The following is a 218,792-nucleotide window of genomic DNA, read 5'->3' as shown; positions in this document are numbered from 1 at the left end:
TGCGTGCGCAATAGGCTCCTACTGATGTCAGCTGTGGCGGGCTCCTGCCTGTGCTCCCTGCTCAGCTCGCCCAAAGCCCACGAACGTCCGCGGGAGGCTCTCGCAGACTTCACCGAGCTTTGGAGCATGCTTGAGGCATCTCTGTCTTTAAATCAAAGACCCAGAACATGAAGCTGTCCCAGCAGGACCAGTCTTGGCATTCGTCCCATTATATACATTCTCTATGCAGAATTCATAAAAAGTGAAAAGCAAAAATGCCTTCAATTTTTTTTTGTTTTGTTTTAATACTGTAAATGTCACAGGTTAAAAGTGAGCTACTCAACAGCATCAAAAAGCTTTGCATTACCTATAAATCTTTACCTGGGAAAAATGTTATTTGAAGTATACACATGTGCAAGTTTATTAAATGGGTATACTTCCCTAAAACTCTCTGACTGCACATTTTGAAGGCCGTTGCAATGCAGCCTTTTAAAGCTGTTGAATATTGACTCAGAAAAAATGAAGTGCTATGTGAACATTAACACTGGAAAAGCAGAATCTTAACTCCAAGGCTTTCAATAACAGACAGACAGACGTCGCAGCAGCAGGGCTGGAAGGCGGCATTCCTTCAGGCCACGGGTTGCATGCACTTTGTATCCATCCTGACCTCTAACGGGGGCTCGCGCCCAGCTGAATTCCCCCAGAGGCCCTCCAGTTTTGGGGGTACACCACGCTGTGAACACAACTAACGGCCCAAACGCGTGGCGAGAAGAGACGCGAGCCTCTGGGTGCGCCCCCCCAGGCAGGGGAGGGCTGGCACGCTCCGAGTGGGCAACCAGTCGGCGTGTCTCTGCTCGGAGGCAGCGCTGAGCGGCCCCAGTCTTACATGGGGAAAATTTCCGGCTACAGCCTGACGGAAGGAGGTGAAAACAAATTCTTTGCACTGGTCGTCAGCTCCGTGAGAGCCCTGTCTGTTTACTGAGGGCTGACTGGAACTTGAGGTTGCTGGAGACTGAGCACGCGGGACACAGACGCAGCAGAGACAAAGCGAACCGAACCAACGCAGAGCAACGGCCGCGGGGACGGACAGCGTGGTTCCACGGCCTCAGCCGCAGCGACCGCGGGATCCCCGCGAGCTGAACTGCATTTCCACAGCTGCGAGAAGGAAAGTTTGCCCACTCACACCGACTGCTTCTGGAGTCTCTCACTGCAGTCACCATCATCAAGTGGTAAACGAGTGGACAGACACTCTGGTGCCTTCTCAAACTTTAACTTTTCTCAGCAGCAGATACGCAAACACAGAATATCAACAATCTCTTTGGCCTTTTTTTTTTATTAGTCTGAGTTTCCCCAGTTTCTTTAAGGAATTATCCACTTCTAATTTTCCTTCAGTGCTAAAAATAAACAGCCTAACATGTCTTAGAGCATTATACCACACTACAGTGCTGCAAATCCCTAAGTGAAAGGTGAACCCCAACGGTGTTCATTTGTATTGCACCCAAACACGGACTCAGTGACCTGTTGTTGCCCCAGAGAAAAGGGGCCTGGTTCCCAGAATATTTAAAATAGCCTATTGTGCAAAATTTGTTGCACACTTACCTACGCTTATGTGAGACAACTGACCACACGTATTACAAAAATGTATTGCTTTCCCACAGCCTAGTGATTAGCATCTAGTCCATCTCACATTTGGTTGTGTGTTCCACAGTCCGGAATCCGTAAAATAAACTGAGACGCGGCTAGGACAGGTCTCAGTTTCCTTAGGTATTTCCTCGCTGCATGTCCACGGACTCTGAAACCTAACTCCCTGCATAGTGACAGATTTCAGACAAACAAGACAAACTTATCCCCACCTGAACTTTTACATTCTCCAGGGTCATTGGCCTCCGCAGGCTAGCTACATCTGAAGGAGTGCAGCTCCTCTTCCAAGGAAGATTGTGGTTTGGCTCTTCCCAGGATTTTTGTATGTTTATGACATGATGCCAGATACATTCCTTTGTCACCAGCTTGACGTTGCAGCCGATGTACAATCTGCAGCTATCGAAAAGTTCAGTCCAGCTGTCAGGAGACCAGCTTCTGTTGGGAGACGCTTGAAAGCGGCTCCATCCAAGCTGCTACACGCAGCTGTTCCGACTGAGGCGTCTTGATCAAAGGTTCTGGCTACACCACTGCGGGAACATACTTAGGCAAATTGAGCAGAAACAGACCTGGACCCATGCAGAAAAACACAGCGTGCATCTCCACACACAAAGAGACACCAGTACAGCCGAAGCAGTCTTCACCAGGCGACAAACAGAGTGCTCAGTGTTTCTGGCAATGTTAGAAAAGTCAATTTCTGCTCCAAACCATCAAGATTTACATCTTTCATATGAGGTTCCGTCTCTGCAACAAATACCACTCCTCACCAACCAAAGCTACCTGCCTCGGGAGGCAGAAACATTCAGGAAATAGATTCCAAGCAGTCTCACTTACAGTGCCTGTTAGTTTTCAAGGAGCAGAACCCGTAAGCAAGGGAACTAGAAAGCATTGGTTGGTTTGCTGTTACCTCATTTTGTTGTTGTTGTTGATGGCTAAAAAGTGCAAGGCAGGCATCTAATTCATAAAACCTATCCTGTAGTGTATGGAATCCACCGTGTGTGCTATGCCAGGTACACAATAAATATAAATCTTTTGATTTTAGGCATCAAGAGTACATTATTTTAATTACAGCTTATACTGAGTGGCATTCAGTTAGCTATTTGCTTGACACGGGACATTTTAAGCTGAACAGCTGACCATGCAAGCACAAGAAACTTAAGAAAAACCCTTCCTGCTAAATTTCAAATGATATCTGGATCAAATGCCTCTCAATACGGAAGCAAAGTTTTTGTGAGTGTGAGCAAGGAGCAGTAGAGATGCAATTTGCTTAGGCTCAACCCAAAAGTTCCTGCAGTTTGACACATGACATTGGCAGTGACAGTATGGTCTGCTTTCTATGCTTCAGGCTTGGACTTTTGTGAAACATATCTTGATCATATCATCCATTCTTTCCTCAGGATTTCATGTCCCATCATTCCTGTGATCCAGAGTTTGACCTGGTGACTCCCGGGGAATGAGATCCTCTCCCGACCATCTCCTGTCCCCATTCTCTGTGGCTGGACTCCTGCAGTCCACGGCCTTTTGTTTCAATGGGCAAGAAGCACGAAGCCACAGCGGCCAGCAGGCAACATCCACTGTAAACCACCAGTGTTAAATAGACTGAAGATTCCAACATCACCTACAGAAAAAAGGCAGAAAATACAAAATAGTACCCCTGAGCCTCATCACAGAAAGAAGTGCAAATACGAATGTAGTAGGGCAAATTTTAGTGCCGTGGCAATTTAACCCATTATAGTGCTCTCCAGCACAGGGAATATGGTTGGAAGGGAGACTGCAGCAAAAGCTCTCTTGATTTGGTCTGTGCTCTTCCCTCTGCCTAAGACCTCATTCTCCCTTAGCTAACTATCTTATACAATGTTTTTCACAAACCTCCCTTACAGCAGCCATGCAGGCAGCCTGCTCCTTGGTTATTTATTCCCCACCATATGACCTCTGGAGGAAGAGATAAATTCAGAGGTGAGCCTGAACTCTCCTCAGGAAATGGGCAACAACAACCCTCCTTCGACACATCATGCACAGATTGCCCTTGGTACGGCCCCTGCAGCAGAGAGACAGGTCCTCCATCACCTTCCCGTGCCACCAGCCTCGGGAGGAGGGAATTTACCTGTGCAATGAACGGGGTTATGAGGGCTCCCACTCTGGCCATTCCACTGCACGTTCCCAGCCCCAAAGCACGCGTGGCTGTTGGATAAACCTGTGAACAAAGCATTAGGCCGTTAATCCAAGTGGGCAGCTCTCTGCTCTTCCTTCCGTCTCCTTAATCAATGGAAATTAATAAGTGGCACTACAGCACATTCTGTTAGACAACGACCACAAGATCATGAACTCATATCTGGGGTTAGGTCCATTGTGAAGAGGTCATAAAAATGACTTTCCCACCATGTTCTCACTCCCCTTAAATATTCTCAGTACAAAAATCAACCTCCTTACCTCAGGAGTGTAAACATAAGCAGCCTGAAATCCTCCTGAAATAAAAGCTCTTGCAATGAAGAGCAGCACAGTAAGAACATTTCTGCGAGAATAAAAAGGAGAGCAGTGTTTGGGATTGTTCTGTACAATCTGTTTGTTTAACTTGGAGGCAAGTGCAATAAAAAATGCTAAATTTGTTAGAGCAGTTCCTTTTGTTTTTTAATGAACCCTTTTTATTTTTTCTGGACCTTTAATATAATAATGATGCCAAACAATATGCATTCCCACAATCACATCAGTTTTCTAAGTGTATTCATTCTAAATGACAGCTGCGGACTATTGAAATAAACAGCCAGTGCCTAAGCTTATCTAAATAAGAAAAATATATTCCATGTTGTGAATGGTGCTAAGAAAAAAATGGCACAGACGAGAAGGAAATCAGACTGCAGCTTTCCTGTTTAAAATACATGAACCTACATACCAACTGAATATTTGCAGCTTTGTAAGGTTTCTCATTACACATTTTCTGTACTGTAAGGTTTCTTACAGTGCCTGAAAAGGTTTAAATTTGGACAGCTCTCCACCAGCTATTTTGTTGTTTCCTTGTTCTTCAGCCCCGAGAAACAGGCATTGTTGCATGCGTGTGGCACTGAGGCTAGATGCAATCAAAGGCAGACTCTCAGTGCTCAGCCAGAAATTTGGCTGAACAATATGAAAATGTGAAACCAAGTTATTTTGAAGTCAGGCCCCACATATCTGCAATGACAACACCAAGCTCCACTCCCCCATGCCGTATGCAACTTTTGGCTGTGCCAGTCTCTGCCTATTGCTTCTCACATAATTGTGCTGTAGCACTTAGACCACTGAGAGCCCATGAAAACAAGTGAAGAGGTCAGAGCCTCTGAATGGGAGGCAGAGACTGGGCTCAGTTGTGAAGCACTACCCTGGTAATTATTATACAGTCAGCCTGGGGAAAACCTGAGTAATGAATGGCACCGGGAGAAGTACGCGAACCAGCTACCGAGGCTCATGACATCAGATCTGATTTTAACATTCTCCAATGGTTACCTCCTACTCAGACATGATGTCTTAATTTCCCCTTTGGATTGTTCTATCTGCAAAATTATAGTAAAGTATTTCTCATCTCCCACTTCTTTTAGTTTTCAATCAAACCCTGGTGAGAAAACCTAAGCTCATCCTTAATTTTCTGCAGTTGAGCACGACCAACTCACAGCTTTTCAAACCACCACTTCCACTTCTGCTACAATCTAGAGAGAACGTGGATGAATCAGTACCACTTTTTCACTGTGTTTCACTTACCTTCCAACACAGAGGAACAGCAAAAGACTGCAGAACGAGAAGACAAAAAAGGACAGGGCCATGGTTTTCTTGCGGCCTATCCGATCAATAATCCACAGTGTTACTAACACACCTGTAGAAGGAGACAAGTCGACTGTTGGGAACAGAGCTCAGGTGGAAGTTGCATCAGCTAGCTTTTAACATAGGCTGTTATTGAGATTTGAAAAATTGTTCTCTTTTTATAATACTTTGCTGGCAGAGGCATCAGGCAGGGGAATAGAATAGACTGGCCCAGTCACTGGTACTACGTGACAAACAGAAGCTCCCTGTCTCAGACGGTTTTGTGCCATGGTCACAGCCCCAGTGGTCCAAGCACCCACATGCCTGCACATTCAGGGGACACAACCTGATGTAGGAGCAAGCAATCAACTCTGACATCTGCTAAATACTGGTTATTGCAGTGGTTACCGACCTGAGCACTGAAAATGCCTGTCTTATGTCTAACTGGAATATATTTCATTCAACTTCCAACCACTGTCCCCTACTAATCTTTCTCCTGCTAGATTTAAGGCTCTTTAGAACCTAGTATTTTCTTTCCATTAAGTTATTTACATACGGCCATCAAATTACTTCTCACCTGCTCTTTAATAAAAGAAATGGATCAAGCCCTGTAAGTCTCCCAATCTTAAATATTCTCTTCTGCAACTTTTCCAGATCTTTTTCAAAGCAGAGGTACAGCAAGTGTGAGGATTATGTGTTGCCTGTGTCATTCAGAGATACCCCGTTATTATTTCTTACTCCTACTTTATTACGTCTCAGGATCAAATCAGCCTGGTCAGCTACAGCATCAGTCCAAGAGTACATACTGTATTCTGTCCACTGTACACTTACATCCTTCTCAGAATGACTGTTATACAGGACAGCCTTCCCACTAGGTAGGGACTGTGCATATTTGCCAGTCACAGACTTACAACTTTTCACCTATTAAATGGTTTCTCTTTGCGTCCCTGAAACTACAATACAGAGCACTGAAAATATCCTGACCACTGCCTCACAGTATTATTTCAAACAGATTAATACTGAGAGATCATCTCCTACATGTGAAGAAACAGTGGCTATCATTTACTATCTTGCTTGTCCTGTGTCAAGCTGTTCATTGAAATTCCCTTAAAACTGACTAAAAATCGTGACTAATGCTGGACACAGAGCTTTAGGAAGCAAGTCCTCCATTGATTCACTATACCCATGATCCCTTTAAAATAGTTCTGGATAGTCATTTATGGATAAAAGTTCAAGCAATCCTGCCCCTTTGATTTAATTGTTACTCTTCCTCTGAATGCCTAATATGTTGCTTGGATAGAATCCACAACGAGACAGGCCACTATAGCTTCACAAAGCAATTACTAGTGATTTTATCTGTAGAGATCACATGGACAGTGAAGAGAGCTACAGCTACTGTGTGTAATGCATATATCAAACCGTCCAAGCCGGAAATTGGACGGTTTTCAATTGAAAACACATTGACATTAGGCCAGACAGAAGAGCCCATTTCATTGCTGTACCAGAGTCCATTCTGATCACGTTGGCAGTGAAGAACTGGTGCTTCTTATTGCCACTTACCAGGGAATTCTGACAGAGTTGTCCAGAGCAGATCAGTGTAGTCTTCCTCTGTCAGATACTCACAGCTCAGGCTGCACTTTGCTTTAACTTCTTTCCTTCTACTGGAAACTGTGGGAGAAAAAAAAATTGAACATAATTTAAGTAATCTCTTCTCCACTCATCTTCCTTTACTCACAATTCTTACTGCTGAAACTGATAGAAGAGATGTATGGAAGAAACCCTGCTGAACAGCAGGTATATTCTGCCCAGAAGATACAGCTGGAACTGAACAGTTTTGATGCCTTAAAATTCAGACTAGCATCCACAGTCCTTTTCAAACTAACAGCAGAAAGTGATCCAATAAAAGATATTCCATTACCTAATAGGGCGTATTTAAAAAGAAGAGATGGACTAGTACTCACTGCTGCAGACGTCTCCTGCTTGGAAGAACTCTGTAGTTAATAAAACTAACCCATAATATGAAAAAGCATTGGAAAACCTGCAAGGAAGAAAATAAGAGAGGAAGTCTCAGCTGACTAAACCTGTAGTAAACAACACAAATCAAAACTGAACTCACTGTGTGAGGACTTCTGCTAAGTGCTACCTCAAAGCTATTTCCTATCAGCATTTAGAAAATGAAAGGGCAATTAGATCTAGAATGCTAGTGACTGGGTGGTTTAATAAATTACAAATCAATACTTTTATTTATTTATTTATTTATTTCGAGGAGGAGGAAGTTGCTGTATTTTAGTGATACTATAAAATACCTCCATCAAAAGCCATTTAGAATTGTGCTGGCACTGAGCCATTTATATTTTTTCTTACCATATAAACCAGAGTAACAACGTGGTCCATCTAAAATGTGGTGTAAAAAGGTCCCTCATTTTTCCTCGGTCTTCCTGTTGAAAACAAATGGAAGTCAGACAACCATGGTACTCACTGGTTCTAGACTGGAGGATGTACGGTAGCAAGGGATAACATAACACAAAGTATGATGTACTATAGCTCAGGACAAGTGTTCAGTTTCAGCTTGGGGCTCTTCAGGTTGGAGGAGCCACACTGAAGTTGGAATCTTCTAAGTGGAATTCTCTGGGAACGTAATATTATCAAAACAGTTCGTGCACGGGGCATGCTACTGCTCCACAAGGGAGGTGAGAATCTATCTGAACAAGGAGAGGCTGGAAAGAGGTAGAGCACAACTTTGCCAATCCACAGCTGACATATGATTCATGTGGCCCACAGTCAGCTCCGGTAAATTAGCACAGCCCATCAGGGCTTCTGATCTAGGGCGAGGTCCCACAGAACTATAAGCAGCCCTCCGGCAAGCAGACCCCTTTTAAACTGAGTGTTTCTTAGACAGACAGACTGGCAGGCTCAGCACATAAACTTGTGGTTAAGGAAAAGTGCTTTCCCACCCCACCCTGAAAACAGAATCTTCCAAAACTTGCAGACCATTCCTGCACAGCCCATGAAAATTACCCTAACTGAACCAAGCGTTTGTGAAAGGCACAGGATCTCCAGTCATCACTGATCCAGACCACAGCAAATCAAACCCGTATTTCCAATCAGCAAGATCATTACCAAGAGGCTCCTGCCTAGTTCTACAATTTTGCTGTTGTTCAAACCTACAGGTCTCCCTCTGCTGTCCCTGATTGCTGGCTAACTTTCTTTTCTTGTAACTTTTCTTGTAATTTTCTTTTGCTATAAAAGTCTGCTCTTCGTTCTGGAAATGCAGAGCCACTTTGTATGTTGACAGGGGTGCTGAAAAGTTGGCCATATAAAACTAAAGAGAAAAGAAATCCAGTGCAATTCACGCAGTAATATAATACAGTTCAGAAGTAACAACTTGAATTACTCCATGCATTAGGACTGAACAGGAGCTTGTAGCTTTCCAGCTCCACAAAACCAGGATTAGATTCAAAATGAGATACAGCTACAGGGTCCAATTCCACCTTGCCTCATGAGTTTAGATCTGGGAATTTTGATCTGAGCTCTTCTACAGCCTTGAGGTCTGATTTTCTTTAACAGAAGGGTCTTAAAGAGAGGCAAAATAACATTAATGCGCATTTTGGAGGTCCTTTTGACTTTCGGGATTTTCAAGTAAATAAAAATGAGAAACTAATTCTTCCTCACTGTGGAATAGGCATACATGATCATCTCTCATTTTTAATTAGTGGTTGAGACATTAAAATTAAATCTAACATTGATTATCTGCTTATAAAAATACTCATGACTGTAGTACAGTTTCACTATATCCCACATTATTAAGGTGTCTGTTACCTGTACCTACCTGTCTGGAAATAATTAATTTTCCCAAGGGCATTGGAGCTCCATTTTCTGTTGCTATCCGCTTTAAAGTGGCAATTGCTTTTTCTTGATTTCCAGATAATACATCATACCTGGCACTTTCTGGCAGCCACTAGCAGAGCAAAGCACATCACATGCACAAAGACGTCAAAAACACAGCAGTAAACAAACTGGGGACTTTCTCTGTGGGTTTACAGTGGGAAATCTCCGTGACTCTAGCAGACTACTAACATAAGAAAGGATCACAGAACCTATCTTTAACAAATCAGGAAAACATCTTTGTGTCAAATGTCAGGTTCCTTATTAGGCTTTAAGAAACTGCAAAACAGCACTTTCACCATAAAGTCAGAACTCTAGCCTAAATCTTTCCCTTCTGTTGCCTCATTTTCACTCTTGAGAAATATTAGACTTTTTTGCAGGATCTTGGCATTATATTTTCTCAGTGGGAAAGGCTGAGCATCCAGGGCAGATAACAAGATGCTCTAGGCATTACAAAATTTGCATTTTTAAGCTCCTTTTAAAAACAAGCATGTTAGCACTTGTACAACTGTTTGGAGGTATTCCTGAAAAACAATGACAGCGACTAAGGAATAATAAGAGCTGTTAAACAACCTGACAAGGACATACGTGTTTGAGAAGACCAAATGAATGGCAGACGTATTACCAGATAGCACACTGAAGCTCAGGTTTAACTTACATATATCCTTATTTAAGAACCTGACCCGCACGATGCAGATTTTACCCCTGGATTGGGTCTTTTTTTTTTTTGAATGGACATTAATTACAGAAGTTATGATTTTTGGTAAAATAATTTAAAAATCTAAAGAGCAGTCAGGGCAACAGCAGCAGATTTTAATAAAATGTTGATTCCATTGAAATGACTTGAAACAAAGTCATTAAATTGGAAAGAGATTGCCAGGCCTGATTTGGCTTCATAAATTCCAGCCCACCATTGTCCTCCAGCAATTACAGTCACATAAACACAGTTCTCACTGCAATGTTGTTACTAGTACTCTGCTGAAACAATGGAATTTTTGTCATTATTTCAGATGTTTCACAAATACATCAACTCGAAGCTCAAAAGCTGTCACAATACCCTTCAACCAGGTTACGCATCTTTAGAAGAATACCTACAAAACACAGGACAGCGAAGAGCAAAAGTGGAAGGGCAGAAAGAATGAGAAGCCACCGCCATCCAAGAGTGGGCATCACCAACACTGCTAGGAGGACTTCAAACACGGTCCCAATAGCCCAGAAGACCTGCCAAAGGGAAAAGAAACAGTCACAAATGAGAATGAGAACGCTATTAAGGCATTCTTTGTAGCATTCTAAAATGCGCTCTCAAGGGACAGCTGGAGAGAGAAATGCCAGAGACATTTCAAATATGCACCACTGTATTCAACAGAAATCCAGACATTTTAAGGGGATTTGTTTACATGTTGCAGAAGCTCAGCTCTGAATACCTAGCATCGACTTTCTTTAGACACTCATGTTTACTCATGGTAGCTTCTCATAATGAAAAGACTCATCACCTTGTGCTTCTTAAGCAAAATAACTACTAACATTTGTCTATGGGTATTATTCCCACCTATCATCATGAGATTTATGGTATTTGTTTTCCTTTACAAAACCAAGCTACCAAAGCCACAGAGTTTGTCCTGCGAATGAAAGAAGGAATTGACAACTTCCTGGGGAATAACGGAGCTGGCATCCTCTTGCATATCTTAGCAGTGCATGATTATTCTCCTTTGGATTATGAATCTGCACAAGGACTAGTTTCCTTTTCCTGGTAGCTCACTTTTTAATGCTCAGAATGTATTTCTAACCCAGGGTTGCTCTGAGGTAGCCAAACTGTGGTAGAACAAAAGTGACACAGAAAGGCCTCATTTATCTACTGAACTCTGTTTCCAAAAGATTACTCAACTGAAAGTAGGACTAGCCGGCAGTTATCTTACAAAACTGATTTTGTATTTGAGAAACTGTTTGGATTTAGTATTTTTCATCAGGATACTCCTTCCAAATGGACTGATGCAGACCAGTAATAGTACTGTTCTCTGCTCAGCACTGGCACCCTTCAACCATCCATGCAAGGGCTGCAAATACTGCCTTAAAGTATTTATAAGGCAAAATTCTGCTCTCTGTGACTTTGATATATTTGGAGTGAGTCTGGAGAGCTGAATTTAGGTCTCAGTTTTCTGAACAGTCAGTTCCCCATTATCCAGTAGTGAGCTGTAGATTAATTTCACCATGGCATTAAGTCACACCCAAAGGGCTCCCTGCGTGCTGCCCTCGGAAGTGCTGGGTGCTTGGCACTGGTTCTGGGACCACTAGCCTTAGTGCTGGAGAGCAGGAGGCAGGCTTGTCTTAGCTCACTCCATGTGAGTATTCATCTCAAAATGTGGGAAAAGGAGATTTCAGGCACAAATCCTAGTGATATTGAGGAATACAAATGCAAACCCTCCTGATCTGGATCTTCACGAGTCAGCTCACATTAGGCCAACAACTTATGCAGCACTGGATGCATGTTAATTTGCAAAAAGGCAGACCAGCAACAAGTGCAAACCCTCACAAAAATGCAGTATGCTGCTTTCAGACCTGAACTAGACCTAGTGCATGAAGTTAACCTCAGTTCCACACTAACTGAATGGATGTAACCAACCGCAGAATTTGTCCCCCTATAGACCAGTACACATAGCTACACTGCTCACCTCTATTAATAAAATGCATTTTGCTCTGGCTTTCATTGGAAGGAATTCAGCATATAAGGTTACCCTGCAAAGAGTGAACATTGAGAAAAATGTTACGTTAGCACATTGAGAACTGTTCAGACAACACGCTTGTCTTTTATTAAAATCACCAAACCCACAGTGGTGACAGAAACCCCTTCCTGGTCTTCAGAGCCAGCAAGACTGTGGACAGTGTTCAGGCTCCACTTGCTACAACAAAACAATCTCTTTTAGTTCATCATTGCAAGAAAGGAAGGATTTGCTCTGTTCATGTGACTTTGTGATGCTATAGCTGTTGGCTAAATGTAGTTCTTGGAGCATATGTTTTCCTAACATTGCTTTGGGCTGGGACAGGCATTGTGCCTGTATTTTCAATGTGGTCCATCAGCAGTCGACACAAATGCTTGCTAGGTAAAGTATTTCTTCAGGGCTTTACAACTGGCTCAGTGAATTTTACATTGGCCTACTCTGCCAGGTTTCAATTTTCTAAGAGGTAAATACATTCTAGATCTGATTGTGCTTCTGGTATACAATACTTTAATAATAATACTTAATATATAACACTGGTAAATAATTTGCATTCTTTTATTGTGGGAATTCAAAAAGAAATCGTCTAACTTTGCAGAGTTGTTTCATGACTGTGCCAAGGAGTAATGGTACAGCTTCTGTATGAGTATTTCCTGAGGATGGAACCCCAGGGCCAGCAGCCAGCTGAGGCTCTCTTGTCCTCTTCAGTCTGGTAAGACTTGTAGTTCTTTGCTCCTACTCTATTTGCATTCCACTGACTCATCCTGTTTCTGCCTGTAAACTCCTTAGGCTTTCTTTAACGCTTGTGGCAAAATTCCTTCTGACTTGAGAAATGGTGGATTGATCTCTAACTTCCCAGAATTTGGTTCATCAAAGTATGATATTAAATCAGTAATTAAGAGGAAAAGGAAGAAGAATCACATGTCATGAAATGTAGAGCAGTTCCCTATATATCACAGCAGGAAGCTGAGGGAAATTAATGCTGTAAAGAACCATTCTCTTTAGAGAATACAACATATCTCTGCAAGACTGGATTCTGGAAAAGTGAATGAATAGTCATACTCAGGGTTACATAATATCTCACAGAAGATTCCAAGAGGAGGCCTCAGGTGCAGGTCCTACATACATAAAGATAAATCTGCTATTAGTTTGTTAATTTATTACTGCTGGATGCATTCTTTTTAATAGCACCTTTCACAAAAATCCTCTCCCATATCCATTATAGAATACAATAATACAATGATAAGGATGCCTACGTCATTCCACTGAAATTCAGCTACTCATATCCAAAGTTATACAGCCTACTTAATATTAGAAAGGAGCTATTTCTCCTGTTACTTACATATTTATTCTTTTTGTCAAAGGTATCACTATTATAGTAAGAGCAAGAAAAAGGCTCAGCAGCAATGGAATCCACTCTGAGTTCTGCAACCATCTCTTCTTTGTCTCTCATTAAGTCATGTTGCTTTTGTGTTTTATCCATCCCTCTGTAAAATGGCATTAGCTGAGCTGCAGCCGTTCCACTGAGGCTCTGTGGAACAACACTAATATGTGTTTGCAGTACAAGGCATTATTAACTCCGACGCTTTGTCTTTGTTGTTCTCCTGCTTCATTCCAGTTGTGCTCAGTTGGAACTGCATGGCAGAAACTGCCTCACTGTTGGTTGATACAGGGCAGGCTAAGGACTTTCCTATTTTACACACCCGTTATGCTTTCGTGCAGCTTCTAAAAGGGGTCAGGTGAGCAGAAAAGGAAAATTAATAATACTATGATGCTCCATCTCAGCTCTGAATCTTTTATCTGGGAATGGCAATAGAAAAGACAGGATATTGACCTGCCTTATGAAGAAGTCTGTGAGCCATCAATCAAACTTAGGCTCTGACTACTCCGAAATAGCACCTCCATGGGGCAAAATATCAATTATTAATAAGGATAAAAGACTACACGGAGAGAGAATGGATATACTCATCCCTTTCCATTTATAATTAAAAGCCAAGAGCAGATTTATTTATTCAAGGTGGAAAATTTAGAGATCCTCCTCTTCAGTGAACGGAATGATAGAGTAATAGAGAAATATCCTGATGCTACTTTCTTGTTAGAAATGTGTCTGAGCCATTACAATACCTCAACTGCTCCAGGTTTGCGTGATGTGATTTTGGAATTCCAATTCAGGTTCAGAACCAAAAGATCAGGCTACGATTAAACAATAATCTGGAGTTTTTCTAAAAAAATCAGCAGTAGTCAGGGCTTCGTTCTACCCTTTCGTTCTAACTGCTGGTGTATTGCAACAAGTCCACATCCTCTCTTATTGACTTCCCCAACACAAGCTGGCAATGCAGTGTTTGGGCACAGCTACCAAACACTGTCTGTTGGGCTTTATCCACTTCTAGGAGGCCTACCTGGGCCTCCCATTTTCACCACGGTTTACCTGAGGGAATGAGAGAAGCTTAACAGGTCTCAGGGCACACAACATATTACTTTTAAGTACCCAGCTTGTTCACATGGAAGTCTTTGTAAATCTGACTCACTTCAGTGATGTATTAGATATCTTCAAAGCCTTCTCAGAGTTAAATATATTAGTTGCAAATGCTAAAAGAAAAATGAGCTTGGGACAGTGAAACTGAGGAATGTCTTCAATTTGATACAAGCATTTTTAAAAACATAAAACAAAGAAGGAAAAGAAATTTGGGCTCGTGAATATTTACTTACGACTGAGGCACTCCTCCAATGCCAAAGCCCACCAGGCCCCTCAGCACCAAGATCCAACTGTACACCGGTGCAAAACCACTGAGGATCCCATAATAGAGCGTCCATAACACACTGATCTTTAGCCCCTGTATTTAACAAAAAAGCAAGAGGAAAGGTAAGTCTCTGCTGTAACACAAATTAACAAAATGTAAACTAGAGCTTCAAACCCAGAAAGTGCCGATGCTACTTCTGTAAGCCCAATAGCTAAAGGTTTCCTAATGACTGGAGAAAGGTGGCATGGGTGGTACTACAAGTTACCTGGAACCGAGTTACAAAGAATCCATTTAAGTGATTTGCTGTATTGCACCCAGAATTTCATAGAGGCTTTCACAACAACAAAAAAAAACATACTTCAGTTTGTAACACAGTCAGGCTGTTACATCAGCCTTTATTTTTCTTACTTCTCATTTTCTGCTTTCCTCTCCAAACTTCTGTCCTTTTATTTCATGGGAGGTCACTCCTGGCTCTGCTTAATTGTGCTTAATTCTTCGTACATGTGGGTTATGACATTTGTGAACATCATGCACTAGAACACTCACACTGCAGCAATACTTGAATATATTTCAGTAAGAGCTGAAGACTTACTGTTTTCCTTCCATACTGATCTGAAATGTTTCCCCAGAGGGTGGAACTGGACATCATTCCCACAAACACCACCTACGAAAAAAAACAGAAAAAAATCTTCCCCTTAACAGCAAGACAAGTGAAAATTTCTGTATGTCAGCAAAGAAAACACAGCTTCACAATTAAACTGGAAAACTTCATCACTAACAATAAAGCAAAATGTCCAGGTATTCTGTGTCTAGTTCCTCTGCAGCAGAGACTATTAAAGGTAATTATTAGGTAGTAAGGTAGTGGGATTTTTCAAAAGCCACTCAGCATTAGCCTACCTTCACTTCTACTGACTTGAAAGGGCGTTTGCTATTGCCCAGGAATGGGGGTGAGTTTCAGCAGACTAAATCTCTGCCAGGCTACTTGCCATCATCGCACCTTTACCTTCCCTGTTAATCTGGGAACTGCTGAATTAGACTAGTGCTGAATATTTCTGAGCTTTTGATAAGTGGAAAGAAATTGAATTACGAGAAATGACCTGAGAGCACAATTTGCTACTAAATGGAAATCATTGTCTTGGTTTTGACGTTTGCCTTTTCTTTTTTGCTGAAGGGTCTTCTTAACCCACAAAAAAATCTTTCATCTGCTTCACAGCAAGGCCCCACATGATCTTAACTTATTTAAATTTACCGAGTATTTTGACCAATTTACACAAAACCGCAAATAGTATCAAATCTACAGGAAAAAGAAACATTGCAGGAGTTAAAGGGCATGCAACACAACAGAGGCATATGCTGAGAGAAGGTTCCTCAAACCAGTTTTCTTATCTCCAAAGGCATTACATGTTTCCAACACCATAGCCCCATTCTTGGAGGTGGTATTACAAGAGCTTTGCTTGCAAAGGTCACTGGGTGATCCACCTTGAAAAGTGATTGCTTGCTCTTTCCCTTATGGCTCCCAGTCTGGCCATGTACAAAGGAGACTACATACGGTGAAAAGGATTTTCAAGAAAGATGGCCAAAATTTACCTTTTTTTTTTAATTAAATGGTTTGAATTTTAGGATAAATTGGAGTCAATTCATATATTTTCCTAGAAATCACATGAAACTTTGAACCTGAAACTTGCGAATTTTCCTCAGTTCTCACTGAGTTTCTTCTTTAAGCTCTGGCTTTTAAAAGAAACTCCTATTTCTTTTAAGCCAAACACAATTTGCAAAGGCAATGAACAGAGATAACTTTGGAATCTAAAGCATAATATCTGAACAATGAGTGGAAAAACCTTACAGAATACAGGAGCTGTCAGTTATTTTTCCTACCGATGTGAGCAATGCAACCTGCCAGCTTGGTAATCGCCACTCACAATGAAGCTGAGGAGCTAGGATACTTAAAATCATCATTTCCATAGCATCTGCCATCTAGAAAGGTAAAAAAGAAATAAGAACAAATAACTGACTGAAAATTCGATTGACACAGCAGTTCTTAATCCATCATCTTGAAATTAGCTTTGGTTCTGCTCATGCGATTTCCACTCTGTAGGTGAAATAAAACAGTTACGTTTGCAAGGTAAAGTGGATGTACAAATTCCACTACTGGCTTAGGTTCTGAACTATGGCAGACTGTAATCTTACATGTAGACGATAGCTAGTAAATACAGGCTCGAGGTATTATTACCCTAAATATACCACAGTAAATGTAACAAATACCACTTCAGAACTAGCAGACAAGTGAAAACAAAGCCTGTCTTCCTGTTCTTGATACCAAAGTTAAAACTACGAGTACTGGATCGCTGTTCACCTGAAACAGAGATTACAAGAACAATAATGTTGACTAATATAGGAAACAGAGAATGTAGCTAATGGGATGAAATGTGGTAAAATCACTGACCGAAGACTGAGATCTGTCTCTGTAGGAATAGCCTGGTACACTTTCCATTTGAAACGAGTATTTGAAGTAGAGAACCAAAATGATTTTTCAAACCCTGACTTATAACAACTTAAGCAACAGTGAAACCAACCAGCCACTCGTTACCTCTACATAACAAGTGTGAGTCCAGCTGTGATTTTAGAATTTCAGGCAACATTCTTTGTTGCACAACTACCTGTTTAGAGATATTTTTGTCTACAGAGAATGGCTACATAATTTGAAATCACTTAGATTCTCTAACTGGTGAGCATGCAATTGATCTGGATTAAAAAGTACTTGCCCATGCTAATCCAGTAATAACAGAGAGCTTCCACTGGAACTTTCCAAATCCAATGGCTTCCACCGCATCTTCCACCATGAAAGTATCTAGAAAGAAAACAATTCTAGTGCAGAAGTGTATTCCTTTCCTAGTAAGACGCATCCCTTGAGACAGCATTTTCTGTCAATGCAATCACTTATTAATTGGATGATCTGCTTAGATTTAAAATAAATAGCAGAACTACCTAGCTTGTATACAAAGCTTACCCAGGAAAATCTCAATGGTTTTCAGGAATTGTGCTAAAGCCAAGACAATCTTAAATATTCATAAAATATTTTATTCACGTAGAAGTAAATCAGTGTAGCACCAATGACTTCGGTCTATTTTCAGCTGACTACTACCAGGAGTGACTCCACCAGCCACTCACTTGCAACTTCCTCTGCTGAGAAGGATATATAACAGTGCATAGCAATACTATACAAGAGATGGAAAGTGCAGAAAAGTATTTTGCTGAATTGAGAGTCAAATTGTAATTATTTGAATGAAGAATTTCCCCAAGACATCTAAATCTTAAAACAGTTCTGTTAAAAATGCTGATGGTTGTTTCCCACACATTGTCATGACCTCATTATTTTGTGCTATCTGAAGAGGCTAAGATATATCAAATTCCTCTGCTCAACTGCAAAATGAAAAATACAACCAAATTTTGATCTTCAAGTTGTTTTAATCAGTTTAAGTTTCAAGGATTTAACACTTACAGCAGCTAATAAAGTACATTTGCCACAGGAAAGCTTTATCTAGCTAAGAGTCAGATATCCTCACAGACCAAACACAAACCAAAAGGAAATCAAAGAAAATCCAACCAATAAAGCAGAGATGTCACAGGACCCGAGTCTGTGACTGCAACCCAGGCGTTTGATGTGTTGGCACTGAAGCTCATCGTTCTGGCAGGCTGCATCGCTTGCACTTCTTTGGGTGATGTGCCAACTGAAATTCTACATATATCTGCAGGCTTGCATTGATGCACCGAGTCTTTCAAGAAACTCATCCAACTCACTCCACGCTACTCTGGCTTCCTATTGCATCAATATGTTAATAAATATGTCTCTGGGAAAATAGCCATCCTAGAAAATTTGAGTACGCCTTGTGCTAAGACAAAACCAGCACTTCTCATACCATCTGAAGTGGTGTTACCTTCAGGGCAGTCAGCACTTTTCTCCCAGGCCCAAAGCAGAGGCTGGGATGCAAATTTATTCTGTCCCTCTTGTCCTCTAGGCAAGTGGGAGACAGGAACACCACAGAGGTTTCACGCTCAGTTGAGTCACATGTAACTGCTCCAGTAAACTTGGCGATGATTTCGGAGTACTGATCAATTTTAAAGGAAACTTTAGCAAGCTGCCTATCTGAAATCGGTGGTGACAACTCCTTAAAATACAAAACTCCATACAGCTCCTTAAAAGGGTCTAGTACTGGTAATATAAAATCAAACACATAAAAGAACCCTCAGAGGACAATGTTACTAAATCATCATTTTCAGGTACAGCCTAATTTGCCCGTTATTTTCTTTTATGATCTGTGGATCCTCATCTTCCCTAACCCAGTGTATTCATCCTGGCGGATGTGAAGAGGCCACACTTTTTTTCTGTGAAGGGAAACAAGAAACCTGCTCACCATCAGTTGGGTTGGCAAATTCTTTCGGCACTGCAGCTCCATCCTCTAGCTCGACAGCCTCTAGCTCTGTCCGAACACCCTCAATCTGAATTTCATGTTCTCCTGAAATGGCATCCTCTTCTGACCTTGAACTTTCCCCAGTGCGGCGAAACTTGACCACCCTGAGAATACAGAAATGAGAATTAACACTTTGCTGGGTCTCTTCCAGGTTGAAGCTGTGTTTGGTTAGTCTTGAAGGACTATTTGGTCAAATAGCTGGCAGGTTTCCCACCACCCTCCTGTCTCCATTTCACGTTCGCAGAGAACGCTGTGACTTTTATTTGTATCTGCTCTTAAATATGGTAACCTGCTGGTTGCTACTATCTTTGGAAAAACTGCAGAGGCACACTGCTATGGGATATAGTCATCATTTTTGTACAAATAGGATGTCACCATGCTAATATATAAAGTTATAACAATATACGGGTTGTAAACATACACTGAAATCCATGGTGATGATTCTGTGACTATAAATATGATTGCTTTCATCTCTTGTCTTGAACTTAAGTCTTCAGTATCATGTAATTAATTAAATACCTGTATTTTGAGAAACTATTTGATTTCCAATACTTGGTTCATCTGTGCACTTTTTGAATCTGTAACGAGGTGGGACAGAATAAGAAAGTATCAAAGGATACTTCTTCTTTCACTAAGACCAAATCAAGACTTAAGCATGTACCAGCCTGACAGTTAAAGCTGTGACATATGACATATTTACTGTCATGTGAGTGCCATGGTCACAACTGCCTGTATTTTATATCATTTCTGGCACCAGGTGAGTGGGAATTGGCTAATCTCTGCAGTGAGACCGTGGAGAGAAGAAGACACGAAAAAAGAACTTTGCTCAATTGACACAACTTTCATTTTTTGATTGAGTGATTTTGGGCAATGCTTCACATGATGTGGAGTAAGAGCATTCTCCATCATGTAGCTTTCGTGAGATGAAACCAAGATTTTGAATCAGATCTACTACATCTGGTGTAACACACTCCTCAATTCTCCTTCACTCTACCTGCAACATCAGTGTAATTTTTTCACCCTGCCAAACAGCAATTTCTTGGACTTTATTGAAGCATTTTTCTGGAAATGGATTAAGGTAGTCTTGCTACTACCTCTCCTGACTTCCAACACCTCAGCATTTTAATTCTACGATAAGGATTAGCAAAGAGCCTCTTGAATTTCAGTTTAATCCCTTGGCTTAAAGGTTGCCAAAACTAAACTATCAGCATCCTTGCCAGCTGCAGCTGCAGCAAACTGACATGCATGTATGACATTTCTAAAGGTGATCTGAAAGGCTTTGTATATTTGGCAATCTTATTTTCTCTTACAAGTGTTGATGACACAGTCAATACTTAATATAAGGGCAAAATGATGGGCAATCTACAAAACTCCAGTACATTGATTTTGGTCCAGTGGTGACTACAAGGATGGAGGAATGAATATCTCAGTCACCCATGGGGTCTACAAATAAAGGAGTCCTGGCCACAACCAGCCCTTCAGTCCTGTTCTCTGTTGTAGAACCATATAGTGGAGGGATCCAGAACATATATATATATTTTTTCAAAGTCCTGGCACCTCATTTCCCTGACCACATCCCATCTGGGGAATTGCACATACTCACTAATGATATTCTGGCAACGACCTGGAGACAGAAGCACAGCGATCATTTTGTGAGGTTATCACTCACAAACATTTGATTTGCAGGCTGTTGAGATGTTTTGGGGTTGTTTTTTTGGCCAAGTACACAGGGCATCCCAAGATATGTACGGGGTAAATAGTCATTGTACTACTTCAGTAATGTTCTCAACTGCAGCAGGACACAAAAAGCTTTTCTCTGGCCTTTGTTTCTTGGCAGACAAACAACAGATTGACAAATTTTGTTTCCTAGGGTAACATTTGAAGGTCTTAAACATAAGCACACAGAACAAAACTCTAGGCCTCTGCAAAATGAACAAGAAAACTACACTGACTAAGGTGAAACTAAGAATTCTCTCAATTTGGGAGCATTCTTCACTCAGTTATAAGAAAAGACGAACAGAATCATGAAACTCCTCCAAGTTCAGGTTCTTAGTTAGTTCCATTCAGAAACCTGATTTTAAATTCTCTCCTTTTTTTTTTTTTTTTTTTTTTTTTTTGAACTCACTACAACTATAGAATGATCTGGGTTGGAAGGGACCTCAAAGATCACCTGGTTCCAACAGTCTTGTTCCGAAATCTAGTCCAACAATCTAGTTCCAACTACCTTGTTTTGAATTTTCTCTTGTTGACCCAATAGGACAAACACAAGTAATTATTACTTGCTTTAAAATTGTCACTGAAGACATAATCCTCATATGATCTAAAAAATACACAGCAAACAACCTAAACAAACTGAAATTTGTATGCCTGTGAGATGCCATTTCATTACACAGGGCAATTAATATGAAAACACCATTGATATCTTACCTGTAAAAGCTGAACGAGCAGCTGGTTTAACTAAAAGAAAGCAAATTTCTTTGCTTGCCTTTTTTTTTTTTTTAATAAGAACTATTACTACAATCTTGGTAGTCCCAAAGCCTGATGCAAAGCCCACTGAAGTACATGGACATGTTCTCTCCAGATTTCAGGAGGTCTGAAGTGCCATTACTCCACGGGACTGTGACTGAATCTCATTCATACAATCTATACTGGCAACTATTCAGTGTTCTAGCAAGCCACAAGCAAAACTTTTTACACTAATAAAACCCTTTCTGACCATAAAGTACCTGATCACAAAACCACAAAACCCCTGTGTTACTCTTTCATATTGTGTAATATTTGTTCACGTAGGCTTTCAGAACTGACCATTTTGGAGACGATGGTTCCAGATGCTGTACAAAGGTACAGCGACTGATCTAAAAATCGTAAATACTTCAATGGCAATCTGAGTAGAGAGCTCCCTGGCCACATTCCTCATCGCAGCAAATAAAAGAAAATGTTTTTCACTTAAGAAGCTATGAAGCAAACTGACACAAATGAAGAAAAACACACAGAGACATTCACTGTTCCGTACTTGCTAAATTCTTCACAGCTGAGACATCTCAGTGAGATGCATTTGTTTGCAAGATCTTCCAGGCTTGAATAAATCTAATTATACCTACATTGAAAAGTACTTTAGAACATTTTTCTGAGCTTTGTTTAAAAAGAAAAAAAAAAAGACTGGGAAAGATGGCCTAATGAAATCATGTCTCATTCTTTTTACTCACAAGCTGAATGCAACTGAACCAAGTATTTGAAAATACCAGGATTTCAAGTCCATCTTCCCAACTTATTAGAAATGTTATGGGACAGTTTGTTCTGTCATTGACACGAGCTCATTAATATTTAAAATCAACTTTAAACATTCATCCCCTGCCGTGCAGAGTCAATGGTTTACAAACAGGAATGTGTTTCAAACCACACGATAATGGGGCATTAGGAGAAATGCACTTATTTTTAAAGAAAACATTTTGAACTCATGAAGAGGAAAGGAAATCCTGCTGTTAAAAGGCAGCAGCGCTTTTATCGCCTTCTTGCACAGATCTAACAACCACATCCCAACAGCAAGGAGTTTATCATAAACAACAGCGTTTTCCCTGTGCAGCAGCGTTTGCTTCCCTGAAACAGACAGTTAGCAAATATTAATGATACTCACTGCACACACACCTTTGCAAAAAAAAAGGTTGCAATCTGCAATCAGTTCACAGCACGAAGCAGGAAGCCAAGGAAGATGCCTTCCCTAGCACAACGTTATTTACAGCTGCAATCCACCTTGCAAATGCAATAGCAGTGTTTCCTCTCAGAAAATCTTTTGGCACTTCCAGGGTTTTATTCCACCCCTCCTTATTTCTACCAGCCAGCAAGTTCACGCACAGATTAAAATGGAGTGAATTTATATAACAAACGAACCCCCTGCATGCATGCCCCAGGATGCTGAACCCAGGCAGCTACACAAGGAAAATGGCCTGCTTCCCGGGGCCTAAGACACTTCCCCGAAATAATTCCCTTCAAAACCCCCAGGATGCACAACATCCCCGCAGCCCGTTGAGCAGAAACCCTGCGCATCCCTGCTCCCCTACCGGTGCTACTTACGGCAGCTGTCTCAGCTGGAATAAATCATCCTCCATTGCCGGGCTGCGTCTGGAGGAGCTGCTCTCATCGCTCTCGCATGGCGGGGATGGCTGGAGCTGCGGGCAGGCAGGCGCGAGCGGCTGGACAGCTCCGGCAGCCCGCACCGAGCGGCCGGCCACGGCACGGCACAGCTTGGAACAGCACGGCGTGGCACGGCGTGGCACGGCTCAGAACAGCACAGCACGGCGTGGCACGGCTTGGAACGGCACGGCACGGTGGGTAGAGGAGGCAGGCAGCAGCGACTCCCTCCCCGTGCAGTGCCGTGCCGCTGCGGGCAATGCTCGCCCCGTGCCCCCGGCTGCAAATGAGGTGGGCACCACGGAGGAGGCTTCCCCGTGGGCTGCTGCTCCCGGAGGGCTGCAAAGGGTCTTCCCCGAGCTCCCGGCACAGGCAGGTGGGCTGCAGAACTGTCCTGTTGGTGAGGGGCTCGGCAGAGAAGCCCCAGCACGGTCACTGAGCCTGCTGGAGATGCTCGGGGACAGGTCCCGTACGGGGCCTCCGGTAGCAACCCCACTGGGGTTCCCAGTGTGCGCTCCTCAGGCTCAGAATGAGATCAGTATGTAAAAAATCACACTTACCTACCTGGAAAATAATGTCACTCTGGCATATTCATCCCTGTAGACCTTCTCCTTTAATCGAAAAAGACAATTGACTTGTGCTTAGGCCTGCACTTACAGAAGCATCCTTTCTAGAGAAAGGGCTGCAGGAGAAAATTAAGAGGAAAGGTATGCTAGGAAGAGGACTGGAAGGCTTCTGGCATGGTTAAAATGTAAAATACATTTGGGAAATTAGAGAAATGGCCTGAAATCAACACGATAAAGTCAAATGAAGACAGGTGAAAAGCACTATAGTGAGAAAGAAGGTGCAAAAATTCCAGTCAAGGAACACCTGATGATGCCAGAAGCTTAGCCAGGCTATGACAAACCAAGCACGCTTCAGTTTGTGAATGAGAGCTGTTCAACTGTCACACAGATTTAGTTTGTGACACTAAATATTGAAAATGTTAGGGGTGTGTAGTATTTACAGGAAAGGACTCACAATTGATCTAGCTAGGGTTTCAGCTTCCTTAAAAATAGCAAGAGTAATTGTTTAATGAAGTATTTGTGCCTAGCCCTGGAATTCGGGTTCCTACACAAGGGTCTCAGTTCCACTGCAGGCAACTGCGCATCTCCTGTGGCCTCCTGTGTAAATTCTGCCTAGGTCCAGAATCTCCATTCTCTCTCACCTCCCTTGCCATTTTCTGCTTGTCCTTCCCAGACGCACAAATTTACACAAACAACATGACTCTTCAGTTGTGCACCCTTTTACCTGTCTTCGATTTGGGTGGTGACATGACTGGGGTGAGGAATGGCATCGTTCCAGCCATTTGTTACCACAGAGGAGCTCAGCAGTTTATTTGGAATGAAAGGCAACCAGGCCCATAACAATTAAAAAATGAAAGGCTTCGGTAGATAAAACTGGTCTACCAACACATTCCTGATTTTCAAGATTCGTGTTTCCTCTTCGGAAAATACATGTTAAAGGAACCATAGTTCAATGCTTTATATGATCTAAGAAGCCTGTTCTGTTTCACTGGGTAAAATACTGTAGATAAGGTCTAGAATGGGAGGAGTTATTGGACTGAAGCTTCTAGAGGGAAGCAGTCATTGCAGGCCTTGTTCAGAACAGCCTCAGCACAGCAGCCTGACGGTGTTCCAGGCCGAGATTTATCCACAAAGCTGCCCGTGAATGTGTGTTCACTGAAACTCTTGGTTGCTTCTCCCAAAAGCTTGGTAGAAAATAGCATTTTTTTGAATAGAGAGAAATGCACTGGATTGAAGCACTAACTTTGTTTTCAGCATACAGCAACTGTATTATTTTTTTACTAAATAAGGTCCACTCTCCCAGTAAGTTAAGGGTGTGAGATTTGGTCCTGTCAATTTTATTTGTCCTTCTGTCAATTCATTTATTTATCTGTCCTTCTGACAATTTATTTATTTGTCCTTCTGTCAATTTTATTTGTCCTTCTGTCACGGCACAGGTCACACGTGGAGCAACGCCAGGCACCCCAGGAGCACCAGGCAGGCCCTTGGCTACCCGAGGCCGGCAGGATTAACTTGGAGGGTGAGCAGCAGCAGCCCCACAGCCACGCTCAGCAGCTGCCACCTCGAGGTGAGATCCCTCAAGAGCTGCCTGTGGCTGCCAGCGCTGCCCGGACGCCAACACACCCCTTGCTAACAGACCCCCGAAGCCCCCCAGCTGCAGGCACAAGGCGGCGGCGCTGCGGGCCGAGCTGCGGGGCCCAGCTCCGGCTGCGGGCCGGGGCCGGACCGGGCCGGGCCGGGCCAGGCCGAGCAGGCCCTCCCGCGGCCTTAGCAACCGTTGCTAGGGGCGGTCCGGCCGCTAAGCGGGCCCCCGCTCCACTTCCGGCGCACCCCGCCCGCCGTCCGCCCCCCCCCCACAGCCCTCGGGGACGGGTTCCGCGGCGGGGCGGGGGGCGCTGAGGCGGGGGGGGCGGGTTGCGGGCCTGGGGCGGCTCCGCCAGGTCAGGACCGGGGCTGCGGGGATGGGACCGGCACCGGCACCGGGCCCGGGGGCGGGGGGAGCCGAACCCTCCGCGGCAGGCACGGCTCGCCCCGCCTCGCCCCGCGGAGCCGCTCCCTGACGGCGGCGTCGTCGTCGTCGTCCCGCTGCAGGTGCGGCGATGAGGAGCTGGGGCGTGCTCGGGGGGCTGGCGGCCGCCCTGGCCGCCGGTGTCTACGTGCTGTGGGGGCCCATCGCCCAGAGGAAGAGGCGCCGGAGAGGTGCGGCCCCGCTGCCGGCGTCGGGAACGCGCTCGGTTCTGCTTTCGGCTTCCTCGTTCCTTGCTATGGCTGGGGAGACGGTTGTGGCCCTTCTCCTCGTGTTTAGAAACGTGACGCCTGAGGAAATCGGGGTTGAACTGTTGACTTCTGTTGCTGTCATAAAGTATTCCCTATATAATTTTATTTTTTTTTAAATTTAAGACTTATTATACGTATGTTTACATTGCTTTTGTGATAACCTCGTTACCGAACTGCTGCAGGTAAAGGCTTTGATTTTATTTTGTGCTTTGGGGTGCAAAATACCTTCTCGTTGACATCAGTACAAGGTAAGCGAAAGCCTCTCGCTAAGCGGAGTTGTACAGACATGCCCTGTGCTAGCCCTTGGCGAGGTTTTGGCACGGTGTGGTGATCCCGGCCTCCCCAGGCCCCGCCGAGGCACAGCGGCGACCCCGGGGCTCCCAGCGCTCTGTCTGTTGGGAACCAAGCGTTTACAGTTCTAAATTCCTGCTCGTACAGCAATTTGCTGAAACTTACTGTTGTTGATATAAAGCTATCCCTATCAGGAGAGAGAGTATTTTTCAAACAAAAATTTAGAAAGACTTTTGGAGTGGTGAAACTCTCGGAGACCACCACGTACGTAGCTCTAGTATGCTGTCATGCGTATGGGAGTCTTCTAATTTTCAGCAGGTGCAGGCACTGAATAGGTTGAAATAATTTAATTTTAATGTAATTTTAATACCTAGTGGAACACCTGCCGGTGAAAATAGTAAAGTTTTCCTAGGCTTCATGGTGTAAACTCTTACCTATGTATTTGTAGGGCTCGTACCTGGCCTCCTGAACTTAGGAAACACCTGTTTTATGAACTCTTTGCTGCAAGGCTTATCTTCCTGTCCGTCTTTCATCAAGTGGCTGGAGGAATTTACAGCACAATACAAGACAGAACAGAACCAATCCACCGAGCATCAATACTTGTCACTCACTTTGCTGCATCTCCTCAGAGGTACTTTCACCTTTTCATGTTGTGATAAGCTAAGAAAATACTTAGCATAGGTGCTCTTTGTAAGCTTTATTTCCTAAAGGAAGGAAGGTCAGGTGGTCTCTCATTCCTATCTTTTTTTTTTAAATTTCTACCTATTAACTTTGAACTCATTGACCAAATTCAATCGACTTTCACAGACAGGTAGAGATCTAAAAGGTATTTTTGTACCAAGCCCGAGTAATATAAGGCCCAACTGCATGTGTCCCCGAAGCTGTTTGGTTCCCTGGCCAACAGCTGAATGTTTCAGGTCTTGCTTGACTCGCCTGGCAATCAAGAAGCAGCGGCTAGTCAAGCATCCTGCACCCTGTTTGGAAGAAGCCATTTCCCAGCAGGTCGAACAGACTGAGGTAGAGGGCAGCAGGGGTGCTGAAAACATGGTTATGGAACCCATTGCCACAGGCATTTGTTGTTCACAGAATATTAATGCTGAAAACAATATAAAAATGGTTTTGGTATAAGTAGGAAAATACTATCGCAATTAGATGGGCACTCAAAAATCTATATACAAGAAAATTAATGTATTATAATACAATTTAAGCATTTTTTGCAAGCCTACTATTTTGTCAAAAATACAGACTATTAAATGAAATACGTTTTATGTTGGATAAAATTTATCTTTTCATACAGTGTTAATATTTATTCTCTCTGTATCAGTTAGTTGAGAAACCTTTTATTTTGCATATGTATTAGATGAGGAAAACAAATGCAGTCTGTTACACTGTCAGGTGAGAATGCTAATTAATACATTCTAGTTTGATTGTCATCATTTATATGTCTTAATCAAGACTAACTTTGTGGTAATCAGTTACGCCTAAGTACCATAAATCCCAAAATACAGAGATCTGTGTTCTAACCATTCTTTGCGGCACCTTCTAACATTTTAAAATGTAATGTCTTTAGCTTTATCCTGTCAAGAGGTAACGGAAGATGATGTCCTGGATGCCAGCTGCTTATTAGAAGTTTTAAGAATTTACAGGTGGCAGATCTCATCATTTGAAGAGCAGGTGATTACAAAATTCAAGCTAAACTGCCTGGTACACAGCTTAGATAAGGAATAAAAGAAAACTGAAGCTATAGTACTAATAACACTGGGTGTGAAATCTTTGCTGTAGCAAAGTTTACTTTAAATAGTGAAGGAGAACAGCCATGTGATTAATGAGTGGTGCTTTCAGTTTGCGTATATATTTGTCATGGAAACCCCATCTGCTTCAAAACTCATACTTAATTACACCAGATTTGGTAAAACGGAGCCAGTAATACTAAAACAGAAGGCATACAGCCCTAACTTTGCTGTATCTTAAGGGTCTATGCTAAAGTATCTATTCTATCTATGAGCTCTATTTCACTAACATTCCCAAATTCAGTCACATACAAGATTTCTAAGCCTTGTTCTCAGTATTTTCAGCCACTAAGTGAATCCAGCTGGCCCACGAACCGAATCAATTATCTCATTCACAAAATGTGGTTGTATCCTTCTTTTATGTTTCAGAGCCAAAACAAATAGCACAGATTTCAATGATGCTTTTATTGAAGCTCAGGGAAGCTGGCACTTGTACATCCATTTTTTTTCCTCCAAGGGTTTTAGTACCTTTTGAATTTATCCAGAGCAGACTATTGTTAATAATGTGTGCTGTTGTGAAGTTCAGCTTCATCTAAAACACTTTTTGCCAAAATTGCAGTGGATGTGCAAATGATTGCTGTTAAGGTGTAAGATGGGCTCTAAGCAGTAATTTTTCCTTTAATTGCCTAGTGCAATGATGTAGTCAGGTGAGCATCAGTACCCCAGGTGTATGTTTGGATTTCTTTTGGTTTTGCTTTCTCTAACTCTTACGTCTCTACTTAATAGGATGCTCATGAACTATTTCACGTACTTACCTCTTCGTTGGAAGATGAACGGGATCGTCAGCCACGTGTCACGCATCTGTTTGATGTGCATTCACTGGAGGTGACTCCTTTACTGATGTTATTTCATTGTCAGGAGAAGTTCCCATATCTCCTTGGCAGTCTGCCTAGATTCCTAAGCATGTCAAGTATAAGGTGTCTGTTTAGAAACTGAAGTCATTTTCATTACGTTTACAAAGCTCTTTACTGCTCTGATAGGAATGAATTAATAGGTCAGGCAAACGAATAAAAAAAAAGTTTGAAAGCAAATGTATTTGAGTTTATACCAATCCCACTTCCAGGTGGGTTTTTGCGTGCCTAAATCCACTGAATGTAGGGATTGAAGTGCTAGCGTGGAACAGCAGTCCACCTAACCAATTTTCCTTATCTGTAAGACATGACAGATGAAAGAGGTTTGAAAACTGCAGAATGGACGCTTATGGAGTAATACATTTGGAGGTGAAGTTGTAGCTTATCTTGCAATATTAGTGGTCAGCTTAATGCTGGTAGAAGATTTATATCTCTTTTTATCTAAAATGTATACAAAGAGTCTATCAGATCTGTTAGGCTTTTATTTCAGTGCTCTCAGGCAGAGAATTCCATGGGTTAATTGTTCCTTTTATTAGAAGTGTTCTTTTTTGCCACTTAGAAGTTTATTGTTGCGCCAGGTTTTTTGGTCTTTCTCAAATATGATGACACTGAAATTCATACAATTGTTATAACATATAAAAGGCATATCAGGCATGAAATAAGAACATATTTAATACTTAAGGTCTTCTGAGTTAATGAATCTTTTATCTTCCCCTGTAGCAGCCAGAAATAACCCAAAAGCAAATAAGCTGCAGAACAAGAGGTAGGTATTTTTTCCATCCTGAAATATAAATATTAATCCATAGCGTATTCACTTTGCTTATTAAGGGGATAAGATTAATTGATCTTTGTCTTTATTGGACTGAAGAACATCTCCCCTTCAGCTGTAAAATACCAGTAGATATTTGTCAGTGGGACAGAATGTGTTTTAGAGCAGTTACTTTTGTTGCTGTGGGTCAAGAAGGGGGAATTATAGTGATAAACGTTAATGTTTTGAAAATAAAAGTGCAATTTCAATTTTGTGTTTCAGGGTCTCTTCCTCCTGTGTCAAATCGCTGGAAGTCTCAGCATCCTTTTCATGGAAGGCTGACTAGCAACATGGTTTGCAAACACTGTGAACACCAGGTATAACAAAGTGTGTCTGGTATTATCTATACGTGAAAAAGGATGCCTGAGACTCAGAGTGCATTCTGAGGTGAAATCATCAGCCCTTGTTTCCAACGTAGCTGGTTTAAGCTCAAAGGTTTGCAGGACTGACAGCTTCAGCTGTTACTTTTCCAGGTACTTATGGTATTGCTGATGAACAAGAACATATCGCTAAACTTACTGAAGAAAATGCAGTGTGATTCACTTTCTGGGGATAACAGCTGTCTTATCAGACAATAAGTGTCTTACTACGTTTATTATCCGATATCAGAGTATCATACCCGAAAATCCACTCGCGTGGATTAGGACTAGCTATTCATTCAGCATGCAGTATTGAGACTGTACATGCAAAGGCAAATTAAGTTGCGGTCTAGTTTTCCAGAGTAAGGAGGTGAAGAAAATCTAGGTTAAAAAAAAATTACAGAAAATAAAACTCATTCATAGATCAAACTATGAGAGTACATTTAGTACTTCCACTCTTCAAAAATGTGCAAACGAATTTAAGTGAGCAGGGGCAGCTTCAGTAGAAACAGGCAGAGTAGCACCTTGTGCGCTGCACCGGGTATTTCCTAGCGCTGCAGTGGGGAACGTGGGTGTTCTTGACCCTATTCCACCAGATATACGTGGACAGCAGAAGGTATACATTTGTCTTGCGTGACAGTGTTGTGTGGTTGGTTGGTTTTGTGTTTTTTTTGGTCTGTTGTAGTCTTTTGCTCGCTGGATGTGAAATATTCTCTTGCAGAGTCCTGTGAGGTACGATACCTTTGACAGTCTCTCACTGAGTATTCCAGCAGCTGTGTGGGTATGTATCTGTTTCTGATGCGTGATCCAGCTGGTCTATCTACTGCCTTGTCATCATAGCTTTATCTTCACTGCTGTCTTTTTAAGGTGCTACAGCCTGCGTAAATGAGCAGCTAGAGTTTATTGTCTTTATAAATGATCCTGTTGTGCTACCACAGTACTTTACCACGAATGCGTTATGCCAAATTACCAGTTAGTACAACAAGCCTGACTTTGACACCAGTAGTTTTCTGTTTCTCCTGGTGAAGTGTTTGGTCTCTTCGTCGTAATTTGAACAGACCAGATCGTATCCTAAGGGCCGTGTGTTTTTGGCAGCTGCAGAAGGTGACCTTCAAGTGCTCTGTCTCTGCAGTGATAGCACGCTATTACCCAATACAGTCTTTTAGATCAAGTGATTTCAACTAGAAATTGTTTTTGTTTCCCTTGGGCTTGGTGAAGAAACTTTAAATGACAAAACACTGTAGATTTCTGGGGCAAAATGTGCAGGATCTTTGTACTGTAGCAGTTTGTTACCTAATGTCTGCTAGAGATTTATCTTTACAGGCAAGAAACAACTACTTTCACTCATGGAAACTGACTTCTATCTCCAGAATATGCTTCTGGATAGCTAGAGGATTCAGATTCTGATACATCTTGTGCTATTTGTATTTTATTTTATACCATCATTGAAGATAATGCCATTCACACTGGCAGTGTGTAGTACATCCTACAAGGAAGCACAGGAAGCAATGCCTAAACTCAATGAAATGCAGTATTTCTCCTGTGTAGAGGGACAAAGTGCAAAAGGTGACCCAAGAGGTGCTGGAACTTTGGAGGAAAAATAGCAACAGGCCCAGGAATTTGTGATTTTTAAAATGTCACAAAAGGAGGCACGCAGGGAGTCAGAGCTACTGTTTATATCTACTGGCTGCAATGTTTTCCATGTGGAATCCAGCGTAAGGAAGAATCCCCACAGTTAGTTGTATGATATGCTTTCTATACTCAGCCAGTTAGTCAGTTTTCTCCAGAAGAAAATCTGCAATTTTATGGTTCCTATGGCAGAGATTATGAAAATACTGTCACAGAATTAAATGGTACGCACCCTAAAACTACTGCAAATAATTTTTGGTGTTGGTGTTGTTCTAAGGGTCGTCCACTGACGCTGGATCACTGCCTCCATCATTTCATATCCTCTGAATCTGTGAAGGATGTTGTGTGTGACAACTGCACAAAAGTATGTAGTTTTAATTTATGTACCATTCTAGCTCAATTTCAAGCCTTCTGACTGAGAATTATGGCTTTGGTTTTCTACTCCTTGTTTCATGACTAAAGCCTCCAGCCTGCTTGGGATTTCTTACGATAAAAAGGGAGTTACTACCTCACTTTTTTTTTAAGCTTTATTTATTACTAGTATAACAATTTACAAATGCTTTATTTGGATCTAGATAATACTTGAGATATTTTTTTGTTCTGGTATTTTTAAACAGTACTTTACAGGTGACTGCGGTTTGATAATAGAGATCCAAAATGGTTTGTTTGAAAACTAACAGAAGAGGCAGAGAACTACACGTAAACCTGCAGACTGGGTTTGTTTTCTAAATGCTCATTTCTGCTTAATTTTGTGTTAGAACTGTGATCCATTAGGATAGACCAACAACTCTTGAAAATGTTCATGGAAAATTGTATATGCAATTAATGAACTGAGCATAGCTCTTGACAGAAAGTTACTTTTGTCTACAGTATTATGATGTGTAATTAGGTACAACAAGTAATCAAATGGCTATTTTTTCCCTTTGATTGCAGATTCAGGCAGAAGGGAGTCTGAATGGACAGAGCATAGAAAACCAGAGAACAACGTTTGTTAAGCAATTGAAGTTAGGGAAGGTGAGGCAAACTAACCCCCCAAATCTGTTTTTCAGTCTTATTAAACAGTATTTTCTTTCTTTCATCTGTTTGCTTCATGTCTACTTCTTGGTATTGCACTTTAACTTAAAAAAAAAAAGTTCACTTGTCAAATAGTTGTAGTCATTGAGGTCTTGCTTCAGCAAAGCATCAACTCTGTAGCTTAAAGAATGTGAATATTATTTTATTCAGCAAAGTGTTTAAACATGAGTTTGGCTTAATTGCAGTTCGTATGTCTTGTGTTAATTCTTTATTTTCTTGGTAAGTAAAGTGATTCATATATAAAATTTATTTGTATGATATTTTGCAAATGCACATTTCAAAGAATTTAAAATGTTCTAAATACTGATGGTTTAAACAACAGAATACGGTGCTAAACAGCAGGTACAATTTATATTAGAAGCTCTTGTTTCTTCTTACTTTGTGATTATATAATGCAGAGGACAACAGGGCACTGGTCTAATTAAGAGCCTTAGGTGCTGTTAATAATAATATGTACTTACTGACAAAGGTTAGCCCTGACATGACATCTGAGTGTCAGATATTAGTAACTACTCGACTTTTTTTCACCATGTACTTTTACTGTGCAAAGCTATTACTTATTGGGTGTTAGCAAATGTCTCACTGCAACAAATTCCAGTCCTCATTTCTACCTCACACATCAACAAGCTAAATGATATGTGCTTTTTAGGAACAAGAACATATCTTTATTGACTTATTTTTTCTTCTGCCATTTGGAGAAAATGATTAATCTGAGCTCTCCTACTGCCTAGTGAACAGTAATGGCATCAGTAGAAATCTCAAAATTTGTGAGTTTTTATCGTGATTCACAGATACTACTGCAATAAGTTTAATGCAGATAGAGTAACACATAAAGAAACAACAGTTCATTGATTTTTTTCCTTATCCGTTAGAGTTACCCATTCCATTAGTGTGCTTTTAACTTTTAAGAGCTGTTTCTCTTCATTTAAAATGTATTTTGGCTTTCCTTTTGTATGGAACTTGGCTGAAGCTCCCTCAGTGTTTATGTATCCATCTGCAAAGACTGAGCTGGTCAAACCAAGGCACACCCCTGAAACGTCATGAACACGTACAGTTCAATGAGTTCCTGATCATGGACATCTACAAGTATCACGTTCCTGTTCATAAATCAAGCCAGAGTGATCTGAATCAGAAAAACTCTGAAGAGACAAAGCCTGGAACAAAGGATGGGGTAGCAGTAAAACCTTCAGGTATTTATTTTGAAAGTAAAATAAGTCAGGTATTTCTCCATTTCAGTGATAAAACATCATCTGATGTGCAGAATGTCATTCTAAGAGCAGTATCTTTACTTAAACTGTGTAAAGAGGATGGGTAAAAATCCCTTTCCCAGCAAGTAATAAGATATCCTGTTCCGGGCTTACAGTTCAGTTTTAATTATTTAATTTGATTCTACTGGATATTAAAAAACATAGAAACAAACAAATGCCATATAGCGAAGGACTTACATGTTTTAGATCCAAAGGACTGATGAACGTTGTACTCGGAAGTCCTAGCGATTAGCTTGTTAGTGATCTCTTCTGAGGCTTCAGAACAGGCACAGAAAGAATGCTTTGAATGGTGACTTCTTAGAAAGCAACTGGAAAATCTAGCTGTAGTAAGTCTACGACTTAGGCAACTCGGGGTTGTTTTACTTATTTGGGATTTTGTACACGTGGCCATTTTCACGTGTCATATCCAAAGACGGTGGTAATTGTTTTTATATTATACTCCTCTCATTGCTTAGGGATTGCGCTAATGTAGCGAATCGAGCAAAATAGTTTCACAGTACTTCACAATACTTTTTAGATACAGTAGAAACAGAAGCAGTTATTAGCAATCTTAAGTTAAATTACTGAATGTCTCCTCTTTTTTGCAGATGCAGAACAGACACATGGTACTAAATCGCTCATTATGAATGGTGCCTGCTCCACTTCATTTTTAATGTCCTCGGGAGCTTTTTCGCTCACTGCATTCCCTGAGTGCAGGTAAGTGAGAAATGTGTATCCTGTTTGTATTTGTCTGTTCAAATTATGTATTTCTTTATTCTGTCTTTAGCAGAAGGCTGTGTAGTCATAGCATTTAACATCTGTCCTAGCTCCTGTGCAGAAATTTTTTGCTCTTCTCTTGGCCGATTTTTTGTGGTTGTCTTTGGCTCCATTTCTCTGCTCCTAGAAAACAGAGTATAGCATATTACAAGCAAAATTCAGTCTCCTTTCTATGATTCATGATGCAGCAGTCATTCTTCTGAATACCCATATTCTTATTCTTACCGTTTTTCTACTACCCCTTCCTTTTACTTCTTCCTCTTACTTTTTTATAATTATCGCAAGAAATTCTTAGAACTCTTACAAATTTTTCTTTACAATTATTTTTAACAAGCTCAATTTAAGTTGCAGCTGCAATGATTCTACTTTGTAAATCCAGTCTTGATGCTTCTGCTGATAATTGGTTTTCTTGGCCTTTGAGAAGATTCACTTGTTTTCATGTCTGCAACCAATGACAGTTAGTTCTATAATATTTCTTCTGTCTCCCATTGCTTATTATTTCCATGGGGAACACACTTCCTGCAGTCTCTGTAGGAAGAGGAGCCTGGAAGCGATTTGTGCCAAATATTTGTTCTGAAGACAGTTGTAGAGCAAGTCCTTGCAAGTACACCCATTGTCATCTGTGGATTACCTGACACAACTTTACCTCTTTTCAGTTAAAAACAACATCTTTCTAGAATAACTTTTCTGTTCAGTCAGTGCTGTAAGAACTAAACAGTGGCATGTTGGTACATCTGATGGAAAACATTGCTGAAAAATTCAATCAGTTACACTGTGCAAAACGTAGTAGCCCTCTGGTGCATTAAACTTTTGAAATGAATGGTTTGGTTTTCTCAGCAGAATAAGGCAGCACTGCAGTGAAGACTTAGTATACTGAGAAGTAATTGCAAAGCAGCATGTCTCTGACAGAGACATCTATTTGCTCCGAAAAGAAGTTGCAACTGAAGAGAAAACAAGAGAGAGCTTCTTTAGGTACATGTGTGATCCGCGAGGTCTGGTGACCCTTTCCTTTTTCTCATTTTTCCTTCAGTTCCCCTGTATACCTTTACCGTCTGATGGCAGTCGTAGTTCATCACGGAGACATGCATTCTGGACACTTTGTGACTTACCGCCGCTCTCCACCTTCTTCAAAGAACCCGCTGTCTGTCAGCAATCAGTGGTTATGGATTTCAGATGACACAGTTCGCAAAGCTAGTTTGCAGGAAGTCCTTTCTTCTAGTGCGTACTTGCTTTTCTATGAGCGTGTTCACTCGAAGGTACAGCACCAACGTTTGGAGCTGAGGGCTGAAGAATGATTGAGAGCTGAAGGAGGACAAAAACTGCCAAAATTCCTCCGAGATCCTCATTGCACCTCTTGTCTGTTATGCAAATAATCCACCACAGGCCCTTTAACTTTCCCCTCCCTCTATGGCAACGGCTGGCTCCTGTGGGAGTTGTTTTGTACCAAAATTATGCTACCCAAAGTTGGTCTGCTAATGCTGTGCAGTCCAAAACGTATTTGTATTACAGAAGCATTTATTCTGTTAGGTAGTAATTTTGTCAACATCACAGCTCTAAAACAGACACTTCAAACAGACTTCCCAGGGCCGTATTCCCTATTCTGACGTGTGAATTTTCAAAGGGAGATGCTTTTAATCCTGTACATTTCACTGCAGACGTTTCTGAACGAGGGAGCCCCAGAAGCAGCTGATGGGAAGCTACCGTTAGCAAAGGCAATGACTTGAGAAACAAAGTGCCTTGAGCTTATTTGAATAGTTAGGTTACCGTTGTCTGAGTCCACTGCATGTCAGTTGTGTTCTGATAAATGTCTCAAGATGATGGGATGAATTACGAACAAACAAGATTTCTTCTGATATCACAGCTAATGAATAAAACAAGGCATCTCTACGTAATAGGCACAATCCAAAAATCTATTTCCCTCTTCACCGTTTTCCTAAGATTTCAGTTCTTTATACATCACAAAAATACTTTTACTGATTCAAACTGCAGTTTCCTTTTTCCAGGAGAAAAGATCAAATTCTTTTATCAATGAAGAGCTGACGCCCTGATTTGTTGCCCTGTATCTTTGCTCTATAGGTGAAATTAAGAGACGGAAGCTTTTGTTAGCGATCAGTATTGTAATTCCCTTGGTCACTATGAAACTGTGAATACTGTTGCTTGTAGTATGGACTACAACTTTTAATGCCGTTACTTCAAGGCTACTGTAATTGGTGTTCTAGATGCGCCCTTCCTATTTTAATGTTGCAAACCGTCATTTTCCATCAACCCTTCACATGTACGTTGTCAGGCTTGCAGCTGAGCATTAGGGCTTATTCTGGTTGTGACTGTGAGCTAAGGTATATAACAGCCCAAGCATCCTCGTTAGAGTATCTGCAAATGAATCAGGACTGATGGACGCTTGTCTGGTAAAGTAGTCTGGAAAGACTGTCACTGCGTTAGATATGCAGCTCTCCACACATAGAGAGACCTGCAAAGTACATGGAAGTTGTACTTTGCTGCTCTAGATTGATGTGTTTAAAAAAAATAATCCCAAACAAAGCAGGAAAGGAGAAGCAAAAACTACTTTTGACTTTTTAAATGATCGGGAATAAAGTATGTAGACTGTTTTTAGCTCTCTTTTGTCCTTGTAGCTTGGAAGAAAAAGACTAATTTCTCAGACTAGATGTTTCAGTGTATAGCAGCAACTACGTTTTCGAATGGTAACAACTGCCTTAGTAGTTTTTTAAGGCAACTTTCTACTTCCTATATTGATATCACTACGTGAAGCTCACAGGCGTTCAAGTTCCTTAATGGGAAGCTCAAAACCAGCTAAAATAGGAGTGGTAATAGATGTACATGAAAAAAGACTTATTACAGTCACATTGTTCCAGAGTATGGATCACAACTCCTTCTCCAGGTAACGTTCATAGTATGTAAAACGCTCTAAGTCTACAAACCTACTAATTAGAAGAAGCCTCCCTGTCTAGGCTAGGGCACCAGCAGTAGCGTGGTTTTAACTTTTCTTTTTTAAGGAAAAAAAATAAAAAAAAAAGGATGCAAAATGCCAAAAATGTCCTGAATTAAGATCTAACAGGCTTGGGGAAGCTAAGAGGGGAGAGACTCCTCCGTTCTGGGCAGCACGGGTGGGCGGTAGGAATTCTGTAAAGCAGTGCTGGGGGTCACCCAAGAGAAAACATCCTGCAAAGCAGCTAGCTCCAGCAGGTCTACAGTTTGTACCTCAAACATTTCCACTGCCAGTAGCGTATATTCTGCAATACCTGTTCTCAGTAGGGTCTGTTTAGGGCTTTTAAACTCTGAATGTTAAGTTCACTCGAACAGGTCATTTTGTTTAGAAAGCAGCAATGCTGGAGGTGAGTCAGAACATGCGCACACAATGGACTAACAGTCTTAAACTCATCAGCGTGACATAAGTAACAGTGACATAACGGTGACATAAAGCCACACAGTACTACAAACTTGCACCTTTAATGGTTGCTTTTTTTTCTTTTTTTTTTCAAAGAGCTGCTTTCTAGCAGGGACTAGTTTGAGTATGGAGGCATAGTTGCCGCGTGACATAATAAACTGCTCGCTGTCACTCAGCTGCAGGCTTACTCTGAAAGCTTCCTTGAGGGCTACAGAGATGAGGGTTGAATAGTCAGCATTTGTTCTGGTTTTCACTGTTGGGAAGGAGTAGGCAGCCTTGGCTTAGTGCTCTGAGGAAGGTGTGGCAAGTGTCGGCGCCTCAGTCCTGGTCCTGTGCTGTGCTGGATACTCTCAGCCTACTGGGAGCATCAAAGACCTTTGCAGATCTTTGCCACCCGGCCTCCACCTTTTGAAGTCACTGGGCTCTGTGCAGGCACGTGAGGATCATCCAATATTGTTCCTTGTTACTCACAAGCTTTCGTGGTGGAAAAGGTGTTAAGGAAATGTAGGTTACAAAACATCGGATAAGGCCCCCCGGGTGACATCTCTGCGTTTGGATTCTTGTTTTATTTTGTGTATTATTTAAAAATGTACGATATTAGAGTCAAACCACTGCGCTGCTGTTTGAAGTTGCGTTTTCACTTCAGGGTATTTTTGTAACTGTACAGTAGCAATAAACGAACAAACTTAACAGAAGAAGTAGCTGTCCGCATGTGGTAATTTCTTGAAACAAAGACCAAGCTCTAAGCTAGGCCACATACGGTGTATCTGACAGAAGCAGCACTTCACATTCTCTGGGTAAAATGCATTCCCACAGCTTTCCACGCTAAATATCCCACTTCTGGTAGTGGCAGAGGGTGGGGATTATCCATTCCAAACTGTGTTAATTCCATAGCCCTGCCAGACCTGCTGCAGCCCAGCGCTACTCACACATTTACAGCCTGGTTACACAGGGACCAGTTCCCATTCTGGCTCAGGACCTCGGGCATCCTCCTGTCCTGTCCCACCACGCTGCTGACCAAAAGAACCCGGTCTTCCGTGCAAGCAGACGAGGTAAAGCAACGGAGGAATAGCTGCAGACTGGTCATAGTGACTGTACAGCATATTGCACTCACTGTGTTTGTATCTTAGCAATCCTCCTTTCACGTTGGTCTCATTTGTATTTTATTTTTAAAAACAAGCAACGTGTAACTCATTGACAGAACATATTAGAAAGTGTCAGGCAATGAATGCTGTCAGCTTACAGGCTCACTCGGAATGATCACACCTTGCACTTTATAGAATTTACAAACTTTTCACTGCTATCTCAACGATACAGAGTATTTTGATCTTTCTGAGCAAGCGGCCAGATTAAGATCAGATGAGAACAAACTTCCTCCCGACCAAAACAAGGGTATTACTCATTAAAAATACGTGTGTCAGCAGGACTACAGCAACAGCATACTGACAAAGCATTCTTGGCACTGCAGATCAATAGTTGCACTATTTATTAGCAAATTACCAGGTATACTATCAACTTTTCTGGTTTAATGCTTTGGATTGTCAAAGACTGTTTGAGGCACAAACTGGCAGCCATACTGGGGAAGAAAACCTTCATTTTCAGAGTCTAAAGACCGGGTGCTTGATCGCCGAGTATCTCACTTCTTGTCTATAGCTATCACTTTCCGAAACGTCAGGTTGATCCTCGGACTGAGCACCCTCTTGCGGACGGGCAGGCTGTGATACCAGTACACGTTGGTGGGGTACTTCATCATAAGCAGGCTGCCGTGGGCTAGCTGCAGCGTGACGGGCTTGATGCGGCGCGTTGCGTTTTTCCCTCGGGAATCACAGTGCCTAAAAACAAAGTCCCTGCAGGCTCCGAAGGACACAGACGCGATGGGGCTGCGTGGGACCAGTTCTCTCTCGTCATCTCGGTGTTCGCCTATGTGGTCCAGACCGTCTTTGTATCTGTAAGCGGAATAATTAGTTCTCCCAGTTCCATAAAATGAACGTCAAACAATTTTTCAGTGATCTATTGACACTCAAGCAAGCAATTTTTCATCTGAACGACAAGCTGCTCGATGCAGTCGGACATCTGACGTACCTGTTAATGAGGACAAAATTAAAGTTGTGTCCCGTGACCGAGGCAACGCGGTCCCTGATGTGTTCGAGAACTGGGATCCAGGGCTCGGGAGAAAAGGTGACCCCCGAGTACGTGTACGTCAGCTCGGGGTCTCCGTAGACTGCCTGCCTCCTGGGAATGCTGTGCCATTTGCCGAAGACGTGCAGCTTGGTCTGGTCGTCTGCTCAAACGAGAGGCAAAGGGGTCGGGGTTAGCTCCGCGGCCCGGTTACCGGGGGATGCCACCGCCCCGGGATGTCCCCCCCAGGGGATGTCAGCCCCCCGAGTTCCCGGGTCCCGCAGGCAGCAGCTGACAGCCGCCCACCTCTGTTTCTCCCCCCCCCGGTGCCGCCGCCGTTCCCTCCCCGCTCGGCGGCGGCGGCTCCCGGGCGCTCACCCGGCCGGTACCGCACGTCCCGCTCCAGCCGCCGCAGGACGCCGTCCGCCTCGGCGGGGCCGAACAGCAGCCGGTACTCGCAGCTCAGGCCCTGCCCGCGGATCTGGCGGCAGGGGGGGGGGCGGCGGCACGGGCACGGGCACGGCCCCCCCGTCCTCCCCCTCCGCCTCCTCCGGCCGCGGCCTCTTCCCGCACCTCCCCGCCATCAGCCCCCGGTGCCGCGAGCCGCGGATGCGCGCGCGGAGCCCCGCCCCCCGCCCCGCCCCGCCCCTCGCCCCGCCCCCTCGTCCGGTTTTGGCGCCAATTCGCCTCCCCAGCCCACGCGGGTCCCGCCGCCGCCGCCGCAGCCATGATCGGGCAGCGCACGCTGCTCTCCTTCTTCGGCCCCGCGCCCGCCAGGAAGCGCAGCCGCTCCCCGGAGCCGGGCGGCGATGCCGAGGTGATGGGGAGAGGGATGCGGGGAGCGGCTGCTGGGGGGAGCGGGGACCTGGGGGTGCACGGGGCGCTGGGGGGCGCCGGTGTCCCGGGGGGGATGCGGGGCTCCGGTCCCGTCCCAACGCCGCGGCGCTGCCCCGCCAAAGGAGCCCGCGCTCCGCCGGCGCCCCATGGGCTCGGGGGGCATCCTCAGGGCACGGTTGCTAGGTAGACTGGCCCCGCGCCGCTGCGGCTGGCCAATAGGGAGGAGCGGACCGTCTGCCCGCGGCCAATAGGAAATTCAGAGCGCGCGGGGGGCGGGGCTCGGCGCTGTTTTGCCGCGAAAAAGCCGCGTGGGGCGCGGGCACCGCGGGACCGCCCTGAGCGGGGCGGAGCGGGGCGCGGAACGGCTCGGAATGGCGTCCGGGCCGCTCCGGGTGCTCGGCCAGAGGCTGGGCCCGCTCTGCAGCCGCCTGCTCGTTCGCCGTTTCCAGGCCGGTGGTGCCGCCGCCGCCAAGAAGGCGAAGGCTGCGGGGAGCGAGGCGGGCGGGGCCTCGCCGCTGAGCCCGGAGCAGCAGGAGCGGATCCGCAGGAACAAGGAGGCGGCGCTGCAGCGGCTGGCAGAGCGCAACGTGCCGCCGGGCTTCGGGGAGAGCTGGCGGCGGCAGCTGGCCAAGGAGTTCTCCAAGCCCTACTTCCTGGAGGTGAGCGCCGGGCCGGGGTGGGGGGGGTCCCGGTCCCGGTCCCTGCTGATCCGCCCGCTCTGCCCGCAGCTGATGGCCTTCGTGGCGGAGGAGAGGAAGCGGCACACCGTGTACCCGCCCCCGGAGCAGGTCTTCACCTGGACGCAGATGTGCGACATCAGGGATGTGAGTGCGGCTGGGGGGGTGCCAGTCTCTGGGGGGGGTATGGGCACGGACACGGGCACGGCTGTGGGGTCCTGCGGGCTGCCCTGGCATGGGTGCTGCTGGCTCACAGCACCTGCGGGTCCCGCTCGGTTGATCTCCTCCCACACCCAAGTTCAGTTTTGATGTTTTATTACCAGCCGTGGGCTTTCCCTTAAAAATTCAGTGGGGCTCTTGACCTTATTTTTAGTGTTACCGGCATATAACATAGTGCCTGTTTTTGCATCTCGTACAACTTGCTTTTTTCCACTATGTTAATGAGCTGTAATTAAAAAATATGTGTGACTGGCTTAGGTAATCCCCTTGGCAATAAGCTGTGTTTGTAATCGTGGATATCACTGTGAATGAGTCGTAAAATTCAAATCTAAGGAAACCTCCTTGGAAAATACCCTCGTAGTGTTGTGGATTTTTGAAAGCTTTGGTTGTTTGTACTCAAAGTACTTCCATAACCTTGGCAGAAAAACCGCGGTGAGTTTAGACTTAGGTAGGAGCTGTGTTCCTTAACTTGTGTGTAGTGAGGTATGTCGGTTCTTTGGGTTTTTGTCTGCCTGATTTAGGATAGAGCTTGCTTGTAAGCTTTTTTTTCCTCTTTTGGCAATAATGCTGATTGCAACTCAGTAATAATAAAGTTCTGCTTTCAGGTGAAGGTTGTAGTCTTGGGACAAGATCCCTATCATGGACCTAATCAAGCTCATGGGCTCTGTTTCAGTGTCCAGAAGCCCGTTCCACCTCCACCCAGGTATGGCAGTACTCAATTTGCAAAAGTACTGTTATTTACAAACTATTTATTCTGTTACGCATGGCTGCAAGTCAGATCATTGACAGGGGATATGTCACAGCTGCTGAAACTTGAGTTGTGCATTGCCTAGAGGAAAGATCATTTTGAAGATGTGCATAATTCTCTGGAGGTAGCATTCTGAAGAGCATGCTTAGACTTAAATTTACACTTGTGGTGCTGAGGCCTTCTCCTAAAGCATCTAGCCAGGCACACAAAGAGGCCTTGTTGCCCAGCTGCTACAAACGGCTGCGTTATCTTAAATGATTAAATTAAAATCAATAATCTCATTGTTTAGTGTAAGAGCAGTAAGCGGCGCTGTCTGCTCTTATCTTTAAGCGTGCACTTCTAAGAGCACAGGTGTGTCTTAGTTGTTGGCAGTGAATTTATGACACTTGGATGCTGCTGGAAGTGCTTGCAAGGTTAGGACTTGCTTGATAACTGGTAGGAAAGGCAAAGCTCTAATTTTCCCAGGAGGAGTAATAGTAACTTAAGTAGAAATTGAATAAAGATTCTGAGATACCTTATCATATAAGTTTTGTTGAATATCTAAATACCAGATCATTAGTTTGCTTCAGAAGCATAATTTTAAGTCTCATTTTTCCTTCCCTTCCTGCCCCCAGCTTAGAAAATATTTACAAGGAACTGTCTACTGATATTGAAGACTTCACTCACCCCGGTCATGGAGATCTAACAGGGTGGGCCAAGCAAGGTAAGTTAACTGAGATCCTAGGAACGCCTCCAGTTACTCACCATTTCTCAGGGGAAGCAGGAAAAGGCAGTTAACGTGGCTTTGTTTGTGTGCTAGGCGTGCTCCTGCTCAACGCTGTCCTCACGGTGCGAGCTCACCAGGCCACCTCCCACAAGGAGAAGGGCTGGGAGCAGTTCACAGATGTGGTGGTGTCCTGGCTGAACAAGAACTTGGATGGCGTTGTCTTCATGCTCTGGGGAGCCTACGCGCAGAAGAAAGGCAGCTCTATTGACAGGGTACAGATTATTTCTCTTTTCAGACTCACTTTTTTTTTTGTCAGTTGAATGGTGGACACTAGAGGGCAGTTTCCTTACAGAGTTGAGTTTTTCCTCCCTGCTTGAACTCTGCTGTCAAACTTATCTTTTTGTTCTAGCTTGGTCTTTGCCAGAATTAGGCAACAAAAGTGGAGCAAGCGTAACCTCTTGCTCTCAGAAGAGCATCCAGTTGATGACCCAGACAGTATTTCTAGGAAGGGTCTTGTGAATAAGGGTAAAATTTGTTAGGATTACAGCAACTGAAAAAGGGCTGGGTGTTGTTGTTTCTGTGCACAGCCCCTCCTGCCTCTGCTCAGTGGAACAAAAGTCTTTGCCTTCATGGCTGGGTTTTTGGGCCTTCCTTTCTCAGGAGAGACCGAGGAAATGTGGAGAGGAAATCACATCTGCTTGCAAGGAAGTGGAGCAGCCAGCCTCGTCCAGGGAGATAAAACCATGCAGATCTAACGAGTTTTTTTTTCTCCTTTTACCTTTCGCAGAAGCGCCACCACGTCCTGCAGACGGTTCATCCTTCGCCTCTCTCTGTGAACAGGGGATTTTTTGGCTGTCGGCATTTCTCTAAGACAAACGAATTGCTGAAGAAATCCGGCAAGAAGCCCATTGACTGGAGAGCGCTCTGAGCTGCGAGCATGAGCTGTGGGGTCTGGTGGTCAGAAACAGCCCCTGTTTCAAGGGTTGTCTCGTTTCTGCAGAACTTCTGCTGACCTGAGATTGTTCTCCTGATGTTGTTCAAGGAACAAAAGACCTAACTCTCGGATTTTCTTTTGTTTTAAGAGCAAATTTGAATGTTATGTGGACTGTTTTGACTACTTTTTGAACAGATTTCAGCCTGGTTTGAAGCAAAGGAAAACAGTTCCATGTTAATTTGTGTTTGTTGTGATGGGAAAATGTTTGCTTGTGAAGGGATGTGAATTGTTACAGGTTAAGCTGTTCAGCTTTTGTAAATAACGCCTTGCCTTACCTCTTCCTCCTTAGCATTTTGCTATGCAAATCTGGGTTTCTTTTTTGGGGGAGTGAAACTAGAGCCACTCTGATTCCCCTTGTGGGAGAAGACTTTTTTTTCGCGCCCCCTTTTTGCTACAGATGCAAGATTTATTAGAAACACAAGTTCTTGGGACTGTTAATACACTGTCATATGCTTTACTCGCTGTGTCTGTTCTCAAGGTTTCAGGGCTAACCTGCCCAGCAGCCAAGGGCAGCCTGTGACCAACACTCCGGTCATGTTCTGAGCTTTTTGTTCCCAAAGGAAACGTGCCCTTTAAAGGGGGACCTAAGGGTTTTTTTTAGACTGTGTGCTGTGTTAATCACTTGGTTGACAGGTAAGCTGTGATGACGATGAACCCTGGGGTGATCCTGTATGGCGTATACCACTGGAGCTGGATCGCTGGATGTTCTGTAAAATCAGAACATAAGATATGAAAGCGGTCTCACAAAAAAAAAGCTCCTGTGCTGAGTGGGGATTTTCCTGCAGATCTCTCTGACAAATAACTGCTGATTCCAACAGAAGTTTTGTCCATCGAGGTTTGCCAGTTGATGGGCTGAAGGTTTCAGATCAGATCTTTTAAGATTGTAACACAGAGATAGTTTTGTGCTTTGCCTTCATAGAAGTAAAAGGAGGGTTCTAGCCACTGTAGAAAATAACTCATCATCACTCCAGGCAGAAGATGAGGACTTGTTGCTTCTGGGTTTCCAGTCCAGCTTTGACTTCATACTTTCTTTTAATGAAAGTGCCTTGTTCTGTACTCAAGTTTTTATAGAATACCCTTGTAAACCTTTCTGTTGTATTTACTCTGAAAGGTAACACTAGTCAAGTTTTCAAATGTGTTGAGGTTTGTTTGTTTTTCCAGATTTGTTTTTTTTAAATAAAAACTTCTCCGTTTATGTTGTGCTGTGATCTGATATGGTTAGAAAGGAGCTGTGGGGGGGGCCTGGGTGAGACCTGACTGGGGGCTGCTGGCCAAGGGCTGGCCGGGAGCTCCTCTTCGTCACCCTACGCAGGCCCGGCACCTTTGTCCCACAAGGATCGGGTGTCGCCGCCTCTGCTTTCCACTCTCTCCTCCAGCAGAAGTTTTCCAGGCGTGCTAACAGGGAAATATTTCAGCTTGACGTTAGCGTCACGTGCGAGCGAGGAAAACCTAACGCAGGCTGTGGGGGCCTGAAATGTGAAACCCCGCGGGCGGTCAGGCGATGCCCCCGGCCTGCAGGCCCTGGGGGGGGCAAGGACACGCGGTCACCCGGCCTGGCGAGGGGACCGAGTGCCACCAGCCCTGATAAACGCGGCCAGGGCGGCGTGGCGGGGCCCGGCCCGGAGCTGAGGCCCCTCAGGTGGCCAAGTCTGGGTTTGGGCTCGTCCCGGGACGCCGGGGGCTTGGAGCGATGGTGAGTGGCCCCCGTTGGGTTTTGTGATGCCGGGGGTTAAATACAGCTGCTGCCGGGGATTTCGGGGGGGGGGTGGTGGGATTGGGGACCCCCTCCATGGGTACATGCGGAGCTGTGAAGTGGGGGGGCTGCCGTGGGGACATGAGGGGTGCACGGAGGAGCCCTGCAGCCCCTAGGATGGGCTCTTTCTTAATAATAAACCAACAAAATGAGCATTAGTGCTGAGTGTTTGTTGAGATGGAGGGGGGGAGGTCACACCTCACAGGAAGGGAGCACGGCGGTTCCCCCCTTTGTCGTCCCCCCCCCCCCCAACAGTTCACAGAACTGATTTTTTTCGGTTTAACAGCCACCCTGCCCTGAGGACCCAGCGTGGCTGGGGTCACCCCTGTCACCACAGGGCTGCTGCTACCCTCGGGTGACAGTGGCTGGGGGGGCCCGGGGCCACCCCCTCACTGCATGGCGCCCATTTTAGCCCCCTGAGCGGCAGCCTCCAGCCACGGGGTGGCTTTTCCCATCCCGACGGAAGAGCAGCGCCGCTGCTGCCAAGATGCTGGTTTTGGAAGTGAAAAAGCAGCTCCGAGTGCTGGCGGCTGAGGTGGGGAGGGGTGGGCTGGGTGCTGTGGGGGGCACGGGGAGGGTACGGGGGGGGCTCCCGTCCCCTGGCTGTGATGGCTGGCGGTCGGGGTCGGGGCTGCCGCTGGCTCCGGCAGCTCGGAGCTGGGTGGAAAGGATCCCCCGATGGTCGAGCTCAGCCCGTGATGCAGCAAAACTGCTCAGGGAGCGTCTCCGGCTTCTCCCCAGGGCAACTGAATGGTGCTGGTGGCCGCGCTCCTGCTGATCCTCGCGCTGCTGATCTGCCTCAAGATGTCCAGCTCTAGCCTCAGGAAGGAGGAGATGCCCGAGCAGAGCCCGGCCCCGCTGCCCCCCTCAGGGCCGGCAGCCCCCCTGGCACAGCCAAGCCCCCCGGCACAGCCAAGCCCCCCGGCCCCAAGCCTCCCTCTGCAGCTCGGCAGGGCTGCCGCGGGGGAGCAGGAGCAGATCGCGGTGTACAACCCCGCCGCTCTCCGCCGGCCGGCCTTGGCCAAATTTGTGCTGGGCTCCTTCGATGAAAACTCCTCCGACGATGAGGTGGTGGCTGCAGCCTTCAGGGTGGGCGGCCGGCGCAGCAGCCTGGCCGGCGCAGGGGGATCCGGTGCTGAGGCCCCCGCCGTGACCGCCTCGTTGGAGCCCACCGTGGGCATGAGGTATGACGTGAGGGGTCGGGAGCCAAAAGGAGCGGTTTCAGGCCAGGCAGATGCTTTTTGGGTGGTGCATTTCTCCAACCTCGGGGCCCTTGTTGCTAAAAAAAAAACCACACCTGCAGGTGCTTAGCAGATCTGATGTCCCAGTCCTGCCCCCTGCGCCTTTGGTGCTGCACAAAAACCCCTGATAATAAGGCTAACAGCAGCACCCTGCAGAGAGGGGTGGATGTGTCTGAGAGGCCCTGTGTGACAGCAGTGTCGTGCACCTGGATCTCCAGCAAGGATGTCTGGAACGGGGTTGCTTTTTACAGTGATTTTGGATGTCAAGAAATGGGTTGGAAACCGCTTTTTGTGTGTGTGTGATGTTCCTTTAAGTGCAAACCCCAGCCCTGAAGCCAAAGTACCAAATTTCTGCCGTTTTCTCTTCCTCTTTTGTTTTCCTGTTTCTCTCTGTCCCTGCACCACCTCCCCGTGCATTGGCCACAGCTGTGCTTGGTGCAGGACCGGGGGGGGGGGGCGTTGGGACATGGGGGGGCTCTTGCACAACGAGACGAAATTGGTGTTGGTCTTGGTGCTGAGCCTGGGGGACGAGCAGCGGGTGCCGCTGGCATTTGCCCTGCAGCCTGGGTGCCTGTTTTGTGCACGAGCATCACTGGCTGCATTTGGGGGGGGGGGGGGGGGGGGGGATAGATCTCCAAATTAAGCTGAGTCCTGTGATGGGGCACTTGTGTGTGCACTTACCCATGAACTTGCACGTGCAGTTGCACTTGCACATGTATTTGTACAAGCACGTGTTGCCCTGCGCCCTTGGAGCCAGGTCCCACGGGGGCCGGGTCCTGCTGCCAGCCCAGCTGCTGCAAGCACTTTCCTTCTTCTATCAGGGGGGGTACACTGATGTGCCCCCAGGGGGTCGTGGGGTGCCGCCGTGCCCCCATGCAGCCTGGCAGGCTCGCTGCGGCTGTCCCCGGGGCTGCCCCAGAGCAGCTGGAGGTGGGGGGCACTTGCTGGTGGTTTTGCTGCGGTGTTTGGGAAAGCAGCGAAGCCCTCCTGCCCATCCTCTGCCCTTGCAGCCGTTCCAGATGAATTACTAAAGGAAAAAAAGTAACACTTCGGTGGCTTTGCTGTGTGATGAGTTGATGAAAAGCAGGTGAGCCTTATTCTGTGGGTACTGCCCCACTTATTCTGGCTGAGTTACAAAACCATTTTTTTTTTTTAACCAGAAGATGCAGGAATGGGGGAGCTTTTTTCTCTTGTCAGTACCGAGTTTTCCAAAACATCTCTTGGCTTCTCAAACCTCAGTTTGAGTAAGAGCCTAGACTGACCCGAGCCCGCAGGAGCAATGCTCCGTGCCATTTGTGCAAGGGGACAGGAGCCGCTGCCTGCTGGCAGCACCCGACAGCTTCCCAGGCAAACGCAGCTGACGACAATTATAAATAACTGGAAACAAAGCCTTGCTGCCCGGCTCCTCCGCTCCCACCATGGTTAAAAATAAAAGACCTTTGCGGGAACGCATTATGAAAACCGACAGCCCGGCCGCCGAGCTCAGCCAAACGGTGCCTTCTTGTTGAGCTGGGAGTTCGGAAGGTGTCAGGCACCGCCTCGCTAGTGGGCCCCGCTGCTTTTCGTCTGCGCTTTACCATGGGAGGAATTTTCTTCTGTCAGCACCTGAGGCACACTGGGGAGGCGGCTGATGCGGTTTGCAGGATGGCACGGGTGCGTTGGCGCTGGTTTGCAGGGGGCTCGGGGCTGCGGGGGGGGGAAGCCGAGCTGCTGAGCAGCAGGGGGGATGCCCTGGGAAGCGATAAATGGATAACTTTGTAAAATTGTGGCTATTCGTAAAATATCCTGAGTGTATGGAGGGAACGGGATGTTTCCTGACCTCCCAGGGGGTGTCGGCATGTTTCTCCTTAATATAAATGTGCCGCTAGTGTGAAGTCTGGTCATTTGGGGGTGCTTGTCCTTCTCCCTTCACTTATTTGTAGCTCGCTCTTGGAATTCTAACCAAAGGTCCGATGTCATCCGGCCTGGCTGGGTGATGAGGGGAGAATGTGGATCCGGTAATTAAAAGAGAAAGTTGCTTACAACTTCTGGATGGCAGCAGGGATGTGCCGTATGGCTGTGGGGGCACGAGGGTCGTCCCACCGCTGAGCCCTTGGGGCCGGCCCAGCCACCAGCACGGCCCCCCGGCTGCCCCCTGGGGCTGTGGGGTGGGAGACCAGGAACGGCCCCAGTGCTTGTGGAGATGCCTTCAGGGGAAAACTGTGCTAGGGGTGAGCCCTGCTGGTGATGTGGTGCGCCCGGGGAGTTATTTCGGGGATTTCAGGGCCACGGAGCGGGCAGGATGGGGTCTGACCCAGTACTGACCCGGGGGTGCTGTCGCTGCAGGCTGTGCAAAAGCAAATCCCCAAAAGAGCTTTTGGGGAAGGAATGCCACGCTCCTTCCAAGCCTTGCTCGCAGAGCGCTGCCTGCTCTTCGCCCTCCCTCAGCAACCCCGGGGCAGGCTCAGGGTGGGCTCAGGGGCACCCGGGCTTCCAAACCTCGGGGTTTCGTCCTCTGTGCCGGGGCCTCAGCCAGCGCCCGGGGCTGCCAAACACGGTGCATAGACGTGGACCTGCGGCCGCTCCGTGTCCTCGGAGGTCACCTGCGCTTTTCCCAGGGGTGGGGAGTCGAAATCACAAAATCCTCTGCTCATCCCGAACTGCTCGTCCTGTTTAGCTCAGCTGGAAGTGGTTTTCACTGCAGTTTTGCGGCAGGTGCTAAACGTCCCTGGAGAGAGCCCACTGGGTGAGGGGGAGCTGGTAGCACGGGGAGCGCCTTCTTTGTGTTCCCTGCAGGAGCCAGCAGCTGAGGGCTGGCTTTTTGCTTTCATCAGAGGAAACCGCGGAGGAGGCAAAGTCTTATCTGGGTCTTTGCTGGCTCGTGCTAAGCCGCCGGCTGCCCCCAGGACTGACTCCTCCCAGGCAGCCTGGGCGGGCAGGAGCCTTCGCCGTGCTCCCGGCTGGTTTGCGCCCCTCGCTGATGTCTCTCCCGTCCCGCTGCAGGCCTAGCATGTCCGGGCTGCACCTGGCGAAGCGCGGCCGCGAGCACAGGAAGATGGACCTGCAGCGGGACTTCACCGTCGCCTCGCCCGCCGAGTTCGTCACCCGCTTCGGGGGGAACCGTGTCATCGAGAAGGTGGCTTCCCGCGCAGCCCTGCCTGCGCCTGGCGGCGGGGTGCTCGCTTTTCACCGTGTATCCTTGTGCTCCCCGTGCTGCCCACATCCCCCTGGAGCAGACAGAGCCCTTGTCCCCTCGGCTTCACACCCCCCCCTCGGAGAGCAGAGCCCTCTGAATGCTGTTGTGCACTCATGCACTACATGAGTGACACTAATTAAGGCCGAAGTCCTGTTCTTCATTAGCTCCAGGCTGCTGTTAATGAGCCTCGCCAGCCTGTCCACCTGTCTGTGGCTTGGCTTTTCTCCTCACCTTGCTCCCAGCTGGAACTGCCCAACGTCTTGCCCCAAACCCTGCCCCTGCGCTGCCATTCCTGGGGCTGCACGCCCACCCCTGGCCCTCCACAGCCAGGAGGGTTTCAGCTCCCTCGCCCCCCACGCTTGCTCCTCTCACCCCCCTGTCTCTGTCCCCGCAGGTCCTGATCGCCAACAACGGCATCGCCGCCGTCAAGTGCATGCGCTCCATCCGCCGGTGGGCCTACGAGATGTTCCGAAACGAGCGTGCCATTCGCTTTGTGGTCATGGTTACCCCCGAAGATCTCAAGGCTAACGCAGGTAATTTCTGAAACCGCTCCAAGGAGCGGTGCCTCCCACCCTGGGGCTGAGCAGGGACGGCCCTCCCCTCCTTCCCCCATTGCTGCCTGGGATGTGGGATGCTCTGCTCAGCCTGGGGTCACCCACTGCCTTTCCATGCATCCAGGTCTGGGAGTAAATAACTTTCCCCTCCACGAATGCGGGAGGATGCTCCCACTGCCACCACGTGCTGTCTTTCAGAGTACATCAAAATGGCTGATCACTACGTGCCCGTCCCTGGGGGGGCCAACAACAACAACTACGCCAACGTGGAGCTGATCGTGGACATTTCCAAACGGATCCCGGTCCAGGTAACAGCTGCTCGCTGGCCTCCCACTTCTTTGCTGGGCTTGCCCTGATGACTTAGAGGACTACCAGCTTTGTGTGGAGGGCAAAGCTGAAGGGGACGGTGTGGAAATTGGCAGAGACATTTCCCTTGGCCCCCATGGTCTGGGAAACAGGGAAAGGCACGAAGATTTGCTGTGATTTAGGACCATTTAAGTGTGATTTGGGACCATGCTGGTGCCAGGATGCCCAGCTCCCATGCCAGCAAGGGCTGCGATTAATTGTCGGGAGCCCCCAGGGGAAACACAGAGAGCAGAAGGGGTGCTCTGAGTGGGGTGATGCCCATCATCAGGCATGATGCCATGGCCAAAGGGAGGTGCTGGTGCAGCAGATAATGGCTTGTGCTTCTCCCTCTCTTGTTCCAGGCTGTATGGGCTGGCTGGGGACATGCCTCAGAAAACCCCAAGCTGCCAGAGCTGCTGCAGAAAAATGGGATAGCTTTCCTAGGTAAGGTCTGTCTGCTTTCCGTTCGCTGGAGGGAGCAGTGGGCACTGGGAAGCGGGCGCGTGCACCCTTGGTCCTCAGTGACACCAGTTTCACGCATCTGTGCATGCATCTGCCTGTTTCGTGTGTCGTGGATGGGAGCAGACCTCCTGGGCTGCCCCTTGGAGAGGGGTTGAGCTCCATCCCACACTGCACAATGGGTCTGGGGGGGTATTTCCTGCACCCCTGCCTTTGCAGAGGGGCCATCCCCGTGGCGGATGGTGCCACCTCGGTGGGGAGCAGCATTTTGCAGTGTCGATCACCTCTGGGCAGTGGGGATGGGCCGGCTGGCCTAGCTCATCCCTTCCCTCCTTGTCCAAAGGTCCCCCCAGCGATGCCATGTGGGCCCTGGGGGACAAAGTCGCCTCCACCATTGTGGCTCAGACAGTCCAGATCCCCACGCTGCCGTGGAGCGGGAGCGGTAAGTGCCTCCATGTGGCCCTACACACCCTCCCCATGCCCGTTTCTCTGCTCCCTGCCTCTCCTTCTCTCCCAAAGCAAGTGCCAGGGCTGGGGGTCCCTGTCTCAGCTGGCCACAGGGTGGCTGTGGACACTGGGGACCCCACAGCAGCTGGTTTGGGCAGAGGGTTTTAGGGGATGGGGTACATGGACCCAGGGGAAGTGGCATGTGTCCCCGTGGGATCCCCAGCTACCCTGGGCATAACCAGCAGGCAGTCCCCGTGGTGGCCCTGCCACCCCTTTGGTGACCGTGTCCCTGGGCGTGCTCACAGGTCTAGTGGCCCAGTGGTCTGAGGAGGACCAGAAGGGTCAGCAGATGATCAGCATCCCCCTCGAGACGTACGCGCAGGGCTGTGTGAAGGATGTGGAGGAAGGCCTGGAGGTAAAGCTGAGCCCACGGGCAGCCGCTTGTCCCCTGCGCACCACCTTTTCTCTTCGGAGCCTGCAGGCTTCAGCCCTTCTGGGCTCCCAGCCACACACCAGCAATGCGCGGACGTTTTGACAGCGGTGTGTCCCTCTGTGTGGGTGCAGCTCAGGATGAGCCGGCTGGGGTCCAGAGCTCTTTGGCCTCCCCAGTCCTTGTTCCCCTCAGGTGGCCAAGAAGATCGGCTACCCGCTGATGGTCAAGGCAGCAGAAGGTGGGGGGGGCAAAGGCATCCGAAAAGTGGAGGCAGCAGAGGAATTGGGTGCCTGCTTCCGACAGGTGAGAGGTGCCTGGAGCCCTTGTCTTGTCCCTCCCTGTCCCCTCAGCCAGGCTGGGACACGCACCAGGGTCCTGCTCCCAGCGCTGGCACCTAGTGCTTCCCTCCTGGGCTTGCTGCAGGACCTGGGATTAATTTTGGAGGTAAATTTAAATTTAGATGCTGAAGTGTGACCCTCTCTCTGCCGCAGGTGCAGGCAGAGGCACCTGGGTCCCCCATCTTCCTGATGCAGCTGGCTCAGCACGCGCGGCACCTGGAGGTGCAGGTGCTAGCCGATGAGTACGGCAATGCCATCTCCCTCTTCGGCCGTGACTGCTCCATTCAGCGCCGGCACCAGAAGATCATCGAGGAGGCACCCACCACTATCGCAGCTCCTGCTGTCATCGAGGTGATGGAGAAGGTGGGTGGCCCCAGCCTGCAGGTGACAAAGAGAAGATGGCCTGTTCCTTGCTGGGTTTCCCATGGTTTTGGGCACCAGGGGCTCCCCAAAAATGCCCGTTGGCCTTGCTCGTGTCCTTTGATCCGTGCAGGGACACTGCTGCCGTTTTGCCCGGGACAACCCTGGCTCTGCAGCGGTGAATCGAGGGGCGTTTCTCAGCGCCGTGGTTTCACGCTCTCCTGCAGTGTGCGGTCCGCCTGGCACAGATGGTGGGCTACGTGAGCACGGGCACCGTGGAGTACCTCTACAGTGAGGACGGGAGCTTCCACTTCCTCGAGCTGAACCCGCGCCTGCAGGTCGAGCACCCTTGCACGGAAATGATTGCAGATGTGAACCTCCCCGCTGCCCAGCTCCAGGTACCTGCATGCACGTGGGTGACTTCGCAAGCTGTATAAAACGAAGAAATGTTGCAGTTTAGGGAAAAGCGCTAGGTTGGAGGCTTGCAGAGGGAAGCTGTCCCATATAGCAGTGTGTAGGGTGCAGGCAGAATCACTGCGATGTCCCTCCTTCTGCTCCTGCTCCTTGCCTGGAGGAGCTGTTTGCAGCACAGCTCCTCTTCCCATTGCTCTTCATTCAGACCATCTGGCGGTGTCGCTGAGCTGTCATTTTGACGCTAAAGCCTTGTTCCAGCAGCTGAAGCCCTCTTTCTTGCTCGTGCAGATTGCAATGGGCATCCCCTTGCACAGGATAAAAGACATCCGCGTGCTGTACGGGGAGAGCCCGTGGGGCGATACGCCCATCTGCTTCAACAGCCCCACCAACGCCCCCGTGCCCAGGGGCCACGTCATCGCGGCGCGCATCACCAGCGAGAACCCCGAGGAGGTGAGCCCTGGGGACACGAGGACCCTGCTGCTGGGGGGCGAACCGGGCACGGTCCTCCCCAGCAGGACAGAGCTGGAGGGAATTCAGCCCACGGGGTGAATTAAATCTTCATAAAAGGCAAAGGGGTTCCCCCTTCCCTGTTTACGCCGCGTGAGTTCCAAGCCCGCTTTCTAAAAGCCTTCTGCTCTTTGTTCAGGGTTTCAAGCCCAGCTCAGGGACAGTGCAGGAGCTGAACTTCCGCAGCAGCAAGAACGTCTGGGGGTACTTCAGCGTGGCAGCTGCCGGGGGTCTGCACGAATTTGCCGATTCCCAGTTTGGGCACTGCTTCTCGTGGGGAGAGAACCGGGAGGAGGCCATTTCGTGAGTGTGGCACTCAGGGCTGAGAGCGAGTGTCCTCAGAAAGACTCACAATAGGTGCCCGAGCCAGGAAAGCCGGCTCTTATCTCAGCCACTGAGCAGCTTATTTGTGTTGCAGAGGCTGTTTGGTCGAAGCCACAGTTTTCAAACCGCAGCGGTGTTATGGCCCCAGTTAACCAACGTGGTTCTTAAAGACAGTCAGGTTCTTAGTGCCAGTGAGCAGCAGCAGTGTTCATTCAGTAATTAAGCAACATGTAACGGGACTGTCCTTGGGTATTTAAGAGTTTTAAGTCAAAGCTTTATATTACATCGAACAGTAAATTTCTCAACAAACTGGAAAAAATCCTGAAGAGCAAAGAGCTGGAGAGCCATGCTCTTGTCACTGTATCATCCCCTTCCTGCCCTGTGGGAATGTTTTGTCCAGGCGCAAGGGCATCTAGGGCCGGGCACTCCTTGTTCCAATCCCTGTGCTTTCTTCCTGCAGCCTTTGGCTGCTACATAACAGCCCCTTCAGTCCCTTGGTACGTTGATGGGCTAACGACGACTGAGCCCCTCAAACATGCTGCATGGGGAGCTGGTGAGCACCTGCCCTGAGAAGGGGTGGAAAACAAGGGAGCTCCTGGTGTCTGAAGTGCCTGGGGACAGCTTAGAAGGCAGGGGAAGTGTGTTTGGATGCAGCAGAGCCCTGCTTCGTCGTTAACAGAATGCTTTTGTGTTTTTTTTTTTTTTTTCTCCTCCCTGAAAGGAATATGGTGGTGGCCCTGAAAGAGCTCTCCATCCGCGGGGATTTCCGGACCACGGTGGAGTATCTGGTTAAACTTCTGGAGACAGAGAGCTTCCAGAACAACGAGATCGACACTGGCTGGCTGGACCATCTGATCGCCGAGAAAGTGCAGGTGGAGGAGACTGGCCCCTGCAGCCCCCGGGGTCACCTCTCCCTTCCCTGAGGAGACCCCAACCCCCTTATTTGCAACCCCTAGGCAGAGAAGCCGGACACGATGCTGGGTGTCGTCTGTGGTGCCCTGAACGTTGCAGACGCTGCCTTCAGGACGTGCATGACTGACTTTCTGCACTCGCTGGAGAGGTGCAGGGGGGGAGCTGCCCGTGCTGGGGCTGTGGGACCCGATGGCCATGGGCACAGGGGACACAGGGAGTGCACCCCTAAAGGGCTGCTCCTGAAATCTGCGTGGCTCCTGCAAGCACGGAGACCTGGGTTTTGCTTTCCCTTGGCCATTTTCTTTCTTATTTTTGCTTTGCAAATTTGGAGGCAGTGCCTCTGGGCAATGCAGCAGCACGGGAACACAGGATGTGCTGTGACTCACAGGGCTCTGGCTTCTCAATATTGCTTTATCCAGAGAGAGGAACAATGTTCCGCATGGCTGTGAGAACAGCCTTCAAGGGAAAGCAGCTCAGCTGAATGCAGCTTGTTTTTGTTTTTGTGCTCAAGCACCAAGGTTATTCCTCTGGCCTTGGAGGACGCACGGAGCTCTCCTCCGTGCCTTTATCTGAACGTGTTTGCCAGCTCCTGGCCTGCCTCCGGATGTGTTTTTAAGAGGCGCTCACGTGGGTTGTGTATAAATGGCTGCCTGTCCCCTCTGGTCACCTTAGCGCCCTCCCCACGCGGCCCGGTGCCAGCAGCACGGCTGACACCTCACCCACTTGGCTCCCTGAGGGCTCGCACAGGCGAGGAATGAAACGCTTGTGGTGCCTGACCCTGCCGTTGTGTTTCAGGGGCCAGGTGCTGCCCGCAGCCTCCTTGCTGAACATCGTTGACGTGGAGCTCATCTACGAGGGTGTGAAGTACGTTCTCCAGGTAAGGGCTGTGCTGTGCTCCTCAGGAGCTGGCTGCAGCGCTCGCTGGCACCACAGGCTTCTCCTCGGGACAAGGACGTGTGCTTCTGTCCCGCTGAGAGGAGGGAGATGCAATAAATATGAGGCTGTCCTTTAAAAATGTGCAACATAAAAATGAGTTTGGTAACCTCATTTAAACAAGACAGACATAGTCATACATCCCGTAGCCCAGATCTTAATAAAGAGCTTCCTTTTCTTGCTTTTAAAGCTGAAGGTCATGAAAAATTCTCCCTAAAAAAAAAAAAAGGCAGAGGATGAGCCATGGTTGTGAGTTAATGCAGCTCTTGGCTGGGTGTTGAACCAGCTCTTCAAACAGAGCCTCCAGCCTCCCGTCCCATGGCAGTTTTTTCTCCCAAGCGCTGGGAGATGCTCACACACACACACACACACACACACACCCCGCCAGCCCCTTGAAACCCCATGGCACACATTTCGGAGGTCTGACTGAAGTCTGTGTCTGGCTGCCGCCTGCAGGTTGCCCGCCAGTCCTTGACCACGTACGTCATCATCATGAACCGCACTCACATCGAGATAGACGTGCACCGCCTCAACGACGGGGGGCTGCTTCTCTCCTACAACGGCAACAGCTACACCACCTACATGAAGGAGGAGATCGACAGGTACCTCCTCGCTGCGCCCTTCTCTGCGGCGGCCACGGGACCGCGGTGAGACATTTCCCTCTCCCTAAGGTACCGCATCACCATCGGCAACAAAACGTGTGACTTCGAGAAGGAGAAGGACCCGACGGTGCTGCGCTCACCCTCCGCGGGGAAGCTGCTGCAGTACACGGTGGACGACGGCGGGCACCTCGCCGAAGGGAGCGTGTTTGCGGAGATCGAGGTGAGCGCGTTCCCGGAGCTCTGGTGCGTGGCTCAGGATCAAACCCTTTAGCAGCAGAGCGGTGGTGGGTGCACTTGCATTTTCCCCCCGTCTTCGCGCAGGTGATGAAGATCATCATGACGCTGACGGTGGAGGAGGCAGGGCGGGTGCACTACGTCAAGCGGCCGGGCGCGCTGCTGGAGGCAGGCTGCGTCATAGCCCGCCTCGAGCTGGACGACCCCACCAAAGTGAAGCCTGTGAGTCCGCGGGGTGTCGGGGATGCCTGCTGGGGGACAGAGCTGAGAAGCAGCCCGGGACTGGGGTGTGGGTGGGCATGTGCCCTTGTCCTGGCACAGGGTGGCACTGCACGCCCATGCTGTGTCCCCAGCTGGCTGCGTTGGGGCTGGCATGGTGCTGGGTAAGCATCCTGCGCGTGTTTGCTCAGGGTACAGAAGTTAACGTGCATGGTTTAGTGTAGCTATAATGCTCTGTCTACATCTGCAGTTTTTCTGCATCTTTTTCATGACGTGGTACTGGCAGAAACACGAAGCTGACCGCTAGGTGCTTCTTCCAACCAAAAGCAGATGCTGGAGGGATCACGCTGGGTTCTGCTGGGGCAGCTGCAGCTTCTTGGTGCTCAGCCCCGTATTGGCAAGGACCCAGGCCAGCCTGCCTCTCTCTGCTTTCTCCAGGCGCAGCCGTTCACAGGGGGGCTCCCGGCCCAGCAGACCCTCCCCATCACCGGCGAGAAGCAGCACCAGGTGCTCCGCAACGTGCTGGACAACCTCACCAACGTGATGAACGGGTACTGCCTGCCCGAGCCCTACTTCAGTGCCAAGGTGGGTGCCGGGGCAAAGAGCGTCCCCGGCTCCTGGCAGCCCCCGTGCCCTGCACGACGGGCAGCACCGGGGGTGCGCGTGGTGCTGGGGTGCAGGCAGCACCAGCCCCTGCTCCCTGCAGGTGAAGGAGTGGGTGGCGCAGCTGATGAAAACCCTGCGGGACCCCTCCCTGCCCCTCCTGGAGCTGCAGGAAATCATGACGAGCATTTCGGGAAGAATCCCTCTCTCCGTGGAGAAGTCGATCCGGAAGGTGATGGCACAGTATGCCAGCAACATCACCTCCGTGCTCTGCCGCTTTCCCAGCCAGCAGGTGAGCAGCTTGGCCTCCGCTTCCCTTTTCAGCTAGAGCCAGCTAGGAATTTCTGCCTGAATTTGTCCTGCCGAGAGGCGATATAAATAAAAAAGTGATGGGGAAAAGTTTATGTTCTTTATGTTTATATTTATATATGTTTATATATCTTTATATATGTTTTTATATCTTTATGTTTATATTTATGTTATTTATTTTATTTATTTTATTAAATTAATTGTATTTAATTATTTATATTTATTTATATATCTTTACATTTTTATATATGTTTATTTTACATTTTTTATGTTTATATTTATTCGTCACTTTGCATTTTTCACTTGGGGGTGGGGGAATGACCCTGAAAGTCCCCGCGCGCGGCAGTGCTCTCCTCAGCAGAGCAGGCGGCCCTGAGCAATGCCGACCCCTGTGTGCCCTCGCAGATCGCCACGGTGCTGGACACCCACGCAGCCACGCTGCAGAGGAAGGCCGAGCGGGAGGTCTTCTTCATGAACACGCAGAGCGTGGTGCAGCTGGTGCAGAGGTGAGCCTGGTGCTCCCTGTGTCCCCCTGTGTCCCCCCCCCACCCCCTGACAGCACGCCGGGCTCTTTGCTCCCCAGGTACCGCAGTGGCATCCGCGGCTACATGAAGGCAGTGGTGCTGGACCTGCTGCGGCGCTACCTGCAAGTGGAGATGCAGTTCCAGCAAGGTGAGGGCTTGGGGGCTCCGGGGACTGGGGGGCTCTCGGGGGGGGGGGCTTCGGGGCTCACGGTGCTCTGCCCCACAGCTCACTACGACAAGTGCGTCATCAGCCTGCGGGAACAGCACAAACCTGACATGACTCCAGTGCTCGAGAGCATCTTCTCCCATGCCCAGGTGGCGAAGAAGAACCTGCTGGTGACCATGTTAATTGTGAGTGCGGCCCGTGCAGCAGCAAAGGGTTGCGGCAGGGAAAAGCCTGTAAGCTGAGGCGAGCTCCATATCACTGTGGGACGGGAAAAGGCTGCCCCAGTACCCAGCTGCCTGTGGCCATCACAGCCCTGCGCTTCCCCTGTGAAAGTGGGCAGCCACTTGATAAATTTTCTTTCCTCTCTTCTGTTCAACGCATCCACAGGGTCTGGGTTTGCATTCAGGCATCCATTTCTGTTTCACCACGTGGCTGCCGTGCTAAGGGGGTCTTCATGTCCGCTCCTTAGCATTACACTGCTACACTTCTTGCAAAGAGCAGAATTTTGCCCATTGTCATCCCTGTTCCCTGCACGGGGTCTTGTCCCTGTTGTCCCCACCGGGCTGGGGACGTGTGGTGGTGCTGCCCGCAGCAAGGAGCCAGCTCGCACCTCGACATCACGGTGTGTGCATTGCAGGACCAGCTGTGTGGCCGTGACCCCACGCTGACGGACGAGCTGACGGCCATCCTAAACGAGCTGACACAGCTCAGCAAGACTGAACACTCCAAGGTGGCGCTGAGAGCCCGGCAGGTCAGTGAGCACCGCGCTGGGCTGTCCCCATCCCTGTCCCCACTCCCAGTCACCTCTCCTCTTGCAGGTGCTCATCGCCTCTCACCTGCCCTCCTACGAGCTGCGGCACAACCAGGTGGAGTCCATATTCCTCTCTGCTATCGACATGTATGGACATGAATTCTGCCCTGAGAACCTGAAGGTTGGGAACCTCGTGTTTCTCTACTGAAGCAATTTTACTTTTGGGTGGCTCTGGTGAGGAGGTCTGCTCCGCAAGTGGCTTAGGCTTAAAAATAGCCCAAAAAGCAATTAAAGCCTTGCTGTGGTGTCAGTGTCTGTCCCACTGTCAGTGCTCCTCTGCAGCCCACGCTGGGGGACCCCACTGAGATGTGCCTCCCACTGTCCTGTGATGGGCCAAGGGGGGGGTCCCACTCCACCCTTGCCCTAAATTTTGCTTTCTCCCTCCAGAAACTGATCCTCTCGGAAACCACCATTTTCGATGTGCTGCCCATCTTCTTCTACCACACCAACCAGGTTGTGCGCATGGCAGCGCTGGAGGTGAGGGCCGGGGGGGGTACAGGGGGGTGTCTGCGCCTTCCCTGAGGTGTGCAGACGTTCAGAGCAGGAGCAGGGATGCAGCAGCACACGTCGGTAACCCCCCATCGTCCCCCTCCCAGGTGTACGTGCGGCGCGGGTACATCGCCTACGAGCTGAACAGCCTGCAGCACCGGCAGCTCTCGGATGGCACCTGCCTGGTGGAGTTCCAGTTCATGCTGCCCTTCTCCCACCCCAACAGGTACCCCCACTTTTTATGCCACCTCCTCCAGATGAGGTCCTTTTTGCAAAGCTGTTGGATTTATTTCTCCAAAGTGTGGGGACCCTGCCGGGGAGCAGGATGAGCCCTTTCTAGGTCAGGGTCTTGTGCAGGACCTGTGTGGTCCTTGCTGGGACCAAGGAGTGGTGCCTGCCTGCGGCTGACAGCTGCCTTGCTGCCCCGTGCAGGATGTCTGTCCCCATCAGCATCTCCAACCCCGACCTGGCCCGGCACAGCACCGAGCTCTTCATGGACAGCGGCTTTTCTCCCCTGAGCCAGCGCATGGGAGCCATGGTGGCCTTCGACAAATTCGAGGACTTCACGAGGTGGGAGAGTCGTGGTGCTGTCCCGTTGGGCTGGGGGGGGCAAAGTGTTGGCTTCTCACCCCATCCCTGCTGTCTGGGCAGGAACTTCGATGAAGTGATCTCGTGCTTTGCCGACCCGCCTTTGGAGAGCTCGCTCTTCAGCGAGGCACGAGCCACCGTCTATGAGGAGGAGGATGCCAAGGTGGGCACTGCACTGTTCCTGTCCCCCCTGGGTGGTGCAGGGCTGCTGGCAGCGCTGCTGGGCTGAAGCAGCGGGGCTGAGTGGGGGGGTCTCACTGCCAGAACATCCGCGAGGAGCCAATCCACATCCTCAACATCGCGCTGCGCTGCGCAGACCACATGGAGGACGAGAAGCTGGTGCCGATCTTCAGAGCCTTTGCCCAGTCCAAGGTGCACCAAACGGGCCGGACCCTGCCAGCTGGGACCCTGTACCCCAGCGGCTGCCCCCTCCACAGGCCGGCCCCTGTGCTCTGACCCTGCCTTCTGTTTCCCCGCAGAAAACCATCCTTGTTGACTGTGGTCTCCGGAGAATCACATTTCTCATTGCCCAGCAGGTCAGTGCTGACTGAATGCTAAGAGTGGCTTTGGACACGTTGTGCTTCTGCCACTCGAGCACTGAGAGATGGCGTTCCGCATGTCGGGAGGGAGAGCTGGGAATCAACCAACAGGGGATTCGATGAATGATTTATCTCCTGTATTATCCTTCATGCTGCTGACGTGTCCAGTAACGTGTGGTTCCTGTGTGGTCCCTCCATACCTTTCAGTTCCCTTTAAAAGGCGTTGATTAGGCACAGCTCTTTTCTCTTTTGGGGTGGAGGAAACCTAGTGGTTTTTATTTTTAGTGAATTCTCTGAAAATCAGAAAAAGCCTCTGTGTGCCAGGGTTATTGATGTTTTGTCTTTCCCCTTTTTTCTAGAGAGAATTCCCAAAGTTTTTCACATTCAGAGCCAGGGACGAGGTAGGAGCTGTCCCCCCCCGCCGGGATGGAGCGGGGTCTGTCCCCGCGGGCTGGCCGCTGACTCTCTCGCCCCGTGCCGCCCCAGTTCGCAGAGGACCGCATCTACCGGCACCTGGAGCCGGCGCTGGCCTTCCAGCTGGAGCTGAGCCGCATGCGCAACTTCGACCTGACGGCCATCCCCTGCGCCAACCACAAGATGCACCTCTACCTGGGCGCCGCCAAGGTGCAGGCGGGCACCGAGGCCACCGACTACCGCTTCTTCATCCGTGCCATCGTGCGGCACTCGGACCTCATCACCAAGGCAAGGCGGCCCCGGCTCGTGGGAGATGGGGGCTGGCTGCTGCGGGAGAGCCCTGGCCCGGGGTGGAGGCTGTGGCACCTTGGGCACGGGGGTTTCTCTGGCCGCCTGAGAGCCGCCTCATGCACCGCAGGAGGCCTCCTTCGAGTACCTGCAGAACGAGGGCGAGCGGCTGCTCCTGGAGGCGATGGATGAGCTGGAGGTGGCCTTCAACAACACCAGCGTCCGCACCGACTGCAACCACATCTTCCTCAACTTTGTCCCAACTGTCGTCATGGACCCCTCCAAGGTGCGTTTCTGGGTGTCCTGCTTCCTGGTGCTGAGCCGGGGATGGAGACTGCCTCACCCCCGGGCTCGGTTCTGCTGCACGGTTGGGCTGCCACCCTCCGCACCGGCTGCTGGACCCAGTGCACACCCGGCCTCGGACGGGGGATTGATTTGGCAGCCCCAGAGGCTCCTGCAGGTTACTTTTGTGTCTGTGGGCTTGTTCGCTGTGGGCTTTTTGATGGAGAGAGGCTGAGATTTCACACCTCTCAATGAGTCAGGGCTTTTTGCATGGGCTTGGACAAGCAGCGATTTGCTGGAGGGTGCAAGGGTGAGTGGAGGGCTCTGCCCCCTGGCAGCACATGTCATGAAAGCAGAGGCTGTGTATGTTAAGGGGAATGCAAGGCGCCGTCTTTCCCTCTTTCCAGTGGAGAGGCTGGATGGCAGAACTGGCCCCTGGCAGGGAAGAAGGGAGGGAAGGGGCTTGCCCAGAGCAAACTTGAAGTGGCTGTTGAGGTGGAGATGCAATGGGGCTTCTCCAAGCTCAGCATTGCACGCTCAAGGACAGTGGTGTCCCTGTGGCTGCAGAGCCACCCACCCACGAGCTGTCCCATACCCAGATCGAGGAGTCGGTACGGTCCATGGTGATGCGCTACGGCAGCCGCCTCTGGAAGCTGCGGGTCCTGCAGGCCGAGGTGAAGATCAACATCCGCCTGACGCCCACCACCGCGGCCATCCCCATCCGCCTCTTCCTGACCAACGAGTCCGGCTACTACCTGGACATCAGCCTCTACAAGGAAGTGAGGGACTCCGGCACCGGCAACGTGAGTTCCCACAGGAGGTGGCAGCACGCAGGAACCCCACCACGACCACCCCAAACCCCTCCCGAGTCCCCAGGCAGGGTCCTGTGCTCAAGAACAAGCAGCTGCCAGCTGTGGCAAAGCCGTGGGGCTGTTCCTGCAGAAGCCCTGGTGCAGCTGCAGTGTTGGTTTGTCCCAGAGCCCAGCGCTGTGCAGCGACCTTCTCTGTGTCCCTCCCCTCTGCGCTGCCCCAACGCTCTGCCCTTCTCTCCAGATCATGTTCCAGTCGTACGGGGACAAGCAAGGGCCGCAGCATGGGATGCTCATCAACACCCCCTACGTCACCAAGGACCTGCTTCAGGCCAAGCGCTTCCAGGCGCAGTCCTTGGGCACCACCTACGTGTACGACTTCCCAGAGATGATCAGGCAGGTGGGTCTGGTGGAGCAGAGAGGCTCCAAATGATTGTATTTCCTTTTCTTTCCCTCCCTTCCCACGTTTTTCCATCTTGAGTGGAATTCCTTTCCTCTGAGCTGGCAAAGACAAAACAGAAAGAGCCCAAACCCCCCATGATTTTGGTTATATGAAACATTTCAAAACTGATTCCTAGCGCTTGCAAGTTGCCATAGCTGTATTCACAAAGAATGTGAACCAGAAAGCCCTGGGGCAAGGAGGACTGCAGCAGGACTCTGACACAAAATTTCTGCTCACGCAAAGTCCCAGCCTGCTGCAGAAGTGTGTGTCCACACTCGGTGACGGCCTTGGAGCAGCCGTGGCCACGTGTTTTCAGCCTGCTCCATGCGCCGTGTCTCTGCAGGCTCTCTTCAAGCTGTGGGGCTCCTCAGACCTGTACCCCAAGGATGTCCTGACGTACACAGAGCTGGTTCTGGACTCCCAGGGACACCTGGTGCAGATGAACAGGCTGCCTGGAGGCAATGAGGTAGCGGGGAATGATCTGGGAGCAGGGTGGTGGGAAGCTGTGCTGTCACCGGTGGGAACAGCTGGTGGCTTCCCCGGTCCAGCTGTGCACAAAGCCCAGGGGATGCTCCCCAAACAGGAGCTTTGTCGGCTGATGAAGTCTCAGCTCTGCCCTCCTTGCTCCGGAGGAGCCAGCCCTGTGACACTGTGCCGTTTTGGGGCAGGTGGGGATGGTTGCCTTCAAAATGAAGCTGAAGACCCCCGAGTACCCGAAGGGCCGGGACATCGTGCTCATCTGCAACGACATCACGCACAAGATCGGCTCCTTCGGGCCGGAGGAGGACCTGGTCTTCCTGCGGGCCTCGGAGCTGGCCCGGGCTGAAGGCATCCCCCGCGTCTACATCGCCGCCAACAGCGGTGCCCGCATCGGCTTCGCCGAGGAGATAAAACACATGTTCCAAGTGGCCTGGGTGGACCCTGAGGATCCCTACAAGGTGTGTGAGCACCTCACCTTTGGCCATCAGGGAGAGCAACAGAGGACTTATTTGGGGAAGGACCGGAGATAAACTGGGAGACAAAACGGCAGGATGTGAGCCCCCCATCAGCACCCAGTGCCACGGGGACGGTTCCCTCCACCTTCCCTGGTGGGGTGGAGATGAAGGTGCCTGTGCTGGTACAGCTGCTCTGTCCAGCCCTGGTCCTGACCCCGCTGTGAGGACAGCTCTGGGATGGGTTTGGAGCGCTCTGTGTCCCCTGTGAGCGTGCACAAACGGGCACTGCAGCTCGTTCTCCTCCTCCTTGTTTTCAGGGGTTCAAGTACCTGTACCTGACCCCCCAGGACTACACAAGGATCAGTGCCATGAACTCGGTGCACTGCGAGCATGTGGAGGAAGGGGGCGAGTCCAGGTGAGCCCTGCTGTCCTGCGGGGACACCCCCTAGCCCTGCCCCGTGTCTCTGCCAATGCAGGTCCCACATCCTGGCTCAGCATCCTGCTGGTCCCACCACGCAAGGGAACGCTCCCCCCTGTCCTCCCCATGCCATCCCAGCTCTGCCTTTCCCCCAGGTACGTCCTCCTGGACATCATTGGGAAGGACAACGGATTTGGGGTGGAAAACCTGCAAGCTGCTGGCACCATCGCTGGGGAGTCCTCTCGTGCCTACGATGAAATAGTGACCATCAGCATGGTACAGCCTCAGACCTTCCCCTGCTCCACTCCTCCCCAATCCTCCTTGGTTTTAACATCTCTGGAGGGAACAACGGGATGTAACAAGCGACCTGGTGCATCCCACCTGTGCCAGACCCCTGCAGAGCCAGACAGCATCACTGCTGCAGCCTGTTCTCCCCCGTAACTCCATGTCCTTGTGTGTGCGCCCAGGTGACGTGTCGTGCCATCGGGATCGGCGCGTACCTGGTGAGGCTGGGCCAGCGCGTCATCCAGGTGGAGAACTCCCACATCATCCTCACCGGCGTCACAGCTCTCAATAAGGTACCCTGCTCCAGCACACAGCCTCCCCCAGTGCTGTCCCCATCCCGTGGGAAGAGGTGGCAGTTCCCTGGCAGTCTGCTTTAACATCAGTCTGCGTAGGCAGAGGTGGAAATTCAAATCCCTCAAACCAGAGGGGATGAACCTAGACGAAGGTTTGACAGCAAATAGAGTAAGGAGAGGCAGCTGCTGTGCTAGCAGAGCCCCACCTGTGTTTCTGTTCATAATTCCACCTAGGTGTTGGGGCGTGAGGTTTACACATCCAATAACCAGCTGGGGGGCGTGCAGATCATGCACAACAACGGCGTTTCCCACGTCATTGTCCCAGATGACTTTGAAGGGGTCTACACCATCCTGCAGTGGCTCTCGTACATGCCCAAGGTAGGAAGGTGCTGCAGGATGGCAGCGCGGGGTGTTAGGGGGTTCCTGGCTGCTGACCTGCCCTCCGGGGCTCTCCCTTACAGGATAACCGGAGCCCAGTGCCCGTTACTGCCATAAGCGACCCCGTTGAAAGAGAAATTGATTTTGTCCCTTCCAAAGTCCCCTATGACCCCAGGTGGATGCTGGCAGGGAGGCCTCACCCAAGTAAGTGAGAACAGCCCGAGACCTCTGCAGCAGCGTGCCCAAATGCATCCCGTGGCTGCAAACTCTCCCGTCCTGGTGCAGAAAGTGCTTTTTGCTGCATGTCAGTGCACAGAAAACCCTTCAGCACTCGCAGTAGTGTCACTCCTCTTTCCCCTTTGCTCTGCAGCTCTCAAGGGGACGTGGCAGAGCGGCTTCTTTGACCAGGGAAGCTTCCAGGAGATCATGAGGCCGTGGGCTCAGACGGTCGTGGTTGGCAGAGCGAGGTACTGCTGGGCGCAGGGGGGGCTTCCAGCCCCTGCCCAGCCCTGGGGCGGGGAGGCCGCAAGCGCAGCTGCGTGCAAGTGCCCTGTGCCCGTGGGGCTGGTTATGGGGGGAACATCTCTGGTGGAGTGGGGCTGCAGCATGCAGGGGAACTGGCCCCTGCTGAGGCGCCCTGCCTTGCCGCAGGCTGGGAGGCCTCCCCGTGGGTGTCATCGCTGTCGAGACCCGCTCTGTGGAGGTGACCATACCCGCAGACCCTGCCAACCCCGACTCGGAGGCGAAGGTGCGTGGGGAGACCTCGGTGCTGCCGAGTGGCAGGGGAAGAGCGTGCAGCAGGGAGGCCGGAAGGGAAACCAGGAAAAAAAGCTTAGCATAACCTTTTTTGGCATGTCCCGATTCTCCTTAAATCCTGGTGAAATCGAGCGTGTTCTCTCTCAGCTTGTTTCCTTCCAGCCCTCACACACCGTGTGCCGCTGACTTGCCGGCACAGTGTGCCTGGAAGCGCTGACACCGGTCTCAGCGACGCTGCTTGCTGTCTCTTCCAGATAATCCAGCAGGCGGGGCAGGTCTGGTTCCCAGACTCTGCCTTTAAAACAGCCCAGGCTATTCGGGACTTCAACCGGGAGCATCTCCCGCTGATGATCTTCGCCAACTGGAGGGGCTTCTCCAGCGGCATGAAAGGTACCAGCGCTCGGGGTGCCCGGATCCCTGTGCTGTGCTTTGCCACCAGCCCCCCTGCCACCCGTTGGGGTCCCGGGATGACCCAGCATGGCAGGGTCCTGCCCAGCTCCTCCGGGACACGGGGCTGGGCTGGGGAGGTGATGGGGCGCTGCCAGGACCCAGGTTCCAGAGCTTGGTGGCTTCCCACTGGGCTGGTTTTAAGGGCTGGTTCAGCCTCCCCGATGGAGGAAAAAGGCTTTGGGCCACTAGACTGGAAAAGGCTGAGAGGAGGTACAGGGCAGTAGCCCACCCTGTGGCACTCGGGGTGCCCAGCCACTGAGTCCCTTTGGCTTGCAGACATGTACGACCAAATGCTGAAGTTCGGCGCCTTCATTGTCGACAGCCTCCGGGATTTCAAGCAGCCCATCCTGGTGTACATCCCGCCGCACGCGGAGCTGCGGGGCGGCTCCTGGGTGGTCATCGACTCCACCATCAACCCCCTGTACGTGGAGCTCTACGCGGACAAGGAGAGCAGGTGAGCCTCAGTGCTCCGTCCAAACCATGGGCATCCTTCACAGCCTGACACACGGGGTCTGCAGAGTCAGAGTTCTGCTCACAGACACCTCTGATCACCAGAGATTTGTATTTTTGGCTCTTGAGTTCATCGGAGCCATCAGCTAGAAGTCCCTGGGCTCTTACAGGGCAATGTGGCAGCAGTGTGGCAGGTGTCTCCTTGGGGAGATCCTCCTGTGTCCAGCAAAAGCTGCAGGGAGTGAAAGCTTTGTTTTGGGGGACTGGAGGTTTTCTCTAGCCTGAATTAATGTGCGTTGGAGCAAGCTGTAAGGGGTGGGGGAATAGCCATGGATCCCAGATTGGAAACAAATTTATTTTAGGTTTTCTCTGTCCCTAATTCTTAGAAGAGAGAGTTGCCTGAACTGCCACACTGCCACCAACGGTGACGTCTTGTCCCAGGGCTTATTCTCCCCTGCTGACCTGTCCCTGCTTTACCAAATTTTCCTGCCAGGGGTGGCATTTTGGAGCCTGGGGGAACAGTGGAGATCAAGTTCAGGAAGAAAGATTTGGTGAAGACCATGAGAAGGATCGATACGGTTTATGCCAGACTTGTTGAGCAGCTGGGTAAGGGAAGGGCATTTCAGCCTCTGGGCCTTGGTAGCAGTGAACTAAAACACTTGCCTCAGACAACATGGTGGCAAGCACCAGGAAACCCTTTTGTGTTCATTAGTTTATGAAAATTCCTGATGGTTTGTCTGATGATGGGGCCTGCTGAGGGGCTGCGGCGGTACTTTGAAATCCCCATATCCCCTGGGGGTCTGTGGAGGGTGCTGGACTTTGCTGCAGCAACTACTCCTGTGCTTTGAGATGAAGAATGGCAATAGCCGTGCTCAATCAGTGCCTAAATTAGATGAAATAATCATTACAGATCTGCACAGAAGCTTCCTTTAATGAACCAGGTCTCCTTTTGCCCTGCGATTTGCTCCTGCCTGCTGTGCTGGGAGGTTCCTGCCCCCCCACCTTGCTTAAACACGGTCCCACAAAGTGTCCGTCTTGTGGCAGGCACTGAACGCAGCACGGCCCCTTCACGGACATAGGGTTCTGCGGCTGGGCTCTGGGCAGGGCTGTAGACGTGCCGAAGCAGAGGGATATCACACTGGGACGGCTGAAATAGGAACAGCGAGCAGAGCCCAGGCCCCTTGCTGGGAAATGACAGCCGTCTGCCCCTGCAGGGACGCCTGAGCTGTCCGAGGCTCAGCGCAAGGAGCTGGAGAAGCAGCTCAAGGCCCGGGAGGAGCTCCTGCTGCCCATCTACTACCAGGTGGCCGTGCACTTCGCCGACCTGCACGACACCCCCGGCCGCATGCAGGAGAAAGGCGTCATCACGGTGAGCAAGGGCAGCAGCGGGGCTGGGGAAGGGGGCTTGGCGTGGGTTTGGGGTTGGGGGCTGCAACAGCAGCATGAAGGTGGGAGCCAGAATTCCCCCCGGGGTCCTGGGCTGCGGCTCCGTGCATTTTCCTGCCCCGGGTGTTGCTCCCTGCTCCAGCCCAGCAGATCTGCCTGCAGGCCTGCCAGCACGAGCTGTGAGCAAGCGGTCGCTGCGCGTCAGCTCCTCTCCCTGGGCTCTGCCCCCTTTCTGCAGGACATCCTGGAGTGGAAGAACGCCCGCTCCTTCCTCTACTGGCGGCTGCGACGGCTGCTGCTGGAGGAAGTGGTGAGGATGGAGATCCTAAACGCCAACAGCGAGCTGAGCCATATCCACATCCAGTCCATGCTGCGGCGCTGGTTCATGGAGACGGAAGGAGCCGAGAAGGTACGCTGAGCCCCGGGGCCCCGTCCTTCCAAGGCTGTCACCTTGCTCTCCTGTCACTGGGCCGTGTCGTCAGTGCCTCCCTGAGCTGAAACCCGCGATGGGAATTGCTGCTCTGCTGCCAGTGCCTGGGTGGACAAGCCCTGAGAGTGGGGGTGTCCCTTCAGGCTGGGTGATCTCAGTTGTGTGCCGGTGCTCAGCTGTAGCAAGGTGGCCCCCAAACAGATACTACAGGCCTCTTCATTTCCACCATCCACCAGGGCTTCCCAGGGCAGAAGTGAGACTCGGGGTCTTGGTATTTGAGCTGCATGCAGTGAGTGCTGTGATGCACCTCCCCAGCTCAGTCCCATTCTTGCTGAGCTGGGGAGTGAAGGTGTGCAGGAAACGTGTTCTCCCTTAACCTTCTGCCTTTTTAGTAGTCCGTGAAGCTTTCCTGAGTTTTGATTTCCATACTGACCCCTCTCTCACCATGACTGTTACTTGGGCTGGGGGTGAATACCATGCCGTATGTGCAGGACTGAGAAAAATAATCCCGTTGTCTGGTTGTGCCACGGGAGAAAAAAGCCCAAGGCTGTAGCAGAAGAGGGGCTCAGCCTGCGTGGGCACTGGGCTCCCCCAACACGGTGCTGCTCTCCCCAGGGCTACCTCTGGGACAACAACCAGGTGGTGGTGGAGTGGCTGGAGAAGCACATGCAGGAGGACGACGGCATCCAGTCAGCCATCCGGGAGAACATCAAGTACCTGAAGCGGGACTACGTGCTCAAGCACATCCGGAGGTGAGTGGCCACGGAGCCGAGCGTGAAGGCCAAAACCAACGCTTGGGCTGGGGCCTGCGGGCGGTAGAGACAAGGCAGTTCCTGCTTCGTGCTCTGAGGGAGCTGCGCTCTCCCATCTGCCTTGCAGCCTGGTCCAAGCCAATCCCGAGGTGGCCATGGACTGCATCATCCAGATGGCGCAGCACATCACCCGCACGCAGAAGGCTCAGGTCGCCCGTCTCCTCTCGACGGTGGACAACAACAGCCCCTCCTGAGCCGGCGGCAGGAGGGGCACCGGGACACGCTGCTGCTCAGAGGCCAGACCTCACCTCCCCACCCAGTCCCTCAGCCCTCGAACTGGAGCCTTGGACTCTTACCTTGTGCCTAAATAAATGCCGATGTTTGTATTTTAAGCTATGAAGATACCCTCTCCGCCTGTGCGGAGGGCCCTCTGGCGCTGGGGGCGTTCGTCAGAGGGGCAGCTTGGCAGAAGATAACTTGGCCCGAGCCAAGGCTGGAGCCTGGACCTGGTGCAAACATTCATTTTTTTAAAAAAGAATTAAAAATCTTTTACTGTGTTTTAGTTGCAAGCCTTGGCCTTGATCTTTAAGATGAGCACCAGTGTCAGGTATATCTCACAAGACTGGATGGAGCTGGAAGTACAAACGGAATGGCTGAGGCACCAAGGGGACAAAGGAGGAGGTCTCCGTCCAGCTCTGAGGCTGACCATGCACCGGCACAAGGAAATGTAAATCCTGCTGAAGAAGCAGTCTCAAACAGACGCTTCAAAATAAACTCAGGAACTGTGAGGAGCAGTTTGTCTCATCCTTCCCTGTGCTGCAGAGCCATCAGTAGGCAGGACTACGAATACCTGGTGGCCCAGAGGAGACAGCGCCGAGCCGTGCTGGGCCCGCTTGCAGCAGGTTTATCGGCGGAGCTGCCACGGTTTGACCAGGGCGACCGCCCCATCTGCTCCTTTCTCCCGTTTTGCCCTTTCTGGCTCGTGCTGCAGCTCCCACGGAGGCCGGAGAGGAGGGAGGACAACACCGGGCGCCCCTGCCCCGTTCCCAGCGACCTGGCTCCTCCGCTGAAGGACAGGAGCCGGGCTGAGGTCTCTGCCTGCTCGTACCCGTGCCTTGGTTCCCTGGTGGCCTCTCATCAGATGGGTCCACGTGGGGGAAAAGGTGACCGCGTGCTCTGCGGCACCTCTGGCTGCGAGACCTCGCGCTGCGGAGGCATCGCATCACCTGCACACGTTTAGCTTTGGCGCTCAGAGCGGGGAGCGCTCCGGCAGTGGAAGGGGGGGACGCTGGCTCGGGGGCAATGCGGCGGTGTTGGACACCCCCTGGGTCATGCTGGGGGCTGCGCGGGGAGGGCTCCTTGTCCTTGGGTCATGGGTAGGAAGGGTGTGAGGAGATGTCTTCTGGCGTGAAAGGTGTCACTGTGCTTTGGCAGGGGAAGGTGGGGGGCGTTGCTCGCTGCGCGGGAGGTGGGCAGAAACATGCAGCCAAAGCAGCGCCAATAAAAGGAGCACTGCCCTCAAGGAGGTTTTCCTGAGCTCTTTTATTTTGTCACTGTATAAAAAGGGAGGGTCTGAGAAGGGGATGGCGGCTGCTGCTGTACGGTAGCAGCCTCCTTCCCCCGAGCACAGGAACTGTTTTGGTACTGAGCAGCTCTTGGAAGAAGAGTTCATGCAGTAAATACCCGTAAGCTCCTCTGGAGGGTTTGAGCCCTTAACTTGGACATTGCATTATGTCTGTAAAGGCAATGAAGGCCAAGGAAATGTGTTTTTTTTTTTTTAGAAAAAAGCCCTTCAATTTGCAGGCGAGTGCTACAAATGCTTAGTAACTGGATAATTTTATGTAGCGGTGGCATGGAAACACACGTCTTAGATCCAAGAGAAGGGTCTGCTTCTCAGCGCGCTTGGACAAGGTGGCTGGAGTCAAACGTTTCTGACCCGTAAGCTGTGTGTAACTGTTTCCCGGCCGGGTTGGTTTTCTGGTAGCAGGTGCCTAGGTTTGCTGGTTGGTGCTGAGCCGCAGTGCGCCACTTGGCAGGGGCTTGCTTGACACCAGAGTAATTGTGATGCAGCACATCTAGAATGACCCAGGCTTAATGCTAAGAAATAATATTTATTTTTTAAAAAATGAAGACAGCATAGATGAAACCAGTCACAGCAAATGATCCTTAACCACATTTGTTCTCGAACAATAAATTACGATTTGGACCATCGTGCCCTTTTGGAAGGGGCTGCCATGGCTGTGTGCACTTGGGAAGAGGCGGACACACAACGCTTCCCGGCCCCTGACCCTCACCACCGCGATTTTCAGCACGAGGAACCCACAGCGGGGCTGCTGCAAGCTCCCAGCAGGGAGCTGGGAAGCTCTGGCTGCAGTGCTTGGGTCTGTGGTGGGCGTTTAGCACCTGGATGGCGGCTGCAGAGGCTTCTGCCGTGGGCCAGCCCCAGCCGCGTGCAGCGTGGGACGGTGGGGCCTGTAGGTACGATACCCGGGGCTGACAGAGCAGGAAACTCCTTTAACAAACAGGAACAGACAAAACACGAGATATAAATATTATTCGTGGTCACAGAGGTTTAAGTAGACTAAATGCTACATTTCAACTTACAGTTTTCTTTTTTTTTACTGTTTCATCTTTTTTTTTTTTGCAATGTATGTTACCAAGTATACAGCAGGGCTCGTAAATCTAAAAATCTAAATTAGAATCAATTTTACTTGGATTAATCAGAACAGGAAGACGATTCTGAATTGGTACGGTACAGGTACAATATTTGGTCTCTGATTTTTTTTTAAAAAACATGAGTTTCACAGTATCAAAAGTGCTTATTTAAAAGAAATGTAGTGTAACAAACAGTGATTAAAATTTATGCATTTTTGAACATGAATAATTTAGTTGATGTAAAACAGGTTACTGCAGCATTTTAAAAAATTGAACAGTGCTCAGTTTACATAATTTCTTTTCATAACAATAAATTATAAATAAATTTACAAATAGTAATACTGCCTAGCACAAGAATAGACAGAAACACAAGACACAGTACTACAAAGAAATCTATTTTTTTTAAAAAAATCCTAATAATAGGCATAATTCCTAAAAACTTCTAGCCAGTGATCAGCTTCATAATTCAGTTGTACCAATTCCTTCATGGGTAAGGACTTTGTTTTTAACCCTCGATATAACAGTTGTCTGCTATGGGTTTGCTTTTTCATGTTTTTTTTTGCTCCTTTTTGCTATCTCATAACAATAAATTAGCAATAGTTACGTCAGAATAGTGTCAGAGGTGCAAGTGTCTCCAGAAACTGCATGTGATCTTTGTTCGATGGCAATAGTCTTTTGGCAATTGAAGAAAAAAAAGATGAACGTGGTACCAGATCAACTCTTTTGGGCTTCACCTTGGTGCTGCCCAGACCGTTGGCTTGCGCTGGCTGCTGTGTGTGTGACATCGTCAACGTCCACGTCCAGATCACAGTGTCGGGTAAACGCATTTTCCTTAACTGGGCTCATCTTTAGCTCAGCTGCATTCTAGTAAAAATTCCTACTGACTGATTCCCTCCAGTTCTTAAGAGCTCCCCAGTCCTGCAACACAACCATCCATGCCCCTTCCGCGCTCCTGGCATGGCTGAAAGGAGCTCCACTGCCACCAGTTTGAGTTATTTTGGCATCGCGTGCTGCGTCCCAGTAAGTAGCCAACGCTTTCCAAGTGTCTGTAGGAGGAGCTGTTTTATTGCTTTCGGGTCAGATTTTCAGGGTTGGGAGAAACTGGCCCCTGAGTTAGAGGGCCGTGGAATGGTGCAAAAACTTAGAGCAGAGCGATGGGCTTGTTGCCTTGGGGGTTCATGTACTGAGCTGCCGCCGCCACGTTGTCCAGGGCTGTGTACGTGGTGTAAAGGCCCGTGACCTGCACGTCTGAGAAGGAGTGGTCGCTGCCGCTGGAGGCCGGGGTGAGGCCGGGAGTGCCCAGGTCACAGTCTGAGAGGTGCAGCGGGGAGTTGCTGAAGGCACCCAGGTTATCAAGGCTGAAGCTGTCGTCTTTCATTTCCTCCCATATGTTACCTTTAAGAGATTAAATTCCAGTCACAGCAACACATCCACCCTGCCCAGGCACTGCGCAGGGGGCCAGTCCTTAACTAAAGGCTTTTCCATGCTGCTTAGAAACAGCACGGCTCGCAGCCGGCACCAGCTGTAGTGCAAAGGCACTGAGAGTCTCTTCCCCCCAAGGCCCTCTGGGCTCCAGCAGCAGGCCGGACCTTTCCGAACAGCATTTATCTATCACGTGCTGACCAAAAACTAAGGGACAGCGCTAAAAGATGTTCTCTTTAATAAGAAAGATGTGGCCAAAGATGTTCTCCTTTTACAAATGGGCAAAACCACAGCACGGGTAAAGCTATGGTTTCCCAGGGGCAGAGAGATGTGGTGCCCCAGGTCGTTAGTCAGGCGTGCCTGCTTACATCTACCATAGTGCCTGCACTTGAACAGCGATGGTAGTTTGCTTTCCCATCTAGCACAGCACAGAAACGCACCGAGGAAAGCCAGGGAACTCAAGCTGCACAGGCCAGCACCCAGCACAAGTTTTTATCTCAGTTAACCCCACCCCAGTGCAACCGACTGAAGCCCTGCTTCTATACTCAGCAACTCCGTAATTGTATAAATCCTGCCCTCCGCTCCCCCAGATTCCCTCTCCTGTACCTTGCAACGCAAAATCCATAATGCTTGGGTCCAGGGCGTCCACCTCCGTGTTCATGTCCGTGCTCACGGTCAGGAAGTCGGGAGGTGCGCGGCCCATGGGGTGGTGGGGAAGGGGGCTGGGGCTCATGTCGGGCAGAGCGTGGAGAGGGGGCGTTTGGGCAGGTGCCGGCGAGTCCGGGGCGATGCGAGCCTGGGTCTGGATCTGGTGATGCAGGGGGATGGACTGCAGCGAGAGCGTCATGATGGGCTGGGGCTGCAGCTGGGAGATGGAGATCCGGCCTTGGGCTGCTGCCATGTGGGTCAGGGTGGAGACCTCAGCCTCTGCCTGTTTACCGGGCCGCCTGCAGTTCTCCGGTCTGTCAGTGATCAGCTTGTCCAGCTCCTCTGTGCATGCAATACCCGTTCCCAGGGAAGAAAAGACTGAGTTTAACCCCTTTGTTCAAGCAGGGCCCTGTCAAAGCATTTGGCTTGTGAGCACAGCCACACACTTCTGCCATAAAGCTGAGAAGGCAGTGTAACTGTGCGAGAAGCAGCACAGAAGGCAATCTTTGTGCAAAGGGCAAAGAAATGCCATCTACTTCCCTACCCTTAACCCTTACCCTAGTCGAATTCCATGGTAACCCCTAACAGAGCTGAAGAAATGATCACATGAGATTTACACAGAGCAACCAAGCTGCTGCTGATGGCAGCTGACCCGCAGCTGCAGGACTCAGCATCCCCAGGAGGTCTCCTGCTTCCAGGGACACTGAACTCTGTTTGGTTTGGGGTAAGATTCATCTGAGAGCCCCCTGACCGTTTCAGTGGCACTTTTGTTTTTAAGCAAAGAAGAATGCTACTCATCATTGATTGCATATTACAGATTTTACAGCAAAAAACTCCAATTGATTTTGCCAATATTGAGCTCCTGAAAGCTTCAAAAACATTTGTCTTTATAAGTAAGAATAAGAAAGTTTTACTAAAGAGTTTTGCAGAGTAACACAGTTGAAAGCTGCCACTATACATACTAACGCTGGAGGCAGCATAACTCCTCAGATGGTCTTGGATGTGCTAGATAGGTTAGCGCGGGGGAAAAAGATAACCCGCCTTGAACCTGGGGACCGATTTACGCTGAGTGCCTCCGGCCACGACCATCAGTTCGGTTACCTCCGGCTGCAGCAGCGTGTTGCCCTGCCACGCAGCCTCGGGGCAGCAGCAGTGATTTGATTCAGTGCAGAGCACAGGGGGTGTTTCTGCCGTGCAGGTTTGAGGAGGAGGCTGTTGTAAGGCTGGGGTTCTGTGCTAGCCAGCTCTGCGCCACCGAACTTATTTCTTAAGACATGTATTCCTGGACAAACAGACATTTTTAACCCCTCACCTCTCATATAAGTAATTAAAGTGTAGTATAATCCCTACCTGGGTTAGCCATGCTCCTGTGAATGGCAGCTAAGTCCTTCCGCTTCCACTTCTGCATCTCCTCTTCCATCTTGTCAATCTTGGCAGGATTGAGAGCCCACAGGCACCCTTTGCGAGAGGTGCCGCTCATCTTGTTCTCCACCTTCTCAAAACACTTATTGAGGGACAGGTTGTGGCGCACAGAATTCTTCCAGCCATCGGGGGCTGTCTGAAAGATGCAGAGAAGTGTTAGAGAAGTAAGTTGTGAGCAATATTTGTGATGTTCTACTCCCCCCCCCTTGCAGGTGTATGCATACCTTGAAGTAGGGAAAGTGCTCCTTCATGAAGCTGTAGATCTCGCTCACGGGGAGGCTGCCTGTTTTGCTGTTCTTCAGCGCCATTGCAATCAAGCAACTAGAGGACAGAGAGACACTTAACAACAGGCTGTAACCATCCCATCACAGCTTCTTCTGGTCTAGCAGCCTCAGACACTTGGCTGATCATGGGGTTCCCGTGGTGCTCTGCTTCCCCTGGCACCTATAGCCAGGGAGTTTTCGGAAGTCACCCTGCGATCCTGCAGACTTTACGCCTCTGTGCTATTTTTCTACCTAGATGCTGGTTGTCCAGCTGCTCATTTGTTCCTGCTACCCGCCAGGGGCAGTTTCCACAGAACTCTCGAGTGGATGATGGGATTTTTGTTCCCTTCAAAAGGAATCAAATATTCTCATGCTATCGTGCTTACAGTATTTAAAAATCATCCCAATGAACACTGTAAGCAACGTGCTATGCTGTTACCTACTCACCTGTATGAATAGATGGGTTTGGGGTAATGTTTTGGATGCAGTTCCTGGGCAGAGTGAGGAGCCAGGCGTGGCTGAGAATAGTGTGTCTGAGTCCCATAGGACGTGTTGTAGATTGCTGCTGGGTTGCACTGTATGCAGAAGGCAAAGAAAGAAAATGTCAGGTGCAGAATGTCCATAGGTATGTAGGCTTAGGGATTTTCTTTCTCTTTTGAAAGAGTTCTAGAGATGATCTTGGAAGGTACTTCGAGACAGATCACAAGGAAATAACAGTACCTGTGGTGTGTTCTGGGCTATAGCAAACACTTGCTGTGAATGAGGAGGAGGGAAGAGTTGTTGCTGTGTCTGTAAACCAGGAGATGGCTGCCCACCTACAGGGTACTGGCTCATCTGCTGAGATAAAGACAACAGACATGTCAGTCTTGAAATTACCAACATCTTTCCCTAAGAACTGTTGCAAGGGTTGCTCTTACATTTGCTCCATGTGTTGAAATAGAATTCAAACCCAGGATTCCCTGTGGCAGGCTGGCCTGGACATGAATCATTGCTCCAGGTGCTCCTGAGGAGTGCATATTGCTTGCCACAGTACCTATTTTGGAGAAAGTAAATGCAATAGATGTTCACATGAAAGTACACTTCAGAAAAGAGAGCGGTGACATTTATTTTTAATAGATGCAGTTAACACGGCTAAGCTCTGGAGTGGATAATCACACCTCTCTACAGCTTTCCATCCCAAAAGAACCCTGAACGTTTCACAAATTGCAAAGATGACTTCAGCTGCTTCTAAAACTTATGCGGGGAATGAAAGATGACAGCTGTTTAACAGTCCACAGCGGTGTTACAGACACGGTATCCTACTAAAGAAAAAAGGGAAAAAAAACACAAATTCAGCACTATTTGTACTCCAGATATATTTCTGCTCTAAAGGAAGCAAGATGATACACTGAGCTCTCAGCAGAATGCCTTAGGGAGCAAGTGTGTTTACCTACAGAATGTTCACAACGAAAAGAAAGGCGTTCAGTGAACACATGCTGTAAGTCTGTATGAAGCAAACAGGTATGGGGTAAATAAGATGCTCTTAATTTTATCAATGTTGAAACAAACAAGAAAGATTAATTACCTAATTTCAAAGCTGTTGAAAACCTCTGAAATGCAAGTCTTAAATACCTTGGCCCGAGTTCACACAAGGCAACAGCAACTACACTGAGCAGAACAGTCAATCGGACCCTGAGATCGCTGTGGTGACTGCTAGGACTCTGCCTCTTCAAAGGAAAGAAATATATCAACGCTATCCTTATTATCAGGAGACAACAGCCTCCAGTCTTCTGGCAGGAAGTGAAACGCAATGTACCTAAAACAGATCTACTAACAGGAGAGCTGGCATGTGTGGAGGAACGTAAAAGGGGCAGGAGGCCGTGTCATTTCCAGAGCGGTTGTTTAACCTCCTAACAGTTTACCTGTCTGTTGTAGCAATGCATTCTGAGCGCCAAGGCTAAAATCCATTCTTCCACTGGCCATCTGTTGTAAACGAGGAACATCAACAGATGTCAGCCACGACAAGGACTGCAAGTCACTGGGGAGGTCATCTTCGCTCAGCTGGGAGGGGTCAGAAGCTAAGAGCCTGCAAAATAGCGTGAAAGGTTAGAACAGAGCAGAGACGTCCCTGGTCAGAAAGGAGATGTCTGGGATGCCTAAGCTCATGAAGGTCAGCAGGGAAAACACATCAGGCTGGGATTCTGCTTGCAGAGTTCAGATGCGACCTTTTGTTTCACAGCTAGCTGGTTACCGACGTCCTTAGCCTGTAATCATGTGTTGCTTTGTACAATTTGAAACGTTTCAGTTAAGAAAACTTTTCTTGCAGTATTTGGAGGGGAAGAAAGCATGAGAACCTGGAAGAGAAACTGCCTAGAAACAAAACCAAAGCTGATTCATTGTTTTCACATTTGTCAGAAATTTGCACTTGTATGGCCTTGATGTAGAAGAAACCTGTCACGATTTTTACCCTGGCAAATTCGCATAAACCTTGAAATCCAGTGAGCAGCCAGCCTTGGAAGAAGTTTCTGTGCCGAGATCCTCCAGAACCTGCTGCTGGCATTAACACCTGGAGAGAGCTTTTCCCTGCCACTGTACCTGTTGGTGGGGACAGACAGGCACAGATCTGCTGCGCAGACAAAATCAGAGAACAAGCTGTCGATCTCTTCCATTTGGGCATATGAAGTTATTGATACGTTACAAGGAACCACGAAGCATGTGAACCAATTCTTTTAGGCAGTTTTCACATCCTAAATGATCGGAATGAAGAGCTACAGAGTGAGTACACAAGACCATCCAGTCTGTCTTTAGCTGACAAGACCGAGGCAGAGCTGTGACAGACTGCTTTTGGTTTAAAGCTCTGCTCTGACACATTCTGCACGCTCCTTAACACCTGCCTTTGTTTTGCTTCTGATGGCATGTGTTGTACAAAACTGAAATGATGGGAGATATTTATAGTACTCACAAGCTCCTGTGTGGTCAAAACTCCAGTTAAAGTCAACAAAAACTATCGCGAATTGTAAGAAATGGTCCAGCAATTCGTGCCACTAAGGGGTTTTGAAGGGTTAACATTGAGGCCTGGGTTTAGGCGCGAAAAGAACAAGGGATTTCTTCGGAGAAAAACTACTGACTTTGCACGGATGTGCAGTAACTTCTGATAGCCGGCCAAGAGACCACCAGATAAGGAGGAAGAATGAGAGCCTTCCTGTCTTCCTGTCTCCCTGGACCACCAGATAAGGAGGAAGAATGAGGGCCTTCCTGTCTCCCTGTTCGAGCAGCCCCTGAGAAAGTAACAGAGACTGATAAGCAGGCGACATCGGATTCGGGAAACCAATTATAATAACCTTGCCTCTTTTAGAAGTAGTAATAAATATGTATTAGCCTAGGAGTATAAAAAAGTAGATGCCTTACGTAACGGGTGTGCGTCCCGGTGGAGCAGAGACTCCCGGCGCACCCAGCGCTGTTTGCTTGCCTCTATTCGTTTAATAAATTGTAAACTCTGATTGTAATCTTATTTGGGACTCAGTCATTTATAACAATTGGGGGCTCGTCCGGGATGGTCTTGGTTCCTGAATTCTGACTTGATCTAGGAGGGGCGCCCCCACCATTTGGTGGCTCCTGTTCGAGTCAGGTCGGGGCTAACACCATCCTGAACCTGAATAAGGGCAAGCAAAGATTTAGATTTTTTTATGAGCTCCCTTTGCCGGCTGCAGCACTATATTTTGCCCGTAATTCTGCGCGCGAAGATCCGAACGAAGACGACGGAGTCGTAAGTATTTAATGTGTATACCGTTCGGTTGGGTGGGATTCGGTTGCCTGTGTGTGTGAGAGTGTGATTGAGACGGAACGTAGTTCCGAAGCGATTGTGGAGGTCTTCTAACCGCGGTTCCAATCTCCCGCGAGGGACTTGGCCGGTGAAGGACCGAAGCGATTCCTATAGGATTCGTGGGTGGGTGATAGGTCCTAAACCCCCTGCAAGACACTCTCACTAAGGCAACCAAGGGCTGTAGGAATTGCCACAGTAAAATTCCTAGATGGGTCAGACAAAATTGAAGACCCGGGACCAGAGAAAAGGGAGCAAATTACCAGACATACCACCAGAAAGTCCATTAGGGATAATGATTAGAAATTGGAACGATAGGGGCCCCAGAAAAGGGAAAAAGTAAATTAAAAATGGTTCAGTATTGTATGACAGAATGGCCAAAGGAGCCTTTAAGACCACATGTCTTTTGGCCCGTTTTCGGATCCTTTGAAGACTGGGTTTGCCAGGCCTTAAATATACATGTTAATTCAAAGGAACCTTTTAGCCAGGAGGAAAGTGATTATGCAGGATTATGGATCAGGATCTCACGTCCTTTTCCAGCCTCAATATTTACACTAAAAGCAGACGAGAAGTTTGACGACGAAGAGAACAAAAAAATAAAAAAAGAAAAAAAAAAGGAAAAAGAAAAAGATGATGAATGGGAGTCATTGGATAACCTACCACCTCTATATCCTAACAATCCACCCCCGGTGGTGCATCTTGTAATCCTGTTTTGTTCTTAAATGTTTTGACTGTGTCAAGGAGGAAGGTGGGAGCATTATCTAAGTAACAGTTTAGAAGTTTGTGTATATTCGCGGTGGTGTTCGGTCAGTTTCCCAAGTATCGGGGGAGCGGGGCTGACTGATTATCAAAGTGGTAGAACGGAGAGTCACTTCTTTGGTGGTTCGGGCCTGAGCTCTGGGAATTTGGTAAGAAGGGGGAGAGCGAATTTATTTAGGCCTCAATACCTTTTTAAACCCCCATCTTGACGGATACACAGGAGTGATTCCTTGTTTTGTGTAGGCTTACTAACAAAGTGCATGAGAAAAATTAGCATTTGGCTTGAAATTCGGTCTTATTGAAATGTAAATTTTGTGGAAAAGGTGTTATTGTTTGTCTAGAAGACAGAAGGCTGAGTGCTTCAGGTGTTTTTCCGAAGTCCTGCGGATTTATGATTGGAATGGGGCTCATTAATAATCTGAAATAGTAAAGTTTGTATGTGGAAAGAAGAGTTTAATCCCAGAGAACTGGGACATTTGGGAAGAAGATTAGGAAAAGATAGTAAAAACCTGCAATAAAAAGGTTTGCGTGGAAATTGAAACAAGGGACAGTAACTAATATAAATAAATAAAAGGGAATGGGAAATCAAGGAAAAGGGGAAAATCCAAAAAAAAAGGCGTCCTAAAAAAAAAAAAAGAAAAGCCTCCTTGGGTGCATAGTGGCACATTGGAAGGATATTGTTAGAAATGGGGGCACAGAAAGCAAGAGGACTTTCACTAAGTATTGCAATCAATGGTGGCCACTATATAAACTAAATGGCCACTTTATGGGTCAATCGACTATAACAGTGTCTTGCAATTAATGTTTTTGAGGAGAGAAGGAAAATAGGATGAAATGTTGTATAGTGATATGTTGTTTCAGCATGTTGGAGGGAAAAGGTTTGGAATTAAGTTGGCCCCTGACTGAGCCTTTGGTGTTGGCATTAGAAAAGTACGGGCTGGAGAAAGATAAAGGAAGTGTTAAAAGGGTTGTTGAAGGTGTTAAAGGCTGTGTGGCATGTAGTATTTAACAGAGCTGTTTGATGCTGAATGAGCAGGGAAAGAGGATGTAGGAATGTTAATAGTTCCGCCTCAACCCGAGGCTGAGATCTCTAAATCGCGGGTGTGAACCCTCTGGGGCAGGGGGACCGTGATCGGTCCGAGAGAGTTGTCGTGGAAACAGAAAAGCAGCTAACTCTTGAAACAACCTGAGTTCATGTGTGAGCTCAGGTTGCCAATGGGACCGCTCAGGGAACTTTCAACGATTGCATTCCCCTGACCGACCCCCTCACTGAGACCCTAATCACCCCGGAAATTATGTAAATACTAAAATCTGGTTAAATTGGCTATTGGGAATTGAGAATCTGTTCCAACAAGGTCCAAAAGAAACCCCTATGGAATTTATGGAATTTTTGAATTTCTGGACCAACTTTGAAATGCAATGAAAAAAAAAAAAAATGGACCTGGCTTAAAAAAAAAAAAAAAAAAAAAAAAAAAAAAAAAAAAAAAAGAGAGAGAGAGAGAGGCAACTGGCTAGCCTCTTTCCAGGGCAATCAGCCCCTGATATCAGAAAGAAATTGTCTTAGGCTGCAGGACAAACTTACAACAGTCAGGAATGATGGGGACCTGGGGCATCTACCCTAGCAGGTCCACTAGTTGAAATAAAGCTAGGAAACGAAGACAGAGGCTTGAATTTTTTGTTGGTTATGGGAGCTTCTTTCTCTGTGTTAATTAGGCTGTAAATGTAATAGGAGCAACATATTCAGTGTTAAATAGTTTAAAAGGACGATTAGGAACTAAGACAACTACAATAATTGGAGCCACAGGGAAAGAGGAGGAATGGTCATTCTTACAACCCCTTGATTTGCGTTTTGGGGGTAAGGAACTAACCCATGAATTTTAGTATGTACCAGAATGCCCGATGCCACTCTTGGGACGGGATCTATTAGCCAAATTAGATGCAACAATAACCTTTGAGGATGGAGAATTAATAATGAAGGTACCTGAGTCCAAAGTAGGCCAAATCCTAATGATCAAAGATAAACCCTTTGTTAATATTCCAAGAGAAGTAGAAAATGCAGTTATAGCAACAGTACGGGAAACAGATGTACCAGGGAAGTCGAAACTGGCACAACTGGTAAAGGTGGAATTAAAGGAAGGAGCCAAACCTGTTTGAATCAAACAATATCCACTTAAGATAGAAGCTAGGCACAGGAATGGTGAAAATTATTGACAAATTTCTCAAATATCAGAATTCTGGAAGAATGTAAATCGGAATACAATACTCCAATTTTTCCAGTAAAGAAGCCGAATGGCGAGTATAGATTTGTACAAGATCTTAGAGCAATAAATGAAATAACAAAGGATATTCACCCGGTAGTAGCTAATCCTTACACATTGTTAACATCTGTGAAAGGGAAATATAAATGGTTTACCGTGATAGATTTAAAGGATGCCTTCTTTTGCATACCTCTTGATAAAGATAGTAGAAAATTTTTTTGCCTTCAAATGGGAAAACATATTGAAGTTTTTGGACCACATATGGTAACAACCGTTTTGGAACAAAGGGGGGGGGGCACTGGTTATCACCCAGCTGGATGATGAAATATCAGGCAATCCTAATTGAACAAGATGACACAACCTTGAAAACGACTAACCTGTTATATCCAGCAGTATTTCTAGGAACTGTTCCAGAAGAAGGACCGTTGGAACACAGTTGTGTGCAAATAATCGAACATACGCCAGCCACAAAGATTTGAAGGATGTACCCCTTGAAAGGTATTCAGTGGGAATACCACACTCCGTGGCACCCACAAAGCTCAGGGAAAGTAGAAAGGATGAATCAAACAATAAAACAACAATTGGCTAAGTTAATGATCGAGACACAGCTGCCCTGGACGAAAATGCTTACCATTGGCACTTTTAAACATAAGAACTAAACCACACAGTGAGACTGGATTATCATCATATGAAATGTTATATGGTATGCCTTATTCTCAAGGGATGCCCCTAGGGAACAATGTAGTTGAGGATCATAGTATCCAGAAATACATAATTACCATTGGAAGGAGATTACAGGAGATAAGAGAAATTGGGATGATGACTCAGACACCACCTTTAGGATTTGCTATTCATAAAATACAACCAGGAGACAAGGTCTTAATAAAAACCTGGAGAGAAGAATCATTGAACCCCCGATGGGAGGGACCGTACCTTGTTTTACTTACTACTGAAACAGCTGTGAGAACAGCAGAAAGGGGTTGGACCCACGCATCCAGAATAAAAGGACCAATAACTACCGAAGCCTGGAGGGTTGAGTCCACTCCTGGGGAACTGAAACTGAGACTAAAGAGGAACTGATATCCCAGCAATGAGGTTCTGCATGAATTAAGGGCACTGGATAAAGAGGACAAGGCTGAAGGGAGGAAAGGGAGAAGGCAAGACCGGGGTAGGACCCTCCACTGCGGCGTGTATGGTCTACCGAGGGAGGCAACCCCTATGGGTATTGACCGCCGAGTGAGAGTGCCTCGACCGGACTTCTCCCACACCAAGATCAGTTTGTCCTGAGAAAAATAACATGAGAACCTTTTAAACCCATAATAAAATTGTGATTAGTTTTTCCAGGAGCTGGATCACCCTGAAGGGCTGAATGGTAACACAAGCTCTGAAAGCGGGCCCAACCCCATGATTGAAGGCGCTTCCCACACTCTCAAGACTGGACGGCGAAAAAGGCTTATAATATGACAGGTCGCCAAAGAGAACTGAATTGTGACTGTAAGTGGAAACCCAACGTGGGAGCTTGGAAGCGTGCATATACGAGTACAAACGGGGCAGACATTGTAACAGGACCACTCGGTAACAAGGACACTCTGTATTATCACGCCCCAAAGGGTAAAGATGGATGGGATGGTCATTTTCCAAACGGGACGTGGGCCCTAAAGAGACATTATTGGGTGTGTGGCAAACATGCTTACAAGAGGCTACCTGGAAACTGGTCGGGAATATGCTATGGGGGGTACATAAGACCCTTGTTCTTTTTATTGTCACAAACACAAGGAGATCATTTAGGAATAAGATTATATGATGACCTGAACAGAGTGAAACGATCTATAGATACTTCCTTAACCGGGGGTAGTGCCCAAAAATGGGGAAAGGATGAATGGCCTCCTGAAAGAATCATACAGCATTATGGGCCAGCCACCTGGAACCCAAATGAGTTGATATCAGGAGCCCGAGAACCTATTTATAATTTGAACCGAATAATTAGGTTGCAAGCTATCCTCGAGGTTGTAACAAATCAAACAGCGACAGCCTTGGATCTTTTGGCTGACCAATCCACTCAAATGAGAAATGCTATATTCCAACATAGAATGGTCTTAGACTATTTACTAGCAGAAGAAGGGGGAGTATGTGGAAAACTGAACGATTCTAATTGTTGTCTACAGATTGATGATAATGGAAAAGTGGTCAAGCAGATCACAAAGGAAATTAGAAAGTTAGCCCACGTCCCAGTACAAACTTGGAAGGGTATGGATTGGGATTTCTTTTCATGGTTGCCTGGTGAACCATGGGTTAAAAGGATGCTGTTTTTATTTTTATGTGGTGTAATGACATTATTGTTTATACCTTGTATGATACCTTGCTTTACGTTGTTGATACGGCGAGTAATAAATAGCACCCAATTTGTGATGACTTCAGTGGAGAGAAAAGGTGACGTGTCGATAATGATGCTTAAGAAGTGGACACCCCGAGAACTGACTGATGAAATCCAATTGTTACTGACAAAGGTTGAAGGAGAGACACGAATTGATGATTAAAAAAAAAAAAAAGGGAGGAATTGTAAGAAATGGTCCAGCAATTCGTGCCACTAAGGGGTTTTGAAGGGTTAACATTGAGGCCTGGGTTTAGGCGCGAAAAGAACAAGGGATTTCTTCGGAGAAAAACTACTGACTTTGCACGGATGTGCAGTAACTTCTGATAGCCGGCCAAGAGACCACCAGATAAGGAGGAAGAATGAGAGCCTTCCTGTCTTCCTGTCTCCCTGGACCACCAGATAAGGAGGAAGAATGAGGGCCTTCCTGTCTCCCTGTTCGAGCAGCCCCTGAGAAAGTAACAGAGACTGATAAGCAGGCGACATCGGATTCGGGAAACCAATTATAATAACCTTGCCTCTTTTAGAAGTAGTAATAAATATGTATTAGCCTAGGAGTATAAAAAAGTAGATGCCTTACGTAACGGGTGTGCGTCCCGGTGGAGCAGAGACTCCCGGCGCACCCAGCGCTGTTTGCTTGCCTCTATTCGTTTAATAAATTGTAAACTCTGATTGTAATCTTATTTGGGACTCAGTCATTTATAACACGAATGAAAGGATAAACTATTTTACTTATGTTGAACTGTCTCAGCAGTCACGGGAACCTTGAGGAGTGCAGCAGCACTTCGCACATGTGAGGTATCATCAGGGACCCAGGACAAACCCAGCAGGATTCCTGTGCAGGAAGACACCTTTCTCGTCCAGAAGAACAGTTTGGTTGGATGTAGTTGATTTTGCTTTTGAAACAAAGCCTTTAAAGAGCTCTCTCGTAGAAGTGTTAAAGCCAGCTGCACGGCACTAACGCGTGTTCGCTGCCAAATAACGATGCAGAAGCCTTAAATAAATCTGGTCGCTGGCTGGAGCATCTTTTATGTTTTACGTGATTCCAAAGCAGCTTAACAGAGGGAGCCAGAGCTGTAGTGCCTGGCTGCCCAGGAGCTTTCAGCTCCTCTATTCAGGATTTCCACAAACACGCATCAAACTTCCCCAAACTATTATCTACTAGATCTTTAAAGCTGAATTTAATGTATTTGTTTGTAGAAAGGCTGTGAAAAGAAAAAGAAAAAGAAAAGACACCCATGAGCAGGAGCCAAAAGCCCAAATCCTGGCCAAAACATCTTCGAACCTCTCTCCCAGCCTACCCTGGCTTCTTTCTCTTACTGTAGTTATAGTGCAATAATTAGCATTGCCATGGTTACCCCTGTTCAGTTATTTTGTGAGGCCTGGGACTTAAATACATAAAAAGAATGTCAGGTGACCGCTCTGCTGGCCCAGACATTGGCTGGATCGGAAGAAAACAAGGGCATTAAATGATTTGAAAACTGGGCAGGCTCATGTCGTTTGCAACAGTTGGCCCCGTTCATTGTAAGCCGATAACCCATTGTGGAGCAACGACTGTTGCCCAGTGGCACGTGGCCTCGATTGTTTTTGGGATTCTTGCTTAATTGTGTTTTTTTTTTTTTCCCCCCCCCTCCTCCCTTTTACAAACCCCACATTAATCTGGCCGGATGACAGGCGACACGCAGCGCGCACACCCCCGCCATCTGGCACCCCGCTCCCCGCCGGTCCCCGCAGCCCGGGCAGCGAGCGCCGGGGTCAGCTGGGCGGCGCGGGTCAGCACCCACCGCACACGCCGCCTGTCAGCCCGGGGATCAGCCCTGCACACGGGCTCCGCAGCAGCAGCAGCCGTCGCCTCTTCGGGGGGAAGAGGTCTCCCCACGTTGTTCTTGCAGTCCGTGCACCGGTGGCTCCGCACGCAGCTCCTCCGGGGCGCTGGGCACCGTCCTGGAGGCTGGTCCCGCTCTGGGCAGCATCGCTCCCTGGCCACGCAGGCCCACGCGCGTCCCATCCCGTCCCTGCTCTCCCATGGCCAGTGCGGACCAGGTGATGACAAGGACAGTAGCTGAATTTTTTAGGTCGATACCACAGTCACCAAGCTCCGTTTTAAACACATACCAAGAGGCAATAACGCATAGTAACAAGGCAAGGTGCACAAGCCAGCTCTTTTTCCAAAACAAAGGCATTTTCTTCCCTTCCCCACGCTAGTACGGCAGGGCTCTCTGAAATCGAGCTTACAGTTCTTTTACAGTCACCCCTGCTGCTCACGTATACAGAATAACTGCCAGAATAACTGTCTTCACTGATCATGGGACTAAAAGCAAATTTAATCAGAGTAAAATAAATATTTCACATCTAAGGATTATTCTCCTGGTTGTCCTCAAAATCAATGCTGAAATTTCATACACCTTAATGAAGGCGAGGCTGCTTACAGCACGCCCACTGCTCTCTGACGGAGGTGTTTTAAATGCCCAGCTAAAAGCAGCTTATCTCGGTACGCAGGATCAGTGTGTGTCCGGCTTTCAGCGAGAAACGCTGAGCTAACTGTCTCTGGAAGGAGAGCTGTGCGCAGTGATACCTAACATTTTAATCTCTTAGGGCTCAGTCTGTCCGACCTGCAAAATGGGCTGTGCAGGCCAACTACAGACGGATAAACACGGGCTGTGATTTCGTGCTCTCTGATTCTGTTCCCCTCCACCATCCCTTTCATCTCGCATTTGAGGGTAAACTTCAGGAGTCAGAGATCGTGCCTTCAGACGGGCGTTCACAGCCCTGGCACAATGGGGCACTGTAGTAAAAGCAGCCATTTCCTTTCAAGGCATGTAAATGAGATAAATAGTGATACGCTGTAATTAATGCACACTGCCCAAAGTGTCCCCAGCTGCACATTCCCCAGGGCTGCCTGGTACACACGCCGAGCTGCTGCACCCCTACGCAGAAAGGTTCCCGTCATGCCAAACGTGTTGCAAACATAACATTAGTTTTTAAAGGTGTGGTGAAATTATCAGCTCCGTTTTTACCCCTCTCCTTGCAAATCTCTGCAGGAAGAACCCTTCTGTTTCTGTGTGTTTCTGTCCTAGAAAGGCCACCGCATCCGTAAGACTCCACACGATGGTGAGGATTTATGCTATGGTACATGACGCCGCAGTGCTCAGTGCTAACATTCGTCTTTGCTGTCTGCTCTATCATGCCTTGCCCAAAATATTTACCTGCTCAGGGAAATAGCCCTTGGCCAGCAGCCAGCCCGCAGAAAGTTTACTTGAAACAGGAAAAGTTGCTGTTAAAATGAAGCAGCTTTCCAGACCTCCTTACGCTGAGCTACAGTTTTCTGCCAGGAATCCCTGAGAAATCGGAGTCCCGCACTGGTCGCACACTTGGCCAAGCTCACAAGAGCCTGTCAGCAGTGCAGAATCATGTGTTACACGTACCTAAGGATAGCTCGCTTTCTTCCCCTCACATACACGTGTGCTGCTGGCACATCTGCTGTTGGAAACAGTTAACTTGGCACCAGCAGGAGACACCAACAGAGCACCTAGCTATAGGGAAAGATCCATTCCTGGCAGCACCTTGCAGAAGCCTGCAGCATAAGAATTGAATTTGGCTCTGTGTTCGTAAACCTGACCTTAGCATCTTTCCTCGCGCTGAGCTGTTCTAACTCAGCCGGACCTACGGAGCTGGATGTAACGTGGCAGTCACCGCAGACTGCTGTCAGCGTGAACTCCCCGCTTCCGCGCTTGCAGGCTCTGTTGGGCGAGGAACTCGGCACTGGAGAGCACAGGAACCTTCAGCAGTGCTACAGAAAGTCCGCCAATCGCGTCTGCTGAGACTGAAGAAACGCTCGGCAGCGACCAGCACACCCTAAAATATTTTATCTCCAGGTGGTCCAGCCAATACCGGGGCATTCCAGCTTGCGATACGGTACGCGAAGTTACACGTTCCTGTGCACGTTGAACCTCCCACACTTCAGGGGGCTCTGCCTGCTTGGAGCACGCCCCTAAAAGATGCCAAGCACTCAAACTGGTTGATGTTGTAGGGTGGATCTAGTGCTATTGGCATGTTCAGCTTCAAGCAGTTTCGGGATGCCTCTCACTCAACAGACAGTTTTCATTACCATTGCTAGCACTGACTTCTGAGCTTTTTGCGAGCGATGGCACCGCTCAACAAGTAGAAGCAATCGGGGTGATAGGTCCTTAATTAGCTGTTTGCAACAGTTTACCCAGTGAGTGACAACCAAACTGGAGAAGTCCTCAGAAAACCCCTTCTTGAAGCGGTTATGAGGAACTGTTTGCTTTTGTCTGGGGTTACGTAACGTCCTCAGAACAAGCACAACAATTTCCCTTATGTAAAACAACACAAGGAAAATATTTATGTTTGTGACTCTTCAGCTGTCTCCATGGTGAGAATCACTCTCTTTTATTAGAGTCAACTTCCCCCGTCTCCTTTTGCTCCTCATTCCATCTGTTGTGCTCTTTCCCTCTCCACACTCTTCCTCGCACTTTCCCCTCTGCAGGTGTTTCCCTGCACCAGGTTCTGTTTTCCAGGCTCCACAACCATCTGCCTCCTTCCTCCCCGTTCCTGCTCCACCTCCTCACCTGCTCACGGCCAGCAGCTCTCACCGCTGCTTTGCTCTGCAGTTCCACTTCACCTTTTGAAGTCACGCCACCCATCCAGTCCCAAATGTCTAGCCTGCCTTTCTCCTCCCTGCCTTCAAGTTCTTCTAGCAATTTCTGGATTTGCTGGAAACAAGAACAGAAATTAGGCAGCTTTCTAGGGACAACCAGAACATCCCTCCTCAGCTACAACTCAGGAAACTTTGGATTAGATGAACCAAAGCTAGTGAGGAAAAAGCAAATAACACAATTACCCTGTCAGGTGTTGCTGTTCTCCTCTCCTTACATCATGGTGCAGAAGAGAAGACGATTCTCCAAAAACCTCCCACAAAGACACTTAAGCTCTAACAGATCCAGCTATACATGCTCTTGGAGACTTTTATACGTTTCAGCTCTGGGTTTCCCAACACCCCGTTACATCATTTCGGCCTGGGATGAAGGGAAACTGAATTACGGGTGACCTGCCTGATTTGCTTAAGCCTAAGAGGAAGTTAGCAGCAATGTCAGCACTGAACTCCCAGACGCTCGCTCCTTGCTCTGCTTCACCCACATAATCATCCCTTCTTCCCGCAGAGTGGCATTTGCCAAATGCAGCCAGTATCTTAATCTACAATCTGTTTTGTTTAAATAAAATTAAAAAAAAATCTGCTGTGACTAATGTCAAAATCAGTTTCTCCCGCAAAAATGTGTTGAAGTATCTGGCACCACACGAATGTTTTCTGTAAAAATCAATAGCCTTGTCTACCAGGGAAGCTGTTTTTTTCCTTTGACATTGCTTCAGCTGTGGTTCATTAGCACTGAACTGATTTACTTGCCTGGGATCTTGAGTAGACATTTACTCCAGTCTAAAGGGAACATAAAATGTACTATCCTGGGTTTTGTGCTGGTGCAAGAACCCGCCTCCCTTGCCTTAGTTGCCGCTGTGGTCACCCAGCAAGTCTCCTTTCCACACAGGCGAGGTTTTTGTCAGTGGGTGAAATAAGAGCTTTCTCAGAGGAATGCTGAAAAGATACAGATTCCTTTTCTGCTTCCTTGTCTTGAGCTGGAGGTCAAGCACCTTCTGTGAGGTAACACAGGAGCTCAGTTCTGGTTTCACTGGAAACAGAAGCCGCAGAAGCCGGCGGGATGCTGCCTGGATACAAACCAGCCCTCCCTGGCTCTGGCAGTAACTACAAGACAATTTGAGGAGTGAGGGCCACTATTTTTTGGTAATGCTGATTAGCACATTTCAGGAACCGCATAGGAAACAGCTGAGCTAATCCACTTAAATCAATCCACAGCGGCCCGAGTTTGACTGATTCCTAGGAGGTTTCTCACATTTTTGAAAGAATGAAGCAACTACTGTGATGAAATTCCTCCGACACATCGAGTCATTATCTCACTCCCTGTCAGACACACGTGGTGTCAAGGGAATGGACACTGACATTTTCTTCAGGAAGAATTACGGTGTCGTTAGTTATGCATTTGTAACCTTCTGTCTGCAGAAATTTACTTCTTGCAATCTCCCAGCCGCCATCTACCCGCGGCAGTGACTGGCAGACATCCTGAACTGTAGCTCGCTCTCCCTAGCTCAAACCCAGATATCAGACTACCACTTAGGAGAGCTGAAAGGTACCCGGCATCACAGAAGGTAAGGACCGTCCGCCTTTTTCACCACTGCATGCAGTCATATCTGGAACATACGAAACGCAGTGGTTATGTGTATATAATTAATTTATACACATGGCAATTCAAGGCTGACGGGATTTGTTGCCAGTCTTAAGTAATTGCTGGATCAATAGCTGGAGAAAGTGACACCGTAACTGTTTGGGACAAGAACTGAAGAACAGCTTAACCAAGAAAACCCTTTACCTTTTAAACATGCTTTGATGATAAACTACGGTAGCATAAAGTAATTATTACAGCGAAAAATAATCATCAGAGCGCCTAATCAGCTAAATATAGGGCAATTTATTTAAGAACCAGAGGGACAATTAAAATGGGATGAAGGGGGATATAGTCCACTAATACGCTAAGTGCTTTACGGTGGAGTCACTACTCATGACCAACCAAAAGGATTGCTATTTAAAATTCGATTCCAGTTTAACGCGAATAGAAAATGCATTACAAGGCCTTCAAAATACTACATAAGGCTTCTGTCAGTTGGAAATGTATGATAATACACAGCTACAATACAATGAAAGAATAAAACCACCGTCCTTACACAAAATGCCGAGCTGCTGGAGTTCAAGTCCACTTTAGCCAAGCCAAAAGTAAACTGTTGTAAATCCGTTGCTATAACCTCGTCTGCCTCACTGGGGCTGCTAATGCTGAAGACCTTCATATTAAATCTGATTCTGCGCTTGTATATGTTGCCATAGATCTTCTACTTCTCTTGCACCAATTAAACTAGACTGCGTGAACATGGACTGCAAATTTCAGGGGAAAAAAATACTGCAAGAAGACCACAACACTCATGAGCTGAATCTCAAAGACCAGCTCCAAAGCCACTGAAGACCAGGGGAGCTCTCCACTGGTTTGGTAGCTTTCATTCAGCTCCTATAACACATGCAGCTTTGTGCTGAGATAACCACAGGTGCACCACTGCACGGTACTCTGCTCATTGCTTTGATGCTGATACCAAAATATTTACGCTAAAGCATAATATTAGGTTTTTAATTATAATTAACAAAGTGTTAGTAAAGTGTTAAAGGTTTAAAAACTCCAAGTGCTGTTACTCTCTGCCTTTGTTCCCTGAAACCTAACATGAAATCATTAGAAATACTTGCCACCACTACAATTATGAAAATAGTGAAGGAGGCGGAATTTTCTCTGGGAAAGTGAGAGAGGCATCTGCTAATACCAAGTTTTACTTTGCACTGATAGCCAGGCAGTGAAAGCTCCGTAACAACATAGGACTTGGAGAAGCTGCGACGGCCCTTAATCATTCCTGTACAGCGTGATGTTTTATATCCCACAGCTGAATCCACAGAATAGAAATTTGTCTAAAATCGTTTTATTATGGTGTAAATAGTGCTTGGACTTTGCGCAGTGTAGTCCTGAGGATTAGGCTGCTATCTCCTACCTCAAATTTACTGTAGATTCTTTAGATACAGAGAATTCTAATGTCTGCTAAAATCAGTTTTTTTTCCCCTATTTTTTTTTAAACAAACAAACAAATCCATAGTTTCATGCTCTGTGCATAAATGCAGGAAAACATATTGGCATTTACTGATTTGATCCCCTGCCCACATGCACACGCACTCTCTCCCTTTCAGTGTTTCTTCCTGCAGCCTCCCAGGAAAGCCTGGTCTCCTCCAAGTCCAACTGCCCAACTGGAAGCTTCCAAGTGAGACAGAAGAGTATTCTCAGCACAGCCCCAGCCTCCCACTCACTAATTGGAGGCCATTCCCATTTTGTGGAGCCTTGATGCTCCCCCATGGAGCACTCAGGACTGTGGGTTCCAGTCTTGGGCTGTGGTGACAGCAGGAGAGTAAACAGAGCTGATAGAATTTGACAGGTCTATTCTTTTCTTAAAATCATTCAGTCTAAAAGATTTTCTTTTACATAATCCAAAGTGTTTTCTCATGAAGTAGGACAAATACTGCTCTGCATTTATGGTGCAGTTCAGATTTTATGCATTTTTATCAGAATTTGCCACTATTAAACGAGGTCAAATAATTCATTTTAGAACTGCAATAAAGAAATCACAAATGGGTTGAAAACGTTAGAGAACTCTGATCACTGAGTTCAAAATGCTTAACAGAGAATTAACAGTAGTTTTAAAAAGTAGTTGACCCCGATAAAAGGAGAAACTCTTACAATTCCTTTGCTGGCAGTAAGATAAATTCAACCTTTCTCAAAAAAAAAAGTGGTTTTGTTTTTGTTTTTCTGCAGCTATGAGTTAAAGAATAGCTCTCTCCATAATAAGGGTCTTTGTTAAGGTGGTGAGTTCTTCAGGGCACCGGTACAGGCTTACACGTAAGTACCCAGAAGCCTCTCTCATACACACCCGTCATTAAATACTGACTAATTTCTTTACAAATATTTACATAGCCAACAAAATGCCTAGAGCAAACAGCGTTTTAATAAACAGCAAAACAGAGTTCCACAAACCTTTTTTTCCCCACAGTGGCTTCAGAGAGTATTACAAATCACTTGTTGAGCTGCAAGAGGCTACAGCGCAGTGCTTGCCTTTTGAATAGAAAGAGGCTGTCGGAAGAATACCTGCGGCTGACCACTCTTACGCACAGAAACGTGTGAAAACACCCTCAGGCTGGGAGGAAGGTGCTAGTCTGTCACTCCTTATTTAAAAAAAAAAATAAAAAAGAGTTTTGGTTTGTTTTTAATTGTGAGAACCAGATCACGCTCTGCTGTTACGTATTTCTTGGAACTTGGCATCATGTGACAGGACGTACCCTAAGTTAACCCAGCGCACTGTAATTCACGCATAACTGCCCTGTGACTTCTAACAATACTTTTACATGATAACTGCAAGCATATTGGCATAGGCAAATTATCAGAGGCTGTTGACAGATCCAGATTTGTTCCCACTGGTAGTAGCAGAACTCTGACAGAAGCCAGCGCTTTGGAGTACTACAGAAGTACTTGTTTTAATGAAAAACTCTCCCAGTGCGTATTGCACGTCATGGAGACGTTCAATGACTACTTCAAAATAACGCAAAACGCAATCTGAAAGGGAGTTTTTAAATAATTAAAGAAGGACATCCTTGTCTGGCAACACTTTTACAGTAAAGAGAGCTTGCTAGAAGGTCAGCCCAAGGCTCTGAAGGTGTAGTTATCAAAAATGGCTCGGCACCAAAACACTTTAAACAGGAATACTTCTAAATAAGTAACGCGTTATAAGCGGTCACCACCTTAGAAATCCAATTCGGCGCAGAGAAGTAACGCGGTTAGCTTTTTTGGACAGCAGGCCTTCTACACGCTACATTTCGGTAAGGCAACCACGAGAACCTGTTAAAACAACCTCAGCCAGCAGGCTTTGACAGCGCAGCGCGTAGCGTTGAACCGGTAAAGAGTCCTCACCTGTACTCCTGTGCAGGGTGGTGACTTTGCCCTGAGTTCCCAAGGACTCCTGACATTATGGACGGGAGATCGCTTTCTATCATCTCCTTCGCAAAAGACAAAAACAACACAAAAAGGAAAGAGAGCATTCACACGGGCGTGGGGTAGCTATCCAGCATTTCAGCAGCGGAGGGGGGGGGAAATCAACAAAAATCCCACCGAAGCACCTGGGCTGAAGGGGAAGGGAGCCGGAGGCGCCTTACCGCCACCCACCAGCCCAGCGGGCGCTATTTGGGCCCTCAGAGGCTTCCCGGGGGGGGGGGAGCCCCCTCAGCCCGAGCGTCAGAGCCCCGGCGGGGCAGCGAGGCCGGCCGGGACGGCACCGGCGGGGCTTTCGGTGCCGTTTCACCGCCGGGACGAGCTCCTGGCCCGGCTCCCGGTGCTCTTCGGGGGGACGGCGAGCCCTCACCGCGCTGCCTCAGCCCCCCACCCGGGGGGGGGGGGGTGGGACACCGGCAGGCGAAGCTGGGGCCCCTCGGAGCTCGGCCGCACCCCGCGCCCCCCGCCGCTCCCACAAACCTGGCGGCCCCCGCGGGGGAGGGGGGGGGCCCGGCGCGGCGGGGTCTCCCTCTGGCGGCCCTCGGAGCGGGGTGGGGGGGCTCGGAGTCTCCGCCGGCTGCCCTCAGCGGGGGCCCGGCCCGGCGCTTCGGGGGGACACCGGCCCTCCGGCGGTGGGCGGGGATGAAGGGGGGTGGGGGGGGGGTGAAGCCCTCAGCGGGGTGAAGCCCCGCTGAGGCGGCTCGGGGCTGGGGACGGGGTGGCGGCGGCGGGGAGCGCGGCGGCTGGGCGGCGCGGCCGGGCTCCAGCCCGTTTTTAAATTTCCCTCTCAGGAGCTGTCCAGCCTGGAGCATGCGCGGCCGGGGCCGCCCGCAGGGTCAGGGCCGGGGCAGGGCCGGCGGAGCGCGGCGTTTCCCGGCAGCGCTGCGAGACCCCCCCCCCCCGTCCTCCTTCACCCCCCCTCCCCTTCTCTCTTCACGCCCGGGGGGACCTGGCCGTGATTAACGCTGAACGAGCCGAGGGGGGGAGTTAAAAAAAAAATAAATTAAAAAAAACACCAGCTTCTCGCAACTTTCTGGGGGCGTTTAGCACCCGGGCAGCGCGCTGAGGGGAAGGGGAGGGGGGGGACGACGACACCCACCGACCCGCCCCGCCGCGTTCAAACCGGCGGTTGTGGGGATGAGAGCCCTGAGGGGGAACCGCCCGGGGGCTGCCGCCGGGGACCCCCCCCCCCCCCGCTCCGCCCCGCCGCGGGGCTGCGAACCGCCCGCCGGTGCCCGCTGGCCCCGCTCGATGAGGAGGCAGCGCCCGGGGCCGCCTCTCCCCGCCCGCAGCCCCCGCTTTGCCCGCCGCCGGGCCCGCCGCTCCTCGGGCCGGCCTCCACCCCCTGGGCGGCCGCGGGAAGGTGCCCGCGAGCGGCGGCCCCGAGCCCTCCGTCAGGCGGGCCCGGCGGCGGGCACACCGCGGGGAGGCGCCGGCCCGCCTCGGGGCTCTGAGGAGAGCGGCCCGGAGGGGGAGAAGGGTGGCCGGGTAGGGCACAAGGCAGGGCGAGGGGGCTCCAGAGGGCCACCTAAAAAAACCTAAACCTTAAAAAACCTAAATGGGTGAGGGGAGAGCCCGGCCTTTGCAAGGCGACGGGGGCTTCCCCTCACAGGGGGCTGAGGGGAAGCTGCTCTCCCTGCTGGGAGCTGGGGGTGCCCGTGGAGCTTAACCTAACTCACGCTTCTACCTCTTTCTCCAGAGGGTTTTTAAGCACGCTGCACCTACCCAGAAGTGAACTGTAAAGGTGCGAGGTTAGGACAGCGTTACCTCCACGTAGCAGATGGGAGCAAAACGCCTGAACCACAGGCAAAGGCCGTGCCGGTGGAGGGACAACCCCAGAAACTTGGCCTGGGCTTGTCAGGTCTTGATTTGCTTTACCAGATTATTCTTCCTGTAAATCCACCATCGAAACAGGTATCTATCTACCTTACTTGTCAGGAAAGGTGGCCTCTGCATAGAAGCAGTTTGAAATCGGTGATGAAACTGTGTCGTTCAGGCTTTGCATAAAGTGTAAATGTGGAAACGCTTTACATGTGTGGAATGAAAACGCAGATCTCATGAGAAATCTATTTGCTTATGCCTGACAGTTTGCCATGTGGTACAGAGGGAATGGAATGTGAAGGCAGGGGAGATCTTTTCTTCTGCTCTTAATGAGAATCTGTTCACTTTGATGAGCATCAAATCTCCCTCTGTTAATTACTGTCAATAGAAATGGAGAGTAATCAATACTTCTTAGCATCAGGGCCTATCCCAGGCACATCTGGAGAACCAAAAAGGAGCATTAAAAAAAGTAACAGTACTGCTGGAGCCTAAGGCATAGAGTTCACACAGTTGCAAGTGTTTCCTAAATTACAGTGATATGTTGTACTGTTGTTTTTTTTTTTTTTAAATTAAGGTCTATTTGTAGCCTTTATAGTCTTACCTAGCAACTTAAAAACATTTTTTTTTTGTTCCTGTAGCTAAAATATTTGTAGGAGAGGTAAAGATAAAACATGATATTTCTTTTAGAATTCCTGAGAATTTACTTTGGCCATTGTGTTGAACTTTCTGCTCAGCTGGTTTCCTTGTAGTAATACATATAATGTACAGATTTGTTTCTCTCATCCAGGTGATTTGCATATCTCCTGCTTGGAAGGGCTGGATTGTAACAGGTATGAAGTAGACGGGTAGGTAGTTTGTACCTGTCTTGCTCACTAGGGGAGCTTAAACTGAAATGTAAAGGTATAAAGAGCTTAGTTCACCAAACGCATAGAAGAGTACTTAGCAAGTTGCAACAACTTTCTGGTTAAACATTATGAAGAAGTTTTCACAAGGGCACAGAAGGATGGTGAATCTCAGCCCTTGGAGATGCTTTTAAAATTTGGTTGGACAGAGCTCTAACCAAATCAGTCTGCTTTGGCCCTGCTTTGAGCAGAGGTTTGGTGCAGAGACCTCTGGAGATCCCTTCCAACCTAAATTACTCTTTGACTCAATGAGAGTGACATGTAGTACTCCTTGCCAAACACACACACAAATATTTGCAGGCTGGTGTTTTCACTACTGTTAAGCAGAGCAGGTGGTACAGTCTGCCAGTTACCAGCTAAAGCACTGTTAAACCTATGAAACAGTTTTCAAAACAAAGTTTCCTCAATAAAAAACTGGCCTTAGAAGTTACTGATTATGTTTTTGTTGTTTGTTTGTTTGTTTTTCTGTTATCTCCTAATGTGTTTTTTTTTTTTTTTCAGAAATTCTTTGATTCTTTTATATTAAGTGATGGCATCTTGAAGTTTGAATGCAGGTAAACTGCAAGCTGATGTTTGGATTCAGAGACTGACTGTAGTCAATTTTCCCCTGTTGTAGGTGTTTTCTCACACAGTTAATATTACACTGAAGGTATTGTGCAGTCCAAGAGCGTGACAATAGCAAGAAAAGGGATATTGTTGTGTATGGTTTTCTAACATACATTAGCTGGTTCCTTTTACATGATTTAAAATGAGAAAATACAAGATGTGGACAGTTACTGTTTTTGTTTATAGTCTTGCCTAAGTTAAGGAATGGGTCAAGTTCACCTGACACAATTGAAGCTATTTGTGTAGTGAGTATTAGCAAATAACGTGTTAGGTATTTCTGTTCAGCCAAATTCTGTCTGATTTATTTTGGGGCATGTAAAACCACATGTAGCCTTTGAAATACCGCAATGCTCAGCAATTAAATTCTTCCCTTCTTTGGAGTAACTAAAGTTTTATTTTGCTCACTCTCAAGTATATTTTAGGAGGGAAGTCAGAAAAAGCAAGGGCAAGTTGAGGAACCCTCAGAAGTCATCTGTGATAACTCAGTGAAGGTTTTGATGACCTCTGTGTTCCATCTAGTCAGGCTATAAAATCAAAATGTTTCCCCTACCTCAGACCAATTTGGACTGATAATCAGAGTTGCCATGTTGAATGCAGAAAGGCTGAAAAGCTGCTTCATGTTTTTACATCATCGTTTTTGGAAAAGGACTTTAACATGTCCAGACCCTCAGCCTTTTAGTCCTCACTTGGCATGTTTTCTGGTTATAGTTTTCATCCTTCTCGGCTAAGTATCTAAAATGTGTGGAGAAAAAAAAATGGTATGAACTGAGATCAGTGCCCTCTACTTAGTGAAATGGGGTGCTTCTAAAAGCAGTTAGTTCTTCTTAAAAAGGAATACTTTCCTTGCACATTTCAAGCCAGCTCTGTTTTACGTGAAAGTGGATTCTTTACCTCCACCCAGTGCTTTTTACAATTCATCGCTCCATTCCCCTTAGTACAAAACTGAAATATTCTCTTTACATTATGAACTGCAGCTTGATGATGCAAAGTCCCAGTCCCAGAACAAAATCAGAAATAATTTTCGCTTTATCCCCTTCTCAGTGCACAGATCATGAATTTGGTTTTGTATTCTTTCCCTCGGAAATAAAAAGCAGCTATTTCAGTTACCAAAAGGATCTTTTCCTGAGACTTATTCATTCATGTCTAAATGAAACTAAAGTGAAAGTGGATTCTGTACAACCCATTTAAATATAGGAAATTTACAAGCTTCCTCCTTTTAATAAAATGCAAAAGCACCGACTTTTTTTTTTTTTTAGAATACTGTATCGTAACAAATTATTCTTAAAAATCATTTAGTGTGAAATTGCAGATTAATCCCATAGGGATGGGGTTTTAGTTCTCGTCTAGCCACTTGGGAGCATACAGATGGTGAATCTGAGTTTTACAATGGGCACAATCACTGATTACATGCATGGATGTAACGGACAAAAAGGCCTTCCTCACGGCTAAGGTAAGGAAAATACACTGGAGGTCCTAGTGCCTGACTTGGTCAGAAAAAGCTACATTTTAAAATGCCTTTACAGTTTAAAAGTTCTATAACTCATATCCCAAACACAGAGAAACCTGCTTTATACACCTGTTAAGATGCCTTTTTTAATTTCTAAGGAGATTACTACTTTTCTTATTTCCTTTTCTTTGTGTTGTGTATTCAGGCAACAAAGAAACAGTGATTCCTGCGGTAGGAGTTTGGCAGCTTCTAACCATCACTGCCCTTCTTACTAAAACTAATTCCTGGTGTTCTTTATTCAGTTGTTGTGGTCTGTGTGAAGAGCTGGTAGTCTGCCCTGTAAGAAATTAATCTTTATCCTCATGAAGATGATATCGTTGCCCTGTGGAGCCTACTCACTGATCTCAATGTGAAATTGTTAATACTTAGGAACAAAACCCATCATACTGAATCCGGGTGGGTTAGGGTAAGGTGTGTCATCAGAAAGAGAAACTGCTTTGCTGGTATATTTTTATGGATTTAAGATGTCATTTTTAGAACAGCATGTTGCTGAAGAATGCTAAAGTTTAGAAAAAAAAAATAGAGATAGCTGATCTGTTTACCACAACCTCAACCTTTCTTATTGTACTTATATGCGTCTTAGAATTATACTAAAGTGCTAAATGAAGCCATGCATTTGACAGGTAATTTCTTTTGAGGCTGAAATGATCTCACTGCTGTATTTTTACAGAGCGCCTGAAAGAATGGGCCCGGGGCTTCTAAATGCCACAGTAACGCAGATAATACAGAGCCATTATTATATGCACTTTAAGAGCTGGCAAAACCACAAAAACGGGCCCACTAGGAAATACAAACCCTGCCAATCTGTTCATAATTTATCCACTTAAGCCTAAGCATAGCACAATTATACCTGTGTGAGTGGACTACGAGAGTATTTTGCCTTGATACATATCTATTTGGGGGCAAAACATAGTTTATAGATAGTGTAATTGTGCAGTACAATGGTTGTTATATACAATATTATGAAGCAAGTGTTGTGACAAGAGATTTCTGGTTGGCTGGCACGTGTTCCACCACTTCAAATGTCCAACATAATTGCCTTTATCGCTGTCTGTTAGCAAATTTTAATTTGCTCGAAATTTCATTAACAAGAAAGTGATCTCTGAGAAATGTAGTTTCAGTGCGTACCTAAATAGCCTCCAGCAAAATAGTTACTTTCAGAGATGTAGCATCTAATGCAAGCATAGAGAAATGAGAAAAATCAGGATGGAGGCTAAAACGGCCTCCCCGAACCATTCTGTTGTCTGTAGATATGACGGTGTGGATAACAATTAGCACCAGCATGTGTGGAAGGTGGCATCATCTGTACTTAGATACATGATGAAAATCTGTTGGTGTAAAGGGTTGGGATTAAAACATATTGTTACCCTGACTTTTGAACATCATTTTATTTCAAATAAAAGATAGCACCCATAGAATGTCAGGGTAGCACCATAAGTGTGTAAAGCTCAAATACAGCATGGTAGAGGACTGAACATTTGATATCCATTATCTTTATAGCTTCTGCAAATCTTACGTGAATATATAAATAGTGTTTTTGCCTGTGTTATACCTCATAAAGCAAATCTACTTTCCTTCCAGTCATTGAAGAGCACCGGCTGTTTTCTGGAATTTCTCATTCTGGCTATGTGAGTATTTGCATAACTCTAACTTTACAGGTGGAAGTATTCTGCAGAAACCAACAGTGCGCTAATTCCTATAAAGTCAGCGAGACAATCCACATGAGCGAAGATAAGCACGTACATATTTTTCTAAGGATCTAAGACTGAAAATGTATGGTCCCTTCCCTTAATAAGGCCATCATCAAATTACCATAACCAAGAAGTGGTCAGTTCTGTTATAAATAGCTTCTCTGGCAGGTGTCTTGCTACCTCAGCATCTCTGTTCTAAACAATATCACAGTGACACAGAAATCTAATTAAACCATTTCTGCACCTTCCCTGACCAAAATTTAAGATTTCAGTAATTAGAAGAGCCCACAGTACAGACACGCTGTTTCATCAGATTTTAGGCTACAAGACTTAAAACTAACATTTTCAAAAGCATTTCATGGTTTGAAAGAATGGTCAATTAACCTTCAGTTTCCTGTGGGGAACCCTGCAAAGAACTGTCAACAGTTCAGTTTGGAGAGATTTGTCCAGTGACCTACAAGGCCACTAAGTTCACGAATGCATGTAACAGTGTCATCATAGATTTGTTTCCTGGGTTACTATCACAAGAGAATAAACCGATTGTTTGGCAGTTTCTGCTACAGTACGGAGGTGACCAAGTGAATGATGGGAGGTGCCCCGGAGCTATGATGCACTCCAGTATAGCCTGTTCGAAACTAGAACCACTCAACAGGAAAAAAGAAAACCTCCGATATCTTCAAGATGAATTGTGTGTCTCTTTCTCTTTCCTCTGTAATGTTTTCTTTTTTCTTTCTTTTTTTTTTTTTTTTAAGATGGGGCCAGGGGGAATTCATCGACTGCCTGCTGAGTTTCTTTGTCTTTTGAAACCTCTTCAAGTGCCAGTGTAAGATAAACGTTTGATTATTCTGGTGGTGACAGTCTTCAGATTTAAGCGATAGCAACATCTCACTTTTTATTCCAAATTAAGGGCATTCTGTGGAGCATCAGAAATCGATTCTGAAGATGCACCTGCTGAAGAAAGTCAGGCATATGCACTCTGAGCCCCTTAAGAAAGATTATACCGTCAAGCTACAGTGAGCTGATTTTATTGTGAAATTGAAAAGAAACCAAGGGTCTAGTCCTGGCCACTGAAGTCAGAAGAATCTCTGGTTTCATGAGGGAGGCAGAATTAACCATAAATAAAACTATCTTTTATATGGGATTTGATACATGTACATTGAAATCTGTCAGATGGCATTTGGCTTTGCTTTTACTTCAGTGCTGTATAAACATGTAGCACCATTTTGCAAGCCAAAAAGAGAAGTGATTTTTTTTTTCTTTTACTTAGCATTAGAATATTATGCCTGGCCAACCTGGCGAATCGAAATTTGATGTATTCATTCTCATCCCTAAGAACTAAGAATTTTCACAAAGTTTACAGACTGTCTTTTAGTGCATCATATTTGTCTTTTAGTGTTATATTTGGGTTTCATTATCTCCATTTCAGGTGAAGATTTAAAAAAAAAAAGAAACCTAATCCAAATGCCTTTTCTCCTCACCTTTTTCGTTTTCTTGGTGTTTCCCATGCATATTGAGTACAGGTGCACTGAGGGAATCAGATGCTTTGTTCTTTCTCATTGGTTTTATGTTCTGCTTGGGAAAAGCAATCTTAGAGAATTTAGGCTATGGTCATTTTGAGGTCTCCAGCGTGCAGCAGCTCAGAGGAGCAGGCTCTCCTCGGCCTGGCTGTGCTGCAGGCTCTCATCCCACAACATCCCCTGTTGCTTGTTCCAGGCTACTGCAGTACCCACGTCCTGTGGGATGCCTCTGCTGCTTGTCCTGCTGCAAGGGTAACTCGGGACAGCTGGGGGAAAGCTGCTTAGTGGGAAGGAAAATGAGCTCCTGAGTAAAGAGAAACTGGAGGAAAAACAAGTCTTTAAACTAGTTTATTATTATTATTTTTATTTAAATGATTGCAAGTAACATAGCACAAATACAGTTCTTTTCCTAGTGCTGTCATAGACCATACGTATAGCCTTGCATAGTCACAGATTTTAACATTTTCTTAAGTATTTACTAATACTGTATGTCTGTGCTAATTAAGTTAGTAACTCATTATCAGCACATGTCAAAAACTGCTGAATACCAGGCTTTGAATTAAACCAGACACCCAAGGTAGGAACAACAAAACTAGAAACAGATTTACTGCATGGTGTTAAAAATGTGAACTTCAATTCCTGAAAAATATGTTATTTGGAATTACTCACTGAAATATCTGGTTAGATGAGTTCTGCAACATAAAAATAGGGAGCAGCATAACGTGGTGATCTGTGGCTTGGCTAATTCTTGTGTAAAGCAGCTAATGCCTGTTATTTCTGTGCTAGGACTTCATTAGCTTTTTATAAAATTTTCAGATAATTTGATAGAAGAGGCTGTAGAAATTCAAACATATCAAAAATTTGCTGTTGCAATGAAGGAAAAATAAAATAAATTTCCTTACAGCAAAAAATGATGAATTCAACTTGGCTTGCTTCCACAAATCCTAATGTTAACACTGAAGAAAACTAGGCTTTGACTTTGAAATGTTGCGGAAACTGAACTGTAAGAAACCTCTTCCAGATCAACTGCTTGGGAAATACAGCATCTTTTTGTTACGAGTGCCTTGAACTCCCTTCAAAGTTGGGAATTAAATTCAACTACATATTAAATCTTCATACTTCAGTATGCTAACCCACTTTAAATATCTGTCATGATGAAGTGAATTTCATTGTCACAGTTTTTCATGGTGCTTAAATTTGTCTTTCAAAGGTGTTATATACCTGTGAGACTCGCAGGATGAGAACAAGACAGAGGAATATGAAAATTTCACGAAGTATGCCTCCTGGCATTGACCAAAGTCATAAGGTTCAACTGAGAATGAAGCTAGCAAAACATCTGATTCTTCCAGCTGAAGGGTGCAACAATAAATGTAGGTAATAATGCTTTCTGGGGGTTAAAATGCACACATAGATACATGCCTATATGTACACGCATGTATACAAATGCATATTTCCATGACATGTTGACTGTGGAATACTGACAGCTTCCTGAGGTATCTCTATGTACTCCGAAATTCCCAGCAGAGAATGATAGCTGTGTGTCCTAAGAGCAGTTTGGGTACTGAGTGCAGGTGATGTGTATTGCTACGAGTAACAGAATTCTCCAGAATCTCTGTGCTTCTGTTTTCCCATGTGCTGCATGACATGAGCTGGTATGTTGGTTTTGTCTGTTTGTTTTTACACTATATCATTGCTAAGGATTGTCATTGAAAACTATGCCCAGTTCTTTCAGGTGTTACACAGGTGCAGAGAGAGCTGTGGTGCAAGCTCCAAAGATCTTCCTGCCTGTGTTAATTCCCATCTGGGTATAGCCTTTGAGTAGTGAACACATGTATGGACCAAGTTAGGGAGGTTGTCACCCAGAGCCTGGGGTTGCTGCCTTTCACTGCATTTAACCAAGAGAAGACACTGGAAGAAGGAAAAAAAAAAAAAAAGTGGTCCTTTGTATTGCCAGTAGCTCTACACTGTGTTTTAGCAGTGTGTTTGTGGTGTTCTAATGTGGCCGTAGAGGGTCTCTTCTCGATGTTCTTAATGTACAGGAAAGGAAGCATAAAGGAAAGTAATGGATCAAATTATAAATTTGTGCATTCTTTCAGCACAAAGAGTAAGGCTCATTGTGGAGAAGCTCAAATGCTCAACAATTCTTTCTTCAGAAGTCACAGAGAACAGATTTAAAATGCAAAGCATGACTTTGCAGGCCTGTACATGTAAGGGGGGAGGGGACCAGAGGATAAAATGCCATCGGCAGCATGTTGCACGAGCATCGTTAGACATTGAGAAAGATATCATTAGATTAAAAAAGTGTCTTCACAGAGAAACAAAAGGCGAGCCAAGGCACGGCACGTCAGGATTGCCCAACGCGAACTTCAGAGTCATTGCTGTTGACAATAGATGCACAGGCAAGCTTTGCCTCGGAGAGGTTATGAATTCCAGGCAGGGGAAAAGTGGTTCTAACAGACGCTGACTGTCATTGTAGCCGAATAAACAGTCAACAGTACTCTGCATCTCCCTCTCAGTTCAAGATTAATTACTCATCTAAAATGACAGCTACTGTCTAGTGCCTAAAAGTTGTCAGGGGCTGTATCATCCATTCATGTTTCTTCAGGGACAAATGGCTTCTTTGCTCTCAGGCTCAATTTTGAATTTGCCTGACTGTTCAATGACTTCTTGGGAAGTACTTAGCAAAAGCTGACATATTTTTCCTATTTTTATGGCTGAGGCTGAAGAGGAAGTACTCTGTTCATCATAAATAACATCTACCAAGACAGCTAGGTTACTTAGTATATCCAAATTAACTTTCCTGGTTTTATTTTTTATAATGCATAAAATAAAATCTCAGCCATTTTAGTAGAATCTTTGGTACATCACATAAAAATATTGGTCCTTCTACACCGTTGAAAACTTGTACTGGAATATGAAGTTAGGCATTTATTTTTGCAGTTTTTCTTTCATCTTGTCAAATAGGTTTAACTTTTCTGCGATAAATATTTTGTTCGGGTGAAGTGGGCAGTTTAATGATTAGATGAATTGCAATATACGTGTATGTAACAGAAAAAGAGAATCTGTTGGGGTTATTCATGTGCTTTTGGATTTGATTTACTTCCTACTTCCTTATTTAATAACTGGGTTCCTTAAGACTCCTTAAGCTTGAGTGACCCATGTTTTGTTGCCAGGTCTATTCCAATGACCCCTGCCAAGACCCCTGCCCCAGTTCGTCTATCAGACAAAAATGAATCTATTCCAGGAACTATCAGTTCCCATTATCTCTAATTGAGCCTGACAGTTGGAGACAGGCCTCATTATTTTTAATTGGGCCCTATAGTTCTAGAGTTAAATTAAACACAATTTAATGCAGATAGCCCATATGCGTTGGTATGGTAGAGTCAAATTGTATTTTAAGTTTAATGAAACAACAGTTTTTGTTTCCAGGCTTCACTTTTACATCGTTTTATTGCTTTGAGCTCTACATTATTTAAAACTTGCATATTGCACGACAATATGTAGGTTAATTAGTATCTGACCTGAACAAGCACCTGTTGTACCTTATCACTACATATACTTTTATAGGGAAATTGAAAATGTAGGCATGAGGGGGTGATGAACAACTCTTTATTCTCCTATAAACTCAGCCCTTTTGGTGATAGCTTCATATAGAATGGTTAACATATTTCTAAGCAGATTTTCAGTCACTGATCATGCAAATAAAAGAAAATACCGAAAGTTTCCCCAAAACTCCTAAGTGGAAATTTTATTTAGAACTTTAAAATTAAGATATCTGTTTATACCTCAACAAAGGCATTTTTACCGCTTCATAACAGAGAATCTATTCTGTTTCTGTCATGAAGCCAGTATTTTTGTAATTATCAAGTAGTGTTTTTCTGTAAGGACACCCTTGAATAAAGAAAGACTTAAACCATCCTGTTACACAGATGCGTGATACTCTAGATATTATAAATGATTTTGTACTGAATTTTGGTTAGGAAGGAACATACCAACCCACACTGAAGAAGCGGTCAGTCTCACAATCCTTACTCTAGTAGTCTTAAGTCATACAAGAGTTTGTAAAGTCCTTCTCTGTGCTCTTTCTTAGCAGCATATAGTGAGTCAACAGTGGAATGCAAGACGTCAATTTTTACTGAATCTGTAGCTTTGCCAGAATACGTCACTCAAGCAAGTAATCCACCAATGATACTCCTCTTTGGATTGAAGACTTTGGAACCAAGTTTCCTAGTTACAGAAGGCTTTGATTAAATATTGGATTTTCCTTTAAACAGGTGAGGTTAACAGATAGTTCTTTCTAAGTACATTTGCAGTAATATATTTGCATTTGCTTTAGCTTCCTCTTCAGGTTTGCTTGACGGACAAACACATAAACTACAAAACTTCTCTAATGGGATGTGCCAAACATAATCAAAATCAAACTGGACACTTTTTTCACAAAATGTGTAAGTTTAGGAATCCAAGACAAGTATCCATCTGTTTGGAAGAGTAGTGACTAGACTTCTTAAGAGGTCAGTCATCTTGCATTTAATAATTATATATTGTTTGTTTAATTAACAGATACTTAGTCATGGAAATTATGTCATCAAGCCTATAGGCTGAGTTTGTCCTAGAGAAAAAGAACAAGGATTACCCAATGTTTATATAGTCACTGCACCATTTTAACTGCTTTTCTTGGCTTGAGTGTAGGCATCCATTCCAGAACAAATGTCAATTATGCCATCTCTTAGCTGTCTGTAAAATTTCTTCTGAAGCATGTTATACTTGGAGCATAAACTAACGTCTGAATGAATACTTTTTTTGTCTATTATACTAGGCAGGACCTCTAGTTCTTTTTCCCTGCTCTGCTTTTTTCAAACAATAGTGCCATCACACATGAAAGGTCTACTCTACCTTCATTCCTCCCATGGAATGCATCTCCTTTCTGCTGTTAGATGCCGTTAGAGTTTTTAATTTTCATTTCAATTTATTTCATTTGCAGAGATGCATGTTATATTTGAGAGCAACAGTAGGGAATATTTTCCGTGCTGAAAGTCTGACGGGAATCTCAGGTAACATTGGTGGGAGGACATTGGCGTAGCTACTGTTACACACTTCTCCCCCTTGCAGCTCTTTAGGGAATGCTCCTCAACTGCAGTGCACACACTGCATTCCCAAACCCCAGCACACAGCGTGTCCTAATATCCATCAGCCTCATACGGCTTCCTGCTGCCACATCTCCCTACCCCACACACCCCAAGACCCTGTGTCATGCTGCTCCTCGTGGCTGCACACACAAGTCCATGTTATCTGGCCTTCTTGTGCACTGCAGCACCCTTGCAAATCCAGCAGCTGCCGCAGCACAGCATTTCCAGCATGTTCAGTTCCTCCTCTCCCAGGACAGGACAGGGCTTCAGTAACTCCACTTCGCAGCACGTCCTTCTGTGGCATAGCCACACTGCATAGAGCTCCTCAAACCACCTTGTCTTCTTCCCCCCTGAAGTTAGTGGGCTAAATTGGTGGGAAGTTGGCTTAGATGAGTGAAAAAAATTGGTACAGGTGAGAGGGATGGAGGTTAGCAGCAGGGAGAGAAACCAGTGCTAGAGAGTGGAAGGGCAGAGCAGAAGCCTGCCAGACATAAGGCACTGACAGTGTTTAGGCAGCAGGGCAGAAGTTCCCTCCCTCTGTTATAGGCAGAAAATGGAGCTGGTGGTTGTGTATAATTTTTCCACAAAATATTTTTAATTGAAGTAAAAAACATTACAGAAAATAGTAGTTTTTTAGTCCAAACAGTCATCTGAAAGCATATCCAATAGGATCCCTGGAATTCATTTTTCATGCCCACATTCAGTATGCACAAGCTACTTTAGACATAGCTAAATGCATGAGCTTCTCAGCTCCTCTACTCATTAGGTATTTTTGTTAGCTTTAGCTTGGCCAGCAAAAAAACTCTCTTTTCCTAGCACTGCAGGAGGTCCCTGCTGTGACAGGCTAAAATACCAAAAGATACAAGGGGTCTGTCATATGCTGTTGTCCTTTTGATTGAACTTGGAGAGAAAAGGCTTTTGTATAGCTAGTGGCCAGTTAGCCAGCACACTCCTAATATTATAGGCACAGATTTAGTGACCTGCGTGAGAAGTGAGTTTGGAATAGATTTATTACAGCTTTATGTGTCCCTAGAAACCTTATATCTATCTTTGGCATTTTTAATGGCTTCCTTGTACGTTGGCATTTGGGCACCGAGCAACAATTCACATTTGAATATTCACAGCAGCCATGCAAGGCAGAGGAAGTATTGTTAGTTGTGTTTTACAGATGTGGAAGTGAAGCTTTCAGGGTGTGTTTGTGTGATACAGCACAATGCTATGGACAGACCGAGATGAGGTAGACCCAAGTGGCTCAGATCCTGAAAAGCAGACCAGTTTCTGTGTTTTTTGTTGTTGTTGTTTTTTTTATATACATATGCTTGCTTTGTGCTGCATTGTTGTCATATGTGCAGTAGGCATAATGACCCCTTTCAGCTACAGAGCTAAAATACTTCACGTGTCACCCCCTCCGTTGCTAGCAGAAGAACAAAGCTAAAAAATTGCTTCCATATCTGTCAGGCTAATTACCTTGTGTATGTTTCAGCACTACAGTCAAGCCACGGCATTGCTTATTTGGTATATTTCTGTCTGAATGCTTTCCAATTTAGGGTGAAACTTTGAATCCTTGGTCTAAGAAATTCACCCCAATTTCAAGTTTAAGCAGAAGGTTCTGTTTATTTCACAAGAAGTAAGTGAGAAGGAGGGTTTATTGTACTGCACGGTGCAATGAAACAGGTATAGACAGCACTTTGTCAGACATGATTTTATCTGTTTTTCTAGATTGCCAAGTCCAAGAAAAGACTCTGAGACCCAGACCACGAGATGGTAGGTCGTCCTGGATTTTAAAGCTTCCAAATACCATTCTGAGCAATGGCAGTAAGAATTCAAACGTAAACCGAATCCCATTTAACAGGTAGGAGAACTGAGGCAATCGGTGAATTGCTCATTAGGATGTGTCATATTTGTATGGATTTCTCGTTTGCCTTGTGAAGATGAAGTTTTTTATGGGATATGTTCACAATTCCATTGCTTGCACAAAACTACCCAGTTGCTCCATAAACTTCATGGATTGTCATGGCCTCGCCAGACTGATACTAAAGAATTGCAAGAAAAAAAAGAAAGAAAGAAAAAAAAAAGGCTTCTGTTTGTAACATTCTCCTTTCAGCAGGGCTTTAAAGGTTAAGGCCTTCTGGCTGTCTGAGCGACTGCCCGAGCTCTGTCAAGTAGCACTGTGTGCAGACAGCACATCTTCAGCTCAGCATTGCTGAGGTTGCTGGCTGCACCTTGGGTGCAATGTGAAAATAGTGCGTGTTGAACTTACAAGGATGGACGAGTCTTGCACCACGAAATATTTGATGTTGTGTGATTGTAATATTAGTGTCAAAAGGAAGCACGTTTAAAGCACAGAACAGGTGTGAGATCTCAAAGAGAGAGCAGGTTTCAGTTTTGCTATGTGTTACTGGGATCAGATTATCTCCTGTTTGTTTGTTTCCTCTCAACTGGCTTGGGAAGAATGTGGGTTATAGACAAAACATGCTGAGGATTAATTTAGCTGATCAAAAATACTATTTTCAGATGTTAAAACTGAGGCTGAAAGAGAGGTCTGAGCTGCTGTTTTGAAAGGACAGGACTTTTTTCTCAGTGCTCTTCAGCCGTCATTGGCCCAACGACGATGGGAGAGACTCAGGGCCTGATGGATCTGCCCACACTACCTTCTGACATCACAGGACTCCTGTACCTTGTCTGCTAGCCTGCTCTCTGCTTTAAATAATACATACAGGAAAGAGCCGTATAATTCACTCAATAGTTTATGGTTACATAGAAAACAGATTAAAAGGGAAAATGAAAATAATTTGGGGATTTTTAACAGAGCAGTAGAGCAGTCCTATTTATACTTGTGATGTTTGGAGTTAATGAGCTCAGGGTGAATAATTGATAACGATTTTAAAACAAGCAAGAATTCAATTAAATATGAACAAGAGGAGGCTGAGCATGCGGTAAAGAATTTCTCCTTCCCTTTTGACTGCAAACAATCCTTTTAGATCTGGTCACTAAAGACAACTGGCAATGAAATGGGTGTGTGAAAGAGGAGGAAACCAGATATTATGTTACTTAAAAGTCATTCATCATGTCACAGGAAGGCAGCAATCTGAACTCCTGAAATAAATAATCGCTGAAGGTGATCTCTCTACACAAAGGTACTGTAGCATGAAGCCACTTCCAACTGCTAAAATATTCGTTCTGTAATGAGGCCAGTTACCCAAGTGCACTATGTCCAGGGAAGAACAGAACATATTAAAATGATTTCCTGTGTGAGATATCTCCATGAACTATCTGTAGGCACGGACTTACTGCTCTATTGTGCAAGCAGGAATGCAGTGCAATATTCTCATCTCTGTTTTTACCAGTGTGAATGCTGAAGGAATGCAGGATTCTCAAGACTAAGTTGTAAAAACTGTTTTCTTCCTATTGAAGAGCCCCATTCCTCTCTGCCTATCAGCACATTGATTCCAAGTAAAATTAATTGTCATTTTGCGTTTGTCAGCAGAGAGTAGTATTTCCTTCTGTCCTATAATTCCGTGTCTGCTTTATCCTACTTTGTGTGAAACAATTCTTCAGCATTTCTTGCCAAGAATGGATGGCTTGAAAACATCTCTTTGATATTACAGCTGGTAGCAACGTTGAAGTTGTAACTGTCTGAAAGAGCAACAATGCTTTTGTTGGTGGTCAAGGTAACAGCACCACTGCACATTAAAACAAACACTCGGTACCATTCTTCTGAAAATGTACTGCCTTGTCTTTGTGAAGACAGTGACTTTGGGATGAGGATGGGCACAAAAGCTTTTGTCAGCAAAATAAGTGATTGCAAGGGATCAGTAGTTGTAAACATTTGCTTCTAAGAGTGTAGAAGCACAAGCATTCTTTGTTTTTCCATCTCTTACAACATGCAGTGATACACTCAAGTTCACTCTTGACGTCTAGCCCAGCATAAACTGAGGAATTTTCCTAAGTGGTTTCTGCACTGAAGTCAATAATGCAAGTTCATATGATTTTCATCTATGTATTATACTGTGATACTATATTAATTTTCTATTTCCCTTTCACTTTCCTGGAATGTGCTTGAAGATCTAAATCGAGTGGCTTTGCAGCATTTATCAGTATTTCCTGTGATGCAAATGTACACAGAAGATACAGAAGTTAGTCAGGACTCTTAGCATCACCTTTGCTGCTGCTTAGTTTTCTGACGTTAGTACTCATCACTCCTTGTTCTACATAGCTATGCACATTGCTGCTTTATTGGGGGAGCATGGACACCACATAAATATGCACATGCACCTTAGATGCTCCATGTGATATGTAATAGGGAACGGGCTAGATCAACCTGAAAAAAATAATAGTTGTTCTCTGTCTTTCTCTATTTATCTAAGCAGCTGTAGAAATTGATTGAAGCTCAAGGTCTGATTTTTCATCAGCTAATACGTGTGGGACTGAGTATGAGGACAGTGCTACGAGGATGCCAGCAGAGGTAGGACTGCCTGTCCTTAGATCTGGTTGCAACACATCAGGATCCTGTAGAAGAAAAAGAGAGAATACAATATGTGAATGTGAGTGTCGAGTACTCATTCATTATAACATCGTTTTGATTCTGTTCTATTTAGGGTGAGTCTGTATCCACACCTGTGCCCTGCACGTTATACAGCAGGGTTAAAAGATCATAGAGGTTGCAGTAATGCAGGAAAGTTAGTAAAATGGACTTTCTGAGTTGGAATCACATTAAAGATTCATGTGTAGTCTTAGCATCTGTTCCTCCTTTGTAGGATATCTGCACTTTTAATTTTTAAGCATGTCTTAGCCTCAACCTGGGAAGAGAGATACTATAACAAAGGGATATACATTATTAACCTTAGAGCTTCCATCTTCAGTCAGCTCCTACAGACTGGTGTTCAGGGTTCTGGACAAGCAGATGAGCACGCACCAGCCGGTCTGCAACACTGGCACGGTCCTGGATTGGGCTGACTCCGGGGGCAGTTTTAATGGAGCAGATATATGCAGTCACTTATTTTGGTAGCTGTAATTAACAGAAAATGTTTATACCGACTAATCAAAGATCACTGGTGTCTGCAGTGTAACCTCAAGGAAGATACAGTTTCAAGTTCTTATCTTGGAAAAGTGGCCGCTATGCCTATGCAAGTACCCTAGGACAAAGTCCCTGACTCACAGCGTAAATTATTAATGGTATTCTGTTCAGGTGAGAACGTAGTCTCCTACCTAGCTGCACAGTGTTACGAAGGACCATAAACAAGTTCAAAGCACCTTTTGAATGGTTTAGCTGGAATAATTGTTAACAGCTGAATTTAACAGCATTCAAGATGGATACCCAGGTAACTTTAATTATTAGTGGGTGTAGTGATAGATCTGTTAGCAGCTAGAGATGTAGTTCCAATTTCTATTAACTGCATTAGCAAATATTTGAGTAGTGCATTTCCATAGGCTAGGTGATGCTATAATGATTTTGAGCTACTATTTTTTATAAAGAACACAACTATATAATTCAATCACAAATATCTAGACTCATTTTAAAAACTTTGTGGTGCAAAAGTGAGCGTGTGTTGCATTTATCTTGGACGATACGCCTTCAGCAGTAGGAACTACTTTCAGCCTCAATACCTGTATGTTCATAAATGTGCACTTTCCCTCTCTGCTGGCTAATTTAATTTAGTGGACTTTGACAAAGAAATTTCTTGGAAGCTGTGACTGGGGTGACATCTCACTTGCATGCTAATGAGGTCTTGACAGAGGAGATGACAGATGGAACTCCAGGATCAAAACAGCTACTTTTTTTTTTTTTCCAGCAGGATATTAACATTCAAAGGTTTGTAACAGCTCTTACAATTAAGTTGCACGTTTCTAGGTATCTGCTGATGACTTTCTCTTGACATAGATTGTAGCAAAACCTCTAGGGAAAATTCCGTAATACCTCCGTAGATGGCATGCGTCATTAACACAGACTGTTTTCTTAAATAGTCCGGTTTAGTTTTTCTAAATCCTTTGGAAGTTCTGAAGCTGACCTGTTCAGACAGTGGTCGCAGTCTTGATGTGGCATTCTTTGCCTCCGGCAATCTCCATCAGATCTCATCACAACACCTGGTGATGGTTTTTGTAGGACAGACCTCCACGTAACCTTGACATTCTTGGTCCAGAGCTTGTAAGCAAGTGAATGACATTGTGAAATTCCTGTGATCTGCCTGGAAAATAGTCCACTTGCTGCAGAATAACTTCGTTAATCCTCCATTTATTTACTGAGCAGCGGTGTGTTGAGACCTGCTCAAAGGGAAAACGATGCCTTTGCACATCCTTTTCTCCTCTTCCCTGTAGAAAATGGTTCTTTCTGTTTGACAGGGACAATGAGTTCACACTCAGGAAATGTCTCATGAAGGTCAGTTGTGCAGCAGAGGTGGTGTCCGAGGAGGAACTGCAGTTGAAAAGCTTCGCAGAGAGCTGCTCCATCAACTGATTGGGCTGGAGAGAGTCAGCTTGGCACACGAGGGGAGGGAGGCCCTTGCGGGCTGGGGGGATGCCTGAAGTGAGGAGTGGCACTGAAGCGCTGGGGAGGGATGCTGAAGCGACGGTGGTCAGCTGCGAGCAGCAGCACGGAGGGAGCAGAGGTGTGAGCCGGACTGGAACTGTGCGGCCGGCCCCGTGAGGACCAAATGACAGAGCTCGATGCCGAAGCCAAAGAGAAGTAAGCAAATTATTCCCGAATAAAAGGTGGCGGAGGCAGAACGTAACAGAGCATTTAAGCTGCATATTCTGAGTCAGAGAGAGAAATACAGTAACCAAAGGCAAGACAGAGGATTTAATTTTTAATTAGCCGTAATTAATTCCTTCCCCATCTTATGTCTGGTGAGAACACACAGTGAAAGGAAGTAATATCAGTTTTGCTTCGATGTGTCATAGTGCCATTCAGAGAGAGAGAGAAAGGAATGCATTTTAGTCAGTTGAAGTACTGCCTGCTAAACTCAGAGGTGATGTGGTTGTCTGGCTGTGCAATGATCCTGTTAAATCTGTTGGGGTTTTGCTTATTGCAACACTGAGAGCTTTTTACTTTCCATGTGATTTTCAGGGCTGCTGCTCTATAGTGCATAGTCTACGTGAATGAGAGACAGCTGAGCCCTCGTTCGGTGATCCAGATTGGCTTGTACTTAAGTGTAAATATAAGGATAATTCATGGGATGTGGTAGGTACCTTCCTGTTGAGGTTTCGAACTGATACAGGAATGAGGGAATTTCTTTTTAATAATAGTTGTAGAAGGCTTGAGAATAATTCCTCCCCAGGGGAAAAAAAATATTAATAATAATTTTTCAATTAAAAAAAAAACACTTATATTTCCTAGTTAATGTATATTTGTTGGACAGATCCAGACTTATGAACAGCTTTTAGTAACTGGGGCCTTTTGGAACTGTTGTGAGAGTTCCCCTTTCCACTCTTATACTGCTTGACAGGTATTTGATGTAAATTACAGTTATCAGACAAAAAAAAAAAGCATGCTTGAAAGAAAAATCATTTGCTCACGTCAGATAACCCCGTGCCTTTTCTTTGGCCCTACTGATGTTAAACCTGCTTGTTCTTTATTCATCCTCCCAGGAAAAAAACAGGCAAGACGTGCATTTCTCGTTCCAAAAAAAAAAAAAACCAGAGCAGAATACCCTGCTCCTTCTTCTCAATTTGTCCTTTTGAAGGTCAGCTTTAAGGACCGTAAAATCAGCACGGTAATCCTAGTGGTACCCCTGAGTAATTCCTCAGGCAATAGGCTTTGCGTATCCTCGTCCTGTATTTCACAAACTCCCGAGCTCCAGTGTTGTGACAGGGCTTGCAGTGTCCCCGGGCCCTCCCGGCATGTCGCATCCTACTTGTTCCTGGAACAGTTCGTTAACTGGCTGTAATCCACCGGGGACAGGAGCAGCATCTTCCTATGGGATAACCGTTTAACTTTGGGTTTGCAAAGGAGCTGCAAGGCTGGAGGAATTTCTCCTGTTGAAAAACCAGGGTTTCTGTCCTCTCTGCCTGGCATCGACGAGCTCTGGGCTCTGGTCTGGTTGGACAGGCAGCGAGCGAGGCGGGCGCGGGCAATGCGCTATGGGCTCCTCGGGGGCACTGCTCTGGTGTCTGGGGGAGGGGATGCGGCCACCTGCCACGGAAAGGGAGATTTTACAAACATAATGAAAGGCGAAACAAAGAAGACATTATCTGCCATGTGAACTGTTGAGGACCAAACAGCAACTTGCATATGGTTTGAGTTTGGCACAGCCTTTATTTGTATCCTCAGACAGGGCTCCCTATCTACTTATTTACTGTATTAATGGCAGGAGACAGAAATACAGCAAGTGGGCTGAGCACGTTCATTACTGCGATAATTGTTGTTTCGTAGAAGCCAGGGCAGCTGAGCACTGCACAGAGCCCTGACTCTGAGCACATCGATGGCTGCAGGTGGAACACAAGAGCAGATTTACTTTTCAAGGCAAACAGGAACATACACTTTAGCAGTAATACTTTCTGATCCAGCCAAGTGTGTAAATCCAAGAGTTTCGTGCCATCTTATAAAATGCCATATAGTAAAATACAAAAGCACCTGCTGATATATTGGTCTCACGTTTGTTAGCCTGCAGTTATGTTACCGTCTCACTTTTGAAAGCAGTCCTACTATTCAGTTAGGGTTTATTTTTAAAAATTCAAGTATTCTATACAAAAACCTGCTTGTAGCAACCACCTTTTTGTATATTCTTTCTTCTCTTATCCCTGTTAAGCACAAACAAGATAACTCCGTATAGAATATATCAAATTTTCCTTTTCTATACTGCTGGTTTATTAAACCAAAACCTTCCTTTCTTCTTTTCTATGGGGGGAGAAAGGAGTAGGTTTTACAGCAGCTGCACCCTAGTAGTCATTTTGTAAAGGATCGAGGCTAAGATGGTATTAATGTTTTGCTCCTTTAAAACCTACCTCATCACTTACCTATTTTAGCAGGTTTTCCCTGTTTCAAATGATTAAGTTTCCTCATGTCAGGCATTAAGTAGCCTTTTAACCGTAACAGCCAACACTTCTCCCTGCAGCCTGTACTGCTGTGGGAATGTGCAATGTAGCCAGAGAGGGTAATCTTCTGTTTCAGAAGGTGGGGGTTAATTTTGTTCCTTTCCTGCTCAGCTTGCTTTAGGCTACTTTTTTGTAGCAATATGGAGGAAGTGGGGGTAAGTTCAGAGCTCTTTGCAAGGTTTTATGCTAATATGTGCTTTAAAATGAGAATCTCCAGCTAAATTAGGAGGGACAGCTATCCTGGCAAATTGGGTGCCTGGTTTGGGTTGTGTAGGGGGTAATTATTTTCTTCCTTCTCAAAGAAAAAGAAGTAGAACTGTATCCAGGGTTATTTGGGGTGAGTGGTGTGGCCAAAGGAGGAGGGAAGGAGCTAACTTTCACCTACTTGGAAGTAGGAGGAAAAAAAGGAATGTTTTTCTGATCAGTAGAGAAGGGGACTTGCAACATCTGTATGCGCACCAAAACGCCTGGGAACTCGTATGTGACTGCTTGAGGAGCCCTGACCTTTATTTTAATAACAAAACCAGCATGGGAATAATTGCCCCTGGATGGCCCTGACCTGCGGGTCCTGCTGCACGCAGGATAGGGGAGACCTCCCCCCACTTCTGTACCTAGCACGGAGCAAAAGGAGCTTAGACCCTCTACGGGGGAAGGGGGGTCACAGTACTTCTTCCCTTTCCTTCCCTGTCCTCATCTTGGTAGCCAGTCAACAACAGAGCCCGGTCCTTTTCTCTCACTTGCCTTCAGAGCTGCAAGCAGCCATGGAAGCTCCTCGTGGCTGCTGTGCCCAGATATTTCCTGTTGTCAGAACCAGCTTTCGTGCACTGCAAAGTACCACGAGGGGTAGTAAAGGGACGTCTTCTGAAGATAACCCCATTTCTTTGCTTTAGAGAAAATTATTTTGTATTAAGTCTCACCACGCTGTTGCTTAATGATGCAGGTGGCTTTGAAGCAAGTCTAATTCGTTAACCTTTCTGCTAGGTGTTTTGGCTGGTGGAGTGTAAAAGGCTCTCTCGTGGCTTCAGGTAGTAGCTTCCAGAATGAAGCAATTATGTGGCCCGTTGATAACGTCTTCATGCTTGACTACTAAATTGAAATGCTTGTTAGCTAAGTGCTTGGTGCACAGAGAGGTCCAGGAAAATTAAAAGCAACGGGGAATGTCTGATAAAGATGTTTTCCGAATCAATTTGAGGGAGGCTTGCTGTTTATTCACAAGAAAGCTCCCTTGCTGCACTGTGGCTGCATCTCTAGACTCTGTTGAAATATTACACTTGCCAGTAAATCTGCAGCTAGATAATGAGTCTGTTCGCAGCCTCTTCAAATAAACCCTCCGAGCTCTTCCTACCTGTGTACAAAACTGCAGCCTTGGCATCTGATGTTCCTTCAAGCCTGACAAGCCAGGCCCAGAGCAAGTGCACGTTGTAAATTAACGTGAGCGTTTGGGTGACCTTTGCTGTAATTCACGTGAATTAGGTCTCGCGCCGCAGCCGGTGCAGGTGACTGTTTTGCAGGAGTTGTCAAAGGAACCCCTGATTTTTCTTGGCTCTGGTGCAAGGATAAAGACTGCCTTTTGCTGGGGGATGACGAGACAAAAAGCTTGTTTTGGATAGCGATTTGTTGTCCCAGACATTGCTCAGCTTCTCTGCTTTCAGATTCTACGCCGATTTGTCACCTCTTGAGAGATGTGATTGTACAGGCCAACGTCTCTTTGCTTTCTGATGTCCAAAGGGTTTTATCATCGGGGCTCGTGTTAAAATGCTTCTATAGGAGATGTGATATCAGCGTTCATTTCATCTATGGCCTTCTTGCTGTGTCCAAAATTAGGTGTTTGCATTCAGCTTTCCTCTAGTTCTTTTTTGAAGACTTGCCCCTGTAATGTCACGACCACTTGCTAAATGCCATGATAGCGTGTTCATTTTTTTAAATAAAACAGGACTGCAGCGCTGAGTGATCACGAGGTTTTTGCTATTTTTTTTTTCCCCATCTGGAATTCTATCCTAAGAGTGAAGATAAAAAATGGATTAGACCTCAAATTTGCTTCTCAAACTGATTTTGACGTATTTGCTAGTGGCTGCTGATAGTAAATTGCCTGTCTTTGTAGATTTCATTAGCCTTTGGAGATATGGCTAGAAGTACTTAGCGGAATGGAGTACAGAAGGGCTGTCCGCAGCCCTGGGAGCAGCATGCTCCTCGTCACTCGCTGTTCAGACTACAGAAGGAACAATTTGTGCTGCTTGCCATTTTGAGGTATGAGGCTTCTGGCACCGGGGAAGAACGTGACTTGCTTTTTTTTTTTTTTGTGATTGTGAAAAACCAAGTATTCAAGCTGTGAGAGGAGGAGAAGGTGCCTTTGGTTCCCAGGTGTCTGCGCGGACCTGCAGCCCGGTCAGAGGGCCGGACCTGCTGCCTGCAGCACCACGCAGCCGAGGGAAGTCACTCCATCACTGTTCCTATGCCACGTAAGAATAGTGGTGTGCTTGTTCTGACCAGCCAAACTCCTGACTGAGACCAAAGCAAGCAATAATGGTAAATACAGAGGGACTGCAACCTAATCCAGGCAGAAAAGGTGCTTTTACATCTTCCCTGTAGTTTATTTTAATTTTTGAAAACTTTCCAGAAGCGCCCCTGTCCTGCTATGTGTTCTTTGTAGTTACCAGAGTGAAACTGAGGTCTGAGCTGGGCTCTGGCTTACACAAAAAGCATCGTAGCAAGCAAGGCATCTCTTTCTGATTATCTGCAAGACTTCTAAATACATCGACCTACTGTTGCTTAATGCTACCCTGTACCATATAGACTGTCAGATGCTCAAGGACTGTCCTTGTCGTTCGTAGAAGCTGAATAAATCTACTCTCACCTCTTTCCAGAAGTTTTAGCTTTTGAATGTTAGCACTCCACCTGAAAATCCTGTGCTATGTTACCTAAGGAATATGTTTTATGGAGCTTCCCAGCAGTTTGTGCTTTCTGATAATTTGTTCTGTTCTGCAAGTAATATTCAGGATTCATTAAGGAGCTGCCTCCAGTCCAGCAGCAGTAGATCCAAGAATGTCAGTGCTGAAGAAATCTCTGGCATTTTTATCTAAAAAAGCCACAGCAGAGAGAGAGAGAGCACGCGGTTTTAGCTGTCGGTCTTCTGTCCTAGCAGGATCTGCAGCTTGCTTTTATGCAGGCTTCCATTTCCCAAGTGAGGTGCGACTGCTGTTTCTTTCCTAGCCGATCAAGTTAGCGTGTCTGGGGCGAGCTAGCAGAATATCTCCTGAATGCAAAACAAGCTGATAAAGCAAAACAATAATTTCTAGCGGTTTTGTAATGTTTTTGTCGATTTAAAGGTTCTGAAGAGGTGTTTTGTGCTGGAAGTCAGGTAGCCTTAACGCAGTGGTGCCTGCTGGCAGCGCTGCAACCTGGGAACACCGATGTTTGCTGGAATTCCTGAGGTGAACTGGGAATTTTGGGGAGAGAAGGGCTGCTTTCGCTAACCTGGCTGAGAGGAGCGGGATTGCTGGCAGCAACCCAAAATTCGAGCTGCTCATATTAACCCGACAGGCAATTGTTTTATTAAAGCTGACACGCTGAATGGGACTCTTTTTAATGATATTCTTTACCTGTCTCATTGTGTTAAAGTGGGGAAAGGACAAGGGGGGGACGAGGAGAGAGCAGGCCGAGGGAGGGCGAGCGATGGCAGGTGGAACCGGGTATCAGGACCGGTTTCATGTATTGAGCCGCCCAGCTTAGCCGATGTAGACCGCATAACAAGAAAGAGTTGCTAAGAACAAATCTCTATTGTTCCTTGTCATCTTTAAATGAGTGTCAAAGTAGGCAGGGGGGCTTTGACCGTTAACCGCACAATTTAGCCTGCCCGTTGTGTCCAGCAGCCCCCACCTCCTTGGAGTTTCTCAGATTAGAAAAGAAGGCCTCAGTCCCTTATAAATGGGCCAACTCTTCTCCTTTGTGTGCAGACTGCCCAGTGTGAAATCTGCAGTGACGTTAAATGTTTTCTAATGAATAATTACTGAAAGGAAATGGAGGAATATATGTGTAATGGATTGTAGCGCATTAAAATGTTTTATTTTGCGCACAAAAATGTTGTCCTTCACAAGCACCACGATTGTTTCAGAAAGCCTTTTGTGGGGGTTTGATTCTCAATGGATTATCTGTGAGCTCTTACATTTCAAATAGAAATCAAAAGGGTCCTTTGGCAAACTAATGTTTTTCAAAATGGCAGCCATGAAGCCCATTTAGTATTTAAAGTTTGGGTTTTAAAGAAATGTTTGAACTCTGGAGATTTTCTCACTTTTTTTCTTTCTTTTGATTTATGAAAGTGAAGTAGTTCACCTCGACCTCCCTTCTATTGAGAAAGACAGACAGTCACCCTTTAACAAGTCTATAGTAGGCTATTCCCTGGATACAGACAAGAGGCCTTAAGAATTGTTGGCGTTTCCCTAGGCTGTTGATTAACCTTAAAACCCTCTTACTCTGTATTCTTTTGAGAAGAAATTAGGTTACAATGTGTAATTTTTTCCACAGTATAATTGTATTTATGAATTCTGCTACCTTGAAAAGTGTGTACAGTAGCTCAAGATGTCCCGAGTGCTGCCTTACAGACCCGCAGCATCACTCTTCTGCAGTGCCTCTGTGTTTTCAAGCACCGTTGATGTGCGGTGTTTCAGTTTCTGTATAAATGTGGAAGAGGCTTCCAGAGATATAGGGGCTGGTCTAACTGAAATGTCTAAAAAAAATAATAATAGTAATAATCTTGGGCTTTTTTTTATGGTTATGCTGCAATCAGACCAACGTAGCATGGTCACTTGATATAGATCTGATGTGCTTTAGTGGGTTTTATATGCAATTCTGGTTTATCTGAAAATTACTCTGAATGGTTTAATTCTTACGAGCCACACCAAAGCTTCCACAGTAGGAGGGAAGCATTTCCCTGTCGACCTGGGCTTGCCGTTATTCCAGGGCGGTAACGCACTGCTTCAAGCCTTATTGTCAGGTGTAGGGCAGTACCGGCTCCTCGATGCTCACCGAACCCCAATTCCCTTTGGGGAAGGCAGGACGGGGTCCGGGCTGCTCTCGGAGCAGGTGCTGTGCAGGCAGCTGCGTTCAGCCCCGCGGCATGCTGTAATCCTGACCTTGAGGGTGCTGCCAGGGTTGAGGGAGGGCACATGATTGCCAGGGCCCGTCCTCGCCCTCCTGCTGACCTTGCCAACGGGGCAAGCAGGTTGTGCTTTCAGCAGGGTTGTCTGTCTTGCAGAATGTCTTTTATTTTCTTCTGTTTTTTAACTGCTTTTTATAATCAAGCTCTGTCACTGCCTTTTTGGACAGCCTCTTCGGAGAGCCTTAGGTGGAGGAAGGTGGAGCGCAGCCTAAGGAGTTTCCTTGGTGTAATCCTTGCGGTGCCTCCGTACCGTTTTGAGGAGCCTTAATGAGCAAATTCCTGTTGAGCACAAGGGGTGCAGGCCTGGGTCAAGGAGCGCTGCCCGTTGCAGTGAGTGAGTATTTCCAAAACAGAGCTCTGACGTTTCTAAAGGAATCTGTTAACAGTGCTCCAAGCTCATCTGTCTTGGGCAGACTCGAGACTCATTTCTATTTTAAATCAGATGGCTCCAGAGATGCCTGCTTACTGCGCGGCATTCTTGTGGCGTGAGTTGTATTTGCTGAGATCTCAAGGGTGTAACAACAGAAGAACAGGCAAAAAGGTCATAAACGTTTGGCATCACAATAGATTTTCTAGAATGCCAGCTGGAAACAGAGTTGAACAAATAGACTGAAGTGTGCCTCAGGATCCTTGTGTCCAGCATTAAATAAGGCTCTGATTTTTGGTGGAGGTGGGAAGCCTTATTGCAGAGACTGTAACACAAGTGTGCTCCTGTCAGTAAGAATTATCTTTTGCTGTCAGCAAAAACTGATTCTGCTGGGAAATGGATGGTTTTAAATAAACTGTCTGTTAAACAGGGGTCTTTCCACTTGTCTATTAGAAATATAAATGACTGAGGTTTTTAATTTTAAGCCTTGAACATTCCTGTTACAATCAGCATTTACTAGCTGAGGACAAATCAGAAATGTTTTTGCCCTGCTCAGCTCCCCAGATCTTACTGTTCACCTTTTTCCTCAATGACTCCGAGCCATCAGGTAAGTTCTTTAACTTCTTAACATTGCTGTAAGAGACCAGGCAGAGATATTCTGTGGTTCGGGAAGGGTCCTTCCGCTTCTGCAGACCCTTAGGTTGCTCCGAGTTCCTTTTGAAGGACGCCTTCGTTATTTGGTGAGGTTCGGCTCGGGTGTGAAGCTTCTCAAATACAGAGCCGTTACAGGATTGTGGTTGAACGGAAGCGAGAGGTCACTCTCACGGCTACTTGTGGATCACTGGCTGCCCAAATGGAGGGATTTGCTGCCCACCATTGCTTATGCAGAGGAATAATCATGGGGAGATGCTTGTTGATGTCTTTGACTGGCAGGTAGAGGAGGAGGAGGAGGAGGAGGGAGGGAGCGAGCTGGCACCGTGTGACAGTCAGCACTGATCACAGTCCAGGCTGAAAAGTCATTTTGGGACAGCAGGGTGGGGGGAACCTGCCTTGATGCACGTGAAAAAGGGGAAAACCTGTAGAAACTTCAGACAGCAAATTAAAATGGGTTTCGTAGTGACCTCTAGTGGGGAGCGAAGCTGGAAAGGGAACGAGCCGGGGGTGGTGTGTTTTGTACCCGGCTTTGCTCACATTAACCATCAGAAGGCTGGAGTCTATTGCCTTGCCTTCGAACTCAGGCTTCTGCCCCTTGACAGTATCTTGCAGGACCATTTGATGAGATTTTAAGCACAAACCTCATCGCAGCTCGAGCGCTGCCAGCTTGTTCGATAATTCATTAAGCAGCGAGGGTGTTAGGATCTGTGCCCAAGGAGGAAGGCGAGCAGCCAGCGGACACACGATCCCGGGTATCAGTGGGCCTTACCTTCAGCCTGTTAACTCTTCATGGCAGAAGAGCGTTTTGGAGAAGGAGTTGGCAGGAGATGGCACACTGCGGCTTGGGTGGCAGAGGTAAAGTGGGAAGGAAAAAGACTTCTGAATTTGTAGGGCGGTGTTAAGGAAATTCAACGTCTCGGGCAGGTCGGGACGGCTCGGGGGTGAGCAGCGGAGTCCTGAGAAGATTTTCTGCTGTTGTGGTGGGAATTGGCGTCCTTGTAGATGGACGCAATAAATCTAGAGTTTGGTGGCTTGTGTGACCCTTTGCTAGAGGTACGGGTGCTTGCCCGACCGAACGGGACACTCAAAAGATGCTCTGGGACAGATGGTGCCCAACTAAAGCTCTGACCTCTTCTCGTGTTTGCATGGGCAGCACGCAGCGTGGTGTGTTTCCTCAGTGCTTCCAAAATAACAGGGGCATCATAACTGATCCCCTTCTTCCCCTGTACATTGATCTCTTCAGTTCTATGCCAATCAAAGAAACAACAAAATTAACTTAGGAGCCTGTCTTAAAACTAAGTTCTGAGCCTCTGGCAAAGATAAGTAAGAATTTTGTGAATTTTGCTTGTTTTTCCTTTTTTTTTTTTAATTTCTTCTTTAATAACTGTTCCTTGCCAGAACTTGTTTCTTTGTTAAAAACCGGTACAAATTTTGTCAAACAAAATAGCCTGTTGCTCCTGACCTTGTTTTAGCTCCTACTAAAGGAGCACATCTCATGAATTTGTTTTGATACACTTTAGCTCCTGGTAGTTCTCAGTGTTGATAGACAAATCCCCGTGTGAAACAAAGAAGCCCTCACCGTAGTTAGGGATAGGTTTTCTGATAGACGTTGTATCTCAGTAGGCAAGAAAGAACTCTTGACGCTTACAGCTAAGTGATGAGGAAAAGAAAATAATCCTTTAAAAAGAGCAGTCAGCAGTGTCTTGCTGGTGTAATGCGTACCGATGAGTCCTGCCGAGGTATCTGTTACTGGGGATAACACCAGGTAAGCACAAAACTTCCAAAAGTCTGTTTGTGGGGGGGACAGGGTGCTAAGTAGTGCTGCGATAATAAAATTGTCTGACCTCAGCGACAACGGAATGCTCAGAAAATCTGAGCACAAAGTCGCCCAGAAAAGAGTATGGGATTTTTAAGAGGGAGCAGTGTCACTTACCCATTAACATACGAGTGAAAGAATTAGGTTAAAGAAACCTGATCAGCTAGATAGCTGCTGTGGTTTCAGCCTTGTTCTTTCACGTTTCCAAGCTTGGAAAGAAGGTAAAATTCTCTTGTTCAGTTTGTCCCCAGTGCTTGCTCAGGAGGACAAATGCACCTGAAGTGCCAGCAGGCATTGTGTAGGACATCTTTCTAACAAAATGATAAACTCTAACCTTGTCAGGCAGCCACTGCTATGACCAAATCAGAATGAAAAAGTGAGTATCAACAGTTCAAGGGAAAAAATAAGGGAAGCAGTGTAGGCTATGATATTGTTGGTTCTGTAATTCCTTAGGTGAATCTTAGTTTAGAGCGTTCTGTTTAAAAATCTTTGCTTGGCCTGGTCCGAGGTATCTGTAGGGGAAGGAGGGTTTCAGAGGGTTCTTATTTTGATTAATGCTGTATATATATTTTGAAAGCGTTGAAGCTGCTCAAGTGTTCTTTTTGCTAGTAATAACTCTGTCAAAGAACTGCTTTACCCTAGGACAAAAATCAGGTAGCTTCTTACTCAGACTGCCAGAAATAGCTTGCAATAGTAACTCCCAGGTGAAGGAAAACAACGTTGGAGGAAGGTGAGAGGCTTCGTATGCTATAAGCCCTAAAAGAGGTAGTGTGGGATACTCCAGATGAGAGTGCTCCTCCCGTATGTCACATTAATATCCGGCAGTTGGGTAGAAATGTCTGGATGGGTCTAATTCAGGACCTAATGGCTTCGGTGTCCTGGTCTGGTACTAGTGGCTGCTGACTGACGTGCCACGTGTGCTTTCATTGCGTACTGGAGAGACATACTGGGAGTACGGAAGGCTTATGCTGCAGCAGCCAGGCCAAAGCCTCTGTTTTAAAAATGGATTTGCGATTAAATTCGTAATGCTTATGCACTGAAATTTTGCGTCTAAATCGAGGTGTCCCAAGTGCTGTCATCTTCCACCAGTGCTTATGCTGAAAGCCTGCCTCCAAAGTCAGGGCTTGCCAAAAGTTAGCAGAAACATTTTACATCCTGCCATCTCTGTCTTTTAATACGTGTTCAAAATCTTACGCACTATCTTCTTGAGCAGTGGAGCAGCAAAAAAAAAAAAAATCCAATGTCATGAAGGGCAATATGAGAATAGCAAATGTGCTGGGCTTATGGGCACGCTTCTGGATCTGAGGAACTGCTGTGTGTGTTCAGCTGAGGGTTACTCAGCCTGTTTCTCTCACTTAATTTGCAAAGCCCAGGAACTCTAAAAGGTAAGTTGCTCAAAACATTAACTGCATTTTTGTCATAAGGAAAGCGTTTATTTTATACCATAGAGCAGGAATTATTCTATGAACTGTGTAATCTCTGTCTTTTAAAAAATACATTGTTACTATAGAATAAAGAATATCCCATTTGCCTGTTTGCTAACATGAAATTATCAGCTTCGTTTAATTAAAAACAACAAATATAGAATTAATTTGTATAGCCTTTGAAACAAGAGCTGGATCCACAGCAATATTTTCAATATAAAGTCAGATTTCACGATAAAGAATTGGAAGGGGAGCATGCAAAGGGATTACGTTTGGTCACTGATCTCCTTTCTGCATATTTCAGCCTTTTGAGAAGCAGGTTGGGGACGCTAATAAAGATTTAGCTGTTTTTATTCTAAATCAATGTTTGATTACTTTTATCAAATCAGCGGAAATAGCTTTTCACATCACAGATCTCTCGCTGGTGTGTGGAGACACCTGCTGCCCAAATCTGAAAGCTGACTGATCTGCTTCTGGAACCCATCTGTAATAATGAAGCAGTCTTGTTCAGTGTTCTGTAGGATTCATCTTTGCGGTTAGAGGTCTAGTCAAATGCCACCTTTTCAGGAGATTCTCAGTTTTCATAGTTACATCCGTGTACAGTTTTTATCTGTGTAAAGTAGTTTCTACACCACCAGCAAGTACGATATCTTCCGCTGTTCCCTGCCAACTTTGTGCTTGCAACTGCTAGATTGAGTTAATGAAGTGTCCCCGATCATACTCAGATCTCTGGAGCTCGGTTTGTTTCAGACAACTATTCTAATAGCGAGGGCTTCCTGGAAGCTTTGGTCTTCCTCTCTGATCACAGTAATGGATCTCTGGCTTCCTGACTATAAAGAAATTAGAGCGCAGACTTGTCTGGCATGGAATTGCTGTCTTTGGGAAAGGTGTTAGTAACACCTTGCTGTTATCTGTGCAAGCTTGATTTGGCCCTGCGGTATGGGGAAGGACTTACCTGACCTCTAGGATCCCTGCCAGCTGTCTCCTACGCCTGTATCACACCACCTTTGTGTTGTAGAAAGAAGAGGTGGAAGATAATACCGACGCAAACATGGAAGGGGCTTTGATAGCCCGGGACAGAGTTGGGGTGCAGGACTTTGTGCTTCTGGACTCCCACACCAGTGAGACCTCTTTCCTGAACAATCTTCGCAAGCGATACCAAGAGAACCTCATCTATGTAAGTACGTGGTCTAGTGCGAGAGTTGGTCATGTGGATTCATGCAGGCTGCAGTAGGTTGAAGGGGGGTGTCTGCATATGTATACCCCACCTAGTTAGGATTTAAGCTAATGCTGCAGGGGCAGGAAGAACTATCAATACAGAGAACACTGAGCACACTCTTCCAGCTTTGGTTTCATTGAGCAGAGAGACAATAAACCTTGTTAGGTGTTGGTAGTAACCAGCAGAGTAGTAATATAAGGCTGTACACTTGCTTTTGTCATTCCACTCCACTATCAGTGGGGTAGGCTTTGGAAGTTTAGTATTGACTTTGAGGTTTGGAAATGGTAAAGCCAGTAGATGAGGGTTTTCTATTTTTTTTGTTTGTTTGTTTGTTTGTTTTTGGGAGGGGGAAGTTGTGTTTAGGGGGAGAGGGGAGGTTGTTGTGCTTTTTTTCCCATTCTGTGCCATCTTTTTCAGTTGTTTTTGCGTAATGTCCTGATGTACTTGACTCTTCTTTCAGGAGCTGTCATTCTAGTGATGGTACAGATTTCCTACCTGTATATGGTCTTTCTCCCTGCAGACATACATTGGTACTCTTCTTGTATCTGTCAACCCTTACAAAGAGCTGGATATCTACACAGTGACACAGATGCAGCTTTATCGAGGGGTGAACTTTTTTGAACTGCCACCACATCTGTAAGTAGAACCCTTAAAACTTCAGCTTATATTAATATATTGGATTTCCTCCGTAATGCTGTGTACTAGCAACAAGGTTATGTATCCAGAGTCACTAGGTCTGGTGGATGCTGATATTTTTATCTTTCAGTAGGTGAGGTTGTATTTGCTTCTGTCTTCTAGCTGACTGTGAGAATAAAAGGGGAACAGAAGAACTGCAGAAGTGATATTGGGGGAACTGTAGGAAACAAGACACTGAGATAGTCCTGTGCGTGCCTTCAAGACTAGCGTAATGCTCATGTACAGCATCCCATTGGGCTTCCCCAGAAGGGGGAGGAAATCTGAAATTCAGAATTCTCAACCAGATTTTTTTTTGGTGTTTGGAAGTTGTCAGGTGATTTGAGTTGGTTGGGTTTTGTTTTTGTTTTTCCTCCTTTTTCTTTGCTAATTAGCACATACGATGAAGGCTCCACTACTGGTTATTTTTGTATCTATCTCTATAAGCAGAAGTTGGGATTTTCCCTCTGATGGAACCAAAACTCTGCTTTAGAAGAGGGAGTCTTTACTGCCTGTAAACTACATTCACCATAAATACATGCAGCCCATTTAAATCCTGTAGCAACAGCAGAAGAAGAACAAGCCTTGTCTGTCCCTCAGAGACTGTTTTTACTGTGAGATTCTAGGTTGTAGACTCTTGTTTTGAGCCCTGCTTTCCCATCGCATCCAATGCCTGTAATGTTAACTGAGGCATACACACCTTTCTGATGGATGCTTCCTCTCTGAATACTACTTGTGATCCTCATTCAGATATGCCATAGCTGACAACGCCTACCGGGTGATGTGCAGTGAATACAACAACCATTTCATCCTCATCTCCGGGGAGAGTGGAGCTGGAAAGACAGAGGCTTCCAAGAAGATCTTGCAGTACTATGCAGTAACCTGTCCAACTACAGAGCAGCTGCAGATCGTCCGTGATCGTCTGCTGCTGTCCAATCCTGTTCTGGAGGTAAAAACTAAATGGACATAATGAAAAGAGTTGTTGATGGCCTCACTCCACAAGACTTTCATGCCTGTCTATACACTTGCGCTACAAAGAGGCCGTTCCTGGATGCAATGTCTGAGAAAATGCTTAGGATTTAATGTCATTTAATATTTAGAAATTTTAAACTTGGTTTAATACTGGAGAATAGCTGAAACTGGGAGTATGAAGAAACTGTACACCATACAAGAGTTCCTTGTGGCTTCAGTTACAGGTTACACTAGAAAGAGACATAATTTGTTTAGCTGAGTTCCAATTAAAGCTATGGAATACATTAGTTCATGTTTCTTTAATCCCTCTAGATTCTGTAGCGAGTCTCAGCTGATGCAGCAAACCTTTGTAACTGGAACTCTGTCCTATTTTGGGTGTCAGGTTCTCGATAAGATGAGAAGTGACTCAATTTATCTATTTATCCATAGGCTTTTGGAAATGCAAAAACTCTGCGTAATGACAACTCAAGTAGATTTGGGAAATACATGGATATCCAATTTGATTTTAAGGTGAGAACAAACTTAATGGACCGCTATTAAAGCAAGCTGTATCAGTGAACCTCTTGGACACTTACCAGGCAGCAGAGGATTTATTAAGGCTTACTAGCACTGCAGATTTCTGACCTTATTTTTACAGGTCGTGCATTTTGTAAGTAAGGTGACTAGTTATATATCCTGAAAGCTTCCTACTTTACTGGCAATGCTGCTGCTGGTACTCAGTGGGAACTTAATATATATATTGCAAAGCATAAGTTGCACTAGAAGGACAGAAAACTTTTTACATACAGCTTGTACTGCTGTTGGATACTAACTTTTAAACAGAAAAAGATAGCAGGTAAGTAACAGCAGTAACGTGCATCTCCTGATGATGCTTCTTCCTCCTAAAAACAGCCATCTCAGTGATGTCACTTAGCTTCTCGTGTTGATCTGACTGCTTTGTTTTGCTAGGGAGCTCCGGTAGGAGGGCACATCCTCAGTTACCTGATTGAGAAATCCCGAGTTGTCCATCAAAACCACGGAGAGAGGAATTTCCATATTTTCTACCAGTTATTAGAGGGTGGAGACAAGGATCTTCTTTGTTGGCTTGGGCTGGAGCGCAACCCCCAGAAGTATGCTTATCTCATACAGGTCAGTGACAATTCCTCTCTCCCCCACTTCTGGAATTGTAGGGATCTCCAAACACAGCTTTATTCACTTACCAAGACTGCGCTCTGCAAACCACTGAGATCATCTCCCTGTTTGTCACGTTAGGATGAAACTCAGAGGCAGATTGTTTGCAAACATCTGCTTTTGTAGCAGGAACTGTTCTAACTGTGATGGCCTAAGGGTGCAGACTGCATCTATACAAGCTGAAGAAAAGTGGAAATGAAAGTGTTGTGGCCAGGCTGTGTTTGTTGTTGCTGATAAAATTGCTTTACCAACAAATTTTATTAATTTATCTTTCTCTTAATGTGTAGGGTCGATGTGCCAAAGTGTTTTCTATTAATGACAAGAATGACTGGAAAATAGTCCGCAAAGCTTTTTCTATCATTGACTTTACCGAGAAAGATTTAGAGGTAAGAAAATTAAAAGGGAATGAGCCTACTAAAGTGAATACAATGTAAGCGGTGCGGTGTTCTCTTTGAAAGTGACGGAAGCAGTCCTGCTTGGGAGATGTGTTAAGGATGGAATAGGACATCTTTTTCAAGGGGTGAGGTGGAGGGTGGAGTGAGTAAGGAACATTATTGCTTGGTACAGTGTGATACTTTTGGTGGTAGCAATCTGAAACAGATTGTCCGACTCACCTCCTTCAGCCTAGCCATACTCTGTGTATGAGCACGTGCAGAGAAAGTTAGTACCATTCCATGGAGCTGTGGCAACCTGTTTTCTAATGGTGTATTTCTCTTTTATTAGCATCTCTTTGGAATTGTGGCTAGTGTCCTGCACCTGGGGAACATTCAGTTTGAAGAAGATAGCAACGGACATGCCATCATTCGCAATGGCACTCAGATCAAATGGATTTCAAAGGTATCTCTCACTTCCCAGGTAGTGTTAGTATTACAAGCGGTATGAAGAAAGACTTAACCATGCTGTTTCTTTATCTCTTTGAGTCTGTTCCCCAAAGCAGACAGACAGCTATATAAATACCTAGGTCTTGCTATAAATGCTCTCCAACTGTAGGGCCCTTTACTTTTTCCCCCATAGCACTGTGTGAACACTTGAATGGGGGGGGGGGGGGGAAGACGACATATGCCCTAACAATCACACAATACTTTTTAAGCAATCTCCTGTTGGCCATCCTGAGAGCAGTATTTATTCCTTTACAGCTACTAGGTGTCCACTTGTCCATTCTGCAAGAAGCCCTCACCCATCGGAAGATCGAAGCCCGATCTGAAGAGGTACCGAGTAGTCCTGTGTAACCCTAGCAGCTGGGAGCCACTGCAGCTAGTGGTAGTGACAGATGAGGAGCTCTGTTCTCAGCAGTGTAAAAACAGATAACTTTGGCTGTCCTCACCCATATTTCCTTGCTGTTCTAGCCTGAGACTTTAATACTAGGAATATATATTTATATATAGTTTTGAATTTTACTGCTGAATGACATAGTAACTATTAATAAGCTAGGATAAGACACATGCAAGCAGTGTGTATTTGAGCCAATCTCCTTTTGTTTTGTCCCTGAAGTGCTTCTTGGGAAACTAGACTGCATGAATAGAGGAAAGCTCTGATATAAAGTGTTCTTTGAGCATTTTGTACAAAGCTTAATAAAATAAAACTAGAAGGAACTCAGAATACTCTTCCTCACTTTTCTGTATTTAATACTCTGAAATGCAGTATCACAGTCCTGCTGGCGTGTGGAGATGTACCAGACTGAAATAATTGAAATAATGACAATAGTAAATAAAGATCTAAGTAGTCACAGTTCAGATATCCCGCAGCTCAGAGTTCAGCTTACAGCAATTACTGGTTCTCCAAGCCAGAAGTGTGAACTGGTTTTGCAGAAGTTTGCTCTTATTGGTTGTGTTATTTATTGTATCTGTCAAACCTTTATTTTTAGGTCCTAAGCCCATTGAACGTGGATCTGGCATTCTATGCTCGGGATGCAGTTGCAAAGGCAATTTATGGACGGACTTTCACTTGGCTAGTCAACAAAATTAATGGCTCTCTAGCCAACAAGGTTAGTAACTTGTCTAGTGTCCACCTAGACACTGAGCAGAGTTCTTCCAGTGGGGCCCTACAGCGCTCGTTGCCAAATATCTTGGGCACTTTGTAATTGATGTAGAGGCATCCCACAGCTCTAAGCTGGAAAACTGTTTAGTTAAGTGTGAAGTGTGGAAGGTGGTATGTTAAATAGTTTTAGCAGTTAACTACCTGCTTTGATGTGGCCACTCCATTGCTGTGTGACATGAAGTTCTGAAAGTGAAAGTTTAAAATTTACATGAAAAAAGAACATGAAATCATGCAAAGAAGCATCAGCTAAACAACAGTTACAAATGGTGTCTTTAACAGGATTCAACTCGGAAAACAGTTATTGGCCTGCTGGATATCTATGGTTTTGAAGTGCTGGACACAAACAGGTAACAACAGTTCCTGAGACCTGGGGTAATCTGTCCTCATGGCCAGAGCATGTGCTGAATGCTACAGGGCTTCTTGAGCACAGTCTTGTCCCAGCAAAAGCACACTACAGGTGTCTGCAAATGCTCTGGATTAGCTGATCCCTGTAGTGAAAGCTTTAGCTAAGTCTGCTTGCCCTGATTTAAGCCATTGCTATAACAGTGTAGAAAGAGTGTATGCAGTATGTACACAAGAGGAAGTTTTAAGGCTTTAAAAACTACAAGTACATTAAAAAGTAGCTTTCTGAAGTCAAATACAATTCTGTTTTTCCTAATCACTTCAGGCCCATCATAAATTTTCAAGTGAAGGAGTGCTGTGGAGATGCCAGCAATACCAGCTGCCCGAGTTCTAGGTTTTTGTGACCTAAATGAGCTCTCTGATGCCCAGCCTAGCATCCTGGGTAGGTGCTGGGACTTCAGGTTTGCAGCACAGCTGATAAGATTCATTTCTAGTGTAACAGAGGCAGGCCTGACCAATTCTTCCCTCTGTCTCCCCACCCACACAAGACCTCTAATCTGGTTACAGTGTTAAGGAGCAGGTAGATAAAAGGGAGCAGTTACTTTAAAATAATTAATAACTTGTTTTTCATTAAAAAAACTGTGGGGTTTGATCTGCTGAGGAGTAGACTTTGACTGGGAAACAGTAGGTTGTGGTGTGAGAAATAAGATTGTATTCATGAAATAATTAAAAACTAATTCTCGCTTAACAACTCTGAAGCTTTGAGCAGTTCTGCATTAATTACTGCAATGAGAAACTCCAGCAGCTGTTGATTGAGATGACCTTGAAAGCAGAGCAGGAGGAGTATGAACTGGAAGGAATAGAGGTAATTTATTATTCCCCCACCCCTCTTATTCCTTTGAACAGCCGTTACACAGAACGCTTTTGATCATCCATGAAGAAGGCATCTTGCTTTGTTTAATTGTCATGTTTTCTTCTGCCCACATAGAAAACTATCCTTTTTGTATATTTATATACTCATTTTAAATACTTCCCCTGTAAATCTATTCTGCTTCAGTGTGTACCTGTCGTTCTTTCACCCAGGAGAACATTTCGCAAATCTGGACAGTTCATCTGTGTATTGGTCACGTGAGATGTGTAGGATAGCTGTGGATCCCATTCTGTAACCATTCTTATAGTGCAATTCAGCCTAGACTTAATTTGCATCACCTTTGAAAGGAGTAGGACAGTGCCCCAAACTCAAAAGGTTAACAGGCACAATATCCTTGTAGAAATGAACTCCACAGTGCAAGACATTGAAAGAGGGAGTGCACTAACATAGAGAATAAGAGGATTGTCTAGGCTGCTGAGAACAGGAAGACTGTAATGTGGGGGGAATGGATTGCGGGGCTTGGTTCTAACCTGCTATACTGATCTTCAGTGGGATCAGAGCCTGGCCCTAAAGAACTTAAAAATTGCTAGGAAAAGACTTCCCTCCCTATAAACCTTTTATTTTTTCTCCTTTTATTTCCAGTGGGAACCAATTCCATATTTTAACAATAAGATCATCTGTGACTTGGTTGAGCAGAAGCATAAAGGAATAATCTCCATTCTGGTGAGAACAGAGTTTGTGCTACTTAAATTATCGTGCCTGCCTGTGCTCTATTGTAATGGTTCATAATAACTTTTTTTTTCTAATTATGTGATGGTTCTGCATTATTCAGAACCAAATGAATAACCAGACTTTATCAAAGACCCTGAAGTAGAATATCCACTTGTTTAAAAAAAAAAAAAAAATGTGGATTTTAAAAGAACTATGCTGCTTCCACAGCAACTTTCTCTGCTGGATAAAAGACCTAGATCTCTCCTCTCTCTCTCTCCCTCTCTCTCTCTCTCTCTCTCTCTTTCTCCTACCTGAAGCCAGCTATCCAGACTCTTGTAAAAGTGAAGGACAATTCATTCCATCTATGTGCTTATGTGACTTGCTAGCCTTGATGCCTGATGTTTCAGAAGGGCTCAGGCAGGAAGGAAGAATGCGAGCTGCCTTCCTCCTCCTGAGCTCCTGGTCTTGCTCTTGTTTACTTTCCCTTCTGTTGTTACTGCTCCTAAATTGCTGATCTGAAGGAGCCACCCTTTGTGCCTTCATAGGGATGGCAGGAGAAGTAGGAGAGGCTGAAGGGAACTCTCCCTGGAGTTTTTCATGAGGATGCTATTTTGCAATACCAAATAACCTTTTTCATTTCAATTAATTGTGCAGCTCCACATGGAAGAGACTTGAGCACACAAGTTACTATGATGATGATACTTTTTTGAATGCAAACCCTAATTAGTAAGAAATCTAGTAACCTTCCTGTAGAGTCATATAGCCAAGCTTGAAGTGGAATTAGCACTCTATCTGTTGCCTGCTGTTTCAGGATGAAGAGTGCTTACGACCCGGTGAAGCAACTGATTTGAGCTTCTTGGAAAAGCTGGAAGAGAAAGTAGGAGATCATGCCCACTTCGTGACGTATGCATTTATGCTTTGTATCTTACCACAAAGGAAACTCTCACCCATAACAGATTACTGGGGAGGGAACAGTTTTCTTTATACTGGAGAAGGTCAAGCAGCCTGTCCGTTGTCTCCCACTGTAATGTGCTACCCTGGTAGGGTATGATCTTTGAATCTTGCTTCATTCCATGTTTGTGTGTGCTGCATTTAAAAAAAATAATTAAAAAAAAAAAAAAAAGACCAATCTTGTGGATATTAAATTAGTTTATCCCAAGCTGACTTCAGGGAAAGTTGAAGGTCTTGTGAAGAGGAGGAGCCTAGGACCCCAGGCTATGAGGTGTACGTAAATGCTTTTGGAGGAGTTTATCTTTATGTGTGTGGTCTTTGGATTCGAAGAGAAAAGAAACATGTCCCTGCTAGAATCTCCCAAATGAGTGGCATTTTAGTTAGTACTCAATTTGTAATGTTTGTAGATTTGATTTTGCTGGCTGATTAACACGTGCACACTAGGCTGTTCTGGCAGATTCTAACAGAAGCCTACTGAAAGGTTTTCACTAGTCATCAATTCAGAGTCATGCTGCTGAATTGTCACTGTTTCTAGATCTCTGATCATTACACCTAAGTGGAAAATTTGTAGCCAACTTCCTTGTCACCACCATGTGCCTTAATACTGCTCTGCCTGATTAAAAGCTTTAAATAGAAGTGCTAGAGCTACTTAAACAGAATCTGTACTTGGTAATGTTCTTGGAAGGAAACTTTGATGTACTAATGTGCTATTGTGACACACAATTCTGTGCTGTTAGTGACTGCTTACAAAGCTGAAACTTAATAATTTAAGTTGCTCTTTTTTTTTTTCCAGCCCTTGCTTACTAAAATTTTTCTGCTGTTCTCAAAAACTGATTCCTCCTTTGTATTTGTGCTCTTGTTCTAGGGCAAAATATCTCAAACAATCCTTCCCCTTTGGTTTCAGCTTGAGACTGAGGAAGCTGGTGATCTTTTTAGCATGTAGGCAATGAGAATATATTTAAATAAATGTTATAAGAGGAAATCTTAATACCATCCAGAAAGGGTGATCATTGCCAAATGGCAATGGATGGGTTGCAGGTATTTTCAGTAGTGTGCGGTAGATGACTCCCATTTTCCAGCACTGGCTTCTGCTATTAGCTGTTAAGAATGAACAGATAATCTTTTGATTATGGGCCATAACTGTATAATCAGAGCCATGTTGATAGGAACAGACACTTAATAGACTTCCAGCAGTCATACAGCTGGTTTTTGTGCAGGTCACTTTCTACAAGCTGAGGAAATCTGTTTGCTGCTTTTTCTCTTGGTGTGTTTTTTTTTCTCCCTGTAGTCGCAAGCTTGCAGATCAGAAAACACGAAAATCAATCGATTGGGTGGATTTCCGCCTCCTTCACTATGCAGGAGAAGTCACGTACTGTGCTGTTGGTGAGTGAAAAAAATGCCAGACTAGCAGTTACTTGAGCATTTAAGCCAATACGGTAGGTAATAACTCCACGTGAAAATGAATTACAAAATATCTGAAGATACTGTTACTAGGAACACAAATGCAGTGTGAATTCCCAGGATGTAAATTTTTGGAAGGAAAATAAAAATGAATTTATGTTCTCCTGCTACAGAATCTTAGCACTGCAGAGGTGGTTTTTCTTTTATAAGAAGTGATACTTACCTGCACTGAGTTGTGGAAGGAAACTCAAATGTGTTGGTCTGTGCTCCTTGGGCAACAGGCTGCCACCGATTAGAGTCAGACTCAGAAAGTATCTGTTGAACTAGTATTTAGTAGTGGTTACAGCAGGAAATAGCACTATTCCAGTGGTTTAATAAATAATGTTCACCATCATATTCTAAGCAGACCCACTGAGACACAGGGTGGCTGTGGGGAGGGTACCAGGACTGCTGGTATACTGAGTTCTTGCCTCCCAGCAAAATCAGGCCTTTTCCTAAGCTCTTGAAACTTTAGCACAGAAGTGCGTAGTCTTCAAACAGACCTAAACCTTCTTTTTCTCTTCAGGATTTCTGGAAAAGAACAATGATCTCCTACATAGAAACCTGAAAGAGGTAAGAGTGAAAAAGGGCATGCTGTTATTGTACGCTATCTTGCTTAAAACAGAGATGTTTTGCAGGAGGTATATTTAATCTCTGTAGCAAACAGGAACATGAATTCCTCCTTTGTGTTCTTCAGGCACTTACATGAAGCCTGTCTAGATAGAAGAGGGTTATCCCCAGATGAAATCAAAATCAATTGAAAGGCTCTTACTGAATATATCTGCAAGACAAATACAGCAACTTTGTGCTGGACCCATAGGTGACCTGATGACTTAAGAGGACTTGAACTTGGAAAGTCAGGCCATAAACTTTGTAGATTGTTCTTTAATACAGAACGTGCTGTCCTTCTAATAGATACAGAACTTCTAGCCATGATGCTGGACGTGTGAAGCAAGTCAGATAACTGCAGGGGTCACTTCTACTTTTGTCTTTCAGCGGTAGAGACTGTTGCTTGAAGTTCTCTGTTAAATATCCTTACAGCCATGCTGCTCAAGCTTAGAAGCATCATATAGAGCATTCATGCTAACTATAACAGTTTCTCATTCGGCCTGTTTCAGGTGCTGTGCAACTCTAAAAATGGAATCATTAGAGACTGCTTTTTACTGTCAGAACTAGACAACAGGAGGAGGCCAGAGACTGTGAGTTCAATGTCTAGTCTTAACTTTGAATATAAACTTAACTTCCCAGGTCTTGATTTAACTGCTGTTCCTGTCCTTAGTCCTGATTTTTTTTCTTTCTGATGTTATATTCCTGGTAACTTCCTGGTAGTTCAACAGCGATGTTGCTGAAACAGCAGCAAACAATGTGACAGACCTTAATGTTGTTATTAATGCATCATTCTAAAATGAGCTCTGTGCACAGCATCTAGCAGCCTTCAGTTTCTGAAGAGCTACCTTGTGTGTCCAGATGTATGGCAGGGATTCAAATATTCCAGCTAAGCACTCTGTCCAGTTAACCGATGATTAACTATGCTTCTAAAGCTTTGTGGTACTAATGCATATGTCAGCCTTTTACTTAGTTTTAAGAAGTGTGCAGAGAATAAGTTGATTTCATTGACTGCAGTGCTTGAGTTGCAAAGCTAAACAAGCTTTTTTCAATGTCATCTTAGGTTGCAACCCAGTTCAAAAACAGTCTGATGAGTCTAATAGAAATCTTGATGTCCAAGGAGCCTTCTTATGTGCGCTGTATTAAACCAAATGAGAACAAGGAGCCTGGTAAGGCATTAAGCTGAGCACACAGCTGAGATAATGGAACAAAGAGGGGGAGGCTTTAGCTATCGCTAGTTACAACATGCACATATTTCTTTAGTTAAGATAGCAGCTAAGATGTCGCCTTAGGTAGTTGTGGATTTAATTTTTCCGTATCTGTCCCAATAAATGAATGAGTGAGTGAGCTTTCACAGACAGCATTTACCATTGTGTATATCTGTTCATACCACAGGAAAGTTTGATGATTTCCTGATCCGACATCAGGTGAAATACCTGGGACTGATGGAGCACTTGCGGGTGAGACGAGCTGGCTTTGCATATCGGAGGAAGTATGAACTCTTCTTGCAAAGGTAAGTGGGGCTGTTCTTCCCTTTAGCCGGGTACAGTCTGTCCTCCCGTAAGGGCTTTAGAGCAAGGATTGTTTAAATGTCACGTCCCCGTTATGAGATGCAGAGGTATCAGTTTTTCACTCTGCATCAAATGTAACTTTCATAGGTGCTTTTTGACTATATCCATTTTGATCTGCTTCAGTATCTTGTGCCTTCAGTGAGGAGTAGAAATTGGTGTAGAGGTTCTTCAGTGAGAAATTCCTTGAGTGTCAATTAATTTATGTTGATGTCTTGCTAATCTTTCAGGTACAAATCCTTGTGTCCAGCTACCTGGCCACACTGGCATGGGCCAGCAGCTGAGGGTGTGGAGAGGCTCATCAAGCATATTGGTTATAAGCCTGAGGAATACAAGTTAGGGAGGTAAACTTCCTTTCTCTAGCTGTCGTCTGTGCTGGTCAGCTGCGTGGTGCTTGCCATTTCTGTTTGTCTATTCTGTCCGTGACAACAAGCCACCACATTATCCCTCCAGACAGCTGCAAGACATGGTAGTGTGAACAGATCCCTTAAGCTTGGCTCTTGCTTACCCTGTGAACTGGGCAGACCTACCTGGACCTGCAAACCTGAGGGCTACTGATTAGTGACTTTAAAACAAGTAAACTTAGCCAAAGGCATACAGTACACAGGGCAAGGGGATAAATAAGAAGCTCAGATGCGTAAATTTCCACTTTATTTTCCCCTTTGTATCTCCATGGGAGCTTGAATCTAGCCTAGTTCCCTCCATCTCTGGGTTATGAGGGGTGGGCTGCCTTAGTTCAGCTCCAGGCCTTCTTGCTTGCTTGAGCAGCCTGAGGCAACCTGCCTGCCTTTTTCAGGATGTGCCAGCTAGATAAATGAGGAAAGACATTAACTTGTCAGTACTACAGCTAGTTGGTGGTCTGAGCCTGATTAGGGCAGCTGAAATGATGGCTCGCTACGAACAAACTGTCTCTTTTCCTGGTCTCTTTTTCAGAACCAAAATATTCATTCGTTTCCCAAAGACTCTGTTTGCTACTGAAGATGCATTTGAATTCAGAAAGCACCTCTTAGGTATGGCTGCGGTTCCCTTTATCATATAGTTTGATGGTTGGACTGGATGATCTTGGAGGTCTTTTCTAACTTTAATGATTCTATAATTCTATGATTAAAAAAAAAAAAGCAGAGCCTGAGTGGGCTGTGTTTGTGGGCCCCAGATCCATGTAGCAGACAAATGTGATGAGAGCTGAGACCATCCCTGGTCTGCATAGATCTGGAGATTCCGAGGAAAACTCAGTCTTTTAACAGGGTGTGGACAAGTCAGTAGCTCTATTGCCTGAGTCCTGGGTATACACCTCCATTAGAGCTACTCCCCCACTTTGGCCCTACTAGCGACACTGGACAGTGCCTGGATGCACTAAGTCCCTTTCCCCAGGGATTGGGATGCCACGGGTCTTTGATCCCAGTATTACCTGTTTGTACCCGCTTGAAATGGGTGGGACTGCCTAACATCACGCTTTCCTACACAGGCTGCTTTTGTTCCTGTTTTGTTGGTCTTTTGGTACCTTTGTTTCTGTGCACAGTGAATGCGACAGACACAGGAAATCCCGCACAAGGTGTTTAATCACTGTGAGACTGAGAAGTTCCTAAATGCAGTGATTCTGTAGATATAAGCAATGTCTCTGCTTTTTTGCCAGTTTCAAGACTACAAGCCAAATACAAAGGATGCCTTGGGAAGAGGGAGTACCAGAAGAAGAGAGAAGCAGGTATGGGCTCTTAAAATCAAGGATTCTCTTCTTAGGGCTATGTTTTCCAATAGGAGTTGTAGCTTTGGGAAGTCTTGAATCCATTTTGCTGTGGGTAGCACTCGCAGCTTCCCCACAGGTCTGTGAGTGTTAGGTTCAGATGCAGGTGATAACTGTGTGGAAAAGTTAGAGGTCCCTTTAGTTGTGTTTAGCATGTCACACCAGGTACTGCTCTTGGCCTCTCCCAGGCCCCAGGTATTAGCTGTGCAGCGGCAGCACCCTCTGCTGTGCATGTGGGAATGGGTTTTGGGTGCCAAGGGGTTGCTCATCTAACTGCTGGGGGATTAAACCTCCTGATCACAGTGGACAGGCTGCTGTATAATACTAGAGGCTCAAAGGCCAGCTTTCTAAGATGGTCTGCGTGCTTTGCACAGGGTACGGTGGGAGCCTGAATGATGGCAAGGTCTGACACTGCTTTGATGTTGAGCTTTGTAGTGCTGGATCAGCCAGTTATTACAGAGAATAAAATGTTCTCGGCTTCTTACTGTAAAGATCAGCTTATGGGAAGAGCTGCAAAAGAGGCAGTTATAATTCCTGCTCTGTGAATTCACAAGGTAGCATTGCGTAGGACCTCTGATACTAACATAAGTAACTGACTAATTCTTTCAGCTATCAAGCTGGAGGCTTGCTGGCGAGGAGCACTGGCACGGAAGGAGGCCAAGAAGAGGACGTGGGCTGTTCAGATAATCAGGAAGTAACTATCACTGTGTGGCTGTCATGGGGAGGGCTACAGGTGATGGGTCATAGCATGGGGATAGTCAAAACTATCTTCATACCCATTTCTAAGCTATCGCTGTAGTTAGGAGTAGAGTTGCCAGCTAGGCTTGATCAGTAAATCCTGTCATCTTTTCATGAATTCTCCAACTTGCACAGATTTCTGTTGTTCTGCTTGTAGTGGTACAAAGGATCTCCAAATTAATCCTTTGCATGCTTATCCTTTCTCTTCAGGTATCTCACCACTTCTTACATGACCCTGCCTCTCTGCACCCTTAAACACCACTTCTGAAGTGGTGTTTATCTTCCTTTTTAAATCCAAGGCACTGTTTTTTTTTCAATGAAACTTGGAAAAACATGTTAATGTTCAGCATGTTACAGAGCTTAAGATCTCTTGCTATCGCCGTAACACAGGCGATAGTGCATGTGAATGTCAGCGATCTATTATCCTGTTACGTGCCTTTTATGACTTGCCTAACACTCCCATTGATTTCTGAACATAATGTCTAAGTATTTGGATGTCTTCTGTAGATTCATAAATGGCTTCATCAATCGGAAGAAACCTCTTTGCCCAGAGAACACTGAATTTGTGCGGCTTGTGCAGTACAACTACTTCATGAAGCTCAGAGACCATGTTCCAAAAACTGTTTTGGACAAGAGCTGGCTCCGACCTCCTTCTATCCTGGAAGAGGTGAGGTTTGCTGTAGGCTTTGGGAGTGATAAGGATGACTGCTGTTCTGTGGTCATCTGTGAGTTCACTTCACGTAGGAAAAGAGCAGTGATCTGCTGGCTTGCCCTCTGTTCAGGCAGGGTGGCAGCGCCTTCAAGAGACTTTGAGATCCTTTGTATCTGGGGGAGGATGGGAGCGGGAGGGATGGCACCATCACTCAGGTTTCCAAGGGGAAGGAGGGAGCTTTGTTTTAAGCAGTAGAATGGAAGATGTACTCACAGAAAAGTGAACTTACGAGCTCTATTAAAAACAAAACATCATGGGATTAATTCTAAAACTGTCAGCACAGATAGACTCGTAGCATTTCATCTTGTGCTTGGGATTTGGCAGGACAGGCATCCACAGTGAGTGAATTGGACAAACTCTAATTGCTTCCAGCAGAATACTCATTTAGAAACAGCTGCTGCTATTTGTTACTGCCTCTTTGATCCTGCCCTCAGTCTAGCTTGGGCCCAGAACAGATCACTCCCACCTGGTTGTGGCCAGTACGCAGCAGGGCAGGTGGGCACAGGAAGATAAAAAGCTAAAACTAAAGGTAACGTAAAGAGTAACGCTAATGGCATGCTACCTGCACAGCGCTGCAGTCGGGTGTGGGTGACAGCTGGCGTTTGCTGCTTTCGGTAGCTCTGGTAATAACTCAGCCACTTGGTGTCCTGTGTCCTTCAGCTGCTGCGTGGGCAGTGACCTTGCTCTGGTAATAAAGGTGCTCTGTAGGTCGGGCTCGGGGAGCAGAGATGGATTTGTGACTGGAAAGTAACAAACTTGCCTGATCCAAGCTGTCTTTAGGACTGCAGGAGTTGTTGTCGGCACAGCCTCACTTCTTTTTTTCTTTTTCCTTTTTTTTTTTAATGCAGACATCTGAGATGCTAAAGAAAATCTGCATTAGGAACCTAGTAAGAAAATACTGCAGGGGTGTCACTGCTGAGAGGAAAGTGCAGGTAACTAATACATGGAATGCTAACATGCAAGTTGAAACACGCTGTGAACATGTGATACATGCTTGCTGGTGAATTCTTTCAAATGCAAACTGTACTTCCTGACAGGCCACCGTTCCTTTTGCTGAGCAAACATTTCTGAGAATGTAATTAAATGTTTCAGTGGCACTTGCAGTGTACAGTGCAGTTCTACAGATGCACATCTTATGGTGTTAAAACTGCGTTTCATCGAAATAGAATACATCCATAAATAAGAGAGGATCTGTAAGGCTCTTTAGTCCTTATTAGTTTGCTCCTGTGTTATACCAAATAAAAAGGTAAAGATTCTGGAAAAAATGCCACATGAGCCAGGTAGATATTGCGTAAGTGAAAGAATGGTGGTGCTCAGTATTGCTGTTTACATTATAACTGCTGATATTACCCGTGGACAAACGGATGTTCTTCTCAAAACAGTTACAGCAAAAAGTTGTAGCAAGTGCCGTTTTCAGAGGGAAGAAGGAAGGCTACCTGCAGAGCATAAACCAGCCTTTTGCGGATACTCGACTGAGTGAGTACACACCAAGCCTCCTGAAGGACTCGGCCCTGTGGTCCTTGGTCAGGAAAATGTTGACAAAATAAGTTAAGTTTCTGTGAGGAAATTCCTGCCTGACAGAGGCACCATCTCCTGCTAGGTTTGGACCCAATCACTTGAATTCCTGTGCCCTGTCATGTTTAGTGGTCACTGGCAATCAGTCTGCCAGACTTTGTTCTCTCGCTGGGCGTATCTGGAATATCTATTGGTACGCAGCCATAAACCCAAGCATAAAAGCTGGGATCTATTCTCACAGTGTGGAGTGGAGCAGAGAAGCGGAGCTGGATGCTGTAATGCAGCACTGCCAGCAGTGGGGATCAAATCCCAAGGACTGGAGCTGCTGGGGAAGGAGAGAGAGATGAATCTTGGGGATGATTTGTTGGCGTAAAGCATGTTGAAGTCATGAGAGGAAAGCCTGCGTAGTACATTGGTAGGGGAGGGTTCTGGGAGTGTGTGTAGGGGACAGTGGCAGTGGGATGTGTGTGAAATGCTGGGTTCGTTATTGGAAGCTCCCAGACAGCTTCAGCTGAAGCACTGTATAGGAAAAAAAAAAAGTGTCCTGGACTCTTCTCAGCACAAGTCCTTTTGTGTTAGAGCCTGAACCGAGGACAGATCCCCAGTCAGTCAGCAATTCCCAGCGTGAATTACATATCACGCAGTAAAATCACTGAAATGGGTTTAGGAGCAACGTCTAAACCATCGGTTTAGAAGAAAGTGTACCAATGGGACAAGGATTAATGGGGTTAAGACAAATGATGCAGCAGTTCCATTTTTTGCTGGTGGGAGTGGTGGCCATCTGTCATGTGCACTCAGCTTGTCTTTCTGGTTTAATCCTCAGAAGAGAATGACATAAACCCCAAAGTACTGCAGCTCATCCAAGGTGAGAAGATCAAGGTAAGGGAAGAAAGCTGGAGCTCAGCAGCCCATCAGCAGGTGCTGCCCTTGAACTAGCTGCGTTCAGATCCTGAGTCCTGGAGCCAGTCACGCAGACTGAGTGATCCACGATGCCTGAGGCTGTCCTGCGGCTGTTCCTGGGTGGCAGGGCAGGCTGCTAAACAGCAGTGCAGCGTTTCCTTGCTCTTAAATTGGAGACAGGTCTCAAAATATACCTAGACAAAATAGTTTTTAACATTTCCTTTAATAAAAGCTTAAAAAGCATCGTTAGCCCTACTTGGACTGCAATGAGCTGGAAGAGTGTCGCTGTGTGCATTGCTCTTCCTGTGGTTATGGCAGAGATGGGCACGGGTGACGCTTCTTTCTCTAAACATGCTTCTGTTACCTGAATACGAAGTATTAAAAAGGAGGGGCAGATGGGCCGGAGGCGGGGGGTGAGGGTGTAGGACACCAAAACCTGAGATTACCATAAGCAGAGGTTTGCAACAGCTGCTGTGAGCTGTACATTGCAGCTCCTCAGTGCGGTGTTGCTTCCTGCTGAGCTGCCTCCAGAGCCGGGCCTCGCTGGAGTGCCAAATGCTGACACCGGCTCGTTGTTTTCAGTATGCAACCCCCGTGGTGAAGTATGACAGGAACGGGTTCAAAGCACGAGAGCGGCTGCTCGTTCTGACCCAGTCCTCGGCGTATGTGGTGGAAATGGCAAAGATCAAGCAGAAAATAGACTACGCCACTTTGAAAGGTAATGGTGGAAATCGGTGTGGGGCTTTCCTTCCTGTCAGTGACCCTGTGGTGGGGGAAAGACAAGCGTCTGAATCTTTGAAATATCTTTTTCCTTGGATTGGGGAACTAGAAGTAAGCAGTGGTTTGAGGAGAGGCAGGGGAACTGGTCTGTAGTGGGACTAAAGATCTCCAAGTGCCTCGAAAGAACGCTGTTTATAGTAGTTTCGTGGTAGCATGGAAGGGAATGGAGCAAATGTTTAATGCTTTTTTGCTGTTGGAAATGTGGACTGGATAAGTGGATGGCAGAAAGTGATCTTCAGAAGGTATTTTAAAAGCTTGGAACATAATGAAACAATGCTCCTTTTTTAGAGTATTAGTCTAAGGAGGGAAATGTACTTTCTTCATCCTTCAGAAGATACAGAGCCCCTCTTCAGGAATGTGACTTCCTTCTGTAAACAAGCCAGTGCTGGAGTCACTGCCCGTGAGAACAGCACCCCTATGGGATGGTGGTGATCACGTTGTGTAACTGCCTGGCTGTCTTGCCTCTAACGTTTGGGTTTCTTCTGAAGGTATTTCTACCAGTAACCTGAGTGACGGGATTGTAGTCATTCATGTTCCTGAGGACAACAAACAGAAGGTAGGAAGATGAAATGTCGCTACTGTGAATGTGTGGTTAGAAATAAACTCTTGTAGCTAACGCTTCAAATATTTTCCTTTGAAATACTCAGATACACAATTACTGATGTTTACTGATTGATAATCAGCTACGTCCTAAACACTTGTTGTTTTACCATAAAAGCTTTCACTTCTGTTTAGCGTCAAAGTTACTATAAATCCTAAATAGTCCCTGGAAAGGATGTTTAACCAGTCAGACTTGTAGATAGATGGTTGCTGTAATTGTTCTGCACTCACTTCCGTGCTGCAGTTGCTATTCTAGCACTAGAAAGGAGTTTCTGTGAACGTACAACTGCTGGCTGCCGTGTGTGCTGGTGTAATGCCAGCTAATTCTGTGCCTCTCCTTTGTTTCCAGGGAGATGTGATCCTTCATTGTGAACATATCTTCGAGGTAGTCAGTAAACTCTGTGTGCTGGCCAATAAGCAAAATCTTGTTAAAGTTGTGCAGGGAAGGTAAGAAAGAAAGTTGAATGGGTAGCATTGTGTCGGCTGTATTTTGTCGAAGTATCTGCTTCGAAGACTTGGGTCTGGACTGCTTAGCTTCGAGAAGTGCCCACAGTCCATCTGCTTAAAACCCAAATGCGTTTACAGATGACTGTACTTGAAATGCTTTTCATTGCATTACTGGCAGGCCTGCTGGATCTGGCTGTACCCGCTCATCTTCTGCTGGTGTGACCTGGGCCTGAGGTTGTGGGTTTAGTGGCCTCTATGCAGATCTCATTAGCACCAGCTCTGACTGAGAAAAGCCTGCTGGGCTGAGCCTGTGGGTCACTTCAGGATAAACGTTCCTTCCCCTAAAAGATTCAGAAGGCCCCAAAATGTGATTGCTGAGCACAGGAACCTTCTCAGTCACACCACCAAGCTAATGGCAGGTGGATGCAATCTGTCTCTCAAATCAATACTTAAATTGAAACTGGCATATGAAACCTGTACTGCTGTTCCAGCTTCTCTCTCTGGCCTTTGCATTTCAATTGTAATTAGATTCTTTGTGTTCAATGGTTTTCTCCAGGTCAGATCTGCTTATCTTCTAACACTTAATTGCACCAGGAAAATTCAAGAGCCCAGACTAGGCCGGCATGCACCATTTATCAAACCCTTCTGGGTTGTATGTTATAATGCAATGGTTTAGGAAATTTACCTAAGCTAGAGGGCTCTGATCTTCTAATCTAACAAGATTTGCCAAGGGAGCAGAAATAAAGGGGGCTTAGAGTAAAGCCTATTGTGAGGAAAGCATCTAATAAGTAATTGTCTGTATTTGCAGTCTTCGTTTTCGCATTGGCTCTGGGAAGGAAGGGACAATGGTGTTTACTGTTGGGCAGGAGTCGCAGATCTTTAAAGCCAAAAATGGACAACTAACAGTGGTAAGGCCTCAGCTAAGCTCTGGGAGTGTGACTCACACGTTCTCCTCTGATGCTCAGCCCTTGTAGAGAACACAGCTAGGTCCTAGCAAGGGCCCTGTTGTGCGAGTTCAGCAGGAGGACTCGGTTCCTTTTACAGAGCATGGGTGCGTGACGTAACCACCCAGTCGGTATCTGCCTACACATGATGTATAATAGAGGGTAATTGCTGTGGGAGTTGCAGCTACTCACCTTGTACTTGAACTTTCACTGCCACTTACTCTTCCAAGCTAGCAAGGGGAGAGAGAGCAAGGTGCTCTTGGCTTGGTAACTTAAAGAATCTGGTCTGGGTCTGAATTAAACTAAACATGCACCTGCAAACGTCACCTGAATCCTCCTTTTTCCACCTCTTCTTGCCTTTATCAACCAAGTCACTTCTGAAGTTGGTTGTGGGACAGAGAAAAAGCATGTCCTCTAAATCAAGCAGGTTATCTGAGAAGGAAGGACCTGTCTGACCTAGTGGCAGTCTCAGCAGAACTCCCCACTTAGCAAAGAATGATTTCTGACTCCATGTGTAGCCATAGGAAGCGGGGGGAGCTTTGCTTCTGTCCTTCCTCATGTTCAGGCAGGGGGGCCTGCTAAACCTGCCTCTTGTCAGCTCATGACTGCAAAGCGTTAAAGAGAAGTGTGGCTGGAAGAACGAGGGAAGATTCTCTTGTTTATTTTTTTCTGATTGATCGGTGAGCTTGGCGTTTTTGGTAGTTAGCTGACAGCTCCAAGGGAAAATTACACACAAAGGTGTAGTACTCCAGGGGAACTGGCTAGCTGTCTTTGCAGTCCTGATGGGAAGAGTTGTCTTGATATGCCAGTTGTTAAACGGGGACAACACAACCCCCTTCCCTCCGCGAGGACGCTTCAAGGACATAACATTTGTATCTAACTCACTGATTTCTTCCTTTTCTTGTCCCAGGTGTCAACCCAAGCAAAGTCTTGATGAGAAGCAGTTCCTGTTTCTGGTCACTGTCTTGGCTAGGAACAGAAAGGAGCCTGCAGGATGAGACCAGCACCCGCATCTCCCCTGAGATCTTTGATGCCATAGGGCTGCTGTGCTTTGAGAGTTTGCTTGTGTCTGTTAGGCACCTTTTTATAGCTGAAAACTGCTCAGTTTTATCACAACTCATTACCTTGCTGTCACATTCCAGGAAGCATAGATGCTTGTCACATGCTGTCACAGGGAGATGTTTAAACAAAAAGTTGCAATTCCGCTTGTAAAATGTCGATCTCTGTACCACGTATAACCTAAGGCCGAGAGCTCTGACCAGTCAGGAAGGATTCAGATAGGCTGGAAGGTTTCTCCAGGCTGTACTTTAAGTGTACTTTACGTCACTGTACTAATCACATGAACCACGTGAAATGCAGATGAATGAAGTTGTTTCTCTCAAGCAGCATGCAGAGCTATGTTTGAATGTAGCAATAAGGCTGGCTCTCAGCTTTCTGAGTTGATGCATCCTCAGGATATCTCAGCAAGCTGCTTTGTCTACTCTGCTGTGGGGCTAGGAGACTGTTCCTGCCCCTGCAAAGCAGCTAGGCACAGTGCAGTGAGGCTCTAGGGGTGGCAACATGACAGATGACCACAGTTCTTCCCTTTTAAGAGGGATGACATGCTGCCTTGGTGTAATTCAGTTCAGAAGAAAACAGTCTCCTGCTGGTTAAGAACCTTTGTATCTATCAGAGCTGAGATTCTGCTCACTCCTAAGAGTGGGGTAAGCATCACAGTTCCCCCAAGGTGTGTATTATGGCAGCTACACGGGCAATTCCCTCTGCTCTCTCCTGCCTGGAAGCTGCAGTGGTGCTGCCAGCCTGGTTGTAGTCCTTACTCTGCTGCCTCATGTTGAGGCAAACTTGCTTGGTCTAGGCTGAAACTGCAGCCTAAGGAGCCCTGACTTCAAATTCTGCAGTCCTTAGAGTGAGATTAGGGGTGACTTGGCCATGAGGTTACCAGGAGGTAAGACTAACAGCTGGGTGAGGAGGATGTGCAATATTGCTTACCAAAAGTTCTCTTGAGCTCCGCGGACCCTAAGGACACCATGCTAGCCACTGAACTTCAAATGAGTAATAAAGCAACTCCCATGTAAATATGAAATATTTTCTAATTTATTTTGTTATATTAAAAAAAAAGTACATATTGCAAACATCAACCATACACTGAAATCCATCTTAAGCTTTTTTTGTGTATAAGTACAAAATGGGAGGGAATGATTGTACAGAACACGAAACACAACACTTCCGTTAAGACTAAAAGGTTCCACCCACCCCTTGCACAAAGGTAAGACTGGAGCTTGGAGCCTTCCCCGGGGGCTTTGACCAGGTGACGTCCTGCAGCAGGGTGGGCTCCAGAACCTGGCTGCACAAATACAGGAGCGGCTGCTCTGTGGAGCTACAGCTATTCTGAGAGGTGGGAGCAAACGCGTTCTCAGCTAGCCTAGGGCTGGGGATTACTCTTGCCTGTCCTGTACACCCCTAATGGGGTCACCAGCTGCTGATTTGAAGCTTTTCTGCATTGTTCTAATGGACAAAAATCGCTTCCAAGGGCAAGGCTTCAGCCTGCTCTACTCTAGTGTCAGTATTACGGGGTGCTGGAGGGGAACGTGCACGAATGCCAGGAGCCAGGGCTGCACTGTTTATGCCACGCAGTACTCCAGAAGCTCAGGCACTGCTTGTGAGCAGGGTGGCTGCCCTGCACCCTAACTTCCCCCGAAAGCTGCAGTGGCAAAACCATTTAAAGGCTCAAGAGCTGGGAGCATTTGTGCAATGGCATTAAGTGGCTGTGGGAGCTGGTTTTGTTCATTAAGTCTCAACAAAGCAAGGACAAGCAGCCAGCATGTAAAGGCTGTTGTAACATGACAGCAATACAGCGCTAGTAACATCGTTATTACACAGCTGGGGCAATTAGTTCAGATGGGAGTGTGTTAAGGCAGAGCCTGCCCTTAATCCAATACCAAAACTGAAACCTACTCAACTCTCCTGGAGTGACTAAAGCAATGCCTATAATAAACAGCTGTAAAAGATTAAAAGATAGGGGGGTGATTTTTTTTTTTTTTTAAAGAGCGTAGTTTGCAAGACCTGAAAGAGGAAATCCCGAAGCCAGTTACGAGTCTATTTACAGAGGCGTTAATCACAGCGCTGTGATCCGTCAGGCGCTCAGCACTGGTGTCGACACGTCATCTCCTGGAGCCAAAGCTGCTCTTGCACCCCAGGAAGGGAGCGGCTGGTGTTTGACCAGCCCCCCCCCGGCCAAAGCTCCTCTGCCCCTGTGCTGAGCCACCTGCTGGCCCCAACACCCAGCTGAGCAGGAGGGTGAGGCGGCCTGTCCCCCACCCAGGACCGAGTCAGTTCTGTATCGCCAACAAAGCGAGCAGGGGTTGCTGCAGGACTTGCGCTGTATTGTACGGGACGCAGCCGGTGTTTTCACCCCCGCCATGGCCTGCAAGAGCATAGCACAGCCGCTGAGACACAGAAAATGGCTTAAAACAGGGCAGAGCGTAGCCCCCCTCGAGGGCAGTAGGCCTGTTACGGGCACTCAGACCCCCACCAACAGCCGCAGAATTCGCCAGTAAGCGGCAAAGTACACGGTGCCAGAGAGCAACCCCGGGGACTTGACTTCCGTGCTCCCCAACTTATCGCATGAGGAAGGTCAGGGAGAGGCACTGGGGCCTCACACGAGCTGCACTATGGACTTGCACGAACCCACAGTGTGCACCGGAGCCAACGCATGCAGGTACGGCTTAAAACAGGAGCCCAGGGCAGGAAGGACAGCTGAAGCTGCTGAGCTACACTGATACGGCCGGGCACTGCCGAGTTCTTACTTATCAGTAGCTGAAGAAAGATAAGCGGAGACAGGAACAACACTCACATCTGCCACAGACGGTGTCTGTGATTTAGAAAAGTCTTTGGTTACTAGAAAGACAGCTTCAGCCTAACCGTGAAAGTTTTTAGTCTTACACGACGCTCCAGAAGCGTACCACCGAGCAAACAACAGGCTTTAGCCTTAGCAGTTAGATCCCAGACAGCGTCTCTGCAATTCGAAATAAAAGCAGCGGCGTAACGTCGCTGGTGATGCTGACCACACCTTTGGTTTTGGACGTGGCAGGGTGCCACCAGCAGCCCTGAGCCAGGAGGAGGACTCCTCGGAGCACGAAGTTTACAAAAAGCAAATACCCACCTCGCTGCGTAAAGAGCTGCTGCTCTGTGAGACACCTGGCTGGCGAGGCCAGCGTTAGATATTCCAGGTGAAGAGTCAAAAATAACGGAATAAACCGAAGTACTGTGGTGGCTGCCGGGCTGCCATCCTGCCTGGAAGTTTAAGACTCGCTGCCGCTGGTTTCTCTCCCTGCCAAGATTTGCTGCATTGACCGTTACAGCCGCAGCTCTTCTCACTATCCTTTAGCATCCAATCCTATTGAGTTACACACGATCTTCTACCACTATAATTGCTACTTGACTCCACACGAGGCAACACGAGACTAGGAGGTAGATAAAACACTCATGTATAATAGAGGACTACTCTCAGGAAGCGAGACGGGACAGCTTTCTCTACACATTTCAGCTCCGCCCTTTCACGCACAGCTGCCATTTCTGCAAAGAGACTTGGAAATACGCTCAGGTAAAGGCAAACGAGGATCAGCCACCTCTGGGCCACCGTCTTTTCCTCCCCGTGGTACTCACTGCCCTCATCCAGTGCGAGACAATGCTCCTCTGTCAGTCACAGAACCCAACTACAGCTGCTGGCCTCCAGCCTACGTGCGGCAGGCGTGGAGTGGTTGAACCCGCGATGAAATCTAACCCGCGGTGAAAGCAGGACAGCAAGCACAGCTTACTGATCCGCAATTTGATGGCAGTAGGCTCCCCGGTGCAGGTGTGGGGTCAGGCAGAAGTTCTAAGCCCCAACTGGTAGCAACGCCCCCAAGGAAAAGCCGTCCAGTGCGACTAGCTCCTGACCCTCCGCCTGGAGGAATTTTAACATCTGCCCCCAGCACTGCACCGACAAAGCCAAGGGTTTTTTTTTTTTGAGACAAAGGCCTCTGCAATTCCGTGCTGGAGAAGCCCCACCAAAAACCGTTGGAGGAGAGGGCCCCGAGCGCGGCGGGGAGCCGCAGGCAGCTGCCCAGCCAGCCCAGCACAAGCGGCTCCCCCGGCCCGGCACCGCGCGGGGCTCCCTCTGCCCCAGGCACTGCCTCGGCCAAGGCAGCAGACGGTGCTCAGCACCCGGTGCTCAGCACCCGGTGCCCGTCCGGCCAGCAGCCGTGCTGAGGCACTCCCGAGCTACCAGCCCTATCGCCTGCAGGCCTGGAGGAGAGGGAGCTCTGCAGCAGCTCCGGTGCTCGGATCACTGCGTTCCTCCCACGCCCAGGAGGAGACAGGGCCAGGGAGTGCCTGGAAGGAAGACGGGCGGCTGGCCGACCTTTTGTTGCCGTTGGGTTTGTTTGTCGGTTCGTTTTAAAGTGCAGGATAATTACAAAAGCCAAAGGAAGCCAGCCTTCCTCCTCACTAACCACAAAAGAGCAAAGACAAGAGTGCTAAAAATCCAGGGCCTTTCTCCAGATGCTCGACGGGGGCCTTACATATCTACCGTGCGCCCGGTGACCTTACTTATTCCTGTCCTAGAACTACTGCGTTTAAATACCCCAAATAATCTAGTTTGTTACAAAACGGAATTTACAGACTTTGTTGAAGAGAGGAGGAGCTGCCCGGTCCTCCGCTGCGGACGATCGATCAGGGGAAGGGCAGCGCCTCCCAGACAGCCCCGCGCAGCCTGCGGCCGTCGGGCAGCTCACTGGTGCAGGTGGGCTCTGTCATCCGGACGCTTAATGTGAATTCTTCGCACGCGCTCGATGCGCTCCCGCTCCTCGTCTTCTTCTAAGTGGTGGGAGCGCCCAGCTGCCCCCCCTGTGGCTTCCAGGAGCGCGTTGTCAGGTCCTCTCCCGTCCTGGGACTCGTACAGCAGGATGTTCAGCGTCTCCTCGTAAATGCGGGCTTCTGGGAACTCCACCTGCCCACCGAGAGAGAAGGTCGCTGTCAGCAAGTGCCAGTCACTGCAGGCACCAAGTTACCTCGTTCCTTTCCTCCTGATACCTGTTTTTAAAAAAGTTCTTAATTGTACACTAGCTGTAGAAATCCTTTCTAGCACGAACGTTTCCATTTTGTTATTTGCTTTCAGCCACTGAGACCCAGCAACTATTATTTTCAGATCTGTCCTGCTCACAGGGCAGACTGAGTCAAATTTCTCCTGAAGGAGAAGCGAAAAGGAAGAGGGAAGGGATGCCGCTGCTCACCAGCAGCTGTCTTTACACAGGACTGGCCACCAGTTTTGGGTAAGTGCACGGGTCTGTCTGAGGACAAGAACCAGACTGAGCCTGCACTACAGAACGTCACAACTGCCCTGCGTGAAGTGCTGCGCCCCAGCGGCCCACGCCCCAACAAACCCCCAGGCTGAGCTCCTCTGGGCTGCCCTCACACTGTGAATGGGAAGTTATTGTTCTATTGAGATGCCAGACAATGAAAAGAGCATTCAAAAAGCAACAGATGTCAGGACGCCAGACCGAGAGCAGCTGGGCCCGGTGCTGGAAGCATTCGGGGGCTTCGCCCGTACCTTTGTCTGCTTTTTCTCAGTAGCATAAACAATGGAAGTGCAGCAGACTTCAGCAATCTTCCGTCCCTGGCCGTAGAAAGACCAGCAGCAGATCTCGTCTCCAATCACGTCCTTTATAAACAGCACCCTCCCGTTGAACCTCAGGGAGAGCTTATCGAACAGCTCGATGTTCTTCAGCATGTTGTCGTCAGAGTTGCTGCGAGACAAAGGCAGGCGGCGGGCACGTTAGGGGCAGAACACAAGGGGGGTCAGGCAGTGAGAAGTGACCACCCCGCGCGCCCAGCTTCCTCCGAATTCCTACGTCTCTGCCCAGGTGGCGGTTACAGACGGTCTCCAGGACTGCAGCGGGCAACTCACTGGAGTAGTACAAGCAGGAAAGCCTGCTGCTGGAGGAGCAGTAACGTGACAGCAGCAGCGCTGTGATTACCGCTGTCCGAGGCCGTTTCATTTGCGTTCACAATTCCATCACCCAGAGGAACCCGTTCCTAAGTTCAGGCTTAGTACCAGCTGGGTGTTTTGTCACAGAACTTGCATGCGGGCATAAGGAAAGGGGGACGCAGTCCCAGCCCTCGCGATTTTACCGCTTATTGAGGGCGCCACACCACGGAAGGCTTCCTGCGTTTGACTGAGGTGCTGCAGCCCCTGGGGAATGCAGGCCAGCAGCTGGCCAGGAGCCTCTACGGCTGCACCCGAGCCTTAGGGGAACGCCTGTCACAGAAACCGTGCGTTCTTCGCCTTCTGTTGGTGGCGGTGGGCTTCCTTCTGGCTCAAGTTTGAAATTAATTGGGAAAAAATTGAGCACACGCCAGCACCAACCTGTCACTGGGCGAGGTAAAAATCAAACGCCTATCACGGAATTCAGTCTACAAACAACTTCAAAGAGCTACGGCTGAAGTCACTGACCTGGTGTAGGAATATTTGTTGTTGCTCCTGTTATACAGCAACTTCACCGCTGGCTGTAAAAGGAAACAAAGCACCAATCAGTTCCACGAACGCGCTGGGGTCTCAGCTCAGCCCGAGACCACACAGCAGAGGAGACGCAACGTGAAACGACGCCATCAGGCCCAGACTCGGTGGGATTTCATTGTTGCGACAGAACTGTCATGCACTGGCTGGCACGGGGCCTGTAATCCTCAGAGAAGGGATCTCTTCTGTGACTAAATCGTAACTCGTTCCCACCTGCACCCTCTACCCAGCGCAGCCAGCAGCACAGGAGCAGGGGCCACCGATCCACTTTAGCTAAAGAAAGCATCTGGCGTTATTTACCAGCGAACAAGCCAGCAGAAGATGTGCTAGCCCCCACCACCCGCCCTGCTTCTGCTTCAGTTTGTGCAGAACAGCACCTATTTTATCAGCTTAAGTGGAGAAAGACATGGTCAGGCCCAGCCCGAGCAATGTTTGTCTTTAAATGTAGAAGAAATATTTCGCCTGGTGTAGATTTCCAGTGCTCTGCAGCTCAACAGTTAAGGAATATTTGTTAAATACTTGGTCGAGATCCCAAGCAAGCCCCACGGCAGCAGGCCAGCGTCCTCCTCGTACCTTATTGGAAGTGGCTATCAGCTTTTGCTCTTCCTTGGATGACGTGATGACCGGCACCTTGCAGAACGGTTCATACGCGTCTTTGTTCTGCTGGAACAAGAAGCAGACGGACGCTGAGTGCACGCAGGCCTCGGGGCGCCCTCCTGTTAACCGGGAAGTTCCCGCAAATTCTGTTCTACTGCCGGAGAGCTCAGCGCGCGGCCCGCCTCCGCACGGCACCCAGCAGCCGCTTCCGGCCCCACGCTCCGAACGGAGCTGGTGCTCCGGCTGCGGGGCAGCTTCCCTCCGGGACCGACCGAGCTGGGACTCGTTTGAGCTCTGTGCCGCTGGGGAACTGCAGGGACCAAACGGCTCGTGCGTGCTTAAACAGCGGGCCCTAGCTGCGCGCCCTACCTGCAAGGCTGCTTGGCACTCGTCCACCAGCCCCTGCACCAGGTAGTACTTCGCCTCGGCCAGCAGCTCCTCTATCTCTCGGCGGCTCTCAGGGAGCGGCACGGCCCCGTCGCGCAGGTAGTTCAGGATCGTCCCAAAATGCTTCCCGCAGCGGTCGATCAGGATCCAGCCTGGGGAGAGGGGAAGGGCGCAGTCCGGCAGAGGCGAACACGGCAAAAGGCCTCGAGCCTGGCCCAGGAGCGCCGCGCCGAGCAGGCTCCCGCCGAAGGGGACCAGCTCCGGCTCCCTGCTCGAAGCTCACCTGCTTCTCACAGCTCCCCAGCCGTTGACAAACGGCTACCTGGTACAGAGGAACGAATTCCTCCTGTTCTCAACGCGACCGGCTCCGTCCTGCCTCTGCTCGCAGAGCCCCCGGCTGTTTTCTCACCTTCCGAGGGCCCTGCTGCATACACGCGTGGCTCTTTCTTCCAGCCAGCTCACCGCAGCCAGACCCGGCCACCTGTAGGCTCCTGCACCCGAGCACAGCGGCGGGACTGCTGGGAGCCATCACCTCCAGCAGGTGTGCACGAGGTCGGAGAGAGAAAGGCAGCACGGACACGGGACGCATTGCCGACGCCGTCCCGGTCCCTGCATTCCCCCAGGCGAGTGATTCGGGCCGGGCGGCGCGGTTACCAGCACGGCACCCCAAACTGCGGAGCCGAAATACGCGGGCGGGACGTCCCGCGCGGCCCCCTCCTGGGCTCACCGGCACCGCCGTGCGATGGGAAGGGGGCGAGCGGCGCCGCGCGGCCACGACAAACCGCTGCTGGTGGGGAGGATCCGAGCCTCACCTCGCGCTGCCCGACGCGGGCCGGACCCCGCGAAGCGTTTCCGCAAGGCTGAGACACGAACGGGTTTCCGTAAAGGAACGGGCGGGCGCTTGCGGGCTGCAGCTCAGGAACGCAGCAAGGGAAGGCTTGCGGGGAAGGAGCCGTGTTTCGGACAAAGAAGGGAAGGAGGCTGGAGCAGACCCCGCGCGTTCCACGCGAGGGGAATTACTGGTAAAATCCCAGCGTTTGGTGAAGTCTGGGAGGCGGGCGCGTCCCTTGCGTGCCGCTCTGTGGAGAACCGAGAGCCTCCAGCGGTTTCCTACAGGCCTCCCATCTCCCTCCTCGCCCTGCTGTCTACACAAAACACACGGCGCGCTCCTGGCTGTAACCCTCAGGGCTGCGGGAACGGAACGCAAAGCTGGAGGCGGGAGAACTGGGGACAGAAATCAAGGAAAAGCCTGCTCCAGGCTGAGGAGCACGGCACTCCTACCCGACCAGCGCAGGAAAGAGCCCGCTCGTCAGCGCGGAGGCCGAAATCTGCTGCAACTTTGTGCTTACGGAGGGCAAAAGCAAAGCAGAATTGCTCACTGCCGGGCGGGGCGGGGGACGCGAGAACATTTCGGGCAGCACTGCAGAACACCAGCGACTGCTGAAGCAGCTTTGAAGAAATCCGCGCGGTTCAACCCAGCGGCCGAGGCTGCAGCCGGGCGAAGAGGAGTCGCAGAGACGAGCCCGGGTGGGGGCTGCGCGGGGCCGAAGCTGCGGGGCTCAGCCGCAGCCTTTGAAAGCCATTTTTCATCACAGCGTTACAGAAACGCGCTGGGATCTGTTTATTGGGGGCGGGAATACGTTACCCATGAGCCGGGCTACAGTTCCCGAACCATTTCTAAGCTAAGCTGCAAACGAGCAGCTGCCAGCCCCCGGCGCGGAGCTCCCCTTTCCTCCCCGAGCCCGGGCAGCAGCACGTGGGCGTTGCTGAGCTCGGAGAAGGAGCTCGGGAGATGGGGCTGGGGTCTGAAGGGTGCCCCCGCACCCAGGGCAGGGCACGCGGCACGAACCGCCCCGCAGCTCGCACCCAGGCTTTGCTCTTCCCCGGTTTCTCCCCGGGTCTGGCTCCTCTTCCCGAGAACCGCTTCGTTTTCTGCCAGGCTTCGGGCGCGACCCGTTAGGAGCGTTTTGAGGAATTTCAGATAAAGAGAGTTTCCTCCGACAGCCCTAACGCTATCGTCCCCGGTCCCCGCGCCGTGCCCAGCAGCAGGAGGCACAGCAGGGGCTGCCGCAGCGCGGGCACCTCGCTTAGAAGCGGCGGGTTGCCGTTAAAACGCGAGCCGGCTGCGCTGAACGCTCCCACGCAGCCGCGGTGGGATTCCCGGCGAGATCCGCCCGGGATTTCACAGCTCGGGCGGGACGTTTTGGCAGGTTAAACCCCCAAAAACCACCGGCGGTAGCAGCGCCGCCGCCCGCTGCTCTCCAGGAGGCAGAACGTGCCCTTTGAGAGCCGCCAGCCCCGCGCCTCGGCCCGCAGCCCACCCGCCGCAGCTCCAGCGCTGACACCACGCGGCCGAGCGCGTGCGGGAGGCAGCTTAAACGCGGGCACTTCCAGCTACAGCGGGGACATTCGGATAATCAGCCCGGTGGCTTTTGTGGCGGCGCGTGTGTGTTTGTTGGTGTTTTGTCTTTCTAAGCTATTTTTTTGCTCCAAATCCACTTCCTGCTGCCCCAGGACAGCCTGTCGCCAGAGCCCTGCTAATCCACCGCGTGTCCCCCGCGGGCCGCCCTCCAGCGCCCAAAGCTGAGCCCGGCTCGGCCAGCCGAGCGACGCGTCTCCCGGGCTTTCAGCGATTCCAGGTAACGGACTCATCAGGACGAAGGCGTTTTACACCCGCGGGACCCGCGAGGCGGGGGCTGCTGTTAAAGACAAGGCGTCCGAGCGCGAAATGCCAGCACGTAAACAGAAAGCTCCGCTCTGAATTACGCCGCGAGGCCCCCGCAACGCAGGAACGCTGACCCCAAACCGCGCCGGCAGCCGCCGCGCCGCCGCCTTTTGGCCGCGCAGTTACCTCCAACAGAAACGTTTTTTTTTTTACGTCTGCATTTCAGACGAGGAAACAAGACGAGGGAACTGCCCACAGGACTTCCACGCCCGCGAGGCCTGACGGGGTGGTTCCTTACCCGTCCTTCTCCCCGCTTTCCACGCACATGTGAGAGTTTTCCCCTCAGCGTTTCAAAAGACGCCGCCAGCCCCGTGCTGCCCGGGCCCAGCGGCACCGCTGCCTCCCCTGTCCCCTCCTGGCACGCAGCCACTCGGCCCCGCACCCCTTCTGTTCCCCGCCTCTCCTCGGGTGTAAGAGAGGAATTTTAACGCTAATAAAACGTAGAAAGCTCCAGGCCTACAACGAGACGTTTCTCTCCCCCCTCTACGTTTCGGTCCGGCCTGCTCTACCCCGCTTCCGCCGGCGGGTAAGGGCCGCCAGGAGCCCCCCCCAAACCCCCCCCCCGTACCTTCGCTGTCGGTCAGGACTTCCATCCGGCCGCTGAACATGGCTTTGAGCATCGTGTCCTGCTTGGTCAGCGTCTGCATGGTGGTGTAGTAGAGGGCGCCGCCGATGTTCAGCTTGACGTACTTGGAGCTGGGGCTGGCGCCCTTGAAGGAGGTGGTGCGGGTGGCAGCCGCCGGCACCGCCGAGCTCACCACGCTTTCTCCCGACATCTCTTCCTGCGGGCAAGGAGGTAGCGGCGCTCAGGCCCCGCTCTTACCCCGCGGCGCCCAGCCCGGCGCCTGGCGGAGGGGCCCGCGGAGGTGTCAGACGTCGGGTCCTGTCAGGTGCTGACGGCGGGCAGCCGAGGAGGCCAACCGACCCGCCGCGAAGGGCTGAGCGAGGAGCACGGAAGCCAGAACTTCCCACGAAAGCCGCGCCCGTTCCTCTCGCACCTCTTAAACCCTAAATTCCTACCTCACGGACGACCTGCCTCACGGCCGGGCAGCCCCCGGTGCACGGAGCCGGCCCCGGGGGCTGACAGGCCGCACACCCCGAGCCCCCTCGGCTCCTTCCCTGACCCCCCGCCCCCTTCCCTCCCCCCCCTCAGCCCTTCCCCTGTTCCCTCGGCCCCTTCCCAGCCCCCCTCGGCCCCCTCCCTCCCCCCTCAGCCCTTCCCCTGCCCTCTCAGCCCCCTCCACCCCCCCCCCCAGCCTCCCGGCCCCTTCCCAGCCTCCCGGCCCCTTCCCAGCCTCCCGGCCCCTTCCCTGCCCCCCCGGCCCCTTCCCTCCCTCCCTCCCTCCCTCCCCGGCCCCTTCCCTCCCCCCTCAGCCCTTCCCCTGCCCCCTCAGCCCCCTCCCCGCCCCCCCCCCAGCCCCTCGGCCCCCTGCCTCCCCCCGCACCGACTGAGGCCCCGCCGGGCCCGGGCCCGGCCCCGCCGCCATCCCGGGGGCCCGGCCGCGCTAAGCCCAGCCTTCCCGGCGGCTCCGGCCCTGCCCCGAACCCCCCCCACCCCCCCCGGTGCCGGTGCCGGTGCCGGTGCCGCTCCCCCCTCCCCTCACCATGAAGGGCGCGGCGCTGCCCCGCGGCCCAGGAGCGCCGGGGCGAGGGAACTTCCGGCCCTGCCGCCGCTTCCGGCGCGGTGCTCCCCCGAAATCCTTCCGGTGCTCCCCCCAAACCCCCCCCCCCCCCCCCCCGCACCGCCCCGCACCGCCCCGCGCCGCCTCACGGCCCGGCCCCAGCGGGCAGCGGCGGGGCGCGGAGCCGGGTGCGGAGCCGCTTGGCCCCGCTTGGCCCCGCTGCGGCCGCACCGCGGCGTAGGCGGTGGGGAGCGAGAGAGGGAGCGGAACGGCGGCGCGGCGGAACGGCAGCGGCAGCGCGAGGTTGGCGGCCGGCCCCGCGGCGCCGCACGGGGCGCCGGGCTCGGGCTCGGAACCGGCGGGAGGGGGGGGGGCGGCCCGGGGGGGGCCCGGGGACCCCCTCAGAGCCCCTCAGAGCCCCGGGCCCGGCCCTACGAGGTCTGGCAGCGAGCGGCTGCGGCCGGGGGCGCTCCCGGGGACCCCTCGGTGACCCCTCGGTGCCCGTGGGCTCGGTCCCTGCCGTTCTCCCGTTCCCGCGTGCAGGTGATTTTATTAGGCCGGGCCCGGAGCTGGAGCACCGGGCCTGCCCTCCAGCTGCGGAGGCGCCGGTACTGCCGTTTGCTCGCTCGTTCCGCGCTTCAGTTCCGTCGCCCCGCGTTGGGCACCGGCGCCGAGGCCGACCCCGAGCTCCGCGTCCGCTCCCCGCAGCCCCGGGGGCCGTGACCGGGCTCTGCCCCCCGCTGTTTTGCGGGCCCCGCGGTGCTGCCGGGTGCCGCCGCCCCGCTGAGGTGCTGGGAGCGGGGGCGCTCAGCCCTAACCCCAGCCCCACTCCGCGCGTCCCCGCTTCGTCCCCGGCCCTGGCTGCCCTGGCTGCTTCTTGCCTTAAATTCGCTCCTTGTTTCTCTCCCTCCCTTTTATTTTATAGGCTGCGAAAATGTTCGGCGCCAGCCAGTCCTCCAAAGCCCAGTTCCTCGACAAGGCGCGCCAGGCCCGGGAGGAGCGCAGGGAGCTGAAGGAGCGGGAGCGTGCCGCCGTCCAGATCCAGGCCCTGGGCAGGAGGTTTCTGTGCCGCTGCCGCCTGCAGAGGGAGGTCAGGTGCGTGGCATATCTGCCCTCCGCTCTCAAGCAGAGCGGCGTGCCGGGGTTTAACCGCCGGTGTCGGTGTTCCCCCTTTCCTAGGAGAGAAGTGGAGGATTTCTTTGGGGCGAATGAATCCGCCTCGAGCAAAAGGAGCGCGCTTTCCATCTTCAGAATTGCTAGGAAGCTGCTGTTTGTTTTTAATCACAAAGAGGACAAAGAGGTACTGTTTCTGCTCCGACATTCTTTTCTTCTTTCAATGACATACGTTAACATTGACTCTGTTTAAATAGTTACCCAGTGTTCCTGTAGGCTCTTGCAGTATCTTTTGGCTTCAGAAACGTGATCTCTGCCTCCTGGTCCTTCTCGGAGAGCTCTTACTGCGGGACTGAAAGAGAAGAACCCCTGAATTTTTCAGTAGTGGTCCTGTACTCAGGGCATAGTTTAACAACTGTTTTTCCTGGTGACCGTGCCAGCAGCGGTAATTGAGCTGTGCCGCATGATTTTGTCAGCTAGGCCAGCTCCCCAGGCAGGCACGTTGTGGCAGCCCACAAAGATCTGTCCTGACATAGTGCAGGGTGCGGGCTGTTCGTATTGCACCTGCTGTTCTGGCCTTGCCCCGAATTTGTGGCTTCAGGGTAAAGCCCTGTGCTGTAGTGCCTCTGTCCATGAAAGGATGATCTTTTTTTTCCCTAGAAAGCTGTGAGGGCTAATTGAAAAGAAAACAATTGAAAAAAATGAAAGGCTGTATTTAAATTGCAGCAGCAGTGGGTGAGTTTTTAAATCCTTGTTCCAATGAACTCCTCCTGTTGACAAAGGGACACGTACCGCAGATGCATCTTTCTGGATTTACAGCATGAAGACCAAACGTGAATACCACATACAGGATTTTTAGGTGCCTGGTATCCCTTTGGAGTTCTGTGTTATGGTAACGAGGTGCACTGCTGAAATCTGTCTCCTCTCCTTCCCCTTCCAGCAGTGCGTCGGTCCCCTGGGAGCCAGGGAGCGGCCTGTGCTTCTTTGCCCTCTGTTTCTGGGCACCCCCCTCAGTTTGGATACCAAACTGGGAAGGCTGAGGAATTCCTCCTATTTACGAGCAGCGTGGCCAAGGAGAGAGCTCTTCTGCACGTAGATGAGCTCTCGGGGAAGGAGCCAGCAGCAGCGCCCGTGGGGAACGTGCCTGGAACGCTTGCCGTGCCCATATGTAGAGACCTTGCTCCCTCTGCTGAGCTGTTCCTCGCGCTTTTCCAGAACAGCCCCTGCTGCAGGTAGAACTAACGTCGCTTCTTTTGTTGTTCTGTCTGCTTTTGCAGAGGTTCGAAAAGCTGTGCCGTTGTATTCTAAACAGCATGGATGTTGAGAACGAGCCCAAGGTCAGCAGGGCGTTGTTTTGTTTCGTTTTTCTGTGGGTGGGGATTTACGTTGGTGGTGTTGGAATTATTTAACTTTCAAACCCCCGCTGAACATGGCTGAGGTTCCATCGTGGCTGTTGGGAGAGGTTTCTCGCTAGCCCTCCAATATTTTCAGCGTCCTTCCATGGTGGGTGGTGTGCTCTGACCAAGTGTTCTCTGGGAAAAGAGCTAACCTGGCGCCGCCGCTGGGTTCAGCGGGGCTCCGAGGAGGTGGTTTTGTTGCAGAGCTTCCTGGTAACGTATTTAGCCCGTCAGCAGCACAAACACTGATCGCTGCTCCCATTCGTATCCTGCCTGCCTCAGGTGTGGTACGTGTCCCTGGCGCTCTCCAAAGACCTCACGCTCTTATGGATCAAACAGATCAAGGACATTTTGTGGTTCTGCTGTGAATTTCTCAAGCAGCTTAAGGTAAAAAAAAAAAAAAAAAAAAAAAAAAAAAATTTTCCTTGCGTTTTTGTCTGCCTGCATCTAACAACTCCAATTTGTCACAGAAGTGATTAGGTTTATTAATGCTGGTGCTTCTTTTTGCAGCCTGACATCTTACAGGACTCCAGGCTGGTCAATTTGCACCTCACGATGCTCGTCACCTTCACAGACACTTCTACCTGGAAAATCCTTCGGGGAAAAGGTCAGTGTACCCAGTTCAGTATCTTAAGGCGCTGATCTGGGGCTTGTTTTTGCAGTCTCCTGAATCCTGTTTCTGCACCTGCCTTCTCCCCATGCTTACCACAAAGAGTTGCTATGCCTGTGCTTGCACAAAGCATGGAATGGCAGTAAGGATTCCTATGAGATGAAGGAGGCTACTTCCCTTAGAACAGCAACAGCTGTTGCAAGGTTTTTATAGGTCTCCAGAGTCTCACTCACCAGAATTGCTCAGAGGATAAAGGGATGTGCATTTAACTCTGTGTTTGTGGAGGAAATACAGAGAAAGTAAACAAGTATAGCGAGGAAATGCGGCTCTTATAGCTTAAATGTTCCATTTTACCAAGACTTGATGTGAAGCGCTGCTAAAATGGTCCTTTTGCACATAAGGGCAAGGAAGTTGTGCAAGAAGGGCTCGTGAACTGACGCATCAATTCATAGTTTGTTAGAGTTTTTTCTGTAAGTTTTAATAAGCTGTGCCACTGTGATACTGGTTTAGTAACGTCGCTGTTTTAACCCGGAAGGTGAAACCCTGCGGCCTGCCATGAACCACATCTGCGCTAACATCATGGGGCACCTCAACCAGAAGGGATTTTATTCCGTGCTGCAGGTCAGTCTCGGGCACCTACAATTGTCTTCGCTTTATTCCGAACAAGCCCCAGTCTCGTGCTGCAGTCCATGCTCTGAGGAAGCTTTTGTGATCTCTGGGTGCTGGTTTGTCAGGGAGAGGGTGGGTGGGGAGCACTGGTGATCTGTGTGGGCATACTTTTCTTCAGAGCGGCAGAGCAGAGTCTCCCTATCGAGCCCGAATACATCGTCTGCCCTTTGTCTCTACTGCCAAATCTAAATGCTACTTCATTGTCTTATAACAAGAGCACGGACTTTTGAATGTTTTTCCTAACTTTGCCGCTGACTTACTGTATGGATTTGGGTTATGTGCTGTCCTGTTGGGGAAAGGAGCTGATGTCGTTCTACTTAATCCTTTAAATTGGAATGATACTAAAAGCAGCTGTGAGCATTGCCTGTTCATTTTAAAAGGCCTGGGAATCTTCTGAGTACAGTTCCTAGAGAAATAAGAACTGCAGGCTGCCTGATTTGAATGCAGTTTCTCTATATGCCGTTATTAACCTGAACCTTTTGGTTTTGGCCAAATATCTAGTAGTCCTTTTTCATTTTTTTTGGTGTTCTTTCCCTGCTCTGAAAACGAACGCAGCGTCTTTCACAAACCGTTATAATCTTTTATCTGAGGACTGCAAGTTTTTTTGTTTGTTTGTTTTCTTCCAGATTTTGCTAACTAATGGCTTGGCAAGATCCAGACCATCCTTGTCCAAAGGCTCTTTAACTGCCGTCTTCTCCCTCGCATTGCGGTAAGGCAGCCAGAGCGGCTTGAGGTGATGTGCAGCCAAAGGCTATTTTGTGCTGTTGCAGACCTCTCTCTGTGCCAGTCTCTTTGTGCCTTTGGGAGCTGATAAAAGAGCTGCTTTAGGCAAATAGTTCACTTTCCTGTCATCGCTTTTTCAGGTCAGAATGCTATTAAGTTAGTAATAAGTGCTAGCATAAGTCTAGACTTGGGAGTGCAGTTCCAGTTCAGACTACAGGATCTGCTTGCCGTTCTGCTGAACCCTCAGAAGGGAGCGGAGCTCTCTGGATAAGTGCAGTTGTGCCCCTTCATGATGAACTGCTGTTGCACACTTATCTGTTACTGTGGAGAGCTCTTGAATATGTCTCCTAAGTTCTGCCTAAGGAAAACATTATTTAATTACTGTCTTCATGGCAGTGGGGAGAGGGGAAACTTAGGAGATGAACCGCTTAACATTTATAGCTCTCTGGGTTGCGTGGATGTGCTGTGTAAAAATGCGTTATGCTGTGAACTGATTGACTTACCGTATTCCCTGGAGTCATGATCAATTTTGTGAACTTGCTGTGATAACAGAAGTGTAAGTGAACGTTCTTTTCCAGTCATGCTTCTTGATGAGGGTAGAATCAGAAGCCAGTCCTGAACGGCTCGGTTAGAAAGACTGCTTCTTACTTTGCTAGGTCAGATACCTTGCACTGAAGTATTTTTCTCTCTGTAGACCTGTGATTGCTGCACAATTTTCAGACAATCTGTTGAGGTCGTTTCTGATCCATATCATGTCTGTGCCTGCTATAATGACTCATCTCGCTACTCTAACACCTGAGGTAAGTGGGTGAGGTAACAGTACCAAAAATCCACTGAATATCACACAGGGCCACTTGCTATTCCATTTTATCAGCTCTTAGAACAGAACATTGGCATTTCTTTTCCAATTTCAAGCTCTGCTGAGGAAGTGCTTGATCCCTCCACATGCTCCGGGCTTCTAATACCACAGGAGTTATTAACACTAGTGAGGTGATGGACTGAACTGTCCTCAAATAAATAAATAAAATGAAGATAAAGAAATATGTGACACACAGCTTGAATTTTTGCATGTCATCATTCTTCCATTTCTGTAATTGTAGGCAAAGGCAAAATAGAAATCAGTCTGTTGCATGGCAGAGGATCTCTGATGGGAACTAGCAGGCTGTCCTCTAATTAATTAAACGGGTCTGCTCCTCTGCGTAGCTTGGTGCAGACAGCAATTGTTGCGCAAAATGGGCATTCTGTGCTCTTGCAGACAGTTGAAAGTCTGTTTATAACTAGAAGGTGGCCTGTTCAGCTGCAAAGTTTTTCATTTCTTAGACCATCTTCGTGTCAAGGACTTACTCTCTTCAACAGTTTTAACTTTCTGATTTATCTGGAAAGGCAAGTAAGTCCAAATTGCTGATAGCAGATGAGCTGTGGTTGTTCTGTGTGGTGCTTCTCAGCCTCACCTGCAGTTAAATTCTGTATTTCAGCGTCTGGCAGTGATAGAATCTCATGAGCTTTTCCGCAAGTTCATCCTGTTCTTAAGCCGTGAAGTGCAGTGCCGAGATGTCTGCGTGTGCTTAGAAGGAAGTCACACTCTGTGTTTGTTGGGTAAGCACCTGTAAGACGCCCTTCTTCTGTGCTTGGAAGAGTCTTGACTCGCATCTTCATTCTCCATGGGTCAGATCTGCCTCCAATTCACCAAATTTTACCCTTGTTTAGATAGTTACAGATGAGAAGACTGCAAGAGAATGCCAAAGGGGGATGCACCACCTTAGTGGTTGATGTGATAGAAATGGCTTCCTGTAGGGTAGCCTCTAACAGTAATTTTTTATCGGTAATCCTTTTGTGGACTTGAAAATCGTTGCGAGTTCTTTTTGTCTCTTTTATCTGTAACCGCTGTCCTGCAGTGTCTGTGCCTCTTTTTAAGTTTTGCTGTACTGGTTGTTCTGCCAGGTAATCTTGTGTTCTTGGGCTCCTTGAATGATAAAGTTCTTGAGGAGGAGACAGCTCATTTTGTGGGTGTGCTCATTCACATGCTCTCCTACTGCCAGAAGTACGTTTCCCAAAAGAAATCCAATCTCACCCACTGGCATCCTGTTCTGGGCTGGTTTTCACAGACTGTGGATTACGGGTAAGTAAAGACAACCTTATGGTGATAGATGGTTTAAGCTTCTATTTATTTATAAGCTGCAAAGTACTTTATGATTTGAGATGAACAGTGTGACCCTATCCAGAATAACTTCTCAGCTATTTCAGGTTATATCTGCACAATTTAAACCGTCTTATTCATACGCAAATGATTACATGAGGAAATTCAATTAGTATAGTCAGAGTGGTAACAGTGGCCGTGCTGGCATGCTTGGTATAGGACCTGTACATTGTTTTTTCCGTTGAGGACCATCTGCAGGGTGGGTTCGTGCTCCATTCTGGCTGTGACCTAAGTGTATCAGAGCATCACTGGTGTTTTATACCAGCCTGCCTTTTCACATCTCTCTCTGGCTTGTCTTTCAGACTGAATGAGTCCATGCCTCTGCTGACAAAGCAACTGCAGCATCTCTGGGGAGTCCATATGATTCGCATCCTCTTCAGTGATGTGCTCAGCAAGAAACTGCTAGAGAATCAGGAAATAGCTCAGCTGCCAGCACAGCCAGCTTCCCCTCAGAACAGCCTCCCTATGAAGAGTCAGTTCTGGAGGGCTGCTTTTGTGTCTACGTGCTGGGGAGGAGAGGGGCTGCATGCATGTGTGTGTTTCTCTCTCCCAGTCTCACAGGAGCTGGACTTTTCCACTTAAGCTAAAAGCTTTGAGTAATTACTTGCAGCAGCTGCCGCTGCTTAGGTGGGGATATGATCTAAGTTATTTGTAATTCCAGCTCACAATGCCTCTGTGACCTGGGGCAAGTCTTGTACTTTGGTGCTGTGAAAATATGTGCTTATTTTAGCAGTTTTTTTCTTTCTTGTTGCTCAAGTAGCTAAAGTGCTTACTGCATAGCTTAGTGCTTTGCGAGGCGAGATGGGGAGGCCAGCTTCCCACGTGAAAAGCAAGGTGAAGCTGGCTTCTGGGCCTGTGAAGCATGAGGATTCTGCGGAAGCAGATTTAGAAGAAGACAGCATGTTTAGAATAAGACAGGTAGCTATTTTCCAGCTGCTGTCCATAGCGCTAGATCCTGTGGCTCATTAGTTACTGCAGTTCTGGTAAGGCTTTAAGCACCAGAGTAATGTCCCCAGCAAAAGATTCTTCTGTTGCTGGGAGCTATACAGCGTTCTGTGAGAAAAATCTACCAAAACCCACTGTCCGTGCAGTGACCCAGTTTGCTAAAATCCCGCAAGGTTGCCAAGTGGCTGAGGATGAGAAATGGTTTGGAATAGCGCTTCTGTCTCCTGAGCCAATGTTTCGCGTGCTTCTCTGTCACTAGATCTTTTCAAGAGAGCTTTCCAGAAGTCTGCGTCTGTCCGCAACATTCTCAAGCCTGTTGGGGGCAAGCGAGTGGACTCAGCAGAAGTGCAGAAGGTGTGCAGTATCTGCGTCCTGTACCAGACCACTCTGACAACCCTAACGCAGATCCGCCTGCAGATACTCACAGGTGAGGGCACATCTGTGCTCTTCAAATTGCTTAATAGTGGAGAAAAAATAGATTTTTCTTATTAAATTCTGTTGACTTGTTGGTAGTTTTATTACTGACAACGGTTTATTGACTGGTTGGGTGGAAGGCTTGTTCCATCCTGCATCATACACCTGATCAATAACATTCATCACTTCTTTATCGAGGATTAACACTCCAGAATACAAATTGAAGCAAGTTTTCCTATAATGAAACCTTGCTTACTCCATACCAAACTTGAGACTGAGTCAGTGTTTTCAAGAAGCCTGGCAATATTAATCTTTGTGATGGAAACATTGAATGCTTTCATACGTTTTAAGAACAAATTGCCTGTCTTCCAAACGGGTAGAGGAGGAGATGAGTGCTCTTTTGGTCTGGTGGATGGAGTGGAGGAAGGAGTCCACAGTGGGAGAGGGCTGCAGATATGCAAATAATTAATCCCTCATTAAAAAGCCTTTTTTTTTTTTTTTTTGGCTTTCCTGGTGACTGTACATCTCCTCTTAATACAGACAGGCCTGGGAGCCCGATGTGATGCCAGTGTTCCCTTCAAGCAAAGGGTTGCTTTGCAAAAGGATCTGTCAGCTCCGAGTTTCACTTCTCTCTTTGAGTATGCACAAATAAGCAGGCAGAGAAAGCTTTACTGAGTGTGCTTCGTATTTTTCCATTGCTAGGCCTCACCTACCTGGACGATCTGTTGCCCAAATTGTGGGCTTTTATCTGTGAGCTGGGACCACAGGGCGGGTTAAAGCTCTTCTTGGAATGCTTGAATAATGACACGGAGGAATCTAAGAGGCTGCTGGCCATGCTGATGCTCTTCTGTGACTGCTCCCGCCACCTTATCACGTAGGTAGCAAGAGGAGGGCGCGCTCTAGATCTGTAATGTGAAACTCTTGTGTTTCTTAGGTTTCAAGAGGAATAGTTAATGTATTGCTGACTTTGCTTAAAGATAACTGGGTAGAGTAAAGCAGCAGGCTTTTCAAATGCAATCCTGAGGAAGAGAGGGCTTCAAAAGGACTTCCCCCATCGGCCTTGGGCTGCTTCAGGAATATACAGCTGGCTGAAGTGGTGGCAAAATATTGCAGAACTAGCTAGGGAAGGGACATACACATTTCTGCTGCTTACGGGCAGCAGTTGCATCAGCCCAAAGCATGTACCTTGGTGACTCCAGATGAGCTTTTGATGGTGGTTTAGCTGCAAGGAAGCTCTGCAGCTTACGTGGCCTCTGTTTGCAACTCTTGCTGTATCGCTCACTGACTTGCACAGCACAAGGGATGGGAGGGGTGGTGGAAAATTGTCCTTGCTGGTCAGTCGAGACAGTTTTCTTAGCTTGGATGGTGAAAAAGGTCTCCTGGGGACTAGCACATAAGTCCTTTTAACTATGAAATACTGCCTGCTTCTATCTCAGACCTTTCACGCTGTTTTCTGTTAGGATCGGATATCAATTAAAATCAGTTAATAGGGTTTAGTTGTTTATGACTTCAGATCCTCGTGTGTGTCAGTTGTCATAGAAATAAGCTGCTGCTAAAGGATAATGTGCCTTTATGAAAAAATTCAAAAGGGAGTTAAATTGACACTTGCACATTTGCATTTGTTTTCTCCGATAGGATTCTTGATGACATAGAAGTCTATGAAGAGCAGATTTCATTCAAACTGGAGGAGCTTGTTACCATCTCATCTTTTCTGAATTCCTTTGTGTTTAAGATGATCTGGGATGGAATTGTGGGTAAGTGCTTTCAGTAGCCTAAGTTGAGGATGCTATTAGAACAATATATGGCATTAATTTTTGAATATGGAGCTTCTGCTAATAATTGCTTTGAAGAAAAACATATTATTGTGTGGCTTGAGAATATGTCCCAGCGCTTTGGTGTCCAGGTGCCACTGTCATGCTTGGCACCAAATACAATGCGCTCGTCTATTTCAAGTGAGAATTTGTTACCAGACATGATGGGGATATTGACTTTTGCCATCTTGCTAGAGTCTCAGTAGCTATCAGTGTCAGTCTGCATGTGGGAATAATTTCGGGACAGCTCGGTTCTCAGAATTGGATGAGATAGACCATTTCTGTTGCGACGGCTTGGTTGGAGCTTGCTGAGATGGCCCTCGTGTAGCTAAGATTTTTTCACTTTGATCAAAGAAGAGGACGTCTGTCTCCTGGGAGGCACAAAATCTCTTCCTTCCCTCTGAAGGCAGCTAGGAGAAATACACCTCTCCTACCAGCATGGGACATGTTGCTCCTGGACACTCCTGTTACCTACAGTTCCTGCGCATTGTTGCTTTGTTCCTTTTGTGCAGAGAATGCCCGAGGAGAGACGCTGGAGCTGTTCCATTCTGTCCATGGCTGGCTCATGGTCTTGTATGAAAGGGACTGCCGCAGGCGTTTTGCTCCTGAGGACCACTGGTTGCGCAAGTAAGTGTCCCAGCTCGTGGCAAGGGTCCTGTGCAGCTCTCTGCTAGTCCCAGCGCAACAGCTCCCCTTGGGGAGAGTGGTTTGGGAACCCTTCCTTTAGATCGGGTGCCTTTCATTCTGCCTGCGAGGGCAAGGTTGGACGTGCTCCCTGGGTTGCTTGCATTTAAGGATACCCCTTCTGTTGTGTTTAAATACCCCGCAGAGGTGCTTCTCTTCTCTGGTGTCGTGATAAGCTGCTACTCGTGGAGGGCGATGCTCTGAAAAGGGACTCAGCACCCAGTGGCCTGCGTGGCTCTGGCCTTCTCAGACGTGTACACCTGAGCCCCTTAAGTCACTTTTGAAGTCGTTACGAGTTTCATCTCTGTCCTACCCCCAGCTATTTACTGTACCTGGGCATTTCTCAGGGGTCTCTGAATCTGTGCCTTTCTTTGTAAGGGACCTCAAACCCAGCGTGCTCTTCCAGGAGCTGGACAAGGACAAGAAACGAGCCCAGCTGCTCCTGCAGTACATCCCGCATGTCATTCCCCACAAGAATGTGAGTGGGGCAGGGGCAAAGGATGGGGGCTGAAAAGCCAGGGTGACCTGGGTAGCCTGGGATGGAAGGGACGTGTATCTTGAGCATTTTGTGGGGTGAAGCTTGTGACTGGAATGCTAGTTAAATAAAGGTCTTCTCCTCCCTCCCCTGCTCTCGCCCATGCATTTCCTCTAAACTATCTTGGTTTCTTTCACTGGGAGAGAGCTTATTTGTGTGGGCAGCTGCCTGAAGTCAGCCAGCAGTGCACCGTGTGGCTTTGGAGAGAGTCTTGATGCAGAGAGCGGTGTCCTTTTGCAAACAGCAAATCTGCAGAGAAGATGAATTTTTATGTGGTGATGGGAAAGGTGCTTTTACTTTCAATATTGTCGGGACCTCGTCCCTTCCAAAGCAGGGCTTCAAGAATTTCCCTGCCTCACTGGGGAACAAGGAGGCAGATCCTCCCCATTTCTAGTGAATAGGTGATGATGGTATAGGGCCAACCTGGGGACAGGACAGTCGAGAGCTAGTTGTAGCTGTGCATCAGGAACATCTGAGAGCCCTGCTGCACGGGAGGATGAGGATCCCTGTGGGTGAAAGCTTACCCGTGTTTTCTTTTTTAGAGGGTGCTTCTTTTCCGAAACATGGTTACGAAGGAGAAGGAGAAGCTGGGACTGGTTGAAACCAGCTCTGCGTCACCTCACGTCACCCACATCACCATCCGCCGCTCACGGATGTTGGAGGTGAGTGACTTGGCTCACAGGAGCCAACAAGCCAGCAACTTGGCCTGGCAAGGGAGGGACGTGAATATGTTTTTATCTTCTCTGTGGGTGCTGAGGGACCCTGTGGCAGTTCTGTCTGCTTTTTGATGAGTCAATGCTAGAGGGAAATGTTGGACTTCAGTTCAGACTGCTACAGACCTGGAGTTTTGACTAGGAAAAATGCCAGCCGTTTGGGACACAAAAATGCAATGACAAATGCAGATTTATGTGTTGTACCCCTGTCTCTGCTGCACGTCTGCGTGGGTGTTTCACGTGTCTTACCATGTGTGTCCCGTGGCTCTCCGGTCTGCGTAGGATGGATATGAGCAGCTGCGACAGCTTTCCCAGAACGCCATGAAGGGAGTGATCAGAGTGAAATTTGTGAATGATCTGGGTGTCGATGAGGCTGGTATCGATCAAGATGGTGTCTTCAAAGAGTTTCTGGAAGAAATAATAAAAAAGGTGTTCGACCCTGCACTCAACTTGTTCAAGGTACGCTGCGGGGTTGCAGATGCTAACTGTTGTGAGTAGCTGCAAACACAAACAGCCTGGCTCACTGTGTTCTTCTCTCTGTGTGCAGACAACCAGTGGTGATGAGAGGCTGTATCCATCCCCAACATCTTACATTCATGAGAACTACCTGCAGCTCTTTGAGTTTGTGGGAAAGATGCTTGGGAAGGCTGTATACGAGGTGAGCTAAAGCTGCTGCACTAGGATATTGTTACTGTTAGTATTGCACTAAATAGTTCAGAGGCAGAATGACCTTCTCCACCTAAGGTAGTTCTTTAAAGGAAAGAGAGTTCCTCTTTGTGTTTGCCTTTTTGCACCTTTCCATAGCTAAGGGATTTTAAGAGGATGTGGCTTTCTTAGCTGATTTCAGTGTCTTACATCTCTGCATTTGTCCCACAACATATAATCTGTCCTGCAGGCCTCCTGGGTAACCAAAGACGTTGCACGTAGCAAATACACGGAGTGACTTTCCTTCTGCATTCTTCTTGTCTGCAGGGAATAGTTGTGGATGTGCCATTTGCTTCCTTCTTCTTGAGTCAGCTACTTGGACACCACCACAGTGTCTTCTACAGCTCCGTAGATGAACTTCCCTCCTTGGACTCCGAGTTCTATAAAAATCTCACTTCGATTAAGGTTTGAGCATTATTTTTCCTGATGTTTAACTCCCTTACCGCTGGCTGCTGCTAGGAACACTAGATTTGCAAATGCCTTTAGGGTTCTGATCGCCTTGAAAAACACCCTGAAAGTAGTAGTATTAGTGGAGCCACGTGCTGATACCAAAGCAAGTTGGTATGCAGCGATCCTGTGTTTTTACTGGGGCAAGAGGGATGAAGAAGGAGTCTGAAGGTGTAAGCTTGGAACTGGAAATCAGTCATTCCCGAGTTTTAGCCTCAGATCTTGTTCAGTCTCCCATAACTTCGAGCAAGTCGTGTATTTGTTGTGCTTTTTGCCCAGTTCCTTTTAGGGATCACATAGCGGGAGGGTGATACAGAAATGCAGAGCTGCTGTTCCTGCTGCTGAACACTAACTTCTTTCCCTCTCTTTGTTGTTCCCGTAGCGTTATGATGGTGATATCAGTGACTTGGGCTTAACGCTGTCCTACGATGAAGATGTGATGGGTCAGGTAGGCTTTTATTAATTTTATTAATTACATAGACCTCATCCCTGCTGCGTTCCCAGCACCTTCCCTGTGCTATCTGTTGATGAACACCGATAGTGAGTCCACAGTCTTGGCTCAGGCAATCCCTCTTGCTCCGGTTAGATCCTTGCTGTTTTCTGCAGGGATTGTCTCCCTTGTCTGTCTGTCTGATGTTTCCAGGAAGAGCCTCAGAAGCACAGAGAGCGATCCTGAGGATCGCTGCCTGCTGCTGTGGGAAAGCCTGTGATGCCCGAAGTGGCAGGCTGTGAATATAAGCAGTTAGCAGCAGAAGTAGGTTTGATCCCTGAGCAGAAGTATCCTATCTTTCATTAGTGTCTGTAGGGCAGAGATACTCACCTGACGTCTGTGTGGCCAGCAGAAGGCATCTATTTTTCTCTGCTGAGCTCTCTGATAGCTGGTTTGGGGCATCTAACAGGCAATCTGTTCAGACTTGTGCTACGCAGAGCGCTTTTCACTCTGATTCTGGGTGGGTAACTAGCATGCTGTACGTGGCCCCATCTGACCGAGAACCTCGAGGAGATTGACTCATAAATGACCTCGTGTTTGATTGCGGTTAGGGCTTAGCTCCGCTCTCCTTTTACAAAAAAATGTCTGTACTCAAAGGCTGGCTCAGATTCAGAGGTTGTCTGAACTCAGCCGTAGGATTCTGTGGCTTCGTTCACTATTTAGCCGTGGGCAGAGAATAGCTCTTTCAACAAAGTTTGCCCTCTGACCCTTAACTTTTCTGGTGCCAGGGTTTTTTCTTTTCTAGTTGAAAAACATTGTTTTATGCTTTCCACTTTAAAAACAAAGTAAGAAACCAGCACATGAGAGCCCAGCAATAAGACATTGAAGGCTGCAGCACTCCAAAGTTCAGGATAAACCCGGGGATTCTTGTTTGCATTGTGCTTTGGCCATCCTGAAGCAGCCTGGTGGGGTAACCCTGTGGTTCCTGAATGCACTTATCCATCCTTGCTAGGTACGAGGCTGTGCTGGGCACAAGGGAGCTGAGCTTGTTCCCTGTGCCAGGCTCCATTCTGACCTTTGAAGTCACCTGGAAACGAAGCACAGAGGACACTGGGAATATGGGAATATGGGAACAGTGAATTCCTGCCTCTCTGGTGGTGCGTAGATGAGCCCTAACTGTTGCTGTAGCAAGCACCCCGAGGGTCCCTGCCGTTATCTGTGAGCAGTGCTGTCGGCTGAGCACCAGGCTTCGGCCTGACAGGGCAGGAAGGATCCTTCCCCCCCCAGCTCGCTTTCTGAGCACGCTCTGCTTCGTGTTTTGAGTGCCCAGCTTGAGGGAGTGAGCTCCGGGGAGCTCTGTCACTCAGGTGGTCCCAGGTGAGACTCGTGGAGCAGATAGCTTCGGATCGGGCTGTTAGACTGGGCCATGCAGAGGCTCTGAGGTTGTTCTGTCTCTGGATTCTGGGTTTGCGACAGTCCCCCAGGGCTCTTTGAATTGATTTGTGTGCGGTTCAGCAGTGATGGATCAGACGAGAGAGGAGGCTTCCTCGAAGATGGGCTGGCAGCGCCGGTGGGAGAGTTGGAGTTCCCTGCTGCTCAGTTACCGAGTTAATAGTTAAGTGAAACTGGTTTGAGGCAGAAGCAGGATTATTACTTAAATTTTAAATCCTACTGTTTTATTGTAAAAATAAATGTTTTATGGGGAGGTAACAGCTTAGCGTGGCATTTCTTTCCATTGTGGTTCCAGGCAGTAATTAGCAATACAATCGTTTCTTCCCTCAGCTTGTTTGCCATGAACTTGTTCCTGGAGGGAAGACCATTCCTGTTACCAATGAAAATAAGTAAGTACAGCAATTAGATTTTTAAGGTCATCACTGCAAAATACTTTATTCTTGCATCTGGAATGAATTGAAATAGATTAGAGTAGAAGGAGCCCATAAATATCTTAATAGAATTTACTGGTTACAGTTCATCGGCAGAAATTGTATTAAATTCGATTTGCAAAATAAAAATTGACAATTTACTTCTTGAAACAGTGCTTCTGAGGTCAAAGGCACACAGTCTGTGAGATTCTGCAGGATTTAATGATGGTGATAGATACAGACAGATGGATTCAAAGCAATTCAGGCACACAGTCGTGAACATAGAGGGCACAGATGCTCAAAGACACCTTGGAGCAGACAGATCTTCTCAAAATGATAACATGTGGCAGTTGTATAAAGCACTGTTCTTCAGAAGAGACAGTGTTGAATTCAAATGTAGTCGACAGTCGTACTTTAGACACAGGAAATCAGAGGAGACACTGAGCCCTGTAGCTATTTTCACAGATAACCGGCTTTTAGATAGTTATCGTAAATGTCAACTCCAGAGCCTGAAAACCAAACCCACCTTTTTGTTCCCTTCATTTTTTTTTTTCTTCTCTATACCCTTCAGTGATCATAAAAGCAGGGTAAAATATCTATTAAGCAGATGCGTGTTTGAACTGGTAATCTGGGGGTTGTTCTCTCTAATGGCAAGTGAAAGCTGGATCCTACCTGAAGATTTATCTTTGTTAGCGTGCTTTGCAGTCTGAGCTTCCCAGTCTTTTCCCCTCTTGAGCTCTGACCAGGGAGTTTGCATTTGAAAGGATCTCTCTGGCTTGTCAGAAATCAGCTCAGGGAGGAGGTTGAAAGTCCTGTGTGTTGCTGTGCTCGCTTACAGCAGAAACTTTGAAGCTTTTGTGCAGATGTGCACACAAATCGGTAGTTGAGAGGGAGCGGGAGAAGTATTATAAGTGAAAGCAATCTGGAAACAGTTCTGTCTCTTAATGGCAGAGCGAGGTTACCTAGCTGAAAACCCACTCGACGTGATTGTGGTGGTGTCTGCCTAGGAGCTGATGAACAGCAGGGTCGGTTATTCCGACTGTTGGTAAGCTGAGGAAGAATGACGGTGCCTCCCGCTAATAAACACTGCACCTCTTCTGTACTCCTGGGATGCACGTGGAAATCTCCGGAGTTTTTTTAGTGTGTTAGTTCCGGCTCCAGTGGAGGCCCTGCAGAGCGTGACTCGTTAATCCCGAGGAACTGAAAACAGGCCTGTGTTTTCATACTAGCAAAGCATTTCATATGCGCGGTATTTCTAAGGATTGTGAGCAGACGCTGAATCCTCTTTTGCATGTACTGCATAGCAGTTCATGTGTTCTAAGGATCATCTAAAATGTGTTGGACTCTAACAAGATAGAAAACGTGGCTAGTGTAAGGCATTGACAGTGCTGCTTCTGTCTACGTAGCCGCTCACAGCAGTATCAAATTATTTTCTAAGCTGCATTTGTCTGAAAGAGCCATGGAAAACTCTGTGCAAAATCATCTGTCGGCTCTTTCCCTTCCAACTATTCCTGCTTACTGACTTGCTCAGGAATGATACCCTCTTACAACCACGTTGATCGGCCATGGGTTTCAATGCGGGCAGTACCAGAGCCCAGAGAGCTGATTTTCAGACCTCGAGAAGTTCCTGTCACTGGGGGCCTGATCCTTTAGAGAGGAGCTGGCTGCATGCTCCCCCTGTGTCAGCTGCTGTTCAGCCAGGGTTATTCAACTAACTGTCAGGGCCAGCTGGTCTCTGGGTTGGGAAGGAGCTTTGAGGAAGGAGCAGGCAGGCCCAGAGACAGAAGGAAAAAAAGGCCGGGCAGAGGAACAGCTCCTCCTGCTTAAATAAAGAGCAGGACCCTGGAGGAGAAGAAATAATGCCTCTCCAGGCAGTGCTAGTGCCCGTGGGCTGGAGAGGCAGGTTGGCAGCCCCGTGTCACACCGGCGAGGTGCGGTGTCTCTTGCTGCTCCGTTTCCCCCCCACCGCCTTGCCTCTTGCCCGCAGGATCAGCTACATCCACCTCATGGCTCACTTCCGCATGCACACGCAAATCAAGAGTCAGACAGCGGCGCTCATCAGCGGATTCAGGTCGATCATCAAGCCTGAGTGGATTCGTATGTTCTCTGCGCCGGAGCTGCAGCGCCTGATCTCCGGTGACAATGCCGAGATTGACCTCGAGGACCTCAAGTAAGTGGCCAGCTCAGTCTGCTGCCTTTCTCGCTCAGCAAACCAGGCTGGTTTATTGCCTAGTTATTTGGAGGCCTGCAGGAGACTGACTCCCAACTTCCTGCTCCTCCTAATTGGAATTTGAGGAGCAGATGGAAACAAACGTAAAGAAGGACAAGCTCCTTAAAGCTAATTTGGAGAAAGTATTAACGAACATGAAGGGTCTTTTCTGCCACTGGCATGCAATGGCTCCTGTGAGCAGAATTTCTCTCTGCCCTTCCCTTTTCTCTGATCCAGCCCCTTTGTGGGGGCTCTGGCTGCAGCGGGCCACGAGCCTGTCACAACCTTTCTCTCCCCAGAAAACACACGGTGTACTACGGGGGCTTCCACGGGAGTCACCGGGTCATTATCTGGTTGTGGGACATCCTAGCCAATGACTTCAGCCCTGAGGAGAGAGCGATGTTTCTCAAGGTAAATGCGGCCATTTCAGCCCAACTTGGAACTCGGGGTGGTCGGGCCAGTGCTGTTCCAGCCTGTTTTCTGCCCTAACAGGAGTATCAGAATGCTTAATGCCTTAAAATCCCCACCCTGCTCCCCTGGGCGAGCAGAGGGGCAGCCCTGGGAGCAAAGTTCCCATAAATGCCCTTGCGCTGCCACGAACAGTCCTGCAGAGACGGCGGTTTTCAAAGGCTAGCGGAGCACCGAAGCTCGGCAGCGTTGTACCGCGGGGTGCTCAGATGCCGGCCCAAGCAGCCGTTCACTGCGACTGCATTAGCCACGTGTCCGTGGGAGCCCGGCTGCTCGCGCTGCCGCTGTCTTTCACTGTCCATCACTTTTGCAGTTCGTTACCAGCTGCTCTAGGCCTCCACTTCTGGGCTTTGCCTACCTCAAGCCTCCGTTTTCCATCCGCTGCGTGGAAGTCTCTGACGATCAGGTAGGCAGCCTGCTCGCTCGTGTCCCGTGCATTCCCTGCCTCACCTCTGGCAGGCCTCTTTCCCTGCCCGGCCTCCTCATCTCCTCTGTCTGACCAGGAAACTAAACCACAAAGATACGTGCTCCACGGGGGGAGGTGAAAGCAGCCTTCCACTAATAGGATGCTCATGGCTGCACCCCCCTTCTCCCACGCACAGCAGCAATTGGGCTCCTATTGCTTGTCTGCGGGGTTATGTTTTCTCCTCGCACGTGACCCCCCTGTGCCGCTGATCCTCTTCTGCACCCAGCAAAGGGACCCTGCATGTGTAATTGTACTTAAAAGAGAAGCTCGTTTCTAGCAGCTGTGGGGAGCAGGGCTTTGGGGTTTGATTCTCCCTGTTCCCAGCAGACAGGCTTTGTGTTAGCACCTGTGTGTAGCCAGGATGAGCTCAGCATTTCTACCCCGTTCCAGGACACCGGGGACACGCTGGGCAGTGTGCTGCGGGGCTTCTTCACCATCCGCAAGAAAGAGCCGGGCGGGCGGCTCCCGACCTCCTCTACCTGTTTCAACCTCCTCAAGCTTCCCAACTACAGCAAGAAGAGCATCCTGCGGGAGAAGCTGCGCTACGCCATCAGCATGAACACTGGCTTTGAGCTGTCCTAGTTGCCGCGGCCCTGGACTCCACGACAGGGGCTCTCAGAGCTGCTGACTGCTGCTGGAGGTGGAGGCCTTCACGCGCAGAGTGGATCAGCCCTGCGGGAGCTGGCTGCTCGCTCGGAGGCCGGAGAGGTGCAGCTGATAGTAGAGGTTTACAGGGAAGAGCTGCTGGGCTAGACAGGGCTGGCTCTTCCTGGGCACTTCTCCAGGATGAAGGAGGTGATGGGCCTGCCCCAATACACTTCACTCGACACCCACGTAAATCATCTTTAAAAGCAAACCCCGGGGGAGCATAAAAGGAGCATTAAATTGCCAGTCAGATCAGTGACCGCGATACCCCCAGCAGGCTGGGCAGGCTGGGCAGCAGCCGCAGGGGACCGTTTCTCTTTTCCTTTCCCAGGAGCTGGTCCAGTTTCTTACTGGGTGGAAGTCAGTCAGTGAAAAGCTGCACAAGGGCAGAAACGGGACTGAGCCCCCAAGGAGACGAGCACGAGGCAGCAGCACTGGATGTGCCACAAACAGGCACTCTTTACTCAGGTCAGGTACTGGGGGGGGCGCTTCCCGACACCCTTGCTCTGTGCAAGGCCCTTGCATTCGTCTCGAGAATGAACCGCTAGTGCAGGCTCAAGAAGCAGCAGGTTAAATGCGAGCAGATGGACCCTGCCACTCTCAGGAAGGCTTCGGAGTGCTGTAGGTTAAGAGCTCAAGCAGCAGGCGCGGGGGTCAGCGTGCTGAGCCAGCTGTGCCTCTGCCAAGCCCTTGCTAAAGCCCGCGATTTGGACGAAAGGAGTTGTTGTCAGAATTTGCTTGGGAGCAGAAGAGGTTTAATTTTATTTAGCTTCCAGAGTTCGGGAGCTGGCGCACAGCTCGGGCAGCCCTCGCTCCCCAGCAGAGTGCTGCGGTGGGGCAGGTGCCCCCTGCTCTCTCTGGGAGGGGAACTTGTGGGGCCGCCAAGAGTCCTCTGGAAACCTCCCCTGGCAAAATTCCTCCTACTGGGACAGAAGTTTCACTTTGTCTGCAGTCTCTTTGGTTAGGGAGAGGCACTGTTGCGGACTCAGACTTGGCCTCTGTGTCACAGCCATATTCACTTTGTTGCCAAAGTCGTTATTTTGGTTGCTTTGTCTCTTTCTGGCCTTACTTTTCCAGCCGCTGCTTGCCTGGAGCAGGCAGCTTTTTCAGGTGGTCGTGAATTTCAGGACGTTGCGTTTCGGGACAGCGTGAGCGTGTGGGGGTGTGTGCATGTGTGTATGTGCTGGGAAGGGGTGGACCCTTCCTGCTGTTTCTAACGAAGTCCGGAGCCTCATTCGTACAGCGTCTGCAGCTTCCCAGCCTGGCTCCCTTGTGCTGCTGCAGGCCCTGCCTCAGGCCCGGTGGGAGCACCGTTTGCTGGGCCGCTCGGGCCTTGCTGGGTTCTGGCAGAAAGGAAAGCCACGCACATCCTCCTGCTCTGGGACAGGATTAAAAACCAGCCGCCGCCTTCCCCCCTTCCTCTGTCACCGCTCACTAACAAAACCAAACTCGGAGGCTGCCGGTAGCTCCGCTGGCCTGCCTCCCCCCTCGTCCCCTTCCTGGGGCGCTGGCGGCTCTCGCCCTGCGCTCTGGCCCCTCCATGCTGCACGAGTCGGCTCGCAGCAGCCACTTGGTGCGAGGCTGACGTACCCTGCCTCGTCCTCTGCCTTGCCTTGGTCCGTCTAGCGGGGATTTGCATCCCTGTCCTCGTGGGGAAGGTTCCCTGGGCTCTTTGGAAGAGGCCCTGTTGCCCGCCGCGTGTTCGCATTTCGAGCAGACCCAGAAAATACTTGGCAACGTTCAGCCGAGAGGAAAGAAATGCCCTTCACTTTGTCCTTCTCTGTTCTGTCTGGCTTTAGCAGAGTTTCAGAAAGAAAGAAAGAAATTTATTTTTTTTTATTTTTAAGTCAATGGCTGGAAGCGACGTTGGGGTCCTTTTTCTGAGTCGTCTTGGTAATACTAAGCAGGGGTGATTGGAAGCGTTGGTGAGGGCAGGAATGTCTGCGTTCAGAGAACTCAAGGTACTGGACTAAGTCCAGAGAAGCTAAAGTCGATAGTAAAAATAATTTGGTTAGGGTTTTTTGTTTGTTTTTCCATAGCGTTTCGGCATTAAGCTGCTGTTGATTGTGTAGTTGAGAGGTTTAGGCTCTGGGTTGCACCATTCATAGTTTGAAATCTTACACAAGATCCCTCTTGTAGGAGAACGCAGTGACTAAATAGAGCACAATGACTGTTCGATGAGACGTTTCGTTGAGCGCAGTGAGGTGAAAGCTTTGCTCCCCTTTCCCCCTTATTCCTCAGGAGCACAGTTCCTAGAAGAGATCTTAGCGCAGCCTTTGCTAGGTCCCTCCGAACCCGGAATTATTGCACTACAAGACACCACATCCGATTTTATAGCTGGCGTATAAAACGTGATCGTCTGGTAAATGCCCTGGTGGCCGCGTGCACAAGGATATCTCTCCTGAGTAGCTGGCTCCTGGCTGACGGAGAGGCTTTAACACGTTTTTCCCGTAGCAGAGGGCTGTGAGCGTGTCTGGTCCCTGCCTGCGCCGCTGCTTGCAGGGCAGGGTGGCTCTGCCGTGGGAGATTGATGACTATTTTTTCTACGGAAGACTCGCTGCTGGTGGAGCCTTTGGTACATCCCTTGGATAAGAAACGCAGGGAAGAGAAAAATAAACCTGGTATGAGTAAGATGACCGGACGTCTCTTCTTCCTTTCCCTAGGGGCAGGGAAACCGCTGCGTGTGGTGCTCCTGCTCAGGGCGCGCGGCAGAGGTGGGAGCAGAGCTTTGGGGCGTTGATACTCTGCCAGCAGGTGGAGGCTGCTGTCACTTGGACGGCCCTTTTGTCAGGCTTGATCCTCTCATGCGCTCGGGTAGCCCTGAGGTGGGCTCCTGGGGTGCTACTGGTGGCGATGAGAACAGCTCTGAGCCTGGAGGGACCTGGCAGGGTTGTTCCGAGCAGGATTTGTCCTTGGGTCTTAGAAGGTGCTTGGAGAAACGCCGTTTGGTCCACAGGGTGCTGTGAGTTGGGTCCTCGGTACCTTCAGGAGAGCAGAGCCGCTTCCTGGAGGTAGGGGTAAAGGGAGCTGGGCTGGAAGCCCCTGCTGTTTTTCCCGTGTGGGGCCCTTCGCATCGGGCTTTTCCCCTCGCCTGGCTCTGGGAACACTTCCTTGCAGGAGTGCGGAGCTGCGCCTGTCGCCGCAGGTCCAGCTTCCCCTCCACGTTCAGGTGGGTACGTACGTGGCGGTGCAGCCCTTCGCTTACCAGCTTCAGAGCCCCACGTTGTGCCCCCCCCCAAGCCAGGTCTCGCCGTGCTGACGGCCCCGCTCCCCGGCCGGGACCGCGGCGCTCGGGGCAGCCCCACGGGCACTCGGCTCGGCTGGGGAGAGGGCGCTCGGCGGGAGTGTGGAAGAGGGCTCCCAGTCAGTGCGCAAGCACCATTGTTTTGACACCGAGGCATATGGTGCCGTCAAAAAACAGCAAAAAGAAACCCCACAGCAGATGCTGCAAAGGCAGAAAGCTGGCAAGAGACAGCCAGGCCTGCAAAATGCCTGCTCCGCCGTCGCTGCGTGGTGAGCCAGCAAGCGGGGAGCTTGCTGGGGCTGGCTCCGTGCACGCCAGGACCGTGCCACGTCCCTGACCCGCTGCAGGCCAGTAGTCCTGCCCTCGATACGCTCGTGGCCGTGCGCTGGGCAGGGGCTGGCTGCGTGTTGGGATGGAGAGGGAGGACGTGCCCAGCGGCACTGAGCGGCACGAGACAAAGCAGTCCTGCAGCTCAGTAGTCCTGCAGCTCGGTTTTCTGGTTGTTCGCACTTACTGAGACGCGCACCAGCTCCTGCAGCCCGTTAGGGACCCGTGCAGGTGCTGAGAGGTCAGGCTGCTGCGGAGGTGGGAGAGCAGGATGGATTTCTGCAACACAGCCGGGGCCGAGTCTGCTTCTGCCTCATGCAGGGACTGTGCCTCTTACCGGGGGTGCCTTAACTGCGTGCCTGTCCCCTTCTAGCCGGGGCTTACCGTGCTGTAAAACTGCTGTTTGGGCAGGGAGGGATTTTCTTCCAGGCAAAATGAGTGTTTCAGGGGCCCGCGACTGCCGAGGACTTGGCCTGTGGTCCTTCTGGTCCTTGTGGTCCTCCGGCCTGGCAGGACCGCTGCTGGCCCCTGGCTTTTTGGCTTCCTTTTCGGATGCAGCCCCTGCACCTCCTGTCGGGGTGGGGGCCCACTTACGTACCAGCCCTCCCTCCTCTGCGCTAGCAGAGCAAATGCTGCCTTGTATAAATTTACATACAGCTTGGCAAAATGTATGTTTGTGTCATTTCTGCAAGAGCAGCAGCCGGCTCTGCTGCTTACACATTGTGGCAGTAATCGAGGTGCTTGAGTTATAGTGAAACTTATTTCATTTTACAGCTCCTACAGCGTTAACAGATGTACAGGCGTCTGATCCAATCATGCAGCAAGAGATTTTGGGGCCAGTTCTTCCAGTTTTGACAGTGCGTAAGCTAGGAGCAGCCATACATTTTACAAACAAGAATAAACGACCCTTACCAACATATGTCTGCGCTGGCAGATCCAACATAATCATAAATAAGGCACCCTGCTAGGCAGGAATGTGTCTGGGCTCTGCATACGGTCAGCACGGACAAAGCATCTGCCTTCCTCCCGTTATATTAATGAGGTGCAGGCAGCGGAATCCCTGTGTTGTACAGCTGGATTTGCTAGGTGGGGACAAAGGACTCGGGAAAACAACTGCTAACCCACAGCACTGGGGCTTTGCTCGTTTTAAAGCTTGTACTTAATTCTCACTCCTGCTTTGTTCACCTGTCCCCTCTCTTGCTAGGCTCTGATGCATTGCTGCGCGCTCCTCCCTGAGCGTTAGCAGATGCCAGCTCAGCCGCACTGGAACTTTTTTGCCGGGCTTGGTGCAAAATGTCCCTGCTTCCATCCCAGTGGCCCCGGGGAGCCTGGGGACCCAAGCCTTTCTGCAGCATTATGGCCAGCAGTTCCCTTGTCAGGGGGCAGCATTTGGGACGTCCCTTTTATCCAGCCAGGGCTGTGCTACACGCTGCGGAAGCAGCGGGCGAGCGCCGCAGGCTGTGAACTTGCAAAGGGCCAAGCGTGGCCCCGGGGGAGCTCTGCTCTGCTGAGCTGCAGCCGCCTGGGGCTGGGACCGCTCTCAGCCTGACCCTCGCTCGTGCCTAAATTCAGGCGCTGGCCCGCTGTGCCTGCTTACCCAGGGCAACGGGGGCACCCCAGACACCAGCCCCCCCCGGCTTCGGCTGTGCTGAAACAATTGCACGGGGCTGTTTGGGTAGAAAGGGAGAGGGGGCGAGCTGGAAGCTGAGTGAACTCTAATAAATTTAATCTCTACATCTTATAAAAGTGCGGTAGCTAAATTTATTCCTCCTTGCACTCAAAACAATACTAGCTTTGGTCCCAAAACAGTAGTGAGATTTCTTCCCCCCAGCTGGAAAAAAAGAAAATACTATAAATCCATCCTGGAGCTGATTTATATAGCATTCATGAAGAATTTATATTGCTAAGAATTTTATTCAATTAAACTTGAAAAGCCTCTGGATTCTTAAGGTTCAATAGTGATCACTGAGACAGAGCTATCATAAAACTGGATGGCCTGTCTGGAGCAGGCATTGAGAAAATGTCTGATGTGACATTGCAGCTGACGGTACAGTCCAAATCAAGAGCATTTGTCATTGGGATGTGTTACAGGCTAAGGCTTGGAAAATTACTCTGTGAAAAATGTGCATTAACAATAGCCATGAAATACGCGTTAAAAAAAAAAGGGTGAATAATGAGCCAGCGGTATCTATTAGCGCTGGGCATTCTTCACTCTGACCCCACTCTGATTAAAAAGTTAACACAAAAGCCAGAGACTTTTGGGGAGCAACTTTGAAGTTGTTCCTGCTTAAATAATTGAACAGGGGAAGCTGCGTGAGTTAAGAGCTCCCACCACCAACAGTCGCGCTCTTGGTGCGAAACGAGCGCTCTTAGCCTGTGTGATCGCCTTATAGCCCCCTTTTCTCTGATGCTCCTCCACCCAAGGAAGGGACAACCTAAACCCACGTGGAAGAACGCGTGTGAGGCAGATTGTACTTGTGAGCTGTAAGAGACTTGGGCTTTTAACTGCATAGACTGTAGTCATCTGGCTGCTCTACCTCCAACGTGGGTAGCAAGGCGTTAACTCGTTCAGCTGGCTGTAACGCACTTGTTTACGTACCAGGTTTTTTGGCAGTCCAATCCATCAGGAAGCTGGAAAAGCTTCCAACAGCGAGTCTGAGATCTCTGAATTTTAGTTAGCTTGCTCTGTCAATTTACTTGGAGGTGCCTTTGGCTTGCTGTTAGAAGATTGGGCTGCTAAGCTTGTATCATGTAAATTGATACACTTGAATTTACTGAAAATGATAAGAAACGGTAAAAAAAAAAAAGAAACAGCAAAACGTGCAGCTGTTCTGAAAGATGAAGTGCTCAGCTGCCCTAGGTGAGCTCTGCGACAGGATGTCTTCTCTGCTGGAAGCACCGCATTTTATCGTGGTGTTTGCAGCCAGATTCCCCAAGCTTTGGGACACCCGCTCTGCTGAGAGCTCCACAGCAGTGAAGCTCCCAGGGCCGGTAATGTGTGGGGTACGAACATCTGTGGGTATTGGCCTCTCTCTTCCACCTCTAGCTGTGCCAGCTGAAAAGGCTCCAGGCCTCTGCTCCTCACCACAACCCCTTTATCTGCAAACTGGACCGGGTGCCCTGCAGCTGATAGGGATTTGACAACTGGACTCAAACACCTGCGGGCAAAGGGGGATGCTGTGACCAAGGTGTGCCCAAGGGATCCGCACGCTGGGAGGGCAGCTCTGCACGGAGTTAAGCCCAGCCAACTAAACAGGTCGTACCTGCACCTAGCCTGGAGGATTTGGCCCTTCCTCCTTGAATCCCCATCCTGCACAAGCCCGTTCCTGGCAGAGGATGCATGGGATTGTCAGCACGGAGACATTTTTCACATGCAAAAGGAGAGGCAGCCAGAGCCAAAGAATTCAAAGTGCGTTCCTGTAAATCTACACAGCTCAGCTCCAGCCAGGGCTGATGGATTGAAAGCAACTTAAAAAAGAAAAGCAAGCTGGGCTCGGTATTAAAGCATGACAGTTAGGGGCCCTTTGGTACAAGTAAATCACATTTATTATTTCAAAGCCTGTGGACAGAGTTCCTGAATCTCGGCACAGTAGCTGTTGTGCACGAGCATTGTGACTTACAAAGAGAAGCTGATTGTTTTCTCTTCTTCATTCCTCAGAGCCCCGTCAAAGTCTTTCCACAGAACCTGCCACTGCCCAGGGAAATTAAGACATCTCTGGAAATCAGCTGTAGTTATTAAAAGTCTCCTGACTCATTTCCAATCGAGGACAAAGAGTAATTCTGAAACCAGCACCACAGTGTTACTACAAGAGATACTCGGACAAGGCCGAAGAGAACAGCTGCGTTCCTTACAGTGTTTATGAACAAGGTCCTAGCTATTTTAGTTGGAAGTTCATGGCAGCTCACGTTCCCAGTGCAGGCCTGCTCTCTGTATTATCCATGCCTGAGGAAAGCACTGTCCTGGATTTACCTTTCCATGATCTAGAAAGCAAACGTCCCAGCTCCCAGTCACTGCTCAGACTTTATGTATATTTTCTCTTCCTTCCCTTCCTTCATTGCAGCGTAACGCGCCAAAACGAAGAGGTAGTCACTCAGTCTGTAAACCAAGGGAAAAGCAATGAGATCCCTTCTCACATCCCGTGTACCCGGCAGCGTGCACTACGCAACGAAGCTCGTTCCATGACAGCACAAGAAGCGCAGGTAAAGCAAAGCAAAGCAAAGCAAAGCCAGCCCGTACAAAAAGTGACTCCCAAAAGCGCCTTCGAGAAGAAAGTGAAGGGACTGCCCCTCCAGCACCGCAGAGGTGTCTGCAGAGCCGTACGGGCCATGCAACCATGCTTTTTAAAAAGCTGCTTGTTAAAACTTCAAAGGTCATAATCTGGAAGGGAAACTCCTTGAGATGTAAAACCCCACAGTTCTGTGCTGTGGCTAAGGGAACAACAACAAGCACGCTCCAGTGGTACAGAATAAGGAGGTGGATGGATTTATTTTTTTTTTTTACCTGTTTAAATATTTAGCCACGTTTGGATCTGCTTCCCCTGCTTGTACTAAAGGAACCACGCTAGAACAGGAAAAGGAAAGTTTTAGTGCATTTAACTTGCGAGTTCTGAATGAACAAATAAATGCAATTTGCTGGAGCACCGAACTTCACACTCCAACCTCACGTGGAGCCCCTGTCCTGATCCCCCAGGGCAGCTGTGAGCGCTGTTCAGTTCCACCAGGAGAAATCCCTGGTGGCCACGTACCACAAATCGTTACCACAACTTTCTGGAGGACTGCAGATGTGCTCCGCTAAAGGATACCCATGAGTGAGCTTCACTGAATAATGGGAGCAGCTTGTAAGTGAATAACCTGAAGGATCATTATGCCTTTCTGCAGGTAAACGGGAACCCTTATTTTGGGGAGGGAACAGAGCTGTTCATTGCCTCTTGCCTGGCATACAGCCCTCATTCTAGCCGTCTTCTGAAGAAACAACTGACTGTGATGTTAGCTTTTTGCAGACTAGGTTGCCCTGCTGTAAGGGGAGCACACCTACAGTAACATCTTCCTTAACATCAGCTGCTTCAGCAGGGAACCCGCAGCAGCTTGGTTAGAGCTGCTGTGCAGCGGGTTCAGGCAAACACAAGTGGCTTCGTATGGAAGTCACTTTGATAACGAGCAGATGAGTTTTCTCTCTGGTTTGCTGTTATTGTGGCGGTCTGATCATCTTCTGTTGATTTTGTTCAGTTACACCAAGAGCCAACACTCACCACCTCTCAGCTCTGCGACAGACGGCTCGGGAAAAATGGAGAGCGGCGCTGCTTTTACCTCCCGACTGCAACGACAACGAAACAGCACATCAGTGCCTGCTAACAGATAGCCGTCCACCTCGTCGGACAACTGCAGCAAAGCTCATCGCATCTCGCACACGTGCAAGCTGAACAAACGCTCTGTTATGGCCAGGCAACTGGGAAGAGAGATCTAAATGCAGAAGCGTGTGGAAATTTAACTCGGCCTAGTCCTTCTCCGTGCTTTTCTTCGCTATTTGTCTGCACAAGTAACAGCTTCACAACCTGTTTCCTCCCGGCTCCCACAGCAAGTGGTGGGGCAGATTTACCCTAACAGAGCCAGCCTTCTGCTGGCAGCGAGTGGCACGAGCAATACCTACAGGCAAGATGAAAGCTCTGAGCGGAGGAAGCTGCTCTGAGTAGCTGTCAATCCACTGCTCCAGCTCCAGGACAGGCTTCTCGCTGAAAGCAGTTCGTTCTACAGAAGGAAAAGGAGAGTCAACTGCAAGAAATGCAGAATCACTCACTCCACAGATGGGGCTCTCCTTTCACGATTCTTGGATTGGTGAGCACTAAGAAAGCACCCCAAAATACTCTTCCTGCTGGAGCAGGGCTGGCTCCCCATTCAGCAGCTGCGGCGGCGCCCCAGGCCAGCTCGCATCGCTCGAGTCACACAGACACAGCAGCAGCAGCTCGTGGAACCACGCGGTACCCGCTCAGCACCCAGCCACACGGTGTGGAGCAGCCCTTGGGCAGCTCTCAGTGCCGCACGCCGGGGCAGCCTTCCAGCACCAGTCCAGCACAGCGTGGATTCACGACCTGTTATCCCAGGAAAATCCTCTGGGGCTTACTTAAGTGAGCTTCCCTGGCTGAGGAGAGAGGCGTCGCGATGTTGGAGCCCACATCCTGCAGCATGCACTGGACCTAGATGTGGCAATCAGGACAAAAATAAGAAGTGTTTGCGTTATCCAGCCTTTGATGCTCCAGTACAACCACAGCAAGCTCTGGGAGGCGACAGCTGGTTGTGCTGATTAAAGAGGATCCGACCCTTGTTGTTCATCATCCCCAGCCTGCTGGCAGGAGGGATCAGATACGTGCTCCCTAATTGCTTTATGAGAAACCAGATTATCGCGTGTACTCGTTTTCACTGGCACATTAAACCACCCTGGATGACCCTGGCGAGAGGAGACCAGGGGTACTCGCAGGATCTGGTTGCTGGTGGGACATCGAACCAGGAACCTCTGAGAGAGTGGCAGTGACAAACAGCTGGAGATGGTGCTGGCTCAGTGTCACATCCACTTCTGAGAGGAGCATCTCTCCATAGCACGGGACGTTTCAGAGGCAGCCTGGTAAAGCTCTGTAAGGTCTCCGATTAGCTCCTTCTGAGGTCCTGTGCACAGCGAAGCCAGTTAGTAAAACCCACATGATGCCACGGTGGGAGCAGTCTCCCACCATCGCGCCCACGTAGTTTTGGTGCCCTGATCCCAAACCTGAGGCTCCGTGACGAGACTTAACTCACATCCGTGACATGTGGGGGCACAGATCTGGGTACATGTGGATACGTTTATCTGCCCGCAACCGATCTGCTTGAGCTGCCGGTTTCCTTCCTGGTTAAAGTTTGTCTCTTGGGGGGTAACTGTGGCTCAGAGCCTTAAATATTTAGGGGATGCTTCATCCTAATATTTTAATGCTAAGTTTATTTTATTTAATTTATTTAATTAAGTTCCTACGTGTCAACGGGAGCATCCTGCCTAAAACCAGCGCGGCACGCGGCGGGGCCGCGGGGTGAGGAAGGCCTGCCGGCAGCACTCACTTTGCGAAGCTGCTCCACGAACGCGTGCCCCTTCTCGACGCCGAACTCGCTGGCTAGCCTGCGGCGGGGAAAGGGGGTGAGCGGGGGGCTGCGGCCCCCCGGGGCTCGGGGAGGAGGAGGCCGGGGGAGGCCCCGCGGGGCGCTCACCCGATGGCGGAGCTCAGCTCGTCCGTGGTGCCCAGCGCCTCGAAGACGCGGTCGCCCTTGGGCCTCCTCTCCCCGGTGAAGGTGCTGGAGAAGCCTGCGGCAGGCGCGGGGGGGGCTCAGGACCGGGCAGGGCCAGCAGGCCCCGCTCCCCGGCCGCCCCGGGCCCACCTCCGTCCCCCGTTCGCGTGTAGATCCTCGGGGCGCGGGCACCGCCGGCGGGGCTGCGGGAGGTGGGGGTCGTCAGGGGGCGGCAGGCAGCTCCCGGCCCCGGGCCCGGTCCCCAGCCCCGGTCCCGATCCCCGGTCCTGATCCCCGGCCCCAGTCCCCGCTCCCTGGCCCCAGTCCCCGCTCCCCGCACCCCGTCCCGGTCCCCGGTCCCGATCCCTGGCCCCGATCCCGGTCCCGTTCCCTGGTCCCGGCCCCGATCCCCGGCCCCCGCTCCCGTTCCCGGCCCCGATCCCCGGCCCCGGTCCCCGCACCCCGTCCCAGTCCCTGGCCCCGTTCCCGGCCCTGGCCCCGATCCCCGCTCCCGCTCCCCGGCCCCGTTCCCAGCCCCACCTGCCGGCCCCGCCGCGCTGCCGCAGCCCCAGCGGCCTCCGCACCCCCCGGGCCGCCGCCGCCGCCGCCCGCCGCAGCATCGCCGCCTCCCGCCGCAACCCCTCCGGGGCCCCCGCCAGGCCCCCGCCGGCCTCACCCCAGCGCCTCGCCACCCCGCGCCGCCGCCTCCCGATTGGCCGGCCCGCGGCCCCGTCCCCTCTGCGAGCCCCGCGATTGGCTGGGAGCGAGCGGGGCGGGGCCGGCGGCTGAAGCCGGAGCGGGGCGCGGTGCCCGGCGGCGGCCGGCCATGGCGGAGCGGGGCCTGGTGGTGTCGGCGCCGGGGAAGGTGATCCTGCACGGGGAGCACGCCGTGGTGCACGGCAAGGTGAGCGCCGCCACGGGGCGGGACGGGCCTGGGCTTCGTGTTCCCGGTCCTCACGCCCCGTCCCGTCCCGTTCCGTCCCGTTCGTCCCGCAGGCGGCGCTGGCCGTGGCGCTGGGGCTCCGCACCTTCCTGTGCCTGCGGCCCGGCGGCGAGGAGCGGCTCCGTGTCCGCCTGCCCGGCGTCGGCGTCCTCAGGAGCTGGGACCTGCCCGGCCTCCGCGCCCTCAGGGGTCGCCTCGAGGGTGAGAGGGGACCGGGGGGTCCCGGGGGGGAGGCACTGGGCTTGGGGGGGGGGGTGGGATGGGGTTAGGGTTGGGGTTGGGTTGGGTTGGGTTGGGGGCTTGGGTTGGGTTGGGTTGGGGTAGGGGGGGTTCATCAACTGACAGGGGCACGGGGTAAGGGGGTGTCCCGTCCCTCACGGGCTGGATGGGACTGGGGGGACCCGGGGTTAGGGCAGGGAGCTGGAACCAGGGGGTCTGTAAGGGCCCCATCCAGCCCCAGCCGCCCCCGGGCGCTCAGCGTCTCGTGCCGGGTGACTCCATGGGTCCCTTCCCACTGCAGGACCTGGCACCAGCTCCCCCGACCCTCACCAGCTCTGTTTGCTTAGCAGGACAAAGTCCGCAGGGTCAGCACGTCGGTAACCTCGGCACCGGCCAGAACTTCTCTTGTGCTCATCCCTGCCCTGGCTGTTGCATCTCAGACGCGTCTGAAGAACCTCAGCGTCCCTGTTGTTTAATAACCAGCATTTGGCTTGCCAAATTCTGCCTGGTGGTGGATGGGCACATGTGAGAAGTGAACGCACGGAGTCTCTGTCAGATGGTGCAGGTGTGGGGATGGAGGAAGATCAGGTTCTCGGGGTGGTTGGTGGTTTTGCTTTGTTTTATCCTGAGCAGAAAGCTTGTAGGTAAAACGTGAAACTAGTTCGTAGTCCGTGTCTGCCTCCTCTAACAAGAGTTGTTTGTGTAAATGCAGCTTTCGGGTTTAACAATTTCCTGGCTTCTAAGTGTTTGAATTCTCCCCTGCTTGCCTCCCTAGCTGACTTTGATGAGTCTAAGCCCCCCAGCGCAGAACTGCTGGAAGCACTGAAAGAGTTTGCTGGAATCCCTGCCGAAGCCTCAGCTCCCGACAGCCTTGCTATTCTTGCCTTCCTTTATATGTGCCTGGCTATTTCAGCTAAGTATGGGTAAGGCTGTCCTCCTGCCCCAAAATAAACGTGTTTTGGGCGTTCAGCGTTAATTGTATCTTCAAGGTCACAGAAAGAAACCAAATCTTTCAGGCAAAGTAAGAAATCAAAGGGAATCGCACTTTATTTAGGTTCTGGGCACCTCAAGAGACCCCTTCAGAGCTGGTGTATTTGGTGGGTGGGGTGCCCCAAGCGGGTGGGCTGGGAGTCGTTGGCTCTCGCTTACACATCTGGCTTTGAGATGCTGCAGTCAGTGCGGCTCATCCCACCCTTCCTGCGTGGTCAGTAGGAGCAGACAGACAGACAGACGTCCTGCACTGCAGGCAGCTCATTTCATACGGGCTTAGCGTAGGCAGGAGAAACACCTACGGAAACAAGCTGTGAATTCAGCGGCTGATCCCTCTGCTAAGCTGGGTCTCCTTCCAGATTTGAGAACTTGGGGTCACCACAGCTCACGGCTGTTTCAGTTTCTAAACTTGATCAGCACAGTTGGTGATAATCTAAGTTTACTGAAAGGGTGTTTGGGGCGAGGTATGATACATGCAGCACCATCACAGCCTGTTTTCAGTACTCTTAGCCAAGGACCGAAGGCTAAAGGAACGTGACAGAGACTTGCTTTGCAGTCTCTGTGCTGCTTGGTGACAAGCAGGTTGAACCAGGTTGTGGTTCCCATCGCTCACAGGCCAGTGCAGGCTCCTGTTTTGATGCTGGGGTCTGTAACAGCCCTGACACAGTCGGTGGAGAAGAGGCCACGTGGACACAGGCATGTGCGCCCTTCGTCATCCCCGGCAGCTTCTTGCTCCAGCGAGGTGTAACGGTGCGGTTGGGAATTTGTGACACTCGGTCTTTACTTAAAATATATTTAAATTCACGCAGCAGTTTCTGAAGGGTCTCTTTATGGTGCTACTCAAGTATTTGGTTACAGAGTGCCCCTCCCAGCTGCTTGATGAGCTGTGCTAATCATAGATCCGATTTAGCCAGGCTTTGTTCTGGTACAATGGCTCGGTGAGGCTACTCAGCTGCCTGCGTGCGGCGGGTGCGTGCGCATGTGCTGATGGTGCCAATTTTCCAGCAGCGTTTCCTGTGATTGGTCCTAAATGGCATCTTTTACCTCCGAAAGGTTGTTCCGAGATGGGATTCGAGGTCGCTGTAAGCCTGCCCTTTGTGTTTCAGAGATGTTCCCAGCGCGGACATCGTGGTGTGGTCTGAGCTGCCCACAGGAGCCGGGCTGGGGTCAAGCGCTGCCTACGCGGTGTGCTTGGCGGCGGCGCTGCTGCGCGCCTGCGGAGCCATCTCCTGCCCTCTGAAGGACGGGGAGACCACAGCCAGGTAACTAATGCCTTGGAGGCACGCCGCGGGGGCAGCTCTGCTCTCTGACAGCAGCACCCCGCGATGTGGGGTCGATGTCCCTGGCTGGGGGGTTCTGTTTGGATCAGCACATCCCGCAACGTGACCGCTGTGCCCCTGTCTTTCCTTTTATCTGAGCAAATTCTGGCGCTGGCGCCTCTCCTGGGCTGTCCGGCCGTCTCTTGGGCTCAGGCTCTGGCTGTGGCCGTGGCACCTCGAGCTCGGCTCGTTTCCCTTCCCTCCCTGTTGCTGCCTGTGCTCCAGCAGCAGAGGCGTGTCTTGTCCCAGGGCTCTGACCTGCGAATCGTGTTTACAATTCTGTTCTCCTGATAGAAGCACCTGGATGCAGAGACTTGGTAAAACGCACGCATTTAACCCACTTCTTACCCTGTCTAGTGTAAGGCAGCTTTATTTTGCCAAGAAAATAAAACACGTGCTTTAATGTGGCGGAATTTTTTTTTTTTACCTCTATTTCTTCTCTGTCCCTGAGCATCTTTTAGGTTTTGCTTTGAGTTGTCAAAGAGTCAAAGATCCTTTCTACCTTCTTTTTCCCTGCGTCTTCACGTGGATTTTTTTTCCACACGTGGTAGGTTTCCTTTGGATTTCTTGCCTGAGTCTGCCCTTTATCAGGGGCTGCTGAAAGGGAGTTTCTTTCCCTCTCCCCTGCGTGGCTTTCCGTTGGAGATGAACCTTGAAAAACTGGTCTGCTCTGCTGTGTGGCTGAGGAGGCTCCGCTTAGAGATGCGTATCGCAGCTGGAGCTGCAGAACCCTCTATTGTTCCTTCCCTGCCAGGTGCAGCCTTTTATGGCTGGCTTTGTGGATTTGGGGGGGGGGGCCTGAGAGTGAGACCGTGAGAGGGGGTAGCTTCAAAACCTGAGCTTGCAGGCTGACCCAGAAACACGTTCCTAGAGCGGGTTCGTGAGCTGTGACCATGGGGAGGTTCGCCCGAGCACACGACGTGAGAAACGAGAGGCCAGTGCTAAACCAGCCGGCGAGCAGCAAGGATGTCTTCATTCCCTGCTCACACTTCTTAGCTTCGGCTTGAATACAGCGTAATTTTTTTTCTTCCAGCTGGCGTGCAGAGGGGTGAGTGAGAGATGGGGGTGTCAGACTTCAGAAGGTTTTTGCTTAACGTTGCAAGAAAAGAACAGCGTGATATAATGACTCCTGCGTCGCGAAGAATCGCAGCCGCTCAAAGAGGATTAAAAACAAGTGGTTTACAGCAAACTGCGCTTCTATTTTGAGTAGCGGTGGTATGAGCTGTTTTCCTGAATGCTTCGCAGATTAAATATTGGCAAGTGAAATTAAAGATGTGTGGAGATGGATGAAAGATGTTCAGCTGCAGCCTGGGAACGTGGGAAGTTTGAGGAAGAGGCTTCCAGGTAGCAGGCGGCTCCCCTGATTTCTGCCCTACCCTAGCAGGGGTCAGCGGCTGTTCCTTATTTCTTGTAGGGCAGCTTGGTGCTTATCTAAAATCTACGTCTGTGCCTCCGCCGCCGTCACGCAGTTTGTTTTCTGGGCCCCGTGGTCCAAAAGCCGAACATTGTCGCTACACCAAATGCCAGCTTTGATCTCTGCAGAAGGTCCCTGATCTCTGCAGAAGGTCCCGGTGCTGGGATGTCTGATCCCACGGAGTGTTAAAACCACTCGGGCAGCGCCTCGGGGCGTGCGTGGGCTGTAGGGCGGGCAGTGCTGTGTGCCAGGAGAGGGATAGACGCCCGCCCGTGCGCGTCTGAGCGTGTTAGAGCAGGGCGCAGGAGCACCCGCTGGCTCTGCAGGACGTCGGGCTTCCCTTGTGGCTGGGTTTGGGGATCAGGCGAGCTCTGGGCTCGGCTGTGCGGGCGCACTGGGGGACGCTTGGGAAGGAACCAGCGTGGTGAAGCTGCGGGCAGCAAGTGCTCTGTAACCGGCAGCTCCGTGTTGGCTTTTTGTGCGGCTACAGCCCCTTAATTGGTGTGTTCGGTCAGGGGCCTCGATCCTGGCTGAACCTGACCCAGCACCGAGCCCTTCAGCCAGCGTTTAACCTCTCCCAGCACTTACCGGTCGGTGTGACTGCTTTCAGGGCAGCAGAGAGCCCGCTCCCGTGTCTCTCAGCATAAACACCTCGGCATTTGCTTCCCTTTTGTGTTTTAAGTGCCAGCACCCAGCGTGGCTTGAAGTGTTAGGAGTTAATCCCTGAAAATCAAAGCCTTTGCTCGAGCGTCGCTTCTGGTGACATCTTCTGACCCAATTTGTGAGGCTTCTGCGGCTGAGCAGCTGGCAATTAGAGGCTGAGGCTGCCTGCGTGAGGTGCAGCTTTTGGCGTTCTCATCTGCGTGTAAACTCGCCGTCCTGCGTGTCGCTGAGCGGGGTCTCAGGGCAGCGTGTGGTAACACGGTGTTGGGAGGTGTGGATGGGGCTGGGTGCGCGGCGAGCTGACCCTGATCCGCTTCGGTGCGTGCTGTGCTTCCGTCTGTGCTCCTTGTGTGCTGTTTTTCGTGGTTTCGAGTTCTTTTTTTCTTGCCTTCCAGGTGGACGGAAGAAGAGATGACTCTGATCAACAGCTGGGCCTTCCAGGGGGAGCGGGTGATCCACGGCAATCCCTCGGGTGTGGACAACGCCGTTGCCACTTGGGGTACGTGCGTGTGTGCTGCTCCCCGGCCCCAAACGGGGGTGCTGAGGGGCTGTTGGGTGCCAGAGCAGCAGCCCCGCTTCTGTTCTCCAGCGCAGGCTGCGTGTCAGCTCTGGAAGGTGGTGAGCCCCATCCGTAACTGGGACGGGAGCCAGTCGGGGGGGTTGGCAGACCTGCGTTTACACCAGGGATCTGCATCCCTCGGGCAGGTGCTGTGGGGCAGAGACCCTGCTGCAAAGAACCGAGACGTTCTGGTACGAACAAAGAAACGTAATCCTGTCCCCGGGATAAGGCAGGAGAAAATGCACTCGGACAGCTGTCACGCAGTTTCAATTAGCAGAGACTTCCAAGTGTTTTGGAAGCGTCCTTTTCCTTTTAATAATCTTTCTAATGAGACCTAATCGCAGTGCTTTGGTAAAGCAGGAGCCAGGCGAGAGAATCCTTCAGGACAGGGAAGTTCCCTGCTAGCAGACGGCTGCTGACACGAGCACAAACGTCCGGTCCCGTCTGAGACCAGCACGCTTGGCCCTACCCCAGGGAATCGTTGCTGGAGTCTCTTTTTCAGCAAAGATTTCATGCTGGCCAAACTCTTTGCCTTTAGAAAAATAAATAAATTACCGTGATCCTGAGGTAGAGGGGGGGCAGAGGGAAAGTCACCGGGTTAACCGTGTCCAGCGAGACCCTCTCATTAAGTCAGCGGGGCCGGGCAGATTCATGCTGCCTGCGAACATGGTTCATTTAGCTGGTGTTCCTTGCAATTACTGTCATGTGCTCTGGGTGAGGTTCTGAAGATGAAAGCCCTTCTGTCTCTTACAATACCGCCTTATCTCGGCTGGCTGTGCGCTGAGACAATGCGTGTGTTTCACTTTAGGTGGAGCCCTGAGATACCAATCAGGAAAAATCAAATCGTTAAAGAGGTAATACTGGAGCTTAAAAATAACTCTTACGTGCAGCGGGCGGAACGTGTCAGAAGTGCCTCGGGCGGACGTGGCACTGCATGAGATGGATGAGAGGCTGCGAGCCGCGGGGCTCCGCGGCCCCGTTTCGTCCCGGGTGTGGGGAGCTTGAGTGTCGTCTTGGTTTGGGGTGGGCGAGAACAGCAAAATGTTTGGTCATTATCCGACATCAGATGAGCGCGGCGCAGAGGATCGATATTAATTTCATGGCATTATGGGCAGCAGGAACGGATCTGCTCCTGGCAGCAAATGACATTGTGGGGAGGGGGAAACTTCTTGCTTACCTGATGGCAGGGCTGCGTAAAAAGCGAGCTGCAGGGAGCAGGTCCAGGCCCTGAATGCCTCCTGCCACGGGAGGATAATCATTAAAATCTTCCCCAGTGCATGAAATTGCTTTATTAGCAGCTAATGGCTACTGCTGGCCAGCCTCGCAGTATTTCAAAGGAAGGATTTTACTTGGAAAACAGAGATTTCAGTAAACACGCTAGTCCCGTTCATCGTGCTAGTGCAGTTGTTCGTTGTAACCGAGAGGAACAAGTCTGAATCCAGCCGGTGCTTGAGCACCTGCCTAACTTCCCCAAAATTAGTGGGACCCTTATCTTTGTCGTGCTCAGCTGAAGGCCCCGAGAGGCCCGGTGGGCCTGGGAGCTGCGGGGCTTTCCCGAAGGACGGAGGCTGACCGTGTCTTGTCGCTTGCAGGGTGCCGACGCTCAGGATCCTGCTGACCAACACCAAAGTCCCGCGAAGCACCAAGGTCCTGGTGGTGGGGGTCAAGGAGAAGATCCTGAAGGTGCAGCGCCTGCGTGGCCACGGGGTTGGGGGCGTGCGCTGGGGGGGAGATAGGAGATAACCCTAGTGAGCTCTGACCTCCTTGTGCAGGGCTCGCAGGCAGCTCTCGTGAGCTCTCGTGGTTGTTGTGTTCAAACTTGCTCGTAGCTAGCACCTGGGGACTGGAGCTGAGCTTCCTTCCCTCCCTCCAGCACACAGGGCTTGCTGCAGAATTCACCAGTGTGCCACCCTGAACAGAACAGCTCCTTCCCCTGGCCTGTTTCCCTCTGTTTCCCTCTCTTCCTCCAGTTCCTGCAGGTGTGAGCGTCTGGGCGCTGCCCTGCTCTGCACTGGGTTTTTTCTGTGAATTAGAGCCCTGAGGGGGGCGAGGAATTGTGCAGCTCCTAAAGGCCGGGGCGGCTCTGTCAGGGTGGCGTGAGGTCCAGCAAGCACTCTGCTCACATCTTGCCTCCCTGCTTCTCAGTTCCCAGCTATAATGAACCCAGTGCTGGACTCCATCGATGCCATTTCTCAGGAGTGCCAAAGTGTTCTGGAAGCGATGCCTGCAAATCCATCACCGGAGTATTACCCTGTGCTGGAGGTAAGGGGCTTGTTCGCCAGTATTTTTAGACGCTGTTACTGTTGAACATCAAAATGTCATTTAAAGACCATTAGGGCTAAGAAAGAATTTGATAGCAGGAAGTATTCAGGTCGGAGTGAAATTGTGGTCTGCGTGCGCTGCTCTTAATGCCCTTCTGGGAGCTGGGGGACAGAAAATGCTCTTTGTGTCTTCCCGCAGCACAGAGGACGGGGAGGGAGGGAGCAGACCTGGTGCTTTGGGGACTCGTAGCCCTAAAGGTTTTGTTTCTGTCTGAAAAGGGTGGGGTGTGTTTGGGCTGCGACGCCAGCCTCGCTCGTCTGCTGCTCTGTCACTGCCGGGGCTGGAGCAGAGAGCGGAGAGCCCAGCAGCCCCCGGTCGGCGAGGGGCTGGTCGCGAGCCAGCTCCCGGCGCTCGGCGCTTGTCCTGGCTCCAGAGGATGACAAACGGAGCTGTGCCCAGAGCTGACCTGACGTTGATGCATGAGGTGCATGCGGAGATCTGCGTTCGGCTTGGCTTTCTGCAGAGGGGGAGAGGCTGCTGCCGTGGGGGGAACGCGCTGCCAAGCGGGGGGAGCTTGTCGCGGTGCCGGGAGCGCCGCAGCACCGCCTGGTGCGGGGTGAGGACGCGTGGTGGTGCCCCAAGGCACCCACGGGTGCCAAACCTGGCCACGGGAGCTGAGCGACCTATCAGTACCAGCGGTGCAGTTCCCCGGGGCTGTCCCGGGAGGGGCAGAGCTGCAGTGAGCTGCTTTCTGTACCGAAGCTGCGGGTTTGTCTCGAGTCTGAAGAGCCCACGGAGGCGCAGTTTATCACACGCGGCATGGATGTGTGCACACACATCTGGCTGCTTCTGGAACGTGCAGTTCTGGGCAGCCCTGCCTTCGAACCGTCGAACTAGTCTACTGTGTCATCAGCTGTCAGCCGGCTCCTGGCAGGTCGTGGAGCAGATGACAGGTGTCTCGGATCGTCACGGGGAGCGCCGTGCCCACGCTCAGGCATGTAAAGAAGCCTCTCGATGGGCGCCCGTCCAGCCCAGCACAAAACTTGTGATACGTGCGCTGTGCTTGCAGCGGGCTGGCTCATCTTCCCACGTTTGTTCTGGCACAGTGCAGAAATGCTCTGGAGGTGGGTAGAGGGTTATTCCTGCATCGTCCTCTCCTGCGTGGTGGTGGCAGGAGACCCGAGCGGAGCTGAGGGATGGCGGTGTCGGAGCTCACAGCTTGCACGCAGCACCCCTCTCGGCTCAGCATCCCTCCCTGCTCACCGTGAGCTTGCAGCAGGCAGGGAGGTGCTGGGAGCACGGGGTGCTGCTGGCTCCCGTCCCAGCTGGCTCCTGCTCGTGGCACCCTCCAGGACAGCAAGAGGGGCAGCAGGTACCTGTAGGGAAGACGACTGAGTTTTGTGGTGTCAGACCAACACTGTTAAGAGCGAGCTTCCCCCGCTGACGGTGCCAATGAATTGGGAGGATGCTGCTGTCGTTGGAGGTCTGATGTCCTTTCATGGCCCAGAGTTTGCTCTGTGGGAGGTAGCTGAGCACTTCCCTCTGTTCCGTAGCTCCGCACCTCTAGTACGGGGCAGAGGGAAGCTGCAATCCTGACCCCTGCCTGTTGCTGTTGTCACCTGGGGCGTTCGGGCTTTGTCCCCGCGGCAGCTTTCCCCAGGAGCAGCGGCGCTGGGGGCTGGCTGGCACAGAGACGTGCAGGCAGCCCTGCTGGGAGGGCGGCGTTGCCTGCGGAGAGGCTCGTGCTGCCCCCAGAGGGCAGGAGCTCCTCTTGACCCCTCTTGTGCTGGGTGCCAGGTGCCCGGCGCGGTGCTGGTGAGAGGCCCCTTGGCTTGCAGCCCACACAGAGGGCGAAGCTTTCCTTCCCTGGGCTTGCAGCGTGCAACTCCATGTCTCCTCTCCAGCTGGGCTGGTTCTGACCTGGCTGTGTTAGAAGAACCCTGGATTTAGTGCTGCTGGGAGGATCGCAGGGCAGGTGACAGCCAGCAGTGCTGGCTCAGTGCCCTTCCCACAGCCAGCAAGGGGCTTGGCGCAGTCTCCAGCTCAGCACTTGTGTGACAGAGGAGAGGCGAAACAGTCGGGAGGCATCGGGGAGTTCTGATTTAGGGCCTGGAATAAACACCTGTAAGCAGCTTGCTGCGACCAGGATTTTCTCCCTCCTGAGTGAGGAGGTCCAGAAGCTGCTGTACGGCTGTCACGGTGGTGGGCAGGAGCAGCACAAATCATGGGATGGGGTCAGATGAGCAGCACGGGGCTCAGGCACTGGCCTCAACCTTGCTGGACCCCAAGGCATGCTGGTGGCCAAGCTCCCTGCAGACATGAGGTGGCTGTCGGGTGGCCGGGAAGGCAGGGCAGCCCCCCCGCAGCTTCCCGAGGAAGGACCCGTGGCCGGGAAGAGCTGCCGCCACCGCATGTGCTCATCTCCTCTCTGTGCAATGGCTTTCAGGAACTCTTCGATATCAACCAGCACCACCTGAACGTGATCGGAGTCGGCCACCCCTCCCTGGACCGGCTGTGCCGGGTGACGGCCTCGCACGGCCTGCACAGCAAGCTCACCGGCGCTGGTGGCGGCGGCTGCGGCATCACCCTGCTGCGACCAGGTGAGTGCCCCTCCGCCCGCCCGGCGCGGCACGGGGGCGAATGTGGTCGCCCCTTCCTGCCTCCAGGCACGGCCTGGCTGACCCACTGGCTGTTCTTGCCTCCCCCTTGGCAGACACCACCCTGCTGGCCGTGGAAGCAGCCAAGCGAGATCTGTGCGCTTGCGGGTTTGAATGCTGGGAGACTGACATCGGGGCCCCCGGCGTGACCCTGCACTCCTCCTCGTCTTTAAACGCCCAAGTGCTGCACGCGCTCTCCGAGAGCTGAGTCGCTGCCTTCGGCCGGGCCGAGCTCTTGGCTGGCTCTGCCCCGCTGCCTGGGAGCTTCTCCCCGGCGATCCCATCTGGGTGTCTGTGGGTGCTGGGGTTCAGGGCTGGTGTCTCGGGGAGCTGGGACTGCGATGAGGACCCAGGAGCAACTGCTCGCACTTGCGCTGGGTCCGAGTCTGACCCAGCCTCTCAAAAATCCTCTCTCGAATTTCCTTACTCAACTGCCGCGCTAATCTCGAGGGGCAGGAGGAGAGCTCTGGGCTGGATTCCAGCACGGATAATGACACTCTGCTTGGTTCTCCTGCTTCAGATGCATGTGGTGTCTCTCCGCGTCTCCCCTGGCGTCCCGCGAGGGCGTGCAGCGAGGCTGGCAAGGCGGATGTGCGGAGTGCTTTGACATTTTTGGGTGAAAAGCATCTTGGCAGCTCAGGGCTCGACACTTGGGTCTCGGTTTTTCCTGGACTGCAATTTACCGTGGAAAGGAAACGTTTAAATAGAGCTCTTACCTGTTACTAATGAAGGGTTGGATAATTAACATGAAAAAACAGCACAACTCTAATGAAATTATCACTGTTTTCACCCTGTCTGGGCTAGTAAACAGGGTCCTGTAACCAGACCCTTTTCTGCTCACGTGCCCGAGGTCTGGTTCAGACTCTGGCTGTTACCTGCAGGGAGGGTGGCTGAAGGCAAAGGCAGTTTTAGAATCTCTAGGATTTAGAATTTTCTTACAGTAGCTCTTCTGGGATCTGTCTGGGGAGCTCTCACACCTCTGTCTTAAATGAGCACGTGCTCGACCCGTGCCTGCAGGTGGGGGGTGTGAACTGTGCCTCCTGCCCGGGGGGTAAAGGTGGGGGAGATGGGGGGGGGTCAGCAAAAGCAAACACGGATTTGTTCTAGTTTAAAGTAACTGGTTTTAAGTAAGGAAAAAATACTCTTCAAGAGCTGGCCACCGTTTGCAATTGGTGAGGTGTAAAACCTAAATGTTTCTTCGTCTGAAATCTTAACGGTGTACTGCTACCTGCGTGGAGCTGGGAGGTGAGTACGTGACCCCGGGGTACCCTGAAGTAATAAGCTGGGGTCTCTTCGATACCTGCTGAAGATTTTGTCATTGTTTGGTCTTTTTGTTTGTTTGTTTGTTTAAGTGTTGCTCTGTTCAAAAATTAACTTGACTGAAAGCCAAATACTACATCGTCAGAGGTGGGGGAGCTTGCTTTCCCCTTCCAGTGCAGGAATAAGAAATCAAGAGTGAGAAGCTGAGGTCTGCTAGCTCTAACATTTTGCCATCCTCATGACCAGGTTTAGTTCGCTGATCAGACATAAATAAAACTGTCTCTGTTTTTAATAAATTGACATTTTATACGTGCAAAGTGTTCTTTGATAATTACGCCGGCTACAAAAGGAAAAAAAGTACCGTACGCTGCTTCAGTAAAACCCGGTTTCAGATGCTGGTTTTCTTCGTGTCTAATTACAATTCCAATTTGCATCCAAGAACAGCTTTACACTAATCACAAGTCAGAAAGCCTGATAAATAATTTACCGTTTTCTAATACAGTGTAATCAATGTGAGGATCTGGATGCGTGCTGCCTTCATAACCACTTAAATGTGTCTGTAGCTTCTCCTGGTGAGCACAAAGAAATGCCACGTTCCCTGCGAAGAAACTTCACTTCAAAACAACGTCTCGGGGGTTAATCAGCGTTAGCTGCTTTCCTTAGAAGAAGGCCTGGCAGCTCTGGTAGGAAAAGAACTAAAAAATGTGGATTTGCTGCTTTAAATCATAACTAAGATGTGTGGGTCCTCCCGTTACCGGCCCGCTGAGCCGTACGAGTCCTCGAGTCCTTCAGTGAACGTCCCCCTGTGCTGGCTCTGCTCCGTTTCTTGTCTTTCAGCCGTGCCAGGGCCGTAGCTGGAGGCCTTGGCGCTCCCTGGCACGAGCTCCGCTGCAATCTGCGACCTGCGGCCTTGTTGTCCACCAACTTTCGGCCTCGTCTCGCGGGCCTCTGCTTCGCCGGGGGGTGACGGAGATGCAGAGGTGACGCGGGGAACGGGGGGCTGAGCCCGGAGGCCGAGACCTCGGAGGGATCGGGGTTGAGGTGGGTGCCGCAGGGCGAGCTGGGGCACGGCCCCCTCCCCAGCTTTCCTCCTGCCCCGCGGCCCCAGGCTCCCAAATCCGTCTCTGCACAAGGCCGGGGGCTGCAGCACAGGAGGATGCTGCCCCCCCCTCCCCGTGCCACCGGGACCAGAATTGCGTAAGTCAGCAGCTGGAGCCGGTCCCAATTTGTGAGCAGTAGGCACGGATTTAGCATCCATCTGCGAGCGCCGGAGTGCCCGCGCTCTCCTTCATTTATTCCTCCCTCCCAGGCTCAATCAGAGGCTCCGCGGGCGCCTCGCTGCTCTCAGCGGGATTACCGGGGGGGGGCACTGGGCATCGGCCTGCTGCTGGCATCCGCGCGGGGCGCAGAAATCACCCGGCGGCGGCAGCACCAGCTCGTGGCCACCCCTTGTGCTCGTTTTACGGAGCAAACGGGGACACGGGGGACCCCAAACCCTGTGCTTCGCCGCTCGGGGGGCGCAGCTTGAGCCCGGCCTGGGTGCTGTCCCCCGGGGAACCTGCCCCCCTCTGCTCTCCTCTCCTCTCCTCTCCCCTGTCTGGTTTTACGGATGTGTAGCGGAGCGGCGATTGCCGCTGAAGGATTAGCCTGGTAATTTGGCTAATTTTTCTTGAGCTTCATTTTTCACATGACGAGCTTTGCGGGAAGACTAACGAGCCGGGGTTCGCCTCTAAGAGCCAGGACGGGGACGGGCAGGGGAAGCCACGCTCCGTCCACCCGCAGGAGAAGATGGGGGGAGACTCGGGGAGCGGGACGGGGTCCCGGATCTTCCCCCCCCCTTCAGCAGGACCCGGCACGGACGCTCTCGAGGGGTCACTTTGCAGCCCCAGCTACTCCAGCAGTTAACTGCTGGGTTCTGGAGGACAGGGGTGTTTTCCTTGGCACCGAAGCTCCGGCAGCAGCTGGGGGACACTGGTGTTCCTTACATGAAAAAAAAGGAAATCCCTTCCTATGCCCCTGCCCCCAGTGGCTTTCCCCCACCCAGGACGAGGCCGCGCGCTCTTTTGGGGCCGCGGTGGGCGCTGCCCTGCCCCGCGAGGCACAGATGGCATTTTTTTTTTAATCCGTGTCAGCAGTGGCTTCTTTCTGCTCTGATGAATAGATGCTAAGGAGGCAGTGACATTATTTGCGAGAGCAGAAAAAGGGTCAGGGACAGCGAGGAAATGTCAGCGTGCAGCCGCTGCGGGGGGGCTGCTGGGGGTCCTCCAGCCTTGGGGAGCTGCCAGGATGGGGAGCCCCGGCCCCGTCCCGCTCCGTGCGGTGCCAGACCTCGCAGAGCCCCCAGGCAGTGTCCCCAGATGCCGTTGCCATCCCAGACAGGTGGCACCGAGTGACACCAGTGTCCCCCCCGCAGCAGCATCACCCCCGGAGCAGGATCTTCCCAGGAGGGGCACCCCTACGGATCCGGATCCAGCCCCGGGCAGCACCCGTGGGTGCATCCAGCCCCGTCCCTTCCCGCTGCTCCTCCCGGCCATGGGCTCAGCGTGGCCGGGGATGCTCGGAGGCAGCGGGGAGCAGCCCCCCGTCGCCGCCCCGCGCCCCTCCCGGCACGCCGAGAGGTTTTGAAAGTTAAGTATTGCTGTCTGCTTTGTTGTTGCCTAACTACGACAGACAAATTGAGAACTAGTTGTCAAAATGTCAGTGCACAACAAATCAACATTCAAAATGAGTCTCAGCACTATGTGGTGTATAATTAAAAAAAAATCCTTTTTAGAAATTTCAGCAAGCGTTGGCTCCGCTTTATATTTGTCTGTGTGATTAATAAAGGCAGCTAATTTTCAGACTTTAAAAACAGCTAGAAAATAGCTCCTAATTACATATTAGGTTCCAAGCGGCCCCCGCTGAGCGAGGCTGGTATTGGTGGGCCAGAGAATTTGGCAGGGGCTTAATTACATTCTGAGCATCATCTAATTTTAGTTAAATGTAATGTAATCAGCAGCAGATGTCTGAAATAAAATATGAATTATGAATATGATGAAATTTCATTCTTGAATAAAAAAGTAATTTGCTATTTAGTTCATTAAAGTCGCAGAGGTTTATTAGGGAGCAGGTATACGGTGCGGCTGGCTCGTATTGAGATGATATTTCAGCGAGAGGAGGAAATTGCATTAAAGGTGCTAAAATATTCCACCGGGACGATGCGCCGGTGGGGAATTAACATCGGCGAAATAACGGAGCCCCCGGGGCCGGCGCCAGGCTCGGAGCTTGGTGGGTGCGCGGCGTGCGGGGAGCGCTGCGGGTCCCTGGGGAGCAGAAAGCCGCGGGGGGCTTCGGGGCCGGGCGGCATCCCCCGGCCACGCGCGCTCCACCGAGGGCTTGTGGCCACCGAGGGCTCACAGGCACCAAGGGCTCGTGGCCACCAAGGGCTCGTGGCCACCAAGGGCTCTCTGCTCCTTCCTGCCAGCCCGGCCACGAGCGCCGAGCTCCGTCTGGCGGGCGGCTCCGCGGCGTGTCCCCGTGGGACGCCGCCACCTGGGCAGCTGTCCCTGCAGCATCGCCTTCGGCCTCAGCTCCGAAGCTCAAATTGCTTTTCGCTATTCCTCGGTGGCCCGGACTGGCAGACAGACATCTTCTGGATTGTTCGTTACGCCGTTATGTCACGGATGCTGTCATTTTAATCCAGCCCTGATGCCGGGAGGAAGCCTGCTGCCCGTGCACCGGCCTGGGGAGCGCCGCCTCGCTCCTAGGCGTGCTCTGGGAAGAGCAGCCCATGCCCAGACCCTCCTGCAAGCAGCAGCAGGCCCAAAATACCACTCAGAATACAGGGCACGGGGCCCAGAGCTCAGCCCGTGGTGCACGGCGGCGGCCGGCAGCATCCCGCGCGCGTGCCGGGCCCGGCGACTCCAGCACAGCCCCGTGGCCTGGACCAGCCGCGCCGCCGCGCTCGCCGGCATGGGCTAGCAGCACTCCTCCCGTTCTATTCATCAAGGGCATGACAGCTAAAATTCATTTGAAGATGAAGAAAGTGCCGGCTAATCCTTTCTGTGAGACAGTGATAGACTAGCGGCTCAGGAAGAATTGCACAGCAGTAATGAAATTAGGCTAAAACTGCTGGCGGATAGCAGATAATTGCCCTTGTCTGTCACTAGGAATAACATCTCCCAAATCCAACACAATGATTGTTAAAGTTGCAGGAATTTATTTTATTTTATTTATTTTACGGTTTGGGGGTTTGCTTCCTTAAGGCCTTCCCTGGGAAAAGGAACAAGCCAGAGCCGCCGCTCTCCGCCCAGTTCCCCGGGGTGCGACGCTGCCGCCCTCCAGCACCGCAGCTCGTTAGCCTTGACGAAGCAGGTGCCCCGGGACCAGCACCAGCACCCTGCGGTGCTGCGAGGCCGAGGTCACCCACACGGGGTCCCGGGGAGGGGACGGGCGCAGCGGTGCAGGGCTGCTTCCCAGGGAGGAGGCGATAAACCAGCCTGAAAGTGCCTGCTCCCCGCTCCTGCCAGCTGCCCCCCGTGCTTTCGGGGCAGGATCCGGCCCCGTGCACTGGCTTCTGCCTGGTCCTGGGGCTGGGCAGAGTGCTGGTGTGACCGGCCGAGCCCCCGCAGCGCGTCAGGACTGACCTGCCTCCATTTATTTCATAATTTATCATGGGATGCAGACAGCGCGGTGAGTAAGTGCACTGGCCAGCAACTGTAATGTTTTATACGCGAGGGCTGGCACGGGTAATTTACTGCGGCCAGCAATAACATATTTCACTTCCCGTCTCCCAGATGAAGATTACTTGTGTTTGAAAGTGCCTGAATACACAGTCGATTCTGCTTAAACGCTCGCAGCCAGCCGAGCACGGATCGTCCCGGCGCACGCGGGTGCTGCTCGGCACGGCGAGGCGCGGGGCCGGGCACGGCCGTGCCGGATCAGCCCCCCCCTCGCCGTGCCGGGGTCCCCTCGGGGCACCCACCCGTGGCCAAGCCGTGCCCGCAGAGGACCGTGGAACTGCCACCACGTCCCGCAGGATTGCGGCGTGGAGCCTCCCCCACTGGAGCCGCTGGTGGGTAATTTCTGATTAAGGATTACTGTACCATCGGCTTCAGTTTGATTGCAGATGTTTTTAATTATATCGTATAAGATCGTATTATGTAATTGCATTTATCTGATTGAAGCCTTAATTGTAGGATTTCATAATGGTATGACTGGGTAAATATACCATTGCGTCTGTTGTCCCCCAATGAAAATTAGGTGCTTCATGTCTTTATTGCATTATCCTGGAGAGGAGTTTCAATTGGGAAGAAAGAAATTAGAAGAGAGAGGAGGAAGGAAAGGGGAGGTGGTCTTCCCCGTCCCGGTGAGCGTGGTCCCCAGCCCGGGCAGTGGGGAAGGTGCGGGAAGCACCGTGGTGCTGGGGTCCTGCTGGAGGCTGGCTGGGAGCTGCTGGAGGCTGCCGGAGCATCGCCTCCTGCCCGGGCATCGCCTCCTACCCGAGCATCACCCCCTGGCCAGGGGCTGAGCATCCCGTGCAGGCAGGGCCCGGTGCCAGGAACCATCCTGTGGGGGAACGGGGATGCAGGCGGTGCAGGAGATGCAGGGGATGCAGGAGATGCAGGGGATGCAGGAGATGCAGACGATGCAGGAGATGAAGGTGGTGCAGGAGATGCAGGGGATGCAGGAGGTGCAGACGATGCAGGAGATGAAGGTGGTGCAGGAGATGCAGGGGATGCAGGAGGTGCAGGAGATGCAGGGGATGCAGGAGATGCAGACGATGCAGGAGATGAAGGTGGTGCAGGAGATGAAGGTGGTGCAGGAGATGAAGGTGGTGCAGGAGATGCAGACGATGCAGGAGATGAAGGTGGTGCAGGAGATGCAGGGGATGCAGATGATGCAGGAGGTGCAGTCCATGCAGACGGTGCAGGAGATGCAGGCGATGCAGGAGGTGCAGGCGATGCAGGACTTCTGGTGCCAGCCGGGCTCTGCCGGCGGTGGGCTGAACTGCCCTTCACCCCCGTGTGAAAACGCGGCAGCCTGTGTTTTCTGCAGTGATTTTTGCAAGATCGATGTTGCAATTATCATTTTGTTAACGGCGGCTGGTACAATACATTAAAGGCGATTACAATTAAAGAACAGGAGGCCGGGAAGCCGCCGCGCCATCGGCTCGCAAGGTGGAAGCTGCAATTAGATCTAATGGGGGGAACGGAGCCAAAAACCCTCCTGACACATTCCCCTTTATTACGGAGCATCCTCGGAGCCGCCGCTGGCTCAGAGCTCAATTAGCTTTTAATAACCAGGTGAGGGAAGGCGGCCGGGTGCAGCCCGGAGCCCAGGAGGTGCCGAGGAGGTGCCGAGGCCGAAGGGCTGTGAGCGGAGCTGCCGGGCAGCGGGCGCCCAGCGGGGCTGGGAGCGTTACAAAACCTGCTTTTCTTTAAGGGTGGCGAGAGGCACTTAAGTAAAATTAATATTTCCATTAATAACGGCACACGGCAAAATAATTGGAAAGCCCTCCACCTTAACTGCAGGCCACGCGACGCCCGAGGAAAGAGCAAACCAAGGGTTTCCAACAGGGCGAAGGGGCGAGGAGGGGGCGCTGGGGTTGGGGCTGCGAGGGGCTCGTTAGCGGGGCGAGGGGCTCGTTAGCGGGGCGAGGGGCTCTTGCGCCTCCCGGCAGGACCCGAGGGGAGGCCCAAGATTTTTTTCAGGGCTTTTTTTTTTGGCCGTAATCCACAACACGTGGCCCGCGCGGCGCCTCCCCGCTAATGGGTTTAGGATTACTGGAATACGCGCAAATCCGGAGCTCGCTGTCACTCCGCTCGGTGCGCTAAGGTGATTTCATTAGGATTTGGGTTTAGAGAAGAGCCTCTCTCTCTCTCTCTCCCTCTTCTTAATATTATTTTTATTCAATTACATCAGCAATTCATGAAACTTCAAAGACGTTTCATCAGCACAACTTAAATGCTGCCGGATTGCATTACTGAAAGAGGGGAAGAAAAAGAAAACATAAGCTACCGCCTTAATGGAATTACTGAAAGGGGCTTTTTAATTAAAAACAAAGGTTGGGGACGAGGTCTATCCATAATTTAGTGCTGCTGGATGTAATATCTGCTGGTGGTTTAATTTTAATAAATGTATGTATTATTAACGGCGCGATCTATATTTTCCAGCCCGGCAGGAAGGCCGAGCCGACCCCACAGGTGCGGCTGTAAATGTTTGTGCTGCGTGCCGGGGCCAGCTGAGGGGACACTCGGTGGCCACGGGGCAGGGGTGGGGATGGGGACACTCGGTGGCCGCCCTGTCCCTCGCTCCCGGGAGGATTTTGGGGCTGGTTCGTTGCCAGCCAGGAGGTGACGGCGCCGTCCCCGGAGAGGCTGTGCCAGCAGCGCTGGGAAAAGCCTTAAAACTCCCTGGCATCCTTTGGGGTTTTGCAGTCAAACAGAGCGCGGCGTGGCCCCGGGGAGCGGGCTGGTGTCCCCCGTGTCCCCTGGGACTGCCCCGCTGCGAGGGGGCTCCCAGGGACCGGCCGGGGCAGGAGCGGGCACAGCAGCCGTCGTGGCCCTGACAAGTTAATTACCGGCTAACCCCACCGTGGGTTATTTAGCACGGCTCTTCGGATTTTGCTCTTGATGCTTTCCTCTTAATTAGCCTATTAACGAGCTATGACCTCGTCCAGCACCCTTTGGGCTGGGGCACTGTGGAGATGCCGCTGCCCCGCCGGCATCGCCCCGCGGGCTGCTGCGCCCCCTGCTCCGGCTCGGTGCTCCCTGGGGACGGCGATGGCACGCGGCTCCCGTGGCTGCCTGTCCCCGTGCCCGGCCACATCCATGCTGCCAGGCGAAGTGCGCTAATAAAAACAAATTAACTCGAATAAGCATTAATTTTTCCAGCATACATACATCCCGGCCTCATTATAACGGAGCTCCCAGGAGCCAGGGGTTTTGGCATATTGTAATGAGGCACATGCGGTAGTAAAAGTACTTCTAATCGGATTTATTTACTGTAATTGTGATTCGAGGCACAGTGCCATCACCCGACGAGCCGGCAGGGCCCAGGGAGGAAGGGGCAGTGTGACAGCTTGGCGGCGAGTTTGGAAAACTGCAGCAAGACGAAGGGCGAGGGAAGGGGGCGCCGGGCTGGCGGGTCCCCTGGATGGGGACAGGGCTGTGCCCCAGTGCCACCGCCTGTCCCTCGCACCGGGAGAGGTTTCCCAGAGGATGGGCACCAACCCCTCTGAACCCAAACTGAACAACGTCCCAAACTGGACGTCTTTTCGCCCAAAAGCCCAGCAGGCTGCAAGGGTGGGTTGGGGAAGGACGGGAACGTTTCTGGCACCTCGGCTGGTGGCAGCGTGTTGCGGATCGGTGCTAACAAGGTGCTGATTGACTCTCCCTGGAAGTCTACACATCGCCCTCGCTTAAACCTCCCCGGCACACCGAGGGGACTTGCACAAAGCCACGGTGCCCGCCCCCGGTGCCTGGTGTGGCCCCGCTGCCAAGAGGAGCATCGCCGCTCCCAGCTGGGGCGTCACGTTAACGCTGCCGGAGGTGTGCTCACCTGTGGTTCCATTCAGGGAAAGGTGAGAGGGGAGAAATACAATTCAAACGAGCTAATTAAAAACGCAGATTAGCAACTACACGCGGCGCTGCGTGCTGCAGGCGGGCGCTGGGGTGGGGAGAGCCTGGCCTCGTGCCCCAGCCCCGGCCCCGGCCGTGCCACCGGTTGTCCCCGGACCCGTGGCCGTCGCAGGACGGCTCGGTGACGGCAGGCACAGAGGTGCTGCAGGGCTGGGGCGATGCCTGCGTAGGGCCAGGGCCGTGCAGGTGGGAGCAGCCCGCGCACAAACCCCGGTGCGGGTGCAGGGAGCCGAGGTGCAAGGCCCGTTCCCCGGGGCTCGTGGCAGCGCCGCGCTCCCGCAGCCAGCCCCGCGCGCTCGCAAATGCACTTCTGTCGTCGGAAGTACCCCAAACCGCTAAAAAGTCCCAAGAGGAGGGAGCGGAGCCATGAGAGCTTTTCTCTCTCTCTCACTTCATTATTGTTGCTAAGGAAACCTCTTCCCAGGATCTCATATTTAACATGTCTGCGTTCGCGGGGCCGCACATCCATCTCGCAGAAACTTCCCCGGGCGCGCGCCCGGAGCAGACAAAGGCCGGACCCGAGGAGGCGTCAGCGCTGCGGGGCCGCGTCCCCTCCTCGGGTGGGGGACCCGAGCTGCCCTGGCTGTTTGCGGAAGGGTTCACCCTGCAGAAAACTCGCCATGGATCGGGACACAAAAATATTCCCCCGCACACTGCCAGCTCCAGCTCGCAGCAGGACGAGGAGCCCGCGGGGTGTCCTTGGTGGGTGGCCCCAGGGGACGGAGCGGTGGCAGCAGCACCCAGCCAGGCCTTGCGCTGGGCCCCCAGATTCGCTCCTGTCCTGCTCCGCTTTGCTCCCCGCTCTCGTTTTGTCCCGTCGTTAATTTTGGTCCCGGCTCGCAGCGGGTGAGCCTCGCAGCCGCGGGGGCACAGCCCCGGCCCCGTGTGCGGCCCCCAAACCCTCGGCCGAGTTCCCATCGTTAGGGATCGGGGACTCGCGCGTTGATTTGTAGCTTCCTTTTGATGCGGCGAGGATTTATTCCTCTGGAAAGTGCTTTCTATAGAAATCAGGGGGGTTATTGATGGCGTTGAACTCGCCCGCTGCCCTCGGCACTGCCGCCCTCCGTGAGCGCAGCGCGGTGCCCGAGGGACGGGGTGGGGACAGGGGCTCCCCGCTCACCAGCACGGTGATGGAGCTGGGCTCATGCTGTCCAGTGCCCGCTGGGCACCAGCTGCTGAGCTCTGGGAAAAACATAAATGGGGCTGGAACGGGAGCCGTGCATCCCCTAGGCGACGCCGTGGGCCCAGCACCCACGGCACCCGGGATGTCCGTACCCGTGGCGTGGCACCAGCACGACGGGAGCTCGCGGCGCATGTGGCTCAGCCCTCGTCACGCAGCTGGTTGTGCTCATTAGTGCCACGAGCTCGTCCTGAACACGAGTGCTTTTGGCAGGACTTGCACGGCCTGGGAGTGCACCGTCCCCTGGCAGTGCCACCGTGTCCTCCAGCGCCCCGAGCCACCGAGGGGCCTTTGTCTCGCCCTCACCAAGTCGCTACCTCTTCTTCTCCTCCTCTCTATTTTTTTTTCTCTGCATTCCTCATTAAAGAAGACTACAGATTTCCCAGCCTGTCTCCTGGTTTTATATTGAAAAGGCTAAATGATATGCTGACACCTTAATTATACCCTATTGTCACAATGTAGCATGGAAATGGTGTGAGTGATATGAGAAGAATGGGTTGCAGCGTGCGTGTCAGCTCCTTTGATTCGCGATGGCAGGCTGGAAATGACACAAATGGGGGCTCACGCGAGCCTCACCCCCGTGTGCGGCACCCACATCCCAACCGTCCCGCCGGGCTGCAGGGCCCCGGGCAGCTCCGGTGCCACACGTGCCCGAGGTTCGGGGGAACACGGAGGGACAGGGGTGGTGACAATGGCACCGGGCCCCTTTCAAGGCTAAGGGATGTGACCAAGGCTGTGTGCAGTCGGTGGTGGAGCTCAGCTCGGTGAGAGCATCTGCCAAGTGCCCCAGTCCTCCTGGGTCCCCTGCCCTCCTCGGGGCCACCCCACCACCCTCAGCGTGTCCCTAATTTGTCACCATCCCCACATCACGGGACAATCCCTGCTCTGCCTGGGGAGCGTGCGGGAGGCTTCAGTCCACGGCTGACGGGAGCGGAGAGGAACCCTCTTTGGCAGAGACCCCAGACAGGCAGAAATGTGCCAATTAAGCAATCACTCCTGATTAGCAGGGGCTGGGGGAATTCATTGTGCCGGAGAGTGGCACTCCGCTGCACGCGATGGGTTTAAAATAACCCCGTCCCTGCTGCGGCCGGGCTCCCGCGCGCCGCCGGGCTAAAAATAACCCCGCGCGCTCGCTGCCCTCCTCCTGCCGACGCGGAGCTACCCGAGGCAGCGCCCTTGTCACGATTGTCACGAGGTCGGCGGCTCTCAGGCTCGTCACACGCTCGGCTGAGCCTCCCCGGCACCTGGGCACGTTCCCCCGGGGGCAGCAGCGCCGGGTCCCCGCGGTCGGGGCCGCGCTCGCCCCCGTCCCCGCGTGGCTCTGCAGCAATTTGAGTGGCCTGGTGCAGGGGTCCTGCTGGGGACAGCGGTGCCACCAGCTGCCTCACCCTGCTGGGGACACGCGGGTGGCCCTGTCCTGGCACACGGCGCTGGGACAGCCGGCAGCAGGGCGAGTGCATCCGGCACAGGGGGGGACACCGCAGCATTGGCACGGGGACGGTGCGGTGGCACGGGGCTGGCCACGTCCGCTTGCCCGTCCCCAAACCTGCCCAGAATGGAGAAAGAGGAGCAGAAGGAAGAGCCCCGAAGTGTTTCCCATTAACAAAATGTTACCTTTTAAACTGACACGATGTGGGAATGACACATCAAACCCAGCCAGACGGATTGCCCAACTGAGAGGCACTTTTCCATATGCATTCAGTGAATGCATTTGTTTTTGAAAATTAAGTCTCCGGGGAGCGCAGGCTCGGAGAGGGGAGCTTGTTCAAACAATTGTAAAATGGTTTTATACAATAAACAGAAAAGTAGTCATTTCAGAGGCACTTCTCAGTTTGACAGGATAGGATTTCAGAGCCGACGTGCGACACACAACAGCGGCACACCGTACCCCGGGCACCGCAGGCTGGCGGCTTCCCCAGCGCCGTGTCCCTGCCCCACGTCCCTGCCCCACGTCTCTGACCCACGTCCGTGCCCCATGTCCCTTCCCCAGGTCCCAGCCCTGCAGACGTACACAGCTCAAGCTGATCACTGCAATGCAACGTGGAGATGGGGGGCTCAAAACTTGACGTGCCGTGCCATGCAATATCACGCGTGCCGTGCCGTGCCGTGCCGTGCCATGCTGCGGGCACCCAGGCCTGGCAGGGCAGTGGCTGCAGGGCCGGGGGAGCTTCAGGTGGGGACAGCCTGGGGCTGCAGAGGAGCTCCTAAGGAGCCAGGAGGCAATTTGCATGCAAATGTCCTTATTAATCAAGGACAAGAGGAGGAATGAGCAGAAAACACCAAATACAAGGGCAGAGCGCTTTTTACACCGGATGCTTTTCAAAGTTGCTAATGAGGCATCAGCAGCTCTTTTCAGAGCCAGATTATTTGCTGTCTGGGTCCCTCAAGGGTTTTCTCTGTCCCAGCGCACCCAGCAGCGCCAGCCCAGCCGGGCGCCTCTTCCCAGCCCGTCCTCAGCCCCGCCAGGACCCCAGGAGCTGCAGGGAGCCCAGAGCAGCCATACAACAAAACGCAAACGATAAACCTTGCCACCATGCCATCGTGCCACCGTGCCGTCGTGCCACCGTGCCGTCGTGACGTGTCGTGGCTGAGCCCGCAGCATTTTGCTAAGGTGCATTAGGATGTCACCCCTCGCGTGGCACTTGCCCGGTGGCTTTCCCACGGTGCTGTCCCCAGCGCCCCCAGTACCCTCGCCACCTCGCCCAGGTTTGTGTCCCTACCACCATCACTCTTGCAAGGTTTCTTCGTCTTCTCCCCCAGACAGGGGGACGCAGAAACCCTCCAGAAACAGCTCAGCCACTGGGGAAGCTGCTGGCTCCCTCCCAGCTGCCCACGCGCCCGACCCCGTCGCTGAAGGCGGGAGGGATGTGGGGACCGACCCCCCAATGTCCTTGCCCCAGGGATGCCACCAGTGGGGCTGGGGACATCCAGGGCAGCGGGACACCTGGGGACACCGGTGTTAGTGGGATGCTCGGGGACACTGCTGGCAGCGGGATGCTCGGGGACACCGGCCCTGCCGATGTGCAGCAGCTCAGGGAGGGGATTAGAAGTCCTAACAAAGCACCAAACTAGTCAAAATAAAATAGACTTGTTACGACGAAACCAACCTGAACAAACAAACACCGCCGTGATTCAATTAACGGAGCGGGTAAGCATATAATATCGTTAAGCAAAGCAGCCTTTTGATGTGTTAATCACGCTTGTGCCAGGCAAAAATATTGGAAAGCAAAGAAATCTGGGGGTGCTGCAGCGTGGGGGGGGACAGCTGGCGGGCTCGGGGAGCGGGGTTGGTGCCCCCAGGGCCGCGGGGACCCCGGCATCGCCCCCCAGCCAGGGTGGGGATGGAGCAGGGGAGGCAAAGGGCCCCCGCAGCACCACACCGCCGCCTCTGCATGTCACACACGTCTCCGATTTTATTCCAATTTCATTTAACCGAGGCAATTTCTAAGTAGCCCTGGGTCGGCGGCTGACAGCGCTGACTACAGCCGTTTCTCTTTAATTTTATACAAAATGTTCTCCCAGTGGGAAAGAACCAATATTGTAGATCTCGGGCAAAATCTGCCCGTGGCTTCATGCACAAAAATAAAATAACAGCGGGGGCGAGCGGAGCAGCAGCACGGAGCTGGGGGGGGGGGGGGTGAGGTCCCCTGGGAGCTGCCCCACACCGGGGCAGAGCTTGCACCAGGAGCACTCCTTGAGCACACCAGCGGGGCACTGGGGGCCACATATATGTGTCCGATGAAGACGACGTGCTTCACCTGAAACCGGTGTTCGTTTCACAAATTGGCTGTTTCAGGCCCCGTGGCTGCCGCACCTGGAGGCTGTCAGAGTCATCTCCTCCTCCTTCCCGTCCCAACAGCAGTCCCAGCTGGTGAAACAGGCGGGGCTGCAGGGAATAAAAGGGGCTTCAGGGAATAAAAGGGGTGCAGGGAAGAAAGGGGCTGCAGAGAATAAAGGGGCTGTCCCCTTTCCTCCAGGGCAGGTAGGTGAGGGCTCAACCCCATATGAGCCGCTGGAGAATCCATCACCAGGGAACAGCCTATGGGTTGTCCACAGCGAGGAGAACAGCTCCACGCCATTCGGCACCCCCAAAAATGGGATTTATTTATCCCCCAGCAGCACCTCAGCCCCAGCGCCCAGTGCCCCGCAGGACCAGCACCCCTGGGGACAGCACCGGTGCCCCTGTGTCCCCGTGGGGTCCTGGCGGTGGCCGCGTTCCCCGGCCACCCCATGGCACGGCGCTGGCTGCCGGCCCCGGCGCGCACCACGGCCCGCCGCAGATAGTGCCATAAATCACCGTGACACCTCCTCTTGGCAGGACGGGGGCGATGACAGGGGCTATTTATCTGCGTGTCACCCGCAGCAAACCGGAGGCGGGGAACAGGGGGGCGGCGCGGGGGTCTTGGGGCAGGGGAGGCGAGAGCGGGGCTTTGCCCTCGCAGCGATGGGGAAGCTCCAGGGGCAGAGACCGCCTGGCTCTGCCTGCAGCATCGCCCGCACCAGGACCAGGTCCTGGGGGGGCCGGATGGGGCCCCGGCACCAGGAGCCCCCCCCCCCTCTCGGAGCAGCAAAATGAAAAGGGGCTGCAACCCGCGGCGCTGAGAAATTGCCATCAAAGTAAACAGAAAGTTTATTCAAATAATTTCCGCCGCAAATTGTCTCCTGAAATGAATTTGAAAGTGTTTTTGAATCAATTCATTGGTTTTATCAGAAGCCAAAAGTACAGGTTAATGGAACTCAAATGGATCCCATCTGAATTTTAAATCCTTTCGGAAGGGCTGGATCATTACTGCTCAGCCATTGTGAAGCCTGACTTCACTTTCTGAGCAGTAGAAATTGAATAATTGATGTAATTTGAATAACACTAGGATTTGTAATGATATTGAAATGTAAAGATAAAAAGGAATGTAATCAAAAGCTGATAGCAAACAGTTGTTAATATGCACTTTGGGGCAGGCATGTTGCAAGCAATGTGCCATTTGAAGTGTGTGCTGCGAACGCATTTAATGAGGAGGGAAAGGGAAGGCAGCGAGTGACTAAAGGAAACCATATTCATAAATAAGATGCAAAATTTTCACCCGACTCAGCAGAGCTAACAGGGGGAGAGTGGATAATTATTTAAATGCAAAATCATTATAATCCCAAATCGTGGCTGAAGGAATCGATTGCCTCGCTTTGCGTTCGGCGCTGTGGCGGAGCAGGGGCGGGCACCCGCTGCTGCCGGGGCACGTGGTGGCTGGCCCCGTCCCCAACCCTGCGCTGCTGTGTTGGGGGTCCCCCGGCAGCCCCCACTGTCCCCCACTTGTGCTCGCAGGGCTGGGCCGCTGCATCACCCCTGTGCCCGCAGATAATCAGGGATTT

At 49.3% G+C, this 218,792-nt stretch overlaps 11 protein-coding genes and 2 long non-coding RNA genes across 47 annotated transcripts; 8 read left to right on the top strand and 5 right to left on the bottom strand.

The window, feature by feature from the left end:
- Positions 1–2,997: 2,997 nt before the first annotated feature.
- SVOP (SV2 related protein) lies at positions 2,998–24,149 on the bottom strand. The gene is made up of 16 exons (XM_013173216.3): positions 23,266–24,149; positions 19,138–19,298; positions 17,488–17,573; positions 16,601–16,699; positions 15,318–15,389; positions 14,694–14,818; positions 11,940–12,003; positions 10,366–10,491; positions 9,215–9,343; positions 7,750–7,823; positions 7,347–7,423; positions 6,946–7,053; positions 5,347–5,458; positions 4,048–4,129; positions 3,722–3,811; positions 2,998–3,235 (listed from the first exon to the last, which is right to left on the bottom strand). The coding sequence occupies exons 1-16, from the start codon at positions 23,298–23,300 to the stop codon at positions 3,029–3,031; spliced, it is 1,647 nt and encodes a 548-aa protein (XP_013028670.1). The 5' UTR covers positions 23,301–24,149; the 3' UTR covers positions 2,998–3,028.
- An 868-nt stretch (positions 24,150–25,017) lies between these two features.
- USP30 (ubiquitin specific peptidase 30) lies at positions 25,018–39,092 on the top strand. Of its 3 annotated transcripts, none has more exons than XM_066979189.1 (13): positions 25,018–25,034; positions 25,325–25,455; positions 26,905–27,087; positions 28,027–28,130; positions 28,973–29,071; positions 29,818–29,860; positions 30,128–30,222; positions 30,986–31,045; positions 32,171–32,257; positions 32,827–32,907; positions 33,938–34,157; positions 34,823–34,931; positions 36,022–39,092. In XM_066979189.1, coding segments are annotated over exons 1-13 (1,479 nt in total). In that variant the 5' UTR covers positions 25,018–25,032; the 3' UTR covers positions 36,287–39,092. The 3 variants fall into 3 exon arrangements, with proteins under 3 accessions (XP_066835290.1, XP_047929818.2, XP_047929817.2); XM_048073861.2 differs by lacking the exons at positions 25,018–25,034; positions 25,325–25,455 and adding exons at positions 25,810–25,828; positions 25,980–26,087; XM_048073860.2 differs by lacking the exons at positions 25,018–25,034; positions 25,325–25,455 and adding an exon at positions 25,980–26,087 and having other exon boundaries at positions 29,821–29,860.
- Positions 39,093–39,540: 448 nt separating this feature from the next.
- ALKBH2 (alkB homolog 2, alpha-ketoglutarate dependent dioxygenase) lies at positions 39,541–41,086 on the bottom strand (the record flags this gene model as incomplete). The annotated part of the gene is made up of 3 exons (XM_048073659.2): positions 39,541–40,340; positions 40,477–40,675; positions 40,891–41,086. Coding segments are annotated over 3 exons (705 nt in total), but the record flags the coding sequence as incomplete, so codon positions are not given.
- Positions 41,087–41,170: 84 nt separating this feature from the next.
- On the top strand, positions 41,171–45,888 carry UNG (uracil DNA glycosylase). The gene is made up of 7 exons (XM_066979193.1): positions 41,171–41,329; positions 41,799–42,008; positions 42,078–42,173; positions 42,851–42,948; positions 43,608–43,696; positions 43,793–43,971; positions 44,487–45,888. Exons 1-7 carry the CDS (start codon positions 41,240–41,242, stop codon positions 44,625–44,627), a joined length of 903 nt encoding a protein of 300 aa, XP_066835294.1. The 5' UTR covers positions 41,171–41,239; the 3' UTR covers positions 44,628–45,888.
- A 207-nt stretch (positions 45,889–46,095) lies between these two features.
- On the top strand, positions 46,096–72,262 carry ACACB (acetyl-CoA carboxylase beta). Of its 5 annotated transcripts, XM_066979185.1 has the most exons (53): positions 46,102–46,386; positions 47,188–47,630; positions 50,670–50,802; positions 51,257–51,395; positions 51,615–51,724; positions 52,124–52,205; positions 52,564–52,662; positions 52,973–53,082; positions 53,293–53,403; positions 53,592–53,801; positions 54,026–54,196; positions 54,501–54,662; positions 54,859–55,022; positions 55,765–55,915; positions 56,000–56,103; positions 56,751–56,832; positions 57,345–57,494; positions 57,564–57,710; positions 57,812–57,946; positions 58,382–58,528; positions 58,650–58,838; positions 59,261–59,361; positions 59,439–59,527; positions 59,606–59,730; positions 60,183–60,296; positions 60,364–60,477; positions 60,744–60,833; positions 60,953–61,071; positions 61,278–61,415; positions 61,497–61,596; positions 61,698–61,805; positions 61,913–61,969; positions 62,332–62,373; positions 62,459–62,674; positions 62,805–62,960; positions 63,556–63,759; positions 64,010–64,165; positions 64,551–64,673; positions 64,876–65,145; positions 65,460–65,557; positions 65,716–65,836; positions 66,028–66,138; positions 66,373–66,516; positions 66,600–66,720; positions 66,887–66,983; positions 67,168–67,264; positions 67,527–67,662; positions 67,999–68,176; positions 68,666–68,778; positions 69,387–69,541; positions 69,797–69,967; positions 70,604–70,740; positions 70,868–72,262. In XM_066979185.1, the coding sequence occupies exons 2-53, from the start codon at positions 47,197–47,199 to the stop codon at positions 70,992–70,994; spliced, it is 7,158 nt and encodes a 2,385-aa protein (XP_066835286.1). In that variant the 5' UTR covers positions 46,102–46,386; positions 47,188–47,196; the 3' UTR covers positions 70,995–72,262. The 5 variants fall into 5 exon arrangements, 4 of the variants coding, with proteins under 4 accessions (XP_066835284.1, XP_066835286.1, XP_066835285.1 ...); XM_066979183.1 differs by having other exon boundaries at positions 46,101–46,386; positions 59,439–59,730; XM_066979184.1 differs by lacking the exon at positions 46,102–46,386 and adding an exon at positions 46,704–46,981 and having other exon boundaries at positions 59,439–59,730.
- A 569-nt stretch (positions 72,263–72,831) lies between these two features.
- On the bottom strand, positions 72,832–96,677 carry FOXN4 (forkhead box N4). 9 transcript variants are annotated; one of them, XM_066979188.1, is made up of 10 exons: positions 96,528–96,677; positions 95,970–96,055; positions 79,052–79,215; positions 78,068–78,183; positions 77,871–77,987; positions 77,598–77,725; positions 77,112–77,208; positions 76,816–77,023; positions 75,424–75,807; positions 72,832–74,790 (listed from the first exon to the last, which is right to left on the bottom strand). In XM_066979188.1, the coding sequence occupies exons 2-10, from the start codon at positions 96,050–96,052 to the stop codon at positions 74,537–74,539; spliced, it is 1,551 nt and encodes a 516-aa protein (XP_066835289.1). In that variant the 5' UTR covers positions 96,053–96,055; positions 96,528–96,677; the 3' UTR covers positions 72,832–74,536. The 9 variants fall into 9 exon arrangements, with proteins under 9 accessions (XP_066835289.1, XP_047929806.2, XP_047929808.2 ...); XM_048073849.2 differs by lacking the exons at positions 95,970–96,055; positions 96,528–96,677 and adding exons at positions 88,122–91,070; positions 91,199–91,273; XM_048073851.2 differs by lacking the exon at positions 96,528–96,677 and having other exon boundaries at positions 95,970–96,431.
- On the top strand, positions 92,447–95,272 carry LOC106031088 (uncharacterized). Its single transcript, XR_001204103.3, has 2 exons — positions 92,447–92,574; positions 95,056–95,272. It is a non-coding gene; the product is annotated as an uncharacterized lncRNA (long non-coding RNA).
- A 780-nt stretch (positions 96,678–97,457) lies between the features above and the next one.
- LOC136786537 (uncharacterized) lies at positions 97,458–99,913 on the top strand. The gene is made up of 3 exons (XR_010825453.1): positions 97,458–97,961; positions 98,656–98,698; positions 99,272–99,913. It is a non-coding gene; the product is annotated as an uncharacterized lncRNA (long non-coding RNA).
- A 3,352-nt stretch (positions 99,914–103,265) lies between these two features.
- Positions 103,266–150,263, top strand: MYO1H (myosin IH). 15 transcript variants are annotated; one of them, XM_066978752.1, is made up of 40 exons: positions 103,266–103,397; positions 103,482–103,587; positions 105,302–105,461; positions 108,185–108,365; positions 109,073–109,142; positions 110,937–111,069; positions 112,199–112,354; positions 113,588–113,761; positions 123,570–124,376; positions 128,682–128,840; positions 129,403–129,518; positions 130,305–130,503; positions 130,956–131,036; positions 131,475–131,654; positions 131,984–132,082; positions 132,420–132,533; positions 132,833–132,904; positions 133,561–133,680; positions 134,013–134,080; positions 134,835–134,940; positions 135,589–135,669; positions 136,469–136,560; positions 137,897–137,991; positions 138,575–138,621; positions 139,167–139,247; positions 139,718–139,823; positions 140,050–140,167; positions 140,453–140,566; positions 141,156–141,232; positions 141,856–141,924; positions 142,573–142,657; positions 143,209–143,368; positions 144,262–144,345; positions 144,796–144,889; positions 145,752–145,807; positions 146,411–146,546; positions 147,097–147,164; positions 147,558–147,655; positions 148,464–148,563; positions 149,510–150,263. In XM_066978752.1, exons 9-40 carry the CDS (start codon positions 124,359–124,361, stop codon positions 149,531–149,533), a joined length of 3,117 nt encoding a protein of 1,038 aa, XP_066834853.1. In that variant the 5' UTR covers positions 103,266–103,397; positions 103,482–103,587; positions 105,302–105,461; positions 108,185–108,365; positions 109,073–109,142; positions 110,937–111,069; positions 112,199–112,354; positions 113,588–113,761; positions 123,570–124,358; the 3' UTR covers positions 149,534–150,263. The 15 variants fall into 15 exon arrangements, with proteins under 15 accessions (XP_066834853.1, XP_047929755.2, XP_047929752.2 ...); XM_048073798.2 differs by having other exon boundaries at positions 108,182–108,365; positions 123,570–123,736; XM_048073795.2 differs by having other exon boundaries at positions 108,182–108,365.
- Positions 150,264–150,671: 408 nt separating this feature from the next.
- On the bottom strand, positions 150,672–161,562 carry KCTD10 (potassium channel tetramerization domain containing 10). 2 transcript variants are annotated; one of them, XM_066978757.1, is made up of 7 exons: positions 161,468–161,562; positions 160,432–160,645; positions 157,121–157,290; positions 156,728–156,817; positions 156,092–156,144; positions 155,189–155,384; positions 150,672–154,588 (listed from the first exon to the last, which is right to left on the bottom strand). In XM_066978757.1, exons 1-7 carry the CDS (start codon positions 161,468–161,470, stop codon positions 154,370–154,372), a joined length of 945 nt encoding a protein of 314 aa, XP_066834858.1. In that variant the 5' UTR covers positions 161,471–161,562; the 3' UTR covers positions 150,672–154,369. The 2 variants fall into 2 exon arrangements, with proteins under 2 accessions (XP_066834858.1, XP_066834859.1); XM_066978758.1 differs by having other exon boundaries at positions 156,728–156,814.
- A 90-nt stretch (positions 161,563–161,652) lies between these two features.
- Positions 161,653–183,164, top strand: UBE3B (ubiquitin protein ligase E3B). Of its 3 annotated transcripts, none has more exons than XM_066978720.1 (27): positions 161,653–161,788; positions 162,411–162,580; positions 162,665–162,785; positions 163,876–163,935; positions 164,278–164,382; positions 164,506–164,602; positions 165,141–165,226; positions 165,901–165,983; positions 166,692–166,797; positions 167,473–167,593; positions 167,939–168,116; positions 168,497–168,666; positions 169,399–169,566; positions 170,256–170,427; positions 171,189–171,307; positions 171,877–171,991; positions 172,427–172,526; positions 173,126–173,245; positions 173,579–173,755; positions 173,844–173,954; positions 174,269–174,406; positions 174,831–174,896; positions 176,661–176,719; positions 178,728–178,910; positions 179,249–179,360; positions 179,731–179,823; positions 180,274–183,164. In XM_066978720.1, the coding sequence occupies exons 2-27, from the start codon at positions 162,420–162,422 to the stop codon at positions 180,463–180,465; spliced, it is 3,213 nt and encodes a 1,070-aa protein (XP_066834821.1). In that variant the 5' UTR covers positions 161,653–161,788; positions 162,411–162,419; the 3' UTR covers positions 180,466–183,164. The 3 variants fall into 3 exon arrangements, with proteins under 3 accessions (XP_066834821.1, XP_013028662.3, XP_047929747.2); XM_013173208.3 differs by lacking the exon at positions 161,653–161,788 and adding an exon at positions 161,809–162,028; XM_048073790.2 differs by lacking the exon at positions 161,653–161,788 and having other exon boundaries at positions 162,430–162,575.
- Positions 183,165–187,622: 4,458 nt separating this feature from the next.
- On the bottom strand, positions 187,623–191,993 carry MMAB (metabolism of cobalamin associated B). 2 transcript variants are annotated; one of them, XM_066978724.1, is made up of 10 exons: positions 191,885–191,993; positions 191,495–191,547; positions 191,327–191,420; positions 191,180–191,237; positions 190,218–190,290; positions 189,747–189,844; positions 189,349–189,413; positions 188,601–188,660; positions 188,070–188,195; positions 187,623–187,790 (listed from the first exon to the last, which is right to left on the bottom strand). In XM_066978724.1, the coding sequence occupies exons 1-9, from the start codon at positions 191,962–191,964 to the stop codon at positions 188,108–188,110; spliced, it is 669 nt and encodes a 222-aa protein (XP_066834825.1). In that variant the 5' UTR covers positions 191,965–191,993; the 3' UTR covers positions 187,623–187,790; positions 188,070–188,107. The 2 variants fall into 2 exon arrangements, with proteins under 2 accessions (XP_066834825.1, XP_066834824.1); XM_066978723.1 differs by having other exon boundaries at positions 187,623–188,195; positions 191,885–191,989.
- A 99-nt stretch (positions 191,994–192,092) lies between these two features.
- MVK (mevalonate kinase) lies at positions 192,093–203,947 on the top strand. 3 transcript variants are annotated; one of them, XM_066978721.1, is made up of 11 exons: positions 192,093–192,248; positions 192,341–192,488; positions 193,282–193,429; positions 194,603–194,758; positions 195,849–195,863; positions 197,288–197,391; positions 198,260–198,305; positions 199,044–199,134; positions 199,597–199,713; positions 202,160–202,313; positions 202,427–203,947. In XM_066978721.1, exons 1-11 carry the CDS (start codon positions 192,171–192,173, stop codon positions 202,576–202,578), a joined length of 1,209 nt encoding a protein of 402 aa, XP_066834822.1. In that variant the 5' UTR covers positions 192,093–192,170; the 3' UTR covers positions 202,579–203,947. The 3 variants fall into 3 exon arrangements, with proteins under 3 accessions (XP_066834822.1, XP_047929827.2, XP_066834823.1); XM_048073870.2 differs by lacking the exon at positions 195,849–195,863; XM_066978722.1 differs by lacking the exons at positions 192,093–192,248; positions 192,341–192,488; positions 193,282–193,429; positions 194,603–194,758; positions 195,849–195,863 and adding an exon at positions 197,155–197,210.
- The last annotated feature ends 14,845 nt before the right edge of the window (positions 203,948–218,792 follow it).

Source organism: Anser cygnoides, chromosome 17, assembly GCF_040182565.1.
Source record: "Anser cygnoides isolate HZ-2024a breed goose chromosome 17, Taihu_goose_T2T_genome, whole genome shotgun sequence".
NCBI lineage: Eukaryota > Metazoa > Chordata > Aves > Anseriformes > Anatidae > Anser > Anser cygnoides.
The sequence above is the reverse complement of the archived record's forward strand: the minus strand, read 5'-3'. Positions and strand labels throughout refer to the sequence as shown.

Coding starts and splice junctions, on each gene's coding strand:
- UBE3B (XM_066978720.1), top strand. CDS start 162,420: ATGTTCGGCGCCAGCCAGTCCTCCAAAGCCCAGTTCCTCGACAAGGCG. Junction 165,984..166,691: donor GTCTTCTCCCTCGCATTGCG/GTAAGGCAGCCA, acceptor TTCTCTCTGTAG/ACCTGTGATTGCTGCACAAT. Junction 173,246..173,578: donor GCCGCTCACGGATGTTGGAG/GTGAGTGACTTG, acceptor CGGTCTGCGTAG/GATGGATATGAGCAGCTGCG.
- MYO1H (XM_048073792.2), top strand. CDS start 125,213: ATGGCAGAAGAGCGTTTTGGAGAAGGAGTTGGCAGGAGATGGCACACT. Junction 133,681..134,012: donor ATGGCTCTCTAGCCAACAAG/GTTAGTAACTTG, acceptor TGTCTTTAACAG/GATTCAACTCGGAAAACAGT. Junction 144,890..145,751: donor TTTTGCGGATACTCGACTGA/GTGAGTACACAC, acceptor TTTAATCCTCAG/AAGAGAATGACATAAACCCC.
- SVOP (XM_013173216.3), bottom strand. CDS start 23,300: ATGGAGGATGATTTATTCCAGCTGAGACAGCTGCC. Junction 15,390..16,600: donor AGGTTGCATTGCTCACATCG/GTAGGAAAAATA, acceptor TTTTTTTCGTAG/GTGGTGTTTGTGGGAATGAT. Junction 7,824..9,214: donor AATTAATTATTTCCAGACAG/GTAGGTACAGGT, acceptor TGTTTTCAACAG/GAAGACCGAGGAAAAATGAG.
- MMAB (XM_066978724.1), bottom strand. CDS start 191,964: ATGCTGCGGCGGGCGGCGGCGGCGGCGGCCCGGGGGGTGCGGAGGCCG. Junction 191,548..191,884: donor CAGCGCGGCGGGGCCGGCAG/GTGGGGCTGGGA, acceptor CACCTCCCGCAG/CCCCGCCGGCGGTGCCCGCG. Junction 191,421..191,494: donor CACGCGAACGGGGGACGGAG/GTGGGCCCGGGG, acceptor CGCCTGCCGCAG/GCTTCTCCAGCACCTTCACC.
- ACACB (XM_066979183.1), top strand. CDS start 47,197: ATGGTGCTGGTGGCCGCGCTCCTGCTGATCCTCGCGCTGCTGATCTGC. Junction 57,495..57,563: donor AGGAGGAGATCGACAGGTAC/CTCCTCGCTGCG, acceptor TCCCTAAGGTAC/CGCATCACCATCGGCAACAA. Junction 62,961..63,555: donor TCGTCATGGACCCCTCCAAG/GTGCGTTTCTGG, acceptor TCCCATACCCAG/ATCGAGGAGTCGGTACGGTC.
- FOXN4 (XM_048073849.2), bottom strand. CDS start 88,345: ATGGGACGCGCGTGGGCCTGCGTGGCCAGGGAGCGATGCTGCCCAGAG. Junction 77,726..77,870: donor TAGCCCAGAACACACCACAG/GTACTGTTATTT, acceptor TTCTGCATACAG/TGCAACCCAGCAGCAATCTA. Junction 77,024..77,111: donor AGCACTTTCCCTACTTCAAG/GTATGCATACAC, acceptor TGCATCTTTCAG/ACAGCCCCCGATGGCTGGAA.
- UNG (XM_066979193.1), top strand. CDS start 41,240: ATGATCGGGCAGCGCACGCTGCTCTCCTTCTTCGGCCCCGCGCCCGCC. Junction 42,009..42,077: donor CCAAGCCCTACTTCCTGGAG/GTGAGCGCCGGG, acceptor CTCTGCCCGCAG/CTGATGGCCTTCGTGGCGGA. Junction 43,697..43,792: donor AACAGGGTGGGCCAAGCAAG/GTAAGTTAACTG, acceptor TTTGTGTGCTAG/GCGTGCTCCTGCTCAACGCT.
- MVK (XM_066978721.1), top strand. CDS start 192,171: ATGGCGGAGCGGGGCCTGGTGGTGTCGGCGCCGGGGAAGGTGATCCTG. Junction 192,249..192,340: donor ACGCCGTGGTGCACGGCAAG/GTGAGCGCCGCC, acceptor TTCGTCCCGCAG/GCGGCGCTGGCCGTGGCGCT. Junction 192,489..193,281: donor CCTCAGGGGTCGCCTCGAGG/GTGAGAGGGGAC, acceptor TTGCCTCCCTAG/CTGACTTTGATGAGTCTAAG.
- USP30 (XM_066979189.1), top strand. Junction 29,861..30,127: donor AATAAGCTGCAGAACAAGAG/GTAGGTATTTTT, acceptor TTTGTGTTTCAG/GGTCTCTTCCTCCTGTGTCA. Junction 31,046..32,170: donor GTATTCCAGCAGCTGTGTGG/GTATGTATCTGT, acceptor TGTTGTTCTAAG/GGTCGTCCACTGACGCTGGA.
- KCTD10 (XM_066978757.1), bottom strand. Junction 155,385..156,091: donor AACAAATATTCCTACACCAG/GTCAGTGACTTC, acceptor TTTGTCTCGCAG/CAACTCTGACGACAACATGC. Junction 154,589..155,188: donor CTGAGAAAAAGCAGACAAAG/GTACGGGCGAAG, acceptor CTCGGTGGGCAG/GTGGAGTTCCCAGAAGCCCG.